This window comes from Phalangium opilio, unplaced genomic scaffold (assembly GCF_054372755.1).
Source record: "Phalangium opilio isolate 3A_F unplaced genomic scaffold, DU_Popi_V2 ptg000025l_1, whole genome shotgun sequence".
NCBI classification, from domain to species: Eukaryota; Metazoa; Arthropoda; class Arachnida; order Opiliones; family Phalangiidae; genus Phalangium; species Phalangium opilio.
The window spans coordinates 2,123,980-2,412,337 of record NW_028324156.1 but is presented as its reverse complement, the minus strand read 5'-3'; the positions used below and the strand labels follow the sequence as shown (position 1 = coordinate 2,412,337).

Below are 288,358 nucleotides of genomic sequence, written 5' to 3'. Positions count from 1 at the left end.
TTCTCTAATTAGTCCCAGCACGGCCTGTAGTTCTCTCATAGACGTCGCCTCGAAATGAGGGTATGTCCAGGATTCAGGAAGAGACTGCTGCGAAGGAAACTACGTTAGAACGAATATTTGATTAGCTCACATACGCTTGGACTGCTCGGACACCTCCCGAGTTCCACGTTAAAAGGACGCCGACGCTAATTTCAAATACGACAAAGATTTAATCGAGTTAAAGTTTTAGGAGAAACACCTATAAACCGTAGAATCTCTTTTTAAATAGGGGTTGAGGTTGGAAGGGGGGGGGGAAGAATTCCTCAAAAATTGGCTTATTATATTTACATAAAGTAGCTGGCCTTTGTTTGATAAAGTTTGTAACTGACGTATTTTTGGTTTGAATGTTTTGAAATAGCGAGTGATTAGATTTTTGTATGTATGTTACGTGCCCAAAAGATAATTGGGCCCCAAAGGACATTACGCCTGTCTGTAGGACCTAGGAAACCAGTGTATTAAATGGGAGGGAAATCGGTTGAAAAGCCTGACGTTTTTCTGTGAAGAAGGTTTTTCTCTTATATATTTTTGGCCGCCATTTTTCAAGATGGAGGCTGATTGGAAAAATATTTTTTAACGCGCGCTTAATACTTAAGAGTAACGTCCCTGTAAAATTTCAGCCTTTTAAGTAAAGCGGTTTGGACTGGGAGTTGATTATAGTTAGAAAGTAAGCCAATCAATCTGGACTCTGACTTACATTAATTTAGATAATTACTAAGACTGTTCTAACTAATTAATATAAATTTTGACATACTTCCTTAAAGTGCTTTTTTAAAAATTAGGCCTTCAATTTAAATATATAGACTAATTTTAATATATTTTCTTAAAAACCCTATTAAAGAATTGACATTTTTTTCCATGACAAAATCTGATTGAAAATACACTAGAGTAGGCCGCGACTAAAATCACTTGACCCAATATATTAAGTCTTTTCCCCCTTGAATAGCCTTCTACTGTTGCGTCAAATGAAATATGTCGTCGGTATAAAGGGCCTGCCATCAACCTCTCACCCCGTCCTACGCAATTAAAAATATTTCGGCCCGTCGTTCCGTTAAATTAGTTTTGGATGGAAATTTTTCTCCATCTCCAGGGCGGGACTCCTTCCGTAGATCACGTGACTGATCGCGTCTTTTCTCATTTGCTTCCTCGTCCTTTAGTTCCAGAGTCCTTTCTTTTTTTTTTTTTTTAGAACCTCGATGAATTATTAATAGGTATAAATTGTTCGCTTGCTTCTCCTGTTAAAAACCAAGACCAAGGCTTAGGAAAGTTAGCAAGCAATGATGAGTTAGGATTCGAAGGAGGGGGGAAACGCATTTTTACATTTTTCAGATTTCACGTTAATGAAAAATTATATTGTCCGTTACTCATTCCGTTCTAGCATCCTCTTTGTCTTGATGAAAAGGAGGAATGAATGAAATAGCGTAGGTCAGAGTTAGCTAGAGCTAGGGTCGTGAAAAGAGATGGGATTTGAAAATAATTGTGTTTCCCGCGTGACGTATTCTGCTACTAGGGCGAAAGGGAGGAATAATAATAAAAAACATCCGAAATTAACTTTCCGTCCATTTTTCCTCATTCCTAGAAGCAATCCGTTGGATGAATTTATGACGTAAGAAAGGCTAGTTTTCATTAGATGAAAAATTACGATGAAATAAATTGCCAAAAGTACATGGATAGAAACCCAAAGTACACTTCGTTGGAGTTTGATCGTGCCGTGTGATATTAGAAACCCCACCCCCTTTATATCTAAGAATAGTGTCGACCCCCGTTGCGTATGACTACCTTCACGACCGTAGCACAAGAAATGTGTGTGAGTAGGCTCAATATAGTATCCAATGATTTCTGTTTTATTTAAACCTTTGACCTAAGAAAAATATCTTCTCTGATTGCTTGGTTGGTTCGTGTAGGGGGTTGAGTGGAGGGTCGTTAAATTTCTTCTCATTTTACATGACGTCCACAACCAAAGGCTGGAAAAGGTTAACGAAGTATACTTTTCGTTTTTTCTCTATGAACTTTTGCTAAGGCGTTACTTAAGCCTAACTGTTCAAAAAATGAAATTATTTACATTGAAACTGATGCCTCTTTATTATCTTAAATAAAGATAGTTATAACTCATCCCACTTTGTATAAGAACGTTGTCTCTAAAATAAATTATTAAGCAATTAAACTTCTAGGAAACTTGTTAGTAAACACCGCCTGGGTTTTGTTCATTGTTGTTAAGTGAAAACAAGACCCTTAAACCCTTGGTAGAAAATTGATAATTTGTTGTTGCGTGCAATTCGGGCTTTTTTGAACCCATTTTCTTAAATTAACCGTCAAGAACAGAAGTGGTATTTTTGTAAGTCCTTATTACAGCGAAAATCCAAAAAAAAGAAAAAGAAAAAATGTATGTTTAGGGTTTGAGTTATTAAGGCGTAAATGCTTTTAGATTTCCCTAGCTCGTCAACTTACTTCCACAATCCGGACATAGAGGGGAAGTGGGTAGGGGAGGGGGGCTATAGCCTTACTTCCGCTTGGAGGGAATTGTCGCCTTCAATTTTTGAAACCTTAAAGGGCGGGAAAAGATGCTAATTCTACTTCCAAAGTCGCACTGGCGTTCCTTCCAGCGTTCCTATTCGAATAACCTTTCAACCCGAACTGTCCTGATGGCAGCTTCTAGCTCCCGCTCTTCTTCATCTCCTGGCTCCATCTTAACGTTCCATGGTGGTATTTTTAAACAATTCCCGGCGTCTTTCCGCGTAGGAACGTGTATGGAAGCGACTCACCCACCCTCTAGGGGTCATGAGTTCAGCTGCCTATGCTCCGTTTTCCCGCCAAATCCACTTTTACGCCCTGTCACTAAACATTTTTGTTTCTACTTCCTTGATTTCAAAAGTACCATCCACGCAGGAACCCAGAAGGGGAAAACCAAAGAGCATCTTCGCTATGGTTGTGCCTCTCTGTCATTAATATCAATACAATTGTACTCTTCCCAACCTTTCTCTCTCTCTCTCTTACACACATGTCATTTGTCGACTAGGCGGAGCCTCTGGGAGAATTTCCAACCGAACATGACATCGCTTTATATAGAGTCTTAAGGTTTTCCAGCTTTCTTTAGGTAAGTCTGGAATTAACTGAAATGGTTTGATGCAACCAAGAAATTCGAGAAAATACCGTTTAAAGCTTTGTTTCTTTGTGACGAAAGGCTGTCCAGTGTTTTGTTTTACATTGCTTCAAAGAGATTATGCAAATTATTTAGAAATACAGCTTCGCGGTCGTCCAGAATTTAAAATTCGCGTGTTGTTGGTCTTGTTTTAAACTTATTCCCAAGGTTTCGTTTATTGAGTTCAAACAAAAGGACTGCTGCGTATCATTTATTACACAGTTTCCAAAGGAGAAAAAGGACACAAAGCCCATGCACTAACGTCACTCTTTATTCGTATTCAATTCCCTTTTTGAATACACATTGTTTTTAGAAACGCAAGTTAAATAAAAAAAACTCAGGTATGCAAGTCCTTTCTATTCCGTGATCAGTGATTGACGTTTACCAGAATGCGATGCAAAAATTGGTTGACTTTTCAATTTTGGTACAAATATTTATAGACCAATAAACGTTTATAGAGACGATACGAATATTATTTAGGCCTGTTTATATTTTGTCTATAACACCATATGGCAGAGATTGTTTACTATAGTTAGCCACTGTTTTTCCTCAAAACGGTTCTCCCCGTCTTCGTAGGCGCCAAAGCAAAGATCCAAAAGTGACGTAGGATGACCCTATTTTACGGTATATGGTAGTGTCCTAAAGTATTTTACCTCTATCTGTGTTGTTTTGACCTCCCTTTTCGAGCTGCGTTTCTCCGGGCATTTTCATTCACATGTCGTTTCCAGCCGGTGTATGAACTCTTCGCGCCGCGCTTACATTGAAAACCTCGTGGTTTTTTCCTTGCCTGGGTTTTCTCGCTTTGCATGGCTCGTTCGATAAAATTGGAAATCTAGATTGCTTGGGTGGGTGTTACTTCGTATTCGGCTTGCGTTTCAAACATTTGCAAGAGAATCCTTCTTTCCCACCTAATAGAATTTGGTTTCTAAATGCCTGTTCAGACGGTACAATTTTTTGAGCAAACTAGTTGGGCCGTATGAACCGAAGTTGGATAAGTTGAACTACCAAGTTGACCCCTGACCCATCATTGCTGGCTCAACGTTATGACTCATCTTGTTAAATCAAAAGTTGTGTCGTCTGAAAAGGCCTTAAGAACATGGGCAATTCTTAAAAAACAGTGAGAAGCAGAGATGGCTGTTTAAGAGCGATCCATTGTATAGCAAGGTCAAAGGTTACTCCAAATTAGGTAATTTTATTTATTTTACCCTAAAAGTAAACAGTTTCTAGCGCAAGATGAAAGAAGTAGAGCTAGCTGATAACCTAATTTAAAATGAGGCGCGATTCAAAGAGGTCAAAGTTCACGTCTTTCTTTTTGTCACTTTATATAGGTATGGGGTCACATTTTCTTTAAAATAAATCGTCAGCTATTTCGATGGAGGAATCTTTTTGGCCCAATTCCCTTTCATTGTAAGACGACGGTTGGTCGTTTCGAGGGGTCAAAGTTCAAATTTTAGGTCATTCCGTATAAAGCCTTGAAAATCGATCTAGTCGCGCGAATGGGGGGGGGGGGCGCTAGAGAAAACGAGGCGGAGGTCGTTTGATGAATTCGAAATTTGGCGATTTATTTATCGCGGCAACATTTCGGGCCCAAGATCATTTATTATATGTCTATATATGAAGCGAGAGAGAGCGTAGTAGCGCTCTAGCTTGAAAAGGTTATCGACTTAATACGTTTTTAATGCCCATCCAAGCTATAACGGCCTTCGACAGCCGAGGAGGTATACCTTTCCTAGTTATCACTCAGAAGGAAGCCGCTAGGCCTTGGTTTCCTATAATTAAGCCCCCAAGATTTCAAAGTAGAAAAAGAAACCGTTTAAGGGATGAAGTTAAAAAGAAAAAAGGGGAAAAATAAGTTGAGAGAGAGAAAGAGAGGGCGCCAAAAAACCCTCTATCCAAGAAAGAGTAAACCGCTAAGAAAAGATACCCCAACGTCCCATGGATGGTCTAGAGTTTCAACAAGTAGATCGCTCGCTCGCTACTCTATGGATGGTCTGGTGTCCCCTCAACACTACTCGAATGCCGTTTTTCCGATTTTCTCAGCCACCTCGAGGGTGAGAATAAAAGTTGATTAAACCAAAGTACTCAAGTGATCTTTGATGGTGGTATCCATTCAAGACTTATCATGATAAGACTGAAGTAATGCATCATGACATGATGAAAATGTAATTCCTGTTTTTTGAAGGGTGTTCCAAATGGGGAGGATAATTATAGAGGACCGAACAACAGTGGGATGGTTAGTTCTATGGTAAATGTTCAATTTTGAGTCGAAAATGTATGTAACTTCTATATCTAAACAAGTTATGATTTGAGTGTTTTATTGATGACCCCTTAGCATTGTTGTCCATTTTCTTACTTATTAAAGTTAAGGGGTCATCCATAAAGCATTCTATTCATAACTTGTTTAGGGGATGTCATAGAAGTATAGAACATTTTCGTCTCAAAATTGATTTCCATAGAACCAACCTGAACTACACTTCGGTCCTATAATAACCCACCCTTTTTGGAACACACTGTTTTACTTCTGTCTTATGGAAAAGGATGCTAATGTCTAGAGTAAGCGTTAGAAATAGAGAGCATCGTCTTACAAAGAGTTGCTTCTTTTTTCCTGAGATCGTTACTGTCTGCATAAGAGAATAGCTGTCAGTGATTTTAGCCCTCAATTCCCACATTCGATCCTTTTCCCTTACTCTCGTGTCTTTTCTGCTCTTTGTGTGGCCACTTTTTCTATCCGAGTCTCGTTTTCGAATACTCCATGGAATTACAAAGAGATAGTGAAATGAAAATATTGAACGAAGAATTTTATGTGACGCCAAAACTTTAATTTTACGATTTAATTTGGATACGAAATAGACCATTTCGATGACATAACTAAGAGGGGAAAGACACGGGGGGTAAAACTTTGCCTTCCATCTCGCTTTTGGCGCCTGCGCTGTAGTCTCTTCGTATCGTTTCATGATAGTGTGTAGAGACGGATGACAATGCATTAACCCTTTTGTATGTCCCAATACTTAGATTTGCCTACCACTTTTTTAAAGCGATAAGGTCTATTATGAAATACTTGGAAGCTCTTATTGTAACTGTAGTTGTGTGCCTGATTCCTAATTGATATATTAATTATTTTAAATAATAATTAGAATTAAAAAGTCTAGACGTCAATTAAATTAAGTTTAATTTAAATAGACCATTCCCTTAGTGAGTGACCAAACAGTGACCACAGGGGCAGGGAAGGTCACCTTCTTGGGTTATTTCTCAGCAGGCACCAAGAAGCACCGCTAGAGGGCAGTGCGAGTTGGCTAGCCTCCCTCCCTCCGCGTGTTGTGAACTCGGGCTGTAGCTCCGTCTGGTGTTGTCTCTTGGTTGGTGGACTGTACTCCCGCCTGTGTGTTGGCTTGTCACAGAAAGCTATTGTCTTGTAACCTTTGAACCAAAGATACCCTTTACCGTCCCTTTTAAATACAGTAGAATCTTGGGCAGCGAATGAGGCGTGATCTCGACACCAATAAGATTAGAAGGGGGTTGAAATACGTGACAACCCGTATATCCATGCGGGCGAAACTTTTAGAAAAGGACGTTCAAAGTGAATGGGTAAAAATTGCTTGCTAGGCCAGCTAGAAAAATTCTCCCCCTTATACATTTTTACGCGCTCTACTCGGCTTTCATTCTGGGCCACTAATAAGTGTGTCGTCGAATGTTTACGTTGCTATCAAAAATTCGGAACCTCGCTTGGACTCAAAGTATAAAAGAGCACTCCTTTTTCACGCAGTGTATACTATACAAAAGTCGTCGTCCGAGTACCCAGCCGGCCGGCCGGCTACACTTTTGTGTAGTAAACTAGAATTTCATCACTTTATAACAACAGAAGTTAATCACTTAAAGGAAATCTTAATTTGTTGAATTTAGGAAAGAGGTGGGATGGAATAGAAATGTTAGTGCTGGGTCATGAGCGGCAATGAAAGGATCCCATAGTACCTTGCGCAGGTTCCTTTGGTGCAACCTTTGGTAGGGTATGTTAAGTGCTGCCGCGTAGCGTCGTTTAAAAGTAGAAGCTATTTCCCACGAATTATAGGTTCTGTTTTTTGACCCAGGGGCATTGTTGACGTTTTGTACCAGGGACGACTCTAGCGAAACACTGAGGATGCTGGATCACTGCTGTAGATAGGGGTGCAGAGATAAGGTTATATCACAAGTTCATAAGATATGTTCCTCCGTAAGTTTGTCACTGGTTACAAACTGGAGCTTGTCATGAAGTGAGGGAGGTAGGTCATAGATTCGAGGTAAAACGACGCCTGGTTCGTTTTGGCGCTGTAAAAGACTTAGTAAAGCAGTGTAGCGATTCTTTCTATTCTTAATTATTGAGTTTTAATTTCAACTCTCAAGGACTTACCTTGAGTCTCCTGGCACTACAAAAAAATCACCATTGGCCCGGGAATACTCGCGTACCGGTGGAAAGGGTTGGGGTAGCGAGACGTATCTATTTGTCTAGGGGATTTGTATTAATTTTAAGGTCAGTTTATTGTCTAGGGGATTTGTAATAATTCATAGGGTGTTAGGGTTTGCCAAATCTTAATAGTTTTATTAATTTAACACTAACGTAATGGATGCATCCTAACAGATTAATTAGTATAATTAGACAACATATTCTGTCATTAACTGAAGGTTAATGACCCACAATATTAATATTTCTTATTTTAGAAATGTCTCTAAGAGTCTAGGTTTCGTGAGAACCTTCCTAGTAACCAAGTGGTTATTCACGTAAAACGAATAATTAGTTGAAAGAGTACTTTACGTGTCGTTGTTACATCTTCGGTGCTGTGGTCTTGACCCGCGTTCTTTGGATTTGATCGTCCGGTCTCCCGAAGTCTAATCGCGGGGCGCGCTGCAGTTTTTCGTCGAAAGTTAAAACTCAATAATTAAGAATAGAAAGAATCGCTACAAAATGGGAGTAGAAGTACCGGTGTTTCCCTGGCCAAGGAAACCCAAGTCTTTTCAGGAGCCCCAAGTATTATTTCAATCTCTATATGAAAGGTCAACGACCAGCGCCTTTCTTTCATGGAGATGGGGTTTTGCTTTTTAAATTTGGAATTCGAATCCTACAATTTCCTAATTTACTAATTTTAATACTAATTTTAACTCAATTTGAATGTTATACCGTAATTTAACACTACAGCAGACTAAATAGGAACTTAGATGGAAGCCCTGCAAAAATTAATCAACCGAGTGTAGTACTTCAATTCTCGCTAGTCGTTCTGCTAGAACTAGCTCAGTAGCATTACGAAGTATAGGTAGTGTCAAACTTATGGAACATATCTTATGGAGATTCGACTCCTTCTCATCTCTTTCCTCCATGCCGTAATGTTCTCACCATGTTGAGCACGTGGATGACAAGCTTATATATATATTTTCACACCAATTGATGATCTTTGAACAGTATGCCGCCTGTTCTCGCGATTCCTGGCTCGAGCGCACCGATCGATTCAGTTGAAAAGGGCTCGAAAAGGGGAAGTAGTAGCGAAACCAGGGGGAATCCCGGGATGAGAACCGCCAGTAGAGAGGAGAGAGAGAGAGTTGAGACGCTTTCCAGAAGCTTTCCCATGCAGTTAAAGGGTAGAAACGTCGACAGAGCCTGCTAGAGGCCAGTGTGAGCTGTTAGGTTCGGCCGGGCCTTAGCGAAATTCCACGAGATATTCCCTTCCATACGGGCCGGGTACCGGACGGACGCTGTTAAAACTCGCGACAGCACGCGCTTTTCAATCCAATAAAGGAATATCAAGCCGCTACTGGAAACGTTATACTTTAAATTAAAATCATTTAACATAAATAAATGCGGGATCAAGGTTTGATAATTTACTCTTTTTTCTAATCCTGGAGATCCTGGAGTGGATATTTATTTCACTGTAATTGGATTGTCATTCCCGAAACGTTATTACTTTTAAAAAAATATTGTTTGCTTCGGTAACTTTCTCCGAAGGATTTATTTTGATGTAAGTCTCTTAAATGGCAAGTTTTTAAGACTCAACTCAACGTTTCGTTGACGTCAGTGGAAATAAGCTTTGGAAGATATACTTATTTATTACGTAACTCCGGTGATATCTTGTACGGCTAACGTCAAGGGCGTAAAAACTGCAAAGAAAAATATAATAAACAGTTCGTCGAAACCCATTAGATGTATCCCAGACTACCAAATATTTTTCATGCCTGGTTACTGGTACGAAATACGCTGCTAAACTATGTTATAGACACATTTTCGCGCCTTCGTTCTGTCAACCTTTTACTATAAAAGACTAAAAGGTTTAGCAGTAAAAAAAGAAAACAATATGATCACTGTCACTAAATTTTATTAAATTAAGAAGGAGTATACATTTGAAGAAGAATTTAATATGGACCCGAAAATAATCACGAGAATTTGACTTCAAGATTGAAGTCTAAAATACAAAAATATTCATCTAATAAAATAATATTTTATTAAAAATAACAAATTAAAATTTGATATAAAAAGAAATATTTCAAGAAAAAGGGGTCAATCAGTTCAACCGAGAAGAAATAAAATTCGACTGAATGCTAATTTTCTTCAATTGGTTTTTTTTTTAATTCCCCGAACTGAAATCTTCGAATTTTCGAAAATTCGAAAATATTCAAGAATTTGAAAGAAAAATATATAGGGAGCAAATAATAATAATAAAAGAAAACGAAGAAAAGAATTTTACAAGAAGAAAAAAAAATAAAAAAAATAAAGGATCTCGAAATTTCATCTTCTAGAATCTTGCCTTAAGAAGAAGGAATGTGTGTAAAATTTTAATCATCACCTTTCGCTTCTTTTTCTCCCCCTCCCCATTTCCCCCCCTTCATTTTGAACCCAGTTATTCTTTAAAATAATCGAGTACTAGAGTCGACAAGTGTTTTCCCTGGCTGCTTTAAGAATTAGCTTTTTTTTTTTCTCTCTCTCTCTCTCTCTTCTTCCCCACCACTTCTTTTTTTCTTTATCATTTTCGTGATCCTAAATTCGTTGAAACGCGAGTAACTAGCTAGCTAGAACACCTCTTACGCGACGAACAATCTAGTATACTAGAATCACTGACAAAAGGAAAAAAGGAGAAAGAAGAAATTCCAGGAAAAGAATAAGAATTCTCACACTCTCAAGAAAAAAGAAGGAAAAAAGGAGGGAGAAGTTAAAAATATTCTTTTTTGGTGAAAATTTGAAAAGAAAAACCTGATGGGGAATGAGAATGAGATGCGATGAGAGAAACGGGGTAAGAAAAGACCTTTTTCTTCTCGGGACTAAGTTGATCAAGGAAACGGAAGAAACGTACGTTGTCATGGAGAAAGAATTAATGAAAAAGGCTTAGAACCTGTTAAGCCTTTTTCGTCTGTTTTTAAAAATCATCACTGGATTTACGCAAATTCTTCATAAAGGATGCGCCAATCACTAAAAGGATGCTACCGGAAGTAGAAGATGGACGCTGTTGTCATTATTGAGATCGGAAATGACGTCATTACCCAAACGGATCGCGATACAAGGCGCGTTGTCACGTGTCTAATTTTCCTATTAGTGTAATATTCCCCTCGACTGAGAGACCGCTGTACTTGCGCTTCCGTCTTTGGCTTTTAGCTGGGAATAGCGCCGTGAGCTTGCACGGATTCCTCTGGACTATTATTGGTAGTTAAGAAGATCGACACCAGGTGGATAAGTAGCGTTACATACGAGAGAAAGCTACAACTATGATTTGGGCGGGAAAAAACAGACGCTTCCCCTTTCCCCGCCTCTTACTCTGTGAAGTTTCCGTATCTTTGGACTCATTCCACTCAATCGAACTGAACTGTGAATACCGCTCTGTAATACCCCAGAACCAGACCCAGATCCCGCAAACCCAGAGTTACTGAACTGTAAGAGATTAAGCTTCGTTAAATATTCATCTTATTTAATCTAATCTAATCAAAATGATAATTAGTAGTGAGAGATTAAATTTAAATTACTTCGATTAACTTCGGCGTTTAAACCGAGTAAATAGGGTACTTTCAGTAATATCTGCTCATAAATGGCATTGGTAAATCGGAAAAGTTATTTTTGAACCATATGGACTCTGAAATTTGGAAGCGGTATTACCAATTATTGGTTAGGTGCTGGACATAAAAACAAATCTGATGGAAAACGGGAAACAATGTTTATCTAACACGTGACTATATCCTTCCGCGAGAAGGAGTATAGACCTAGCTTAGAAGTAATTCTACAGGTTGTATTTATCGTTTGTCACGAGGCGAGAGGGCCCGAGTTTTAATCGTAGTTTTCGAGATAACTTCTTGAAGTCGTCGGTCTACAGCCTACGGGAAAAGTTTTTATTTCTTTCATTTTGTGGCAGTGTTTACTTCTCGAACGTAGATATCTCAGGAGTCTTTCTTTGCTAAACCTACCACCGAGTTTGCGGACGTGGTTGTACACGTAGCTTCTACACCGATTGTTTGCGCAAATGGTTGGCGTGCCCAACGCGCTAGAGTCTAAACCAAAATAAGTAAATAGAAAAGAGAAAAACGAAATCGTAGCCAAGAAAAAAAAATAAAGAAAGAATGAAAGATTCGGCATGAGCTAGGAAGAAGGAAGGAAAAAAAGGGATAAATCCAAAGGAGAGAAAAGAAAAAAAATAGTGAAAAAAGAACAGACTATAGCGTAGAATCGATAGGAGAAAAAAAAAAGAGAGAGAGAGAGAGAGAGAGAGAGAGAGAGAGAGAGAGAGAGAGAGAGAGAGAGGGAGAAAGAGAGAGAGACAGTGAGAGGAACATTGGCTCCCACTTCCTCCGGTACACGCGTCTTTCTCCTGGTAACCCTCGCGCCAAATGCAGTGTGTGGGAGCTGATAAGGCTATCGAAGATTACCATGTTTGACTCTCACCTAGAAGCCCAACTTCATTCTATATGCAGACTCAATCTCCGCTACAGTCAGCGGCATTTCGTACCTAAGCCTCTGCCTTGCCTTGCCAGCAACGCGTTTGACCTTTGAACCCGATTCGCGTAAATTGTTCCTCCCACTATCGTTTTTTTTTTTTTTTTTTGCATTCAAATTTTCCTTCTAAGCCTGCTTCATTCTGGCTTCTCAATAAAAGTAAAGCCATTTTATCGTACCACCAACACCCAACCTTACGTCAATCAACAACTAAAAAAAAAGAATGAATTAAAGGAAGGACCGAAAGAGGGATCAATAATAAATGAATTTTCATTAGATTCAATATATTTTAAACTGAACGCGAGATTATGTGATAAAAGTGGTGCGGTTATTGTTTACGTAATATAATATTTTAATAACAATTTATTAATTGGAAGACGGGCGACAATGTTTTTAAATCGCAGTTTCGAACAATGTTTATCAAATTTTAAATGAAATTAATAATTTAATCCACGTTTACGTTTTCGAAGAAAAGAATTGTTTTAACAAAACTTTGAGACGTTATTAGAGCAAAAATAGACATAAAAGCGGGGTTAGCAATGTGACGTAAGCGTTTCTCCAATTCAACCTCGTATTTTAGTACAAAAAAAAAACACTTGAAAATATATTGGGAATTTTAAACAACGGAACAGTTTTAAATAGTCTTAAATCGGAATCGCGTTGGCCAAGGGTCAGAGTACGGTTTATTTCGTTCGCGCCAGTCGTGGTGGCGGACCATGCGGTTGCGGTCACCCGCCTATCAGGCCATATACTACTTCCTCTTAACCCATTTGACCCGACTGACCGAGACTTGCTACAAATTTCCCGCAGACTTGAAGAATCCTTGTCAAGACAAGGCTTGCAATTTCGGGGCCGAGTGTCGACCTTCCTTGGACGGTTCGACGTCCGAATGCGTATGTCTAGAGAGGTGTGCCACGTACGGAGATAGCCGAGGTTCTAGACCCGTTTGTGGCTCTGACGGACAGGATTATCCCAACATATGCGAGCTACGACGCAGTGCCTGCAAAGACATGAAGGACCTCTACGTCAAGTATCAAGGACGATGTGGTAAGTACTCTTCCAAATCTTTTATTTTGTTGTTGTAGGTAACATTAAGTAGTAATTTATCTAGACTAAAAACCAAGTTTATTAATTACTTTCATAAATCTATACATTTGATTGATGGCCATACTCGCGGACACATGGTAATACGGGCAATATATAATCGCTGACCCTTTGTTTTATCGAGTTATCCGCAACTTTTATGGTAATGTCAAGCCTCAAGCCTTGTCACTTGTCGTTGAATTGGTCTGATAGATAGGGGGCCATATACACTTGGTTCGGAGTTTGCACTTTGCGCTTCAATTGTAATAGGTTTATAGTTTGGTACTTTTGGTCACGTTTGTTGGCCCGATAATAGTATAAAGGAGCCATAACTAAGGCTTAATTCTCACGACACGCAATTTGGTGCATGCTGGCGGGGTTAAGTTGACTGGTGATGTTTGAGCTATCCCGGAGACTGATTGATTTGCCTATATGCTTTGGCGTTTTCCGGGAGTATAGCCCTTAATGTTTCCGAAGTTAGGAGAGAGTGCGGGCCTTCTAAACTCGAGGGCGTGCGGTAGTTTGGACCTTTATAGTAAACCACGCTATAGCTGCGAGTGTGTTTGGCAACTCTTCCCTTGTTAGCGTCGGACATTGAAAATTGAGTTCAACGCCACTAAATTGGCTATTAGAATGTCACATACCGTTTTCTCCTATAAGGACTTGGTGTTGAAAATTGCGAAGACGTTCCAATGCGTATGCGCAAAATGCCCCTAGAATTTAAATTGAAATATCTTGGTTTTAGGCTTAGCGAGTATGTTGTAATATAGAATGGATTAACCTCTTAATCTTATCAAACATCTGTTCGTTATTTAATCAGTGAATATGAATTCATTCATAATTTAATGCGTTGTTTAAGTTTATAAGATATGTTCCTACCATAAGTATGACACTTCCTATACTTCGTAATGCTACTGAGAGATTTACAACTCGAGCTAGTTCTAGCAGAACGACAAGCGAGAATTGAAGTACTACACTCGGTTAGTTTTGCAGAACTTCCATCTAGGTCCTATTTAGTCTGTACTAAGCCTTTGACAGCGCCAAAACCAGGCGTCCCTTTACCTCGAATCTATGACCTACGTCACTTCATGACAAGCTCCAGTTTGTAACCAGTGAAAAACTTATGGGAGAACATATCTTATAAACTTATGATTATTAATGCCATTTAAGTGTAGATCACGCCTCCAAAACATACATTCATTATCTTAATTCTTTTACCCAGAGTTATCTTTTTTTTTACAAAGCAAGTGCGAACTCAGCCTTTTTCAAAATTACCGGTAATAACAATAAAAACAAAACCCTGATCCAGTTAGTTTTAGCATCCTTAAGGCGGGAAAAGGAAAGCTATTACTTTAATATTTAAATAAGGTGCTTGCGCAAGAATCTCGAATCTAGCTTTCACTATTCACTCTCTAATTCCCCGTACGTAGCTCCAAAACATACTTCAGGAATCTTTAGCAAACGATTTCGGGCTACCCCTGGGCTAATGGTTCTCCAAATTCCTATATCCATTCTTGAATTCCAAAGGAAAGTCTTGGGGCCTAATAAAGGATGAAAAGAATCCACGCGTTCCTCTGCATGAAGCAAAGAGAGAAAAAAATAACTTCACCCTTTTTTTCTTCTTATGCACACACTCTGCAAATAAAGGATGCAAAATGCAATATCAAAGAGTTTGGTTCACAAGCGGGCTGGGCTAACCTATCGACTAAACCCTTTCCTATTTTGAGAGTTACAAACCTCTAGAAGGGTAACAAACGAGGGGATAGCCACACTGGCGAATTTCCCAAAACTCAATATTTCTCAGCTCAATCTGACACAAACTACATCGTTGTAAAACACCTCTGATGTTGAGTAACATCAGGTAAAGATATTTTTGTATTTATTGATTTATAGTCCTAAACTTTTAGAGTTATCACGACTATACAAAACAGAGAAAATTAATTAAGAGGTCATCGTTTCCACCTAACTATAGTAACCTAGTTTCAGTTCAAAGTAGGTTGAACTGAACGATACAAAAGACTGGCAACACTTGTGAAGTGTACATTTCTTTTTCTTTTTTGGGGAGTTGTGGTTACACCCTTTCCCACTCGTTTCCGTCTGTGTTGCCATGGGTAACGTGACGTCACTTATTGTGGCCCATCATGATCTTTAATGGTCCTCTTTGCGTTGGCTCATTCCTCTAAGCGAAAAACTACAACTGCAGCGCTGTAAGGTATTGAGATTGAGAATGATACCAATGAATCTTGGACAAATACACGCGACTGAAGGTTGCTAGTCTTGGAATTATTAGTTTGTTCTCGTCTAAGGGGCTTATGTATGGCTACTGCTGCAATGTAATACACGGCCTTTTCTTAATAGGAAGCCTCCCAGAGAGTTCATTGATTCTTTTATTTTTACTCATTCTTGTATCTATCTAGTCGGGATCGTTCAAAGGGGCAATGAAACACTTAGTTTCTCCGTTAACATAAATTTGTATGTCTAAAAGAAGGCGGAATTAATAACAGTTAACCTTTACCTAAAGTCAGTCCTTCCAGGAATGCATACAGCTAATAGAAATCATTGTATAGCCATTTTCTCAACATATCTAGGCGAATTTTAGTAGTGATAACCCCCTAGATAGACATCAATCCAAGATGGCCGCCATATGAAGTCGTCCCAAACTGAAACCAAAAATTTAATGGGAAGAGCTATCGATTCATTATGTATGACCTCGCTGAGCTTTGCACCTTGGAAATGAAACCGACCTCGCGTTGCTGCCAACTGTAATGAAATGACAGTTAGAAATACGTCAGAGTTATGAGGCATGACGGATAGTAATCAAGCCTGGCCCACAAACATTAACATGGGATGTATGGGGCCACAATGATGCCTGCTAGCTGTATGCATTCCTGGTCTTACTCATTACCCAATGAAGAGATGCAGTCCTTAACGATTTAACGAACTCTGAAAAGCTTCTTTCTGTTTCATAATTTCTTTAAATATATATACAGTATATAGGAAGCCGCTGTCTCTTTTTCTTTTTGGTCGTAGGGTCATTTTAAGGGTTGGGCATTATTTGCTTCGGGTTTATTCGGGCGGTATATGAAAAGACGAGAGTACATACAGCCAAGCCGCTATGTAATAAGGGACGGAACGATGCACGGGGTGGACGAAAGCAATCAGAGTACAGCGGCGCCGAACTAAATGAGGCTAATGAGGCAAAATTGATTTTCGTAGCTTCGCTAGCAACTTGCACTTTTACTTGTAGGTTGTAGCTTGAGACACCACCACCAGTTCCTCTATTGTCTTTCAGTCATCAGAAGTTTTTTTTCTTCCCTCATACGCCTGCATGGACTCTTCGTCGGAAAATAACGCTCTTGTTAATATAACACTTCATTTTTTGCTTCCTGGCTTGCATTCTCTTTTGCCAAGGCTTAGCTTGGGTAAGATTCCTCCTAAGGGAGCCCTAAGGTTTCTCCCGGGTTTCGGCACCACCACTACCGCCTCTGAGAAGGATTGTTTTCAAAGGCAATTTTTTTCTTTTTCGTTGCTTTCTTCCAGCCCTAGCTGGCACAGAGCTTTATTGTGTATACAGTACATCATGTTGGAGCTATAAGGGGACTCGAGGTTTTATAGATGACTTAACCTATATAAAAATAGACTGATAGTGATATGAGGTGAAAGATCGGGTTATTTTTATGGGAGATGGGACCCTTTTCGGAGTGTGGGCAAGGTCCGAACCAAGAGGAATGAATGACTTGTGGAGTCAAGTATGTTCCACTGGTTTTCATTAATGGATTTACAGAACAATGTCGTAACCTCTTCAAGAGTGAATTAAACAGCTAATTCATCTAAATATTGTTGTCTTCTGTAACTGTTTAAGTTCAGAGTTATGCACGGTTTAGGTTAATATTAGCGCATTTAGACTTAGATAATTATTCTAGAAACCAGCTTAAGACCCGAAAGTGTTCAAATAGAGAATTGGTGCTGTGCTCTGATGTCTTATTATTCTCGGTTTCCTCACATCATCAACATATTTGCAAACCTGAGATGGCTATTCATAAATATGGTTTCTTGATTGATGATATCATAAGTTTATAAGATATTTTTCATAAGTATACTTGGTAATGCTAGAGACTTACAGCTCGAGCTAGTTCTAGCAGAACGACAAGCGAGAATTGAAGTACTACACTCGGTTAGTTTTGCAGGACTACCATCTTCCTGTTTAGTCTGTATACTAATCTTTTTACAGCGCCTCACCAGGCGTCACTTTACGAGAATCTATGAAGTTTCACCTACGTCACTTCATGATTAGCTCTCAGTAACCAGTTAACAAAATTATGAAACATATCTTATGAACTGATAGGCAAAGTGTAGAGTAACGTCTTTGACTCCGCTATGAGTTTCCATGCTCCAGCATGACCCTGTAAATAAAGCTGACTTCCTCAATATTACTTTTCAATTGATTATTCATCAGTCCAATTTCCTTGGCAAACTTAATAATGTAACAGTTTGACCCTTGGTATTCACATATATGAATTATAAATCTGACCCACAGCCCAAACCATAAACAGAAACTGTTCCCAGCGATAAATCCCTCGACTTTCAATATAAAATATTAAACGCTGGTGATGTCTCTATATCAAAGCGTATTGGTACTAAATTTCATCAAATATGAATGCTTTTTGGATTCAGTCCAATTTAAACTTCGATATAAGGAAAACGTTGCCAAAATCGAAACTCTATGCATTTTAATTGAACGGTAAGCCGACATCAAAGATGAACTAAAGAGTGCTTGCTTTCGAATTATATCGACTTATAAGAACCAGTGTTTCTAACATCCACGTAAATTCAATAGTTGTTTTGTGCCAAGGGGGACACCATTTCTAAGGAAGAGGGGTCTAAAATACTCTTAGATGATCCTTATTTCCGATTTTATTGCCTAAAGCGTTCCAAGTAGCTCCCCTCTAAGCCTATAAAGGCTTTCAATTTAATTCACTTGCTAGAGTGTGTTGCCAGACTTGTCGCTGTGTATAGCGGAAGTTCACTAAACGGCGAAGCTCTGAGAAATAGTCCAGGGAGGAGTTGAAAAGGAGAGGAATCCTACGCCCCTTTTTTTTTTACTGACAACCGTGAATCTTAACTCCCACAAGGGGTGAAATGAAGGGTGGGGGAAACCTCAGTTTTAACGGCTTATCACGTGGCGAGTGGCGGCAAGCGTTCCCGCAAACTGCCATCTCGTGACAATCTTTGTAATTAAAACAAAAAGGCGCAATTGGTACGAGACATTTTTAATAATAATACATTTTGTGTTGGAGAGAGGGCGCTAAATAGTAATTCAAAATACAAGCAGTAACACACGTGACAAGAAGGAACCAATTAACCCCCTTTCGCTCACCGTGGGAGGAGTTTAGACTCGCAGTGTAGACTATCCCACAATACGACTCCATTTCTACTCCTCCTTTAGACATAAATGGAAGGACACGATTTCAATACTTCAATTAATGTATTTCCGTAAGTTTATTCGGATAAATTGCGGTTTATATAATACTGTCAATTACTGAACGGTATATTATAAAGTGGGCGTATCTGTTTAATTGAAAATTTTAATCAATATTTGATTAGGAAATTACGAATGCTTCACCTTACATTATTGGTTCATCAATATAGAAAGAGTTTTAAAGTTGTTTTATACCAACCACTCGACCCGACTGCAGTTTTCCCCACGTTTTAATCGAATCTTTAAGCCTTATTTTTCGGTTTAAAACAACCTCTGAATTAGGAAAGCAAGCGCAGATAACTAGCTTTAGATCCTCTACACTTACTGTGGATTTTAGTCGAAATTAATCGCCCGTTTTAATTCTTTCCCTTCTCTATTTCATTTACGTACCAAAAGGGTTGTAGGAATTTTGCATCGAGATGAAACGACAGTAAAACACGATTAAATAGAACCTAAACAAAATTTGAGTATGGAAATTAGGATTTTAAAACGAAGCACCCTGGATTAATTTTTCTAAATTATGTTTTGAAATATTTGCGCAAATGTTAATTCTCTGATTAAATCTAAATAATTGATTTATTTCGCTTAGTCCGTTGGGTTGTTAACTTGTTTTGGCTAATTTTTTAAATATTAAGTTTGAGGGATGTCACATTCTTTGATCAAAAATTTTCAATATTTGCATAAAGGTTAAATCTCTGATTGAAACTAAATAATTAATTTATTACGTAAATCAGTTAGATTATTAATTAGTTTTAATTAGTTTTTTAAGTATTAAAGGTCGAAGGATGTTACCTTCTTTGATGACGGGCAGTGGCGTCGCTAGGCCTTTTTTGGGGGGGGGGCTATAGCCCCCCAAATTCCAAACTTAGCCCCCCAAAATAATCCGTAAACCCTACCAAAAAAATTGCTGTTAGCAACCTAAAATTCTGTAGCAATATTTTAAAAATTATAATGATAGATTCGTTAAGTTTCATCTTTGCAGAGATGAATTTCAATATCAAACAGTACAATTTTGAAGAAAAGAACAGATGGAGACAAGTAAAATGTTTCATGTTCTTTCGAAGGGAGTCCCAATAGCTAACCAAAACTAAAAATAAACTTAAGACGAGTGAAAATCTTTCATAATCGGTTCCGTAGTTTTTATCAATAAAAGGTTGTTAAAATGCGAATAATTTCACGTTGACGGTGACGGTTGACACAAATTTACGGACAGTTTAAAGGTCTACACATTTTCCAATGAGCCCATTATGCAATTTTTTTATTAAATTCTTATAATAACTAGTTTGCCCAGGTTTAGCCCCCCCCCCCAAATTTCAAACCCTAGCGACGCTACTGATGACGGGGGTAGATTTATTTTTGGATTAAAAGCTTACAAGTTCAAATTGAAATTAAAATTACTTTTTTAATTTTTCATCAATGAGTCTTGAAAGGTTTGGCTCTAATTTAAGGTAACGGAAATTGAAAGAAGAATTGCAATAAATTTAATTAAATGCTTAAAAGCCGTTCGAGAATTTCAATCTCGCAAATTTATTAAATGAAACGATGTCAGTGAATCAACTAAATTATTTAATTCCGACATTAAAAATAAAAAATTGCTTTCCAAAAGGATTCCTTAAAAGGTTCGACACTAATTAACGATATTAGTAATTCAAAGAAAAAGTCAAATAAAATAAATTCATTTAAGAGATGCTCGAATCTCGCAAACTTACTTAGTGAAAATACTCCAATGCATGAACTAAATTATTTAATTTCGATTTATAATTAACGAGGGATTTTTTAAAAGCTTAACATATTTGATGAACTAATATTGGAAGAGTAGTTTTCTGAATAAGAAATTGTAGGCGTAAGATTGCATACTATATATAGTAATAAGTTTATAAGATATGTTCCATAAGTATGACATTACCTATACTTCGTAATGCTACTGAGAGACTTACAGCTCTAGCTAGTTCTAGCAGAACGACAAGCGAGAATTGAAGTACTACACTCGGTTTAATTTTGTAGAACTTCCATCTTCCTATTTAGTCTGCATTACTAAGCCTTTGACAGCGCCAAAACCAAGCGTAGCTTTACCTCAAATCTATGACCTACTTCACTTCACAAGCTCCAGTTTGTAACCAGTGACAAACTTATGGAACATATCTTATGATAGTCTATGTTCAATGCTTTCATTTTTTTTTCTTCTTTAAAGTTATAGTTCAAAATTTGCATTTATGAAATTTGATAATTTCGTTTTGCATCTACTTTTAGTAAATTAATAATTAAAAAATGGTCGAGAGAGATGTCGATCGACAACTCGCTTTCGAAGCTTACAGAATAGGCCCCCAGGTTTTTTACTTACTGCAAATTATACTGAGACGATTTTAAAACAGAAAGGGTTGAGAGATGTATGTTACTTTTCCCCACATTATTGATGATTTTGGCAGCCCAACGAACCTGCCTAAAGGCTAGGTTGCTGAAAAGTGAAGTAGTCTTGGGTTTGAGTGAAATCCACCTTGTCCCCTTTCTGTGAAGCCAAACGTGTATGTATCATTACTCAATGTCAGGTGATACTGGATTGACGTATAGATGATCAAATAAGTTATAAAAAATAAAAAGCATTAGACGCTTCTTATGCCCCGGCATACATGTTTAACGCGTTTTATCAAAAGTTCACAAATAAAAACAAAAAGTGTACTTCGTTGGAGGTCGTACGCGCCGTGTAATATGAGAAAGCCCCCCTTTTACCAACGAAATAGTGTCGACCCCCTTTTGCGTATGATTACCTTCACGATCGTAGCGTGAATAGGCTCAATTTAGTAGCCAAGTACTGAGAATTAACGTTTGGATCGTCACCATAGAGTGCTATTTTCTATAAACCTTGACCTCAAAAAGGCTCTTCTCTGATTGGTATAGGTTAGTTCGTGTAGAAGTAGAGGAGGGTAGTTAATTTTCATCTCATTTTAAATGACATCTACAGCCAAAGGCTGGGAACTGTGAAAGAGGTATACTTTTTGATTTAATCTATGTACTTTTGGTTTTATCTGTACTAAACCTGGAAGAGTGTACGCGTTGATATCGTGAATGAAGTGAAAAGTAAGGGTTGACCATTTAAAAGTAATGATTATTTTCCATTCCCCCGTTAGTACCTTAATAATTCTTCAACCACGAACTCTTCAAACCACGTACATCCGGATTTTCCTTCCATAAATACGGTATATCTTCTCCCTAATGCATTTTTCAAATTTCTGATTTTGAAAGAATTTTTTTTTCTTTTTTGCTAAAATGGGAAGCTACGTAATATAAGAAACTCTCTGAAACGATTTTATTCATGGGATGGTTTTAATCTTATTTACGAATTTGGAACTAATAAAGCTCAAAGGCAGCGATAAGGTATTCGAGATCGTCACTTTGTTGTTTACCTCCTAGGCTTAAATCTCCGTAAGTTCAGTTGGACTTGATGAAAACACACGTAATTTACGATTCCGGAAACTACAACTCCTGGGACTCGCTAGGAGGATTTATATGATTTAGCTTAGGGATGTATCGAGATTTAAAGATTTTATAAGTAAGAGAAGAGAAGACGGGGGATGAGGGGATGAGGAAAGGATGGAGATGAAAACTTTGACATAAATTATGGTTGTATTTGATGCAAAGAGCGGATCGACCCCGAGATATTTCCATATAAATCTTTAAAGCAATTTTGGGTTTAAGCAACGCGATATCGTTAAGATTTGATTTTGGAAAGGCTAATCTACCCTAATATCTTTAAATTTCACCTCGTATATATTATAATGTATAATGAGGGTTGGATTCAATAGATGTTCCAATAAATTTGCCTTCAAGGTTGCCTAGGAGTTGTAATCCTACGCGAGGATTGGAGATGTAGCCTGGCGGCAGGATATTGATAACTTATTTATTTTAGGCCTTTTGAATAAATTCTTTGTGGAACACTCTGTACTTAAATCATAAAAAAATATCTGTAAAAACCACCTGTTAAATAATAATAATATTTAAATTTCTCAATACGTTTTTCGCAGTGAAGCCTCTTATAGGCTGAATCTCCCTAATGCTATCTCTACGAACTATTGTCCTGCCTTACACCAATGCTCTTGAGTTGATCAGTGCTACTTTCTTTTCTATTACATTTAAGATTGCGTATTCTTACGCGGCTTGGCCTTAGCTCAAATTATTTTTACAAGTATATGTTAATAATTTACGCGTAGTGTACATTAGTACAGGTATATACGTTAATCTTTATGGCATTCGCTAAAGAGGCCCGAAATGTTTGGGGGCCCATGGATGGCAGGTCTTCGATAATATTTGCATTTTAATGGTAGATAATTTGGATCTCTTATACTTCCAGGGTCTTGGGATGGCGGTCTAATTGTCTCTTGCCCCTTTTCCAACGCACTTATCCGCCGTTCTTAGTCTTACTCTTAGCATTGCTGCTCTCCCTGCACTCTTTTGGTCGATTTCCTAAATGTAGGGCAGGGCATTTGCACCTGAGCAAAAGCCCTCAGGGTCTCGAAGGGGTACTTTCAGTTCTAAGCAATATTCATTAAATTGTACTAGGAACGAAAGCAAAACGAGTGTGGGTGGGAAGAAGGAATTAATGTTTTCTCTCGATCTCTTAAAATTATTCCAAAATCTAGATTAAAGACCCATTCAGACCACGTTCTCGTCGACGATCCTCTCGTTAATTTCGTTATGGTCGCGTCGGTACGTTCAGACGCGAGAGCAGACGACTTAAACAGAGTCGCTTGTATGCGGTGATTTCTAAACCAAGACTTGATTACTAAAATAACCGAATCCAAAATGAAAAATACCGCCTAAAACTTTTCATATGTCGTCTGCTAAAGCGTAGCAGCTCACTGGATTACGCGTTAGTAAGGCATAATCGAGTGAGCTATGGCTAAAGAAGAGGCGCTAACGAGGTGGTAGTGCCATCTTGACACTCACTGCCAGAGGAAATTGAAAATTTTCAAACTGAACCCGTGGATGAATCTTTTTAGTCGTTGACACGTGATTAATTTAGCGATTAAAGCTACTTCACTGACGTGAATGTAAGATTTTAATCTACAGTCTGAATGGGCCTTTAGTCTCAGCTCCAAATTCTCTTTGCTGAAATTACTCGCAAAGATTTCGTGGAAATTGCTTCAGGGGTGTAAGGAATAGGATTTCTTGGAAGTTTTGAATATATTTGGGGCATTGATTACCGCGTACTATTGTTCAATATATACGGTACGATTTTATACTAGCTGTACTTTACTGTCACGTAAATTTAATTGGGATTTAGATGTATTTAAGGATCGTTAATATACCCTTTTTGAAAAGTCGGGGTTAAATAGATGCTCGTGTTTGAACGTCTTGCTTACCTAAGACGAAACATTGATGGGTATGTGAACAGTAAATATGGCAGATCAACAAACAAAACGGACCAAATTTGGTGCAGACTGGTATCTTTGATGCCCTATTTAGCGTCTTTGTATTCACATACTGCGTGTTTTGTTTAAGCCTAAATCAAGCTAGAGATACTGCAGTTCCTCTTTTGAAAGAATTAGAATAAAATTTACATTTACGAGAGAGAGAAAGTTATAAAAAATTATTCAATTAAACTTTTGTTTTTCGTTATATAACCTGATTCTAATTTACGAAACAGAATTTTATTAGGAGTTATGCGCCCCATTTACTGAAATTACCATACGCGTAACCCTTTTAGCCTAATTTGAAATGTTTATCTCAGTTCAGTTTTTATTAGTTTTAATTTTAATGTTCATTCCATTTTTCCCGTACATTAGTTTCATTAGTAAAGAAGTAAAATTAGCGTGTTTTTATTTTTAAATGCGTCATTTCGGGTACCAACAAATTGTCTTTCAATTTTTAATGTCTCGTTAATGTTTTTCGAAGAGAATGGTTTATGTTAAAGCAGGGAGGAGGTGAAGAGGAGACGTAAGAGGGGATGAATTAGTATTCAATACCGTGAGCCTAGACTCCTCCCAAAGTGGGAGAAACAGGTTTAATTGGTTCCTTCTTGGCACGTGGGCTCTTTTTGTATATTGAGTTACTATTTAGCGCCCTCTCTCCATCAAAAAATGGGCTATTTTCAAGCAAAAGTCCCGTACTGAAGATTCTCACGAGATGGCAGTTCGTCGCGTGAATTTTTGGGGGAACTGTGTCGCTTGCCACGTGATACATGCGCGATAACCAAGTTTTCCCTTTCTCCCGTTATTGGAGTTTAGTCAAAAAGGCGCGTACAGTTAACTCCATTCTTACGTCTCCCTGGTTAAAGCGAGAGAAAATTTTAGCGAATTTCTTAGGTCCTTTAGCAAAGGACCGGCTTTAATTTTAATTATCATCCTGGCTTTTGATTCATAGTTTGAAATTAACAAAAGGTTATATTTATCGCAATTCCCAGAAAATATTTTGGAACTCTTAAAACAAACGAACGCTCTTTTCAGATAATGTTATAGTGAATTTAATATTTCCATGAAATTAATAAAATGAAAATCAACCCTTTTTCCATCTCGCCCTTTTTGAGTCTGCGCAGTAGCATTTTTTTTTTCTTTATGATAGCGTACAAAAGGTCATGTTTCAATCTTTGTATACCGTCGAAACCGATACTTCAATTCGTGCCCGTGATACGTAATATTGTAACTGAATTAACTTTGGTAAAACTTTGAGATAAAAAAACGACATTAAAAGCCACTTAAACTTAGCTAGAATCGAACTCGGTGCGAATGAATTTTTGAAACAAATCGACCAAAGGGTGGTTGCGAAAATTTTCGTAAATACTTCTCGGTATCATTTTAGCGACCCCGAGCCCCCTTACTTTTCCTAGGAAATCAGGTATTTTCATCCTTTCTCTAATCAGCCTGAAAGTCCAATTTCAAAGTATGCCTGAATGCGTAATGGATTTTCTTTTGATGTTTTTCTCCTTGTTTTGCAAATTTTATTTGACCCATGAAATTTTTATTTCCCGAGCTCCCAGAGACAGCCGAAAGCTTTCGGAATGCATCGGTTCTCCCGCCGTTTTTCTCATTTTCACGGCTTACAAGCTCAATTCTAATTAAAAGACTATTTTCGTAACGACACCCTAGCTTTTTCCCACCACTTTTGCTAAGACTAGGGGACTTTTTAATTCTTAGACAAAATTATACGTCATTGGGACGCAACACGTGTTGAGTTGAATTATTTTCAGAATCAGTTTTAAGTGTTTAAATCACGTTTAAATTGATTAAATAGTGATTATCTCAAGGCATTTAATAATATTTTTAATTTAGTTAATAATGCACCACCCTTTAACCGGAAGCATAAGTTTATAACCATAAGTATGACACTACCTATACTTCGTAATGCTAGAGAGTTACAGCTCGAGCTAGTTCTAGCAGAACGACAAGCGAGAATTGAAGTACTACACTCGGTTAGTTAGTTTTGCAGGACTTCCATATTCCTATTTAGCCTGCATTACTAAGCCTTTGACAGCGCCAAAATCAGGCGTCGCTTTACCTCGAATCTATGACCTACGTCACTTCATGACAAGATCTCAGTTATCAGTGACAAACTTATGAAGGAAGTTACATTTGCCTTAGAGGAAACCTGATTTAAATTAAACTTGATCAAAATATAATCCTTTGAAATCGTAAAAGTTATTAAAATCCATAAACGAAGTGTCCCTATTTAATTTAATTAACGTTAGTAGAAGTTCTAATTTGATAAAACAATTACCTCTGTTTTAACCCCTTTAGTTTCTTTATCTCCTTTTACTCGCTTCATTCATTCTATTTGATCTTTTTTTCTATCTCTGTGTATACATTGCCCCACGTTCTCACCTGTCACCGCTATCAAAGCCGCGAATACACTTATACCACCAGTGTCAATTTCCACACTATCATTGTACATTCGGTTTTTTACTTTCTTAGTAAGCAAAAGTTCAAAAGAAGAATTATAGGATCAAACAAATTGGCCTGTGTGAGTTTTTCATTATTTCTTTAAAGAATGAACAACTCTTTTTACCAAACCTCGTAATGATTGAAATTGCAGACTAGACTATATACTTTGGGAGTAGGGCATATACGTTTTCATTAAAGCATAAGTTCATAAGATATGTTCCTCCATAAGTTTGTCACTGGTTACAAACTGGAGCTTGTCATTAAGTGATTGAAGTAGGTCATAGATTCAAGGTAAAGCGAAGACGCCTGGTTTTGGCGCTGTCAAACGCTTAGTACAAACTAAATAGGACCTAGATGGAAGTCCTGCAAAATTAACCACCGAGTGTAGTACTTCAATTCTCGCTTGTCGTTCTATCTCGAACTAGCTCTAGCTGTAGGTCTCTAGCATAGGTAGCGTCATACTTATGGCAGAAACATATCTTATAAACTTATGGTTAAGGCTGTAGTCGGTATATTTTAATGAAAGTTCAAAATTGCTTTCAACGGAATTTATACCGATATAATTTTTTGTTTGTGTTTCTTTTCTATCTTCTTTTTCCTTTCTAATGGATTGTTATTAGCCGCATAGAGATAAGTGAAGTAGGGTATAGTTTATGAAAAAAAAAACGTTATACCAGACGCGTCTCGACAGTGTAATGAACATTTTTTTATGGTTGCCGACGGATGGTTTGCTTTTCCTCATCATTGTTGAGGGAAAAGATAACGTTATGGACTCAGAAACATACATCAAGGCTGAGAAAGTTTTAAGTTACTTTATTTCCGGGCTCATGATATCCCGTTAAAAAAATAATTGTTTCCTACTGGAAAGCAAACATTTAGGGTTCGTGTATCCATGCATTTCCCCATAGCCCCTGTAGAACTGTTTCACCCTCTATACACCCATGTGTAAGAGTGAAGCCACTTAAAAGGGGTAATTTTGTTTATTATTTTCTAAACCTATTTATTATTCAGACAACGCTTTTTAACCTTAATAACAAACAACCTATAGTTTAATTTTAAGTTATATTTAACCCTATATTATATTAATTACTTCACCAATTAGATACTGTAGTTTAATAAAATTGTGTCATGCTTTTTGACATTATTTGTCCGCGGTTCAAACCCACCATCATAAGTTTATAAGATATGTTCCATAAGTATGATACAACTTTTACTTCGTAATGAGCTAATTCGAGAACGACAAGCGAGAATTGAAGTACTACACTCGGTTAGTTAGTTTTGCAGTCCATCTTCCTTCCTATTTAGTCTGTACTAGGCCTTTGTCAGCACCTCACCAGGCGTTCCTTTGAATCAATGACCTACCTCACTCACTTCATGATAAGCTCCAGTTTGTAACCAGTGACAAACTTATGAGAGGGAACATATCTTATGAACTTATGCCGCACCATCTATGAGAAATAGGTCATTTTTGAGCCTACCTTTCAATCCTTTTAAGTAAATCCGCGTTTATCTTAAATTTATTGCAAAAATAGTCGAGAGAAAGGAGCCCAAAATAAAAAAGACCCAACATTTTTTGAGGGTCCTATGATTTATGTTGAAACGTTTTATCTCGGCTCAAACTATCCCCTTATTCCTCTTCATCCCTCGACGCTTTGAAAGACAATTCCATCTTTCTCTCTTTTTAACTTTGCATTTTACAACAAGGCGTGGGAGGATGGTGAAAAGATATCAGACGACGATGGGGGTTTAGTTTTAAACTTTTATAACCGTAACACCACCAACCCACATTCATGGTTTCGAGGGTCCTTTTATTTTCTTGGTCTATATATGAAACTCAACAAGTAGGGGAAGGGGGAAGAAGAATCCTCAAAGGAATAATAGGATGGGGTTTTCAACTTTGCAAAGAAATGGAAGCGCAAGAGTACCTAGAACTCAATTTTTTTTTCGTTCATTTTCCAATGGGTGACGGACGCCTCGGAAGAAAAAAAGTTCTCTTTTTGTACAGAATATAAAAAATAGGCGACAAGGCTTAACTCCAACTTATTTCCCTTTGAAATTTCGCGAAAACTCTGTTCAGATTTCTTAGATGGCAAAAAAGGATTATCTTTTATGCAGGGTGTTTCAAAAATGGGATGGTAGGAATGAAATGGGAATTTTTGGGTCGAGAATGTTCAGTGACATTTTTCCCTGATTATAACAGTACCATTTATGATTAGAGTGTTTTATGGAACACCTTTTAATTAAATTAGAAATTATTCTTTCAGTTTTTTACTTACATTTAAGTGACACTCAAAGAACATAACTTTATTGTTAAGCCAAAATTTCATAGAAGTTTCGTACTTCATTTTCGACTCAAAAATAGATTTTCCATACTCGTGTACTTCGGTCCTATACCGTCCCTTTTCGGAAAAACACCCTGTATATCTTTATTCTCTTGGTTTTTTTATACAAGTTTGTGGTTACAAGGGAAAACCCGAATAGCAATATCTACATTATCTTGACATCAAAATTCAGGGATTTTTAAAAGACAATTTTTTGTTTTTCTTTAACCGGTCCGGTTCTTGTTCGTTTTATAAGTTACTAGGATCTAAACTGGATTTATTTGAAATTCCGTGTAGGGATTACATTACATTACTTGTTTGTTCAGTTTTCTACGGATTAGGTTGAGTGAGATGGCATGGGGGAGTCGAATTTGTCTCTTATCTAGTTTTAGTGGACCATCCTCTTCAATGTTTTTCTTTAGGAAACAAGGTTTTTGGTGTCCCCGGAGCACTTCCGAAAACTTTTGAGATTTGGTATCTTAAGGGTTACGAGAAAACTCGTGTCGAAAACAAATCATTGTTTCTTAGAGCAAAAGTGACTTAAATTTAACAGAAAAATAAGTTACAGTTAACGTTTTTATAATTGAAAATAAATTACGTGCAATACAAGACCTAGGCATACTATGTTCCATATTTATATCTTTTGATGTACAAGTTTACTTTGTAGTTTTAATTATGTTATAAATTATTTATAAAACAAGTTAATGTTTATAGGGAAACAGCAAAAGGGGCGAGGCTTCAGATGGCTCCTCCCATGGTTTAGGATTTTATGAAGTATAAGGCTAGTATTGGAGTAAATATGATTGGGTAAGTGAACGGCTGACGTTTTTTAGGAGAGGTGCAGTGTTCTGTAGTCTAACCGAACTTAGGACGTTTTGGTATTGGTGGTTTTGAGTTTCGTATACCTCACAGATTGAGTTTAACTCGGGAAAGTACATTTTAACATTCAGGGAAGTAACCAACATCAGTATTCAACTCGTATTTCTTCTACAACCTTCCCCTATTCCTTCAGCAACCATACCAATCGCTTCTAGATTTCTTTTCTAGTTTCTGCCTGCCCTAAAGCGGATCATACCTCAATATACGCTAGATCGGAAGTAGATAAATTCGGAAGCTGTAAAGTCCCCGCGAAGTATTTTAAGAAGAACTTTACACAAATATCTCTTCAATAGTTCAATCTATACAGGGTGTTTCTGAAGGGTCTGCCAGGCCTCAATTATAAGGGCAATGCTCCTTGTACGATTAAGTCAAAAATGCTTTATGTTATTTTTGACGTCCGACCCACCGTTTCCAAGTTATAATGACGAATGATACCTTAAATTTAGTTAAGGGGTCATCCGTAAAATACTCCACACATAACTTTAAAACGGTGTCTCTTGTGAAAAAATATCATTGAAGTTATATTTTCGACTCAAAATCGCCCAAAGAAACCTCTCCATCCCAATTTCAAACCGTGCTACCAAATGTTTTCCAGTTATTTTTCATCTTGAAAAATGGCAAAAAGAAACATCCGCATCCTTAATTATTATTACAATTGTTTTAGAAAATGCATTTGTTTTTTGAGTACTTCCGGCTTTATCTATTTTTACTTCCGTATTTTTATCATGTACACGTCGATCGAGAAAAATCGCGGAAGCATTTCAATCGATGCTCCGCTCAATGTTTCCTACAGGCGAGAGCTATACTGGACATTTTAAAAGTCACCTACTTCTCGGGCGCGTTCTCTCTCTCTCTCTCTCTGCTCTTTTTTTTCCTCCGGCTCTCTCTCCATCTGGGTGGATGGGGAACGATTGAGTGAGTGTCCGGACAGAGAGGAAAAGGATGAGGAAACAGAGGGTGAGGTGCGGACAATGTTTGTCGAGTATTTGTTGTTGCGAAGCGTTTCCGCTTGAAATACTTCCTATAGATAGTGATGCGAGTTTAATATAGAATTTATCGGTTTACGATTTATACTTTATAGTATACCACGTTCCTTGTTTGAAGTATTTTTATGACGTCATTCGATTTTTTTTATTTACCTTAGATTTCGTGAAGCTAGAGATATTTTTTTGCTTCAAACTTTATACGTTATATTTCTTCATGATTGGTTCCTTTGAATTTTTCAATATTGATTTAAAGGACGTTGTCTAGGTAGTTTAAGATAAAGCTTAGGTAACAAAACTGATTATACCATAAATGAAAGCCCCCTTTTCTAAATATAGAAGGAAAAATATAAAAAATGAAATAAACGATCTCTTATTATTAAATAATTAGCATTTAATTGGACTTTAAAACGAGGTCTACTCCGCCGCCATTGCTTTAGTGGCGTCTGCTGGCCAGTACCTCTTACCACTGACCTCTCTCAGCCTGTGAGAATTCAACCAATCCCGTAGGGGTAAGAGGTTCCATTTAGCAGACGCCACTAAAGCAATGGCGGATGGCACAGTAGTCCTCGTTTTTATGTAGACATATAAATAGTTCTAATTTCAAGTAATACCCCCTTTCGAATGAAATGAAAAATTCAATCACAATCCCAAAATATTTATAATAAATCCTTTAATCGATTTTAAAATATTAACAACTTCAATTATCCAATAAAAGGTTAAGAACTCTTTATTAAATAGACTATTTTATATCCTACATGTGATCCAACATAATCAAAAAATCGAAGTCTCTAGCTCGAGTACTTTAAATGATTGAAATTTGATCCACAGTCAATATCAAGGGACCCAGGAATTTTTCCATTAAGTATTTATTATGAGAATGGGGAAATTTTTGGGCCTCGGTATTTTTCGTATCACGGCTGCGAAGAAATCAAGTTACCCAGGGTTACTATTTTCTCCTTCCTTTTCTTTGTTTGCTCGCTATACTTCAAGTCCCTATCCTCATTTTCACGTCGATTTTGTTCTTCAATAAGAGTCTCTGTATACAGGGTGTTTCTCACAAGTGTGCCATCCATAAATTAAGGGGCAGTGTTCTTTGGGAAATCGATTTTGAGTCGAAAATGGGATAACTTCTATCTCCATTTTTGCCACAAGGGACATTGTTTTCGAGTTAAGATTGGATGATATATTTTACGGATGACCCCTTAAATTTAACTAATTAAGAAACTGAAAGACAATGATTTATTAATAATTTAATTAAGGGGGCATCCCTAAAACACTTATCAAATCATAACTCGAAAACAGTGTCCCTTGTGGCAAAATGGCGATAGAAGTTATCCCATTTTCGACTGAAAATTGTTTTCCCAAAGAACATGATCTCCCTTAATTTATGGCAGACTTATCAGTAACACCCTGTATACTGCAGCTCTAATGTCAAATCACTGGCTTGCCTGTTAAAGGGAGGTCGATCATGATGATGGCCTGTTCTCTACGACGTCTCACCTTCGCCTAGCTCGATGGGCTGAGTATTAGTCTCGTTCTACACCTTCACCCCTTTTGAATATAAAAGCAAAAAGAAAAACCTCTTTGGTCCTTTAAGTCTAGCCACATTAAATCTCAGCCAAGTTTCGAGTCCCTGTACCCATCTATATACATCCATTTTCTTGGTGTACACGGGTCTTGTTTGCACTTCATCTTCGAACCTTTAATTTTCTTATACCTTGTCCGTTATTAAAAATTAATGATATGAACGTAATCGCGTTGACAATTATATCTTGCATCCTTTTGCTTCCACCATAGGTTTATAAGATATGTTCACCATAAGTATGACGATACCTATACTTAGTAATATTAGAGATCTTACTAAGAGCTAGTTCTAGCAGAACGACAAACGAGAATTGAAGTCCTACACTCGGTGGTTAGTTTTGCAGGACTTCCATCTAGGTCCTATTTAGTCTGTACTAAGCCGCCTTTGACAGCGCCAAAACCAGGCCTCCCTCGCTTTACCTCGAATCTATGACCTACCTCATTCACTTCATGAAAAGCTCCAGTTTGTAACCAGAGATTAACAAACTTATGAAGGAACATATCTTATGAACTTATTCTTCCATGTCTAACATCAGCTTTTCACTTCAGGACATTCTTTGATTCGATAGTTAGAACTGAGCTCTGATTTTTCGATGATGTCCCCCAAACTCCCCTTCCACCGATCATTACCTATAAAAAGAATCCAGCTAGAGGTTTCTATTTTTAGAAAAACGACCTTTTCTAGCTCACTCATTGACGGTCCTAAGAATCTCGAATCTGGGAAGCGCCGCCTAGACCTTCCTTCTTATTTTTGATGAAGGCAAAATTTGAGGGCTTTTTTTTATTTATTTCTTCAAGTAGTCGAACACTTCTTCTGTTTACTGCATGGCAAATATTGTAACGCCTTTTGTAAAAAATTGGCAAGTGTTCGACCCTTTCTCTTCCTTTTTAAATTGTTTCTTTTGGGGCACCGCCACGACTCCACATATTATCGGGAGGATGGTTCAATTTGAGGATGAAAATCAGTAATAGGAAGATGCAGAGAGAGAGATGGGATAGGATAGGATGGGATGTAAGAAGCTGAGGATCTTGGCGGCGCGTTTGCTAATGAGTTTTGGAGGCAAGCCAGGATCACTTTCCAGTTTCTAATTGATAATTTGAGGCTTAAGGAAACGGGCCTTGGTGTCTTAGATCTGTTAAAGAGGAGAGGATACCCAAGGATCTTAAGAAATAAAAAAACCTCTTTCCTTTTTTAAGTTTCCAACGCGTCATGTAGACTGAAGGTGGAAACTGAGATTTTTCAATTATAAGCCCAACTTTCTTACGGAAGGAAATTGGGGTTAGCCCAGCACCAGCTATCTTAATTCTTCTTTTCTTTGGTTTCGAGATTTGCATTGGATCGCCTTCATTAAACAGGATTTTGCACTTTCACCCATGGATTTAATTGCGAAACTTCTCTTAAATGCATGAGAAGAGGTTTTTACAGAATGCCTGGATAATTTGAGTAAATCTCTTATACGACACGGTCTTATATATGCCATGCTAAATATGTAAATTAGGGTAATTAGTAAATAGTAATTATCCTGTGCCTTTAAATAGTTAAAACGAGTTAAAACATTTGTAAATTTTAGAGTTTGTGAGTACTGACTTACGCCCAGTCCAAACCGCTTTACTTTGAAGGCTAAAACTTTGCAGGGATGTTATTCTTGAGTATTATGCACCCTCTTAAGAAAGATATTTTCAATCCGGCGCCATCTTGAAAAATGGCGGCCAAAAATGTAAAATATCCTTTATGGAATAACGTTGATAGCTACACGTATAAACCTTTTTAATTAATATTTAGTCCTAAGGTTTCCTATATCTTATAGACAGGCTTTATAGCTTTAGGGGGTTCGATTTTCTATCCGCCATCTTTAAAAAATGGCGACCTAAAGCCGTAATAAGAATGTCCCGACGGGAAACGTTGGGTGCCTTTGGCAGCTAGTATATTAATATTTCAAATATTCGTGTTAGTGATCCTTTTATCTAGTACAACCTTCTTACAATTTAACATTAATTAAATAAATATTTTTTAATATTTTGAAAGGAAATTTTTTTGACGTTAGTTGTAATTATATTAGGCTTAATAGCTTCTGTTCTTTCAAAATTAAAAAAATAACATACGAAAATTAGCTTATGAGGCTTCTGTCCTATGCGATATAGAATTTCTCCTTAAATTGAATTAAAATTTTCCACTGAAAGCAAAGTTCTATACTCTCTCTGGCAGTATCTCGAGTTTACCCCTCATCTTTACTCCCTTGTCCAGTGATGCAAAACTGTAAACTTATAAAAGCTGCTCTGCTACTGTAGTTGCAGGCTCACCCTATACCATATCATAAGTTTATAAGATATGATATGTATGTAAGTATGACACTTCCTATACTTCTTAATGTTACTGAGAGACTTGCAGCTCGAGCTAGTCCTAGCAGAACGACAAGCGAGGATTTTAGTCCTACACTCGGTGGTTAATTTTGCAGGACTTCCATCTTCCTATTTAGTCTGCAATACTAAGCCTTTGACAGCGCCAAAACTGCAGGCGTCGCTTTACGAGATTGAATCTATGACCTACTTCAATCACTTCAATATTACAAGCTCCAGTTTGTAACCAGTGACAAACTTATGGAGAAACATATCTTATGAACCTATGCTATATGGTTAAATTAATTTTTCCCGCGCCGTAGAAAAGAGGACGAGGTTAAAAATAAATAAAAAGAGCGCTGTGGAATTAACGCCCCGGTAAATCAAATTAATTTCGAGAGAGAACCGTATTTATATTTTAGACTCTTATGGACGGTATTCGTGACCATAAAAATAACTCTCGCTCTGTGCTCTTAAATAACGTTAGAAGTGGAGGATTTGAAGTTGAGTTATTTCAACCGTTACAAGAGGGTATTTTCAAAAGCTAACTCGCAAAGGCTTACGTAACCTCTTAGTGCATATAGCGCTCGTATGTAGCCTTGACCAACACATGTACTCGTAAGTTAACTTAAGGGGGAAAGGGCTAACCTCTTAAGTTCTGTATTAACGACTTTTTTAATGGGGTATACTACATACTTTATACTTTGGACATTTTCCGTGTCGTGTATATATGTTCTAAATGTGTAAAATTTCTTCCATAAATTTCTTAGAAGGTAGAAATTGAACACGTCTTTTTTTTGGTCTAAACTTTATAGATCTTTACATTAATTACTTGCAAGGAAACCCAACCATGGACAAAGCAATACTGAAGGACGGATGGCAGAGGGAGAAAGTTGAAAACTACTTGTTAATTCGCCTTCTAGCGGCAGATAGTAGCAAACCGGATAGTGGGGGAATCAACATTCTAAAGAGGGAAGCAACAAACGTCTTACTTAGTCTAGATGGCGCTAGCTTTTTCCGGCATTTGACTCAGTATTTTTATACCCCCCCCCCGTCCATTTTGGGGCTGAAAAGGGGGAAGTAAGCTTAACTTTGGTTGTTTAGTCGCTTAGTATGGGGCTCTATGGGCTGCCATCGGTCCTTCAGTATTGCTTAGTCCATGCGGTAAGGGAGGCTAGCCAGAAGGTTCATGGGCTAGCCGACTCGCGTTGCCTGCCTCTAGCGGTGGGTTCCTCTTGGCGCTAGTAAAATATCCCAAGAAGGTGAGCTGCTCCGCCCCTTTGGTGTTTGAGCACTTTGTTTGAGCACTACTCTGTATGTAATTAATGGAATAGTCTATAGAGACCGGTAATCCACATAATTTTTATATTGCTACGTGTATTTCTTGGTGCTGTATAGGAAAACGACACCTTCACCTTTACCTAATAATTCTTTCCTCTCACGTAATGTTTTGGGGGTTTACTTACGTTTTGTTTGTTTGCTTTTTCCACGCTTCACTTTGGACAAATATATATATATATATATATATATATTTCATTTGATGCCTTGCCTTTTTGCCCTTTTAGTTCTACGCCGTTAGTGACTTTAAGCGAGCCAAAATAAAAACTATACACGACTCTGTATTGCTTAAGTGCTATGTGGCCTTTTCCATTATTTATTATGGTCTGCCACTCCCACTCCTTCACCCTTTACCTGGTTACCTCGGACGTCAAGTTTCAGCCAGACTCCAGCATTTTGGACGGACGTTCGGCCTTTGGGAAAATTGGTCCGTATAGTTCCAGGTATAACCCATTAGGCCCTTTCTTTTTTCTCCTTTCGCAATTCGATTTTTTATTTACAGAACGGTTTATTTCCTCATATATCTCTCTTACTCAAATAGGAAAGTAAAAACGTCTTAATAAACGTCGTCTTAATAAATGCGGGAATGCATACAGCTAATATAGCATAAGTTTATAAGTGATATGTTCCTTCCATAAGTATGACACTACCTGTACTTCGTGATGATAGAGACTTACAGCTCGAGTTAGTTCTAGCAGAACGACAAGCGAGAATTGAAGTACTACACTCGGTGGTTAGTTTTGATGCAGGACTTCCATCTAGGTCCTATTTAGTCTGCATTACTAAGCCTTTGACAGCGCCAAAAACCAGGCGTCGTGTCACCTCGAATCTATGACCTACGTCACTTCATGATAAGCTCCAGTTTGTAAACAGTAACAAACTTAGGAGTTCAAAGTTTTTTTTAAATAAAGAGGATTATATTGTTTACTAGCACTTAAACCAATTTACTTTTTCATATGAATTTTTCACCAGATAAATTATTTATGAAGTAAACCCGGTACTACACAATCCCTTTTAATATTAAAAACCCAGCTAGAGATTGAAGTAAACATGCAAAAGCGAAGAAAAATATAGTTAATGGTATTGACTATGCATTTGAAAACACTCGCGCCCGACGCGCTGTTGATCGAGATTGAATTAAAATGCTAATTTTTTAACCTCGCATACCATGTCATGTATAATCCACAAGACTGCCTTCTAATCATTATCATAATGCAGTAGTGTCAAGGAAAGGGTGCACGGACAATCTCTTTGTACCTACTATTCTAGTTGTTGCTTTTCTCACTGACCAATTACTTGTCTATCCCACGAGTAATAAGTAAAAGGGCAAAGTGTCTTTCTCTGCATGGAGTCGGGTTATGCACTTAGCGCCCGCACTGGGATGGATATACCGGAAAGATGTTGGATATAGATACCTTATGAAGTATTCATTTCATTTGCGCAAGAATATTGAATTGTTTGTGACTGAGAAGCATTTAAAAATTCAAAAGGTGCACGATGAAGGGTGGGAACGTGACGCATAGGGAAGGTGAAAATGAATAATTTGAAATTTGCACCTTTGACCAATAACGTAACGTCAAGAAGCGATATCTAGTTTACTAGGGAGAAGGTATAAATTTGCCACATTTCTAGCTTTATCTCCAGTCCAAACGTAGGTCCGGAGTTAATCCCCAGCGCCTCTAAATTACAATCAGCATCTCATTGGTTCTTGAAAACTCACGTCAGCGCGACGCGAATGACAAAAATTACGTATTTTCCGACTGAGAAGAGGCTGCGAAATAGGCCGGTCTCCTTTTACGCCCTCGTATTTTGAAAGGGGGACTGGGACTATGGCGCGCGAATACTTTGGCATATTATACCTTCTCCCTAATAAACTAGATATCGCTTCTTGGTAACGCCCTGCTTTCTTGTTTTAACAATATTCTCCTTGCACGTCACTATGTCCAATGAAATTAGCGAAAGATTTGATTACTAAAATTGCGCGCGATGTTGATGCCAATCCTGTATGGCGGGAGATATTCATTTTTATTAAGCGATAAGTTTCATGATAAAATGATGAAGTGTTCATAGGCAACGATGATCTCAGTGAACTATAACTGAGCCCAATGGAGGCAGGCTAAAGGACCCTAACGAGATTGCCTTTAAGATATGAGGCAGAAAAAGAAGCCGTTCACTGTAAGCGACTCGATCGAAGTAGACAAGTAGCCTGTCTGCCTGTAACGCGTCTAGCTGGACAGTATTGTAAAGACTACGCGAAGGGATATCTAATGAAATTTATCAAAGGAAAAAATCAACTTGCCCGAGTATGGTATATAGGTTGGGGTGGTCTTAAGTTCTTATAGGGATTTTTTGGTATTTCCGGTTGGTTTTCTTCTTCTTCTTCTTCTTTGATTTGCATATTTCTATGGATGGCCAGCTTTGGTTTTAGCAACCATTGTTCTAATTCTTTTAACAGAAATTCCTAAGCCTTTTGTTTCTTCTTTCAAAATGCCTTCTTTTAAATTTGATTCTATTCAAGTTTGTTTACACTTTTCCCAAAGCTCAGGAAAATGAAATTCAAATGCAAAGTAAGACTGCAAAGAAGCATACTCCTCATCAATTGACATATTAACTATTAATTATTAATTAACGTTTAATTCAAAGAGATTACACTATGAATATCCAAACCAAGCCTTTGATTTTAGTATACCAATTTTCTAAAATGTTCAAAGTTCAATCCGCAGATATATTTCCCAATTTAGTTTTCGTTTTAATTTCACAATGAGATTATTCTCTCTTTCAAAGGATGGTTGGTGCACGCGTTCGTGCCAAGGCTTCGCATCGTCTATATTGAATCTCATTATTAACCTTCAAAATCCCTATCCAATTTCCCGACAAAATCCTCTTTCAATCTCTGTGGCGGTACATAGGAAGCTTCTTGCACCGCGCCGCAGTTGGAAACCCTAGTCGTCAAGGAATGGTAAATAGTTTTCCTTCGTACGGTTCGGTTGTCCTCCCCATCTCGCTTACTCTCTTCCTTCTCACGAAACTAAATCCTCCGAAGGCTAAATCGTGGATGGCAGGAAATTATTTCTCTTTTTCGTTTCGCTCAAAAAGAATGTTGCCCCTCATTTTGTTTTGGGTTGTTCAGTTCAGACTTAGTATGCCAGAAAAGCTGAACACTGGTTTAACAAAGTGTTCGTCTTTCTCTTTGCATTTGAAGTATAGTGAAGAACTAAATATTTTTGAAATATTTAGTTGCCATTCTTGGTTTTAGTTACAGTATTTTAAAATTATTTATTTGAATTTTGTACCTCCCGTATTCCCTCATCTCTGTAGTTCCGTGAATACCTAAGTACCGAAGAAAAACAAATAAAATATCAATAATTCCAATCGGTTCACGGGTAGTTGAGCGGTTTTCAAAAGAGCGTTTTGGAATAAAGCGGTTCCTAAAACAGCGGTTTGCAAAACCGCGTACAAGCAAAACCGCGGTTGCTGTTTCCGCGTTTCTCAATACAGCGCTATTTCCCAAAACAGCGGTTGCTGTTTCCGCCCAAACTGTGATTGATAGGGAGGGAAATATCTATTATATTAAGTATATAGGACAAAGAACAATATTATGCAAAAAGGAGTAATGTTATATCGGAAGTAAATATAAAATATAATTTTTGGGAAAAGGCATATTATTTTGGGAAGTCAATAAAGATAAACAACAATATTTTGGAAAAGGCGTACTTTCGTACGCTCAAGATATAAACGCTGTAATCAAAACGCGCTAAAACGAGAAATGGCTATAATGGCAAACGTGTTTATGAAAAAGACGTTTTGGACAATGCTGTTTTGATAACACGCCCAATCGATAGCATACCATTCCAATCTTGCTAACAAGGAGCCCATCTCAAAAGCTTAAAAAGACGTGTCTGTCTTCAATTTTGTTTTTTTTGTGGAAATTTTCTTTAGAAATTTTTACTTCCATCACGTCTAGATCGGTAACTAAATATCTATCCCTGAATTTTCCTTACTTAATGTTACGTAAGAAAAAGGGAAAATGGAGGAGGTTGCGCTACACGTCAAACTCTTTCTAATCTGATTTGTGTCAACTGGGATATCTAACGATGTAAGGTCTTTTTTTTTGAGCGCGCCTTTTTCGACAAGCGTTAATAATTTCAGCAGCGCCCCCTCGTCCCCCAAAAGCTCAAAGGTATTATAACGATATTAATCATTCTTTTTATCCCGGGCGTTTTAACAGTTTCGCACGTGCTGTTTTTCGCGAGAAATATGATTTACGCCACAGTCTAGGTGGCGTAGGGCTACATGTAGCTTTCACACGTTTTTTTTTTTCTTTTTTCCATTTTTCTTGTTGAAGTTTTCATCGGATTGCGGGAGATTTTCCTACGTTTCTTCGCGCCCAAAATGTTCATATTATCTTTCCTTTGATTTTTATCATAAGTTTATAAGTGATATGTTCCTACCATAAATGTGACACTACCTATACTTAATTCGTAATGCTACTGAGAGACTTACAGCAGAACGACAAGCGAGAATTGAAGTACTACACTCGGTGGTTAATTTTGCAGGGCTTCCATCGTTCCTATTTAGTCTAAGTACTAAGCCTTTGACAGCGCCTCACCAGGCCTCCCTCGCTTTACCTCGAATCTATGACCTACCTCATTCACTTCATGACAAGCTCCAGTTTGTAAACAGTGACAAACTTATGGAACATGTCTTGTAAAACCTACCCCAACTATTTATTCCACTCCAGTATCAAACGTTTCCAACCTCCAAGCTAGCATCCGAGGTAATGCTGAAGATGCAAACCTAACGAAAGAGCTAGTTGTCCTTTCCTGCAGAGCGAAATGCGTTTCGTAATGACTTGGAAAATAGGTCTAAGTAAATCTTAATTAAGAAAACTAGCTCTCTCTCTCTCTCGGAGAGGCGGCACGAGATTTGTGGTGGTGGTGGTTCTGTTTTGGTTCCGTTAAGCGTATGCAGCAACTAGCTTCTGTGAAATGTCGAAATTAATTCGACTCTACGTACGACTTGTAGCACGCGAGTGGAAGATTTACAAGCCTTCCTTAGTTTATTTTAATTCCTTCTTGAATAATTTATCTTAGAGTGGAAATAGTTGGGACTAACTCAGCGGCGTGCCCCCCCCCTTGAAAACAACGCTGCTGCTTCACTTCTTCTTCCATTTGTTCTTTTTACTGTAGCATGTGGTTTATTTTGCCCTTTTCTGTTTGTGTCGGTTCTATCAGGGAGAAGTACAAAGGTGGCTTCGTGAGAATACGCAGGATGTGTTTCTAGTTTCGGTTGCAGTAGGGCAATTTTTTTTTTCAATCCAAGAAGGGCCTCCTTATCCACAGCGCGAAAGTTATGCCGTTTTCCATTGCCATTTTCTATTGAGTTATTGTTTTGAATTGAGAACTAAAGTCCCTTTAAAATTGAATTAACTGTATCTGTCTAGTTTGATATTGCTCCATGGTGGCATCCAATGCAAAAACAGCATAAGCGATACGAAAGTCTACTTGCGAATTCCATCGGACTGCTTGGGGCGCACTTGGAGTGTTCTGGAAAATTTGTGTGTTCCATTTTTAAATCGAGATCAGCTCTCATTCGGATTCCCTTCTTCCACTGGTCGTGCACTCAGCCTAGCTAGTTCCGCTCGGAAGCAATTTGTATTAAAAGACAAATCTCTAGGTAAATCCGCATAGACATTTTGGAGGGAAACAAAAAAGTGATGTTAAAACCGCCCCGGAAATGGCGCGTATTTTTGTTCAAGATCTTTTTCTTTAATTTGATGAATAAATAGAGCAAACCGCGAGCGATCTCAAGGAGAGCAGTTCAGTGGAATCCGCTATAAACGTTAGTTTTCTTGCACCGGTTAGTATGGCAAGTTCCACTGAACCCAATATTGAAGAGAAGCCGTTTCAACCACAGAGATTGAAGCGATTATCTCCCATTTCCTTAATTGGTCTAATACTGCCAAGTTATAGTTCCATTGAAATTGGTGGTCGTTATTCCTGCAGGTGTTACGGATGATTTACTTCATCTCATAGAGTTCTGCAAAGCAAATGAAGGGGAGCGGCTCAAAATTAATTATTTAGTCCGTGGCTTACAACTACAAAATTGCCAGGGGTTTGTACCAGGGAAATCCGTATACAATCTCATTAAACCCATACATGCATGCAGCAGTAGGTACTATGGTTTTAAAGACCCCATAAACCGGTATAAAAAATACATTACCAGGGAGTGTTTTAGTTTTAGCTATATACGCACAAACCATGAAACCGGGTACTACGTGATAAATGAGAAGCTAATGCCTTTTTCATTAATAATAAAGAGAGCGTCTCGATCATTAACGGGGACAATTATTCAGGCACCCTCGCGTGAAACGCGCACCTTTGTAAGCCTTAATGATGTCGGACGACCCAAGCATGCATGCTGCTAGTATACCTTTTATAAAGCAGCCCCGGAATTAAGTTTACCTTCAAGCTACAAAACGGATATAAACACGCTAACAATAAACTCACCATGATGGCCTTTGTCACCCCTAATCATTAGTTAAAGTGCTAAATTGGAACTTGTTTCTTAATTTTGTCCTTGGGCAATTTCCTTTTGGGGTTAATTCTTATATAATTATGATTGCTAGGGCTCTCTGCTAGGCCTATACTTTCTTATTCTGTAGTGCGGTTATGGTTCTAAAGAAAAAATAAAATCAATGTTTTCATCACGAGAAATATATAGGCTTATAAATGAATTAGAAACCGCGCGTGCAGATTGATATGAACAGCACGTGAAATTTTTAAAGAAAACATGAAATGCATGAGATGAGTTCAGTTTCTGGAAAACTATGACGACTATTCTTTCTTTTTCTGGGATTTTATACAGGGTGTTTTTGATAAGTCTGCCATAAATTAAATTGTGTGTTTGTTTTTCGTGTTAAATTGGGGGCGTAAAAGAACATAAGAACATGGGGTCAACATTTAGTAACGGAGATACGGGCTCGCGAACATTGTTTCACATTGTAGCACGTTTCTACCCGTTCAGTAGTACACTACTGCTATAAATAGATAAAGGTTCAATAACGTGAAGACAATTCAAGGCTGATATGTCTTACTCCAGATGCCTGACTACTGCCTTGTTTCAGTTGCCAATCAATGTTTGGTAGTACATATCTGTGCAACTAAACCGTCATAGACCACACACCTCTGTTCGTTCACACGCATTCCTTTCAGACCTTTAATTTATGGATGATTTATCAGAAACACCCTGTACACACTTAATTCAACATTCATTACGACGCGTACACTCTAGCACTAAAATTTCCGGACCGCTACTTTTTAAATAACTGTAATCTAACCTTAAAATTAGTTTAACATTTCCGCTTCAAATATTTTTATAGGTAGGTATAGTTCAAAAAAGTGAAAATTAAAAAAAAACTTGAAATATGAAATATAAACCCCACTACATACAGAACGTAGGTAGCTTATGTTTTAAATAACTTCTTTCACGGTGAGAAATTGGAAAAATTTTCTCCCCCTCAAGATTTTTTTTTCTATTTCCTGACTGTAGGTACTTCATGTTTTAATCATAGAGCGGTCTGTTTTTACTCGAGATCTTGAATTTTTTTTTTTTCAAATTTTTAGTTGAATCCCCTTTTTCCCAGAATTCCCTGGATGAATTATACGGTATGGATATCTGTCCGTTTTTCCTTGGCTAGACAAGAATTCTCCTCTTTTATTTTTTCCTTTTTTTTTTTCATCATCTCATCTCATCCCACCTTATGTTAGTATTTCATCTCCAATCGCATTTAATGTAAGTTTTTTTTCTTCTTTACTTCTGGATCCGGCGCAAAATTATACCGTTCCGTTTAAGGTATATCCTGGCTAACGTTTTTGGTTTTATTGAACCGTATTCGGTTTGCTGAAACGTTATCTTATATTAGCATATGTTTTTTCACAAAAAGTTTTTTTTCTAAAATATATGTTTATTTATGAATTTATTTATTTATTTGTTTGCTTGCTTGTTTTTTCGTTCGTTAAGTATGATGTAGAATACCTGAGTAGTTTTGAAGTTCGAGAGATTAAAATTTTTAGACCTGGAATGCATACAGTCAATAGGAATCATTGTGGGCCCTTATCTCCCTTGTTATTTCTATGCTGGTTTTGTGCATGGGCCGGGTTTGAGAACTATACCCGTTACGTCTCACAATTCTGACGCTTCTTACTGTGATTTCATAATTTGGTAGCAATGCCAGGTCCTAGGCGCGTGCTAGGTTCAACAGGCAGCGAGATAGATTATTCGCCACGTAAAATTCGTCATATATAATGATTAGTCTTTTATCTACCCACAAAATCTGCTTTTGATACGTTCAGAAAATGGATGTAGCCCAAGAATTCGTATTAGATATCTAACAACGTAAGGTTTACCCTGGATTCGAAAAACAGTTACATAAGCAGAGCTTCTAATCCTCTTGTGTTTGGGTTTTTTCCTCTATCATATACCATAGAAGATATACCAACCTTGGACTGGACAATTCTTCAGTAGATAGCCTATTTCTTCAATATTAAATTCAACTCCTTCTAAGGATGCATTTTATACATTATATAGCATATCTGACTTTAATACTTCCCATCGTCGTAAACATTTCATAATATCTTTTCTTAAAAAAATTAAATAAATAAATGCAAACAGTTTTATCTATTTACGTATATACCTTTTCTTGAGAGGTAATTTAAGCCAGAGAAAAAGTAAAAGATATTTATTTCACTTCACAATTCCTTTACGTTTTTATACACACATATCGTAATGGTTTTCAAGCCTTTTCACCCCTTCAACACACCATCGGTAATAGTACATACTTTACTATGAAACATCCTGGATCGTACAGTCGTCCAGTACGGAGTTTACGCTACAGGCTGTTTGGAAAATAAAAAAAGGCGCGAAAATAGCTCATCCTTCAGATAAAAAAAGGAAAAAGGGTTCTTCCTTATTCTGATACATTCTTTCCAGACATAACGCCCTGCGGGAAACTGGTTGGGCACGTGCACCAGGTGGCGTACATAAACGGAAGAGTGTTATACTATATAACCTATCTACGTTATATATTTTTTTTCTTCGGCTGCACTTTCTAAATAGGCTTGAACAAAAGGGGATATAAGAAGCTATTTCCAACGCTATACCGGAGGCCAAGTTCGTATGTTTCTTTTTCTTTCTTCTGATCATGGGTAGCTTCTTGTTACCGAGATGGCTAAAAATGGATCTAGCTCTCCGGTGATGTAAATTACTAGAAGTAATTAAAAAAATGGCGTGAATATTGTTGTCAAAGGGAATAGCCGCTCCAGGCAAACGTCAGATTCACATGCACCTTGACAACCAATCAGATTTAATTCCTAAATAAAATTACAACCTATCCAACCTTGGCACAGATTCTCTTCATGTTAGGGCAGCGAATTTTCTAAAGCTGATTGGAATGTTTCAAAGAACATTCATGAAGTTTACAACATTTAGTTTCTCCCAAACATTGGCTGGCCCCCAAAACAAGGAAATTGTCGTTGACTCAAAGAACTAAGCTCTTATCTTGATAAACTAGGTCTCTAAAAGTTCATTTTTCATTTTCACATGAACCCATTTATTCCTAAAACCCAATGATTTCCTTCAGATTATAAACTTTTATTCCCCCCGCTGTCCCTGTCCCTGTCCGCGAGGTTAACTCTAGTGTCAGTCGGAGAGATGAGTTGACAAAACTTATGGGTGGTTAGGGTATAGCCTTTCTGGTGTTATTTCGTCAGGGCCCTTGGGTGACAGAAACGTTTTCCGAATATTGACCCTATTATATGAAAGGACCTCAACGATGTTCGACCGGCCTGGTCGGTGCTGCGACCCCCCCCCCTCTCTCTCCAAGGAACCACCGGTTATCAGTGAATGGTGAACGACGACGCGTAAAGAGAGACTAATGGCTCTCGCCTGTATTACTCCCATTTCGTTATACCCTTTGAATGCTCCCTAATCTATCGCGTTTTCTATGGGGATATTGATCTTTTCAAGGTTGCCTTTGACTTGTTGTAGTGGGAAAAGAGCCAACGTCAAGCCTGCAGCTTTAATATAAGAAGGTTGGTTGGTTTTACCCTTTAAGCGATGTAGTTAGCTGTTTTGGAGATAATAGAAATTGGGCCAAAGATTAATTGCTTATTTTCAGCTCCAAAAAAACCTCCAAATACTCCTCTAGAAAAACCGGTTTTTAATGAGATTGGTTGCTTAAGTTTACAACTTTCCAAATCCCTCAAAGTTTATAGTTTTCTAATTTTAGAAATGGGCATACATATGGATTTTGACAGTTTAAAAACTAGCCGAGTTTCAAAAACCCTTTTAAAATACCATATCGACTGTAAACCTCCTTTACCTGCTGCACATCGAGGAAGCCCACATTTAGGATGAACTTATACTGGTTTACAGGTTTACAGGTTTATTGTTTTAGCCGTACTATGAAGTACACCCCTTTGAATCGGGGCGGCTCCCCTGTAGGGGGAGCTCAGCAAAGGAAAAATACAAAAAATACATACACATTCAATATACAAAGTAGCACCGATAAATAAAATAATGAAATGATGAAAAAATCGAAAACAAATACAAATAATCAGAATAATGAAGAGCGAAAATTGGGGCAAAAATGTACAAAATAGACAAAGGGGACATGAATGAGGCCGGAACCCGGTCAATGAAACAAAAAGTCCGGCAGGTCGGACGGGTTTGCCTGACGCCATGCCTGTTTCGCGGACCACCACGTTGACAGTATCTCGCGCACCACACGGTGGTCCCACAGTCCTCCCGAGAGGCCCAAGACGTCCAATAGTGGAGCACCGTAATGCTTCGCTCGCCAGTCGAAGGCGTCATTATCCGGGCAAGTGGCCGGGCACTCCAGTAGGACATGGGAGACATCCTCCCGTTCAGCACCACATAGCCGGCATACGGGGGCTATGTATTTCTTACGAGCCCCTGTACATATGTTTATGACGCTCAACACATGTGTTCAAGGAGAAGCACTCATTTAGGGGAACGTCAAAGTTCTGATTGACTTAAAATCAATGCCCAGTCCAAACCGCTTTAGCTAGAAGGCTGAAATTTTTCAGGGATGTTACTATTAAGTAGTAGACAAGTGCTAAGAAAGATTTTTCCAATCCGCCGCCATCTTGAAAAATGGCAGCTAGAAATGTAACAAAACCTTCCTTATGAAATAACTTTTATTGTTTTTTTAAATCGATTTCGCTAATATTTCTTATACTGATTCCCTAAATCTTATAAACGGGTCTTATGATAAGCTTTTTGGGTTCTATTTTCTGTCCGCCATCTTTTAAAATGGCAACCAAAAAGTAATAAAAATGTCCCGTAAGGCTGCAACTAGTTTTATTATAAAAATAAATACATTTAATTATAAATTCACGAGTAAAGGGCCCTTTCTATTTGCTTATTTAATTCTACTCTTTAAATATTAATAAATAAAAAAAAATAAATAGTAAAAAATGCTTCTTAGAATAAGGTGTCATCTTGAAAAGGCAAACGGCGAAATGAAAATCGGGTTTTAAAAATTATACGAGACAAAACCCTTTATGTAAAAACCTTAATTATAAAAAATTACTTTCCTTAAAACTGACAAATAGCTTTGGAATTTTTCTCTCAAAAAAAAAAAAAAAAGATCAAAAGACCAAGGCTTACGACGACGTTAAAAATATATATATATTTTTTATTTAACCACTGAGCCTCGGGACTGACTTTGCTGTAAGGCATCTAGTCACTCTCATTAAATGTTGGATCTTTAAGAAAGTAAAGACTTTTAAAAGAAGTCTCATTTTTTTTTCCTTTCCAAGATTGAAGGAAAGGAAAAATCCCCTGAATGATTTTTTACTCGGCTCCTTATCTTTGAAGGAAAAGAAAAAAAATATCTTGGTTTTAAAAAGAAATAAAATATTGTAAAAATCGTTTAATAGGAACTTTTTTTTCTTTTTTTTTTTTTGGTATAAGTCTTACCGCGATTTTAAAGGCCCGTTCAGACTACAGTAATATCCTTCGTTCCCGTCAATGGTCGCCTCGTTTATTTCGTTTCGGTACGTTCGTTTCCCTGTTCAGACGTTAAAGCAGACGACTTAAAACCAGTCGCATTTATCAAGTCATTTTTGAACAACGGCTTTTGAATACTAAAATAGCCGAATTTATCCAAAATGATAATTAAATACCTCGCCAAGAACTGCCTAAAACCTTTCAAATATCGTCTGCTAAAGCGAAACTCACTCGATCACGCGCCAATAAGGCATGATCGAGTGAGCTATGGATAAAGAAAAGGTGCTAACGAGGTGGTGGTGCCATTTGGACACTCACTGTCCAACGAAACTGATATTAATTTTCAAACTAAACCCGTACACGAATCTTCTATGTATAGTCGTTGACACGTGTCTTAACTAAGCGAGTAAAGCGACTTCACCGACGCGAATGAACGTAAGGTTTTAGTCCATAGTCTAGTCTGAATGGGCCTTAACGGGAGGAAAATGAGACTAAAAAAAATACGTCTTATGGATATGGTAACCACGGCGTCAAGTCATTATGATCGGATTTTTTACTTATTCTTTCTTTTTTTTCTTTTTTTTAAATGAACTTTAGTGAAGAAGAAACTTACATTATGGATGTTTTTTCATGGGCTTACCCCCTATTTGCTTGGTGATTATGAGCAAAGATCTTATATAGAATGATTCTCCATAGTCCATTCTAAAAAATATCAGTTTTTCAAGATATATACAGGGTGATTCTGAAAAGTCTGTAAGAAATTATGCGATGTGTTTTTTTGGGGCGATTTCGTGTCGAAAATGTTATTTCTATCGTAATTTTGACTCTAAGGGACACCGTTTTCGCGTTATGATTGGTGTGTTTAAATTTAACAAAAGAAACTGCAAGGCAATAATTTATAATTTAATAAAGGGGTCATCCCTAAAACGCTCCAATCATAACTTGAAAACGGTGGCCCTTATAGGGTCAAAATGGAGTTAGAAGTAGGCCTAACATTTTAGACTCGAAATCGCCCAAAAAATCGCACTACAAATGTTTACAGAACACTCTGTATAGAAAAGTGCTATTTAAGTAAATGTAAGAATTGCAATCTCTAGTTTTTAGTTAGACTACTCTATTTTGTTCTTTAAAAGGTTTTTTGTTCGCTACATTAACACGTCAGACAGTTTTTATGGTTATTTGTAGACCAAAGTCTTAAGTTAAAATGGTCCGTTTTTTTTTCTTTTTACGTCTAAGAGCTTTCAAAACTTAGAACTTTATACAGATCAGTGTTTTGGGAATTAAATGGACCGGAATTTGGCAACTCATTTTATTTTAAACCATCATAAATGTCTGCCTGTGTGATTATATATTATACAAAATTGCCTGTAATATTCGCAGTTTCAACTTTCAAACACTTTTTAACAGTGAGAGCTAAGCCTTGCCCATAGGAAAAACACTGAGATGAATTAAATACCTTATAGACTATTCCATTAATTCCAGCAGTGAAGCATCACCCCAAAAGGGGAGACACTCTCTTGGGTAACTTATTTCCCTGGCGGCAAAAAAGAGGCAACACCAGACTGAGTATATAGGTCCCGAGTTCTCTACACACGGAGGGAGGCTAGCCAACTTGCAGTGCCCTCTAGCGGTGGATCCTTCTTTGTGTTAGAGAAACAACCCAAGATGGCGGCCTCCCTCCCACCCCTGTTGTGTTTGTGCTTCTCTGCTGAAATTAATGGGAATTCGCCCTTTTCAGAGGCTACCTTGAAAAACATAAACTTAACTTGCAAAACGTCTAGGGCGCTACACGTCTCTCGGTTAGTTTCTTAAACTCTCTGTTAATCCGTTCCTTGAACAAAATCCACGACAATAAATGAATTTCCACTAATTAATAAGACCTCGTGGGATCAACAGTCGCGATAAAATGACGTATACGTGAAGCTCTCTTCTTATTTTTCCCCTCCATGCATCTTGGGGAGATTGGTCCAGCTGAGTTATTTCGGGAAGAAAGAGACCGCCAAATTGGCCGGATCCGAATTAAGCGTTAGTGTGTCCGATACTCCCCCTTTCTTCTTTATTTAACTCTTCATCAGTGTTTCATGTCCACCCCTTTGTTTTTAATGTTGAGGAAGAAATTTATTACTTCCAGGCACTAGGACTACGTTCAACATCTTTGGAAGCTGCAGGAACGCTACCAGGATGCGGGAAGGTTAGGGGGCTATTCTTTCTTAGTATCTTTCTGATTGGTCAGTCACTCATTCCACACATACAGGGAAGAACAGGTTCGGACGAACACTTATTTTGATGTCGCGGTACTACTTGCATAAGTTTATAAGATATGTTCCATAAGAATGACACTTCCTGTACTTCGTAATGCTAGAGACTTACAGCTCGAGCTAGTTCGAGAACGACAAGCGAAAACTGACTATACACTCGGTTAGTTTTGCAGTCCATTTTCCTATTTTGTCTGTACTAAGCCTATGCCAGCGTCTCACCAGGCGTTGCTTTACGAGAATCTGTGACGTTTCACCTTAGGGCCAATGAATGTTTGGGGAGCCCATCTTCGTAACTAAATTTTGTACACCCCATCCATGTTCTTTGACACTTTTCGCTCAGTTTGACTCATAGAAGACTCCCTTTAACTTAAGGAACACACATTCTGTTCTACCCTGTACATCATGGTAAGAGCTTGATTTTGTACCCCTATTCAAGTACCCCCCGCCGCGGGGGTGAAAGTGATAGCCCCTCCAAAAACTTGGGGCTTGGAAGGAAGGATGCCCAAGAAAGTGTTTGGGGCATCGACGGACTAGGCCTCGCAGCTAGCTAGGGTTTCTTTGTCAGAGAAGAGGCTAGGGGCTTGATTAATGGGACGCTGGTCTCGGGGAAGCTGCTGGGCTGCCTGTCTTTAAAACAAAACCCTTCGTAGACGGACGCGAGCGGCGGGATCCTAATTGAAGCAATCGAAACTGCCACCTTTTGAACGCGACCGCCCGAGCTCGACCTTTCTTCCTTTCATTCTTCCCGCTTTTCCTTCTCTTTTTTTTCTCTTCCTTGTAACTTTTGAACTTAAGGATATTGGAAATTAAGTCGAGGAAAAGCTAGGCTAAGGACGTCTGCCCGACCTAAAATCTTTTAGCCTCCGCCTATACAACCACTTTTAATTGGACGCCTACATTAATTTACGCTTGTATGTCTGTTGAACCGGCTCGTTTTCTCCTAATTTCCATGAATTTCAACTGGGTTTTAGTGCAGAAACTCTGTAAGAGTCCCGAGTGAATAAAAATAGACAAAGTATTCAACACAGCAGACTATATTTTACCCCCAACTTTTGAAAAAGGTACATTTATTTTTTAGTAGTTTTCGAAAACAAATTCAATTTTAACTTATTTAATTAAATCCTGGTAATATTGAAGGGAGTTTTTGCAATTTACAAAAGTTTGAATTGCGGTTTAGTTGCAACGTGCACTTCCTAAGAGTTTTACTCACATTTTAGTAGCAACGTGCAATTTACAATAGTTTTACTTTGCAATTTAGTCGCAACGTGCAATTTACAATAGTTTTACTCGCAATTTAGTCGCAACGCTCAATTTACAATAGTTTTACTCGCAATTTAGTCGCAACGCTCAATTTACAATAGTTTTACTCGCAATTTAGTCGCAACGCTCAATTTACAATAGTTTTACTCGCAATTTAGTCGCAACGCTCAATTTACAATAGTTTTACTGGCAATTTAGTCGCAACGCTCAATTTACAATAGTTTTACTGGCAATTTAGTCGCAACGCTCAATTTACAATAGTTTTACTGGCAATTTAGTCGCAACGCTCAATTTACAATAGTTTTACTGGCAATTTAGTCGCAACGCTCAATTTACAATAGTTTTACTGGCAATTTAGTCGCAACGTGCAATTTACAATAGTTTTACTGGCAATTTAGTCGCAATGTGCAATTTACAATAGTTTTACTAGAAATTTAATCGCAACGTGCAATTTTTAAGAGTTTTACTGGCAATTTAGTCGCAAAGTGAAATTTACAATAGTTTTACTGACAATTTAGTCGCAAAGTGAAATTTACAATAGTTTTACTGGCAATTTAGTCGCAAAGTGAAATTTACAATAGTTTTACTGGCAATTTAGTCGCAAAGTGAAATTTACAATAGTTTTACTGGCAATTTAGTCGCAAAGTGAAATTTACAATAGTTTTACTGGCAATTTAGTTGCAACGTGCAATTTTTAAGAGTTTTACTTGCAACGTTTTAACCCTGAAAAGCGTATTGTCAATCAGACAACGGGGCTAGGGTAATGGGGATTGGGAGTTTCCAGGGTGTCTTGAATAATTTAAGTTTAGTTTTGCGTAAACACTCTGATCCTCTCGAAAACTCTCTCTCTTTCGAAATTCGAACCGTTCCCTAGATCTTAATTTAAAATTCCCTCATGGTTTTTCTTTTATTTATATCGAAAACGAAAACGAAACTTTTACTTTCCTCTGTTTATTCAGTTTTACGGAATTCCATGGAAAGTGTGCCTGAATGGGAGCTTAATATTTATCCCAACACCCAAATTACCATGTTTTCAAAGAATCTTAATTCATTCGGTAATTCCCATACGATTAAATTAATTTCACAGCCTTTGCAAAATTGTATTTACCGCGTATTTTTAAGAATTTTATTTATGCGAGGTTTATTTACCATTTTTCAAGTTAAATTTTGTATTTCACATTTAGAAATATCATAAATTCATAATCGACCATTAAGTTGGTATCTCTGAATGGCATATATTGAGGACTACTAGTCCATCTCCTTGTAGCCTATAATCCGTCTCACCCTAACCGGTATTAAATTATGTGAGACGTTACCACCGTGAATGCCTTTCCTTTAGTGTACTCTTAGTACGACCCTTGAGAGGTGATTTAAAAAAAAATCCCCTTAATTGGGGGAGAGGTATTCGTTTACTAATTTTTCCCACCAAAGTCGTCTATACCAGCGCGTGCTTGTTTAAAAACGATGGTAGGTAGAAAATCTCTTTTGTATTTTTGGCACCCGATCTCTCTTAAGGGACGTTCCGCCAAAGATAAACTGATGGATACTTAAAGAGGATTATTCGCTTATGATAATACTCAAATGATTTTTTGTAATATTTATTAATTCAACCTGCTAAAAGTGAAATATTGGTTGCAAGTTATCGACGTTAGTAATTTATAATTTTATTAATGTTTTTTTTAATAATAATTGTTCTTCTCGCGTGTGAAAAAAATGGTTTCAGACCAGAATCTTTAGTATCTAACAAACTATGAAAAATATTAGTACCTTATCATAGAAAAAAATAAATCAAAACGTTTTAGTTAAAATACCGTATTATTTTATATTTTTTAGATCCATGCGAAGGGGTCGAATGTCCAGCTTCGCAAGTTTGCCAGTTAGATGATAATCGTAACCCAATCTGCCGATGTAACGCTGGATGCACGGAAGATGTGAAACCGGTTTGTGGATCCGATGGCAAAACGTATTCTAACGAATGCACACTCAGGGTCGAAGCCTGCAAATCTAGAAGACATCTGCGTATCGTTTACAACGGCGAATGCAGCACGGGTAAGTGTTTTATCTTAATTAAACCCAAAAGTACTGTCCGTTTAAATAAAATTAAGAGATCAACAGCAAGTCCTGGAACAGTTCGCGAGTCCGCGTACTTGTATTCCCTTGGCGATGTCGTTTCTCTGTGCATTTAGGTTTATGTCAGGCCCAGTTTTCAATTTCGGTTGTGAACGCGAAGAGTTTTTTGAACTGAAAACGACAGACACTGTATTTGACCTCTGAAGGGGCTTGTATTATGTAGTGTGCCAAGACAAACTTTCTCTTGTTGACTGTGGCATTTTCTTTTACACTAAGCCTTGGCAACCCCCTAAAGACTTCCTATACGAAGCTAAGGGTATGAACTTCCTTTGATATTACTTAGGAAGGCTCTGAAAATATTGTTCTTGTACGTATAGTTTATTTGTGTCTCGTGGTTAAGATGCAGCGAAGAAAAAATATTGGTACAAACTACAAAGAGACAATCTACCGTTAAGCCTTGGCCAAATTAGTTTAGAGAACGTTTTCCAAGAAATGTTTTTGGCATCATCAAACAAGAACTAATGTCTAGGGATAAGGATTTTTAAAAAACGATGTTTTTACGGTTGACCCCGTCTCCCCGAGCAACTTTTGTAATTCCAACATGGTTTGTAGGTTTTTCTGTAGAGAAAACTCATTTAAAGCGAAGGTATAGGGTGAAAGTAAATGACATTTAGAAATTTGAGTTGACGTAAACACTTTAACGACGTTGTATTGTGTGCTACCCTCGTGTCATCTTACTATAAACCGTGTCATCTCGTGGACTGCCGCGTTTAAAAGTAACGGGAGGCAAGACAAGGTTAACGAGCAATTGTTTTCTAGCTGCCCTCTATCGTACAGCTCATTAGCAGTGTAAGAATGTAAGTTTATAAGATATGTTACGTAAGGTTGACGCTTCCTACACTTAAGTGAGAGCTAAGACTCTAGAATTTTGCAGTTACTTCACCAGGCGTCGCTTTACGAGAGTCTTAAGTTTCACCTACGTCAGTCGACTCATTAGACTACTAGCTATCAGTTATCATTGTTAAACTTATGAAAATATCATATCAACTTATGGTAAACACTACGAATGAACAAAATATTTCTTAAAAGGTCTGTACACATACCGCTTAGACAAAAACGTTTGGAAATTATTAGCTGTGTCATACGTTTACAAGATATCTTCTATAAGTTCAACCTGTACTTCGTAATGCTAGGGACTTGCAGATCGAGCTAGTTCTAGCAGAACGACAAGCGAGAATTGAAGTACTACACTCGGTTAGTTTTGCAGGACTTCCATCTTCTTATTTAGTCTGCACTAAGCCTTGGACAGCGCCTCACCAGGCATCGCTTTACCTCTAATCTATGACATACTTCAATCACTTCATGCCAAGCTCCAGTTTGTAACCAGTGACAAACTTACGTAAGGAACATATCTCATGAACTTATGGCTGTATGTACACCTTTCAATTAAACCCCTCTCATCTGTCGAGATGAGCTGTGTTTTTTTTCCTTCCTCGTCTCAAGACTTAGAGAAGAGTTGTCCCTAATTACCTTAATTGTCCTTTAAGATTTCTCCCGGGGTAACAACGTAATTAACAAGGTGCTAGAGCGTGTTCAAGTAACATTTTCGTTACGCTTTATTTCCCGAATCTGAACCACATCGTATAGGCAAGATAATAATGTCGTAATTGGAGGAAACTAACGATGGAACGTCTTAATTACTTAAGGTCCTTCGTTAAAATTGGAACTGGAGAAGGGATACTTAGTTATAAACGGGGAACAGGACGCACGACGCGGATTTGATTGGATATTGCTCTTGAGATAAAGGGGAGTATGAACGGAGATTTTAAACTTATGGGCCGTCCGTCATTTATTTCAAGGTCTTTCGATTAGGCGCTGGTGCTTAGATAAGAATCTTACCTGTACCATAAATTATCAAAGTCCATCGCGTAGACGGCTTTGTTAACTAAATTATATTCGAATTTGTCTGGAAGGTTTTTGTTCCCTCTATTAAATTCAAAATATGATCCTAATTTGTGAATTAATTACACACGCTTCGTTAGATTACACGCTAGCGATTGTATTCGAAAGTCTATACATTCGTGTCCAATTTCCATATTCATACAGTTAAACTTTGGTTTTTTTTCACTAATTACGCATAAATTATGACTTAATTATATCGAATGGCGCTGTTAAAGCGGGTTAGGTTTTGTTTTTGGGACTCACCAGATTTACTTACACCCTTCTGAGTTAAGATCTACTATAAACAACCTTGTTAACTTTGAACTTCAAGTTCCTCTTGAACCCGGGCTTGGGGTTACCCGGTCAACTTCCTAATTACTTGCTGCAAGCGCATTACACGTGCCCTTAAAGGGGAACTCATTAAAGACCCAAGAACGTTACTTCAAGATAAGATTGAGCCCTTTAGTGCCACCTTCTCCAGTGTTTTTTCCGTGTCGGGATCCTGGTGCGTCACCGATTATCAGTAAGCACTTGACTTTAAACAGGAACCCATTAAAGACCCGAGAACGTTACTTCAAGATAAGGTTGATCCCTGTTGTGTCCCTTCACACGTGTTTTCGGTGTTCTTATAGTGGGTGCATCACAGCTTACCAATACAAGAGGGAGAGCTCGTATCTCTAATTATAAGTTCTCAACTCTCATATGTGTTCTTGCCTTGCCTTAAGTAATAATTTACCGTCATGGTTCGTGTAAAATTAGCTAATGGAAACAAAGGTGATTAGAGACACCGAACCGCAATGCAGCCACAACCGTAACCTCCTCTCAAATAGGCATATATCAAGCTAAGGTAGATTTTCTCCCATGCCGTATTTTGTTGTTTTAGAAACGCCGCTCGGTGTGTAACTATCCCCGAGAAATATATATAACCTTTGTATTCCAGTATGACAGCCGTATATTATACTCTTATTTGCATAGTGGCAGCTTCGAAGCGAGCGAATACTTTTGCAGAAATAAGAGCTCTCTTGGTATAATTTCGGACGCGTGTATTTAAAATAAAATATTGTTTTCCAGGCTTAAGAGGAAGGACATTATCATAATTAGCACGATACTTTTTTCTACCGCCATTTTAAACATGGTCACATTTCAAAGCCAAATATCCATTCATAAAACACGTGTATTAGTTCACTTCATTTTAGTATAAGGAAGTTTTTTTTATATATTTCTAGTCGCCATTTTCTAAGATGGCCGCGGATAGGAACCTAAGTCTTCTTCACTTTGGAGTGATGTCCATGAAAAAGTTGTTTATAAAGGGGTCAATCGTAAAATACTCCAATCCTAACTAGAAAACAATGTCCCTTGGAACATTTCTGACGGACTTTTCAGGAACGCCCTGTATAGTAAATATTGTAAAGCTAGTATTAATATATGCATAAGTTTATAAGATTTGTTCCTCCATAAGTATGACACTACCTATACTTCGTAATGCTACAGACTTACAGCTCGAGCTAGTTCTAGCAGAACGACAAGCAAGAGTTGAAGTACTACACTCGGTTAATTAGTTTTGCTGGACTTCCATCTATGTCCTATTTAGTCTGTACTAAGCCTTTGACAGCACCAAAACCAACCAGGCGTCGCTTTGCCTCGAATCTATGACCTACTTCAATCACTTCGTGACAAGCTCCAGTTGTAACCAGTGATGGGCAAACTGGAACATTTCTTATGAACTTATGCTTTATGGAATGTCGTTCAACTATTTAAGAAAATCAGTTCTGAGATATTAAACTGAGACGCGAGATTTCGAACCTTGCCGAGCAGGGACAATCGAACAATTGTCCCTCGCCACGTTTTATGTATAATTCTCATCGTATAATTAGTACGAACATCTAATAAGCGGAATTATGTTTCCGACTAGGAAATATTGATAGTGCAGGGTTCGTGCGGTGTCCAATTTCAATTTAGGGAATTCTATAGCCAAATATAACCCGTCTCATCTGTAGTATCGTAATTTCGAAATGGTTTCTAGCGCCGGCACTCCCTTTGAATATGTTACAGGAATCTCTTGTAATCCTGCAACTGCGACTGGCTTGAATAACATTGGAAAATTCCTAATATTGTGTGCCTTGTTATTAATCCTTATTGCGCCTTCGAACGACCCATCTCTATACATTCTGTATAGATATATAAACTTATTATCTAATATATATCTAATTTCTATATATTCATATATGTATATACCTCGTTTGATCTAAAATTATGAATAGTCCTTTTAAGCTGGTATATAATTTTCCATCGTATCGAATCGTATTCACGTTAGCGGAGGTTTATCACAAGATGTGAAAATTTCTACATCGAGTTAAGAAGCTCTATTTTCTATAGATAGCAAGAAGTGATATCTAGTTTATTAGGGAGAAGGAATGAATTCGCCACATTTCCGCAGCTTTATATCCAGTCCAAACGTAGGTCCGGAGTTAATCCCCGCCTCTAAATTACAGCCAGCATCTCATTAGTTCTTGAAAACTCACGTCAGCACGGCGTGAATGACGAAAATTACGTATTTTCCGACTGAGGAGAGGCGAAATAGCCCGGCCTCCTTTTACGTCCCCTCTTGTATTTTGAAAGGGGAACTGGGACTATAGCGCGTGAATGCTTAGGCATCTTATAGCTTCTCCCTAATAAACTAGATATCACTTCTTTTAGCTAGTGTACATGCACTAAAGGGGCTAGAGAAATTTCCTCCCCTAATTTCTTAACTTTAACTGCGCATGCGCTGCAGTGTTGCCACCAAGTAATTTATTATTAGAGCATCTCTAGCATCATAAAGGTTTGGATAAAGGATCACTGAATCGAAGACAAAACTACAAGGTTTTCAATCAGCATTTTCTAACAATATTTAGCAAGATTTTATTTGTTTACTTCTATTGATGTATGTTCCTTATCGTCTAATTGGCATAAGTATATCTCGTTTAATTCTCATTTATAAATAGCAGGTTCGAATATACCTTTTAGGGTAGTATATAAGGTACATACTTCCTCTGTCATTGACAGAAATCTATCCATTATTATTACCCTATAGCAAAACGAGCCTTGCTAATTTAGATAATTGCGGAGTAATGTTTTGTAATACGCTCAATCCTCTCACCGGGTCCCTTTTCCATTTTCCCCCAAAATGTGCCTAGTGAATAAGCTGTCCAATTCCGGAGAAAAGGTATACATAACTAACGACCTGACCCGTTTCAACATGGGCCCCCTAAAGATGAATGGTTTAGTTTGGGCTCTGTTCTAGGAATGAATTGAATAAGCTTGTATGGCCGTGTATGGATTGTATCAGGAATGCATACATCTACTGGGATTCATTGTGCTCCTTTGCTAATTTTTACGCGGGTGTTGTTGGCCGGGCTTGAGAACTTACTATCCGTCACGCCTCATAATTCTGATGGCGTCTTTCTAACTGTCGTTTCATTGGTTGTTAGCCATGCGAGGTCAGGTCAGACGAGGGTGCAATTTGCAACGCGAGGTAAAATTCGTCATACATAATGATTAGTCTAGCTAGCTCTTCCCACAAAAGCCAATTAGATACGTTGAGTGAAAATGGATGTAGTATACACAATGATTCCTATTAGATGTATGCATTCCTGATTGTATACGTTATTACTTAAACGCACGATAAGGAGAAGGGGAGGACGGGATTTCCAGGGATTATCGGTTTTTAATTAACTTAATTGGGTAGTTAGGTTCATTCTACTCTCGGTGAACGTGTTGGTTCTCTTAATCAAGGAATAATGTTTCAATGCTTGCCCTAGTTTTTTCGTTGTTAGGCTTAGATTATGTATGGTTTTCTCTTAACCTTTGACCTTTTAGCATTATTTGGACCTACATTTGGGACGTCAGTAATCTGTCAATTTTATACTTCAAACGGTAACCACTTAAGAGTATCGTAGGAAAAATTGTCCTATTTAAAATTTTGGACGTCATAACTCAACGCTAAGACATCATGAGTCTTATACTTCGCGGTGTGGAAATTACTAACTTCTGATGTGGTAAGAAGTTTAGTATATGATCGTTTGAAGTATTACCTAACTGAATTGAAAGATTATGAGGACAGAACTAGTGGATATTACCCTAATTCTAAAGAAACACTTGTAACCTCTCCATCCTATTTTAGGAAAACGTGCTTTTACCTTCGGTAATGCTTGTAGTTGGAATATTTAGTAGTCCTATCTCAGGTGCATTAGTCTCCTTTGAGATGAGAAAATTCACTGTTGCGTATACACATCTTGGGGGTATATACATTCTTTTTATATGTATATATAACTAAATGGATTATGCTCTATTTGAAATATTAACTTTATAACCTAAAGTGCTAGTGAAACCGTCCGTATGAAAATAAAGAAAAATAACAACCACTTCTCTTTTAGGCAAATTTAAGAAATTTCTCATTCTATAAAAAATTGCATGGCACTGCCTTGTTGGTTGCTCTTAAACGCCTTATATCTTCCCTTTGTTATGTAAAGAAGCCGTAAAACTATCTTTCACATAAACAAAACATAACCGGGGAAGAAAAAGAAGCCCAAGATTAAAGACTCCATCTTCTAGATAAAACAATTTTCTTTTCTTTTTTTTTTCTACTTAAATTTAGTGCGACCTGCTTATGTTTTTCCCTTACTCAATAATCCAACGTAAAAAAAAACATCCTTTGTATCTTCGCTAATAAATAAAAACGCGAAGCCAGTAGTAGTCTTGGCTTAAATCTTTACCCTTTTCATCCTCTCTACGGATGCTCTATTGCTCTTGGTCCTCCGGGATGCTGTAAGTCTATTTTTATCACATGTATACATGTCAGATTTTCACCGGACTTCTCCTTAGGAGGTATGTAAAAGAAGTAACACTCCCATCTCTCTCTTTCTCTCTCTCAAACGCAACTTGAAGTAAAAAATGCTTTAATAACATTTATCGTAACTTGCGAACTGGAAGAGATAGAGGAGATGAAAATGGAGGTTCATTATAGTGAGAGGTAGGGACGCCCGGCACCCTAGCTCGACTTATATGGCCATCCAACAAGCCCTTAATGTTTTAGCCTTATTAAATAGCCCTAGTTGCGCGCCCTGAAAGTAAATGAATATAGTGCTAGCACTAGCTCGAGAGAGAGGAAAAGAAAAAAGGCTTTTTGCAGTTAATCTCACCAAGCGGTACTGTGGATTTTAAAGGGGAGGTGAAACTGCAGGATTAAAACTGATTAGGAAGTATACAAGTGTAGTATTTCCTGGTTATTTCTCTTCTAAATTTAAATTATTTGAGCAAGTTGTAGGCCTAAAGTTTTCGTTTTAAACGTTTTCATATAGACCCTGAAAAAAGAGCCGGGTGCTTTCTTATATATAACAGTAGACTATTCAGTTTTTATCTTCCCTTTGTAAAGTGAATGTGTCATTTTAATGGACTCTTTTTTTTTATTATTTTGAAGGCGTACGCTCAGTACAATTTTTACAGAACAAAAAACGGCTTTCCCTTGCACTCTTTAACTGGTTTTCTACTAATGAATTTCTTCATTAAGATTCTCACTCGTGACTCGTATACTCAAAAACATTTACCTTTTCATCTCGAGCTACCCTTTTAATTAATTAGAAACATCTAAATCCACTATTTAAATATTAAATATAATTCACTTTAAAATAAACTCTTTTTGCGATTAAAGGCAGTAGGGTGTTTCTGATAAGTCTGCCATAAATTAAATCACGTGTTCTTAGGGTCAAAGTGAGTGGAAAGGGTCAAAGAACATTCATGGAGTCTGCAATATGGGATACCAAAATATTTTACTCCTCCTTCATCCGAATTGGCTTAATTCATTTAATCCTTTATATTTCTCCTTCTTTATAAATAAAAGGATTATGGCGCTTAATTCTGTGTATATCTGAACTAAGGTCTCTGTTCAGTGTGTAGAAAGCTATATATGTGCTTCTCTGTAACTCTAAAATAACCTAGTACTTAACAAATGAAGAAGAGGAGATGTGGTTTAAGTTCTATTGTATTCTTTATATTATATAAAGACCGAGGCTTAGTTGCTAAGGCTTAGTAACATAGGTTCCATCCTAGCGGTCCTCGCCTGGAACGAAATCCGGTTATCCGGCTTTGTTTTAGCTGTGACAGAAGTAAATGTTTGTGAAGTAAATACCAATTAAGACTAGAGTAATATCTAACGTTCCATTTGGTAGCTGACGACTTAAAACGACTCGAATAAATTAACTTCTGCAAACTTCCCTCACACTTTCACCACTTACCATGAAGACCCCTTCCATTAGACTACGTTTCAAGCTTGTATTGATTCAAAATTCACATAGACTACCGTATTTTTTTAGGCCCCTTCTGAGACTGCAAGTTGCTAGTTTACCCTAGGGCCAGTGCGACTGGATGGTGACCAAATTAAAACTGGTATCTACATACATGTAGCCTAGAGTCTAGCTCGCTTAGAACTTTTATGGTATTTCTATGGAAAGTGCACGGTCTTGGGAGCTATAGCTAGTCAGTGGACGTTGAGAGGAATGGACTGCAAGGGACTCTCCCAAAAATAAGTAACGAGTAAAAACTAACTACCCTTAACCCGGACCTCTTTGTCGGACAAAGAGAGTTAAGGCTTTTCTTTTAGTTTTTCTTCTTCTTTCCCGGTCTTGGACAAATTAATAGCTGCCCTTTTTCTTGTTATAATCAAATGGGTTGGAAGAGAGAAAAGGAGAAAGAAAAAATCGCAGTCTCATATACTAGCTTAGGTTTTATTGTTCAGTGCAAACTAGGGACATACTTTTTATTTGATAGTGATGGTTTTTTTTTTCAACCCAAGTATCTCGATTTAACTTGCTTTATTCGATTACCAGAGATTTGTAATTGAAAGTTCAGTGATTTCGGTTATTATAACTGTAGTATCAGTAGCAAATAGGAATGTAGGAGAGTGAGGGGGGGAAGTTGTCTCTAAGCTATTGTGTTGGGCACAAACCGATATTGGTGACTGATATGGCACTTTTACGATTAATCGGTTCGACCTTAATTTTACCGATTATTGCTGATTAATCTGTTGATAATCGGTAAAAATCGCTTGATAATTATCTCGACGAAAATAATAGTTCCAGTAAAACTTCGATATGGACATCGGTTAATTTACGATGTCGGCAAACCCGAGAAATATCCAGATGTTTTTTCCTCTGATGTTAATAAATGCATGTATATTTTGGCGACCCCCCTCCACCCTTTTAGTGAAATCGAGGAAAAGTAAAAATAAAATATGGGAATACGAAAAACGCATTCAACTTTTTTCTTTCTCTTTTTCCATCAGTCGACTCTTTCTTTTGACCCGAAAAAAAGTTTCATCTTGAAAATTTTCATATCCTTTCTAAGTTTCTGTTAAAAGAAAAATAGAACTTGGCTAGAAGGAACGCGTAAGGAGGATGAATGCCAAGCGGAAAAATATTTCGGGAAATACAGTTTCGTTTTTGTGTGAAGCAGACAAGGAGAAGTAGAAGGAAGGGGTGAAAAAATGAAAAATATTTCAAAAAGAAAAAGTGGAAATTTTAGCTTTACTTAGCTTCAACGCGAACCCAATATCCTACGGAATATTATTACGTATTCCTAAAGCATAGTTTAAGCCCCATTGCAGACAACCTTACCAGGCCAAACTTCGGTGTCGTTTATGATAATCTCCCGCCAAAAAGTTGACCAGCTAACGTTTCTCGCGCCATCACGCGCAAATTCTGGTCTCGTTCGTGTTGAATGACATTTGTAGGATTGTAATATCGTGCACGTGGTGGAATAAGAAGAAGAGTTAATGAAACTCTTTACAGCATATTTTTCTCTGTTATATTAAGAATACATACAAATAATTGGAATCATTGTGCCCCTATATATCTCCCATGTTAATTTCTATATTGGTTTTGTGGGCAGGGCTTGAGTATAATTGGTACGTCTTTCTAGCTGTGATTTATAGCTCCGTTGGTAACAACGACAGTTCCTAGGCGGCGCGCGCAAGGTTCAATGTGCAGTAAGATAGATTATTCGCCATGTAAAATTCGTCCTACATAATCATAAGTCTAGCTTTTCCCATAAAAAAGTCCGTCTCAATACGTTGAGTGAAAATCGTAGTACACAATAATTCCAATTAGCTGTATGCATTCTTAAAGATATCTAGAGACTAAGAACATGAATAGCAATATTAGCTTTCTGTTCATACTTTTTCCACATGCTGAGTTCGATGTAAATTGAAAGTTTTTAAATCATATTTTCTCAACCCTTTTGAAATGAATAATTTTTAATAGCAGAGAACAATTTGGACTATTACATTATCAAGAATCTCCCCAATATAGCAAGAGTTACAACTTCAAAAACTGGCAAAGTATACAGGCTTATACCTTACAGCTTAAAATTTCCTCTTCTAGCATATCTTAATTCCAAATGTCATCCTGAATTTGCAATAAATACGAATATTTCCCGGTACATAGATAATCTATAAAAAATGGCGGCCTTAAGGGCATAGGGGTGTCTTTGATTTTATGGCATTCTTTAAATGATTTGAGCTCGGCCGTCCTTATTCCGAAACTGGAAGCACGCTTCTCTCGTGATGGATCGTTTCCAAAGAGGAAAGCGAATTTTGGGAAGCCCGTGGCCAAAATAAAAATTTGCCCATTTTTACTGTCGGTATACCATAGCCCTAGCTGCAACACTTGCATTGCTTCAATTCACCGATGAATATGCAACAATATAAAGTGCTGCCAGTCCAGGGTTCGTACGAAATATTTACATTGAAAATCCCCGACTTTTCCTGGATATCCCTGACCAAATTTTGGCAATATCTCTGACCATTTTAAGGTGCTTACCAGAGCCCACTTCATCACACTTGTCTCATATTTAGTATTTCTCGAAGCATCGTTTGATATACCAAACGAAATCTCTGACATATCCCTGACTTTTTAGGAAAAACCATTAAATCCCTGACTTATCCCCCTAATTTTCATATCCCTGACTTATCCAGGTTCCGTACGAACCCTGCAGTCATTGTGACCCAAAAACCATTTGGTTGTTGTTGTCTCATTTTGTGCTTCAATATTCATGTGTCTTTTGTTTAAACATTTAACGCGACCCCTTAGCATCAAGCATCCTGTACTGCGCCCTTCTACGAAATCTTTTGATTGTATTACTAGCATGTTTCTCCTGCACCAACAGCCTTTTAAAGAAAATAAAAATAGAAAAAGGGCGCGAAAGGGAAGCCATGAGGACATTGAGTGGGTGTTCAAATTCATCATAGAGTCTAAATTTTATTTTACTTTCTATTATATAATAAAGCCAGACTGGGCCTTTTTCGTGTATACAATAGAACTTCTATTTCTAGGTAAAGAATCGAGTGAGTATATACGGTTTATGAATAGATGGGGCAAATAATGGCTGATATATAATAGCCTGGTGCTTTTTAAAAACTCCAGGAGCCCCTATAGCTAGCTGCCTTTACAATTCTATGGGATTTTTAAAAGAGAGAGAGAGAGAGGGGAGAGTGGTTCATTGTGTTCTCGGGATACTTTAATGGATTCGATTCCACATCGAGAAACATTGAGAGGGAATGCGTATGATACAGAGAAGTTTATTTTCTCGAAGTAAAGCCAATAATTTTTCTTAACTTGAAAAAATTAAAAATAAAATGCTAAGATAGGATTATTTACATAATTTGCCTTATTCCTATTCAGCGCCACTTGTGGCGAGTTTGGTAACTAGTCCCATAGACAATGGGTAACTTACGAAGGTTCGCAGAGTAACCGTTAGATGGCGTGGTGCTCGAGCCACCTGGTGGTGATTATACGAACCTTCGCAAGTTACCCAGTCTCTATGGGAGTAGTTTCCAGTCCCTCCGCCAGTGGCGCTGCATAGGAGAAGGCCAATTGCATCAATTACTTTGCCGCCATTTTTCAAGATGGCCGCCAATTTGCACGTGCCTACTACTTAAGAGTGACGTCCCTTCAAATTTTCAACAATTTAGGCTTTGAATTTCAGCGGGTAATAAGGACCTTTTCTAAAATAGTTTTCACTATTTGGGGCTAAAGATAATTCCTCTCATCTCTCACAGCTTAAACTTCAGCGCAGTGTTGTCAGGCCCTATGTGAGTCAAGTGCTAATTCAAACTGAACGCTAGCCATTCTCGTGACTCACTAACAGCCTGGAAACAGTGGGGGAAACTATGTATGAGTTTAGATCTTTCGTAACTTCATATTTTATTTACTTCTATGTTTGAACTTCTGTCGTTTCTGAAGAAGGCCTCGTCGTGCTTACGAATGGATTTTACACAATACATGGACAAGGTTTAGTGGCTAGTAGGCATATATATATATTATTATCTAAAATGTGTAACTCGTTGAGAAGGAAAATGTCCAATACTGGTTCCTCCAACTTTTCTTTTGTAAAAATATGCTTAATACGTGCCTCTGGGTTTGTCTGGGATAATATATTACAGTTGTTTCCGTCTATGTTTATGTATATATAAGTCATAAATATGCTTAATAGTATCCCATCGGGAATATACTTGTAGGTTTTGAGCAAAAGTTTGTATTTGTTGAATATAAATAATTTTAAACGCGTTTTGAATATACAATGAGATGCGAGCCATAAGCTTGTAAAAGTTTCGCTATTGTAAAGGGAGTTTGACTTTAAAACTGGAGACTATCTTTACGAAAAGGGACTTGGAGACGATTTTTAAGCCTATACAGGAGATGAGAACTTATGAAATAACCCATGAATCCACAGCCCAATTGTATCTTTAATCGTTCTGAGGTCTTATACAAGGTGTTCCAAAACGTTAGTGCTAATTAATTCAACATTTTCTTTCAGTTTCTTAATTAAGTTTAAGGGGTCATCCTTAAAATACTCCAATTATAACTTTTGTACAATGCCCCTTATGTCAAAATGTCATGGAAATTATATTTTCCACTCAAAATCGCCCATATATCGGTCATACCATCCTTTGTAAAACACCCTGTACATAAATCTTTATAGAATCTATTAAAACCACGTGTGATTCAGTGCAGTTATTATTTTGTAATAATTAAAAAATTATTATTTAATCCTTATCACAAAATGCATTTCGCAGTGAAGCCATCTTATAGGCTGAATCCACCTAATGCTATCTCTACGAGCCCCTGTAAAACTGTGCCCCGCCGTACACCAATGCTCATATTTTTACCACATTTTGCAATAAGGGAAACACCAAAGAAGTTATGATAATGGAGTACTTTACGGATGACACCTTAAATTTAAGTAAGAAACTAAAAGGGAATGCTAAATTAATTAAGGGGGTCATCCCTAAAGCACTCGAAACTTCATACCGTAACTTCGTCCTTTAGGTGGGACTGCACAGTAATTTTTCTCTATGATGTTGTATTTTTTATTATTATTTTCAAATCGATTTCGGGATAGAAATTCGTTGAATGTCTAGCTACAAGCCATAGTCCGTCAGAGTCTCGTCACCTAATGCTTTATGCCTATTTTTGTGAATGGGGGGGGGAAAGAACTTGGTGGAAGCGCCTTGGGTTTGGAAAAGAATATGAAAGTCGTCTTAGCTTCAGCGGAAGTAAAGGTTTTTTGGTAAATCCGTCGGGGGTAATAAGAAGAATGTTTTTGGTCAGTTCAGTATGCGCTTTAAACACGCTACGCGTTACTATAACTCTAGCTTTATACGTATTGCGTATTAAGAATGGTATGCACTCCATTGAGAGAGAAAGAGAGAGTAGAAAAGTCATTCTGGATCGATTTCTCTAGATGGAAACTGGTCGTTTTCCTAAACAATAAAAAAGTGGTTCGAATACTTATCGATATTTTTGCCATTCCTTCCTTTTTGCTTCATATTGACCATGAATCTATTCTGCATTTACTTGAATATTACAATTTTGTGATTTGTTGAGGCTGGTTTTTAACGTAAATAGCGAATAAAATCTCTTAAACTTCACTTTCTTCATATACTGTGTGCTTCTGAAAGGACTGGACATCGGCAATTAAGGGCAGTGTTCTTTTCAAGTTATGTTTATTGTGTTTAAAGGATGACCCTTTTAAATTAGCATGAGAAACTGGAAGTCAATGCTAATTTAACTAAGGGGTCATCCGTAAATCACTCCAAACATATCTTAAAAACTGTGGTCCAAAGATTATGGGATATTTTAAAATATAAATCGTCCACAGAACATCATCTCTCTTAATTTCTGATAGACCTTTCTTGGAGGAAGTGAACGGATTCAATTGGTGCATCTTTCCTGCAACTCTTTTTTTCTTTTGTTATTTCAATGGAACAGTACTGACTTCCTTTAGTTTGGATTTATGACTGACTACCCACTCCGGTTTTAAGGATACGATTCCAATCTTTCGACGTCAGCTGACTTTTTGGATCGGGGATTTCCTTCGTCTTTTTTTTCAGCTGGAAAGACTACTAAAGCCATAGCTTAAATCCGGGGCTAATACATCAAACTATAGTAGCATTTCGAGTTGAAATTCCCTCGGTTCATTTCTTCCACGATCTAGAGGACTTTTAGATCAATTTCTGAAAGTTTAACTATGGGATGGGATTTTCTTGGGTTTAAGAATTACGTTCGCTTCATCGTTTGTTTCTTTCTTTCTTTACTTGATCCCTTTTACTTAACTCTTTCTTATTTCGCAATTGTTTATATCCTAAAATGTAGCGTGATTTCCTCTCATTGAAACTGGACTAATAACTGACATTTGAACTGTACAGGGTGTGGTAATACCGAGGTGCTGTGGGATGGGTCAATGGAGAATGAATTTTGAGTCGAAAATGATGGGAATCATCTCTTAGGTTTCATTTAAGCATCAAGCTAGTTGGATTCAAAAAATCTCTTATTTAGAAGAGCATTAGTGTATGGCAGGTGAACAGTTTTACAGGCGCTCGTAGAGATAGCATTAGGTGGATTCAGCCTATAAGGTGGCGTTACTGCGAAATGCTTTTGAGATATATAAACATTCGAATTTCATTTAATTATTGCTAAGTAATAACTGTGCTGAATTCCTAGTGGTTTTTAATAGATTTAATTACAGGGCGTTCCACAAAGGATGGTATGACCGAAATAGAGTGGGATGCTTCTATGGGAAATAATTTTTGAGTCGAAAATTTTGTAACTTTTATGAATTTTGCCCTAAATAAGGGCCACAGTTTATAAGTTATGATTGCAGTGTTTTACGGATGACCCCTTAAATTTGAGTAAGGAACTGAAAGGCAATGCTTTCTAGTTTAATTAAGGGGTCATTCCCAAAACACTGCTCCAATCATAACTCGTTTAGTGTGTCCCAGATATTGCATTTTCAACTCAAAATTTATTTCCCATAGAACCATCCCATTGTACTTCGATCCGCCCACACAGCCGTTATTATATCATGTAAATACACGATGTTTAATGTAAGATACTGAATAATAAATTCTCAAAACTGGAGAACCTTAGCAGAGAAGGGATGTATGCGAAAGATTGAGAGAAGCTCGTGATGTCTAAGGGTGAATGGGATTTTTAAAATTGAACGACCATGTTTCTTTGCGTTAACTAAATCAAACTGAACAGGTGGATTTCTTGTCGAACAGGAGTCATCAATATGTAAGAAGTGGGAAGGGCAGGAAACCTTGTAAAAACGTCACTCGGTTGTAAATTTTCTCGTACCCTATATAGAATAGTTATAGATCTTAGACAAAAGTATTTCATATTCCACAAGGACTATACACAGCTTCAATAATGGAAGCGGTACATCCTAACGGTATCTGAACAACAAAGAAGTTAGAAATGGCTACGAAGTAACCAGTTAGTCCGTATTTTTTTAAGCCATATCTGTATCTATGTCTTTATTATCCAAAATTAAGGTATGGCTTGAAACAATTCGAACTAACTTTGATGGACTGGACACTTTGAAGCCCATTATAACGTCTTTGTAATTGTCCACATACTTATCAATTTTCCTTTGTCTTAAGAAAACAATATAGCCAACACACCAGGCTCTACCTCGACCTTTGAAAAGAGTTCTATTAGCATAGAATCGCGTCCGTATGAAAAATTATTTAGTCTGTTAAACAATTTCTTTTTATTTCATCCTATCGGTGCTTTTCTCCTTTAGACTCGGGTGTCGGACTGACGGCCGCCTTTCAAAGGGAGAGGGAAGGAGGGAGGAAGGGGTGGGACACGTTTTACGAACCAATCTATGGCGTTCTGCCGGCTACTGATTTTTAGGATCGCGTCGTAAATGACTCAGAGTCTTCTCCTTGCCTCATATTTTTATTATGGACGCTTTTCCTAAAAATAATAAAGTCTCTTCGTGTTCCTCTCTATTCCGAAAGAGAATGTAGAGCGGGGATGAGATAAATGCCTTCGCTATACAGGCCTATATAAAGATGAATTCGATAGAAGGGATTTTATAGACCCGCCCCGTTTCTTTCTATTTTATTATATTCTTTAATAAAGATAAAGTAATAAAAATATTGTCCTGCATCCCCTATAAAAACACTACATTCACGTCGTACAGGCTTCTTTTCCATTCAAAAGTAGATTAAACTTGAAGTTTTGAGAAGAATCTTCCAAGGTAACTAAACTAGTATTAACTGCTTCTTCTGTATTTGAAATGCTTTAAAAACAAATTGGGGTATTTTTTTTAACAACTTTAGTTTTTGAAAAATAAAGATATAAACTTAATAATACCGGGGAAATTTCAGCTGTTAATTTTTTATCGCTTTTATACCTATACTTAAAATTGCTGATAAACACTCACGTCTCTCTAATAAAATTTACCTTTTTTTATAAGGGTATTAAAAAGATTTAAAAGTATAACTTTTATAAAAAGAAAAGATAAGAAATTTTAGACTAAAATTAATAATATTAAATTTCATAATAAGTTCAAATAGAGTGTTATAATAATTTATCTAATTAACTTCTGATTACAGCACTTTCATTTTCTGCTATTATTACTAGAGAACTAATTTCCCTAAAAACGTAACCACTTACCAAATACACCGTGGTATGTTGTTTTTTTTTTCTTTTTCTTTTTTCTTTGTTCAGAAAGAAAAGATTTTAGCAATTTGGGAAATTGTTTTGTACCTTTCCCCCAGTATCGTCGAGATTTTTATCACATGACTTCTAGGTATTCTCTAGAGATTTTAATGCTAAAGGCCCATTCAGACGAGAGTAAAATCTCACGTTCATTCGACGGTCGCCGTAAGTTCACTTCCCTGTTCAGACGTTGAGCAGACGACTTAAAACTAGTCGCGTATATGGGTGATTTTCTAAACTATGACTTTTGAATACTAAAATAGACAAATTTATTCAAAATATCAAATCCTATAACTTTCCATATATCGTCTGTTAAAGCGTAGCAGCTCACTCGATCACGCGTCGGTATAAGACATGATCGAGTGAACTATGGCTAAAGATAAGGTTATCTCTAACGAGGTGGTGGTGCCATCTCGACACTCCTGCTCGACGAAACTGAAAACTAGTTTTCAAAATAAACCCTCAAATATTATTTTATGTAGTGTTTGCGAGGGGTCGGACGTTTAGGAAAAAGTGTACGGGATTTCGAAATCCATTTTGATTTCGTCGGATTTCGTTTGATTTCGTTTGATTTCGTCGGATTTCGTTTGATTTTGTTTGATTTCAGAATTCGATAAAATCCAATGGATTTCATCGAATTTTGAGATTTTTCCCGTGATTCCGTCGGATTTTGCTATTTTTACCGTGATTTCTACTGATTTTGCGATATTTCCCTTGATTTCGTTGGATTTTTAGGTTTTTCGCATGATTTCCTCGGATTTTGAGATTTTTCCCCGTAATTTTGTCGGATTTTGTGATTTCTTTTGATTTTGGATTTCGTGAATTTTGTAATGGATTTCACGATTTCTTTACTGATTTTGCTTCTGATTTTGTGATTTCGCTTCTGATTTCGTGATTTCTTTGTTGATTTTGTGATTTTTTTACTGATTTTATGATTTCTTTACTGATTTTGTGATTTCGTTGCTGATTTTGGATTTTTTATTTGATTTCGAAATCAGCATTGATTTCGGATTCCTTAAATTGGATTTCACGGGTAGCGTACGGGATTTCATGAATGACCGACCCCTCGAGTGTTTGTCACATGTCTAATTAAGCGAGTAAAGAGACTTCACTGTCGTAAGGTTTTAGTCTATGGTCTGAGTGGGTCTTAAGCCTTTACTTTGGGATGAAACTTGAGAGAAAGTTTGGTGTACCTGGTTTGTCTTAAATTGCTCGCCGCGATATGACTTCCAACGCAATCTAGCTCAAACTTAATAAGTCTCGGGACTGTAATAGACCTTGTTTTGTTGACTCTTTCGGTGTTGAATTTCACTTCCCCCTTTTAAGCCTTTGTTAATTCCGTGTAATGTTAAATTTCCATTTTAATTCTTTCGTTCTTCGGCCGTCTCTTCCGGTTGGTTTATTCATTTCTCTTATTAGTTGACTAATTATCTTCCATCACAACACTCTTCCATCTTTGTCTGGGTAATAACAAAGATAAACGAGGCGGAATGGATAGCCTAAGTATAGCAAGCAATTAGTTTAAATTGAAAGGGAAATATAATACGCTGAATTAATTTGACTTTAATTTTACTCTGACGATGTCCAGTAGTATCTGCTTTCGAGACAGTTGTTCTTCTTCTTGTTGTTTAAGTAAAGGATTTCCTTTGAAAATTTTAAAATTTAAAAATAGATGGTTTAATCAATGGAAATTTTGGATAACAGATGAGTATTCATTTTTGAAATAAAACGTGTTTGAAGGTCAAAACGTTCTCAATGGCGGCGCAGTAGTCCTCGATTTTAAGAGGACTATTGCGCCATCCGTCATTCTTTTAGTGGCGTCTGCTAAATAGAACCCCTTACCTCTACTGGATTGGTTGAATTCTCACAGGCTCGGAGAGGTAGGGGTAAGGTAGGTTAGCAGACGCTATTAAACCAAAGGCGTATTAAGTCTAATTAAATGCTAATTATTTTATAATAAGAGATCATTTATTTCAATTTAATATTTGTTCCTTTTATATTTAGAAAAAGACCCTTCTTTTAAGGTACAATGTTATGTTACCTGAACTTTTCCTTCAAAAATTAATAAACAAAATACTTTCCTTCAATTTTTTCCTGTAAAAATACAAAATACATGGAAATTCTAGGAAACCTTCATGGAAAAGCAAAAAATATCGATTTCTGTACCCTTTATAGTCCTTTTTTCTCCGTATCCATAGATAAAAAACTTCAGAAAAGCTGTTTACTATATAACATATAACGTACATAAGACTCTCAGACTTCAAATAAGAGGCTGTCCTATAGGCTCCTAGCCACCAACTGAGCTTGACAGTTGAAGTATACCGTAATGGAAAACTAATCAATTTTCCAATTAAGGATCTTATAGAACTAATAATCTCTTCTCTTCTCTCTCTTTCTGAACTTTTGCGCAATACGAAGTAAGAGAGAGAGTGAGAGAGAGAGAGAAAGCACTAACGGACCAATCTTGGACATCTGAAAGCGCGGGAAAACTCTGAACGATGTTAGAGAGGAGAGTAGAGGCTGGTGAGAGAAGTAAAAATGCGGAATGGGACAAGTTAAGATTAAGGAAGGCTATGGAACTATAGATAGAACACTACGAATCCATTCCACCCTCAACCAACACCCTTGGCCGGGACCATGGTATAATTTGAAGCAATTTGTTCCGCCTTTTCTGGGTTTCTCCTTTCCTCTCTCTCTCAGCTCTCCTCATTGCAATCCTCATCTCATCGAGAGAACTCATTCTCTTGATGGATGCGAGCGCGTTGTACCAAAATAACATACAGGGTGTTTCTGATAAGTCTGACATATATTAAAGGGGGCGTTTTTTGGGTCAAACTTAGTGGAAAGTGCATGTCATAGAACATGGATAGGGTAAACAACAATAAGTTTCGGAGAAATGGGCTTCCAAATATTGATTGGCTACTTAAACAAGTAAATAGTAATAACGCGTGTACAAAGACTTCTACCTATGCTAGATAAAGGTTCAATATCGTTCTTAGATTCAAGGCTATTGAAGGCTGATATGTCTTACTCTCCACATTTCCCTTGTTTTAACGGTCAATGTGTGGAAAACCATGTCTCCAGAACTAAATGTTGTAGACCCCCCATGTTCTTTGACACTTGCCACTCAATTTAACCCCTGAACACATGCACCCTTTAATTTATGGTAGACTTATATAAGAAACACCCTGTATAGATTATGTATGTTCCATGAGCTCCTCTATAGGAAAAATCCCCTGGTACATTCATTATCAGGCTAACTTTGACCAAGGCTTATGTTCTTAGTATCGGTAATATTGGTCAGAAGCTGTTATATGTCTTTAATGGTTTTGTAGCGCTTCTAAATGATCCTGGATGAAGGGGAGAGCCCTCATGTCTAATGATTATGACTCTAGATGACCTGCGGGCTTCTTGTTTAATGTTGACTCCTGGATTTGATGTTATAGGGACCACTCCTTGTACAGGGCCTGGGATAATTGTCAATACCAAATTCTCCTCTTATCAAATTGATCAACTTTGGAATTGCATAGAAGAATTTATATCATACATTATTCGTGCACCTGACAGACAATTCCATTAATTCCGGAGGAGAAGGAAACACCACAGGGGAGGTCAGAGGTCATACCTTCTTCGGTTATTTCCCTGGCGCCAAGACCCCACCGCTAGAGGCAGCGTGAGTCGGCTGGTCTGCCTCCCCACGTGTAGTGAACTTGGGTGGCTCCGTCTGGCGTTGCATCTTGATTGGCGCCATTGAAATAACCTTAGAGGGCGACCTCCCTCCCGTCTATGTGTTGGTTAAGGTTTACCTGCAAGTAATTATTGGAATGGTCTATATCTGAGCATTGATAAGAGGCGTTGTCTTTATTTTCATAATATAAATATTTAATATCGTTATCCTTTTTATTTATTTATCATTTTATTTTATATTATATTATATTATCAAACTATACATCCTTATTAGCCGCAGCCTGATATTCCCTGTAGACAGACTGAATGTATAAACACCGCCTTTTATTGAACCCAAAATTTATGGTTATGTAATTGGCCTTATTCCTGATCAACGCCACCGAGGCGTAGCGGCGACTTTTGGAACTATAATAATACGGTAGCCAATTACAGGTGGCGGTGGAGTCGATGTACTCTGATGGAGATCTGTTATTTTCTGTTTTGATTATTACCACTTCAACTTCAAAAAACATGTTTTAACTAATTATTATTAACCTAATAATCTCCAAATAGACCAAAATCGAACGAAAACTTACTCCGAAAATCTTATTTCATAATATTAGACAGAATAAGAAAAGTAAAATCAACTTTTAATACTTTTGAAACCATATCGCTTGTTAAGCCTTGGCCTATTCACATGATTCAGAAAGATCAACAAAACATAGAAAATAACAGATCCATCGACTCCACCGCCACCTGTAATTGGCTACCGTATTACTATAGTTCCAAAAGTCGCCGCTACGCCTCGGTGGCGTTGATCAGGAATAAGGCCAATTGTGTCAAGACTCAAGATATATTGTCATTTTCAAAACCCTCCCTCCGGACGGTATTATTATGATTATTATTGGAGATAAGGATTTTCCTGATATTACGAAGAAATATAATAACCCTAATACCCCTTGTTTATTTTAAATTAATGAATATGTGTTTTTGTTTATTTTAATAGGAGCTAATCCGTGCGAGAGTTTGAAGTGTGGACCGGGTCAAGAATGCGATATTGATAAGTACGGCATAGCGACGTGCCAATGTCCAGCATCTTGCGAACCTATTATGCGTCCAGTTTGCGCGTCTGATGGCAAGACGTACGATAATGAATGCGAATTGAGAAGACAAGGATGTACCTTCAAGAAAAGTGTGCATCCATTTCATCCCGGCGTTTGTGGTAAGTGTTGTTATCTTTATCACAACTGATCTTTTCGCGTTCGTTGTAATATCGAGAGTTGATACTATCTTCCTTTGAGAATAGGCCTAATTTAGGGTTTTCGTTACAGAGGAAAACTTTTTTTTTAAATATTTTGTTAATTAGGAAATATTAAAAGTTTATACGCGGCGCGTGCAACAAGGCTAATTTATTTCAAAACTTTATATAAATCTCTCTTGAACTTTTAAAAAGCCGTAAATATCGAAATAATTATTCACTAAGTGCGTTTAAAATTAAGTTGGAAAACTTCCGTTAATTAGAAAGTAATTTACATATAAGTATAATTTGTTCTTAAACTTATATAAACTCATGTTTAGAAAATTTACAAATCTAAGCGTTAGGCCTATTTCATTTTCGTTTCCAAAATGAATTTGAAAGGATTCACATTTCTATTTCACTACCTATATTTCTAAAGAATTACCTTTCTCGCGTTGCATCTTTTCAACCTATTATTAGTAGATAATCTGATGGACTTAAGTAATTGCCTTTTAGAAGGCAAGCTAAAAATAGACGCCATGCAGCCAATCTCGTTAACCAAGTATCTTTTTATTTAAAATATCTCTCCTGTATTAAAATTTAGGCTATTTTAAATTCTCTAGAATATATCCAGCCCTCCACGAGTCCACCCACGCTCGAAGAAGTGAGGGAGCAATTTGAAAAGCGACTGAATGAATTGTCGTTGTCAGTAGTAGCATGACCCGAAAATCCATTCCCCGAGTTTGTTTACCGCGTTTTCTTAATTCCCCTTTTAATCTCAAATTTTTCTACTCTGGGAGGGAACCGTTGGCACTACAGGCTGCACGACTGCAGAACCCGGGATGAGGATGGGAATTCTATCTCCCACGTTACCTTCTTAAAGTTTAAAACCAATGGAAGGCAGGCAGGCTAAGGAAGAGGCTGGTATCCTCTCTCTCTCTCTCTCTTCCGCGATTTATGAGACTTAAGTCTTCAGTCCAAAGGGAGAAATGATTTACATGTGGGGCGCGGTCCTGTCCTCCGTAACGCTATTAAAATACGCTTGTATAGAAGCACCCTACTTCATCTTGTATCTTCCTTCTCTCTCTTGGCTTATTTTCCCAAGAAGATTCGTTAAGGATAGCTCGTGCATGATGTCCTTCCGGAAAAGGTAGATAGCGCGGAAGTAGAGGAGTTTAGGTTATATTTCAAGGGAGGTCGAAATGTCGAATCAGTTTCTATATTCCATTAATCACGTGACATTAAGTCTAACAGTTGTTCATACAAGCTGGGGTCAACGGATTTTTAATTCGCAACTATAGACTTGCAGCTCAATCGTTGGAGATGAAAAATCTTTATTTTTTGGTTTTTTAGGGTTTAAAATGAATCAAAACGTTGAAGTTTAGGCATAAATTGAGAGCAGAAGTTATTAGTTATAGCAGGAATGCATACAGCTACTAAGAATAATTGCGCTCTCGTATCTCCCATGTTAGTTTCTATTTGGATTTTGTGGGCGTCACTCTTCATAATTCTGACGATGTGATTTCATTGATTGGTAGCAACACGAGTTCCTAGGCACTCGCTAGGTGCAACTAGCAGCGAGATAAATTATTTTCGAGGTAAAATTCGTCATAAATAATGATTATTCTAGCTCTTCCCTGCAGAAAATCCGCCTAAATACTCTGAGAAATGGAAGGTTTATGAGAAGTAACCGATTGATTTTCAGCAGAATTTAATTGAAAATATAAAGTTTTGGGAATGCAATTTTGCGTTTCGATATCACTTAAAATTTCGTTGGTTATATTTTGAAGAATGGGTGGTCAGGAAGTAAAAGAGAGGAAGTAATGTTTTAGCCTCGCGTCATCGCCCTTTAATTCCGCACTAGGGAACGCCGCACTAATCCGTCATCCTTTTAAGATATTGAAATTTCTAGTCGGCTCATGCCTCTTTTGACCAAAGGCCGGCCCCTCCTCGGTCCATTAATATATTCTCCATTGACTTGTGAATATGTTATTGTTTGAGCCCATCACCGACCTTAAACCAAAACCCTTTTGCCTTTTAATAATATAATAACTACTTAGAGGAAAATTCACCTCTCCCCTTTGAGAGCTCCCTCTCAGGAGTCCGCGATTTTGAGGTTTGTTTTGGTTCCTTGTAAAGATGCCTTAAATATAGACGTTTCCGGCTAGTGTACCATGAGTGAAATTGGTTAATTACTAGGGCCTATAATGGATTTGTTTGGGGCAACAAAGGGAAATTATTATGGGGGTTACGAAGGCGGAAAATCACCGTGGAGAACTCAAATAGATGCCCCTTTATGCCAGCTGACGCGTATGGGTAACTGCCCTTCAAAACGTTTGGAACACTTCTACTGACTGTATGTAACGGAATAGAAGATTTACATTCTATAGATTTGTTGAATCGAGTATTGAAATCGATAGATTCCGATTTTAATTGTTTGATAGGGTCTTAGATTCAATTAGATATTCAATATTTCAGAGGTAGATCTAACGAACTTGATTGAATGATAATCGTTTGATAATAGGTTTATATTTTCGTTCATCTTCATTTTCGTGGACCTATTTTTGGATAAATGGCCGATAATAGTTATTAATGGTGGTTTTAATTAGTATCGACTTTTGAAAATGTGTTGGTAATACCATAAGTTTATAGATATGTTCTATTAAGTATTACACTACATATACTTCGTAATGATAGAGACTTACTGAGAGCTAGTTCGAGAACGTCAAGCGAGAATTCGGTTTTTCAGTCCATCTTCCTATTTAGTCTGTACTAAGCCTTTGACAGCACCAAAACCAGGCGTACGTAGCTTTACCTCGAATCTATGACCTACCTCACTCATTTCATGACAAGCTCCAGTTTGTAACCAGTGACAAACTTATGGTAGGTACATATCCTAATACTCCATCAAAGCTGCATGGTTTTTTGGCCTATAGTGAAGCTAAGCATGATAATTATGACACAGTAAGTTACCATCTTTAATATCAACCGCGTTAATGAAAATTAATTAAAATATATTTAAATACTTAATGTATTTACGGACCCATCTTATTTAAATTATGACCAAACTCGTTGCGGCGTGATATGTAATTTTTTGTTGTCCAACAGCTAGCCCAAGAGGCAGCAGGCATCAACGTAGGGTATAACCATGGAAGCACGACAACCATCTGTCTTTTCATAACTTTGTAAATTTAAATGGAAATGTGCCGTATGTCAGGAAAGCGGAGTTGAGAAAGAAAGATGCGATACGGGTGTATCGGAGGGATGCCAGCTAGGAAGGGTTAGGCTAGCCGGGTGTGTGTGTGAAAATGTCAACGAAGAGGAAAATGTATATATTTTTAAAGTCGCATTATTCATCCTGTCACGAAACCCTGACACTTTATACTGTACGCATTTCGGTATACTGTATTTTTCTTTAGTAAGGAGATAGATAGATATACGAGAATAAGGCCTCGTCTTGAATTTGAAAACAGTACAGGGTACATCAGTATAGACCGTTCCATTAATTCCATCCAGAAGAGTTCTAAGCAAACACTACAAGGGCGGGGAGGTCACAGACCTTCTTGGGTTATTTCCCAGATGGCGTCAAGAAGCACCCACCGCTAGAGGTGCAATGCGAGTTGGTGGCTCCTTCTGGCGTTGCCTCTAGCTGTTGGCGTCAGGGAAATTACCTATATGAGGGCTGAATGGACTCCCGTCTTTGTTGGAACACTTCTCTGCACGTTATTATGGAATGGTCTATACCGAAAAGATAGAGAGATACGTTTCCCAAGACCCCGGATATCTTGTTCCTCTTTATTATCTTTCTTGTAGTCGGCTTTGTTTCGTCTTATCCGACTTTTTCAACCGCTTCTTCTTCTCTCTTCATCTTCTTGTCTTTATATTGTTCCTTGCCTCAGCGCCCTCTCAATTTCAAACGCAGTTTTCTGTTCAGTTGTTCCTGAAAAGCCTACGTGCATAGTGGCATCAGGAATGCATACAGCTGCTAGGAATAATTGTTAGCATTACATCCATTTTCACTCAACGTGTCTAACTAGTCGGATTTTGTAGGAAGAGTTTGCTAGACTAATCATTATGTATGACGAATTTTACCTCGTGATTAATGATCTATCTCGTTGCATGTTGAACCTTGCGCGCGTCTGACCTCGCGTTGCTACCAACCAATGAAACGACAGAGTTTGAAAGACGAAATCAGAATTATGAGGCGTGACGGATAGTAAGTTCTCAAGCCCGGTTTACCCACAAAACCTTCAGCCTAGAAATAACAAGGGCACAATAATTCCTAGTAGTTTTATGCATTCCTGGTGGCTTTCAAAGTTCGTCGCTCACAGTAAACTTTCGGTAATACTGAAACTATAAGTTTAGTTCTGCCGTATCTAGTTTCGACACATTGGTATGCCAGTGTGCGATGGGGTTTAGATAATACAGTTGCGTTTGTATTGGCGCGTGCTGAAAACTCCTAAAGCAACGAATTTTATTTCACTGATATCTATAACTTAATACGGCTCAAAATGAACCACAATCCCTCGTAAGCCTTTGCTTTTAGTATCATGTCTAATTTGATCATGGAAAAATAAAAGAAAGATATTGAACCAAAAATGAGATAAAGTCGAAAAAGAATCGTGATCCGTATTCAGGAGTAAGAAAATGTACATTTCTTTTCTTCGCTGTGTCTTATTTCTCATTTTCTTACTATTTTTAACTTCGTGACTTGGGTATAGTTTTCAGCCGACGCCTAATACTACTTACAATGTATCGTCAATTCTTACTAGTCCTTGCATTATGAATTTATTTCGTTCTCCTAATAGTTTTGAACTCTTTGACGGAGTAGTGATATCTCTGACCAATAATTTGGATATGTTTATAAAGTACCATCATAAGTTCATAAGATATGTTCCGTAATAAGTTTGTCACTGGTTACAAACTGGAGTTTGTCATGAAGTGATTAAAGTAGGTCATAGATTCAGGTAAAGCGAGGGAGGCCTGGTGAGGCGCTGTCAAAGGCTTAGTAATGCAGACTAAATAGGAAGATGGAAGTCTTGCAAAACTAATTAACCACCGAGTGCAATTCTCGCTTGTCGTTCTGCTAGAACTAGCTCGAGCTGAAGTCTCTAGCATTACGAAGTATAGGCAGTGTACTCTTATAAACTTATGGTGCCATTCAGCACTTGTACTATGCCTATATTCTTGGAAGGTTTAAGTCACTTCTTTTTATAGTGCGTTGTCTTCGGGGCGCCGCTCGTATGCTTTAAGATAAGAAGCCCATTTTTCGTTGGAATACACTTGCCTTATTTTTAATACTTCACTGCCCAGAGTAGTATAACTGACTTAGTATAAGAAGGTAAAATGGGATACCCTTTTCTTTTCTTCATCCTTCTTAATAGGGCATTTTCTACTCCTCTCGTATTTCTCTAAGATATCTCTTGGTTATTTTTTACGTTTTTTTTTGGAATTATATGTAAAACGTGCTTAGCCTGTTAGAAGTCTTGTTGTTTCACTCGAGATTGTTCAAGTTGAGTTTGCTTAATACAGAAAGCTCATGTATACGTTTTTGAGCGAAACGTTAAGCCTTTGCGGGGTTGAATTATGGTCGTAGAAAACTGCTCTTGAAACGGAGACACTTAATCTGCTTTCGTTATAATTTATTAGATTTTTATTACTTGGTATTCGTGCATATATGTATTGTGTGTTTAAAAATGTAACTTATTTTAGGGTATATAGTTTCAATCGGAGTATTCAATGGATATAAAGCTGTACTTTATGTATAAAAATGGCTCAATTTTGTGTGGAAGGTTAAGTGGGATGAACTCAACCTGTATCAAATTTAGGAGTACATACTGTATATTAAGCTAAGTTTAAGGGAAAGAGTTTATCTTTAATTGTATTCTGTTTTATTTAGAATTCTGAAACATTGTATATTTTGTTATTATTTAAATATATAGCTCTCTTTTTTTATTTACTATATGAGAGATTTAATATACCTTGAATTATTGAAAACTTATATTCAAATTAGGCCTAGTTTCAATTGCGGCGAAGTTTTATATATTTAAATTGAATCTGCCTTCAAAATTTCAAATGTAGGTCGTAGACAATATAGTGTAGTGGCACTCCGTCTTAACTACCCATAGAGCGTATTAAAGTCAAAGGCAGGGGGTGCCATTACTAAATAAAATATATTAATATTAATATAAATAATAAATGAATTTTAGACCTGCTTTTGCTATAGATACATTTAAATTGAATTTATAATTATAATAAGTCTTGAAATTTTGGGTTAAAGAAAAATTTGCAAATAGAATTGGAAAATTTAATTTCAAATGCAAAATAATATAGAAATTCCAAATTAAACTTATTACTTTTGATGAAATGGCTATGGTTTTCTAACAACCAACGTTTCTTCTAAACATAGTGGAAATAAATGGATTATACGTAGCACCACGTGATTAGCGAATAAATTTATATACATATTATTATAAATATATTTTCAGGGGAACAAGGTCCTTGCCACGGACATACTTGCCATTTTGGCGCCATTTGTATATTACGACAAGGCAAGCCGATTTGCGAATGCCCCACTTGCTCCGAGGAATTTCAACCTGTCTGTGGAACGGATGGAATTTCCTATACCAACGATTGCAAAATGAGAAAGGAAGCTTGCGAAAAGAAGAAAGAGATCAAAGTTCACCTACCGGGTCTATGCAGTAAGGATAAATCTTTATTAATAAATTTTCTCTCTCTCTCTCTCCCGCTCCCGCTCTCTCTCTCCCGCTCCCGCTCTCTCTCTCTCCCGCTCCCGCTCTCTCTCTCACTCTCGCGAAAAATTTCTTTTAGAAAGAATATTCTGGTAAGGGATACTTGCCTATTGCGAATTCCTCTTAAAATGATAAGATATACAGGGTGTTATGAAAAGGAAGGGTAATCATAGGACCGAAGAAGTACACAATGGGATGACTTTTATGACAGGTTTTGAGGTAAGGGTAAACAAGTTATCATTGTATTGTGTTTTAGGGATGACCCCTTAAAATTAAATTTAATTAAGGGGTCATCCGTTAAAGACTCTAATCATAACTTGTTTAAGGTGTTCCATTTGGGGAAAAATCGGTCGTAAAAGTTACATAATATTGATTTCCCATATAGAACCATGCATTCCACTGTATGTACTTCGGTCCAATAATTACAGTCCCTTTTTGGAACACCCTGTATACGTGTAATGAGTTATAGAGCAAGTTACCAACCCCTCGGAAGAAGTTTTAGTTGCGAAGACGAAAGAACGTTCTTCAAATTTCTCCTTACGAGTAAAATATTCTGGAGAAAGAAGATATTTTCCAGTCAAGAATATATTATCATTTGATTTGACTAATAAATGAAGTCGGGGATTCAGAGATTTTTTTTTTCTTTTTTCAAATATCTTCTAGGCCTAGGTTTACTTCCTTAAGCCAAAAACTTCGGTCCATAAATAATGTATTAGGAATCGAAAGTCATTTTAAAGATGATTAAAACTATTATCATTTCTTAGCGACCACGAATTCGTTAGCGCTTTATTGTCATTAGTTTTTTTAATTGATTATCGTAGAAAGCAAATAACAAAATCTGCAGAATCGCAGAAACAAAGTAAATCTAGTACCTTGAACGGCAGTCAAAAGAATCTGCTAATTAAAATAATGGAGCGTTGAATTATTAATCAATAATAATAAAGAGAAATTTAAATTAATAATTTATGTCATCGTAAGGCAAATAACCAAATCAGAAAAGGTAATTAAGTAATGAAGAACTAACAGAATAGATGGAAACATTCTAAGTAATAGTTTAATGTGCGTCAAATTAAAAGCTTATCAAAAGTTTTGTTGATAATTTTTACCTTATATTTTGTTTTAATGGTAAAATCAGATTAGAGAAATTTTGATCAAATATTGTGTTAAAGGAAAAGCGTAGGTAACATAACATTGTACCAAGAAGTGATATCTAGTTTATTAGAGAAAGGGTATAAATTCGCCTCATTTCCAGCTCCAAACGTAGGTCCGGAGTTAATCCCCGCCGCCTCTAAAGCACAACCAGCATCTCATTGGTTCTTGAAAACTCACGTCAGCGCGACGCCAATGACGAAAATTACGTATTTTCCGACAGAGGAGATGCTAAATAGCCCGGTGCCTCCTTTTACGTCCCCCCTTGTATTTTGAGAAGGGGGACTGGGACTAAGGCGCGCGAATACTAATGCATCTTAAACCTTCTCCCTAATAAACTAGATATCACTTCTTGTTATAATGTTATGTTACCTGTCCTCTTCCTTTGAATATTTAGAACATATCCTCGAGACTTCTTCCCTTTAAATTCTATCACATGAAAAGCAACCGCGATATTCTTTGAAAATTAATTATTTTATTCTTGTTATAGAACGTATTTTCCTTCCAATATATGGAATTAAGATGAAGTGAACTTCAACTTAGAGTTTGGGGCCTCGGGGCCATAAAAAAAGAGAAAGAACCGATTTATGGGAAGAAAAATTAATAAAAGGAGATTGGTTGGTGGTGTGGTTCTGGTGAATCCTTATTGAAATGGTCTTTTGAAAGGAATCAATTTACCGTGTTTTCCGCTCAAGGTGCTTTAAATTAAGTTTTAAAAAGGAAAGGAGACCACAGGGATCACGGGGTCCTCGTTTTTTCCCGCTTTCCCAGATCGCTTCTTTTGTCGTTTCAGCCCATGAAAGAAAATTGATTATTCACTCTTTATTCTATAATAATTTATTTGCACCATAATTGAATTTGCTTTTTATTTGCGATTTGGGTTAGATCGAGGTTTTTCATCTTTCGTCTCGTTTTCCCAGAAAAACTGCGTAATTCAAAGCGAGGTTAAAGCATCTCAAGGTAGCAAAAAGCGATATCTAGTTTATTAGGGAGAAGGTATAAGATGCCTAAGTGGTATGTTCCCATTTTCCCCAATCCCATAATCCCCAAAAGGAATATTTCGCCCAAAAGATTTTTTTCCCGTTTCGCCCAAGCCCGGAAGTTGAGATCTAATTTTAGCCTATATAAATTAAAAATCCCTGGAAAAAATTAGCCTTGTTGGGTTGGGTTAGGGTGGGTTAGGTTGGGTTGGGTTGGGTTTGGTCGGGTTAGGTTGGGTTTGGTCGGGTTAGGTTGGGTTTGGTCGGGTTAGGTTAAGTTGGGTTGGGTTGGGTCAGCTCGAGTTGGGTTGGGTTAGGCTAGGTTAGATCAGGTTATTTTAGGTTAGGTTGGGTCAGGTTAGGTTAGGTTGGGTTGGGTAAGGTTAGGTTGGGTTGGGTTAGGTTGGGTTAGGTTAGGTTGGTTTTGGTTGGGTTAGGTTGGGTTGTGTTGTAATCATTCAGTTTGCTTTTATTGCGTTACTTTAGATATACAGTGAAATACGCGCCGAGTTTATTAAAGCAGTGGAATGCACGGTTCGAGAGGATATTTTAAGGGAAATTAATAGCCAATGTTTCTGTTTTGGGGGAAAAATATTTTGGGAGAAATGAGTTTGGGAGAAATGGGAATTGGGGAAACTGTTTTGGGGTGAAATGGGGGAGAATCGCCTAAGTATTCGCGCGCCATAGTCCCAGCTCCCCTTTCAAAATATAAGGGGGGACGTAACAGGAGGCCGGGCTATTTCGCCTCTCCTCAGTCGGAAAATACGGAAGGCGGGGATTAATTCCGGACCTACGTTTGGACTGGAGATAAAGCTGGAAATGTGGCGAATTTATACCTTCTCCCTAATAAACTAGAGATCGCTTCTTGGTAGCCTAGGCCTATTTCAACCAAATACAAACGAAAGGCTAAAAGTGCGTCTCTTTTTTGGGTAGAAATAAACTAAAATTTAGCCATGTGTTGGAAAAGGTTGCAATAATCAAGCTAATTAACAATAACTTTGGAAAAGTTACCAATATTCAGGGGTAAAGATATACCCAATTTAGTAAAATTTTGGAAAAGGAGAATATTTTAATTTATTTACTTCATAAAACTTGATAATAACAAAAACATGCGCACATTTTGCCGCTCATAAATACAAAAGACCTATGAAATTTGCGACGGTTCGAAATGGTTGGGGTTACTTTTCAGCTATTTACTATTTTACGAGGTTTCTACTCATTAAAACCAAAATTTACACAACTTTGCTCAAGGGTATAACGAAAGAGTGTACAAAATTTCAACTGAATCCGTACATATTTACGGCATTATTTATAAATACATCTAATTGGAATCATTAAGCCCCCTTATCTAAGAAATAAACTATAAATGAATAATTTCGAATCTAAAATAGTTTATTTTCTTCCAGATGGGTGCGAGAACAAGAAATGCGAGTTCTATTCAATTTGCGAGAGGAACAGTGCTGGCGAAGTCAAATGCGCTTGCCCCAAATCTTGCGTTAAGGTGAGTTCAATGGTTCAAATTCCATCCATCTAATCTCACTATATAGTGTTAAATCTCAAACAAGCTCTTCCCTTTCCAAATCGTTGAAGACTATTAAGTGACATCATAAGGTTATAAGTGATATGTTCCCCATAAGTATATATGACACTAACTATAATTCGTAATGCTACTGAGAGACTTACAGCTCGAGCTAGTTCTAGCAGAACGACAAGCGAGAATTGAAGTACTACACTCGGTTATTAGTTTTGCAGGACTTCCATCTAGGTCCTATTTAGTCTGCTTTACTAAGCATTTGACTGCGCCAAAACCATGCGTCTCTTTATGACAAGCTCCAGTTTGTACCCAGTGTCAGACTTATGGAGGAACATATCTTATGAACTTATGGTGCCATCCACTCGTCCTTTGCAACGACGTATCTTCTCCATTAACGTTCTAAGCTTCTCCTATAGAATCGTATAATAATTGACGATTGTAAATCTCGAATAACTAACTCTCTTGGGGGAATCCAATACTAGGCTTAACTGTTGCTGCTCTCTCAAAATTCTGAATACCTAAATTCGTAATCGTTATTTTACACATTAAACCAAAGCTCTACCTTGTACCCCAAAAATTATCTGATTGAAATACCACCTGCTCACGAGCGGAATTCTTTCTTTATAAAATAAATTGAGCAAATACGTTAGTAGATACCACCAAAAAGTACATAGATTAAAGCAAAAAGTATACTTCATTGAAGCTGGCTCGCTCCGTGTAGTATGAGACAAGCCCCTTTTTCCTCTGAAAATAGTGTCGACCCCCTCTGCGTATAATTACCCTCACGACCGTAGGGACAGGAAGCATGCATGAATAGGGAAACAGAAAAATGGGCGGGGCTACAGAATGCTCCTCCCATTTACATCTACATGGCGGTGAAGGATATTATGAAGTTGAAGGGTAGTGGGGGAGTAAAGATGATTGGGTAAGCAAAGGTCTGACGTTTTAGTAGGAGGGGTTTATAACTTACAGCCGTGTTACTATAGGCTCAATATGGTGCCCGATGTTATAGCTCTAGTACCAAGAATTAACGTTTTGAACCCACCATATTTTACTACTTTTTTGTATAAACCTTTGACCTCAAAATGAAGCTCGTTTCTGATTGGATGGGTGGGTGGTTCGTGTAGAGGGTTTTAGAAGAGGGCCTTTGCTTCTCGTGGCGTCTACAAACCAAGCTGAGAATTGTGAAAGAAGTACACTTTTCGTTTTTATCTATGAACCTTTGGTTCCGGTCTGGTATAACGACAAAATAGTAGCTAAAATAAGTTAATTCTTTTCCCATAGGATGAAGGGGGTTACAGTTTAGAACTGATTAGAAACTGGCGAGAGTTTCCCCATGGGAAAGTATATATTATAGTCTGGGAAAAATCTAGTTTACTGAAGCTTTTCTAAAATCGAGTTTTATCGCGCCCCTTTTTCTCCATATATGGTTATCATTTCCTTTCCCAACGAACAATTCGCAAAAGCAGTTACTCTTGGAATAAAAATTATCCCCTATAGTGCTTGGAGCTTTGTTTTAAAGGGAGAGTGAAAAGGAAAACAAAGTGATTTTTTTTATCGATTCTTCTACTAATTGTAAAAGACAAATTCACAGAGAAATATCCAGGAAATATATTTCAAAGGTATTTCAAAGGTGTTTCACTACGCAGATAGGTCTTATAATTAGGCAGAATAATTACGTTATTTTCCTTTTCACCCACCCTTTAAGAGATTTTAGATAAGTTAGCTTTCTCTGCTTCAAGACATACCATTTTTCATTTGAATAGAGGCTTTTCTACGTACTGCCCTATTATTTTTCCACCGATCCCAAACTCCCTCAAGTTAGGAATTGTTTTCTCTTACAGCTTAAGTTTATAAGATAAGTTACGTAAGTGTGCGACTGGTTCCTGAGATCTAGTCGTGCTGCATGCAGTGACGTAGGTGCAAGAAACGTCGTAGATTCTCATAAAACACTCTAAAAATATTAGAACCGAACTGAATATTCTTTCAAAAAAGGAGTGTGAACTGTAACCTCAACAAATTAAATTGTAAATTCCTCAAAACCGATGTTACTGAAAGTTCTATCAAAGATGAAGTATGGTTTTTAACTTCTTAAGCATCACAACTTAGGTTGAAATTCATTCACCGTACCTTTAAATGGGTAATATAAATTAGATAACAAACACAGAGGTTCTATTTTAATTGTTTAGCTTAGAGAGACGATCAAACGATCTCGTGTTTAGGGACAAGGGTCCCTTGGGATAACGGTATAATGAAATTGAAAATACGAGTGGTTATATAAATAAATGAGTAGTTCATCTCGTTTGGAAAGTACTACGAAGAAATGCCTTTATAATTCAGATGTTAAAATTAGCTCTCGAGTTTGCATTTCGTTCCTAACAAACCCAACTCTTAAATTTGATAAAACAAAAAGCTTTGGGACTCATTTCACGCTCTAAATTCTTCAGAAACCTGCAAAATAGTGTTAATTAAAACGACGGGAAAACCCTAATTCGCCTCAGTCATTGTTCAATCAGTTTGGGATGAACTTATAGAGCGTGGCTGGAACATTGCTTACTAAGACACTCGAAGCGAACTAATTTTTCACATAACTTTCGCGCCAGTGAACTGAGCTGACAAATCGGTTTCCCGTAAAACCCCCTTTCCCTATATACAACTTCCAACCTTCTTCATCCTCGCTTGAGTTGTTTGACTTGTTTCCCCATTTTTTGGTTCCCCCCTTCCACTCGACTACTATTAGGTGTCCCCTTTTTGTCCCTAACAGTTTTTGAAAATATCGGTATTTTGGTTTTGACCTTGTTCGTAATAAAAAGGAAGGGGTATTGCTAGAACCGCATAAGTTTATAAGGTAAGTTTGTCACTGGGTACAAACTGGAGCTTGTCATGAAGTGAATGAGGTAGGTCATAGATTCTGGTAAAGCGACGCCTGGTGAGGCGCTGTCAAAGGCTTAGTAATGTAGACTAAATGGGAAGATGGAAGTCCTGCAAAACTAACCGAGTGTAGTACTTAAATTCTCGCTTGTCGTTCTGCTAGAACTAGCTCGAGCTGTAAGTCTCTCAGTAGCATTACGAAGTATAGGTAGTGTCATACTTATGGTTGGAACATATCTTATAAACTTATGGCAAACATTTTGGGTACAGGGTCAAAAATGAGTAATTAGTGAATGGTTGAACTCCTCTTGACCTTTCTATGTTTTGTTGCTGCCCCGAAATTGACCTTTATAACAATATGTTCACCCAGACCAAACTTCCTGAAGCCTGTTCCGAGGGTTACGTATATTTATAAATGAGAGCTGCTATGGTTTTATTTTAAGGGCCTGTTTGAAATTACTTTGTTTTTAGTTGGAACAACCTCTTTGCGGAAGTGACGGAAATACGTACCCGAGCGAGTGTCATCTAAGGGTTGCTTCTTGCGAAAATAAGGTTTCTATTACGGTGGCCAGCAGAGGACCATGTGGTTAGTTATCACCTTTGTGGAATGTTCTTTTAGGGAAAACCATCGAACTGGAACTTAATTAATTGTTGCTAATTATCTTGAACCTACTTTAGATGTGTGTGAAAAAGTTCATTGTAAATACGGTGCCAGATGCGAGGATGGCGATTGCGTTTGTCCCTCTGATTGCCCGGAAACGTTCGAACCAGTTTGTGCTAATGATGGTACGTCATTTCAATTACTTCCTTTCTTGTTCCACTATAAAGTTTAGGAATTTGAGGGAATGCATACAGCTACTAGGAATCCTTGTGTACTAGCCATTTTCTCAACGTATCTAGGCGGATTTTGTGGGAAGAACTAGCTAGACTAATCATTCTGTAAGACGAATTTTACCTCGCGAATTTATAATCTATCTCACTACGCGCGCCTAGGACCTCGTGCTGCTTGCAACCAAAGAAATTAGTGTTAGAAAAAACGTCACAATTATGAGACGTTACGCGATAGTACGTTCTCAAGCCCCGCCCACAAAACCCTCGTAGATATGAACACGGGATATGGGGGTGCAATGATTAATATTAACTGATACCACTAATTGTATCTTCTGGAAACTTTCTTTTTAAAATTAAATGCAGGTACTACGTATAGCAACGAATGTGAAATGAAGAAGACTTCTTGCCAACAAAGCCAAGAACTTAACGCCCTCTTTTACGGAGAGTGTGAAGACGCGGGAGGATCTGGAATTGGCAAGTAGCTTTCTTTTATCTCTCTTTTATTCTTTTCCTAGGTTCCCGCATCCCTTATCCTACACTACTTCTCTGAGAAAGGATAAACCTCCTAAACATACGGAGAGACCTAGGCTATCTAGAGACTCAGACTTACACCGCTTCGAGCTATCTCGTTCTCGTTTCTAATGCTTTTTCTTTATACATTCCTTTTTTACTTTTTTTTTCTGTTTGGCTTTCTCTCTTGGTTTGGTCGCGCGTGTTTCCTCCGCGATAATAGAGTCTGGATCAGGGACTGAGAAATGCGACGACAAGTCGTGCTTGTTCGGAGGAGTTTGCGACTACGACACGGAAGGATTAACGACTTGCGTCTGTCACTTCCAGTGTCCGACCATCAAGGAACCCGTCTGCGGTTCCAACGAAAAACTTTACGACAACGAATGCCGACTTAGGGAGGAATCTTGTAGACAGCAGAAACAAATCAAAACCTGGGCGCTCAACAAATGCAAAGGTTCGCCGACTTTATATATAAAGCTCTTTTCTTTCATTCCACCAACGCAATTACGAGTGTACCTACTAAGGGACAGTCTGTTTGAAGTTTACGGGTTTTCGTGACCAGACAAATTAGCGCATTAGTATGATTAACATAGGTTAAAGTGCACTCTAAAAATAGTTTTTTATTATCAATTTCACCTCAAGTGAGGGTAAAATCGAGATTACATATCAAATTTTTCTCTGAGTGTATCAATCACCTTTATGAAGATCGTATACTATAGCAAATTCCATTGGACTCCTCTGAGCGGTCTCGGAGTGTTCTGCAAAGGTTTGCGTGTTCCATTATAAATCGAGATCACCTCTCACTCTCTGTCTGATTCACGTCTTCCACTGGTCACTTACTCTGCTCGAGTTCCGATCGGAACCGATCTCTATTAAAATACAGATCAGCTCAATGGAATTCGCTATTAGATAAATTTATAGAAGAAAAGTATCTTTATGCGTGTCTTTTTAAATAAGTGAATGATGATATTAAATGTATTCGTGACTTTTAATTAGGCTTAAGTACTTCCCAAAAATTGTCCAATTCCCTTACTCGTTTTCTTTTGGTTTCTTTTTTATGTACGTTCATTCTTGGGTGGTTTCCTCACAATGTCTTCTTTCCTTGCCTCTCTTTCTTTGTGGGGAGTGCAGACGCCCGAATTCCTTCGACACCTTGCGACGGTGAAGTTCCCTTGGTTGACCCCGTTACGGGTCAGGACTACGACTGCACTCAAGGGACTAAAAGTTGCCCTCCTAATAGTTACTGCCATAAAACTAACTCTTTCGCTAAATGCTGTCGCGAAGGTATTTCATTTTTATGACCATGGTCTTTTTTCTTTTCTTTTAGTACCATTCCTCTAGTACCCTATTCATTCTGTTTTATTCTGGAAACTCTTTCAAACAATGAAAAGAGATTTTTTTTTTTAAATTTTTTATTCCACTAACGAATTTTATTTTTAATTTCTTTCTTTATGAAACAACCTTTTTTTTCATCGCCCTTGGCAGTGGCTTTAATTAAAAGTTGCATGGACACGGTACACGGATGCTGTCCTGATGGCAAAACAGCCGCGCAAGGACCCAAACACGCTGGATGTCCCAGTAAGTTGTTTTCCCGCTTTTTTTATTTCAACTAAATCAACAACAAAGTACCATGTAATTAATTTGCATTTAATGAAAGCCTCGAATATTAAGAAGTTTTAGCAAACCTTTTTTGACGCACTATACGCCCGAAGTTCGTGTTTTCCTTCAAGTTTTTTTTAATATTTTATCAACAGGTGTTTGTCAATGCAATCGTCTTGGTTCTTATGGTCAAACGTGTGACCCCGTGACCCTTCAGTGTCCTTGTAAACCAGGGGTGGGTGGTCTTCGATGCGATCGATGCGAAGCCGGATTTTGGGGCCTTCATAAGATATCCGAAGGCAATATCGGATGCATACGTAAGTTATCCAAATAGATTACTACATTAATTCCAGAAGAAAAGCACAAACACCATAGGGACGAGGGAGGTCACCTTCTTGGGTTATTTCCCGCTAGAGGCAGCGCGTGTTGTGACCTCTAACTCTGTCTGGGAGTGCCTATTGGCTCGAGGGAATCAACCAAAGATGGTGGTCGGCCTCCCGCCTGTGTCTTGGTTTCTCTGCATGTATTTATAGGAATTATCTATTTATCATAAGATTAGGCCTAAAATCTGACAATGCATTCAAAATCTCGAACGTCCGGAAGCGAAAATGTTTATACCCTTGTGCCTCTCGTTAATATAGCTTGTACTTGCAATGAGCACGGATCGGTTCGAGACGACTGTGAACAAATGACGGGACGATGCGTCTGTCGGCACGGTATCCAGGGCATGAAATGCGATATTTGTCCCCAAGGGATGGAACTGATAGCGGGAGGTTGTACTGATGGTAATTAAGCGAGCTGTTTATCGTACCTTTGAAGTCAGGCTCTTTATTTCCCTCGAGGGACTAAATATCTCTCCCCTTTATTTCATGGAAGCTCAGGATTGAACTAATTTGAGAATCCCTTTAAACTATTTCTCGTATTTAGAGTCCATCGCTCGAACGGTACCTGGTACTTGCGCGCATTTAACTTGTCGTTACGGTTCCGTGTGTCGCGAGAAAGACGAGAGGGCTCAGTGCATTTGCGATAACGTATGTCAAAACGGTGAGAACCACAATCAACAAACCGTCTGCGGGTCGGACGGGACAACCTACGGGTCCGAGTGTCAGTTGCAACTGTTCAGTTGTAGATACCAGAAAACCATTACAGTATGGGCGCAGGGCGCTTGTCAGAAAGGTACGTAACAACACTGTCCCAGGTGCATTAACAGGTTCTGACACCAGTCACCTAGCTGTCTAAATTCATTCTAGTGTAACAATTTTCTACTAAACTTTATCGTTAAGGAAAAAATTTAAATTTAATTAGAGAAACTAGGGTTTGAAAAAATCCAGCTCATTAGTGGGTTTATATGGGTTTTATTCGGGTTTTATTCGGGTTTTATTCGGGTTTTAATGGGTTTTATTCGGGTTTTAATGGGTTTTATTCGGGTTTTAATGGGTTTTATTCGGGTTTTAATGGGTTTTATTCGGGTTTTAATGGGTTTTATTCGGGTTTTAATGGGTTTTATTCGGGTTTTAATGGGTTTTATTCGGGTTTTAATGGGTTTTATTCGGGTTTCAATGGGTTTTATTCGGGTTTCAATGGGTTTTATTCGGGTTTCAATGGGTTTTATTCGGGTTTCAATGGGTTTTATTCGGGTTTCAATGGGTTTTTCTGGGTTTTATTGGGCTGGGTATTTTGTATTCGAACCATAAATGCAACACGTAACAAAATAATGCTGCGGTTGACTCTTTTAAGTAGCCTTTTCAGGTATATTGAAATATAGCAATTCGCTTAATATTTATTATTTTTCTTCTTTCCCTGGAAGGTTTTAACGTAGCTCAAGCTCAGAATCCACCTCCACCGACCGTGGGACCAGTAAGGCGTTCCACCATTCAGAAAACGTCCTCGGGTGAAGCTTCATCCGTCGTAGCGGAAGTTGGAAAATCTACTCGAGAACTTCCGGACGAAATGGAGAACAAATTACCGGAGAATCTGTTCCTTAGTACCGTCCCTACCCTTATCACTCCAATTGAAAAAATAGGTAAGCTCATTTCCTTTTTCCTTTCAAGTTATCTTCGGAAGTTATCCTCTCTTCTCACTTACAAATTAAACCAAATTGTTTTGGCCAACTATAGAATCACGCATATACTTTCAAACCTGTCCCTGTTAACACCCAAGACCCATGCAGTGTTTTGTATCACACCCTCGAATCTTTCCTATGCAAATTGACATTTATTAGGCTTAAAAATAGGCTTTGCTGAGGCCTATTTTACTTTTGCAATTGGGTATACATGTCGTCATCAGTTCATAAGGTATGTTCCATAAGTTTGTCACTGGTATACAAACTGGAGCTTGTCATGAAGTGATTGAAGTAGGTCATAGATTCGAGGTAAAGCGACGCCTGGTTTTAGCGCTGCAAGCTTAGTACAGACTAAATAGGAAGGTGGAAGCCCTGAAAAACTAACTAACTGAGTGATGTAGTACTTCAATTCTCGCTTGTCGTTCTGCTAGAACTAGCTCGAGCTGTAAGTCTCTAACATTACGAAGTATAGGTAGTGTCATACTTATAGTAGGAACATATCTTATAAACCTATGCTGCCGTGTATACTTTCAAAGCTATTTCTCGTCCTTTGTTAAAACCAAAGATCCAGTGTTTTCAATCACACTCTCGAATCTTTCCAATGTAAATTGACATTTATTGGGTTTAAAAATAGGCTTAGCTAAGGCCTATTTTATTTTTCAATTGAATATACGCGTGGTGTCTATACAAGTAACCGAGTATAACTTGTTTATTACAGTAGCACCGCCGGTAATGGAAGAATCTCCAGTGGAAACGCCGGCCTTTTCCGGTCGTTCCTTCCTGGAAATGGAGAAACTGAACGCCAACTCTCGATTATCTATCGAACTGGAATTTCGGACATTCAGCGAACGTGGAATCCTCCTCTATAATGGTCAAACGCCAGCGGGAAAGGGTGACTTTGTTTCCTTGGCCATTAACGATGGTCACGTTGAGTTCAGGTCATTCTTCTTTTCCGTTATTTTCTTTTTAACTTGTTTCCTAGCTCGATTCGACTCTACTCCGAACCTTTCCCAATGTTATTTATTACACTATGGAATGGGGTCATCATAGGAGTCCCCTTTACCGTGCTTTGAAACCAGATTATAAGGCTTACGAACTCGGGAATTCCAATTTTACACAGTATATACAGGGTGTTTTTGAATGGTCTGCATCAGAAATTAAAGGGGATCATGTTATTTATACGATTTCGAGTCGAAAATGTAACTTCTATATCGTAATTTTGCAAGTTCAAGGGACATCGTTTTCAAGTTATGATTGGAGTATTTTACGGATGACCCCTTAAATTTATTTGATAAACCAGGGATAGATTTAGTTAGTAGGAATGGAGAACGGTTAGTATTTACTTCAGTCCGACTCATAGCCCAGTATAGAGCCCCTCCCTCCAACACGTAACGAAAAGTTTAAATTATCTTATTGGCTCACTTAAACTACGTTTTGATGATGTTGTTGACGGGGACGGCGAAAATACGTAATTCCTTTTTACCTCTATCGCTATGACCCGCCCCTTCTTTCATACCCCTCCGTCCCGTGGAAGGGGGTCCGGGACTTTGACGCGCGCCCACATTACTTAGTTCTCCATTCCTACTTCTAAAATTAAATCTATCCCTGGATAAACTGAAAGAGAGCTTATGTAGATGGACTACAAAACCGCATAGTTCTCAAACTATATCCCCTGCAGCAAGAATATAAAACGCCATGCACTTATAGAATACATCTCATAAACTTATGATATTGCGGAGTTAGTAGAGAAAGGATAGACCAGAGTAATGCAGTAACTGAGCGATTTATCGACTTGCCAAATCAAAATTGAAATGTTTTATCGGCATCCCATTGAAAACCGATGTCCATTCTTTTTCCGCAAAGTACTTACCATAGTTACTAATACCCCTGTTCAAGCGCAATTTACGTCACCCCTACATATGTGTTTTAAATTATGGCAATTTGTTTTTTTTTATTCGGTAGTTTAGCCTTAAGTAAATCGCCCATGAACAAAACTAGCTGGTATTTTGTTTATTTAATAGCGACTTTGCAACAAGTATCTTTGAACATGATTCAAACCTCGGTTTTCCACATGGGATTAATGTGTCGGGAATTCGATATAACTGAAATGATTGCGCCAGGGATGTGTATAGTTTTTATCGGTTTTTAAATCGACTTTCTTTTTCTAAAAATCTACTTCCTCTCTCGATCGGGAAGGGTGAAGTTCTCGCGGATTTTATTTGTACAAAAATTTCTCCAGTTGATTGATTCTCTTAGATCAAACAGGCCCTTCTATTTTTAAACCTCTGTAATCTTTAGGGTTTTTGGGTTTCATAGCCTGAGGTTCTTATCAACTAAAGTAAGTTTTGCCGTTGCCCTAGTGTTGCCAGGCCGTTTGTGAGTTAAGGAATTATGGAGAGGAATGATAGCAGTACAGTTTGAATCAGTATTTGACCAACTTGACTCGCATAGGGCCTGACAACACTGCATTGAAGTTGAAGCTGTGAGAAAGGGGAAATATTTTCTGAAGCCTTTTCAGTAAAAACTAATATACCAAGAAAGGAAAGCATAGTGTTCCGGTTTGAAGTATAAACGTTTAATTAAAGATGGCGCTACAATCTCTTCAATTTTGTTTGACTTTTCGGTAGATTCATACTTATGAAGTCTATTATAAGGTTATGAAAGTAGAACTATCCTTTCTATACAGAAAAATGTCATTTAATATTGCAGTTAGTTTCCCGCGTTTTTTTAAAGCTTTAAGAGATGTCTTGCCAATCTTGATTGATCCTTCAATAAAAATCACAAACGAAATAATTGCTGTAGGAAATTTTTAAAGAAAGTAAAAAAAAAATAATAATAATAAAGATGAGGGAGTAAAAAGAAATGAAGGGTGGTTGTAAGGCGTCCCCTTTTTTGTTCCGAATCGATTTTCAGACATTTTTATTATTTTAGGCTTAAGGCAACGCGTGTGTGGTCAAAATAATAGGTTTTTTTCTGCTCTTTTTTGTGATTTCCTTTACTTTAATATTATTTTATTTCGCTGAATCGATTTTCGTTTGTAAATTGAAACTTTAGCTCTCGCATTTATACTGATCGCTCGACAAGAAATTTGACATTTCCGACTTTTATTACTCGTTACTTTATATTTTTTCTTTTCTGGTTTTTTTTTTAAGAAAACTGCAGTTCCGGTGAATTTCCTCAATTTGCAGTAGATTATACGAACCCGTAGAGTTTCAAATTCAAACAAACTTAAAACCAAAATACTTTTGATTTTACTTCACTGTTATTTGAGAGTAGTTTGATTTTTTTTTAACGATCTAAAAGAAATACAAAACGCAAAATTTGAATTTGCCGAGTAATATAAAAGCGACACGAGGAATACTTATAGACCAGGAATGCATACAGCTAATCGGAATCATTATGCGCCTATATCTCCCATGTTAATTTCTATGCCGGTTTTGTGCACTGCATGGGCTTGATTATAACGTCACGCGTCATAATTTGGACGCCTTTCGAAGTGTGACTTTATTTGTTGGAGACGCGAGGTCAGAGGTCAGGTGTGTGCGCTAGGTGTAACGCGCAGCGAGATAGATTCTGATGTAAAATTCGTCATACATAATGATTAGTCTAGGTAGCTCTTCCCACAAAATCCGCCTAGATAAGTTGTGTGAAAATGGATGTTGCACAGTTATTCCTAGTAGCTCTATGCATTTTTATTAACACTGATGTATTACCGTAGTAAGAGGTTCTGTTTATTAAATACTTCAGGTAAATTTTAATTAAAATTACAGTATCTAAGACCAAAATTTTAATTATTTAAACAAATATAAACATGACCCGAAATTAATTTTTGATTGCATTTACTTCGTTTATTCCTTCCTTCAGGTATAATTTGGGTAGCGGAGCTGTGACGTTACGAACGCCACAAAAACTTCAAGTTGGTAAATACCATCGTCTAGTAGCCAAACGGTACCTGAGAGACGGACTTCTTAGTCTCGATGACAAGGAGGACGTTTCTGGTCGAAGTCAAGGCATGTTAAAATCTCTGAACTTAGACGAGAACTTGTTCGTTGGTTCCGTACCCACAAATAGCAAGGGGGTTTTTGACAACATCGGGGTCAATAGCGGATTTGTCGGTTGCATTCGAAGGCTACGAATTGGACATAAAGAAATTGACCTACGGTATCCAATATCGAGGGATATAATTCAGGGAAATTTAATAGGTGAGATGATAATTAATTTCTTGGACATCTTGAAAATGACTATGTCCCATAACACTTACAAAATCTTCATTTCATAGCCGAATGTACGAGAAATCCATGCAGTAGTCTTCCTTGCATGAATGGTGCTACTTGTCTTCCACAAAGCAAGCTATCTTTCACTTGCAAGTGTCTAGAAGGGTTTACTGGTAAGCGTACTTAGAATTTAGTACTTAATTTTGTCAAAAATAGCCCACCAATCAAACTAACGTATTTTACTCAACTTTCGAAGGTGGCGCGTGTGAGGTGCCTGAAGAACCATGTAAAGGGGATTGCGATAAAACGTCACCTTGTAAAAACTCAACACGACTTGAAGGAAAGCCTTGCCCTGAACGTAAGTTAAAATCGTTGAGGAGTTTACATCCAATTGTACCATAAGTTTATAAGATATGTTCCTACTATAAGAATGACACTACCCATGCTTCGTAATACTAGAGACTTACAGCTCGAGGTAGTTCTAGCAGAACGACAAGCGAGAATTGAAGTACTACACTCGGTTTAGTTTTGCAGGACTTCCATCTAGGTCCTATTTAGTCTAAGTACTAAGCCTTTGCCAGCGCCTCACCAGGCCTCCCTCGCTTTACCTCGAATCTATGACCTACCTCATTCACTTCATGACAAGCTCTCACTAACCAGTGACAAACTTATGGAACATATCTTACGTATGAACTTATGATTGTACTTGATACGGTTTACTCTTTATTTATTGACAGAAAGCAAAAGAGGTCTAAAAACAGCGGCGTTGGAAGACGAATTATACGTTCCTTCTTTCGACGGAAATTCATCTTATTTGAAATTGGCCGGTTTGACCCGTGTAGGTCAAGCTCTAAGTTTGGAATTGTGGTTTTTGACCCGTTCCCCCGATGGAGTCCTACTTTATAATGGTCAGCTAAGGTCCAAGAAAACGTCCTCCTCACCACCTTCATCCAGAGGCAAAGCACGATCCTCAGCCGGAGATTTTGTCAGCCTCAATTTGGCCGACGGATTTCTTCAGTTCCGTTACGACCTCGGTAGTGGATTCGCCAATCTGTCGTGAGTACTTCCTTTTTTATTTTTATGTTCTTCCCCTTTTCTTTTATCGTTACCATAAGTTCATAAGATATGTTCCTCCATAAGTTTGTCACTGGTAACTTAGAAACTAGAGCTTGTCATGAAGTGAATGAGGTAGGTCGTAGATTCGAGGTACAGCGACGCCTGGTTGGTTTTGGCGCTGTCAAAGGCTAAGTAATGCAGACTAAATATGTTTAAGATGGAAGTCCTGCAAAACTAATTAACCGAGTGTAGGGCTTCAATTCTCGCTTGTTGTTCTACTTAGAACTAGCTAGCTCGAGCTGTAAGTCTCTAGCATTACGAATTAAGTATAGGTAGTGTCATACTTATGGAACATATCTTATAAACTTATGTCGTTACTTTTTTACAATGGTGGAAAACGAAAATAGAGGGTTCGGGAGGGAAATAAGACTGTATCCTCTTTGAAAAATTCAATTCGCTAAAGGGTCCATAAAGGTCAACTTCAATTTGACTTTCTTCAACTATTTTGAAAGACGGGCGCGAAGTATTTTCAAAGTATTTTAAAAGATTTAGTTTTGGGAAAATTGAAAGTAGTATAAACTCAGTATAAAACGTAAAACCCGAGGGGTCGGTAACTTTACGTTAAATACTAAAACACTATATGGGAAGTGAGGAATACATACAACTACTAGGAATCATTGTGTACCCATATCTCAAAAGTTAATTTCTATACGGGTTTTGTGGGTATACCGGGCTTGAGAACTTACTATCCGTCACGCCTCATAATTCTGACCTTTTACTGTGTTTTCATTGGTTGGTAGCTATAGGCATGCGCAAGATGCAATGCGCAGCGAGATAGGTCATTATTCGAGCGATTTAGTGAAAATTACTGTACGCAGTTATTCCTAGTAGCCGTATGTATTCCTGGGGAAATCAAACACCAAGTTTCCCTAAATAAATAAAACATCTGAATTAAATTTATTCTGACAAACTGTTGCTTATAAAGATAATTGTATTTACACGCGTTCTAACACAGTGATAATGTGAGAGTTACGTAAGTTTAAATGCACTAATTTATTAAAATCATTTATTTTAAAAATTAAGAAATTAAATTAATTTATTTTCTTCCAACAGATCAAGGGAGCCAGTTGAAATGAATAAATGGCACAAAGTGAAAGCTACCCGATTAAAAAGACACGGTACGCTGATTGTCGACGACCAGGACATCGTTTTAGGAGAATCCAAGGTGACGTAACTGTTATGGTTTATTCTTAATTCATTATAACTTATATTAATTAAAATTAATATTTAATTTAGGCTCCTATGAACGAATTAAATCTTGGTCTACCATTGTATTTGGGTGGAGTACCAGATTGGGCCGAAGTCAATAAAGAATCTGGGATTATCAAGGGTCTGGACGGTGCCATTCAAAGACTGGTCATCAATGGTGAAGTTACCGATAACTTGCTCAAATCCGCCGTGGCTTCCCGTAGTATAAGGCGTTACGAAGGAGAACATCCTTGTCGTATTAACCCGTGTTTAAATGGAGGAACGTGTGTCCCTCAACTAGAAAATCACGTATGCAAGTGCCATCCTCATTTCATGGGGCCTTTCTGTGAATTAGGTAGGTTTATGTCCTGGTTTATTTATTTATTCATTCATTGATTAAATCATAAGTTTATAAGTGATATGTTCCTACCATAAGCATGACACTACCTATACTTCGTAATGCTTCTTAGAGACTTAAAGCTCGAGCTAGTTCCAGCAGAACGGCAAGCGAGAATTGAGTGACTACACTCGGTTAGTTAGTTTTGCAGTCTATCTTTGTTTTTAGTCAGTACTAAGCCTTTGACAGCGACAAACCCAGGCGTCGCTTTACCCAGAATCTATGACCTACTTCAATCACTTCATGACAAGCTCCAGTTTAATGTAACCAGTGACAAACTTATATGGAACATATCTTATAAGCTTATGATTAAATCTTAACCAGACTTATTTTATTGTATGAATTTAAGGTATGGGTGAAATGTTGGGTGATCGGCCAGTCAAGTTTGAGGGCAAGACATTCTTCAACTTGCCTAATAAGATAACTCATAAGTAAGTATTTTAAGATATCACTAGCAACTTGTTCGGTATACGCCTTGCATGGTAGTACTTCTTTATCATATTTTGGAATAATTTGACTAAACAATGGTTGTCGCATGGCTGTATAATTGCAGAATGGGAACTAAACCTATTGCGAATGTAGAATTGGCTAAGGAAAAATGGTAGGTTGCCAGGCTTGTAGCGCCTGACTAATATTTAACCATAACCCTATAATAATCTTCATAAGTGTGAGCCACACGCCTTCTTTTTGAAAATGGTTCTTTACCCTTAAAACCCAAGGGAGGGAAAATCGTAATAGACCTTTTCGATGTAAAAAAGAGGATAAGCAACTCTCAGTTTATATCGCGACATCCAAGGTGGGTTGATACATTGCCATCCGTCTCAGCGCGCACTGTCTTGGTACAAAAAGATCACAGCGCACGCGCCAATAAGCGAGATGGAAGGCAGAGTTTTACCCCCTGTGTCTTTCCCCCTTAGTTACTTCGAAATGACGTAGAGGCTAAGGCTCATATACTTATGGAGTGTACTAAGCTTACGGTAGTTTCGGCTTAGCTTTCGTTTTTTATGGAATAAACAGGAAGTAAATCAGAAAAACATTGTACTTTATTTCAAGAATCTCTTTTATAAAATATAACATTATTTTAGAAGAATTATTTATTTATTTTCATACTATGGATTATAACATTCTACTTCCGATTTTTTTTCGGAAACATTATTTTTTAAAGGGTAGAAGGGCAGAAAGAGAACCGGATATCCGTTCGTTTCCGGACTTCGCACGCTCAGGGTCTGATCCTCTGGATTAATAAAGGAGCTACTATTCGCGGAGACTATCTTGCTTTAGCCATCAACGAGGGCTTCGTCGAGCTTAGCTTCAATTTAGGGCGTCAAAGAGAGGTCACGAAGGTCAGAGGAACCCGAAAGGTCAATGATGGCAAATGGCACACCGCCTTAGTTCACAGGTTGGTTTAATTTTTTCGGCTTAAATTTGGGATTGTTTCAACTTAAACTAAGTTTATACAAGAAGCGATATCTAGTTTACTGGGGTGAAGGTCTAAATTCGCTACATTTCTAGCTTTATCTCCAGTACAAAACAAACGTAGGTCCGGAGTTAATCCCCGCCTCTAAATTACAACCAGCATCTTATTGGTTCTTGAAAACTCACGTCAGTGCGGTGACGCGAATGACGAAAATTACGTATTTTCCGACTGAAGAGAGGCGAAATAGCCCGGTGCCTCCTTTTACGTCCCCCCCTTGTATTTTGAAAGGGGAACTGGGACTATGGCGCGCGAATACTTAGGCATCTTATAACTTCTCCCTAGTAAACTAGATATCTCTTCTTGGTTTATACAATTTGGGGAAAAACTATTGAAATTTCAGAAATAAACGTTTGGGAATATTGACGGTTGATGATACGTCATCTGTTAGTATGACATCAGAGCAGGGTGCCACGGAACTCAATACAGACGGTGTCTTTTGGATTGGTGAGTTCAATCAATTCAAATTGGAACTAATTAAAAAATTAAATAAATAAATAAAAACTCAATTGTACTAAACAAAACAATCTTTTTTTGTAATTTCTTGTGATTTTTCAGGTGGTTCTCCCGCCCTTCCAACTGGTCTTCCACTGGCCTATTACCAAGGCTTCGTCGGTTGCATGGACCGACTTTATTTAGACGGTGACGCGGTCAATCTCCTATTAGCGGCCAACGGTCATCGTCACAACGTAAGATTTTGCGGCGATTCTTGACCTAAACTCAATTCAAATTCGGACCCCACTTCCCCTAAAATGCAAATACCGAAAACCATTCCCTAACAAGTACGTATGTCAAAAAAACAAAAACAGCTATTCAAAAAAACAAAAAAACTCAAAAATATTCCTACAAAACCATATAATTCACTCCCCCGCAAAAGAAAACATATATATACAAAGTATAGGCAAATAAAAATGGCGCGAATGTGGCGTCACTTAATTACGTGCGCGTGTGTTGTGCGCGATGGAAGAAAAAAAAATAAACATCAAAACGTGATGACGTCACCAGCTAGATTGAAATAAAAAAAACACATAAACCTTCCGCCCATGTTTCACCAAATTGAAAGAAAAAAAATTCCGAAACAAATGTGAAAAGCATGTGAAAAAGCGTGTGAAAAAAATTAAGCCTCGAAATCGTGTATTCTCGAGTTGTGGTTCCTGGTATATAAATAATAACATTTTTTATTAGACTCCGCGAGCTCGTTGGAAATAAACAAATAAATAAGTAAATAAAAGGTAAAACGATTGTAATTAATTCTATATTATAGATTAAAAGTTATACCGCGAATCGAACAAAAAAAATTAATATTTAAAAAAAGAAAAAAAAAACATTAACAAAGAGACAGCGTACTGATGAAGAATTTATGCCTTATTATTCGAAAAGAAAATGGTGTTAGAATTTTTTGTAAAAGGAAATTAATTAATGGAAAAGAAAAAAATAAAAAAAAAATACGAAACCAAAAATTAAAAAAAAAATAATATAAATGTTGAAATAAGTAAAAATTTAACGAAGATAAAAAAAAAACTAAACAAAAAAGTAAAAAAGTGTGCTTCCATGATGTTCAAATTTCTATTATATAATGTTTAAAAACATAAGAAGTTTCATCGAATTGTTTTTACCGTTAATCTAGGGCGAAACAAAAAAATTAATCAAATTTTTATCAAATTTCGTATGGATGATATGAAGTTAGTATGACTTTTAATTTTTTTTTAAAGGTATTTGTTCGTTTCTTAAGCCTATATTATGAACTACTAAGTTGTAAAATAAGTGCCATTATATTTTAACTCTGTATATCAGACCGTGGAAATTCGAGATAATTTTAATTGTAGGTTATATAATCTTTTAGCGGCTTGGAGAGAACAAAAAACGGGGCCGTTCAATGGCTATAAAGTTGGATTAAACTAGGCATAAATTGATAAAGTTTTGGGCAGTAAGTTAAGCCAAGTTGCAGAGTTAGTTAAGCCAAGTTGCAGAGTTAGTTAAGCCTAAGTTTATGCAATACGGTAAGCCTAGTTGCAGAGTTAGTTAAGCCTAAGTTTATGCAACTCGGTAAGCCTAGTTGGAGAATTAATTATTCCTAATTTGGACAATAAGTTAAGCCTAATTTTAGGCTTAAGAATCGAACCAACACTATAAAGAAAATAAGTAACGGTTTTTTATTACGTTTCACAATTTATTTACTTTGGCTTCGCGGATAAGATAATTTTTGAAAGAAGAATTTCAGCGTTGTTCGTTAGTTTAAAGTATTGTTTCCTGGGAACGAACTTTTATCTATTAAGGTTTCTAAAGATAAAAAGCGTCGGATTAGGCTTAACTTGATAACTGGGTGTGAAGTACATAGCATCTCTTTTTTTTTCGGGGCCTAATTTTTACCGTTACAAAATATTTTATCAAGTTTTATTTAAAAAGATTAAAAAAAAAAAAAAAACACAAACCTAACGACCAATAAATGATAACCAAAAAATTTTACTATATTACATTACGAAAGAGCAGAGCGGTATTTTTCCTTTTTATTTTATTTAGAAATTATGTGCCATAAAGTTTGTTTTCGCATTTTTCTAATTTATAATTGAAATAGTGGGTTATTTTTGGATTTCTAAAAAAAATCAAATAGATCTTTTTATTCGCTGTTTTTTTTTTTTTAGAACTAAACTGAACTACTGTTAAAAGTAACAATAATGAGAAATGTTCGCGCGAAAAACAAAAACAATGTGGGAAAGATAAATAATAAAAAACAAATAAATATAATGATTTTATATTAAATAAATAATGGAAATTTATTAAATAACATAAATAGAATTTTCCCCCATAATTAGATGTCAACCATAAAACCGTCAAGGTGTTCTCTTTTATTTCTTTTACGCCTACGATTTTTCATAACAATACCACGTAAAAGATGCTTAAAATGTAGGAAACCTCTCCAAAAATAGAATAATAATCTCAGGGACGTAGGGGGGGGGGCTCCCTCAAGAAGAAAAATCGATTTTGGCGCCTTTCCTATCTCCAATTTTATCGGGAAATCGTCTGCTACTCCTATCTTTGTTTCCTTTAGTCTCCGTCGTGTCGCTACTATCGAAAACATTATTCTGATTTCTCTAGCTCGGTCTCTAGCTTATGTAAGTACGTTTAGAGGGAGGTTGTAAAAGCACCTGTTGCGCTGAGTTCGAGTTCCCCAACTGTAGTAGTTACAAAAGTCAATTAACGTATCACGCGTTGAGCTTGACTGTGCATAACCTAGTAGTCCGGAACGACTTTCGACTATAAATGAACCAGTTTTTAAAAAAAAAGTGTTGTCGGACTTTTAGTTAGATCAAACGTTAGCTTAGGAAATAAAAAAACTAGCCCTTTTTTTCTTCAGGGTATAGAGCTTGTATACTACGTAATATATATTTTTTGCCGGCTTTCAAAAAAGGTTAATAACACATCCTGTTCTATATAGAATACGGCCGCCGACTTCAGTTCCAACCATACGCGGCCAGGCACGGTTGCGTTGGTGCGCCTGCGCCGTTCTTCGCTATTGTTATAACATAAACGAAATTTTAAAGTCATCCTAAAGGATGTTACAATTTATTGGAAATTAAAAACCAAGATAACTTAAATTAAAATGATATAAAGGGCACGCCACTTTCTACTATTAAAAATCCTAGATATTTTATTTACGATTGATAAGCTGGAAAGTCTAGCGTTTATTAAAGGCTGACGCGTCACAACTTTAGTCACGTGATCGTATTAGTTTCCCTCGGTTCGTTTCAAATTTCAATCGCGTTTCGTGCGTTGCGTTTACGGCTCGTAAACTTTTTCTCTCTCCCTCTCTCTTCAACGTCGCCTCTGATTTGTTTTAAACAAAGTTAATTTCGCGTAAATAATATTGAATTTAATTTAGCCATGCCCGTATGCGAGCGTATTTCCGTTGAACTCGCTGTAATTAAATTAACCGAAACGTCATCGAAACTTAAGCGGGTACCTCGGTAAACAAACAACCAACCAACGCAATCACTTCTTCCTTTTTAGTTAACAAAGTTTAACGCGTCGTAATGGATCTATTCTGGGCGCAGTTGGTATCTCTGCTACTTTTATTTACCACAATGTTGGTAATTTTTATGTTACCATTTTGCGTATTGTCGCGAAAACCTACAGCTTTCCAGGGAGCGAAATACTCGGTGGGTCTCAGTCTGGCCAACTGTTTATCCGCTGGTGTCTTTCTGGCCACGTTTTTCGTCGGACTACTACCGGAAGTGCGGCACTTGTTCAATGAAATTCAACAGGAAACGAAATTTCCCTTAACGGAAACGGTCATCTTCTCCGGGTTCTTCCTGTCCTTGTTTACGGAACAAGCGGCCTTGGCTTATAAGGAAAGGGGGGCTAGAATAGCGGCTAAACGCGCGGTCCAGAACTCCTTGGGTGCCGATAACCTGAAAGTGATGGACACGTCCATGACCAAAGAGTCGCGTTTCGTCAACTCGTCGTCGGAACCGGAGGAAGAATGTGATTACGAAAAGATGTCTCAAAATGAAAAGGGACACGCGACGCAAGTACAAAATCATAATCATAATCATCTCCATCACGGCCAACACGGACATAGCCATGGTCAACATGGACACAGTCACGCCGCTGAATGGTCAAATCTTTTGTCGGCCAAAGAAAGTGGTTTTCGTCTCTTCATTTTGCTCGTGGCCTTAGGAGTGCATTCTATTTTCGAAGGACTCGCATTGGGACTTCAAAGAAATGCCCAAATGTTGTTCAGTCTCTTTGTCGGTGTGGCTGTACACGAATTATTGGTTGCGTTTGCCCTCGGTGTCTCTGTTGCCAAGAATAGGATGTCCATGGCAGCGACAATCAAGTTGGGAGTCCTGTTTGCAGCCAGTATACCATGTGGTCAGGTAAAAGTGCTTTAAAGTTCAGTTATTACTTGGAAAATATCAAAAGTTCATAGATAAAAACAAAAAGTATACTTCTCACCGCGTAATTTGAACCCCCCCCCCCACCTTTACATCTCAGAATAGCGTCGACCCTCTCTGGCACAGGGAACACAAGTTATTAGGCTCAATATAGTAGCAGATGATAGCTCTAGTACCAAGACTTAACATTTGAATCGTCTTCATAGAGTACACTTTTCTATAAACCTTGGCCTCAAAAAAGCTCTCGTCTCCAATTTGTGAGTTGGTTCGTGAAGAGGTTGAGACGAGGATCGCTAATTTGCGTCTAATTTTATATAGCATCTACAGTCATAGGCTGGAAACTGTGAAAAAAACTATACTTTTTGTTTTTTTATATGAACTTTTGATAATACGTTGGATTTGGTTTTCTTAGGTCATGGTTAAATGGATACTCGCGCATATGACTAATGAATTTCTCGAACCTACCACTTTAAGAATAAATTAAGATATACGCAGTTGTTAAGAAGCTTTAAGTTCCTTTTTGACCCCATATTAAAGGTCACGAGTTCCAACACTTATTTTTAACATTGAACCCGAGTAAACCCAATTGTTATCTTGGTGCCACGAGTGTTTACCGCGTGCCAACGAACGTTCAAAAATTTGATTAGTGAAGAATTTTTTGTCAGATTTTCAAAAACAAGTGTTTTTGACATTTCAGTCTTTAGTCCATACAATATGTATTTAGGTGTATTATTTGCTAGTTGATCCCGTTGTATTTTAAAGATATTTATAGACAGGTGAATAGTCTCACCTGACTAAGTATAAACAGGCGCGTATTTAAAAGTAAAATTTAAAATAAAAAAAAACGTAGTTTACATAATTTTCTTAAAAGCTTTATTGTTGTTAAGTTTTCCCTTTGTTTGTACAGGTTACTTTTTAGTGTTTTTGACGTAGATTTTTGGTACAGTTTTATAAGACCTTACGAATATATATATCCAATCCAATATTTCATGGTAACATCTGTAGGGTTCAACACATACTTACTAACATTTACCTGGAATACATATAGCTACTAGGAATCATTCTGCTACGTCAATTTTCACTCAACGTATCTAGTTGGACTTTTCTGGGAAGAGTTAGACTAACGAATTTTTACCTGGCTAATAATCTATCTTGAGCGCATGACCTCACGTTGCTAATGAGGCGTGACGGGAAGTAATCAAGTTCGTCCCATAAAACACGCGAAGAAATTAACATGGGAGAATTATTCCTATTAAGTTCATAAGATATGTTCCATAAGTTTGTCACTAGTTACAAACTGGAGCTTGTCATGAAGTGAGTGAGGTAGGTCATAGATTCAAAGTAAAGCGAGGCCTGGTTTTGGCGCTGTCAAAGGCTTAGTAATGCAGACTAAATATCAAGATGGAAGTTCTGCAAAACTAATTAACCGAGTGTAGTACTTCAATTCTCGCTTGTCGTTCTGCTAGAACTAGCTCGAGCTGTAAGTCTCTCAGTAGCATTACTTATGGAACATATCTTATACACTTATGATATGACTTAATCGTAATTTCTTTTTGGTTTTTATGTATCTATCGCTCTTCCCGGAAAGCCCTTGAGAGTGAAATTTCCGTGGCCTCCTTGTCTAATCTCGAGCCCGAATAAACGCGAGGAATTAAAGTAAATGTCCAAATATTAAGATAAGGTTTAAGAGTGTAAACTGTAAAGAAACTTCAATTTATAATTTTTATCTATCAAATTTACTTTCAATTTACCACAATTTTCTGACATTTTTCACAAGATCCAAACTCGCTCCTAGTCCAATAATTTGAACTGAGTTTTGTTCCGTAGTTCATTATACCCGTATTAAGGAATACATAAATCTACTAGGAATCATTGTGCCCCCCATTACTTCCCTATTAAGTACTACGCGGGTTTTGTGGGCCGGGCTTGAGAACTTACTATAAGTCACGCCTCATAATTCTGTTCTGACGTCTTTCTTTTACTAACTCTGTGATTTCATTGGTTATAGCTGAGCTTGGTCTGGTTGTAATGTTTCCTATTAGGTGTATGTATTCCTATTATATATAATGTGATTTTTTTTTTGCCTTGTACGTATACCCCTTTCGATAATGCCAAAAAATTAAAAGCGGATTTGGCAAAATATTTACGAGAAAATATTTCTTATCTTGATAAATTAATTTTAATTTAAAAATAAAGAAATATCAAACCGCATACCAGGGACTTTCCATGGCTTATCTAATAGTTTCTGAACTTGTTTTTCCCCCTTAAATTGAAATTCAAGGGTTGATATTTTCAAGAAACATAAAAGTTCTTCTCTGTTAAGGGCAATTTAGAATTTCAATGGAAAGTCTCGAAGATAACTATGCAAATTATGCAAAATTAAAAAAAATACTTTGTAAATTTAAAGAAGACTGGCAGAGAAGCAAATTTTAGCGACTCGCCCGAGCGCATTGAGTTGCAAGTTCCCTTTAGCGCTTTCGAATTTGGGGTGACCTTGATATACCCAGAAAAAGACTGATATCCTCAATCCACGCGCTTATTTTCAAACAGTGATTTTTGAAATTAAATTTAGAATGGCCTTGGCGTACTAGATTCTAATCTTAGGAATTAGGCTGTGGGAAGAAGTGGTAAACTTAACGTTAAATGTTACTTATGTTGCTTGTAATATGTACACTAAACTTTCTGTTTAATGAGGGTAAAGGGTAAAATTGTCGTTTTTAATGCGGGTAAAGGGTGAAATTGTCGATTTTAAAGCGGATAAAGGGTGAAATTGTCGTTTTTAAAGCGGGCATAGCGTGAAATTGTCGTTTTTAATGCGGGTAAAAGGTGAAATTGTCCTTTTTAATGCAGGGAAAGGGTGAAATCGCCCTTTTTAATGCGGGTAAAGGGTGAAATCGTCCTTTTTAATGCAGGGAAAGGGTGAAATCGCCCTTTTTAATGCGGGTAAAGGGTGAAATCGCCCTTTTTAATGCGGATAAAGGGTGAAATTGTCCTTTTTAATGCGGGTAAAAGGTGAAATCGTCCTTTTTAATGCGGGTAAAGGGTGAAATCGTCCTTTTTAATGCGGGTAAAGGGTGAAATCGTCCTTTTTAATGCGGGTAAAGGGTGAAATTGTAGTTTTTAATGCGGATAATGGGCAAAATTAGTCGTTTCAAGAATAGTATATACTTGACAGTCTTAATTGATAATTAAATCATATATATTTATTTTATTTTATAGATAATTGGTTACATTGTGGCAATCACCGGAGGACAGTCATCGTCGGGAAAATTGGCCAACGCTGTTCTACAAGGTTTGGCGGCAGGAACATTCATTCACGTGACGTTTTTGGAAGTGATACCCTCCGAATTCAATGACGGTGACGCTGAAAATGAAGAACCAACGCCCCATCGATTCCTGAAGCTGCTTTTCTTATTTCTAGGTTTCTTACTACTCCTGGGCTGTACTGTAGGTCTTCAATATTCGATGCCAAACCACGTGCATTAATAATAAACGCCTTGTATACAAAAACAAAATCTAGTCCAATAATAAAGTAGATTCATATTTTATACTATTTGAATACTTATTCCAAAACCCTAAGCAGCGTCTTGAGAACCTCTGAACAAAGGTATCTGTATTGTAACAACGCTCTTAACGTGTTTTATTGTTAGCTCGCTTCTTACTAATTCATTTATTTATTGTAATTATAATTGCAGATGTTCGGTATTGTTTCAAACGTTCCTGGCAATCTCCTTGCCTCTAAGCTATAAATGTTTATTTTTGAGGCCTTTCGCAAATATTTTGTGAGTTCTTCATTGATTTCGATAAAGATTTCGGAATTTCCTCTTTGATTTCGTTATTTATTAATTTTTTCTTGAAAGATTTCGCGAGAAGCGTACGGGATTTCGCGTAAATGTCGGACCTCTCGACAATGTATAATTTAATAGTGAGATTGAAGTAGTTTATAGTGTCACCGAGGGGCTAAACACTCGCGCATTCTGGCCTCAGTGACTTCACGCACGTAATGTTTACGGGAGGGATGGAGAAAATTACAGAATAGGGTCTGGTCGGGAATCGTCGGATGTCGCGGGGAAAGCGCTCTTTTTTGAGGGGTTGCTCTCGTGGTTTTGCCCGGACAACACCTTGCGCCTTGGTTATTAAGGGAAATATTTTCGATATTATGATTTTTTAAAGCTTCAATGTGCGTGCTTTTTCTCCAGTAGGATTTAAATATAATTCCCATATTTTAACAAACTTCTTTTAGTTCCAATACTTTTGGTTTATTTACTCTGTTATCTACAATCCCAGCCATTTCTCCGTAGGCCGATGGCGTCGCCTGCTATTTTATCCACGACGTACGACAAGCGCATGCGCGCATAAATTTGCGAAAAGGGCTATTGTGTTACTTCTGGTAGCGTCTCGCTTATGGTAATTGTGTTACTTCTGGTAGCGTCTCACTTATGGCAATTCTGTTACTTCTGGTAGCGTCTTGCTTATAGTAATTGTGTTATTTCTGGTAGCGTCTCACTTATGGTCTTTATGTTACTTCTGGTAGCCTAAAAATAAAAATAACAAGATGACCCAAGGATTGGGCTCATAATAGTAGCCGCATCGTATGACAGTAACGTACTTAAATTAGAACAAGATTGATGGGAAAAACTTCTGGCCGCTCAGTTAAAATATATATAATATACTTATTTATATAACACCAGGAATCCATGCAATTTTAGAAGTAGGAATGGAGAACAGAGTTATCTGGGCGAGCGTCTAAGTACGGGAGGAGGCATGAAAGAGGCGGCTCATAGCGACAGAGGTAAAATGGAACTACGTATTTTTAGCCGTCCCCGTCAGCAACGTCATCTAAACCTAGTTTAAGCGAGCCAATAAGAAAATTTAAACTTTTCGTTACGTTTTGAAGGGAGGGGCTCTATACTGGGCTATGAGTCGCACTGAAGTAAAGGCTAATAATAATAATAATAATTAATAATAATTGTAATATCCGGGGCCACAAGTCAGTACTTTATTTTAAAATTCTTCTCGATTTGTGGAGAAATACATCTTACTTCCAATTATAATTATTGTTATTGTGTTTTGTGCTGTTTTATTGTGTTCAATGCTTTTTTATTGTGTTTTATGCTGTTTTATTTCGTTTTTATGTTGTTTTATTGTGTTTTTATGCTGTTTTATTGTGTGTTTAAGCTGTTTTATTGTGTGTTTAAGCTGTTTTATTGTTTTTTTTGCTTTTTATTGCGTTTTCATGCTGTTTAATGTGTGTTTATGCTGTTTAATGTGCATTTATGCTGTTTTAATGTGTTTTATGTTGTGTTATTGTGTTTTTATGTCGTTTTATTGTGGTTTATGGTGTTCTTTGCTGTTTTATTGTGTTCTTTGCTGTTTTATTGTGTTCTTTGCTTTTTTATTTTGTTTTATGCTGTCTTATTGTGTTTTATGCCGTTTTATTGTGTTTTATACTGTTTTAATGTGTTTTATGCTGTTTTATTGTGTTTTATACTGTTTTATTGTGTTTTATGCTGTTTTATTGTGTTTTATGCTGTTGTATTGTGTTTTATGCTGTTTTATTGTGTGATTAAGCTGTTTCATTGTGTTTGGGCTAAAATATTCTATAAAAGTTATGATATTAGTTAGAAATCTCTGCGTTATTCCACAGTTAAAAAATATGTTTGATATTCGATCCTAGCTTTTTCTAAGAGAATGGACATTTAGGACGTAGGTTGTACAATCTTGAAGCTAAAACTGGTCGCGTTATATTACCTATAGCTATTTTCCACAGATTACTATTTTCCTTGGGGAAAAACACGGGTACCATACAGGATTTAGTTTAAAATTTAAATTATTTGGTTTCTCAAATATCGCTAAAAATCTGTATCTTATTTGTTCGGATTGTGGGTTAGTTAATTCTTTAAACTAACAAGGGAGATGGTTTCGAGTACGCGTCGAGTCTTACACTTCTCAGGATATTAAAGGGGCTGTCCGAACCGTGGGGCAAACGACGGTCTTCCTCACAGAACTTAGCTTTGCGGTTGGGTAAAAAAGGAGGGGTAGGGTCGAACAGCCCCTTTAACTTCTGATATTTGTTACTGAGTTTCAGTTTAAAATTATATTGCTAATTAAAGCATTCCAAGTATTAATACTAGTGTTTATGACGATAATGAGATAAAAATGAACTTTTCTAATTTCAGAGAAAAATACAAGCATCTGCTGCATTATGAGCCTATTGACGCCTTCTTCCCAGTGCCAAGCAGAGGGGACGGGGTCGACGCCATTCAGTGATACAGGAGGGCTTCTCTTATCACACGACGCGAGCAAGTTTCAACGAAGTTTACTTTTTGTTTTTATATCTATATACTTTTGTTTATACTTTATAAGTGTACAATGGAATAAATAAAATTAAATAATTGCTCGTCAATTTAATGAATCTCATTTCTTATTGCTTTTCTTGTCAATAAAGTTACAGGCATATGTATGATTTTAAAAGGGGTCGAGGGGCTATTCACTAATGAAAATTTTCTTTCATTGGTGATTTTTATTGATGCTTTAAAAAAGGATAGGGATTCATTGGTGATTAAAATGTATGGGGATTAATAGTTGGGTCTGTAATACGAGTAATCATCGAGGGGCTACTCACTAAAAACTCGCTAGCGATTTGAAACGGGATTGGGATTATGGGTAACTTAGGGCTTACGGGTTAATATTATTATACTAGTTATGAACGGATAATTAAGCATTGACACATTTGCCACTAGGGGCGCTGTATACGTAGTTACGTATTTACTGACATCTAAAATATGATAAAATTCTGCTAGACTTTCGTGTAAGCAAATTATAGTTCATAAATTGCCGCTAGGGGCGCTGTATACGTAGTTACGTATTTACTGACATCTAAAACATGATAAAATTCTGATAGACACTCGTGTAAGCAAATTATAGTTCATAAATTGCCGCTAGGGGCGCTGTATACGTAGTTACGTATTTACTGACATCTACGTCTATAGTATTATTTAGGCCTAACGGTGTGTTTGAATTAGCGCCCACGTGACACTTCGAAGCGCCCCCAACGACGGAATTCACTATAAAACTCGGACGCCACTTGTCCAGTTCTCTTTTCTCTCTGCACCGGCGATCAGTCAACATCGTTCCTTGATCAGCTCCTCTTCATGCTGACATTCGAAGGCAATATTGGAAGGAAAGCCACGTTTTACGCCGATGTTGGGACGTGAATCTAAGCTCTCCGCCATTGAATGTCCATTAGAACGTTGAAATCAACGCGAAAGGTTAAGCCTAGTACGGTATGTGTGAAAGTCTTTCAATAATCCAAAGCCATCCAGCTAGCATTTTATTATTTTATTTATTCTTAGAGTTTAAATTATTTAGGTAGAGTTAATTGTTAGTTAATTATGTTTATTTATTGAAAATTAACTACAAAATGAAAAAATTTCCAGACGCGAGGTCAGTTAGACAAGGCTTAATTTAGAACATCTTTGATCATGTACTTGGGCTCATATTAGGGGAAATTAAATTCCTTATTTATTTTAAATAATAAACCTCGACTGTTTGCAATTAGGTCTCATTTAACGGCGCGAAACTATATTACCTAAAATGAGTAACGCATGGTTTAACGGGGCCAGATTAGGTTGCACTACGCTAGGCTAAACCTTTTTTAAAAATTTATCCGGGCCTGACACTAATCTCTAAGCTTTTACTTTATGCCGTCATTTTAATTTAAATTAACGAGGGTATTTTTGAATTATTACGCGTAAATTATAGATTTGAGATTCTAAAATTTCATTCGTGGCAGAATTTAATTATTTTAGATAATGAACCACGGTCTATTTAATAACAAATTAAATGGTTTAAATTAATTAGGGTTAACTGTTAATAAATTATAATTAATTATGCAAATTAAGTCAATTTAATAATTTTAAAATGAGCCACGAACGCGAAGTTAAGGCTTGAGATTTTTAATTTATATTTACTGGAATATTTTACGTAGTTTTTTTCTTAATTACTTTAATCTATGGTATTGTTTCCCTGAGTTATTACTTACTATTTTGTTAGGACCTTAAGTACCCGTTTAATTCTGATATGGAAATTGCTTAATATTTAGTCCAATTCTTAAATTCTATTTATGGGAATATTTTACTTGGTTTTTTTCTTAAATTATTATTTTGCTAGGACGTTAAAGTAGCCCTTTCATTCTGATTTAGCTTAATATTTAGTGATTTTTAAATTTTGATTTTGGGAATATTTTACAAAGTTTTTCTTCAATAATTTACGGAAACAAAACCATAGATTAAAATAATTTTTTTGTTAGGACCCCTCTAATTCTTATTAATATTTGCTATTAATATAATTTCATTTTTAGACGCCATGATGTTCTTGGATGTTCTGTAGCTGGTCATTCGGAGACTTTTCCTAGCAGATGATTTCAACCTTTGTTAGAGACGCTCATTCCAGTTGACATCTTCCTTGGATTTGCGATACAAGATGTTTTCAACCTGATGTGGCCTTGCAACAATTACTGGCGATGAACATAAACGAATCTAGAAAAATTCAAATTTTTATTAGAATTATACTTGCAACTACTTAGTTTCTTTTTACGCGTTCAATCTTTAATTTACGTCACACTTTAAATTATTTTTTGTTGAAATTTTTGGAAAGACCTAATTTTTTAACTTTTTGTTCAATAAATTTTACCTTAAACCACTTTTTTTGTTTTCTTAGAAATTATTTGATTAAGAGGGAAGGTTTGAATTTTTTAGCTCTAAACAGATAGCCTATTTTTTGGGGACCCTCTTTTAAGCTTCTTTTAGCTTATATGAGAAAAATCAGCAAAAATAAGCTTAAGAAGTAAAAAAAGCCTAAAAAAGGGGCTCAAAAATACCCTAAGTCCAGACCCTAAAAAATTCAAGCCATCCCTCTTATCGAAAGTATTTCAAGAAAACAAATAACGTTAGGCAAGGTAAAAATTCTTTATTGAGAAAAAAACAATTGAGGTGTTTACAAAAATTTTCTACAAAAAAATATTTAAAGTGTTCCATAAATTAAAATTTGACCACGTAAAATTAAAAGGGGTAGGCTAGTTACCGATTAAATTTAAGAATAAAGTTAAGTTCATTAGCGGAAAAACTTCACGGTCCAATCAGTTTGAAGGCCTCGTGTTTCGAAAATCCAAGAAAGATGTCATCTGGAATGAGGGTCCTTAAACATCGGATGAACTTCCAAGTCTACTTGAAAACGTCTCTTAATGACCAGCAACAGATCATCCAAGAAAATCATTCGCGTCTAAAAATTAAAATAAATTAATAACAAATATTAAGGCAATGCCTAATTTTAAAATAAATGCTACTTTAAGCCTAACAAAATAATTTATCGAAATAATTCCATACATTTAAATAATTGCTAAGAAATATTTTTTAATAATCTAAGCTAAATTTCTTAAGCCTTGTTCAAATGTCTTAACCTCGTGGTCGTGGTTTATTTAAATTTAAAATTATTATTTAATAGACTGAATTTACGTAAATAATAATAATTAACTGCCTGTTTCATTAAAACCACTGAATTTATTAAAACAATAAGCTAATTGTTATTAAAAGGCTTACTTTTGCTGCGCATTAACAAGTTTGTTCATTCCAACATGGCCTTGATAAATTGATTCCAAAAGAACATTCAATGGCGGATAAGGGCTCTAGATTCTGGATTTATTCCTTGACGGTGAAAAGAAAAATGGCTGATCGTCGGCGAAAGGCCTGATTTCCAAGAGCAGCGCATCAAACGATCTTGACTCCACGACGCCAATCAAAGAAAGAAATTTCGGACGGTTAGTTACTCGAGAAGAAAGGTCTCTCCCGCAAGATTACATCAACCTCTTTCTACCCTCTTTGATTAGAGACTCAAGGTGTTAAAAGCAGACGACACTAATTGGTGTAAATTCAACCAAGGAGTAATACCGTTTTCCGTTGGCCTATTCCATGAAGTAATTTTCTTGGAGCGAAAATGAAAGTTTCCTTAAAATTCCGCAAAATTTGTCTGTTTCCTGCAGTCTGCCACCATGGAGTAATATTGCAGGAAACAGACAAATTTTGTGGAGTTTTACGGAAACTTTCATTTTCGCTCAAGAAATTTACTCCATGGAAAAGGACAATGGAAGGTATGGAGCAATATTGCAGGAGACACCAAATTTTATGGAATTTTAAAGATGGTTTCCTTCTCGCCCCAAAAAAATTACTCCATGGAATAGGCCAACGGAAAAACGGTACTACTCATTGGTTGAATTTACACCAATTAGTGTTGTCTGCTTTTAACGCATTGAGGGTGTAAATCTTGCGGGAGAGACCTTTGTTCTGGAGTAACCGACCGAAATTTCTTTCTTTGATTGGCATCGTGGAGTCAAGATCGTTTCCAGCTCAGCTCTTGGAAATCAGGCCTTTCGCCGACGATCGCCATTTTTCTTTTCGCCGTCAAGGAATAAACCCAGAATCTAGAGCTGTTTTCCGCCATTGAATGTTCTTTTGGAATCAATTTAGCAAGGCCATGTTGGAATGAACAAACTTGTTAATGCGCAGCAATTGTAAGCCTTTTAATAATAAATAGCTCATCGATTTAATATATTAAGTAGTTTTAATGAAAGAGGCAGTTAATGATTATTTTTTACGTAAATTCAGTCTATTAACTAATAATTATGAATTAAAATTAAATAAACCACGACTACGAGGTTAAGACATTTGAACAAGGCTTAAGAAATTTAGCTTAGATTATTATAAAAATTTCTTAGCAATATATCGCCAATATTTAGCTAATTATTTAAAGATATGGGATTATTTCGGTATATTATTATTTTGTTAGGCTTAAAGTAGCACTTATGAATTGCATTAATATTTGTCACTAATTTATTTTAATTTTTAGACGCGAATGATTTTCTTGGATGATCTGTTGCTGGTCATTAAGAGACGTTTTCAACTAGACTTGGAAGTTCATCCGATGTTAAGGACCCTCATTCCAGATGACATCTTTCTTGGATTTTCGAAACACGAGGCCTTCAAACTGATTGGACCGTGAAGTTTTTCCGCTAATGAACTTAACTTTATTCTTAAATTTAATCGGTAACTAGCCTACCCCTTTTAATTTTACGTGGTCAAATTTTAATTTATGGAACACTTTAAATATTTTTTTGTAGAAAATTTTTGTAAATACCTTTATTGTTTTTTCTCAATAAAGAATTTGTACCTTGCCTCACGTTATTTGTTTTCTTGAAATACTTTCGATAAGAGGGATGGCTTGAATTTTTTAGGGTCTGGACTTAGGGTAGTATTTTTGAGCCCCTTTTTTAGGCTTCTTTTACTTTTTAAAACAATTTAAGCTTATTTTTGCTGATTTTTTTCGTTTTAAAACGATTTTTTTCATATAAGCTAAAAGAAGCTTGAAAGAGGGTCCCAAAAAAATAGGCTGTTTAGAGCTAAAAAATTCAAACCTTCCCTCTTAATCAAATAATTTCTAAGAAAACAAAAAAAGTGGTTTAAGGCAAAATTTATTGAACAAAAAGTTAAAAAATTAGGTCTTTCCAAAAATTTCAACAAAAAATAATTTAAAGTGTGACGTAAATTAAAGTTTGAACGCGTAAAAAGAAACTAAGTAGTTGCAAGTATAATTCTAATAAAAATTTGAATTTTTCTAGATTCGTTTATGTTCATCGCCAGTAATTGTTGCAAGGCCACATCAGGTTGAAAACATCTTGTATCGCAAATCCAAGGAAGATGTCAACTGGAATGAGCGTCTCTAACAAAGGTTGAAATCATCTGCTAGGAAAAGTCTCCGAATGACCAGCTACAGAACATCCAAGAACATCATGGCGTCTAAAAATGAAAATATATTAATAGCAAATATTAATAAGAATTAGAGGGGTCCTATCAAAAAAATTATTTTAATCTATGGTTTTGTTTCCGTAAATTATTGAAGAAAAACTTTGCAAAATATTCCCAAAAACAAAATTTAAAAATCACTAAATATTAAGCTAAATCAGAATGAAAGGGCTACTTTAACGTCCTAGCAAAATAATAATTTAAGAAAAAAACCAAGTAAAATATTCCCATAAATAGAATTTAAGAATTGGACTAAATATTAAGCAATTTCCATATCAGAATTAAACGGGTACTTAAGGTCCTAACAAAATAGTAAGTAATAACTCAGGGAAACAATACCATAGATTAAAGTAATTAAGAAAAAAACTACGTTAAATATTCCAGTAAATATAAATTAAAAATCTCAAGCCTTAACTTCGCGTTCGTGGCTCATTTTAAAATTATTAAATTGACTTAATTTGCATAATTAATTATAATTTATTAACAGTTAACCCTAATTAATTTAAACCATTTAATTTGTTATTAAATAGACCGTGGTTCATTATCTAAAATAATTAAATTCTGCCACGAATGAAATTTTAGAATCTCAAATCTATAATTTACGCGTAATAATTCAAAAATACCCTCGTTAATTTAAATTAAAATGACGGCATAAAGTAAAAGCTTAGAGATTAGTGTCAGGCCCGGATAAATTTTTAAAAAAGGTTTAGCCTAGCCTAGTGCAACCTAATCTGGCCCCGTTAAACCATGCGTTACTCATTTTAGGTAATATAGTTTCGCGCCGTTAAATGAGACCTAATTTGCAAACAGTCGAGGTTTATTATTTAAAATAAATAAGGAATTTAATTTCCCCTAATATGAGCCCAAGTACATGATCAAAGAAGTTCTAAATTAAGCCTTGTCTAACTGACCTCGCGTCTGGAAATTTTTTCATTTTGTAGTTAATTTTCAATAAATAAACATAATTAACTAACAATTAACTCTACCTAAATAATTTAAACTCTAGGAATAAATAAAATAATAAAATGCTAGCTGGATGGCTTTGGATTATTGAAAGACTTTCACACATACCGTACTAGGCTTAACCTTTCGCGTTGATTTCAACGTTCTAATGGACATTCAATGGCGTAGAGCTTAGAGTCACGTCCCAACATCGGCGTAAAACGTGGCTTTCCTTCCAATATTGCCTTCGAATGTCAGCATGAAGAGGAGCTGATCAAGGAACGATGTTGACTGGTCGCCGGTGCAGAGAGAAAAGAGAACTGGACAAGTGGCGTCCGAGTTTTATAGTGAATTCCGTCGTTGGGGGCGCTTCGAAGTGTCACGTGGGCGCCAATTCAAATAAGAGAACACACCGTTAGGCCTAAATAATACTATAGACGTAGATGTCAGTAAATACGTAACTACGTTTACAGCGCCCCTAGCGGCAATTTATGAACTATAATTTGCTTACACGAGTGTCTATCAGAATTTTATCATGTTTTAGATGTCAGTAAATACGTAACTACGTATACAGCGCCCCTAGCGGCAATTTATGAACTATCTGTGGCTTACACGAAAGTTTAGCAGAATTTTATCATATTTTAGATGTCAGTAAATACGTAACTACGTATACAGCACCCCTAGCGGCAATGGGATATAGGAGGGCTTCTCGTATTACGCGGTGCGAGGAAATTTCAATGAAGCGTACTTTTTGTTTTTATGTCAATATACTTTTGTTTATACTTTATAAGAGTACAATGGAATAAATAAAATTAAACAATTGCTCGTCAATTTAATGAATCTCATTTCTTATTGCTTTTCTTGTCAATAAAGTTACAGGCATATGTATGATTTTAAAAGGGGTCGAGGGGCTATTCACTAATGAAAATTTTCTTTCATTGGTGATTTTTATTGATGCTTTAAAATAAGGATAGGGATTCATTGGTGATTAAAATGTATGGGGATTAATAGTTGGGTCTGTAATACGAGTAGTAATCGAGGGGCTACTCACTAAAAACACGCTAGCGATTTGAAACGGGATTGGGATTATTGGTAACTTAGAAGTTACGGGTTAATATTATTTTACTAGTTATGAATGGATAATTAAGCATTGACACATTTGCCACTAGGGGTGCTGCATACGTAGTTACGTATATACTGACATCTAAAACATGATAAAATTCTATTAGACTTTCGTGTAAGCAATAGATAGTTCATAAATTGCCGCTAGGGGCGCTGTATACGTAGTTACGTATTTACTGACATCTAAAATATGATAGAATTCTGCTAGACTTTCGTGTAAGCAACAGATAGTTCATAATTTGCCGCTAGGGGCGCTGTATACGTAGTTACGTATTTACTGACATCTAAAACAAGATAAAATTCTGATACACTCGTGTAAGCAAATTATAGTTCATAAATTGCCGCTTGGAGCGCTGTATACGTAGTTACGTATTTACTGACATCTACGTCTATAGTATTATTTATGCCTAACGGTGTGTTCTCTTATTTGAATTAGCGCCCACGTGACACTTCGAAGCGCCCCCAACGACGGAATTCACTATAAAACTCGGACGCCACTTGTCCAGTTCTCTTTTCTCTCTGCACCGGCGACCAGTCAACATCGTTCCTTGATCAGCTCCCCTTCATGCTGACATTCGAAGGCAATATTGGAAGGAAAGCCACGTTTTACGCCGATGTTGGGACGTGAATCTAAGCTCTCCGCCATTGAATGTCCATTAGAACGTTGAAATCAACGCGAAAGGTTAAGCCTAGTACGGTATGTGTGAAAGTCTTTCAATAATCCAAAGCCATCCAGCTAGCATTTTATTATTTTATTTATTCCTAGAGTTTAAATTATTTAGGTAGAGTTAATTGTTAGTTAATTATGTTTATTTATTGAAAATTAACTACAAAATGAAAAGATTTCCAGACGCGAGGTCAGTTAGACAAGGCTTAATTTAGAACATCTTTGATCATGTACTTGGGCTCATTATAGGGGAAATTAAATTCCTTATTTATTTTAAATAATAAACTCGACTGTTTGCAAATTAGGTCTCATTTAACGGCGCGAAACTATATTACCTAAAATGAGTAACGCATGGTTTAACGGGGCCAGATTAGGTTGCACTAGGCTAGGCTAAACCTTTTTTAAAAATTTATCCGGGCCTGACACTAATCTCTAAGCTTTTACTTTATGCCGTCATTTTAATTTAAATTAACGAGGGTATTTTTGAATTATTACGCGTAAATTATAGATTTGAGATTCTAAAATTTCATTCGTGGCAGAATTTAATTATTTTAGATAATGAACCACGGTCTATTTAATAACAAATTAAATGGTTTAAATTAATTAGGGTTAACTGTTAATAAATTATAATTAATTATGCAAATTAAGTCAATTTAATAATTTTAAAATGAGCCACGAACGCGAAGTTAAGGCTTGAGATTTTTAATTTATATTTACTGGAATATTTTACGTAGTTTTTTTCTTAATTACTTTAATCTATGGTATTGTTTCCCTGAGTTATTACTTACTATTTTGTTAGGACCTTAAGTACCCGTTTAATTCTGATATGGAAATTGCTTAATATTTAGTCCAATTCTTAAATTCTATTTATGGGAATATTTTACTTGGTTTTTTTCTTAAATTATTATTTTGCTAGGACGTTAAAGTAGCCCTTTCATTCTGATTTAGCTTAATATTTAGTGATTTTTAAATTTTGTTTTTGGGAATATTTTGCAAAGTTTTTCTTCAATAATTTACGGAAACAAAACCATAGATTAAAATAATTTTTTTGATAGGACCCCTCTAATTCTTATTAATATTTGCTATTAATATATTTTCATTTTTAGACGCCATGATGTTCTTGGATGTTCTGTAGCTGGTCATTCGGAGACTTTTCCTAGCAGATGATTTCAACCTTTGTTAGAGACGCTCATTCCAGTTGACATCTTCCTTGGATTTGCGATACAAGATGTTTTCAACCTGATGTGGCCTTGCAACAATTACTGGCGATGAACATAAACGAATCTAGAAAAATTCAAATTTTTATTAGAATTATACTTGCAACTACTTAGTTTCTTTTTACGCGTTCAAACTTTAATTTACGTCACACTTTAAATTATTTTTTGTTGAAATTTTTGGAAAGACCTAATTTTTTAACTTTTTGTTCAATAAATTTTGCCTTAAACCACTTTTTTTGTTTTCTTAGAAATTATTTGATTAAGAGGGAAGGTTTGAATTTTTTAGCTCTAAACAGCCTATTTTTTGGGGACCCTCTTTCAAGCTTCTTTTAGCTTATATGAAAAAAATCGTTTTAAAACGAAAAAAATCAGCAAAAATAAGCTTAAATTGTTTTAAAAAGTAAAAGAAGCCTAAAAAAGGGGCTCAAAAATACTACCCCAAGTCCAGACCCTAAAAAATTCAAGCCATCCCTCTTATCGAAAGTATTTCAAGAAAACAAATAACGTGAGGCAAGGTAAAAATTCTTTATTGAGAAAAAAACAATTGAGGTGTTTACAAAAATTTTCTACAAAAAAATATTTAAAGTGTTCCATAAATTAAAATTTGACCACGTAAAATTGAAAGGGGTAGGCTAGTTACCGATTAAATTTAAGAATAAAGTTAAGTTCATTAGCGGAAAAACTTCACGGTCCAATCAGTTTGAAGGCCTCGTGTTTCGAAAATCCAAGAAAGATGTCATCTGGAATGAGGGTCCTTAACATCGGATGAACTTCCAAGTCTAGTTGAAAACGTCTCTTAATGACCAGCAACAGATCATCCAAGAAAATCATTCGCGTCTAAAAATTAAAATAAATTAGTGACAAATATTAATGCAATTCATAAGTGCTACTTTAAGCCTAACAAAATAATAATATACCGAAATAATCCCATATCTTTAAATAATTAGCTAAATATTGGCGATATATTGCTAAGAAATTTTTATAATAATCTAAGCTAAATTTCTTAAGCCTTGTTCAAATGTCTTAACCTCGTAGTCGTGGTTTATTTAATTTTAATTCATAATTATTAGTTAATAGACTGAATTTACGTAAAAAATAATCATTAACTGCCTCTTTCATTAAAACTACTTAATATATTAAATCGATGAGCTATTTATTATTAAAAGGCTTACAATTGCTGCGCATTAACAAGTTTGTTCATTCCAACATGGCCTTGCTAAATTGATTCCAAAAGAACATTCAATGGCGGAAAACAGCTCTAGATTCTGGGTTTATTCCTTGACGGCGAAAAGAAAAATGGCGATCGTCGGCGAAAGGCCTGATTTCCAAGAGCTGAGCTGGAAACGATCTTGACTCCACGATGCCAATCAAAGAAAGAAATTTCGGTCGGTTACTCCAGAACAAAGGTCTCTCCCGCAAGATTTACACCCTCAATGCGTTAAAAGCAGACAACACTAATTGGTGTAAATTCAACCAATGAGTAGTACCGTTTTTCCGTTGGCCTATTCCATGGAGTAATTTTTTTGGGGCGAGAAGGAAACCATCTTTAAAATTCCATAAAATTTGGTGTCTCCTGCAATATTGCTCCATACCTTCCATTGTCCTTTTCCATGGAGTAAATTTCTTGAGCGAAAATGAAAGTTTCCGTAAAACTCCACAAAATTTGTCTGTTTCCTGCAATATTACTCCATGGTGGCAGACTGCAGGAAACAGACAAATTTTGCGGAATTTTAAGGAAACTTTCATTTTCGCTCCAAGAAAATTACTTCATGGAATAGGCCAACGGAAAACGGTATTACTCCTTGGTTGAATTTACACCAATTAGTGTCGTCTGCTTTTAACACCTTGAGTCTCTAATCAAAGAGGGTAGAAAGAGGTTGATGTAATCTTGCGGGAGAGACCTTTCTTCTCGAGTAACTAACCGTCCGAAATTTCTTTCTTTGATTGGCGTCGTGGAGTCAAGATCGTTTGATGCGCTGCTCTTGGAAATCAGGCCTTTCGCCGACGATCAGCCATTTTTCTTTTCACCGTCAAGGAATAAATCCAGAATCTAGAGCCCTTATCCGCCATTGAATGTTCTTTTGGAATCAATTTATCAAGGCCATGTTGGAATGAACAAACTTGTTAATGCGCAGCAAATGTAAGCCTTTTAATAATAATTAGCTTATTGTTTTAATAAATTCAGTGGTTTTAATGAAACAGGCAGTTAATTATTATTATTTACGTAAATTCAGTCTATTAAATAATAATTTTAAATTTAAATAAACCACGACCACGAGGTTAAGACATTTGAACAAGGCTTAAGAAATTTAGCTTAGATTATTAAAAAATATTTCTTAGCAATTATTTAAATGTATGGAATTATTTCGATAAATTATTATTTTGTTAGGCTTAAAGTAGCATTTATTTTAAAATTAGGCATTGCCTTAATATTTGTTATTAATTTATTTTAATTTTTAGACGCGAATGATTTTCTTGGATGATCTGTTGCTGGTCATTAAGAGACGTTTTCAAGTAGACTTGGAAGTTCATCCGATGCTTAAGGACCCTCATTCCAGATGACATCTTTCTTGGATTTTCGAAACACGAGGCCTTCAAACTGATTGGACCGTGAAGTTTTTCCGCTAATGAACTTAACTTTATTCTTAAATTTAATCGGTAACTAGCCTACCCCTTTTAATTTTACGTGGTCAAATTTTAATTTATGGAACACTTTAAATATTTTTTTGTAGAAAATTTTTGTAAACACCTCAATTGTTTTTTTCTCAATAAAGAATTTTTACCTTGCCTCACGTTATTTGTTTTCTTGAAATACTTTCGATAAGAGGGATGGCTTGAATTTTTTAGGGTCTGGACTTAGGGTAGTATTTTTGAGCCCCTTTTTTAGGCTTCTTTTACTTTTTAAAACAATTTAAGCTTATTTTGCTGATTTTTTTCGTTTTAAAACGATTTTTTTCATATAAGCTAAAAGAAGCTTGAAAGAGGGTCCCCAAAAAATAGGCTATCTGTTTAGAGCTAAAAAATTCAAACCTTCCCTCTTAATCAAATAATTTCTAAGAAAACAAAAAAAGTGGTTTAAGGCAAAATTTATTGAACAAAAAGTTAAAAAATTAGGTCTTTCCAAAAATTTCAACAAAAAATAATTTAAAGTGTGACGTAAATTAAAGTTTGAACGCGTAAAAAGAAACTAAGTAGTTGCAAGTATAATTCTTGTTAGATAAGAATAGTTAAAAAACATATTATGATAATAGATCAAGAATAGATCAAAGCTAAAAAATATATCACTGTATATAAATGAAGTTCGATGCCCAAATCGGGCAGAGTTTATGTAGACGCGTAGAGGGACTCTCACAAGAATAAATAACTTTTAATCTTTAAACCGTGTCTCGTCAATACTTAACATGGTGTCAGAAGTTTACGTACCCTGCCCCTCGCTTCGCCAGTAATACGTCCCCCGTCACGCGCCATCCGTCCGTTCCGTCGCGCCGCAATGACGACCACGCACTACGCCAGCCCTGCGCCATTTAACCCGAGCGAGACCAACCCGGCGTCAGAATGGGCCGAATACCGCGAAAGTTTCAAAATATACGCCATGGCAGCCAAGCTATCACAGGAAGACCCTGCTACACAAATAGCGATATTTCTGCATATCCTGGGAGCGGCAGGACGGAGAATATACAACACATTTGAAATACCCCAGGCTGAGGATGAACCACTCACGTTGACCCAGGTGCTCGCTGCCTTCGACGACTACTATGAACCGTACAAGGATATCGTGGCCTATCAGTATCAATTTTTTACCACATTCCAAGGAGGCCATCAGCCATTCTCGGAATTCCTCACGGACCTGAAGACCAAGGCTCGCAATTGTGAGTTTGGTGAACTCACATCTACGCTCATTTGCACGCAGATAGTCTGCGGGATACACAAGGAGACGTTACGGAAAGATCTATTAGCCAAACGAAACCGTACCCTGAGATGGGCAATATCCCGATGCCAAGCCGACGAAGCCTCACATCACCATGCCACTACGATCGCAGTATCGACGGACAGATCCTCCACAACCCAGGCGAGTGTGGACGCGATACGCCAACCACCACGCCAACAGAGACCATTCAAACCGCAAGGTGTTACGGCGGCTCGACGAGAGCCAAGGCAACGGCGGGGAAGAGAACCACAAGACCAGTATCAAGGGCGACCAGGGAGCTACGGATCGTCTACGCAGCCCCCGCCCCCACGAAGACAACAGGCCGCGTTCCAAAGACGTTCAGACCGGGACCAGCACTGCTCTAATTGCGGTACCTCGCACAACCCAAGTGGGAGATGTCCAGCCTATAATGCAGAGTGCTACAAATGCAACAACCGCGGACACTGGGCTGCATGCTGCAAGTCCCAAGCAACACACCAGTTACAGACAAGCTACCAGCTCGAGCCCTTACCCCACGGCAACCAATACCAAGACCGGGATGAACCAGATCGGTACTATGAAGACGACCATTATCGTGAACAGAGTCAGGCACATCAATACCACCGGTACACAGACGCCATTACACTGCATTGCGACAACACCAAAGTGATGTCAGGGGACTCTGACGAATGGTTCGAAACGATATATTTTGCGAACTTTCCCACCAGGATGAAACTGGATACCGGTTCCCAGGTGAATATAATCACGCAAGAAATTTACGATAAATTTCCCATCAAACCTCCAATCTACAAACCACCGTACACCGTCCGCGCATATTCGGGTCACACAGTCGACGTCCTGGGCGTCATATATGTTCGATGCGGATCATTTTGCGCATCTTCGGAAGAATGCTTTTTCATAACGCCGCATAGATCAGTTCCAATCCTGGGTGCAAAGGCTTCCGTCACGTTGGGTTTAATCTCCAGACACACGGCAAGGCAAGACAGCTCGAGACGTTCACTCTGGGCTATAGCGACGACACGACGACCGCCCAGTTCCGACACAAGACAGACGCCCCTCAAGGCCCGGGTGGGGGACTCCCGCGAACAATATATACCCGACCCAATGCCTGCACCGGAAGAGATTGATCAGATGACACCAAGAGAAATTGTCCACATGTACCGCGACGTTTTCGATAGAATTGGGAAGCTACCCGGAAAATATACACTGCGACTGAAACCAAACGCCACACCAACTATATGTGCGCCACGCCAGATTCCATATGCGCTGCAAACTGGAGTACGCAAGGAATTAGACCGCCTTACCAATCTGGGTATCATTACGCCGGTATCGGAGCCAACAGAGTGGGTGCATCCAATGGTCGTCGTTCAGAAACCACCAAAAGAAGGACAGGACGAGAACGCCGAACCACGACTTCGAATTTGCTTGGACACACGGAACTTGAATCGAGCGGTTAAACGAGAGCCTTATCCTACACCAACGGCACAAGAAATCTTTGCCAAACTGCACGGAGCTGAAGTCTTTACGGTCTTCGACGCCCAAAGCGCGTTCTGGCAGGTGGAACTAGACGAAGCCAGTTCAAGACTGTGCACATTCGCAACCCCATTTGGACGGTTCCGGTTCCGACGATTGGCTTTGGGGATATGCACGTCGTCATCAGTCTTTCAACGGATCATGCACGATATATACCCACCCTCCAGTTTCCCAAACACGCACATCTCAACGGATGATTTCTTGGTTGCTACCCGAGCACACACGCACAACAGAGAGATAGTGGCAGTCCTTGAAAGAGCGAGACAAAACGGCTTGACTTTCAGCTCAGAGAAAATGCAATTGGCATCGCGAGAGATCACATACTTGGGATTAACAGTAACGCCTAAGGGATTGGCCATAGCCCCATCTAAAATCACTGCTATACAAGCCATACCTTCACCGACGGAAAGAACAGCATTACAGAGATTTCTGGGGATGGTGAATTTCGTGGCCAAGTTCCTCCCACAGCACTCGTCGGAAGCAGCACCGTTACGCGCACTACTGAAGAAGGGCATTGCATTCACTTGGGACTCCAATGCCGAAGGCACCTTCAATAAATTGAAACAAATCATCACGGCCGCCCCAGTACTGGTATTCTTTAACCCAAAATGCCCAATCACGATCTCCGTGGACAGCAGCGGCATAGGCGTCGGCGCAGTCCTGCTCCAAGACCAAAGACCAGTGGAATACGCCTCTACATCCTTCACGCAAACACAGCAAAACTACGCACCGATAGAACGAGAATTGCTGGGAGTGGTGTACGCTTGTGAAAGATTCCACTACTACATCACAGGGACGACCTTCACTGTGGAAACGGATCATCGCCCATTGGTCTCGATCATACATAAACCTTACCACCTGTTATCTCCACGTATTCAGCGTTTGGTCTTGAAACTTTCACGATATAACCTGAAGATGATATACGTCCCGGGAGCCCAACTACACATCGCCGACACATTATCCAGGGCACCGCGCAAGGAGAATGACATCGACAGTTCAGACCTAGAAGGTCCATTCGTAGTAGTCCATGCAACGGCGCTATCGCCATGGAAGGCGGAGAGATTTCAAGAGGCCACGGACCAAGACCCTACGAGCCAAACGCTGAAAATGTACATCCGCCAGGGGTGGCCGGCGACAATAACGAAAGTACATACGCCTCTCAAACCGTTTTGGGCAATTCAGGACGAGTTACATGAAATGGATAATCTTCTATTTCGGGGAGACCGGCTTTATGTTCCGGACATGCGGCGAAGGGAAACAATGCAGCAAATACATGGAGCGCATCAGGGAATCAACGCGTGTATCGCCCGAGCACGGCAACACTTTTATTGGCCCAGCATGACGACTGACCTGACCGAATTCATCAAACATTGCACGATATGCCAAAAAAGAGAACGAGCGAACACACCACTTCCCCTGCAACCGCATGAAATACCTAAAAGACCGTGGGAGGTTGTTGGCTCAGACATCTTTCATGTGGGAAACCGGAACTACGCATTGTTGGTCGATTACTTCTCGAAATTCGTGGAAGCAGCGGAAATACCATCAACAAACGCAGAAGCAATGATCAAATTCATGAACGCCCATTTTGCACGACACGGCGCCCCGATGAAACTCGTCTCCGACAATGGACCCCCTTACCAGTCAAGCGCTTTTCACCAATTCCTGCAACAATGGGGAGTCCAACACGTGACCTCTAGTCCTTATCATCCAAAGTCAAATGGTATGGCGGAGCGCACAATCCAAACGATTAAGAATATGATTATAAAAGGTCGCGCGGAGGGAAAAGACATCGAAAACATTCTAATGGAATATCGCACGACGCCGATTGGAAACTTACCATCACCAGCCGAAATGCTAATGGGCCGCCAAATACGTAATCATCTTACAACATCAACAGGACCATTGCGGCCCCACTTCCCAACCCAACATATAAGATACGAACTTCGAGAACGTCAAGAACGAATGAGCAACAATTACCGTCCGTCGCACACACCAGAACCACTGCGTTACGGATTGGCACGGCAGTCTATCACTACATAGGACCACGGAACTGGGGAAAAGGCGTGATAATCAACGAAGCCGAAGAACCCCATTCGTATGAAATCCGGAGTGAGAACGGCGGCATTATTCGTCGAACTCGACACCAATTGCGTCCGATACCCCAGCCGGATCATGCCATGCAGCCAAACCAGACCAAGGAGGCGACGTTCAGGACAGCTACCAATAACACGCCGAGGGACACTAGAGAAAGCCATCCAACAGCGACGACAATTCGACACACAGGACGCACAGTAGCAGACGACAATCGGGGCCAGCCGCAGGACACGGGAAACCAGAGGGCCCAATCCGGAACTAACTACATCCCCCGGGGCTCGCAACCGCTGCCAAGAGACATACCACCATCGCCAATGCCAGATACCATCCCACCATTTCCGACGGTAACCGAACGAAATCGTCCCAGAAGAAACGTCAGACCGCCGCAACGTTATGCCAATGAATACCAGTGGCATTCAAGGCAGTAATGGCGAAGGAAGTAGTTAAGCTAGCAAACCTGATGTAAATCTTAGACTTAGATTAACTGGTAAAATTAATTAAGCTAGCAAACCTGATGTAAATCTTAGACTTAGATTAACTGGTAAAATTAATTACGACGGTCAAATCTCAAATAATCGGAAAAGAAAGATGTTAGATAAGAATAGTTAAAAAACATATTATGATAATAGATCAAGAATAGATCAAAGCTAAAAAATATATCACTGTATATAAATGAAGTTCGATGCCCAAATCGGGCAGAGTTTATGTAGACGCGTAGAGGGACTCTCACAAGAATAAATAACTTTTAATCTTTAAACCGTGTCTCGTCAATACTTAACAATTCTAATAAAAATTTGAATTTTTCTAGATTCGTTTATGTTCATCGCCAGTAATTGTTGCAAGGCCACATCAGGTTGAAAACATCTTGTATCGCAAATCCAAGGAAGATGTCAACTGGAATGAGCGTCTCTAACAAAGGTTGAAATCATCTGCTAGGAAAAGTCTCCGAATGACCAGCAACAGAACATCCAAGAACATCATGGCGTCTAAAAATGAAAATATATTAATAGCAAATATTAATAAGAATTAGAGGGGTCCTAACAAAAAAATTATTTTAATCTATGGTTTTGTTTCCGTAAATTATTGAAGAAAAACTTTGTAAAATATTCCCAAAAACAAAATTTAAAAATCACTAAATATTAAGCTAAATCAGAATGAAAGGGCTACTTTAACGTCCTAGCAAAATAATAATTTAAGAAAAAAACCAAGTAAAATATTCCCATAAATAGAATTTAAGAATTGGACTAAATATTAAGCAATTTCCATATCAGAATTAAACGGGTACTTAAGGTCCTAACAAAATAGTAAGTAATAACTTAGGGAAACAATACCATAGATTAAAGTAATTAAGAAAAAAACTACGTAAAATATTCCAGTAAATATAAATTAAAAATCTCAAGCCTTAACTTCGCGTTCGTGGCTCATTTTAAAATTATTAAATTGACTTAATTTGCATAATTAATTATAATTTATTAACAGTTAACCCTAATTAATTTAAACCATTTAATTTGTTATTAAATAGACCGTGGTTCATTATCTAAAATAATTAAATTCTGCCACGAATGAAATTTTAGAATCTCAAATCTATAATTTACGCGTAATAATTCAAAAATACCCTCGTTAATTTAAATTAAAATGACGGCATAAAGTAAAAGCTTAGAGATTAGTGTCAGGCCCGGATAAATTTTTAAAAAAGGTTTAGCCTAGCCTAGTGCAACCTAATCTGGCCCCGTTAAACCATGCGTTACTCATTTTAGGTAATATAGTTTCGCGCCGTTAAATGAGACCTAATTTGCAAACAGTCGAGGTTTATTATTTAAAATAAATAAGGAATTTAATTTCCCCTAATATGAGCCCAAGTACATGATCAAAGATGTTCTAAATTAAGTCTTGTCTAACTGACCTCGCGTCTGGAAATTTTTTCATTTTGTAGTTAATTTTCAATAAATAAACATAATTAACTAACAATTAACTCTACCTAAATAATTTAAGCTCTAGGAATAAATCAAATAATAAAATGCTAGCTGGATGGCTTTGGATTATTGAAAGACTTTCACACATACCGTACTAGGCTTAACCTTTCGCGTTGATTTCAACGTTCTAATGGACATTCAATGGCGGAGAGCTTAGAGTCACGTCCCAACATCGGCGTAAAACGTGGCTTTCCTTCCAATATTGCCTTCGAATGTCAGCATGAAGAGGAGCTGATCAAGGAACGATGTTGACTGGTCGCCGGTGCAGAGAGAAAAGAGAACTGGACAAGTGGCGTCCGAGTTTTATAGTGAATTCCGTCGTTGGGGGCGCTTCGAAGTGTCACGTGGGCGCTAATTCAAATAAGAGAACACACCGTTAGGCCTAAATAATACTATAGACGTAGATGTCAGTAAATACGTAACTACGTATACAGCGCCCCTAGCGGCAATTTATGAACTATACTTTGCTTACACGAGTGTCTATCAGAATTTTACCATGTTTAAGATGTCAGTAAAAACGTAACTACGTATACAGCGCCCCTAGCGGCAATTTATGAACTATCTATTGCTTACACGAAAGTCTAGCAGAATTTTATCATATTTTAGATGTCAGTAAATACGTAACTACGTATACAGCACCCCTAGTGGCAAATGTGTCAATGCTTAATTATCCGTTCATAACTAGTAAAATAATATTAACCCGTAACCCCTAAGTTACCCATAATCCCAATCCCGTTTCAAATCGCTAGCGAGTTTTTAGTGAGTAGCCCCTCGATGATTACTCGTATTACAGACCCAACTATTAATCCCCATACATTTTAATCACCAATGAATCCCTATCCTTTTTTAAAGCATCAATAAAAATCACCAATGAAAGAAAATTTTCATTAGTGAATAGCCCCTCGACCCCTTTTAAAATCATACATATGCCTGTAACTTTATTGACAAGAAAAGCAATAAGAAATGAGATTCATTAAATTGACGAGCAATTATTTAATTTTATTTATTCCATTGTACACTTATAAAGTATAAACAAAAGTATATAGATATAAAAACAAAAAGTAAACTTCGTTGAAACTTGCTCGCGTCGTGTGATAAGAGAAGCCCTCCTGTATCACTGAATGGCGTCGACCCCGTCCCCTCTGCTTGGCACTGGGAAGAAGGCGTCAATAGGCTCATAATGCAGCAGATGCTTGTATTTTTCTCTGAAATTAGAAAAGTTCATTTTAAACTCATTATCGTCATAAACACTAGTATTAATACTTGGAATGCTTTAATTAGCAATTTAATTTTAAACTGAAACTCAGTAACAAATATCAGAAGTTAAAGGGGCTGTTCGACCCTCCCCCTCCATTTTTACCCAACCGCAAAGCTAAGTTCTGTGAGGAAGACCGTCGTTTACCCCACGGTTCGGACAGCCCCTTTAATATCCTGAGAAGTGTAGGACTCGAAAATTTTCATTAGTGAATAGCCCCTCGACCCCTTTTAAAATCATACATATGCCTGTAACTTTATTGACAAGAAAAGCAATAAGAAATGAGATTCATTAATCTGACGAGCAATTATTTAATTTTATTTATTCCATTGTACACTGATAAAGTATAAACAAAAGTATATAGACATAAAAACAAAAAGTGCGCTTCGTTGAAATTTCCCCGCACCGCGTAATACGAGAAGCCCTCCTTTATCCCATTGCCGCTAGGTGCGCTGTATACGTAGTTACGTATTTAAATTTTTAAATTCTCTCTGCTGGCGGTAGTAAACGACGTCACTCGCGCCTGCGCGTTAGCTAAAATTGTGGAAGGAGATAAAAATTCCTACCCCCACCTTCTTTCCCATTTGCCACTGTATGACGGTTTTTTTAGTATTAGATCAACACTCCCTCTAACGTTCCTTACTCCCTGCCTGAATTTAGTTTAAAGCTTCAGCTGCTAACTAAAAAGAAAAAGATTTTCAATCTACGTTCAAAAATGACGAACGAAAAATTTGACAGAACTGAGGTCCTCTGATAAAACGAAATTATTATCATGTTATTAACTAAAACCAGGGATAGATTTAATTTTAGAAGTAGGAATGGAGAACAGAGTAATCTGGGCGCGCGTCAAAGTCCCGGACCCCCTTCCCCGGTATGAAAGAAGAGGCGGGTCATAGCGACAGAGGTAAATAGGAATTACGTCTCTTTCGCCGTCCCCGTCAGCAACGTCATCAAAACGTAGTTAAAGTGAGCCAATAAGATCATTTAAAATTTTCATTACGTGTCGGAGGGAGGGGCTCTATACTGGGCTATGAGTCAGACTGAAGTAAATACTAACAGTTCTCCATCCCTACTTCCAAAAATTAAATCTATCCCTGCTAAAACATTACGTTAAAATCGAAAATTTTGTCATTGAATACTCAGTTTTAATTATTCTATTCATCAAAACTTTATTTACATCAAACACTTGGGTAATGAAATTATTTACAGTTTTGTATTTTTTTTTTCATTATAATTTAAACTCTTTGCGCGCATAATGTAAATAACGTATAATTTGCTTTAGCCCAAAGTTTTTTGGAATGTTGTCGTCTTTATCTCAAAACTTTTACAGTCGTAAAAATCATACTTTCGCGTTTTGGCAGCGCTTGACCCCGCGAGTAGAACTTTGACCTTTTCTAGTTATCGTTACACCGAAGTTTCGTTACTAACCCTAAATCAGGAAAAGAGACAAAAAAATAAATAGAAGTTTTATAAAATATTTCAAATATAGTTTTTCATTAAAATTTACCTCGTAACTTTTCCATAAAGAAAGCAAAAAAAGTTATTTAAAGTTAAATAAATACATTTTAAGGGAATAAATTTAATTAAAATTAAAAATAATTACTCTGATTCGGACGAGACTTCCGTCGTTGTCATAGGGGGTATCACCATTCGCTGAGACAAAACTTGATTGGCTGTCGAATATAGATGTTCCTGACTATTGCTCGGTAAACTATCACCTCGTTCTGGTACAGGAATGTTTTCATTTGGACTGGGAGATTCGTCTAAAATAAAAAAAAAACATTCATCGCAACTTTAATTAAAATCCATTAAAAATTAAACTTAAAACTTTTATTTCAAATAAGAATATGATGAAAACAATGGGCCTTTACCTTGTAATGGTGGTGACGTCCTTCTAGCCAATGGCAAGCTGACATCGGGCAAATTTCGTTTGGGCAACATATTGTTTGGATCAGCTAGGTTCTCTTTGGACCAAGCCAAAGGTTGTCGATCTCTGGGAGTGGAAGTTAAGCCCAACCTCAAAGAAGACAAGCTTTCGCAGGGAGATCCAGTTCGGACAACGTTTTGACCACTGGCCGCGGCCGCCGCCCTGGCTATCCGTTGGTAAGGGCTCGAAGCCGAAAATAACGACGGTGGCGTTGTCCCCGTCGTGGTAGGATTGGTGGGAACTGACCAGTAACTCGTATAGGTAGGATAAGGAGCGATATTTACGCTCAAATTCCCTGATGGAGGTGGAAGGGTAGGCACGTTGAAGCCTTGCACTTTTAAAACAAAAGTTAATAATTGTACATCATTAGGGTCGATCCTTCAACACAAATTACAAAACGAGGCTTAGCGAGTTTTTCAAATTACGAAACGAGGCTTAGCGAAGTTTTCAAATTAAAACACGAGGCTTAGAGAAGTTTTTCAAATTAAAACACGAGGCTTAGAGAAGTTTTTCAAATTAAAACACGAGGCTTAGAGAAGTTTTTCAAATTAAAACACGAGGCTTAGAGAAGTTTTTCAAATTAAAACACGATGCTTAGAGAAGTTTTTCAAATTAAAACACGAGGCTTAGAGAAGTTTTTCAAATTAAAAAACGAGGCTTAGAGAAGTTTTTCAAATTAAAAAACGAGGCTTAGAGAAGTTTTTCAAATTAAAAAACGAGGCTTAGAGAAGTTTCCAAATTAAAAAAACGAGGCCTAACGAAATTTCTCAAATTACAAAAATAGGCTTAACGATTTCTTCGTCATTTTTATGCTAGCCTGCCACGCAATCCCCAATTAGACCAACGCATTGTCAAAGGTGGCTACACGTACGCGTATAGGGGATGCTTAAACTCTCTAATGTTTTAGAAAAAGAGAAAATTGACTTACAAAGTTGTGCCTGAGAATTTTCGGCTTCCTCTACTATATTGGGCTTGGAAGTAATTTCGGGCAAGGCTCGTAGAGTTCCCAAATTACTTTCTTCTAGTCTTTCGCATTCTTCTTCGTCAGACGAATGACTCGAGGCTAGATCGAGCGACGCGTGATCCACGGACATTTCACTGTCGGAATCGCTTTCCCCGTGTCTATGTTGACTCGCTTCACCCGTATCAGGATCTAAAGAAAAACCGAAATCAACTTTAGCCTAAAACTAAGGCTTAATTATTTATATTAAATAACAATAAAAGGGGAACCCTACAAAATCTACCTTCTTCTTTATTCTTCCTAGCTTTATAAAAATAAGCTCTCTTTTTGCGTCCGTGACGACTGCGAGTGTCAGGAACACTTCTTCCTCCCGCGGCGGAAGTCGACGTGGAAGTGTTTCTCAAATGAGAGTCCGAACGATACGGACTACTCGAAGTTTTGGTCGTCGAACGAGAAGTGGTCGAAGATGTAGAAATACCAACGTTACGGTGTAGAACGTCGAATGACGAATTATTGTAAGCCAGAGCGGACCGCTATTAAATACGTAAATTCAAATTTTAAATAAAATTTTCCCTACGCGTATCAAAAGGTAATAGATAAATTTAATGAGGCGTGACGCGATAGTAAATCAACATGGGATATAGAGGGCACAATGATTCCTATTAGCTGTATGCATTCCTGGTTACGCGCTATACGTACCGACGTTATAGTTGTTCTAGTTCCACTCAAACTTTCATCGTAAGGAACCTTCTTTCCTCGTAACCTCGCCCAAGTTAAAACTAACTGTTGACGAACCTTTAATTATTAGTTTTTAAATTAGAATCAAATTTAAAATCAGAAATTAGACGCAAACATAAATAAAATATAATAAACCCTTACCTTGCGGTTGATAATACAATAGCCAATGAAAACGTAGACTCCTTCAACCAGACAGGATATGGAAAAGGCAAAGTGAAGTATCTCCAAGGATTCATTGACAGAAAGAACTGCTAAAACCCACGTCGATCCCAAAATTGGCAGAAGAACTATTCCTAACCAAAGGAGTGTTCTGAAGGAAAATTAAAAAAATATATTTGAAAATTTTACCTTGTTTTATAATTTTTGAATAATAATTAAAATACAGACCTTAAATTTCCAAAATCAGTGACAGATTCCTTAATTTGAACGCTAGCTCGCATTGCCATAGCGAAAACGGCCAAGTTGATCTAAACCAAACAATGAATTTAGAACAAAAAAGAACCCCCAATCGCAATCGCGCAAATTTTAAAAATTAAATGATACTTACCAAAACTACAACGCAAATTGGTCCTACTAAACTCCAGACTACACTTTCGTATATCGAAAGCCAACAGCTAAAAAAAAAAGAAACCCAATAAAAATTAACTTCAGAGAAAATCATTTTGAAAAAAAAAGAAAATTAATAAATGCAAATTAAAAAGATATTTACAAGTAATAATTTCCGTATTGATCAGCTCTAACCCCGACAGAAAGTCCGACAACGATAGCGGGAGCGCCTGTTATTTAAAGCAACTTTAGTTAAAATACTCCATATATAACTTCTTAAGATTGGAAAATTGCAATAGGTCCATAAGTTTATAAGATATGTTCCTTCCATAAGTTTGTCACTGGTTACAAACGGAAGCTTGTCATGAAGTGATTGACGTAGGTCATAGATTCGAGGTAAAGCGACGCCTGCTGGTTTTGGCGCTGTCATAGGCTTAGTATAAGACTAAATAGTTAGATGGAAGTCCCTCAAAACCAACTAACCGAGTATATAACTTCAATTCTCGCTCGTCGTTCTGCTAGTACTAGCTCGAACTGTAAGTCTCTCAGTAGCATTACGAATTAAGTATAGGAAGTGTCACACTTATGTTAGGAACATATCTTATAAACTTATAACAGAACCTATTAGCGCTTCGGTATGTACCACCCTTTTTTGAAACACCCTGTATAGAAATAGATTTAAAAAAAACTTACCGTAACCAATGGAGTAATAGAATCTCATTTGTCCGTGATTGATATCTCTCATCTCAGTCAACATTCTGTACAAATGAATTCCTTCCAACAGCATCCAAGAGAAAATGCAGAGAAAGAAGTAATGCAAAAAGATGGCCAGTATTTTACAAGGAAATTCTTGTTTGACCAAAGCTTTTCTGGCCTTCAAAGCTATGAGGAATAAAAGTTGCGCCAAGAATATTGCCATGACGAGATTCTTATGAATCGTATTGCTGTTGGTTTGCAATCCCCGCAATATACAGAAAGCGATAAAAGTCAGACTGAGCATCAGAAGGGAAATTCCGATACCCAAATAGGAAACAATGTCCTGCGTTGTACTTTCGTCAGCGATATACTGTTAAATGTTAAACGATATACAAATATAAAGATACGAGATACAAATTAAAATTAAATACGATTAAAAGCGTAATTTACCTCTCTATCGGTTTCGTCCATTAAAAGCGCGAAACTTGTTAAATGACCGCAAGAGCAATTGATGTAGGGGATTTTGGAAGATTCCGAGATGTAAGTACCCTCAGCTTCAACTTGGCATCCGACTGTTGACCATTTTCCTCTGGGGCTTCTGATAATAATTTAAATTATGGCACGAAATATCAATTTAGTTTCTAAACTACTGCGTTTTACTACTAGATAAGTATTATATTTTAAGTAATTAACCGCGTAATTATTATGATGCAAACGGATTAACACATCGAGATAAGTTTCTAACCGCGAGGCCAAACTTCAAGTATGATTTTATAAACCCTATAGGCCCTCCTTAGCTTACAACGTCCTTACTTTAAATCAACGCATTCGCGCGGCATGCATAAGTGAGTAAATCTATTGGTATGATCATAAGTTCATAAGATATGTTCCATAAGTTTGTCACTGGTTACTGAGAGCTTGTCATGAAGTATATACCGTAGGCCATAGATTCGTGTTTTTAGTACAGACTCAATTCTCGCTTGTCGCTCTCGAACTAGCTATCAGTAAGTCTCTATCATTACTAAGTATAGGCAGTTTGATACTTATGGAACATATCTTATAAACTTATGGTATGATATAAGGTCAACTTACGTTCCTGCAAAATCCCAGAAGGCGCATTGAGGACTTGTAAACCCACTTTGTTGCAATAGAGGAAATCGTAGTCTTATATTTTGCAGCAAATTTTTCGATAAAGAAGACGTATGATTAACTGGCTGTATCACGAGCGAGATTAACGGAGAATTCGGTTTAACTGGAATCCCAAATCGATGTCGAATCGATAAATCGTAAACTAGAGGCAAAAGTTTGCCCAAAGTTGGATAAATCGAATACGCGATAACGGCTTTGTCTTTATCCATAGCCGACGGCGTTTTAAAAGCTTAAAATAAATAAAGATAATTCAAAATTAAGTTAACTTACAGTTCTTTCTCGATCGCTAGGTGACACAACTGAATGGCGCCCAAAAATCGATCAAGTACTTACATCCTCCTGGTCGAATTCCAATTTCGGATAAGGGCAAAACGACTTTAGTGACATCATCGTGATAACGTTGCCTTATTGGATAATTATTGTACTTTGGAATTATTACACCGGGAACGGTATTATCTTCTTTTAAACTCGAATCGAGAAATTCCGAAGGCTCGTGTTCATCCATGATCAAACTGGTACCATTGACGTCGCTAACGGAACTAATGTAACTCCACATATCAGTTGGCGACACCGTATCGACTCCGAAGATAAGATTCTTGGCCGTAATCTCAAATGGTTCCGTGAACGTATCGAATTGATTTTTAGCCAATGTCCGACCGTATTTTTCGAACAGTAACATCAAGTGTTCGGGTCCGTACCCAGTTAGAGACACGATGGTTTCCCAATTATTTAGAAACTTTGGTTCTAATATTGTACTGGCAACTTCGACCAAATTCTGATAATACAACGAATTAAAGATTTTAATCCCGCTAAACAATTACTCTACAAATCCCAAAACAATTACCGAAATAAAGTCCCGATCTTGTCTATGAGTCAAATTCAACCCATCCTGTCTGGTTTCGTATCGTAAGATATGGTGTAAAAGTCTACCCACGATTAAAACATCTCGACCGTACATGGGTGAGGTTGTATTCGTCGCGCTGCGCAACTCGGCCGATAATTTTATGGCCATGTAAGTACTCAAGGGTAATTTGTTTCGATCGAGAATGTTTAACTGCGTCGCGAGTTCCAGAAACGTTTCCGAAGTGCAATTAAATAAATTTGGAGGTCCCCAACCACTTTCCCGCTCGCAGAATCGAAATGCTTTGCCTATAGATTAATTGTATTTTTTTAACTATACCAAAAACCCTTCCGAGGAGACAAACACGCTTTTAAAATAGTAAACTTACCGACTGATCCTCTGGGACAAGAATGAATCGCTTCCTGATCGAATAGAGTCCTGTCCCACCAAATGGCGTCTTCGAAAGATCTCGGACAACCATCGTATATTACTGAAGTAAGGAAAAGAAAAGAAAGGCATTCCTGACTTAACTCTGACTTCGACTTAATAATTTCATCGCGCAAATCTCCGAGTTGTCCAAATACTTAAAATATGTATAAAGTTTCCTACACTTACCTTCGCAACCTCGTAGAGTTACTTCGGCGAAAGGATTGGAACAGGAATCGCACCGCCTTCCAATAACTCCATTACGGCATCGACACTGTCCGGTAATCAAATCGCATCGATTACTAAACGATCCCGTGGCGTAACAATCGCAATCGAAACAAATATCGCTCGAGAGGGGTTGATAATGATTTTCTTCGCATTCGCATTCCCCCGTAGTTTTATTGCAATCGGCATCGTATCCTTTATCGACGTCGCAATTGCAGGGTCCGCAAATTGGGTATCCCCACCAGTTAGAAGGACAAGGTTGATCCAAGGCGTCTTCGCAGTAATCCCCAGAATGCAAAGAATCGCAGGAACAATGGTAACCCTTTTTATGCGACTGATAGAGATCATCCAGGTGACAAACGGACGATTCGGAACAAGGGTTCAATTGGCAAACCGGTAAACATTGAGTTCCGACGTAACCCGGGTGACATTCGCATTGGTAATCGCCCCAGAGATCTTTGCAAGCGCTATGAATCGGACAAGGGGATGACAGACACGGATTGACGGAGTAGCAGCCGTCTTTAACGTTGCTTTCAACCGTGGGTCTTAACCATGATTCTTTACTACTTCCGATTTGAACGGCTTGAATGCAACCGTCAAAGCCTGGTACCATTCCATAATCATCCGAGCTTTCTTCGGCTTCTAGCCCACCCAAGGAAACTTTACCGACAAACGTTCCTCTTATGTTTACGTCCATTTCTTTCGTTAACTGAATGAAAAGGCGCAGTTTAAACATATAAACAGTTCATTAGATTTAAAATTAAAATCACTAACCTCGTATTGTCCGTAATCCAACGACAACCAAACGTCGCTTCCCATCCATTTGGCTTCGATGTGATGCCATTTTCCGTCGTTAACCGTTACTTCCGATAACACGGCTTTGATATCATTATAGCGGTAAACAATATGCCCGCCCGATATCTTTTAGAAAATAATTATTAGTATTAACCTAACCTAATTAATTAAAAAATTAATAAAGTAAACAAGTTCAAAATACCTGAAATATAACAGTTCCAGTTTGTCCCAGTTGAACTTTCATCAGTAATCCTTCGTGTTTACGCGTTCTAAACGAAAGACTGTTAATCCATGGCAGTTGAACCGGACGTAGGTGAGGTGTTAGAATCAAGAAACTGTTTCCCGCAAAATGTTTCACTGGTTCTATCCCTATTTGCATCGAAATAAATAAATATATATTAACGTTTTTAATTCAAAAAATTAATTTTTTCATTAGGGGTATTTTGAAATTAGAATTAAACTATAGGATTAAAATTACCTGGGTCTAATTTTAACCATAAGTCTGCGTGTAATTATAATAGGTTGTAATTAGGGTTAGTACAATAATTACTTAATATTAATCAGGAAATGATTAGTCAAAGTTAACGAAATTAATTTAACATACCTTCGCTGCAATCGATTCCTCCAAAGCCTAAAGGACAAACGCAAATAAATGAACCCCACCCTTCTTGGCAATTGCCGCCATTTTTGCAAGGATTAGATGAACAAAACCCTCTTTTTTGGACGCAGCCGGGAATAGTACCGTTATTGGCTACAAAACTGTAAAGAAATTCGTTAATATTAAACATAAATTAACCTTAAATATAATATAAATAAGGACAGGCAAACACGTACCCATTGAGATCAATTAATTCATGGTCGATTTGTAAGTCCATAATACATCCGACAAAATTGTGACTGGTGACCGGGAACTCTGTCGGTAATGAGGGTAAACCACCGAGTTGTAAAGGTCCAGTTAAGTCCAAAAATCGATAGCAAGTTTGCATAAGATCGGCACATCTAAGAAAAAAAAAATAATTTGTGTAAGAAAAACAAAAAAAAAACCCGCCAGCCGTGAGCGTCAGAGTATTACTTTTGCACGCCTTACGAGCGCAAAAATAAAAACAAGAAATCCACAAACAGAATACAATATTTACCTTGGTTCCAAATGAAACGAATTCGTATTGGCACATTTATAATTTGGCAGCAATTCGGAATATTTAATAGCTAAGGCTGTATCGCAATTATCAACTGATAATATTGCAGTCTGCAATCAAATAAATAAATAAATTGGTAATAAAATAAATAAATTAAATTAAATGCGTGATTAACATTGAAACTTACTCTGTTCAAGTAACTGATTTCAACTTCGTGCCATTGACCATCACTGACCCCTCCTGCAACGAAGGCCTTAACCTTTGTGATGTTTACGCCCAATGAATATAGAAACACAACTTGTGAATCTACAATCTCCAACGCAATAAAGTCATGCTGATCATTGTAACGGCCATTGTAAAGCAACAAAGCGTTTTTCTCGCGCGTAGCAAACCTAAAACACAATTAAAATGAATTATTTTATTTAAAAAATAATCATTAATTTTAATTAAGTACTTACCTTAGCTTGATGGACAGTCTATGTCTTTGTTTAATTGAGGGAAAAGTGAGAAATGTTCCTCGATAAAATGTCCGGGCTCTCAGTTCACATAATTTGGTGCTCCAAGAGCTGTAAGTACAATTTTCGCAAGATAGTTGACCTCCGTCAATAGAATCTGGATGTGTGGCGCATTGCGAATCGCCTCTGCATAACCCAGGAATACAGGAGTCTTCCCATAGATTCACTTCACAATTTTTACCTGCGTTTTTGAAAAAGTAGGCTTATCAAATATCAAACACGAACCGAGGCTTAACAAGTTGCCTAACCTAATTAAATTAACCAATTTTCCTAACGTTTACGTTTATAAATTTAATTATTTTACAAAACAAATCACCATAATGTTACATGAAATTAATAATTTACAAATGATATTTAACTCCGAAAATTAAAATGCTTTTGAAAATGGCGGGTTTAATTAACCCAGGAGTAATGACGCTTAAAAAACCCGCGAAAAATTCCATATAGGGTAGATATCTTTTGGCTCAGTAGTAGAAGGTAAAAAGATTATAGATTGAAATGCTTTCTTGTGGCCTTAAATAATGTACTTTCCTATCAAAGCAGGGTGTAGAGACCCGCTGTCAGTAGTAATTTCAGGCTCATCACGTTTTTGGCGTTAATGCAATGCCCGTCTCCCTCTTAGCTATCCAGCCCATTCTTTGAGTAGTTAATACAAGAAATAGCTTTCACTGTCCGCAAATCGCATTGTCGCGCCCCTTGTAACTCAAGAGGGTCTGTAAGCCGCTTGCCAAGAAATTTCCGCCAAAAATACCCCGCAGACCTTAGCAGCGACTACACACAGTTCGTTTTCGTTTTTCTTAATCCCAAAAGCTCTTAGCCCTCGAGGGACTATCGCTAATACCCTTAGGGGTCACGAAGGTCAAAGTTGGAATATGATCCGTTTAGACGGGTATAACCCGCGTACCCTCCAAAAAGGGCAAGGGCAAGCTAGCCTTTAGAGCTATGAAGAAATTTTCAACCCATAACGAAATTCCAAAGTAAAAAGGGGACCTCTTTGTTCGGAGGAAACTCAATTGGGACCCGAACTTGCGATCAAAAGATACCGCGACATAAATGAAGAAATGAAATTCCTATTCCTCGACTGACCAGTAAAGTTCAAAGGGTTAAAATAATTGACTTACCCGTAAAACCTTCCTTGCATTGACAAGTATAACCACTCTCTTTTCTTAAACATGTTCCGTTTCCACCACATGGGCTCGAATAACATAAGTTAACTTCCGTATCACATTCGTATTTATGATTCATACCTTTAAGTAAAATTTAAACATTTTAAAGAATAAAGTTTTCGCACTATATAATTATAATAAAGGCTTAAAAAGATATTCCTGGGACTGGTTCACATTAAATTAAGGTTAGGCTTAAGTTTCTTAAAGAAAATTAAGGTTAGGCTAAAGTTTCTTAAACAAAATTAAGGTTAGACCAAAAGATTTACTTAAATTAAGGTTAGACTTAACAATTTTTAAAAAATACAAACAATAAAGGAAAGCCACCTTACAGGCTGAAACCCTCCTATGTTATTCCTACGAGCCCCTGTAGAAATGTTTCACCCGCTCCGCACCAAAGCTCAGGGAAAAGCCAACTTACAGGGTGAGGACATTCCACCTCTATATAACAACTTTAAAACAAGTATTTCGGCTAGGTAATTAATCTTAATCGCTAGGCCTACTTCTTTTTTGTTTTTTTTTTAAAGTTAAACTTTTTATCGCTACCCATTTTATTTTAGTCAGACCAAGGCTTAAAGGTTGATAAGAATTTTTATTACAACTTTCAAAAACTCTTTCTCAGCGAAGTCTCCAGGGGCAAAAAGCGCTTGTCATTTACGCGGGGGTCCCTTAAAAAGAGGGTCCTTTTGATTTTAAGGGATATTCCCAAGTGAATATACTACAGTAAACTTAAGGATAAGAGCCAAGGCTTAGGAAACAAAAGAGAAAGAAAGAAAGAAGAAGTCTCTACTAACCGGTAAATCCGAGGGGACATCGACAAGCGAAAGTGTTGACGGGATAAATGGGCCGGAAGAGAAGAGTGTCGGAAGCGACGAAACCGGAAGCGTTACCGAACTTGAGAACCGACAAACATTCTTCGAAGTTGACGCAAGGTTCCCGAACGCATAGATTATCGTCAAATGGCAAAACCTGTATGAAGAAAAAAATAATTTATTTAATAATTTTTAAAAGTTAAATATACCCAAGTTATAACATAAGTTTATAAGTTATGTTCCATTCATAAGTATGACACTTCCTATACTTCGTAATGCTTCTGAGAGACATAAAGCACGAGCTAGTTCTAGCAGAACGACAAGCGAGAATTGAAGTACTACACTCGGTTAGTTTTGCAGGACTTTCATCTACCTATTTAGTATACTAAGCTTTTGACAGCGCCAAAACCAGGCGTCTTTTTACCTCGAATCTACGACCTACCTCATTCACTTCATGACAAGCTCCAGTTTGTAACCAGTGACAAACTTATGGAGGAACATATCTTATGAACTTATGGTGATAAGAAATCTTATTTCATCTCTCCTAGTGAATTTTAGTAATTTCATTACTCATTAACAACAGCCGCGTTTCAGCGTTTAAATTTCCCCTTCGCCCATAAAAGCAATTAAAATTTGAACTGCATAAAACGTAATGAAAGTTGCTTGGTAGTAACAGCCGTTAATAATTAATTTCATAAAATTCCCCCTCGTCGCAAAATTAAAGCTTCATACACCTTAAATAATCTATCCAACAACTCGCTTTGGTAAACCCTAGCCCCTACTAATGTTGATTTTTACAACAAAAACACGCAACATTTATTTGTCACACTTCAGTATAGCTCTGTGCGCTTTTCGTAATATCAAAATGGTGATCTCTAAATAGGCATTTCCGGTACAATTTGAGCCTAAGTATAAAGAAGACTGTTAGGTTTAAGAGCTTGAACCTAACCCTAAAAGGGGTTCCATAGTTATAAAACGCACCTGGTACCGTTCATAACTGAAATATTAAGCTTTGGGTTGTATTTTTCCCCTACCCCACTTAAGCACCCATCGTTAGGCCTAAATGGTTATTGCATTCCCATCTAGATATATCCGAACACGATAGAGATAAACATAGTGATTTTGTTCAAATTAGGCTTAACAACCTTTCCCGTAAAATTAGGCTTAAATCATGACTTTGTATTTATCATTTCACGCGCCAGTTTCTCAGCTTAGAAAAACAAAATGTCACGAGGGGGGCGGGTGATGGTAAGAAAAACTTGGGGAAATCCAAACCAAGGAGACAGCTATCAAAATAAATCGTCATCTTGACAGATATATCTTCGTCAACAATATCAATAACTGTCCAGTTAGTTTTGAAACTTAGTCCAAGATAAAAACGATATTTTCGATCCTAAGGAAAAAGAGGGGAGCTGCCATACCACTTATCAATGAGATTTAACGTTAGAGACGTTATATTTATTTTCCCCCGCTAAGCCTTGGTCAATAATAATCCCTCTTTTTGACAAGATGTAATAGTTTAGGACAACCCCAGTCGCGGGCAGTCCGCTCCGGGGAGAAGTTCTTCAGAATTTTTCTTCACAACAACAATAACAATTGTTAAGCCTAATCCTAGTATTTTCTATTAGTCCACGAGAAAGCCATAAAAAGAAGGCAGGAGCTATTAGTACAAATGGATACAATCACAGAATGTAGTTAAAGACAGGAGGGGGCCCATAACGATAGATAGAAAACTTGAGGCTTTCCCCAAGACGGGAAAAAAAGGCGGGAAAAAAGCTAAAGGAGAAAAAAAAACTGCCAACAAGACAAGTAATTAGAAGGCAAGGGGGGCTATTGCTGGTAATTGCGCCCTTTGCAGATTGCTGGTCCTACAGATAACTGGCGAAAAACGCCCGCGGAGAGCGCATGGTCAAAGTTGGAAAGTGTGTATACATCCATACAAGTACCCACAGTCTGTTCGTATATATGGAACCAATGGGGGCTCTTAATGGTCAAGGGCTAACTTGATGGCCTGTAGTCTAACCAGTCGAGAGAGTGCTAAGCCTAATACGGACTGAAGAGCGTATATATATGTTTGAAAAGAATAGCCACTGGCCTCTAGTTTGGACGTCTTATTTTCTTCCCTTCGTAATAATTTCTAGCCTCCCGTGGACAATTAATCTGACAGAGGGGCTGAGTATAAGAATAGAAAACCCCGCTCTTTTGTGGTGCTGGGATAAAAACAAAAGTATAATTCAAAAAGGGGGAAATTATCCCCTAAAGGAAAAAACCTTCCCATAGAAGAAATTAGAACTTAATTTGGAGTCATGGAAATGGGACTGTTAAGGTTAGCTCTCATTTATTGTTGGTCCATTATGGTGTGCAAATGGGTTGTTCTTGTTTAATTGTACCCCGTTGTGAATTTCCAAGCCTAATTTTAGACCTATTCTCTGAGTAATATTGAATCAAGACTCTCCTGAAAAATTACTTTGTTGTTAATCCTAACGTTCAAGTCTCATCTCACTTCCCTAAGCCCACTTTTAGGTCTACTATCTTTTGGCGGGAAAATAATATCGAACCCAAGACCTTGGTGGAAATTGAAAATTTATGGTTGGAGGGGAAAACCCTGGAGAGATGAAGATAGGGTTATACTGGAAGCAGTATAGGGAAGAAATATAGGTCTTTGAGAAACTGATAACGTGTTCCCCAATCTCGGGTGGCGGTGGTATTGGTGTGGTGTTATCTCTAGCTCCTTGTCAAAATACCGTCAAAGATAGGCGGAGCGGAGAATGCTAAAGGCGTGGAAACAAGCGTGGCCAACAAGGCGTGCACCACCCTGAGCGAGAATACAAGCGCTCCAGTCTGTTATCACTAAGCCTTTTGCGCGTCCCCGTTCGCTTTTAATTGCGGATTGCGTCACTTTCATTTCGCTTTCTAAAACGTGGGCTGAGCCCCTCTTTTCCCGCCATTCTTAACTGACTCTTTTACCCCCGCAGGAGATTGCAAAGCTCCCCGTCTAATCGGATAATGATGTTGGAAGCAACGTGCATGTACCCTACTTGGCCCTTGGCATGATGACGGGGAAAGCATGGCAAGGGAGAAAGAGAAGGTCCGTCGCTAATTATATTAAAGGCAAAGGGACCGATAGCAATAATTGTTAGAATAAGGAAGAAGGAAAAGGTACCACGTACTATCAAGGGGTCAAAAAGCTCGCGCTGGTTCGCGTGCACATGGGCGTTTCCCGCTTCTTTTTTTTCTCTCATATCCTCCTTCAGTTAAGCCTCGTTATTAAGCCTATTTAGAAAATGAGAAATTTCTATCCCCCTTGTAAATTTGTAGTAAGTAATAATAGGTCATAAACCAAACGATGGCCAAATGGTTGTAAATTATCATCAGTTAAGAAGTATGACCCCATCGTCAGCGTTCGTCCAACGATTAAGATAAGTCATTTCACGCTTCGTGATTTAATAGGCTAACTCGATGACCTCGGGCCCATCCGATATTACAAATTTTCCCGCCAAAAAAAATATATTGCACCAAGATCTAATCTCAAGTAATTAAGTTAAGTGGTTTGGGTTATGTTTTGCATGACCTGCTTTCAAAATTAAACGGTATATAACCTTGATGTAAATCTTACCTCGAGTCCGGTTAATTTGGTAAGGACAGCCCGGTTCAAGTAGACTCTTTCTTGCATAAACTGTGGACTGTAAAAGTCCTCCATGTCTCGGCTACCAACTCGTCTCGCGGAAAAACTAACGTTAAGTATACGATCGGCGTCCACGTCGGTATCATCTTGGACATTGAAGACAAAGACATTCTCTTTGGGACAAGGTACAATGGCGGCAATACCTTCCACGAAAAAATCGAATAGAGGCGACAAGAAACTGGTTAGGGTCGTCTGGTTTAAACGGACAGTGACGCTGTTGAATAGCATCGCTTCCGTAACCAAACGGACTTCCAACTGTGCTTGGGCCAAGACTTCGTTGGTACCATCTGTTAAAATAACATTAAAAAATATATATTTAGACATGGATAAGATACTTCAAAAAAGAACACCCAAGTGTATTTCAACGTCAAATTTAGTCCAAGTTTTTAGTTTGCGAATTTAAGAAGAAAAAAAACGGTACCGGAAGTAAATCAAATTTAAAATCAGGACAGGAATTTCCTTGGAGGGAAATAAATATATTTCTCAAAACACGTAACAACTTGGAAAGGAACTCGGGATACACCAATCATTTCAAAATGGCAATGTTTTTTTAAGCCTAATCGATATATCGGAAACGTTACGTGTGTTAGGTTATCCTACACACTTTTCTCTCTCTCCTTCTCTTTCTATTGGACACTGAAACTCGATTCTAGAAGCACGAGCTATCTTTCCAACCTATAAAGCTTGTTTTGATACCCGGGACGCGAGAAACGAGCACAAACCCTACTGAATTATAGATGTCGACGGCATAGACCAACCCAGCCAGGGATTTCTTTTATCTACTCGCGAGCAGTATGTCCGAGTTAGGGCCCCACGAAAGTCAGGGACCCAAGACAAACAAGATTTCGGAATCACTAAGGATTTGCTGATTTTGACATGCAGTCGAGAATAATAGAGAGTTTCCTACGAAAAAAATATGATAAGTGGAGTCCATGTACGTGTGGCTCCGGAGTATATCGAATAAAGCAAAGAAACGTGTAAGCTAGGCCTACTTTTTATTGATGCACAAATTTGATTGGTAATAGACCATACTCCAAGGGGGGGACACAATATCGTCTGCTTCATTTAGGGTTAAGATGGAACATTGATGGACATGCGGAAAACAAAGTCGTAACATTGGACTTAAAAGTTACCAGTCTACCAAATTTGGTCCGTATTGTTAGAAGCCATATCTTAATTTTAGTCTTTGATGTCTACATGCCCATCGATGATCCAAATCTTTAGAAAACAAGGTGGTCAACACACCAGACACTATTTTACGCCCGATCTTTGGAAAGGGGGTCCGTTCTATATACTTTATACATCAATTTCGTCATCTAGGGCAGAAAGAGGTATATATGGGGTGGTCTACAACACAAAGCTTCACCAAAGTCAAGAAAATATTTGGAAACAAAATGGTGTAGGGTTAATCTCGGTCAGTTCATCGTCTGACCGACTTAGATGCATTGGTCCAAAACTTCTCCGTGTATCTTGAACTTTAGTAACATCCATCCATTTGGGGCCAAGCAAAACTTTGGCGGCGCGCAACCAGGCAGGTTATCCGCGACAAAGTTAAAACGAAAGAAGCAAGGAAAGGGGCTAGCGTAAGAAAGAGGGCGGTTTGACAAAGGGGAATAAACCTTACTTGATGGTAAGAGCGGGAAACATCCTGGCGCGAAAGAAAAAGGCGGGAAAAAGATAAGGCGCGAGTGATTCTAATGTCTTCTCTTTCTCGCGCGAGTTCTACGCGTGCAGTCGCGGCTATAGTGTTTGACCCCGTTACCGGTTTCTTCTTATCAGCTTTGCGGGACTTTTGGGACAGTTTTGGGACACTATATCCATGAACCGTTACTCCCCCTCGCGGAAAATAGAAATAGAAATAGGAAAAATCTAAAAACGCTACGGACCTTAATGCCCTTACTATATATTCAGTTGTAACCTAAGAAAGCATGACTTAAGGAGACCAAGAAACGTTTATATCAGTCCCCTTTTAACAATGCAAGAACTATACATAAAGTTTCTATGTGTGGTCTTTCTTTCCTTCGTCTTGGATAAATTGGGTATTGGGAATACGATAATGTCAGTTGTTTGCTTTCGAAACGTATTTGGGTTTGGTATATGAAAAGATAAAACGTTCTGCTGATACCGTGGAATTGAATATATACACACCGTAGCGGGAAATATGTTTTATTACGTGGCCCAAATTTATCTCGTGCATGCGTACGAGCGCTAACCCAAAGAAAAACGCGGGAAATAAATATTATATTACTTTTGCGTTTAGGGTTAGTTAAACCATAATAAAGTTGTGGCTAAATTTGGCTGTGTTTTCTTAGACGCTATGATAACGATGGGATTAAATAATTTTAATCCCAGGGTACACCTTCATAAAAAGAAAACACACAATGTCACGTGTTAAACACACGAACACAAAAATACTTTTACGATAATAGAAAGAACAACTTCAACTTGCTCCGTTAAGCCTAAAACATAAAAAACATTTTCTATAGAACTTTCCATTAAATACTTGTAGAGAAGTGTTCCAACACTCAGGCGAGAGGTCGCCCTCTTAGGTAATTTATTTCCCTGGCACCAACCAAGAGGTAACGCAGGACGGAGCTAGCCCAAGTTCACTACACGCGGAGGGATACTAGCCAATTCGTGGTAGTTCTTCTTCGCGGCGCCATCTGGGAAATAGCCCAAGAAGGTGGGTGACCTTTACCCCCCCTGTGGTGTTTGTGCTTCTCTTCTCGTATTAATGGAATGGTCTATACATCCAGTCACATACTCCATACAAAATACTGTGCTTCCGGATTATTCTCGATCATTAACTTTCGCTACTTTAGGTACGCTCCCTAGAGATACGCCTGAACCGGAAGGATTTTACGATACAGAAATTTTTACTAAAGTTGCGTTCGAGTTTGCTTGATATTATATGGAAAGCTAAGGCGGATGAACAACAAATGTTAACCTTCGTATGAAAGAAAATGGCGTTCCTTGAATACGAGTATAAAAGATGGTAAAAGCAAGGAATAATAAAAGTATCGCTGGATCCGACCAACTGCCGTCTTTATTACAAGAGGAAAGGGGCTATTAGAAGCCACCGGAAGTAAACGACAACTAAAACTTTGGTGAACGCGAAAAATTAACAAAACTTCTTAATAAAAGTTGTTGGGTTTTTAGTTAGGCCCTGTTAACAGAATACAAAATGGCGGTAAAAAGGTTTTGACCTATTGCTCAACTATTATAACAGTAACTTATTGAACCAAGGCTAAAAAATAGAGACATTTCTAAAAAAGGCGGGGAAATTAGCTTGGAACTTATGGATTTCATTCATACCAGAATACAAAATGGCGGGAAAAGGCCTTTGACCTATTGATCAACTATTATAGTAGTATCAAGGCTTAACAAAAATAGGGATTTACAATATTAAAGTAGTCCTAAAAATGGCGGGAAAATTAGCTTGACCCCTATATAGATTTCATTCTCTTTCTCAAACGGTGCACGGTCACGTGAGCTTCAAACTAGGCTTATAACAAAGTCGGCTCTCGGTGTCATTATTCTCGCGCCGATACGGATTTTGGGGTGAAGGAAGATTCGAATCCCACCAAGAGGGAATAAAATTCAGAGAAAGAGAGAGAGAGAGAGAGAGAGAGAGAGAGAGAGAGAGAGAGAGAGAGAGAGAGAGAGAGAGAGAGAGAGAGAGAGAGAGAGAGAGAGAGAGAGAGAGAGAGAGAGAGAGAGAAGCCGCGGAGGCTTACAATGGAGTAACGAGAAAATTCTTTTTCCATTTCGGCTAATACAAAATTAATGCAAATTTGGCGGGAAAAACGTTTTTCGGGACATTAATCAGCGCGGTTTTCTCCTCTCTGGTTTACCCGCCAGATAGGCGTGGTCGACCATCATTCAGACAAAATAATTCTCTCCCTCGTTCTTCTCTTTTTTTGGAAAATGGGGGACCTATGTAAGGATTGTGAATCAGGAAAAGGGGCGCGTTCAAAATAAGGTATAATAACAGAGGGTGGGTGGTTGCGCGGGAGATTGGGAAAGCTATACTTCGTTTGGAAGAGGAGAGAGAAGGAAATGTTTGGTATCGAGGGAAGGCAGGACCATGTGACATTAAAGGCCAAGTTCAGACTGATATAAATATGAGAATTTAATACCTACAAATGTAAAAAAACAAGAATTCGGCCCAAAATACGCCAAGAATTCGACTCCAAAATACCCCGAGAATTCGACTCCAAAATACCCCGAGAATTCGGCCCAAAATACCCCAATAATTCAACCACAATACACACATACCCAAAAATTCGACCGAAAATACCCCAAGAGTTCGACCCAAAATACCCCAAGAATTCGACCCAAAATAACGCAAGAATTCGACCCAAAATAACGCACGAATTTGACCCAAAATAACGCAAGAATTTGGTCCAAAATACAACCCAAACACCCCAAGAATGCGACCCAAACACCCCAAGAATGCGACCCAAACACTCAAGAAATCAACATAAATACATAACAGCAAGGAAATTGAAGTAAATTACTTCGCGTTCCACAAGTTCTTGTAGATCATAAAAAAACACAGTGTGAACTTATCTAAACAGTGGGTGACAAAAAGTAGTGTCCCTCAAGATCCGAATAAGTCGGTTCCTTCTCTTTAAACGTATTCCGCACGTTCAAGATTCAAGATGCTCGAGCGCCAGGAAGAACTTTCCTCAAAAACACCACGAGAATTCTCAAAGCATCGCAGCGCGTGCAGATCTCGCGTCAACGAATTAGGGCTCGTGATTTATGAGGGCTCCCTAAGGTACGCCATTAAAAAGGTGGAAGGCTTGCATTGGGTGTCCCTTCTGTCTCTAAAACTCACAGGGAAAAACTCTCCCCCCCCCCCTGTGTCTCGAGGTCTCTCCTCGGTGGTGGTAGACAGAGCAAGTCCACGGGGGGATTCCTGGTAAGGCATTTTCTACCTTGGAGTATATATAATAGGTGTCACGGGAGACAAAGTCCGATCGATGACTTCAAGAACCCCCTCTTATCCAAAGAAGAAGTTGGACATTTGAAAACCCCCCAAAAAAAACTAAATCCAAAGAAGTTCTCCAACAGGGTCGATACAATTCTAAGAGGGGTCTGATTCTACACGGCGCAAGCAAGACAAGGTATACTTTTTGGTTTTAATCTATGAACTTTTGATTTTAATCTACAGAAACAGGAAACTATCCTTCCTCTTTTTCTTCTCCAGTTATAAAAAGAGATTCCTATATAGCTCCCATTCTTTTTAGCGTCTGGAGTTGGAGGGCGAGAATGTATTATACCATCTTGGGGTGACTGCGTGCGGCAATGGTGTAACAGAGTTATACACTTCATGGAAGAGGCTGTGGATGGATATAGGGATGAAATTCGTATCCCTTAACGAGCGGATAAAGAGACAAGCAGAGGGTTATACATCCGACCGGGGCTACGTTTTGAGCCATTTTGGGAAAGGAATGGAGTTGGCGGGCAAGGAAAGATGAGATGAGATGAGAGAAGTTAAGTTTCAAAACCCAACCCAACCCCAAACCTAAAACGCCGCTGGGTAAGCTATAGTATTTCTTTCATAAATAAAGTTTAAACAAATGAAAGGGGAGTTGAAACTAGTAAGTATAACCCTACAGGTTTCTTTTTTTCTTTCCTTAATTTTGGGGCGGGAAAACTCTTTCATCTTAATCTAATTGCGGTTGGTTGGGAAGTACGGTGTATAAAGTGTGCTAAGACTAATTTAGTCCTAAAATAATTGATATACACGAGTGGGTCTTGTTAGAAATTTAGAATGGGAAACTCTTTCAACTTAACCTAATTGTGGTTGTGTAGTAAACCTAATTTATACTTGAGATAATTGCCATACATGAGTAGGCCTTGTTAGACCTTAAGCCTATTACTACGATATACACGAGTAAAATAGTAAGCCTATTTTCGATTGTGTTTAGCCTAATTCTAACTTCAACTGCGATATTCATCACTTGGCCTTGTTTGAACTTATGTTTATTTTGATTTCAATTTAGCCTAAATTTAACTATCATTACGATATGCAAGAATCAGGAGTTAGATATTTAGGTCTATTATGATTTAAATTTGGCCTATTCTAACTTAGGGTCCATTCTATTAAGATCAACGTTGGCCCCACAGGACACAACCGCAAGATATTCTTATCTATACTCTGTACGGTTAAAAGAAATCGGTCGGTGCGGCGTTACTGGCAATCCGAGACTGTATCTACAGATAAAGTTCCATTGTTTCGTTTTCGGATATAAAGAAACCAAAGCGTTCGTGCCCCCAAACTAATAGTTCTTTCCTCCAGTCTCTTCCCCAATCACTCTCCTGGCTAGCTTCTTTAGACCATCAGTAACATCCCAGCCAATCGCTAGTGTAGTTCTAGTGGTGTCAATATCCTTTAGGTTTTTGCAGGAAAAGAGGAGCGAGAGAGAGAGAGATACGGCAAAAAGGGATATAAGATTCTCTGGCGCTTTCCTTCATCCCAGCATCTTCCCATCCAGTCGTCTTTTCTATAGCTATACTCCTTTTGTTTGCTGAGCGTGTTTCACTGGTGTTTGTGAATGGCCTTCCTAAGTTCCTAAGCTACCCCAACCAAGCGAGCTCCTTCCCGCGCGTTTTTGGCAGGCTCAGAAGCCATTACATCGCCTGAAAAATGCTGGTACAAATAAGATGGAAGAGGATGATGCTGTTTCTTCCTCCTACAAGAGACGATATGTATACCCCTTTAGTTTATACAGGTGTATTAATGTCGTTACTATGTTCTTTGCCCACGTAATGGGTTACATACCGAGTTATTTCTCCCAAAAATACCTACGGTGCTATTGGCTATTTCTCTATTATTTACTAAGCCTAAAAAACGGGCCTAAATAATCAAACTATCATCTATTACTTCACCTAAAAGAATAGACTTAGCAATTACTCCCATTATATCTATTATACTATTATTATTAAGCCTAAGAAACGGGCCTAAATCATCAAACTATCATCTATTTCTTTATCTAAAATTATAGGCTTAGCAACTGCCAATACATATATCTATTAAGCCGCGTTTACACGAGACACTTTGGAACCGTTTTCAACCGTTTTGGAAAGCCTAAAACATTTTAAAAAGTAATATTTGCATTTTCTCCTGAAAGGTCTCTGGTTTTATCAGCTTAATATTATTTTTTGTACATTCCAAAACGGTTTAAAACCTGTCTCAAAGTGTCTCGTGTAAACGCGGCTTTAGTATCTGGTGAGAGATATGTTAAGCCTAAAAAATGATACATGATCAAACCCATTTCTTTTATTCAAACTAGGCTTAGCAACTCTAAAACACTCATTCATTGGTCAGACGTTCCGTGGTTAATAACCCGAAACTTTATTACACTATTTATTAACCCTAAAAAACGGGTCTAAAACGTCAAACTATCTATTCTCAAAAGTAGGCTTAGCAACTTTGTACCTGTTCTTAAAGCTCCGAGGACCTATTAAATTGGGAAAAATAAACCCAAGTCCCTAATACAAAAAGCCAGAATTAATTAGGGAACAGGGAATAACTCCTTTGATGTTAAAAAAATACGGGGCTGAGACTTGAAATAAAACACCTTTTATATATAAGAGTGTCTCTCACTCTCTCGTAAAACGTTTGAAGTAAAGTTTTTTTTTATCCCTAAATCAAAGTTAGAAAGAAGTAAAGAGTGGTAAGGGGGGTAAAGCAATCCCTAAAGACAAAAGGGTTTTAAGTTTAGTAAATACCATTCTAGTCGATGGAACTTGACCCCGCCTTTTTGCCATGAACTATTTCTCTTCATCCTTGTAAAAACAAAAAAGAAAGAAAAACCTTTTTCCAATGCTTTCTTTAGTTCTATCTCTTCCTTGCCGCGAACTGTTTAGTGGCCTGCAGGTACAGGGAAAAGAAAAATTGCCCGCCCTCTCCTACCTCTTTCCTTCCTTTTTTGCTTCAAATCTCGCGATCACCTCAGATCCCATGGTATTGTTCAGGATTCTACCATCCCATCCGGATCGGGATAAAGCCATAAGTTTAAAAGATATGTTCACCATAAGCATGACACTACCTATACTTCGTAATGCTAGAGACTTACAGCTCGAGCTAGTTCTAGCAGAACGACAAGCGAGAATTAAAGTACTACACTCGGTTAATTAGTTTTGCAGGACTTCCATCTTCCTATTTAGTCTGTACTAAGTCTTTAACAGCGCCAAAACCAGACGTCGCTTTACCTCGAATCTATGACCTATTTCAATAACTTCATGACAAGCTCCAGTTTGTAACCAGTGACAAACTTATGGAGGAACATATCTTAAGAACTTATGATAAAACAAAGGAGAAAGAAAGAAAGAAAGAAGAGTTGTTAAGCCTAACTCTTGTATGTTTTTTTTTTCTTTTACCCCCAGTCCCGAAGTTTTTACTTCGGTGTTGTTTCTGAAAGCAATTTATCTTTCCAATTTATTTCAGTTTTGTTATTATCACGGGAGAAAAAAGTGTGTTACTTCATTCTGTTAGTTATTTAGAGATGGAGTTAAATTAAAAAATATGCTAAGCCTATTTTTAGACGTAGCCTCCAGCTTTCTGAGAAACATTTTAGGCTAAAGAAAGTTTGAAATATTTCCGTTGTCCCCGAGAAACCGGCGGGCCTTGGCTTCACGGCGCTTTCAGTATGATTTAAACAGCACTTCTAAGTCCGAGGCTAAACATTAAATTCAACAATTCTTTAAGATTCCTTTTAAGGAAAAACTTTTTTATTTTCCTTTCCGTAAAAGCTGGGGGGGGGGGGAGCGAGATGAGGAGATGAGAGTCTCCTAAATTTGGCGGGAAGCTTCTCGCTATCTTGGTATTCGGAATTCTTTTTCCAAGATGATTATACGAAAGGAGAATTCTAGGCGAGAGGAGTTTTTGATTTCTCTAAAAGTTTCTCTTCCCGCGTTTTTACTTAACAGCATTTTCTGCTCTCGGCAGTAAATTGAGGCTTTTCCTTAATTATTTTTGTTTTTTTCTTCCTCCTCTTTCCCGCCATTTCTATGGTTGAATTGGAGAATTTTCCCGCCTAAAGCTGTACCGAGAATTGGATATCTCCAAACTTTGTTTTCAACGTCGCTTTTCTACTTTAAAAACAGTTTGTAAATTGTTGCAGAGTCGTAAATACATTTGATTTTCTTTACTGAAGGCGTTTAAGTTCAACAACAATAAAGTAGGCTTAAAAATGAACGTCAATTTCTAGAGAATCTTTAAGCCTTAACCAACTTACAGAATGACTAGGAATTTCTAGGAAATTCAACGTCGCTTCTCTACTCTAAAAATTGTTTGTAAATTGTTGCAGAGTCGTAAATACATTTGATTTTCTTTACTGAACGCATTTAAGTTCAACAACAATAAAGGAGGTTTAAAAATGAACACACATTTCTAGGGAATCTTTAAGCCTTGGCCAACTTTAAGAATGACTATAGAAGTTTCTAAGAAATCGTTAAGCCTTGGTATTAAGTTCTATGCACCTTACGGGTTTTTGAATCAAACCCTTTGTCAGAAAATAAATGATCCAAAAATAGAAGGGTTGAAAAGAATAACAATTCCCAGAATATATAATGCAGTAACTTCGGTAGTTTTAGGGGGTTATTGGAAGCTGGAAAGATCAGAAAGATCAAAAGTAAATAGAGTATGAGAAAATAGATAATGATTTTTGAACACAGTTCAATGATATCGCTTTAGGCAGCTAAACTGAGACTTCTCGGTAAGAAAGTCGATTACGATTTCAAGCAACCCAGCACCCACCTTCCTTGTTAGAGAAAGGAAGACAAGGAAACCGTATCGTTTTCCTTGGTAAGAAAAGAAAGTCACAAGTTATATACGGTATCCATATTTCAACTCTTTTTGATGATACCGACCATTATTTTAACTGGAGTTAGGCTTAAGGTGTAGAATATCAGTGTTTTGAGACTATAGAGGTCTAAGTTCGCAGACAGTTCGGAAGGGAGGGGTTAGAGTCATTTAAAGGAGGGAAAAATTACTACTTAGGAAATGGACTGGAAAATACGTAGCGATAAAAATGTTAAGTTTGGTTTCTTTTCTTTTATTTTTTTCAACTGAAAACCTAAGCCTAATTCTTCAAACGTATATATTATTAAATTTTCTTCATTATATATACACACACCACTTTTAAGAACCCTAAAACATTTCAAACTAAGTTAAAACGGAACCGAGGTAATATAATTTACGTTAATTTGAAAGTTAAAAATAAAATAAAATTTTACTAGAGTTTTAGAAAAGGTGGGAAAATAACGAAATAATAATTAGACTATAGCCTTATTCCCAGGGCACGTTCATTTGGTGTACAAACCCCGCCCAAGGCTTAGCTTAGCGTCCGGTGGCAAAAGGTGTAGGTGGTTGTTTTCTTTAGCAAAAATAACCCTCGACAAAGATGGGCCTTGGTAAGGTTCGTATATATATATATATATAAGGCTTGCAAAATTCCGTGCTCGGCATAATAATCACGAGATTCGAACTACGCCGTGAAAAAGGGGAAGAAACAAGATTAGGCTTAGCAAAGACCGAAGAGAACACACACTCTCTCTGTAGAATACGTGTGATATTTATTTCATAAGCTTTAAAAATAGACCAGGAGAGACTTAAGCCTAAGAAATTATACGCCGGAACTTAATCGAGTTTACAGAGACGTAAAGGCATCAAGCGCGTGCACTGGTATATCGAACTTTTCCCGCGTTTTGATCTCTGCTAAGCCTAATTAGGTCTATTATTCGCATCGTCGCCTCAACCTAGCCTGGGCCTGGGACTTGATTGAAATTCCTATCGTGTATAAATTCCGAAATTAGGGCCTTGGTCTAGGATATAATTTATCGAAACTTCATTAGCGTGTTTTGAAGATTCAAGACAGACAGAATCAGGAACGAGTTTTGTTGCGTTTAACCCGTTTTGGTCTGTTAGTAATTAATGAAATATTAAGGACGAGTTGTTTTTAGTTGTAGCATAAGTTCATAAGATATGTTCCTTCATAAGTTTGTGACTGGTTACAAAACGGAGCTTGTCATGAAGTGAATGAGGTAGGTCATAGATTCGAGGCAAAGCGACGCCTTGTTTTGGCGCTGCCAAGGCTTAGTAATGCAGACTAAATAGGAAGATGAAGTCCTGCAAAACTAACCGAGTGTAGTACTACTTCATTTCTTGCTTGTCGTTCTGCTAGAACTAGCTCGAGCTGTAAGTCTCTAGCATTACGATGTATAGTAGTGTCATACTTATGGAATTAACATATCTTATAAACTTATGGTTGTAGGTGTTTAGAAATAAAGATTTTTTAAGCTTAATAAATGAGGAGAAGATAATATGAGTGGGAGAAACATAGCTGATGAGACAAAACGTAAGTTATAAACGTATAGGCGTCAAGCAAAATGATCATCAACACTTTCCGGAAATTTGCTGACGTCATATCCGGGAAAAAGGCACTCGAAGCGTCGAGTATAGAGTCCTTTTCCGACGTCGAGAGAAAAGAGCAAGAGATGAGTGGAAGAGGATGGAGAGTACTCGCAAAAATTGCTTGATCCGCGCGTCTGAACTACGCTCTCCAATGAAGGAGCAACGAGTCACTCTTTTGACAAAGACCGTTGCTTTTGCTGCATGGTATAAAAAAGGGGTGAATCTCTATATCACTATACGCAAAGGCGGACTAATACATAATATTAAAACCCATAAGAAATAAAGTAGTTCGCTTGAATTTGAGTACTAAGGATGAACGGAGGATCGACCAAGTCCGAGTTCTCCACGCTTGACTAAATGACTAAGGCGCTAAAAACTTTTGGGATGAAAAAAAAGGGCCACCAAACCAGGGAAACCAAACCGACCGTAAAAACCCTTACCCTAGCTCGTTATGATCTCTAAAATATAGAAGTGGCATATGGAATTTTTATCAGCTTTAGGGTCAAGCTCCGAGATGGGTATAGTGAACTCCAAACGGTACCAGGCTACCAGTTAGCTTATAACTCCAACCAAACTCTAAGTACCATGATTCTCCGTGTCACTTCTACATTTTTATGGTATGTCGGATATAAGTATGTCTTTAGATATGGTTCAAAAGGATTTTATAAGTTTTTTTTTTCATCTTGGAAATTTTGCTCGAGAAGCTGGATTTTATATCTCTTACTGCTGCAATTCAGCAATTTGCAAGCTCTAAAGTTTTTAGTATTAGACCTAATTCTGGGATATATTGGGATGCTTTTTTCATATAATGATATTAAACCCTTCTAACGTTAATTTATACCCATGGGAATAATTCCAAATGAAAACGTATGTACCTTTTATTCTAAATATTATTTTTTTAAAAGATATGAAGCAAAAAGAGAAAAAATATATATGGGATTCGTTTTATCATAAGTTTATAAGATATGTTCCATAAGTATAACACTTCCTAGAGACTTACAGCTCGAGCTAGTTCTAGCAGAACGACAAGCGAGAATTGAGGTCCTACACTCGGTTAGTTTTACAGGACCGCAACTTCCTATTTAGTCTGCATTACTACGCCTTTAACAGCGCCAAAACCAGGCGTCACTTTACCTCAAATCTATGACCTACCTCACTCACTTCACGACAAGCTCCAGTTTGTAACCAGTGACAAACTTATGGAGGAACATACCTTATAAACTTGTGGTTTTATTGAAACCATCTTTACCCAGATAAAATACCGTGTCATTTACTGATTCTATATTGAGTTTCGTATGATTTCTTTCAAAGAAAAACATGAAAAAAAAACTATACAAAAAGATTTTTTTATATTTTACTTTTTTCCTTGTACAGGAACAAAATTAAAGGAAAAAAATTCCTATTGAATTCCTTCCCGAAATGGGCCGAGTAATTACAAAATTCTCCTAAGGATATACGTTCCTCATTTTAACAGAACCTACCTAAGCCTTGCCTTGTTTTGTCTATCTATGAAACATTTTCAATAAAAATAATAATACTCTTGTGTGGAATTTAAGGGAAAAAAATAAGAAGTTCTTGAAGATTAATAAAATACAAGGAAACGAAATGGAAAAAACGCCATTACAGAAACATTAACTTTAAAAAAATGACATAAAGAAAACGTAGGTTTCGAGTTTTGAGTTTTCTATGGAGAATTGAAACGGCCCCAACTTCTACGAGCTCTTTGGGATAACTTTGTGTTCGATTTTGTTTGTATGTCTGTTTGCTTTCAAACTGAGAAAGTGAACTTTCTTTTCTTTCTAAACTTTAGTCGAAGTAAAACAACCGAAAATGTTTTGGGTTTGAATTCATGGTATTGAGCTCAATTGACTGAATACGTTCTATACTGATTTATTCAATGGGTTAGAAATACAATTTTTGAGGAAAAGTTGGCATATCAACTTTATCAAGAAAAAAGAAAAATACAACAATCAGAAATAAAAAAAGGAAGTAAGAAAAATCATCCGCCGGAAATGCACTTAAGGAAAAATACGAAACTGTTATTTTCCAAGTTAGAAAACTCTAAGTTTAAAGGTAAAAACAATTGACTCTCTATGGCACCTTAAAAACTATTTATCCCGGGTTTCGGCACCAGTAAATTCTCAAAGAGAAAAAAGAACTTTTTCATGCTTTTCTTAACGTTCCGGGGTAGCCTAGCCTCTTAGGCGGAAGAAGAAAACTTAACCCAAGTCACCTGACACCATACTTAAACCCGGGGATACCCCAGTAACCCATACAACACGTGGTAAAGTGACATCGATACGACGCATACATAACCGTAAACTTTTCTTTTTCCCTTTTTACTTGTAAGGGATGAGTTTACGTGACGCGCATGGTACACGTGCTCTGTTCGCGTTTTTTCAATGAATGTACTTAATACTGGCTTGACATCAGGTTTTCTATATATAAACGTGATCTTGCCTTTCACTTTAATACCGGATTTCACGCGAACAGTAAACGATCTCTTTTTAGCGCGAGCTTTTTATCTTAACCAACCCAGAAACGTCCTGCTTCTGTCTCAAAAGACTGGTTGGTAACCGTCCGTCCAAAGCCTCAAAAATGAAAAAGAAAAATTGTCAAGAAGTTGACATTATGTAACAAAATCGTATACCGTTATTTTGTGTTTTGTTTGTTCGAGAGAACTGAAAATCAGAAAACAAAATATACGGTTCATAGAACACACGAGAATTGCGATAGAAAAAAAACTTCTGTCAGAAAATGAATTGAATGCCATGAATTGATAGCTGTGATTGAGACCTTAAAGGTATTGTGAAAGCTATGAATATCCAAGGTTTTTTCATGGTGTTCGAAAAAGGGAGGCTGTAATTATAGGACCGAAGTACATGAGTGGGATGGTTCTACGGGAAATGTTCAATTTTGAGTTGAAAATGTCCTATACTTCTATGACATTTTTGCCACAAGGGACACCCCCAAAAACGTTATGAACATTTAAGTATGACCCCTTAATTGTAAGTAAGAAACTGAATGATAATAATTTCAAATTTAATAAGGGGTCGAAAGTAAAACACTCGAATAATCGAAACTTGTTTTGGGCGTCCTTTTTTGGACAAAATCGGCCATAGATGTTACATTTTTGGCTCAAAATTTATTTCCAGTTGGTATAATTACCCTCTTTGCTACACCCTGCATATTAATTCATATCTTAGATATAATTACTAAAAGAAGAGCAAAAACTAAAACCAGTTACACATAAAATAAATAAAACTGAACTACAAAAACTCTTGCAGCCTACTTCGTCACAAAAACACATCTTGCTAACTTAATAATAATGTTTTTGGGGTACATGCGGTGCTCCAAAAGAGGCTTAAACACCCATAGAAAGAACTCAACAAGGTACCTAATACATATTTTAATATCTTTACCCCTCTACTAACCTAAAAACTACTTAGTTTCGACTTTATTTTTTATACATAAGAAAGTACCTACTTATTCCTTTTTTCTCTCCGAGATATTTTCTTGGCGAGAAATATTTACTGTTAAAAGTATGTTGAATATTTTCGGTCGTAAACTGAATTTCTTCCTCTTTTTTTCGTTTTTCTTTAAGTTTAGTGTTAGGTTAAAAGGGTTATGAAAAGATTCTACGAATTCTTCAAAGTTATAAAATAAAATAAAAAAAGTGTTTTATATTTTACGCGTAAACTCGGACGGAGAATCGCGAGAAACCAGATGTTTGCCAAAAAGATGGTGAAAAATTTATATAAATTTTTTTATTTTGTCGGTTTTTGGTCGTGGAATTTAACAGAATTTTTTCTCGTGAATTTGCAAGAATTCGTTCGTGTTACTATGAATGTGTAGAGATAAATTCCAAACCCATCTTCGCATCTCTAATGATATATTTACCGCATTTACTTGTAAGCTATTTTATTTTAAAATAAATAAACAAATAGCTGAAGAAACAACCGAATAAATAAATAAATAAATAAAATAATAACTGGACAAGCAACTGAATAATTAAATAAATAAATAAACAAATAACTGAATAAATAAATAAATAACTGGACAAACAACTGAATAAATAAATAAACAACTGGACAAACAACTGAATAAATAAACAAGCAAACAAATGACTGAATAAATTATTTCTAAAAATAAAATTTAAATAAGAAAATAGCAGACGGTGAGGAAAAACTTTTGCTTCAAAATAAGTTCCCATAATCTTAGTATAACGTGAATTCATTCATGTAAATACGAAATTTTTATCCTTAAAATTCCAAGAAACGCGTATCATTTTAAATATTTCTCCCCAAGTTATAATAAACTTGGTAAAATACATTTAACCAAAACACAAAATACAGTAAAAGTTCCATTAAAGTTAACTTTTCACGCTATAAATATCGGGAGCCTTATAAAAGTTATTATAAAGGATTTATAAGCGAGAACACTTCCAAAACTTCGATTTAACAGCGTCTGCTATAACCTTATTCCCTATATATACAGCTTTTTTACGACTGTCTATAAAATTTTCGAAAACCGAAATTTAAAAAAAAAAAAAAGAGAGAGAAAAACCTCCAGAACCGATTTCACCATTAACCATAAAATATTATGGCTAAACTTAAACTTTATGCGGTTGGGAATTAGGATTTTGATTTTTGGCAATATAAAGACACGAAATATCCATTAAGTATTTTATAATTTGGTTCAAAATAAAGTCATTGGTATGAATTATAATCCCCAAGTTCTTCAGGAAAAGCATTTGAAAACAGAAGTAATTTAAAGTAAGTCCAAGTGGACCCAAAATTTTGCAAAAATTCTTAATCCTTTTTGCCCAAAAGTTAAATAATAAAAAAAATTAAGCCTTTTCACGTAAAACCTCTTTAGTATTTCCAAAAAATTTTCAAGAGATGTGCAAAGAAATATTCCGTAAATCTTTTACCCATCAAAGTGGAATTTTTTATATAAAAAAATTCACTTCTCAGGACATTTTAAAGGGAGCATGGTAAGAACACCTAAAACACAGCTTCATATCATTCTAAAGTAAATAAAATTTGACTTTATCGAACGTTTCACTCTCCCTTTAAAAGCTTTCTATCATTCCTTTTTTCGTCCGCAAAGTTGTTACCTACGTTTTAGGATTTAGGTCTTTTTATATAAAAAAATAGACCTGTAGCTCGCGCTAAAAGCTTAGTATATCAAAATTCAGTTTTGGATTGACCTCGACTCGCTGGAGGTTACGTGAGCGCGCGGTTTGAGAGTGTTAGCAAATCAAGAGTGCAACGGAACATACCGAGGTAATTCGATATTGAAGGAAAAAAGGGTAGCTCGTGAGATTTTGGGTTCAAAATCTTTTTAAAAGCGTTCGTATTAGCTCGTGAGGTTCAGATATTTGCGGTTAAAAATGTAATACGCTTGAAGCTAAAGACGAACGAAGTTTTCAATCCCATTCCCTGGTTTTCCTTTCATTCAAGGAGTAAGGGCGAACGAAATGAAAATAAAAGACGAAGTTGCTAAGGTAAGCAGATTAAGCTCAAAGAGAGACGTATACGTGAAGCACTTTAAGGAAACGTTCCTGAATAAATTTAATTTAACCATGAATGTTGATGCGTTACTGATTTCATAACACATTGCTTGGCTAGCATTAATAAAATTCGTAATACAAGAACTTAAAAATGTATAGAAAAAAAGGAAATATATGAATAGTGGTCACCCTGATTCAACAAATTCAGCACAATATTCGTGCGACAATGTTTTCTACTCTTTTTTTTTCCAACGAAAAAGCTAACCCTCAGAGCTTAGATAAAGCTGGAAACCGCTAAGAGTCAGCTAGCCAGTACAATACTTCTTATTTTGGTTTATTTCTTCACTCTTTCAAGGATTGGCGCCGGATTTAAGAAAAGAAGAAAAAAATAAAAATCAGGAAATAAAGAAATCTCACGAAACGGATGAGATATAAGTTAGATATAAAAGAAATAAATAAGGAAAAATATATATTTTCAAGGAAATATATATAGAAAGAATTATGGAACAAATAAAAGTATAAATTTTCAATAATTGATGAAAAGTTGTAAACAATATAATAAACAAAGAAAATCTTTGATAAGGATTTTCCTAAGACAAGTCAAACAAGACAAATATTTTATCTAGTTCACCCACTAAAGTAAAATTCAGCCCACTTACATCATGTTTTAAAACGTACTGTTCATTTGCTGGGTGAAAACATCGTAGCACAAAAATAAAATTCAACTAGTAAGCAGCACCAACTGCGCCATAATAAACCATGTCTGGCAAAAACCATTCGAGTCAATCTGTCTTCTAAAAGTATCTCTCTGCAATATCTTGATTAAATAAAATTCCCCCCCCCCAATCCCGTTCCTCTCTAAAAACAACTTTACAAGGCCCCGGCATATAAAGTAAAAGTCGACTTGAGCCAAGGCCTAAATCCTCCCATGCCATAAAACCAATTTCCGAAAAATCTTCCCCCTTCACTTCAAAGTATGGTTAGGAGACAAAACTGGATTGAAAAACAACATTATCCAACCCAACCTTTACCATCCCTCCCAACATAGTCCTGCCTACCAACTCCATTCAGAAAATAGAGTGACCAACAACACCACTACTTGGAGACAGCTCCCTAAAAGATTTTAAAGTCAGCTTTCTGTAAAACCACATACGCCTAGCCCTAGAGTGAACACATCAAGCTTCTAAAAGGATGCTGGGAGGAAAAAAAAAACTGGCGCGCTCTAGAGTCAACTAGCTTATAACCTTCCCAATAGACGTCAGGGGCAGTACGTCAGCTTTCCAAGGCTCCTCTCTCTCTCTCTGGTGCGTGCCCCCTCCCTTTTTCCTTGCCTTTTGAAGCTTCAATTCGATAAGGAAAGGAGACCCACACGCGATGGTGTCGGCCACCAAAACTCTCGACAGCTTTTCTAATGAAATTTTGCGCTACATCGATGTACTAGCTAAAGTCCATGTCCCCTCCTTTTCTCTCCCTCTCTCTCACACACACACACGTCTTTTCGATGTCCTCAGCCTCACTTACGCGGCGTTACTTCCTACGTGTTCAGTGTTAGTTTACAGTTAGGGTTAGAGTTAAGTTTCAAATAATGAAGATGAAGTTTTCAAATGAGCCAAGGCTTAGCAATTTATACCTTTACTCAGACTATTCTTGTATACAGCTTCTTTTTCCTTTTTTGAAATCTTCCCGAGAAATACACGCTCTAGAAACTCGCCAAGGACATCCTTAGTCCAGTGGCAGGAAGAGAATGAGTCACGTGAAGTTGTCAGGAACTGATAGGTTCGGACACTCGAGTATCGAGAGTTTTCAAGTCACTGCCAATTGCAAATGACTTAAGGAGGAATTTGAAGCGCGAGGTCGTTCAGAAAAGAGAATTTCTTATTAGGATGTTTTCAGGGGGAGAGTTACGCTTCGCTAACACTTAAAAGTCAGTGACGTCCAACGTCTAGTTGTCGTCTTGTACAACATCTGGTACGTGATAAATAAAATAAGAACGATGCCATACCGATCTCCAGACGAATAACGATTAATTTTTGATTGGTAGAAAAAGAATACTAGCGCAGACAAACCATTCTGAGAGAGTCGATGTCTCGCATCTTTAAATAAATTGCACTTGTTTCAGTCGTTAAGATTTATTGTTTTTGAAGTAAGGATACTAAACTAAATTGATTTTTTAAAATAATTATTAAGTACTTGCTTAATTAGAATCGTATAAAATTAAATTCAGTTCGTTCTGAAAGAATTCTTCGATTTAAGTACACAGGTGTATTGCAGTGTAATATTTTTACAGGGGCTCGTAGGAAATACACGTAACGGTTTCGGCCTTAAAGCTGGCTTCCTCCAAACACAAATAAATTTATTTAAATAACCGAAACCTCCAACAACTTTAATTTTCCCAATTGGTAAGCATATATCTATGATTATCGAAAATGCTTTGGGAAACCTTAAAAGTTACGCTATTGTGGTTGTATACTGAAGTTTCCCCTGATTATAAAGAAGAATGAAAATTGTAATACACTTGACGCTATGGCGCTAAGAGAAAGCTAGAGTGTGGTTAGGCCTTAGAATCCTTTGATTTTAAATTAAAATAAAATACAGAACGGGGGAAAGGGGAATGAGGAACGGAAGTCAGTGGTAATACTACCCAGCCTCCATGCCTCAAGTATTCAAAAGCAAGCGTATAAGAATATTTGAGTGAAGATTAATGGCTTATAATATTAACCGCTATTTCCCGTTCTCTACCCATTATTCCGCGGTTTAATTCTCCAAGAGGTTTAAAGATATCAAAAGGGAGAGACGAGAAGGATAGCGGAGGACGAGGTTAGGTTTAGCTACTCTCAACTAAAAGACAGAGAAAAGAGGAATGGACGGGGTTGGGATGGGAAGGTGTAGCGTGAGTTTCAGTATCTATCCGTGCGTCTCGAAATCGCTATAAGGAGTTGCCATGCGTGTAACTCCAGCGTCGCTCTTCTCTAGCCAAAGCTAGAATATATTAGCTATCAATAGAAGCTTTGAGTTACTGCGAAACGCGGATGGGTTGTTCTCCTAAGCCTTGGTTATGGTATAAAGATACGTTGGGAAATTTCAAAGCCGACTATATATATATAGGAAAGTGATAACCATAGAGGTGGTTATCTTCCAAGTTTGCAGCACGAGCCAAGCTCTCTCGTGAACGTATCTTCATCTCCTAGTGCTAGTCGAAGTTCATAATGGGAAGTTCAAATAACACCATACTTTCAACTAAATTACAACAAAAGTAACCTCACTTCAAATCATGGACTTTAAAACAATCCTTAATGCCGTGAATGCATATAGATAATTGGAATCATTGTGTTCCATGTTAGTTTCAATGCGGGTTTTGTGGGCGGGGCTTAAGAACTTACTATCCATCACGCCTCGTAATTCTGATGGCGTCTTTCTAATTCTGTTATTTCATTGGTTATTAGTAGCTATGCGAGGTGCAACTCGCAGCGAGATAGATCATTATTCGCGAGGAAAATTAGTCATACATAATGATTAGTCTAGCTGCTCTTCATATACAAAATCCATTTTAGATATGAAGAGAAAAGAAAATGGATGTAGTGCTCACAATGATTCCTAGTAGCTGTGTGTACTCCCGTAAATATCTAAACAGACTACGTTGCTATTGTACTTTGAACCTGCTGTGTGTGTCTGTCTTAGATATAGGAAACTAAAGATATATAGTGGAATGGATCTTGATGCTTTAACGGAGATTGACAAGGTTGGTTCCCGAGTTGAAATCGCTGGGGAGGTTTCGGTTACGGAGAAAGGTAGCCTGGGAAACCGCCACTATACAACAAAGAACCACTCATCCGTCCACTCACCTATTTTAAACGGGAATTCGGTTCCTTACCTTTTAAAATGGAAAGGAATTCCCAAACCTCCATCTATACTTTATAGTCTACCTTGATAAGAAACCTATTTCGACTTTTAAGTAAAGAACTAAGAAACGTCCAGCTTTCTTTGATATAATACGAAAAGTTAAATGCAAGGTTCGAATCCAAAAAAAAACCCACGTTCTTTAATGGGTTTTATCCACCAAAAACCCACTCAATAAAACCATAAGATATGTTGCATAAGTATGAAACTTTATATACTTCGTAATGCAAGAGACTTACAGCTCGAGCTAGTTCTAGCAGAACGACAAGCGAGAATTGAAGTACTACACTCGGTTAGTTAATTTTGCAGGACTTCCATCTCCATATTTAGTCTGTACTAAGCCTTTGACAGCGCTAAAAGCAGGCATGCGTCGCTTTACCTCGAATCTATGACCTACGTCACTTCATGACAAGCTCCAGTTTGTAACCAGTAACAAACTTATGAAGGAACATATCTTGTATATGAACTTATGATAAAATCCATCTCTAAAATCTTCAATTTTGATTTATTAAAATGCTAAAGTAATTTATCTTTAAAGATAGCTTTAGATACCTATATATTGTTCCAACTTCAAAAGTGTTATTTAATAATAATTATTATCTTTTATGAAACATTTAAATTGTTAAGTAGTGATTATTGAAATCACAATTACTTCAACTCACGCAATTGCTAAATATTAAAACCTAATAAAACCCGATGAGCTGGGTTTATATTTTTAATAAAACGCGGGTTTTTATTCTCTTCCTGATTCTATCAAGTAAAACCAAGTATTTTTCAAACTAAGAAAACAAGGATCTGTAACACCATGCACGACTCCTGGTAACACTGTATCACGTCTCCAGCTCGTAAATTTGATTAAAACCCCTGACAAAAACCTACCGTATCTTTAATTTTAACTCCCATCTTGTAGAGAGAGAAAAAAACCCTCTCCAAACTAAACATTAACTCGAGATCAAAACCAGGGCAGGGGTCTCCCTTCCCTTGTCTAGAATCCATGTCTAGTGCAAGAGCATTTTTTTTTTCTTCTTCTTTCTCATTTCCTTCCCAGCATGAAATCAAGGAAAGTCGAGTATAAATTTCTCTTGCTATAAATTGCTCTCTCCTCTCGCTTGTACCTATTATAAATTGCTCCCGGTGACTCCCTGGTATACCTCAAGCTGCTTCGCCAAGGCTTAGGTCTATTACATTTTAAAAAAATGGTCTGCTCTAGGAGGAGAGGGGGGAAGAAATTAGGCCAGGGAAGGAAAGGTAATTTGACAAGGAAACTTGGAAGGGAGTTCCATTGCAATTATTATTGCCTTGAACTTAAATCCTTTCCCAGAATACCTCGCATACTTTAACCGTGCCCAGTTCAGAACTGTAGAAACGAAATTTATACAGGGTGTGTTCAAAAAGGATGGAAGTACAGTGGGTCGCTTTTGGAGTAGAAAATTTTCTATGATATTTTTCCTTAAGGTACAAAGGGACACCGGTTTACGAGTTATGATTAGGTATGACTAACTTCTTACGTAAATTAGAAATTATTTTCTTTCTTATTTTTACTTAAATTTAAGGGGTAATCCTTAAAACACTCCAATTATAACATGTTTAGGTTGTCAATGGGAAAAATGTGGCAAAAAAAAAAACTTATTTATACGAGCATTGGTGTACGGCAGGTGAACAGTTTTACAGGCGCTCGTAGAGATAGCATTAGGCAGATTCATCCTATAAGATGGCTTCTCTGCGAAATGTAATTTCACTTTCTTGCTTGAATTTAAAGGGGTTATATACGTAATAGAACATTTTCGAATCAAAAATTGCCTAAAAAAACCATCCCACACTGTACATCCTTTTTGGAACGCACTGTATTAGTTTAACATAACCCTCTTTTGCGCTGGTTTCTATCATGGATTTTTGAAAACCTTGAGAACTGCGTTTATTTCAACTAAAAAATTGTCTAGAAGAAAATAGACGGATTGGTTTTGGTTTGATGGTGGTGTTGATATGGTACATGGTCTGTGATCTTTCCTGCTCTACTTCTCCTCACTTTCTTGTTTTTTCTCTCTCTGAGATTTTTCTATCTTTCGTTTCCTCTAGACTAGGCCTAACGTAGACCTATCATCCGTTGTCGACGAACGTTAAGAAGTATCGAGATCTTCAGGGAGCAAAAACCGTAGGATTTCCGGATGCCCAAGTTCCCAATGTATACGGCATATACAAGTATATCTCAGAGAGAGCTATGATCACTGTTGCGTGAATGCCTTCGAAATGCTTTCTGTTACAATACCCAGTTTTCTGGGGAGTTTTTTTCCCCTTTCCCTTAAGCCTTTGCTTTGTTTTATTTATTTATTTTTCAAACTGCTAAGCCTTGGATTGTTTGAAAAATAGGCTAGAGTAAATAACAGTAATGAATATTTTCCTAAGCCTTGCCATATAGAAAAGTAAGAGTAATTTCAAATAAAGTATATTTATTTATTCTTTTTACAAACTGCTAAGCCTAGGTTAGTTTGAAAAATAGGCCAAAGTAGATTTGAGTAGTGAATATTGTCCTAAACCTTGGCGCATTAAAAGTAAGAGTAATTTAAAAATAAAGTCGATGACTTTTTACCCTAACTGAAAGGAAGTGTTGTAAGTCTAAAACCCTTAGATCATCAGCTTGAATGGGCCTATTTCTACGCTAAATTTGAAGTTAGGCCTAAACCGCTTTGGCTCCAAGAGAGCTTTTCGAGCGAGAAAATTAAATTAGGAGGGAAAGACGAGACGACGACTCGAAAATCGCTTTTGGCGCGGATTTCCCGAGCTGGCTCGCGCCATTTCCTGGCACCAACCATATCCACTCATCCTCCTTGGCCAGCATACACTGGTCCGAATTAAATATTTGGAATAGCTCGACCCAAAATGAATAATTAAATCCTACTTTCCTTAATTCCTAACTAACATCATCAGTCGTGCAAACCGGACAATCTAAGAGCCTCTATTTTTAATTATTTCACCCCTCCCCCTCTTCAAATTAGACCCCTTAATTAATTTGCCATTCGAAGATAAATTAAATTAACTAAAACGGAAGGATTTTCCATTATCAAAATTAATTTATAATATTCAATTCTAAAGTTCCTGTAACCCGTAAATACGGATTTGATTTGATAATTCTAAAATAGATTTATTATCAGATCTTTTCAATTCGAAATTTCTATAATAAAAGAAAAAGAACAAATCTCTGTGAAATTGGATGGTTAAGACTTAAGATAAAACGAATTTTTATTTTTATTATTATTTTCTTCAAACGATTTTAGAGGAACAAATAGAAAATAAATTGAAATAAATCGTAGGCATGGACAAAAATAAATTTCATGATAATAGAATTTCGAAATCCGGATCAAAGTCTACGGATGAAACTAAACAGAAAATCCCACATGATGCAAAAAACTATCTTTACAAAAATACAAAGATGAAAAAAGTGAATTGAATTCGATAATGCATTGAAAGCAAGCTATATCAACCCGCAGTGTAACTTGATTACGTTTATACATAAGCCTGAATGAAAGAAAAGTCCAGATACAGCGATTTTAAAACCTTTCCATAACTTTGAACTTCTGCTCATCGGGGTGACCCTATACTTGGGAGTTTATAGACCATTCTATTAATTACTTGGACACCATGTTAGGTTATTTCCCTGGCACCAATCAAGAAGCAATGCCAGACAGAGCCACTCGAGTTCACTACAAGTGGAGTGAGACTAGCCAACTTGCGTTGCCCTCTAGCGGTGCTTCTTGGAGCCAGGGCAAACAACCCAAGAAGGTGACCTCCTCCGCCCCTGTAGAGTTTGCTTAAGACTCTTCTGGAATAAATGGAATAGTCTATTTAGGGAAACCAGTCCATGCATCGGCGCAATTCGTCACGTGACATACAAGACCAGTTGACTTCGACTCCCTTCCTATAGACTCTCCCTGGTCGCAAGAGCGCATTTAAATCAGGGTTTTGTGAAAGCGTTCGATAGGTAGATATGGGCGGGGTATATATATATACACCGCGCTTTCCCAGAATTCCTTGGGTCAGTATATGATATACTAGAAAGAAAGCTCAACAACAAAGCTAAGCCTTGGCTATGAAAAAAAAAGAAAATTCGGGATTGAACTTTGAAGACCCGACAAAAAAAGAGAATAGGGGGTGTTGGATTTCGATAAAAGAGCGGCGCGAGGTCCTTGTCAGGACACAATGATTGATATCAAACTTCCCCCGCTGTGACCTCTTACAAGCGCGCGTGAGGGGAACACACCCCTATAGCTTCTTAAGCTAGGGGAATTAAGCAGTTTTCAGACTTTAAAAGCAGCTCCAAAAACTATAGTATGCATGATCCTATGAATTGTAAAGAAAAGTTTGAAGTTGAAGCTCAGGAAAGAAAATCGAACGCTATCAATACATAGTTTTCAGGCTAGGAGGACTCATATCATTTACACAAGGAGTAGAGGCGACTTGGAGGACATTAGTGCAGACTACTTTGTTCTCCAAATAGCCTGGAATCTTTGTGTAAATAAATGGTATGAATCCCCGTTGTCTTGAGAACTACGTATATATATAGGGTGCACCAAAAAATTGGAGTAATATGGAAGAACACTGTGTTGTACGATTAATTTTAGTCGAAATGAAACAGACACTCTAAACAAGTTACAATTAGAGTGTTTTACGGATGACCCGTCTTGTCTTTCAGATTCTAAACTGAAATTTAGGGGAAAATTCGTAAAACGAACCAATCATAACTGGTTTAGGGTGGCCCACAAACCACTTTACACCATCTAAAATTTTTAACCGTATCAACATAACCCTTTAAATATATTCAGTTCATAAACTTCAATCTACACTCCAGGATTTAAAAAATAAATAAAAAACCGTGATGTTTTTATGTAATAATTCAGAAACCGTACGTTATTTAAAGCAAGCAAGTGTGTTGATTCCTTAGGGGTATGTCAAAAATTCACCCCTTGGTATAGTTAATACATGACATCATAAATTTATAAGATATATCCCATAAGTATGACACAGCTATGCTTCGTAATGCTATAGAGAAACTTACAACTCGAGCTAGTTCTAGCAGAACGACAAGCGAGAATTGAAGTCCCACACTCGGTGGTTAATTTTGCAGGACTTCAATCTTCCTACTTAGTCTGCATTACTAAGCTTTTGACAGCGCCAAAACCAGCAGGCGTCGCTTTAATTCGAATCTATGACCTACCTCATTCACATCATGACAAGCTCCAGTTTCTAAGTTACCAGTGAAAAACTTATGGAGAAACATATCTTATAAACTTATGATGACATACACATACATACATTCATAAAAACCCCGCCGAATATTGTAATGTATTTTTAACGCCTTTTCTTCAAGAATTTCTTATATATATTTTTTCTCCTTTGGATAAGATGTTAGAAAGGATTCAGAGAGGTTGGGTTTGAATAAAAAAAAATAAAAAAAATTTTTGGAATATTTTTCAGTTGAGTGTAGCTACTCTAGAAAAATTGTCGAGTCGACATTTTTTATTTGGGATGGTGACTTTTTTTCTTTTTTGGCGATACATGAGCGACCAAAAGAGGCTTGAGATCAAGTATTGAAGGGCCAGAGCGAAAGAGCGAAAGAGCGAGAGAGAGAGAATTTTAACGCTACATATGAAATATTTTCAAAACCTATTGAAATGAAAAAGGGGTTTTAGGAGAATTCAAATTCGCTAAAAGGTAAGCGAAATTTGATATTAAAAGAGCCAAGAAGCGAATTTATTTTTTTATGTTTTGCCTTTCTGATATAAAAGTACCTGTTAGGAATTTATTTTTAGTAGCAATTCAGATTCAAATATTTTAAATGATTATACGTATAGTTTTATGAGTTTATATTGCATAAAATATATCTATATTAAAGGTTCAAAACGAATTAACTTTAGAAAATAAAACTAATCGAAATATTTCATAATCCCTAAAGTTTGCCATTTTTAATATATTTTGGGTTACTCGTTCCATAAAGTTTAATTTAGGCAAGTAATCCAAGATGACTTAAACAAGCGTATAAACTTTAAATTTAGAAATATAAACGCTAACACTGACAGAGAGGAAGGGAAAGTTTGCCTTAAGACCCACGAAAACCTTTCTCTCTCCATATAGATATACAGGGTGTTCAGAAATTGGTGTTGGAATCGAAATACATTGGACTCCATGGGTCATATTGAGTCGAAAACATTCTATGTTGTTTTGCCCCAAGGACCACCGCCTACAAGTTATGCGTATTTCAGGGATGACCCCTTAATTAAATTAGAAATCATTGTTTTTCAGTTTCTTAATTAAATTTAAGGGGTCAACCATAAAATATTACAATCATAATTGTGTCCCTTGTGGCAAAATGGCGATAGAAGTTACGACATTTTCGAAACTCAAAATTGATTTCCCATAGAACAATCCCACTGTACTACGGTCCAATAATTACGCAACCTTTATGGAGGAACACCCTGTACATATATATTTACGTAAATTGGAAATGTTCGATTTTCTAATATATAGCCTTTGCATTTCCGCCTTTTGGAAACCTTTACCATCCTAATAAGCTAACAAGGAAGGTGCCAAACCGATGCGTGCCCGTTAGGGTTCAAGGGATTCTGGGAGTTGAAGGTTTGGAGGAAGTAATCCTAGGTATAGGGGGGTCCGGGAGCGAGCAATAAGCAATCCATATAGATATATAGGTTTTAAGGACCCTAAGCCTTTGCTTCGAAAAATATACCGACGAAAGGAGTTAGGCCTTGGTTAAGCCTACTTTCTATAAGAATGATAGAGCTTTTGCTTAGGAGATTGGCCTTATAACCTTTTCTCACCAGCGTGAGAAATGCGGGGAAAACCTCGTTGGTTGCCCAGGGAGAACTCTAGATTATTTAATCAAAAGTCCATTTTCCAAGGAAAATTAGCCCGGGGGCCCTCTTTTCACTATACGGTCGACCTTAGGGTTAACTCACTCTGAGGTTACACCTATGTCTAACATCAACATCATACGACTTAACCCTTAACATCAATGCAAACTCCGATTGAAATTTATTCTCTCTTGAGCTTCTCCATCTTTCTTCCCTTTTTCACCCTGTTTTTTTTTCTTTCTTCTTTATTTTGCATCTCAATCTTAACGTTCAATAGAAAAAAGGTTAGGCCTTAGCTATGGTTAACATAAGGGTGTAGTTTCCAACGTATTGAATTGTAAATTGAAATGATGTAAATATATTCAATGGAAAAACCGAGTCTTTGGTTCTCAACTTGATTAACTGACATCATGCCGTCCGTTATATTCACAACTAAAGTGCAATATAAATTAAGAAGGGGTTCAAGGTTAAGGTTAAGTCATAAGGAAGGAATTCAACATAGTTATCCGTATATTAATGCATTGAATTTTGAAAGTGGGATGAAGTGACGTATGTAACAGATTTTCCTTTTGCTAGTTTCTTGTATTATTTATTAATAAAAATAATGCAAATTTGCCTTTTGCCCTGTGTCTGGTTTGTTTGCGATGTTCTTATAGGTGGGATCAGGAATGTATACAGCTACCAGGAATGATTGTGTACAAATTTTCACTCAACGTATCTTTGCAAATTTTATGCGTAGAGCTAGACTAATCATAATGTATGAACGAATAATTTATCTCGCTGCGCATTGAACCTTGCGTGAGGGCCTGACCTTGTGTTGGTACCAACCAATGAAATAACACTTAGAATGACGTCATAATTATGAGAGGATACGGATAGTACCAGATACTTGCAAACATTGGAGTTGAACTGATTTTATTATCATTATTATTCTTTTTTTTAATTTCAAAGTATCACTGATTAAAAAGCAAAGAGGCAAATTTACTAGTAAAAAAAAAAGGTTTTAAATCCATCCCAGAAGGTTTTGTCAAGTTGGATAGAATACGTAAGAAAAAATGTTCTTACGATAAAACTAATCAGAATCTAAGAAAGCGCCAATGGTTTCTCAAGAAGAATTAAGCTGAAGGAGAAGAAGGAAACCTTAATTCAAGCAGATAGACGGAAACCAGAGAGGGGGGTTATTAAACTACTCGCTTACAGCGTATTATCCGCTTATAGAACCTAGAACCAGAAAAAAGTTCTTGAAGTTCTTAGTGTTCTTTCTTTGTTATCTTACGAAACTAAACCAAGATAGAAAGGACCATTTCTAATTAGAAGGGATCGAATAATTATTCCTGGTGATCCACATCCGATTAAAACTCTTGAATAATTAATTTTTTATGGACCAAGGCTTAACAAAAAGAAAAGATTGTTGAGTTTTAATTAAAAAACATTGTCTTGAGAGAAACTAATTTAAAACTAAGGAAGTCTCTCGAATTAGCAGTCTATGTTTTTAAAGAACTGAGCTTCACTAAAAGTCAAAGGTCACAGCTGTGCTATTCTCAAGTTCAAAGTTTAAACTCTATAATTAATAACGTGCGAGTTATGTCATATTTTAAGTGGGGTAGAGGAGAGAGAGAGAGAGATTGTATACTCAATGTTGTCGTGAATATATTAGAATCTACAGCGCGCGCGCCAGGAATCTGGTTAGAGTCAACCAGGTCAACAATGGTTTCCCGCCATCACATCACGCGGTTTACCCGCGAAATTAATCCGCTTTGATATTCCATTAATAAAACCCAAACAATGACATAAGGACATCAATAACCTAACCCCTTTTGACCTATGACCTGTCACCGAAAACGATGGACGTATCACGTGAGGTTTTGAAAAATCTTTTTAAAAACCATTAGGCTTAGCCAGTCTAGGAGATGATGGCAAAATGAGAGGGGAATGAATGCTTTGTACGTTACGTAATAGAGCAGTTTCCCAGGAAGATGAAATTAGTTGAAAAGATAGAGGAAACAGAGACGTAACTAAAGTTGAAAGTGAGCCGGAGGGTCAAGTTCCTACTACAAACGTTAGGCTTAAACTACTATCTAGTGTGCACGTTTGAAAGGTGCGAACTTGTCCACAGGGGTTACGGAATTCCACGGGATCTTCAAAGGAATCAAAAACGGATAAGGGAAAAAGAAAGAGAGAAAGGATGGAAGAAAGACAGATTCCCATATTATAGAAACGGGACAACGCAAGAATGCAATGGTACAAAAATCGCCCAAGGTCCTTTAGGGTTAGAAGCTTGAATGATAGTCGAATTTTTCATCTGATGGCTTCTGAATTCCGCATTCTGAGAGAAAAGGGTTAAGGTATGGTTATAAACGTCTCAAATTAAGATCTAGAACTCACGTTGTATTGACAACAGTACAAAAGCTTACCTAGCAGCTATTCCTAACTAAGGTTTTAACACGTTGTATATTCAGAGTGAAATTAAACCATCCCAATCTAAATATGCGTCATAACGCAGCTCCAATTCTGTTTGTTAGTTATAGGTTATCAACCTTTACTGGCATTGCAAATTCACTTTGAAATGGAAGCAGATATCCTCTCCCTAACCAGATTTCCAATATCTGCAAACGTGGTTGAATCTCTTACAGATAGTTGGAGAAATCTCCCGGGCAACAGGGAAAGTATTTTGGTCCAAGATATTTTGCTCTCGCTTAGTTACGGATAGAATTTCATTGCTCGATTGATTTAAATTGCTACCGAAAGGTCGCCATGTATAAGATTCCGTCAATGAAGCAAAATTACAGCAGGGAAAGTAAAGTAGGTTAGCTAAACGTTAGATCTTGGCCAATGCGGATGCTGACTGGTTGCTAAGCCTAATCAAGGTTTCCGATGGAAGAGAATGTTTATTGTCTTAGCGTGCGATTCCGGATATGCATTAGGCCTACGTTTTCATTAGGCTTAAGAGACGGAACGCCTTAAGTAGCTTTGACTCTATATTCTGATAGATTAGGGTTAAAATTTAAGTTTGTAACTGCGAATTGGAGAGTAATTTCAATGGTTAATTCAAATTTGAAGAAACGAAAGTCCCTGATGTTATCTTCATCTTGAATGAAGCAAATAAGGGATTTATATCTAGAGCAAAACATTATTTCCGTTTCTCTAATTCCGGATATCTGTAGCGGAAGTCTTGGTACTACCGAGTACCAACCAAGAAAGGAAATAAGATCACTAATAAATGAACTAGGATATGTATACCAGTTATATCTCAGGGAATTATGGTTATGAAGATGGTGGGGAAAAAAATGAACCAATCAGAAAAACGTTATAAGTAGAATATTCCCTATAGTATCGTGGCAAACCAAACGTTACCTCTCCCAACCCCTTTGCACGAGGAGAAAGAGCAAATTGCAATTACAATTTTAGCGGGGGGGGGGAAAGCAATGATGGAAAAGGAATGTAATGGAGATTTTGCGGGAAACCGCGCGAGCTAAGCCTAATAAGGTTTGTCGACAAGAAAACCAATCTTTTCGTAGTATATACATTATTCATTTTAGAAGCTTCGTCTAAACGTACAGCCAAAAATGTTATTAGCATTATCCTAACCATACGGGATCAAATAAAGCAAGATAAAGTTAGGCCTAACTCATAAGAACAGTTCGTAAGTTAAAGTTAGGCCTAACTCATAAGAACAGTTCGTAAATTAAAGTTAGGCCTAACTCATAAGAACAATTCGTAAGTTCAAGTTAGGCTTAACGCCTTTGAACAGTTTCTTAAGTTCCATATTTGATATTAAATTCAACCTAATGTGTCAAAGGTTAATTTCAAATGTCACCTCTGAGGAAAAAAAATCAGGTCAAGTTGTCACGGGATTTAACTGTCACTAAGCCTAAATAAATTTAAAATAAATACAACACTTTTGATTAAACTTTGCACGACGTTAAAAAAAATGCTACTTTTGCGATGATGTATAAAATTTCAGTTTTGACTTCAAGGCTGGGGGGTCGTTTTTAATTTAAACTTGGAAACCCTGCAGCTATAGGCACCAAAAGCGTGGACCCTGATGCCCAACCCTAACAAACGTTGGAAAACCAAACATGGGTCCCTTCAACGTTCGATAGAGAAAAACTAACTTTAAAACCTAAAGGGTTATAACAAAACCCGGCGCTCAACAAACTTGACAAGCCAAACAAGCTGTCCCTGAACTTTTTAAAGGCTGTATGAAATGGATATCGTATCATTATCATTATGAAGAACAGTAAAAAAAGTCAGTCTTTCAACATCTCTTTAGAGATAGATAAAAACAAAGTATTTATATAGCTTAAGCTAAGAACTAAAGTTCTAGACGTAAAGATGGGTGAAAGAATAGGATGGGTAACCAAGCGCTTAGCGGCTTATTTTAGCTAGCGGGGCAAACAGATCATTATGGACAGCACCATCCGTAGCTATAGGAGAAAACGAGCCAAGGCCTAGATAGGTTTTGAGTTTCGGGCAAGTGCCAAAAACAAATAGGGCCTAATTATACAAAAGCGCATCGGAACGAGCTAGTGCGCGCTAGTCTTTTAAAAACAAACACAAGGCTTAAAAGCTAACAAGAGAAAAGGCGACAAAACGGATAGCGGAGTGAGAAAGCATTATTAAGGGCTCCGGTTCCATCAAGTGCATAGATAAAGGCAAAGGCTTAGGTAATATCGACTGCACGCAGTTTTGAGTCGAGTTTGTTTGCCTTTCGAAGGTAGCGTCCCATCCCATCGCATCCCGTTCGGACCTTATTACTAGCCCATTTTACATAGTATACCCACTTCAAAATCTCAATTTGAATTTACAATAAACTCTGCCTTGAATTATACATCGTCCTTACATTGTACGTGGTATAAACCGCGCCTGAAATGAGGTATACACACAAATCCTATGGGAAATATCTCCACCGGTAGATTGTTTGTGGAAACACTGCGCAAAGGCCTAGCTAGCTAGCCATAGCCAAGGCTTAACTTGTTACAGCGTAAGTTTGCAATACAAGCATTCGTCTAAAACAATGGTGGTATAGGAGATGAAGGGCGTATCTTTATACCCACTGTATTCTCGAATTGGGATGATGATTTTGAATAGAAACCTGCCCCCCCCCCAACTGTGTAACTTTTAAAGGGCACTTCTTTAAAAGTTTGTTTTCAAAATGGGGTTCGAATTTTATTATACTCAGTTGTTTTATTTGTTTGAATTGTTATTTGAAAGTTTTAGCTATGGGGAACCGGTCCGGATAAGATTAGGCTTAACAAATACAGGGGGGACAAAGCACAGTGGCTTAAACCTATGGGGAAATTTAAGGTCCCCCTTTCCCGTCTCTGTCCCTCCTAATCTATACTTATTAAATTAGGAAATACATCGAACTTTGAAGTTTCAAATATCAGAATATTTGTTTACCTAGAACTTTAGAAGTGGGAACGAAACCATTGTTAAGTTCGTCTCGCGCTAGACCGCGTGAATTATACATTCTTCTTTTTCGCTATACGGCGTTAATATTTACTTTTAATTGGAGAGCCAATCAAAATTGAGACGGGTCAAAGTTCGTGAAAAGTCTGGTGCGGAGTTAAAGTCGCATTACCAATTCCATTAGAGAAAATCTGGGTTCTTGATTAAAATAAGGAAAGGGGAAACTGGAGAAAGAACTGGGAAAAAGGAAAGAACGGAAGCAAATAAGAAAAAACGATGGTGCTAAAAAAGAATAAACTAAAGTCGCCTGCGCATTTACATGTAAATCGAATTCTTCTTTCTACTTCAGAGAGAATCTTATTCGAATACGATTAGAGTATAAATTAACTTGAGAAATAAAATTAAGTTTGTTAAAGCAATGAATATCTAATATATTAGAATAATTTCAGTAAAATTAGGAGAAAATGTTTTTTTTTTCCAGAAACTTCAAGAACTATAGAGTACTGAAATAACAATAATATTATTATTATTTTTGGAACTAAAGTCATTAAATTTGCCTTACAGGTATTTTATTTATTGCAACTAAAATTTAAAGAAAAAACCAATGTATAAGAAACATATACAGGGTGTTCCAAAAATGGAGAAATTATAGGACCAAATTACATTGGGATGGTTCTATGAGGAATGTTAAATATTGTTGTCGAAAATGTAACTTCTATGACATTTTTTTGCCTAAGGGACACCCTAAACCAGTAAGGACTAGAGTGTTTTAGGGATGACCCCTTAAATTTAAGTAAGAAACTGAACGACAATGATTTCTACTTTAATAAAGGGGGGCCATCCGTAAATCAGTCGAATCATAACTCGTTTAGGGTATCCCTTGTTGCAAAATACATACATTTTCGACTCAAAATGGAACATTCCAATAGAGCTATCCCACTGTTCAACGGTCCTGTAATTACCCTCCCTTTTTGGGAACATACACCCTGTAGTATACTCTTGACGAAAGGTTTTTAATTAAAGCTAAGATATATCAAAATCTCCTTGAATCTCAATAGTCCTTTTGTCCCTCTTTATTTAGATTGAAAAATCCCCCTAATTCTTTCTTTTTTCTTTTTTATTTTATCTTGATATCCCAGAGTCAGATCTTTGGAGATCACTGCACAGTCGGGCTTTGGTATAAATTGTAAATTGTCTAGTGGTTTTAAATAATCAGGACGAAGGGAGGAAAACCTATCCATATCAGTATTAAAGGAAAGAAAGAATGATGCAAGCAATCCTTCTGCAGAGAGGCTATAGCTCCGCTGTCTCGGGAATTATCTTTGGCCCTGTCTCTCCGAATCCCTTACGATCCGTCTCCTCTTCTCTATCCTCCCTATATCGTCAACCCCCTCCCTCCCGATCAGGAGAGCGGTAAAGGAAAACAGCCCTCCAGGCGCAATTAAAATAATTGAGGGAAACGTTTTTAAGTCTCATTCTGTTTTAGAAGTTTTTCTGATTTTCCCTCTTCGTTTCTCCCCCCTCTCTCTTTCTCTCTCTCAGTTTCTCTCTGTATCTAACTTCTTTTAAGAGGTTGAGTTTTATTTTAATGAAGCGATACGATTTTTTATAACAAAGGCTTAAGAGATAGAGAGTTAGAGTGTTTCGGTATTTATTTTGATCGCTGCAATATTTTTGAATCGCAATTTAATTCGAGTGGGTTAAAAATTCTTGAATTCAGACTTTAACTATCCTTAATATAATTATTCTAATATATGCTATTAAAGTTTGGGAAAGTTAGGCAAATTTAACAGCTCATCTTAGCTAAGCCTAATTTAAATACGCGTTTCATTTCCTATTTTCAAATTAGAATGATAATTAGGCTTAAAGGGGAAAGGTTATTAGAAATCGTAGTTTTAAAATAAATAGCAGCTATAACATAGAGGTTGTTTATGATAATTCTGCCATAAATTAAAGTAGAGTTCTTAGGGTCCATATCTCCGTAAATAAATGTTGTAGACACCATGAATGTTCTTTGACATGTTTTTCCACTTAATTTAACCCGAAGAACAATTGTACCAGTTACACTCCTTTAATTTATGGTGTCCAGACTTATCAGGAACATCCTGTATACAATTTATCACGCAGACGAGAACGTAATCATCAAAAATTGCAATTTGATTAGGGGATCACGTGAGTACAAAAATAAACCTAATTCCCCTTCCCGTCCCCTTGTTCCATTTTCTCGGGTCATCAGAAACGAAAATAACGCATGGCCAATTTGCGCCAAGAAATAACGTCCAATTCGACAGTCGACACTAAACAAAACGGCCCTTAGGCCTTGGCTTAGTTTTGTCTTACAGTTACCGTAGTTAGCGAAGCTTGCAAGGCGGAGGAAGTAAAGGCTAAAGACAAAAGCGAGAAAGAGAGAGAGAAAAAACGTATGGGAGAAAGAGAAATGGTTCTTTCTGACTAATGGAGCGTAATGGCGTTGCCGTTAGACACAATCTGCATGCATCCATCACAAGGAGAAAGTATGGGGCGATAAAGTCCGTCTCATATGGAGTATTCAACTCCTTTAACGTTTTAACAAATATACTTCGTATAACGAATAATAATATTAACTTTAATGATTATTAAAATTGAGACGTCAATTCCCGCTACGTCTCGTGCGTCGTGACCCGCCAGTATAATCTCGCGCCTTTTTGTATGTATCAACTAAGCCTAATTCTTTTTAAAAAAGAAACTGTTTGAGATTTGATTGTTTTTCCAAAAGATTTTTGAAAGAAACTTTAGAGCAAACAAAACTTTTATAATTGATTATATTTTTAACACCTGGTTCAATTCAAAAACAAAAACAAAGCTATAGAGACAGACGGAAATAAAACCTGAAAACCCATCACTAAGCCTTGGCATGGGTGAATCAACTTTTAATTAAGAGTAATTTTTAATTTCTCTCTCTCACACACACACTCTCGCCTTAAGGCATACCCGGGGACGGTGTTAACGATAAAACGTCTCGTTTCTGGTCACCGCTTCGGAAGAAAAGCCTCTAGAAATGATAGAGCATGCATGTTACAGTGGGAGTCTCTTTTATTGAAAGAACTTTTCGCGGGAAATCTCTTTAAGAGAAAAATAAACGCGCCAAAATGATGGCTGGAACAATCTGCAACGCGTCGTCCTTTTAATTAAAAGAGAATGAAGAAAGAAAGGAAGTAAGTAAGTTAGTTGGGCCTATTTCAACCCTAAATTTATTTTACATATCCTTTGTAAAAGTTTTTCCGGGACAAAATTTTAATAGTTTGTTACACAAAAATAACTTTATAGGTCTTATTTAGTTAATTAGGAACTTAAATTGCATCTGTAGTCACGTTTGTGATTAGTTAAGTTAATATAAAGAAATTAAATTTAATAAAAAAATTCCATCGCAGGAATTATTGATAACCAGTGTATTGCGGGTTAAACATTTCTACAGGGGCTCGTAGGATTAGCATTAAGAGATGAGCCCCTAAATGTCAGCTTTCCTTCATATATGTACAATTATAATAAAAATTAATAATGAACATATTCAAGGGATAGGAGTGTATAAATAAATTTAATTTTGGATAAAAACCTTATACAATTATTAAGTAAAACTAACCGGGAATACATACAGCTAATTGGAATAATTACGCCCCAAATTCATGTTAATTTCTAAGGGAATTTTGAGGACCTCAGTCTAGCTTTTCCCACAAAATCCAAATATAGATATGAGGAGAAAAAGGATACAGTTTCAAGTAATAAAACAATTAAAACCATAGTCACTACAATCCCTTTACAAGAAAATTGATCCATGGAATAACGATTTTCATTCGAACCATTTGCGCCTTTTTCTCCCCCCCCCCCATGATGCACCAGAAACCTTTTTACTTGAGATAAAAATCTAGACCTTCCCTTAACACGGAAATTATAACCCTACACCTTTTTTCTCTACAGAAAAAAAAAGCAGACGAACATCCCCTGAATCTCAGGGTATAAAAGTAAAAAGATCCAGGCAGGACCAGCCGAGACAGAACAGGACAGAAAAGGACTAAGAAAAAAATTGCGCAAAGCACCCAAAAAATCTAGGGAATGGACTCGGTGGTGAAAGTTAGCGACAGCTTGCTCTATTGGGCAGCGAAAGGATCCGAGATTTTCTCTCTTTCTCTCTCTCTCTCTCTTCGCTAGCTCTCCCTCCAAAAAGCATCAAATGATTCTTAGATAGAGAAAAATCAACGCCAAAAAGAGGTAGGAGAGAAAGGTGGAACGGGGAATTAGGAACCATTTACACTCCATGAATTCATCCCAATTTTCCCAAGAATATTGATCAGATCAATGTCTACTCCGATGTTTCTGATAAATGTTCTTTAGGCGAAGGTAACTACGATATTTTGTCACAATAGACACCGTTTTCAAGTTATATTTGGAGTATTTTACCGACAACACCTTAATTAAATTAGACATCATTGCATTTCAGTTTCTTGGCCATACGTACAACTCTCCAAATATAACTTGAAAAAGATGTCCCTTAGGGTCAAAATTTCAGTCATAGAAGTTACATTTTCGATTAGAAACCCTTGATTTCTGACAAATCTTTCAGAAACACTTCGATGTGAATGTATCATTCATTACTATTAGTAGAATCAATTTAATTCATAATTTCTTGCTTCTTCAATCTGTAAAGTCGCGGAAGCCGAAGAAAGAGACAGTTGAGGGAAAGAGAGAGTGTACCGCCATGGTTCTACCACCTGTCCTAAGCAATTAGAAAATTTATTTCATCGTAAAGATGGGGATGCTTCGCTCTTGCTCTTCTTTTTCCTCTTTCTATCTCCATTCCCTTCTCGAACCTCTTTGGGGATATTTTTTTTTCTTATACCGCATTCCCGGAATGCTCCAGGTTTCCCATTGCAGAGCAGCTCCGCGAGTTGCACTGAACTTTCACCCCTCCTCCCCTGGCCACATTGGGGGAAAGGGGATTGGGGGTAAAGATGAAAGCCACCACCATTGCCAAATGATACCCACATTCTTTCTTTCTTTCAGATCTTTTTGGATTTGGATTCCCACATCATTCGTACAATGTATAAAAGGATGAGAGATTTTTGAAAAGAATTCCATCGTAATATTACACCGCGATGGCAAAGGCCCACTCGCGCCTTAACCCTAAAAATTTTTGATTAGGCTTAGGGAATTTCAAACTTAAATTTAGACTACTCGATTGAATCTAAAGACCAAAATTAGGGTTAAGAAATGTGTAAACATATATTAAGCTTAACAAATTCCAATCTTACATTTTTAATATAGTTAACGTGGATTAGGCCTAATGGGCTTGAGAAATTTCATAACTTTACGCGCATGCGCTTGAGGGTTGCCAGTAATTTGTTTTTAGAGCATCTTCTGCAGGTTTGCAACTGAATGATAAATATTGAATTGAACACAGAATTCTACAAGCTTTTCATTTCAATCTGTTACAGAAAGAAATTGAATTGAACTCACAAATGTCTGGCAACACTTGTCCACTCACTATCTATTACATCTAGCTAGTAAAACATTAGGCTTAGCGAAATTCCTTCAAAATGAACTAAAACCGAATATAATTAACCCTAATATTAAAAGAGGGCGTTTTTTATGCATTGAAATAATCCCCAATTCGCATTTTAATTCCAATTAAGAAAAGATTTAAAATCAGAGAAGAAGGGAAAAACTTCCAGACCAGTGAACTGCGTAATAGAATTTTTTTTTTTATTCTTTTCTGTTTCTAAGACCTTTATGAAAAAGGCGGGAAACTCGCGAGTTAAAAATTCCTTAAGACATTGTCATTTCGGGAAAAATTCCAATCTGATTGTAAGGAATTTTTCAAAGATTCTTCAGAAAGAGAATTAAAAGAAAAAGAAGCGAGATAAGAAGATATTTTACACGCTAAACTATTCCAAGATTTCTTTACAGGAGAACGAACCGCACCGCGACATTTCTCAAATTCTTCTTCGTTCCAACATTTCGAGTGTTTTAACTACAGAATTTCCCGAAACTAAAACCAAGGTAGCGTTTCATTTCGAGGAATTACCGAATTAGGCTTAATGAAACTATGTTTGAAATTAGGCCTAAATTGCTGTAAAAGCATCCATCATCACGTGCAAAAAGAAAGTAAAAAAAGGCGGGAAAATCATCCGTATCACAAATGGGGGAGGGGGCAGGAAAACAAAGAAAGCTTTTTGTTAAGCCTAATTTAATTCCAGTGAAAAATGAATATCGTTTCCAAATTAAACGATGCGGAAGGAAAGAGACAAAAGTTAGTTTTTTGGAAGATTAAATTATGGAAATTAAGTTCATGAAATTATCTTCATTAGATCTTTCTTCAAAGGTAAGTTTTCTTTTTCTTGAGACCTAAAATTTTAGGCTTAGGAAATGTTAATGACTTAAGACTGAACGTCAAGTCTTATTGCTCAGTTAAGTTAATAAATACCACAAGTAAATAACTAAATAAATAAATAAAAGAACTCACTTTGAAGATTTTTCAAAAATATGATGATTCGGCAGTTTTAAATTAGGTTTAACCAAGGCCTAACCATATATATAAATATATAAACAAGCCTGCTTTTGACGCCTGGTCGCTTTGCATTACAAAACTCGTTTACAGTACCAAGGTTATAAATTACAATTTAAAGAAGGGAGCAGGCTGCAAGAATTTATTTCTAGCAAATCAACGAAGCAGACTTGACTTTACACTTTTCTCAGCGACGTGTCTTCAAAAATGCTTATTTAATTTCGAGTGTACATACTGTATACAATGTATATAAACACCTACAGCTTGAGGTCTCTCCTAGGCAGCCTTAAAATCCAAAAATATGAAACTTTAAACTATAAGGTAACGGTCTCGGTTTGGGCTTTAAAATTTTAATGCTTTCCAAAATAAAGGGAGCGAACTCGGCGTTAAATTAATTATAAACAAAGCTAAGCCTTGGTTCATCAACATCCCCCCTCCCTTCCGTCTCTTAAAATTGCAATTACGTGGGTTTCTAGCGAAAGGTTCATACATTATAACGTAAGATATGTTCCATAAGTTAGCCACTGGTTACAAACTGGAGCTTGTTGGATTCAAGGTAAAGCGACGCCTGGTTTTGGCGTTGTCAAAGGCTTAGTACAGACTAAATAGGACATTATGGAAGTCCTGCAAAACTAACCTAGTGTAGTAGTTCAATTCTTGCTTGTTGTTCTGCTAGAACTAGCTCAAGCTGTAAGTCTCTCAGTAGCATTACGAAGGATAGGTAGTGTCAACTTATGCAACATATCACTTATAAACTTATGATTATATCGTACCTTTGTTGGAGATTTCGGTTAGTAAGTTTTAAAAATATAAGAAGGGAAAATAAGAATATAACGCAAAATTAAACAATAATTATTTAGACAAGCTGCATACCCCTTTTAAATTGGGATGGCATAATATTGGTTGAAAGCTTTGAATTAAGCCTTTGTCTTTCAAAACCCTAAGGGTATTTAGCGCGCCCAATTTAGTGATTAGCTATATAGTAGCATTAGGGCAGCTGATGTAGCCAGCTAGCCAGCCATCGCGTCCTACTCAATCAAAAATAGTTTAATATTTAAACTATATATAATATACTATATAGAGTTCAGATAATCCACCTTAGGGTCGAAACTAGTTGAAACTCGACTGAATTAAAGCCTAAAGTCCTAACGAGTCTATCATTATCATAATATTTAAATAGGTTGTCAATTAAACGCCCCCCGGTTAAGAATTCTCGCAACATATTGGGAGAAACATTGTAAGTAAAACAAGATGGTATGTGCACGATTTTGTCCTCAATACTATAGCTAGGTTTCAAGTATTGAAACCGTGTAAATATTTAAACAATTACTACACATAAGCCACACAAAAAAACTAAAATTTCAAGTTCTGTAGATTTAAGAAGACAATAATTAAAAACAATTAAAATTAGCATAAGATATTCTTTAATAAAAACAATTACACGCAATTAAGTAAAACACCTTTAACCACCAAAAACTCAACCATTAAAATCTTTTTGAGTATTTGAATTAAATAGTTATACATAGTTTGATGACTAGGAGGATACATATCATTTACACCAGGAGGCCAGGCTAACTGGCACTGCATTTTTTTCCACCAAGTATAGCCTGGTGTCTTTGTGTAAATGCCGGTATCAATCCTTCTAATCTGACACCAAAACGCCAAATGTTGACATCATATTAAGTATTTAAATTAAGTAGTTATACATATTTTTCTGACTAGGAGGATACATATCATTATACCAGGACACCACTCTAATTGGCACTGAACATTGTCCGCCAAGTAGCCTAGTCTCCATGTGAAAATGGCATCAATCCTCCTTGTCTGAAAACTATGTACATTAAACATTAACGAAATTAAACTGAACCAGCGTCCAACGACTTAGGTCTTGAAAACGGGCGGAAACCCACACAAACCTATAAATCCCTTAGAGCTAAGTATAATTCTTAAGGTTTATGAAATTAACATTTAATACTCGTTTCCTCAACTGAGGCCCATGTATGCATCTACGCGTTCCTCGTGTACCGGTCCGCAAACTCGCGAATTCCGCGGCCTTGAGTGATGTTGATGACCCTTTCCTATAAGTAATGTTATTTTTTATATTTCCAGTGTAACCGTTGAAGGTTAAGTTAGAAATAAGTTGTTAGACTTAACGATTTACGTTTGTGTTCTAAGTTCATTTCACGCGATGCGATTGAGTGGTTTTCACGAACTCGGTCTTATGCGTGCCTTTTTATCGACACTCATTATATTTGAGTATAGTTAAGGTTGTTAATGATTAAGTTCGATTTTATGGATGGGTTTTTATTTCTTTTCTCTCCCTTCAGTCATTCAACCAACCGTGAAAATTTAATTCTGTCTTCTGAAATGGAGAACTTGAAACACGTTTAATTTCTGGTTAATTTTTATTTTTTTCAGGCAATATTGTGTGGTTAAATGTTTGTTTACAGGTAATTTTTTATGGGGGAATACCTGAAGGGTTATATTTTCGTCTTTGTGAACCTACAGAAAGTGTTTTGGGTAATTTTCAGTGGTTAAGCTAAAGTTATCGTTCATTAAATTCACTGGAAGAAACACCCTGTACAATCATGAGTTTATAAGATATGTTCCTTCATTAGTTTGTCACTGGTTACAAACTGGAGCTTGTCATGAAGTGACGTGGGTCATAGATTCGAGGTAAAGCGACGTCTGCTTTTGGCGCTATCAAAGGCTTAGTACAGACTAAATAAGACCTAGATGGAAGTCCTGCAAAATTAACCGAGTGTAGGACTTCAATTTTCGATTGTCGTTCTGCTAGAACTAGCTAGAGCTGTAAGTCTCTCAGTAGCATAACGAAGTATAAGTAGCGTCATGATTATGGAACATATCTTATAAACTTATAGTATAATGAATATAATTAAACTAACTAACAAAATAAATGAAAAAACTTCAAAGTCAAATACTTTGAGGCTCAATAAAAATCGATAATAGACATTCCCATAATATTGAAGAACCAAATACTCCCTGACAAAATAACTTCACAATAAGGAAAGGAATTAAAAGGGGGTATTTAAAGTATGAATAACGCTTTCAAGTTAAACTGTCCCCTCTTTTGTTAGGGAATAATAACGGAACGGTAAAGGTCCGAAGATAAAAATATCTGAAGAGCTCTTTTGGGATGATAATTCAGTCTCTGTTTTTTATACCATCACAATTTTGGGGATCGAGGGTGAATGGAAACTGAATCAGATTATGAGAAAGAGGACCTAAGGAATAAATTTGAGAAGATGCTTATATGGATGAGGGATCAATTAAGAGGCGTAATATCGTAAGTCTTATTAAAAACAAGGGTTGGAAGATACGATGTTATCGAGATAAATAAGTTTTATTCCGGAATAATAATTGATAAACGCGTCACACATCGAGTATCTTTTATAGGAGGGAGAGATAGGGATATGGAGATTGGGGAAAATCATAATTTAATGCGTAGATACACACAAAAAAAAATTTTATACAACGATTTATGTGGAAGAGGCTGGAAAAGGAGAGGGAGAGAGAGAAAAAGGATGAAGGATGCTCATGGAAAACACGATAAAATGGGATTAATTTTTCCACAGGGGAGCTGATTATTCCAAGCTAATAATAAACAAAACGCTTCAGTTACTACTATGGTCGTAAGAAACTAATTTAATTAACATTTTTAATTAAGTTTTGTTACGTCCCTTTTTCGTGAGTGTGGGTCCGTGGGATCTATAATGTTAGGAATATATGCAGATAATTGGAATTATTGCGTCCCCATATGCAGAACGTTAATTTCTATGCGGGTTTTGTGGGTCACGCCTTATAATTCTGACGTCTTTCAAACTGTGATTTTATTGGTTGCGCAAGGTGCAAGGCGTAGCGAGATATATTATTCGACAGGTAAATTTTGTCATACGTAATGATTGGCCAAGTTCTTCCCACAAAATTCGCCTAGATATGTTCAGAAATGGCAGCACAATGATTCCTAGTGTCTGTATGTATTCCTGCTAGTCCATAAATATAAAGGCGTGGTATTCCTGGGCATTCGCAAAACACGTGACATTACAAAACATAACTTGTTAAATCACGCGCGACATATGAAAATTTAATAACCAAGGCTTAACGAATTTTAAAATTAGATCTATTTACGCCTAATTTAGGCTTGAGACTTGACTTTTAAGCCTTTGCGGTTTCAAAATAAAAAAAAAAACCACCAGTAATTTGATTAAATTTTAAATGTCAGAAAAATGCTGGTTGCATATAGCGAACTTCAACTTCCTCTTTTTATTTTTAAACTTTTTTAAAAAAAGAAATCCGACAACTCGAGTGACATTGTGAAATGAGAAAAACAAGACTTGGAAATAAGAAAAATAGAAGAGAGAAAAAAAGAATTATATTCCGCCTTTACCGAGTTTTCCTTTTTTCGCGAGAACTTCCAAATGCAAAACTGAAAAGATTTGTGTGAGAAAGAAATGCAAATGGCACATTGCAAGAAGACCCCCTTCTTTTACTTTAGATGGAGGGGTCGCGCAGTTTCCAAACTTAGATAGTTCAGTCTAATAGGGAATTGGAAGCTATTGGGGCAGCTAGTGTTACACACCTCTTGGTTAAGATCAAGTTAAAGCCAAAAGTGTGGTATAGTATCCCGTTTTATAAACTATGTTAAAAATATTGAATTATTATTCAGTTAACGGAATCTCATACCTGTTCATTTGGACCAAAGTAATACATAGAAAGGCGGGAATATGCAAAGGAGGTAAACTTTACTTGCAAGTCCCACCGTATTCGTTATTGAACCACGTATATTGACAAGTATTTCAACGGGAGTATTCAATAGACTGAAACCTAAAATTTGTTACTAATCCTTCGTAACATAAGTGATATCAGGAACGCATACATGAAATAGGAATGTTTGTGCTTCATCCATTTTCACTCAGATTATGTAGGAAGAGTTAGCTAGACTAATCATTATGTATGACGAATTTTACCCATAACAAATTTATAATCTATCTTGCTGCGCGTTGAACCTTGCACTCATCTAGGAACTCGTGTTGCTACCAACCAATGAAATCACAGAGTTAGAAAGACGTCATCAGAATTATGAGGCGTGACTGGGATAGTAAGTTCTCAAGCCCGGTATACCCACAAAACCCGCATAGAAATTAACATGGGAGATTTATGGGGGCACAATGATTCCAAGTAGCTGTATGTATTCCTGGTGGTATATGTGGTTATTTTGGGACAAGGGGACATTTTTGAATAATGTATGCAATGCATTTTGGGAAGGGCGACTACGTTTGCAAAAAGGCAGGTGGAAGACTCAAAAAATGTACACCGCCCAACCAAGGGTAAAAAATAAACCAGATTATATTAAGGGTGTAGAAAGATTTACATATTAGCGATGCGTTAAAAATATTTGTCAATCGCCAGCGGGGTTTAAAAAAAGGCTGATCGTGTATCAATATATTATAAATACAATCATAAGTTTATAAGATATGTTTCCCCATAAGTTTGTCACTGGTTACAAACAGGAGCTTATCATAAAGTGATTGAGGTAGGTCATAAATTCGAGGTAAAGCGACGTACGCCTGGTTTTGGCGCTGTCAAAGGCTTAGTAATGCAGACTAAATTGGACCTAGATGGAAGTCCTGCAAAATTAACCACCGAGTGTAGGACTTCAATTCTCGCTTGTCGTTCTGCTAGAACTATAGCTCGAGCTGTAAGTCTCCAGCATTACGAAGTATAGGAAGTGTCATACTTATGGTAGGAACATATCTTATAAACTTATGCTACAATACAGGGTGCTTCAAAAAGGCACTGTAATTATATGGCCGAAGTATAGTGGGATGTTTCTATGGAAAATCAATTTTGATTGGAAAATGTAACTTAAACTTAATTTTGACCTGAAAACGACAATAAACAAGTTGTTTGACGTGTTCAACGGATGGCCCCTTAAAGAAACGTAACACACAATGATTTCTAATTCATTTAATTAATTAAGGGGCCATCCGTAAAACACTCCAATCCAATTATAACTTGTTAAGGTGGTGTCCCTTATGGCAAAAATGTCAAAGAAATTACATTTTTCTTAGAACTATACTCAAAATTAATTACCCAAATTTGGTCCTATAATTACTGTTTGTTTTGAAAAAAAAGAAACTTTGTATACTTCTAATAAATTCATTTACACTTTTCCTTTTCTTTTTATTAAAGTAAATGACATTAAAAGGTGGGGTTTGGATGGTGGGTTTAAAATTTAAGTCAAGAAAAGATCCTATTACGAAAAGCTTTCGGGATGGAAAGTAATTTGCATAGTTTATGATTATCGATTTCTATAACCTATAGCAGCAGCGCGTTGGTCCGGGGCTCGAGGTGAAATATTCAAAATCGTATATTCGATAAGGGTCATTACCACCACCACTAGCACCACCACCGAGTATGGGATCATCATAACCATTGCGCAAGTGTCTAACGATGTATCTTTAACTCTCACCGCCTTTTCTAAAAATTATGAAAGATACAGCGAGTATCATCTCTCTATTCATCGACATAATGAAGACTTATCGTTTAATTTCAATAACAAAATATGAAAAGTAGAGAAGATAGCTTAGAATGACTCGAGACGAGATTAAGGGCAAGACTTAATTTATTTACTAAGAATATAGAGAAACTAACAATGAAAATTAATTTTTGCTATTCACAAAAGTTTTAGATGAAACCAAAAAGTGAACTTTGTTTTTAAGACAGTTCCCAGTGTTAAGCAAATTAACGACCCTTCTCTCAACCTCTACACGAATTAACCAATCAGAGAAGAGAGATACACGAATTAACCAATCAGAGAAGAGAAATACACGAATTAACCAATCAGAGAAGAGAAATACACGAATTAACCAATCAGAGAAGAGAGATACACGAATTAACCAATCAGAGAAGAGAGATACACGAATTAACCAATCAGAGAAGAGAGATACACGAATTAACCAATCATAGAAGAGAGATACACGAATTAACCAATCAGAGAAGAGAGAGGTATTTTGGGGTCAAAGGTCTATAGAAAATAGTACTCTATGATGGCGATCCAAACGTTAATTCTTGGTACTAGAACTATATCTGCCTATTCGCGCATGCTCCATGCGTAGCCTACGGTCGTGAAGCTAATCTTACACAGAGGGGGCCGACAATATTCTGAGAGATAAAAAGGGGGTTTCACACGAAGTACACTTTTTGTTTTATCTATAAAATTTTGCTAAAAAGCGCATAGGTTAAAGCTGGATTAACATATTCCTAGCTACGTAAATGAGTTCTAACCGAGTTTAGAATTAGCGTCACTCAAACATAAAACCCTTTATGGAGCAATTAAGAACTGAATATGTTATTAATTTCCAAATGTATTAAATATCAGCTGAAGTTTATTGGGAACCTATTAAAATTTTAGATGCGTTTCCCAATAATTATTAATAAATATTTGAGTTCATCAAGTTCGTGAGTCTTTATTTTTATTTTTAACTTTAGAATAGCGTCATTCGACGCCCATAAAGTTTCAAATAACTATACGCCTGCCTGAAACGCGTAGTAATTAAAAGTAAATTTGACCAAGGCTTAAGTACGGTTAGTTCATTTTCATCTATCGTTTAGCGATTTGGAATCAATTTTCTAGCAATTTCAGAGCACGGTATACGTATGACGTTTCGATCAGATATTCCACTTAGAAATGGAAGAGGGAGGGATGGTATAGGGTCTACTAATCGGTCTAATTACCAAAGAGAGTGTAGAAGAGAGGGCAACACATAAGCTAAGCCTAATTCTAGGGACAGGGTAGGGTGGTAAGTAACCAATCAAATCGACGGCCAAACTATGGCTAAGATATATCTTTCTCTAATCCCCTCTCTCTCTCCTCTAGGACTCGGTTACAAGCAACCGTCGAACCCATACTCTAGTACAGCCCCGTGTCCAACAGCTAGAATACAGGACCCCCTTTACCTATAGTATAATCGCTAGGGATTGCATCTATCTATTCGCATATAGCTTGCTTCGTCAACCAATAAGGACGGGCAAACATTGATTGGGTAACGGCTTTAATATCAGCTTGGATAAACAGATAAATATATAATATATAGTTGATTTTATAAAAGGATCAAGTGTGTACTGGAAATGTTCCTTGACGATGACGTAATGTCACGGACATTAAAACGACATAAGGAGATTGGTAAACTGCGTCGTAGCTTAGTCGATTCAAAAACATCTTGACGGTGACGTAATGTCAGGGACATTAAACTTCATAAGGGGATTAGAAAGCTGTGTGATAGCTTTCTCGATTCAAAAACATCTTGACGGTGACGTAATGTCAGGGACATTAAACTTCATAAGGGGATTAGAAAGCTGTGTGATAGCTTTCTCGATTCAAAAACATCTTGACGGTGACGTAATGTCAGGGACATTAAACTTTATAAGGGGATTAGAAAACTGCGTGATAGCTTTGTCGATTCAAAAACATCTTGACGGTGACGTAATGTCAGGGACATTAAACTTTATAAGGGGATTAGAAAACTGCGTGTTAGCTTTGTCGATTCAAAAACCTCTTGACGGTGACGTAATGTCAGGGACATTAAACTTCATAAGGGGATTGGAAACTGTGTCGTAGCTTTGTCGATACAAAAACCACTTGATATTAGGATTCTTATAATACGGTATTTCTAAAATTAATTTCAGATATCACTGTGGTGTTTCTGGTATATCAAGGAAAGGTGTTTCCCTTAGCTCCCTCTGAACGAAAAGTACAATTATCTGGTTCTCTAAGGGCTACACAATGATTCCTAATAGCTCTATGTATTCCTGATTGGAAATAAAAAACAAGATGTCAAAAGTTAAAAAAAAATCGAGTCGATCTTGCAGACTTATCTTTCAAATCATATTAATAACAAGACATAACCCAAGATCTATCAATCAATTTACGATATCATTTTGAAATTCAACTCATCTCGCTAAAAGGGGTCGAAATCAAATCGTACCCTGGAGAATATACCCATCTCTAAATAAGCGTAACTAAAACGTCACCTAAAATTAAACAGATCGTATTTCCTCTTGTGTACCTTTTAACGCGTCTTGGCATGCACATCGCCTTCGTAAGTCATCTCTACCACCCCATAATTATAATTCATCCTTTTACCACGTAGAAATATTCAATATTAATTCTCTAACAACCCTACAGAAACTAGGGCAACTTGACGTAGCTGGAAATGCCAGGTAAATTATGTACTGGGGTATGAAAGTTTTGAAAGGCGCAACTTCGCAAAGTACTTTTAAATAATTTAGAATTTGAATAACATTTCCTTCCATAACAGTTTCAGTATACTAGCAGAAGTAGGATAAGATTAGAAGTAATGAGCTCTAGCATTGGTAATAGATCCTGGCACTAGTGAACAAATTTGAGGATTTTATGCCGCTTCCATCGCCCCTACACTAGAGAGAAAAAAATTGCTCGAGTTCCAAAAAATTTCCTACCCCCTTCCCCTCAACCTAAAGCCGCGGAACACGGACGCGGGTGCTTGAATCTAGTTCGGCCGTCTACCGCCGCGAGCCTCTCACCTTTTTGTAGGGAAAACTCAGAAACCGCTACCAGAGGGCCAACCGTTGGTGTGTTATCGAGAATATTCACATTCGCCAAGTGAAGAATTTGGTTACCACAATACTTCTAGCCCCTTATCATACTTCTGGTACTAGGCCTATACGACGACTAGACAGGACTAAAGGTAGAGTTTTCTAGCTTGAGGCCTTAGTAAACCAGAGATTTAAGATCGCTCAGCTTTATACTTTCAACTCCCCAAAGGATTGTATACTGTAGAAGCCTTAAGCCTAATTATTTAATAACGTTGAGTCAACCAATAGGGGGAGACAGCTGAAAATTCAGCTTCACTAAGAGAGAGGTGAGTGGGTGATAACGTAACTTTAGGCTTACCTTCAGCTTGAAGTATAAGTATGCGGTTGTTGAAATACACTTTACGGTTACGGTTTGAAGATTTTATAAAATTTTAATGCTTACCTAGAAAGAGAAAACAAATGGATGGGTTAGTTCTATTGTATTGTATTGCATTGCATTTTTCGCAATTATATCAGCATATATTTCAAATATTAGCCCTGTGACAAACTTATGAAACATATCTTATAAATTTATGATGTAATTAAGTTACTTACAAAATAATTAGGCCACGTCTTTAAATAAAATAAATAAATTACGGTATCACGAGCAATTGAAAAATTTCCTAACCCTTAATTCAAAGAACTATATCACCACTATCTCTTTACTTAAAACCACAGCCCACTCGATCACGCAAGTACTATAGAGAGCTTTCAGTTGGAGGAGGAGTTGAGTCCCGTGACCTAATTTACGCTGCCATATTGGTGGGTTTGAAGCAGGAATGAAGCTGAGACCACCCAATATGGCTACCAGAACAGCGGTAAAACTTGGGAGGGTGTGACGTACTACTATCCCATCTGAAAGCTCTCTATAGCGCGTGCAACTTGCGTGATCGAGTGGGCTGTGCTTAAACTGATCTCTTATCACGTGTCGCAAATTTACAAGTGCTAAAAATACCTCGCTAATTTTAGTTTAATTTTTTAAACCATAAAAATGCTTTGAATTTTACAAGTGTTTTACACAAATCACTAAAATACCAAACCAAACCACACAAGGGAAGGTAAAGGTTTTTTAACAAAATCCCTTTTCTAGTTATTTTATCATTAATCAAATATTCCCATCCAACACGCGTTCTATATGGGGTATAGAATTTGGCGGGTAAAAAAAAAATTCCAGTGGGTTAGAAAAAATTGATCAAAGTGATGTTCACGTTTTTTTTTCTCTTCCTAGCTATGCGCCTAAAAAAATTATCTGGATAACGTTATATTCTCTAACCCTCCTCGTGCATGCGTTATTGTTCGTGTTACTTAAGGTAATAAAGATATATAAGGGGAGAAGAGATATTAGGTATTGAATTGCGTATGAAAATTCAATCTTAAATGCTTAAGTCCATTACGTTTTCGAGTTAGAACAAAAAGTTTAATCGAAGAATGAAGCCCGAGACGTTGAGGAATGAATGTACATCCCAATTTCAAAAATCCATACGTAAAAAATATACCTATTTCGGGAATTAAAATACGAATAGAAGTTTATTAAATAAAGTAAACGTATACAGGGTGTTTCTGATAAGTCTGGAAATAAATTAAGGGATATTATGTTCTTTGGGAAATCGATTTTGAGTCGAAAATGTAACTTCTATCTCCATTTTGCCATCCACAAGGGACACTGTTTTCAAGATTAAGATTGATTGGAGTGTTTTAAGGATGACCCCTTAACTTTAATTGGAAGACAATTCTTCATCTAAAATGGTCTAAAGAGTCTTCTCAAAAGGGGGAGGGCATCGAAGTATCGTCTGTATGGGTATATGGACAACAAAGACCATTAATAGGGCTTCAACGTTACTAGTCCTTTTGTTTGAAGCCAGGTCTAGTGTTTTTATTTTCCACTTACACCCTTCAGTGTTACGAATTAAGAAACCAAAGGTGCACAGTTAACACACCAGACGATACCTCGACTTTTAAAAATGGCCTACACATCATCTCCTCAAACTACACTTCGATAACATTAACTTTTGATAAAACAATCACGAAAAGCTCGATCAAGACTATAGTGGCTTCATTGCAAACCCAAAATGAAATTGATGGTAAGGGTAAAAAAAGAAAAACTTGATGGACTGGCCTGTCACTTCGATTATCCATGGGGCTACAGGGTGGGCATATCACCTCCCTAGCTTTCAAATATCGGTGGTGGTGGTGCTATAGTCACCCTCCCTTACTTAAACACCCTGCCTGCTATGCCACCACGACCAAACCAGACCAGACCAGGCAAGTAGGGGGACATGGATGGGGTATCTATTTCAAAGTGAGCTAGCCGCCAATATAGAGGGGTGCTATTATAAAACGTTTGGGTTCAAAGCTAGACTCTGGGAGTCTAGGGGGATGTACACTGTCTATAGTTACAAGATGGAAGAAAGGTTATAGGCAACAGATACTGAGATACTGTTCCAAGACGAGTTAGATAAATTTTGGAGTCCATCACTTTCTATATTGTGTAGAATAGATCCCGAGTCTCCTTAGGTTTTGGTTGGGTCTCTCAGTTGAATTGAGACAGGCGGGTCGAAAGATAATAGGATATAGAACGAGGAGGAAACACTGACTGAAATGGTTGGTATTCGATGTTCTTTTCAAAAGTCTATCTTATATTGAACCAAAACCTATAGACGTTGCACGCGACGCGAAGGACTGAATGTCTTGTCTGGAACTGCGTGCATGCCTTAGGGACACTTTTACATAGATTCAAAGCGCTTTATTCAAACTTGAATGTAATCTCTATTCAGATTGATTAAGAGATTGTGCATGGTTCGATTTTATACACAAAAGTGTTTGAATTTTAGTATTAATCCATTTAATGAGTTTGCTACACTAAAGTCGCGTTCGCACGAGACACTTTGAAACCGTTCTGCACCCTTTTAGAAAGCCTAATCCATTTCTAAAAATAAAAAAAAAAATATATTTTCTACTAAATATCTCTAAGACTAAAAAATTAGCAAAATTTTACATAAATATTTTGATTTTTATACAAAACAGTTAATTGAAAACGGTTTCAAAACGTCTCGTGTAAACGCGGCTTCGATTTGCTCAGAAGTATATAGTTTGAAGCAGCAAGACGAATGGATAAGTTTCTTATTGGTTTGAACGTGTCGTACGCTTAAGATTATTTATAGTCTTAACAAATTTTAGAGAGAAGAAAAGAAACTTAAACAGAAAACAAAAACTTAAGATCTCGACCTGCACCTTTTAAAAACGTAAGTTTAACATAACCTTTCTGTTGTAGCGAAGTAATGTACGAAATTACGTTAAATTAGAACTTAAAAAGTTGAAGTTTACCCCAAATCGAAACTGACGTGAAATATTCTAGTAAACCCTAAAATTAGAACAACAAAAAAATCATAAACTTCCATCCAACAAAAATACTGTATGGTTTTAAAACAAAGCCTAATCAATCATAACTTCTTCTTTTGGAAAACTTAAAAACTTTTACCGCCTTATCTTTTAAATAAACTCCCATATATTATATTCAAGTGAGAGAGATGCGAAAGAAGTATAAACCACTATGGTTCACAATCTCTAGGAAAACATCTCAAAAACTCTATACTTATATCTAGCCTTCCTTCTCTGCATAACAGCGAAAAGACGGTGTTTTCCCCTTTTCTCTCTCTTTTTCTCACTCTTCTTTGGCTGGAGAGAGATGGGGGAGGGGGTTTTAGGAAGATGGAAAATGGAGAATGGGATGGAAGATGCTGCGGAGGATGAAGAGGAAAATAGGATGAGAGCGATCGGTCATCGAAGAAGCGGCAAGATTTGGATAATCGAGAAGTTTTATCATAAGAGGCGAAGGTTTTTATTTTTTTTCTCTCTCTATTTTTTTGATGGACTCCTGAGAGTCCTGGCCGAGTCCGGGGAAGTCCAAGAGCAAAAGAAAAAAAAAAGGTATACAGAGATGGAATGGGGAGTAAAGTTTACTTCTAGTCTTTTCCGTTCGTACGCAGTTCAATTCGAATATGCACCGAGTACGAAGTTGAATCCTAAACATTTCTAAAATACGCTGTAGGGGTTAATACGTACTGCAATCTCGAGCTGAACTGAACCACCACCGTCTTATACGTGATTTATTTTTCCGCTTGGCTACGGAATATGCTTATTTCTTCCTAGGTCCTTAAAGTCCTTACTTATATCTTGGGCAAAGATGGGACCTCCCTCCTATCCCTCTCTCTCTCTCTCTCTATCCAAAAAAATGAAGGTTTTTGTGTCAAACGTTAGATGTATTGAGTGTTAAGGCGTGTTTAGGCGGGGAAATTGGTACTGATAACTACTAGGAGGTACCTTTGACTGTATTACATCTATGTCATAAACATAACATAGAACTTCAATATAAATGTCCTCAATTTTGGAAAATAACTTATCACGATTTTTCTAAAAAATAAAAAAAAATTTATATACATATAAAGAAAGGTTTTAAGAATCACACCCGACCCGAATTTTTGAGACGGGCCAACACCCATACGTTTCCAAAAAATCTCCAAATCTTTGTCATAAATATTACAGTTATTTTGACGACAATTTTTGATATTTTTTCTTTTTTTTTCATTTGAATAGCACGAATAAACGTTCCAAAATTTTTCCCATTTACTTTATATACATGCAATTTTCTTTGCAACATTTTTTATCTATATCAAGCCAGATTTCACTAAATTGGGTATATGCCATTCTCTCAGTGTTGCCAGAGAGCTTCTAAGCCAAGAGACTATAGCTTGAACTAGTATGAACTTGTAACCTTGGCTGATACAGGGCCTGGCAACGATAAACTTAGGTTAAACTGAGAGAGAGGAGATATGTAACCTCTTCTATTGAAAATAGGAATGCATGAAGATATTAAGAATAATTTTGTGGTTATTTTCACCCAACGTATCTAGGGGAATTTTGAGGGAAGAGCCAGTAGACTAATCATTCTGTATGACGAATTTTACCAGACGAATAATCTATCTCGCTGCTCCTTGCACCTTGCGCGCTCCTACCACCCGAATGAAATCACTTTTAGAAAGACGTCACATTTATGAGACGTGATGGATAGTAAGTTCTCAAGCTCGGCCCACAAACCCCGCATATAAATTAGCATGGGAAATATGGGGAGCAATGATTCCAAAAGGCAGTATGTATTCCTAGTGAAAACTATCTCTATAAACCAAAGTTTAAATCACTTTTGATGCCATAGCAGACAATTTAGGTCTAAAAATTACGGTCGTTAGGCTTAGCTCAATAGAACGAACCAAACCGGAAGTAGGCCTAGTAAATGCATCATAAAAATATTTGAATGGTATACCAAATTGGTTATGCATAATACAGTAATAGCAACGATTTACAATGATGAGTATGTTAGGCTCTAAGGAAGATTATTATTTACTGCCATTATTGAAATTTATATACATATATAAAAAACTCATTTTAAAAAAAGATTTAAACACAACAAAAAAATAAGGCAAACAATTTTCAACATTGAAAACCCTCAAGAGAGAGAAAGAATATTTGAAAACTGAAAAGAAAAAAGAAAAATACTTATAAATCGCATCACTGACTTTCGTTGTTTTGTAATATACCATAAGCATAGGTCGACCTTTGAAGGCATTCTTTAAGTAATGTTTTTTTGTACACAGATACATAAAAACCTATTCGAAATCTTTGTCCCACCCCCCAAAGGACGTATCCGTTTTCAAGTTGATATTTACACTCTCAAAAGTATCACACCTCTTACTTAAACCTTTCAGAAAATATATACATTTTAAGACTGGAAAAATAAATAAACGTTAAGCCTTGGTCGAGATTTTTTTTCTTTTTATTCCCTATGCAGTCTCGCGCGAGAATCCTCTCTATTGAAAAACCCAGGGATAGATGTAAAAAGGCGGGAAACTAACTTACATTTTCGACTTTTTCTTTTTTTACCCGCCAAAATTCAGCCAACCTTGAAATTATCTAGAGGTTTTTCTCGGCTAGCCAAGGCTTAAGTTAAAAACGATATACCTTTAAAATAACACACAGAATGAAGGTTTTCCCAAAAAAATAATAACTTGGCAACATAAAATGGTTCAAAATAAGCATCATCATAAAACAAAAGTTCCATTGCAATTTTTAAGAAATTCAGAAGTAGTTTCATTGAAGTATAAACAGTTTTTCTCCGCTTTTCGCGTTCACTTGTTTGATTGGCTGAGACTTATGGCCAATGAGAGACCTTGCTAACGTTGTTTGAACCCATTCGAAAGCCAATTAAATTAACTACTTTAGGTCTTTAATAAGTAAAATATTTCGCACTTCAACAAATGTATTTCTAAAAATGGCGCGAAAAAAATTTTAAAACGTGCTGCAAACATGTGTGCTGGTAATAAGCCCAAATGGTATGAGAGGGAGTACGTATTCATGTATTGAATTGAGTTGCAAAAAGGGAGGCTGGAGCTATACAAAAGGTCAGAGGTGAAACTTTTAACTTTTAGATTAAATATAAATATTTTGATTTTTAAATCATATAAAGTTATTTCTTGAATCTTTCGCTATGTTGAAACGTATTGTAACTAATAAATTAATAGACTAAAAATTACTTAACATTCCTGTTCACCCTCCCTTGAAGTGGATTTAGTGAGAACTACGTTAACGGGAGGGAGGGGTGTGTATGGGGGGGGGATATTCCCCTAAGAAGTATTACCTTAATTGCATTACGTATTCGTTTTTCTCCTCCACAACAAGCGTAACGAGAAATCCCCCAAAGCGGAAAACGGTAATTGAATGCCGCTTGCACTGGCATCATACTAAGTACAAGCATCTAGAGCATTTTTTCTTCATTTATTACTTTACTCTGAAACTAAATTCCGTTCGCGGTCTCGTAGAGCGTTTTGTCTTTTTAACTAAATCGGATTTAAAAATAACGGAAAAACAGGATTGAAGTATCCTCGGGCCTCGCGGTGCTCTTAATGTTAAAGAAATGAAATTATCTAGCTAGCTCTCCAGAATTCCCGAATGAAACTCGAATCAATTCGATGGTAATCTTCATAAAATTCAGATTAGGGTTAGCAATTAATGCCATTCAGTTTTACCCATTAAAATTTGAATTACTTTTAAACTTAGTTCCAAGTCAGAAGAAGGGTTAATTGAGGTTGCTGATTTGTAAACGACTAATTCGCACCCTAACTCACCCAGCAGCTAACCCTAATTCTGTTAATTCTTCCAATAGTTAACCCTAAATCAAACAATATCAAAGCCTAAATCTGTTAATTCTTCCAATAACTAAGCCTAATTCAAACACTACCTAAGCCTAATTCTACGCAACTAAATTTGACAAAGGCCTAACGAAACCCACGAAAATTCGACTATGGACCAGCCACCATTTTAATCATGCACGCCCCTTAAGGGCAGACATCTGGTAACTGGTTTCCCTATACACAGTTATTTAGAGACCTTAGTCACCGTCGCCCGTTCAGTGATAACAAGAGAAGATAGGACCTACCTACAGTGTTACCAAGGTAACGATCGGTCCTACCTTCTCCAAAACGCGAAATGATCCAACCACAGTCTCACCAACACATCAAAGAATATTTCCTAAGCCTTGGTAAGTCCAGAAAACCTTTCGGACATAAAGGTTAACCCCGGGACCCAAACGGCTAAAAATAGGGCAATTTCCTGACCGGAAGTCAGCAGCACACGGAAAAGTAGTTTTCTCTCTGTGTCCGATGAGTTCAACTCCTTCCCTCTCCCCTCCCGCGTTCGTCGCCACGATAAAGAGGTGGCACACTTAAGCCTTGTTTAAAGTCCAGTATAGTACAAATTTGCAGACTAAAATACCAAGTGTTCGACCTCCTTACGACAATTCTTAGCGACATAGCTCTGAAAACCAACCGCAAAAGCATAGAAGTAGTATTATGGTCTTCGTCGAGGGATGAAATAGTGGTATAAAAACTAGCTTATAGGGAAGGTAATATATAGTAGTAAATGGTGGTGTTATGGGTCCAGCGTCTTATGGATGGTAGGAAGATAAAGGCGCCAAGGGGGCTAGCCAAGCTCATTTGAGGGGTTATAACCCCATCTTACTCCCGTTTTTCCCTATATATAATACCCCCATATAAATATCCCCGCACCAAAACATCGGAGGGGCCTTTAGGAGGAGATTATATTTTCGTCTGGATTGTGTTCGTAGTTTAGCATTGAATAAAGAGAAAGAAGGGATAGGTTTCGAGGGCGGATAATCTCCAAATTTGTCTTTGAAAATCACTACTTTCAATCCCTTCCTAGTGTTTCCCTAATTTGTTGCAATATTTGCGCTGAAAATATTTATAAAAATGATTTCAGAAATTGCTAAGTGTTTGTGATCTTTTCATCTTTGCTCCTCTGGCTAAGTACATCAGAAAAACTTAACCCAGACTAACTAAACTAACCTAATCATGCAATGAACATCGGATTTTTCCAACCAGGAATACATAAAACTAATAGGAATGATTGCGCCCCCATATCTTCCATGTTAATTTGTATGCGGGGTTTGTGGGCCGGGCTTGAAAACTTACTTTACTTCACGCCTCATAATTCTATTGGCGCCTTTCTAACTGCGATTTCATTGGTTGGTTGGTAGCAACGCGAGTTGCACGGTGCACCGTTATTCGCGATATAAAATTCGTCTTGAGTGAAAATGAATGTAGCACAATGATTCCAATTAGCTGTATGCATTCCTGTTGCCTGACTACATGATTCGGGGTTCAGATCAGCTCAACTCTTCTTAATTCAAAACAAACATGCCTAACACGTCATTACTTATTCTATCGCAAATACGTACAAGAAACTCTAGAGTTTCATCTCAATTTATAGTTCTTAAAGGTCTAGTAAAAATGTCGTCTAGTTGCTTAAAGTATCAGACTATTTACCCAGATAGCGAGGGGATACTATAGGGGGCGGGTTAGTCTGGCAAATCCCTCTGTTTATTAAAGCTGGGTTGGGCTGGGATATTTTATACTCTAGGGACTGTCTGACCAGGTTTTATGGCACGAGAGACCACGAGACAAAGATGGCCAAAGAGTGAAAACAGAAAGCTATCCTGGATTTTGTTTTATATTACGTGTTGCTTGTACAAGACAGTTAGAGTTAGTGTGATTACATAAACATTAGTAGTAGTTTCTAATCTAATTAGCTTAATTATTGCAACCTGATCCTATAAGTAGCTTCTCCGTGAACAACGAAATTCGGCAGGAAAACCCTTTCTACAGGGGTCTATGGAAAACCCATAGTAACTCTAGCCCCTATAAGCTGGCATTGCCTTATAATATAGTTGAAGAACAATTCTTATGTTTTGGGTCTCCAAAAAACTATTTCTATTGACAAAAATGTTACTTTTGAAGAGTTTTCACAGTTATTAGTTAATTATACACAATTTTTGTTGTTAAATACTTTAACTTTTTAACACATTCATTCCAAAACAATTCTACATTGGAAATACATCAAAAATATTCAAAGGCTTAGCAATAATATTAAAAAGAAACCATCTTAAGCCTAAAAATAGAGAAAAAAGTAAGAAAAACACGTGGAAAAGATCATACTTGGTTAATAAAAGGTTACACCAAGAAAAACGTACGTGCCTTTGCCTTCGTTATATAAGAGAAAGGGTATAATTCAGTCTAGAAAAACATTAGCTAAGATAATAAAAGATGTAAGACTAGAAGATGGAGAGAGGAAGAGCATCTGTATGATTTGTTTTTCTACTAACTCCTCATACCCCCTTCCCTCAATGGGTATGGAGATCGATCTTTATTTATATTAAGCCAAGCCAAACTAGATCCCAGGAGTAATACATTAACATCGTGTTAGCTCGCTTTTTTCCCGCTATTATTTCCCGCCCTTTTTGTTTTTTTTTTCTTATGGATGGTGCTGGTAGTTCGTCCAGCGCGAGATAAAGAACGTGCGAGCGAGCGCGCGCATCTTTGCGCCCATCGTGCGTCCACCCATCTATCTTTTGGACTAGCCGCGAGTCCCGAACTAATAATTAAACGAAGACTGACAATTAATAGAGACAATACACGAGAGAACGCAATTAAGGAAGGGAACGAAACGGTGAACATCGTAGAATTAATGGCGTTCGTCGTCGAGTCTACTCTCTTCAAAATGAGGAGTAAATTTTTTTAACTTATTCTAATTAATCTTAAAGAGGGAGGGGGGTAAAGAAAAAGATGAGATAAGTATATGGTTTTTGATGGTTATTAATGATTTGTTATCGAAAGTTGATTAACGCGAGGTTATGATGAAAAACAAATAGAGCATATTTCCTTCAGAGACCCAAAAATAATTCGGACACTCTTTTCAATAATAGCGAGTAAACACTATATTTTTCTAACTTTTGTTGTATATCTAAGTCCAACACAAAGGAGCTTGTCTACAGAGATTGTTTGTTTTCCCTTTTTTCCTTTTATTTTCGCCGCGATGCTACATTCGGTTCCCGAGGACAGCGACACGGACAAGGAAATATATAATTCTACTTCCTAGATATCCCGAGCTTCCCTTCCCGCCGTTGTTTACTTTTCTCATAAAATAATGATTTAAGCCTTTAAAGAATCGTCTTTTATCCATGAAGGAGTCGAAACTAAGATCTGTGAATAAGGTATCAATTACATTTAGGCTTAGATCAAATTTAGGCTAAGCATTAACGGTTTATAACTATTTCAGAAACGTGAACAGTTTCAAACTGTTTCAGAAGAAATTTAGGCTGAACATTAACAGTTTCAAATTATTTCAGATTGAATTTGGGGTTAAAATTAGCAGTTTCAAATTATTTCAGATTGAATTTGGGGTTAAAATTAACAGTTTCAAATAATTTCAGATGAAATTTAGGCTTAACACGAACAGTTTCAAACTGTTTCAGATTAAATTTGGGCTTAACATAAAAAGTTTCAAACCATTTCAGGTCAAATTTAGGGTTAAAATTAACAGTTTCAGATAATTTCAGATGAAATTTAGACGTAACACAAACACTTTCAAACTGTTTCAGATTAAATTTAGGCTTGACATAAAAAGTTTCAAACTATTTCAGATTAAATTTAGGCTTAACAATGCGTTGATATTTAGGCCTATTTTTGAATAAAACTAAGCCGTGGTTTATCAATAATGCATTGAATTTATATAAACTAAAATACTCTTGACCAATTCAACCATAAACCTAAGAATTCAGTGTTCATACATTCGAAGCCTTGGTCAGTGCCTCGAAGGGGGGGGGGGGTTATTGGTTTTGCCTTCTCTCTGTAACATAACGAAGTTTATTGACAGTGTCAGTTGACATAGAAAACGTCATGGGGGAACCTACGAAGGAACTTGGTAGACAAACAACTCCCATACACCGAAAAAGATCTAATCAATAATGCAAAAGAAGATATGTTTTAGATATAGTCCAGGGAGTAAAGCTTATACAGTAGCCTAGCCTAGCACGCTATATTATATATATAAAGTATATTAGGCTAACCCTAACTTCCTGGGGATGAAAAGGGTCCCTAAGAGGAAAGAGTAGCTTACTCCAGGGTGGAGTTTATTCCCGCCAATAGATTGAGACATGCCAGAAAGAGTAGAAAAGTCGGGAAAATAAAATGGATATGTTGACTCTAAGCCTTGGTTAGTTTTAGACTCACCAATTCCACTTCTTGTGTATAACACAAGCTTTCTTGAAACTGAGATAAAACTTAACTGGACTTATTCTGCAGCCAAACTTAACACAAATTATTAATTCACTTGAGACTTTGAGAAAAACATCGATGTTAAGAAGTTTTCTACAATTTTAAAGTAGTCTTAAGCCTTGGTTCAAATGGATTTACACATGTAATATATTCAAATATACTAATACAAATATACAAGAAAGTAAAAGGGTCTCTTAAGAGGTGCTTTTAGCGTAAAATCACTAAAAGTAAATGCAATGTATATATACTTAAATTAAGGTTTCCCACAGTTCAGTTCAAACAGTTCAGTTTTCGGTTCAGTTCAGTTATTTTCGGTTTCAGTTTAGGGACTAAACTGATTTGATTGCTTCAGTTCAGTTTCGGTTTGCATGTCTCCAAACTGATCAGTTTTCAGTTCGGTTCGGTTTATTTCTTAAACTGAACTGATAAAAACTGAACTGAAGAGATAGTTAAATACTCTTTCGATCTATCGCCAGAAACGATATCAATACGTTCCCACAAATATTAGTAGAACAATAGAAAACTGGCATCGTTTAGTATTGCATGTTGTATGATATTTTGAAGGATGTGTCGCGTAAAGTTACCTTATTAGTATCGCGTATATTTAATGATGCATAGAAATAAGCCATTAATTTAAGTCCCGTGACTAGCTGGGACCCTCTGCAGAGAGACTGAGGCTAAAAGAATACCAATAATTAGTAACTAAAAAGGGTATCTTAACTAGTTAATTAGTTAATTAGTCAAATCTAAATTGTACAATGTTAATAATTAGTAGTTAGTGAAATAAACATGACTCTTAAGGTATGGCACTACATTATTCCACTACTTAAGAGTAGTAGAAAATGTTAGCGGTTAATAGTTACAATTTGGGTATTTTGGGCCTCTGACACCGTATTTTTCATCTTGATAATCTCTGAAGGGGTTTTCGGTTCAGTTCAGTTATAACTGAAAACTGAACTGATCAGTTCGGTTTCCTGGCTGAACCGAACTGGTAATTTCAGTTCAGTTTCAGTTCTTGAAAATCTTGACTGAAAAGTTTCAGTTCAGTTTCAGTTTTAGTCCAAAACCGATTTGAACCGAACTGTGGGAAACCTTAACTTAAATAAATAAATTTAAAAGGGTAAATAAAAATTCCTTTTAGCTTTTTTAAAAATAGCCCTAAATAAATTGGGAAACAGATGTGCAGCGATCCAGCCCGCCCCCCGTTAGGTAAATTAATGGTTACCTGAAATATCACGCGATTCAATTAAAATAATGCTTGACCCTTTGGGCACGTACTACCTTTCCACAACAACAATGTACACCCTTATATATGTATATATTCAATTTTGAAAATGTGGGTGGACCGCACTTTATAATATGTAACCATTTTTATTAAAACTACAATCTTAATTGCCCTTGGGGAGTTTTCAATATTTAATGATGTATTTTCTTTATACGTTTTAAAACAGTAGAAAATAATTTTTTTTTCTTCTATTAAAAAATATGGGGTCTAGTTCACACACATCACTTCAAACTGGGTTAGGCCTAAACTTTCTATATATGTGAACGTAACCCTAGTCTAAAAAATATAGAAAAACATTCCAGTTGTATCCAAATCATCCGATCCATTTGAATTCAGGAAATACCCTGAAAATTCAGTAAGAAAAAAATTTCCAAAGTCGTGTTAGGCTTAGCACGTACCCAAAGGGTTCAAAAAATGAATAGCAAAAGCTACAGCTGGGAAAACACAAGAATGACTCACGAAAATGGTCACGTGAAACATCGATTTTTAGATACGAGAGGGGAGGAAAGGCGGGAAACGTAATGTCGTTATACGAAGAAAAGAGCTAGCTGCATGGGGCTCTCAGTATTGTTACGTCACTGGAAACTACAAGTCCCCATAAGGCTGTTTCCCAGTATAGCGCGCCAATTTTTACTTCCCAGAAAATGAGATGGCAGTTTGATCCCAGCGTATAAAAAACGTAAAGTATTTAATTCCTAAGCCTTGGCTACAGTGCATCCTACGCCTTGGCAGGATTATGCGAGATCAGTGAAGGGTATTATAAAAAAACACAACCGATCACCTCGAGTTCGAGCTCGAGAAGGTTCTCGTGCGTAGATAATTTGCTTAAAAATCGCTCGCCAAGGCTTAGCAGTAATTGTTAAGCCTTTTTCAAGTGGGATAACATATTTTAGTGTCCTGCTATAGTATACATCCTTCCCAAAAGGGTGTAGGTTACAGTTATCGTACGCTGATGGGAAAACAGGTTAAGACCGAACATTGATATGTATGATGACACAAAGACATTAAATAAGGCTTCAACGTTACCATTCCACCAAATTTAGTTCGTATTGTTTGAAGGCATATCTTAATTTATAACGTCTTTGTTGTAAATGCACATACCCATCAATATTCCAAGCCTTAAGAAAACAAGGTATAGTTTTAGCCAACACACCAGACTCTATTCACCCTCGAAGTTTGAAAAAAAGCCAAGAAGGGATATCTAGTTTATTAGGAAGAAGTAATAAGATGCCTAAGTATTCGCGCGCCATAGTCCCAGTCCCCCTTTCAAAATACAAGGGGGGGCGTAAAAGGAGGCCGGGCTATTTCGTCTCTCCTCAGTCGGAAAATATGACTGTAATTTTCGTCATTCGCGTCGCGCTGACGTTAGTTTTCAAGAACCAATGATATGCTGGTAGTAATTTAGAGGCGGCGGAGATTAACTCCGGACCCACTATACGTTTGGACTGGAGATAAAGCTAGAAATGTGGCGCGAATTTATACTTTCTCCCTAATAAAATAGATATCACTTCTTGAAAAGGCCTATCGTGTAGCTCATAAACAAGTTTACTGTCTCTAATTGTAACCCAAGCTGAGAAAAATTGAGTTAGAATAAACTTATTCACGATTAAAGACCCTAAGACGTATGTTTAAAGAAAAGAGTAAGTTCCTGAAACAGGCCCTAACTAAGAGAAATGCCTAAAGAAACAACAACAGAAAAAAGGTTGAAAATAAAGAGAAACTAATGCTTGTAACAGACCAAGAAAGAGTATATAATAATAATAATAATAATAATAAAGGCTTTGTTTATTGGAAACAATCATTAAGAACACTATCTTGTTTACAATGATGTCCAAGTAGATTAATTTAAAAATTACAGAGCTTCAGTCTAAGCTCAATTGTTTTGATTTAGATATTTAAAATAATTCAAATCAATTAATTTAATTAGTTATAATTAATTTTTTTTTTCCGTAATATTTAGGTTGATAATTTGGTTTTAATATGTTCGATCACTGCTATTTTAAATTCTTTTAGAGATGTGATACTCTTAGTTCTGTTAGGCAGATCGTTCCATTGTTTTATGCCCTGGAACTTCACACTTTTATTTCTGAATTTTGAGTTACAAGTTTCATTATAGAAGTTATATTTATTGCCACGTGTACGTTCCGCGTGGTTGTTGTTGTCGAACCAATCCAAGATATAGCGTGGTAGTTGATTGTTTTTAATCCTGTACATTAGCGTTAGTAGCTCGAAATAGTAGTAATAGGTAGGGGAGTCTATTTTTGCTACGCCTCTGGCGTTCGTGGCAGATGAGTATTTTTTGGATTTTGATATAAGTTTAGCACAGGTGTTGTGAAGGGCGTTCAGTCTGTTCTGGTTTGTTTTTGTGGAGTTGTGGTAGAAGACGTTTCCATATATATATTTTTTTGTGACTGTGTGTTCTTTTATCTTCATCTCGAGTATCTTGGTCCGGGCTATCTTATTCCGTTATAACATCCCGCGGAAACCAAAACGTATATATAAGGCTAACGGAAGTTGAAATAGAAAAAGAAAAAAAGAGAACCTCGCTAAGCCTAACTCCTTGTTGGAAATAAGAACTATATATATACGCACGTGGGAAGGAGGTCGGTTTAGTAAGGTATTTAGCAAACGGATCACGTTACGAAATAAAACACATACTTCGGTGGGAGACCCAGCTCTTCTTTTCTTTTCTTTTTCTTGTCTTATATACTTCTAATAAATAGTATTATATGTACATCAGAAGTTGATTAAACGGAGAGTACGGAAGTTATCAGAGATGAATTGAAATGTTATGGGTAGATTAAGGTTTCTTTATAGATAATTTCAATTATCTTTTGTAGGACGCGGGTTTCTTAGAATGACGTCATCAGAATTGTGAGTCATGACCGATAGTAAGTTTTCAAGCCCGGTAAGAAATTAACATGGGATATATGGGGGCACATTAATTCCTAGTAGCTGCATGCATCCTGGTAAAAGTGAAAAGATATGAACTCGTATGAGCGTATTTTGGTGTTGGCTTCAATGCTATTTTTATGCTATCCCGACTAAAATGTATATATGTTTTTAATTAAGGTATGCACTTAATTATCTAATAATAATGGTACAAATTAAGTTTAGAATTAATCTACTCCCTCTACTTCAAAACTAAATTATGCAAAATGTAGAGCGTAACTATTAGAGAAGTCTTTGTAGAAAGAACAATTAAGTATTTCCTTTGTCTATTTAGAAAATTAGTCAATTTCAATTAGTTCAAAATTGAATTAAACACAAAATTTTCAGCGTTACCGTTAGACAATTCTTAGCATAAAAAAATAAAACAATTAAGGATTTTACTGTAAATTTCCTTATTGCAACTGAACTCTCAAAATGGTACACACCCTAACATAGACACACACAAGGTAAAGTCTGCAGTATAAATAAAAAACCCAGCTATTTTCGTTTTCCTTCTTTGCCTTAAAGGAGAAGATGCCTGGGAAGTTAATGTAATCGACACCCCTTTCTTCTCAAAGGAATTCCTTGGAGATAGAGAGAGCCGAAAGAGAGAGAAAGAAATATACTCAATTGTTAAGGTTAACGTGCAAATTGTAAGCTTATAAATTACATTTGGAAAGAAGGTGGCGCGCCTGCAACACAAACTCGATTTGTATTTTTCTGTTTTTTCTTCTCTCTCGCTCGCTCTCCTTTTCTATCTCCGTCTTTCGCCTTTCAGAAGAAAGAAAATAAAAGTTGTTCACTAAATATTCTGATGCAAAGACAGTATAGACCATTCCATTAATTCCTGAAGAGAAGCGCAAACACCACAACGGCGGGGAGGTCACCTTCTTGGGTTATTTCCCAGCTGGCGCCAATAAGAACCAACCGCTAGAGGCAGGCAACGCGAGATGCTTAACCTCCCTAAGCATGCAGTGAACCATCGTGGGAAATAAGGCGGTGCCACAGGTCAAATGACCAGTTTAAAAATTAAATAGCAGGGGGTCAATGGTCCACGGAACCACTATGGAAATTCAAAGATAACCAGAGTCCAGACAATAACTCGAATATTTTAAAAATCCATTTCTTTAGCTTAGCAGACGACGTGCCGTGGTCAAAGGTCCTGGACCACAAGACCAGTTTATTTATAACCTAAGAGGGCCTTTGTTTCCGTGCAAGTAGTTAATGGAATAGTCTATAACAGTTTCGGTTTAGACGAGTAGTGAGTTTCCTGGAACAAATCGTTTTATACAAATAAAGAAAATCGAAGAAATATTTCTATTTCTAGTAACTATGTACCTTAAGAAAACACATCTGGAATATTAATTTATTCCCCAACGTTATTTTGTTATTCCATTTTTATGGAAAGTAGGCCCTAGGTTTAACGAGGTTTTTTCTTCTCTTTCTCTATATTTGAATTGTTTGCGCTTTCTGAGAGCTACTAAATTCATTACAACGTCTTATAGAATGTCTCGTGCAATAGTTAAATTAGGCCTAAGGTTCTAAATATAAGGGATTTAATTTGTTTAACAAAAAAGAATAAAAAATATCCAGACTTAACGTTAAGCCTACTTTTCAAACAACAACTAGGAGCAAAAAATAACACCAAGGCTTAAGACAACAGGGTAAAAAAAATCTTGATAAATAATAGATACATCTTCATTTAAAAACCAACCCCCCCTCACACCCAAAAAAAGTTGGAAACAAATTTAATCCTAAGCCCCTTAGGCCCTTAACAAAAATATATATCGTTATACCTGACATTACAGTAAACTTGTACATTGTTTCCCAAATTTCCCATTTATTTTTTTCCCGCCAAAAAAAAGATGGCAAGAAAATGAAACCAAAGGAAGTCCCTAGCGCGATATTCTAGTTAAGCCTTTGTAGCTGCAGCCTGAAGAATAAGTATACATATATATAGAGAACGAGTTTATTTTACCCTTTTTGCCGCAATTTTTCAAGATATTTTTTCCCGCCTTTTTTATAGCACGCGCGTCTTTATGAATGTCTAGGGAACAGTTGAACCCAGCGCGAGCCAACGTAACTACATTCGTAAATCTCGATTTCAGAACCCTTCAGAGAGCTGAACATAACCTAGAACTATCACTTTAAAAAGCTGGATAAACATAACGTGAGAACGTGGTAGCGGAAACAATACAAACTGGCAATGGCTATTCGATGAAGGTATACCAAAAAACTGATATATATATAAAAGAGATTTGGGATCACGCCGATGGATGATCTAGATAGCGTGCTAAGCCTAAAACCCCGCTAAAATTTTAAAATGTATGGCACTGAGAAAACTATTTCAGTAACTTAATGGTAAAAAATAATGTGATAAGATAGAAAGTTCAGACAGATTCCTTTCAAAGATGGGTTAGTGTCTATGACCCCTATTTCTTTTCGGGGCCCATATATCGTTATCTTTATCTTTATGACCTAAACGTGTTTATGGTTGAAATGAGAATGAGTTGAAAAACGTGTTTCAATTCGCTTACAGAAGAAAAAACCCTTTTTTTTTATTAAAGGTCAAATTACCTGAACTTAATGTCATAAAATAAATAAAATGTTTTTGGAATCCAGAATTTCATTTAAACTAGCAGAAAAGTCCCTTTGAAATTTTCGCTAAGCCTTGTTTTAAATTTTTCAAATTTCGCGCGCGCTTTAATAAAATTAAAGTCACGTGCTCGATATTTCTTAACCTTTAATACCATAGGTCATCCTGTAGTAAGGGACATAAGCCGCCAAAAAAAAAATATTATTTCGTTAAGCCTAGTTTTAAAATTAGAAATTTCACGCGCATTAACAAAATTAATGTCACGTGCCATAAAGCGTGTCACTCTTATCGATAATTCTTAACCTTTAACCAATAGATCATCTTATAGCAAAGGACATAAGCCGCAAAATGTTCCCATCACCTTTCCCCACTAAAAGGTACGAGACAAGATGAAAAAGGTCCAAAATTCTGGCGTATCATCAAATATTCTCCAGAGATAAGATATAGCAGACGACGCAAGGAGGGGGGACGGTAAAATTTTTAAAATATTGGGCGATATATATAAAAAGTTTAAAAGTATCAAGATAAAAAAAAAATCTTCCATTTTTTGCTTTACACGACCTTAATGGGTTTGAGACCAAAGTGGTGACGCAAAACGATACGATAGCCATGGTTATATCACCAGAAGCGATAACTATTTTTTTCTTCTTCTTAAAAGCTACCCTGAAAGACGTTTAAACTATTACTGTAATATCTTTCTCGGAAAATTTATGTTTCGACGGTTTTTAGGCTACTTTGAAAAATGGATATCGATGTTAGTGGTTAAAATAAAAGGGAAGGACGGTTACTACGCATGCGCAGCCTGTTAAGACATGGAAAAATATAAGAGGATCAAAGGAGAGGAGAGAAGAAGAAAAAATCGAAACTTCCATTTTATATAAAAATAAAAAAATCTCTGCCCTTTTTTTCGGTTTTTCCCAATTTTTTCTTTCATACCTAGGCCTAGCGGTGAACCAGGCGTTTATCTTCCTTCGCCTTTTAACATTATGTAGATATAAGATAACGTAAAGAAATGAAACTTTTTCCCCGAAAAGATATCTATAAGTTTTGGTTGAGACTGAGAAGAAAGTTTGAAATCTTGGAAAAATGTATTCGAGGCTCAGCCTTTGTAGGTCTCATTTCCGCGATTGATTTTTCTAATTCTATAAGAGATACGGGGAAATCCTTTGTGTATGTTATAGCCCTATTCTTCCTCTATCCACCGATACTAAATACTTGGGGTTACGACAATCAGGGCCCGAGTAATTAAGCATGAAATGTTCGTAAACTTTCTCTCCATAGTATTAACATGGGTTTTTTACACCTCACCTTTTAACTCTGCTTCTATAAGAAATACAGGGATGTCCTTTCAGTATGTTATAGTCCTTTTCCTCCCCTTTACAATGATACCCGAATACTTGGGGTTACGATAATCAGTGCCTGAGTAATTAAGCAAAATGTTCATAAACGTCCTCTCCTTAGGATTGACATGGGTTTATATACACCACACCTTTTAACTCTGCTTCTATAAGAGATACAGGGATGTCCTTTGATTATGTAATAGTCCTTTTTCTCCCCTTTACAATGATACCCAAATAATTGGGGTTACGACAATCAGGACACGAGTAATTAATAAAATAACAAAAGTTGCCATAGTCATTAAAGGTTTTAAAATCGTTAGGATTAATTTTTAGGGTTAAGAAACTCTCAAAGTGTTGAAAAAAATAAGGAAAACAACTTTGGTGCGTGGAGGTATAAATTGAAAGAAACGTATCCGCGAAAAGGTTCCGCTTGGCAGAAAGAAAAAGAACGTTTGAAGAAGTAAGACAGGTTTCGACATTTTAGGTCTAAGTTGGGCCTTGGTCTAACATCCCTAGGTAACTCATATAGGTATAGAGAAGAGAAGGAGAAGGGCGCAATTTCTTAATGACATTTTCCTCTCTCTTTCTCAAACGCAACCAAGAAACTGAGAGAGCAGGTGCATCGCGCTCGAGCGCGTTTCAAAGGGGCTAATTCTAAAACCCGGCAGAAAAATCTTCTAGAATCTCAGACCGTTGGCTCTCCCATCCCAAACGTTACCTAGATTCGTAGTATACGATCTCAATAATGAAGTACAGCGTCCCTTCGAAGCTACACTTCACTAAATCTAACCCTAACTAAAAGAAATTTCAAAGTGGGATAACTCAAACTCAGAGAGAATGAATGAAGAGAGAGAGAAAAAAAAACCAAGAAAAATGAAAGGACAAAATCTCTTTAGCGCTAAAGCCAATAAATAGAACAAGCGTGAACGAGGGATGGAAAGAAAAAAAAAATCGGAGGGGCTACTTTTCGACAGTCGTGGCGGCCATGGATGCCCAAAAAAAACACCCTCGTGGATGGATTGGGTAGGAGAAGGGAAGAGAACTGAAATAAAAAAAAGAAAATACTAAAGGAAAAAGTCCTCGATTATTTCCGTTCTATTTAACTGGCAATCCATGGGAGTTAAAGCTTCGACTTGTCACTTGATTTATAGCCAGGGATGGGTGGCTAAATCCTAGCTAAGGGCAAACGGAATCCCGGTTTCTCCAAGTTTCGCTCCTAAAGATGCGAGGGGACGTTGCTGCTTCAGGAACCGAGATCGAGAAATCAAGGAACCGAGATCGTTTTGAAAACTAAAGCCTATTTGCTTCTACAACTTTTCGTATCGAGATTTCACGAGAAGTTTTAAACTTTTTTTATTTATTTTTTTATCACGCGCGCCAGAAGTGCTGGGTGAAAAAAGTTACGTTTATGTTTTACAGAAATTGACAAGGGATTAGGAAGTGGTTGGGCCTACTCGTTTTTTGAAATTCATTGGTCCGTGGATATGGTATTGACAGGGATTTAAAGTGAAGGCGAAGAAAAGTAATAGGTCAACCTATCTTGAAATGTGCTCTAAAGATGTTAAGGCCTTAATTAGAATTTGATCTACCAGAGGTTAAGGCCTATTCAGATATCATCTACCAGATGTTAAGCCCTAAATTCAGATTTGATCTACCAGATTTTAAGCCCTAAATTCAGATTTAATCTACCAGATGTTAAGCCCTAAATTCGAATTTTATCTACCAGATGTTAAGCCCTAAATTTGAATTTGATCTACCAGATGTTAAGCCCTAAATTCAGATTTGATCTTCCAGATGTTAAGCCGTAAATTCGAATTTGTTCTACCAGATGTTAAGCCCTAAATTCGAATTTGTTTTACCAGATGTTAATCCCTAAATTCGAATTTGATCTACCAGATGTTAATCCCTAAATTCCAATTTGATCTACCAGATGTTAATCCCTAAATTCGAATTTGATCTACCAGATGTTAAACCTTAAATTCGAATTTGATCTACTAGAAGTTAAGCCTAAATTCTGACATCCCTAACTTCAGGAAAACATCAAATTTCCTTAAAATTAAGGAAGAAAGTATATTGATCCGTTTACTCTGATACAATGTATCCCAAATTCGGCAACAAAAAATTTCTGGAATTGGTTACAAATCTAAGAAGATGAAGAAGAGAAATAGGATCAAAGGAGAAAGGAAGATTGGGAAAAATCCAAAGCGAGGAAATAAATCCCCCTTTCAAAAATCGATGAATAATCGAAATATAGAGAAATTGTACACACCCCCTAACCAAAGATTCGATTTTTACTTATTTCTAGTTATTAACTTCTGGTCGATAAGGGTTCGTATCAGCTGGAGTCTTACAAACTAAACACTTAAACATAGTAAGAAGCGTAGCTTTAAACTCTTTGTAAACCCAGGTTGAAATAGCGAGATTACAGTTTTCCTCGTGAGAAAAGAAAATCGCGCGCGGTTTTTTTTTTTCAGGGTCAAGTTAGTTTGACATAGCGATATATAAAGAAATAGGGGGTTCATAGGACTTAGACAGTTCATTTTTGCAGTGATATGAAAGGCGGGGAGAAAGTGTGGGCGGCAACGGGAGATTGAGACGCAATCACGTTTGCTTTTCTTTTATTGATTGGAAAAGAAGTCTCCTTTTTCGGTTCAATCTTAAGTCTATGATGATAGAACCAATAGAGATAAAGCTAGGGAAACTAAAATTTGATCCCTATATTCCCACGCTTGACAGTAATACTTCTAATTCGATTGAAGGAGTTATTTCCAAGCCGCGAAACAACCAACAACTTGGGTTTTCAAAAAGGTTTTCACTCTTAAAATATACTACCAAAAATGGCAAGTTGTCTAAATACAATATTCGATTAATTATTTCCTTCATTTATTATTTAATAAATGAATTAGTTAATTAATTTGGGAGAAAGTTTTGATTAATTTGTTTCTAATTACATATACGAACAATTTGATTGAACCCCCTTTAGGCTTAGGAGAGAGATGGATGCGAAACCATAGAGGATATACAATAGAGGAGTAGAACTTTCTTGTATTCAGCTCTTGTTAAATTATTGGAGCTACTTCAGGCACTATGTATCTTGGTAGACACGTGCTTACCTTTGTCTAAATTTTGCTCCCCGCCTCCATAGAGGATATACAGTAAAGCAGACGACATTTTTCAACCAATAATAATAAGTCTTGTAGTGAACGCAATCAGCCAACCAACGGGGAAAAACCGGAAATGAATTAAGGCATTTTCAGACGATACAACTTTTGACTCAAGAAGATGGGTCAAAATTTTGGTCAGCAAAAATAAGCAGTTATCAATTTTATAATTGGTAATTCAACTTGCCCAACTTCTGTTCACACGACCCAACATGTTTACTCAACTCAAGTTGACTCATCTAAATGAATCAAAAAGTTTTATAAGGCCTTTATAAGAATAAAAATTTGGCGAGATATTACTTTACGCATTGGTAAAGACTAAAGTATCTACTCCTCTACTATATATCCTCTATGACAAAACTAAGCTTGCAAAACTAGAAAAGAGAGAGAGAAACCTAAGCCTAAATCCTATTCAATATATATTTGGAAGAGGAGAGAGAGAGAAAGAATTGCGTCTGTCATCGGCAGAACGTCCCGCTCGCATCACTCAATTCCCCTATCCCATCCTTTCCTCTTCTCCAGGAGAAGAAAGAAGCTGAGGAGCAAAAGAAAAAGAAGAAGAAATAGAGGGAAATAATAGATTCTCCGTCTCTCTTCATCCCTACAATTCTATCAGCGAAATATCCAACACCCCTCTCCATGCCTAGAAAGAGATGACAGAAATCGACAATACCAGAGCGCTTGCACTAGCTGGGATGCTCTTGGTCCTCCGCTAAATGCCCATTCAGATGTTCCCGTCGACGGTCGCCTAGTTAATTTCGTTTCGTTCGCGTCGCCGTACGTTCATTTCCCTGTTCAGACGTTAAAGCAGACGACTTAAACAGAGTGGCGTATATGGGTGATCTTTGAACCCAAGACTTTTGAATACTAAAATAGCCAAACATTCAAAATGAATGAAAAATACGGCGCCAAGAATCCTAAAACTTTTCATGTATCGTCTGCTAAAACGTAACAGCTCACTCGATCACGCGCCGTCAGTAAGACATAATCGAGTGAGCTATGGCTAAAGAAAAGGCAAGTGCTAACGAGGTGGTACAACGCCATCTGGACACTCACTACCTGCGACGAAATTGAACAGTTTTCAGACTAAACCCGCAAAGAATCTTTTACGTTGTCGTTGTTACGTGTCCAACTAATTAAGCGAGGAAAGCGATTTCACCGACGTGCATGAACGTAAGATTTTAGTCGAGTCTGAACGGGCCTTAAGATGCGCACGTGGGATTGTAGAGAAGGGATTCTATATAGCACCATATTCCCCCACACAACTCGACGAAGCGAGGACGTCCCAGAAAAAGAAAGAAAAATGCGATCCAAATCGCCTTTTACAAGAGGTATGGATGGGTACCCGGACTCCCTAGTAGTACATCCACGGAAAGGGTGGCACTATGACTTCCATGGGCCCCAGAGAAAAAGGAAAGGCTTAGGGTTGAAGTTGGGCTTACTAAAAAAAGGAAACTGAAGGGTCCTATTTTCTATTATATAACTTCTATTTTCATCCCCATCTATGGATGAGGCATAGGAAGATTAATGTAACTAAAAATGCACCGAGTCATGCTAGGTTGAAGTTGAAGTAGGTGGGTGATATTTATTTTTTTATATTCCAAATGGAGGAATGGCAGTCCATGAACTCTTCCATAGACATTAATATAATCAAAAGTGCATAGATAAAACCAAAAGTACACACTTTGTTCACAGTTCCCACCCAGCCTTTTCGCTGTAGACGACATGTAAAATGAGAAACGAATAACCGACCCTCCTCTCTGAATCCCTACACGAAGCAATCAACAAATCAATCAGAGAAGAGTTGTTTTTGAGGTCAAAGGTTAATAGAAAATAGTACTCTATGGAGGTGATCCAAACGTTAATTCTTGCTAATTTAGGAACCTACCCACGCGTGTTCCCTGTGCTGGCCCTGCTGGGGTCGTGACGCAAAGGGGGGTCGACACAATTCTGAGAGGTAAAGAGGTCGTATCTCATTTCTCATATTTCACGGCCCGAGAAAGTTTCAATGAAGTATACTTTATGTTTATATCTATAAACTTTTGATATAATCCAATGCCGGTACAGATATATTATGCAGAATCTCATCAAAAAACATGACGGAAGTCAAAACCTAATTTATACTTATGCCGGGCCCCCTTTATCCCGTTACTGTTATGAATAAAAACTATAAAATAAGTTACGTATACAACGCAAGATAAAAAACAGAGCGGGAAATAAGCATTGTTTTTCCACGCACGATTGTGACGGTTGCGTGCTTCCGTAGTCGTCTATTGCAACTCGCAAAAATGAAATATATATAAAGCTTCCATGTCGCGCGCCAAAAATTGAGTTTTCCCGCCATTTCTTGTCGAGATAGCGCGCGCGCTTTCAGAAATGCACGTGCTGGGAATTATATTTGGCGGGAAAGATATAATATGGCCAAATAAACAGCCTTGTTTATATAAGATTATTTGAGGCAAGAAGAAACGGATGGAATTAATCCGGGCTTGTATCATTTCGTAAGACTTGACCATTCAGCGAGGGAATTAATACTATATCCCTTTTGTTTTTGCTTCATTTGACCAGTGACCACCAGAGTTATATAGGAAAAATAGCGTACATTGCACGAAAGCAAAAGTCACAATCACGCAAGGCTATTATATTATTTTTACCATATTATAATTAAGATTTATGGGCATTTATGAGAAAATAACATCACGAATGTATCATTTTCACTAAGAGTTACCATAAGTTTATACGACATGTTCCTACCATAAGTATGACACTACCTATACTTCGTAATGCTACTGAGACTTACAGCTCGAGCTAGTTCTAGCAGAACGACAAGCAAGAACTGAAGTACTACACTCGGTTAATTAGTTTTTGCAGGACTTCCATCTAGGTCCTATTTAGTCTGCATTACTAAGCCTTAATTTGACAGCGCCTCACCAGGCATGTGTCGCTTTACCTCGAATCTATGACCTACCTCACTCACTTCATGACAAGCTCCAGTTTGTAACCAGTGATAAACTTATGGAGGAATATATCTTATGGAGTTACTTTAAGGTCAAATGCTCCTATAGCCACCCCGGTCTGCAACTGATTGCAGTAACTACACGTCACTTGAGAGTGTTTTTGACCATCTCTAATTCCCACTTGGAACAAACTATAGTTTTTGTGGTCAACCCGAAAGAAATCGCCATCAAAAAATGGCAATCAATAAAGTTTATACCCAAGTAAGAATCATATGACCTCGCAAAAGACTCGAAAGTCGAAATCCAAAAAAAAAATATTAAAAAATGGGACTTTGGCTTTTCAAGAAAATATAAAAAATATCAACAAAATTTTAGTCTTTTTTATTATTTTCATCTTTTCTCGGACTCATGGTAGATGGTTTGGTCCTCGAAATCTAAAGGTCCATTCAGACTAACGTAAAATCTAACGTTCCCGTTGATCTCCTGGTTATTTTCGTTTCGGTACGTTGAATTCCTTTCCCTGTTCAGACGAAAGAGCAGACGACTTAAACGGAGTCGCATGTATGGGTGATGTTTTTTTTGGAGCCAAGACTTTTGATTATTAAAATAGACAAATTTATCCAAAATGGCAAACAAATACAGCGCCAGGAATCCTGAAACTTCTCATATATCGTCTGCTAAAGCGTAACAGCTCACTCGATCACGCGTCAGTATAAGAAATAATCGAGTGAGCTATGGCTAAAGAAAAGGCACTAACGAGGTGGTAGTGCCATCTGGACACTCACTGCCAGACGAAATTGATAATAATTTTCAAACTAAAACCCGCGAAGAACCTTTTACGTATAGTGGTTGACACGTGGTCTATTATTAAGTGATCAAAGCAACTTCATCGACGTGAACGCAACATTTTAGTCAACAGTCTGAATGTACCTTAAGTTTTCTATATATATATATAAAAAAATTGCCCCTTAACTTTATTTCTCTATTGAAGATCTATAAGAGAAAAGTTCGTTTTTATAACTGAACCAAAAAAAATATATATATATGATATATAATCTATAAAAAAAAATCCAGTTTTGTTTTGGGGTCGGACTATAGCCAAAAATATTTTTTTATTAATATTATCAGAAGTGGTATGAGACTAGAAGTAAAGGGCTCTAGCATTGGCAATAGATCCTGGCACTAGTGAACAAATTTGAGGATTTTATGCCGCTTCCCACGCGCTAAAACTAGAGAGAGAAAAATTGGTCGAGTTCCAAAAACATTTCCTACCCCCTTCCCCTCAACCTAAAGCCGCAGAACACGGACCCGGCTCCTTGAATCTAGTTCGGCCGTCTACCACCGCGAGCGTCTCACGTTTTGGAGGGAAAATTCTGAAACCGCCACTAGAGGGCCAAACGTTTGTGTTTTATCAAGTCTTTTCACTAATGCCGAGTGAAGAATTTGGTTAGCTCAATACTTCTAGTCTCATACCACTTCTGATATTATTACTTCTAAAGAAAAAACTATAGAAAATAGAATTGGAAAATTGGTAAGGAACAAATCCTTTTCGTTTCCTGAATTTTTTTCGCCATCATTGATAAGTAGAATTTAGAGCATACTCTTCTAAATTTTCGAACTCAAGTTTGTCTAAAAAATTATGATATACTGGTTTTTGATTGGTACGGTCCCAAATATTCGATTAAAAGCCAGCAGTTAGTGGCTTATAAAAACTTTCCTAGTGGTATAAAGCAATATTTCTTTAGTGGTATGAAAAATCCACACAACCAAAAAAAAAAAAGAGGCGGGAAAAAGAAAAATAGAGAACCAATACGTGATCCAAACAATTTTAGAGAATCGAAAACTCACGTGGGTAAATGTAGGCCTAGAAAAACACCATCGTGTATTGGTACTGATATGTATTATGTATTATTGAATCTAGTGCACGCGCCAATATCGAATTTCTCTTCTTTTTTTTTCCTTTCGCGCGCTTTTGTCCCGAAGGCATATATTGGCGGGGAAAAAAGCACGTGCGAAAATGCGCCAAAAAATTCAAAAACTCGAGTTAAGTTGGGGAAACTCTCTTAAGTTATTTAAATGTAAATACGGGCTTGACAGTACTGACAAGGTAACGTGTGGTGGGAATCGGAATCAGGGGGCGTTATGAAGTTCATACACGCGTTGACACTTACATAAATTGTTCCCCGCGACTGACAATGTAAAAATGAAGGGTTACGAACAGAAAGAGAGAGATAGAAAAAAAGACAATAGGTGGGGCGCGCATTAATATCTTTTTCCCGCCTTTTTCTATCTAGGGTGGATTTTTTTAAAAGTGCTTAGAAAAAAATGCGGGAAAGAGAATGGAGAGATAATCGGCTCGACATTCATTTTTCCCGCCTTTTTTTCTTTCCCGCCAAAAAATGTAAAGATGAGCATTTGGCGCGTCGGGAGAGAGAGGAGGAGAGAGACAGAGAGGAAAAAAGAGGTTCTTCTCCTAATTTGAACGCGTTAAAATTCGACTGGATGAACATAACGGATGACTTTGTCCCGTTTCCCAGATTTTTTTATTATTTCCCGGGGCCCCTGTCCCGACGCCCAAAAATATGAAAGAAAAGAGGAAAGAACAGACTGAAAGGATATTATTAAAAACGCTTAGATAATCATTTTTAACGAAATCAGGGAATGGGGGGGGGGCGGGAAGAAAAAGTTATTAAGCTCCATGATGCATGCATAAGAGAATATTTAATCTAAGCCTTGGTTTATTTTCTCTTTTTGTTAAGCCTACTTTTCAAAATCGAAAATTAAATGATGCATTTCTATATGACCTGAAAACGCGTTCTAACTGTAAATTTGACAGTTGACCTCCGCCTAAATCTAAGCCTTGTCAAGGTCAAAAACATGAAAAACCTTCACCCTCGTTAGGCCTAACGCTAAGATTAGAACACTCAGTCTGAAAAGCTGTCTGCTCCAAGGTTAATAAAGGCTAAAAGTTCAAATAAAAAAGGCGTTGATGGGTCTCTCTTGATTGGAATCACGAGAAAGAAAAGATATCTAGGAGGGGAAAGCTGTCACGTGAAAAGAAGAGCGATGGTGGCGACGCCAACGGATCGAGACCAAACTACTTTGTCATTCTCGGAAGGTTACAAAAAAAACCAAGAATTCAAAAGGGGAGGTGTTGAATGAAAAAAAAAACAGTAAGGGAATTCTTTGGAGGTTCACAACGTTAATTAATTCTTTTTAGTGATTGGTGATTACTGATTACAGACGTTGAGGAATGAATTAAGAAGAAAAAGAAAAAAAACGGAGGTGATTTGCATATCTTAAACGTTACAAGGAAAGGGCTAGGCCATCAGGTTATATTATGATTTAATTTTGAACGTTTTAAAAGGGTTATTTGACCTGGAACCTTTAATTTTATCCTCCTGAAGCGTAACTTATAATTTTTAAGCTATTAATTCAAGGTTTATTTTATGAATTTTGGGGATTTTAATTAAGGATTAAATTAATATCAGAAGTATATAATACTGCTCTTCGAGAGAAGTGTACCATGCACAAAACGGTGTAAATGTAACATGATTCTTCCCAACATCATTTTACATTTATTATAGCAAGGCTACTAAACCGAATCACATACGCGATAAATAGTTCCCTCATCATTACTCCATTAGGTAACGCTTAAGTATTTTCCAAGGCGCATGTGCTAGTGCATGGATTTTTGACCCACGTCAAGACGAGGTAGGTTTGTGGGTTGATTACTAAGGATTTAGTACTGGCAAAAAGTTATAGAATTCACACTAGCACAGTGCGATGCCCATCTGAAGTTTAATGAGAAGGAGATCAAACAAAAAAGGAAGTGAGCCTGGGAAGAATCATGAAAATTACATAACTAAAGTGTTAAGTGTCATACTTCTTCTATTATCCCCTTCTGATCATACATAAAGAGTTGCTTAAAGTAGCATAAAACCCCACTGCGAGTATTTACAAATTTTCCAAAAACCAAAAATGTCTTTTTCAAAAAGAGTAAAATTCAGGGACATTGCTAAAGTTTAACGGTGTATTTTGATGGCTCCACAAACAGTTTTAGAGAGAGAGAGCGCGCGTGATCCAGAGGAAGCCATCCAAAAAATGCCATGCAAAACTTTACTAGAGTTATTTTACGCAAATATTATACGAAATTCCTTGGCGCGGCTTGCTGCCCCATCCCATAAAATATAATTGGTTTAAAGGCGGCCTTACCACTAGGGGCACCCAGTAGGGCTTGTTGGGCACGAGCTTTCTGTGCATGGGCGCGAGACTTTTCCTTCCTTCATTCACAATTCATGAAATTCCAAACGAGGGAGGGACACAGAGTTTGGATGGGCCTTGGTTCTTCTCCCTCCACGTAAAAAAGAAAGAGAGAGGCGCGTATCCCCAAATATTTACATGTTATTTAAATGAAAAAAGTGGGTCTTATACATTTTCTATATCCATAGAATTTCGCCCCAAAGGGAATAGGGAACCAAAAGAGAAATATATTCAAAGGGTTAAAGGAGAATTATTTCTTTTCGATGCGTGCAGAATCTTTACTGGCTGCTGCTGCTGGTGGAAGAGTTATTATAAAGAGAAGAAGATGGGGATAGGGATAAAAGATGCGGGAATGGAATATAAAACCAGTTTTTAAGGATCATGATAAAAGATTCGGAGTAAAGAATCGAATTTTAAATGGGAGGTATTTAAAGTTTGTATATAAAGTTTATAAATAAGCAATGCGGGGGGAGTTTCCCCCGCCAAAATCATATCCACGTGCTTTTTTTCCCGCGGTAATAATCTTGGCGCAAAGAACTCTTTTGCCGCCAAATAAAACAAATCCACGTGCTTTTGCTATTTAAACATTTTCCCGCCAAATCAAAATAAATCCACGTGCTTTTTCTTCATCTATTTAAACAATTTCCCGCCAAATGAAAATAAATCCACGTGCTTTTTCTTTATATATTTAAATATTTTCCCGCCAAATGAAAATAAATCCACGTGCTTTTTCTTCATCTATTTAAACAATTTCCCGCCAAATGAAAATAAAAGCACGTGCTTTTTCCTTATCTATTTAAACAATTTCCCGCCAAATATAAATAAATCCACGTGCTTTTTCTTTATATATTTAAATATTTTCCCGCCAAATGAAAATAAAACCACGTGCTTTTTCTTTATCTATTTAAACATTTTCCCGCCAAATAAAAATAAATACACGTGCTTATTTCCTTTATATATTTAAACATTTTCACGCCAAATAAAAATAAAATAAATCCATGTGCTTTTTTCTTCATCTATTTAAACATTTTCCCGCCAAATAAAATAACCACGTGTATTTGCTATTTAAACATTTTCCCGCCAATATTAAACACGTGGATGGTTAATTACAAATTCACGCGCGCTGACATATACACACACAAACACTTCCCGCGCGCCAGTCAAAAGTTTATTTAAAACTCTTAGAATGTCATTGACATTGACATTGAACCGCATGGAGCTGCGTGGTTGGTGACATAAGTAGACGAAGATAAATAACTCAACCCATCATTTTTAGCTTTAAACTTCTTTCTATAAGTTTGGCACTTTTTATATCAAGGAGCATATATTATTTTCAACTTTTTTTTTCTAACAACAAAAAAGAAAAAAGAAGAAAAGTCGGCGGAAGTCGAGGCATAAAAAAATATATAAAACTTTCATGAGAGAATACAGAATGCAAATAGAAAAGCAGACAGCCCAAAAGATAGAAGAAGAATCGGGTTCGACTTAAACATTTCGCTCTCTCTCGGTTATACTGGCTTCTGATTGACAGTATACTACAGCGAAAAGATCAGTACTGAAAAAAGGAATACAGATAAATGCGGAAAAAGAAAAAACATACCGATAAAAGGCGTGAAAAAACTGAAAATTTTAAACATCGTAATCATTACAGTACTTCGTATCAAGAAAAGATGCAGAAAGTTTCATTTTAAAGTTAAATATTCTTTTTATTTATTATCTAAATTTCCGAAGAGAATTAAATACTTCCGAACGGAAGTTGAACTTCGAAATATTTTGCTGACCATTTATGATGACGAGTTTCTTATGGCTAAAGGTTTTCCAGACAGAATATATAGAAGAATACAGAAAAATGCGGGAAAAACTGAAAATTCTACATCGTTACCGTCGTATCAAGAAAAAGGCATAGAAAGTTTCATTTTGAAGTTAAATATTCTTTATATTTATTATCTAAATTTCGGAAGAGAATTAAATACTTCCGAGCGGAAGTAGAACTTGGGAAGTATTTTGCTGACCATTTATGATGACCCCACGTGACCCACGCGGAGATTTCTTATAGCTAAAGGTTTTCCAGACCGAATATAATGCTTTTATATAAATCCAACCACCCAAACTCTCTCTTTCTCTCTCTCCCTCTCTCTTTTGGGGCTTCTGTTGACCGATGAAAAAGCGAAAACCTATAGTCTGGGGGTTTCAACCTTTTCCATTGTTTCCTCGCCCGAGATTATATTGCGAAATACTTTTATTTCCTTTTGCCATTGCTCTCTTTTTGCTTTTCTATTGCTCAAGATAAAGAATAGTTTTTCAATAACTTCCTAAGAACGGAATTTGGACAGATATACATACAGGGTGTTTCTGATGAGTCAGGATTCGGATGAAATTTTTATATTGAAAATCCCTAAGGAAATTTTACCAATAGAGAACTTTCAGATGGGATAGTAGTACGTCACACCCTCCCAAGTCTCACCGCTGTTCTGGTAGCCATATTGAGTGGTCTCAGCTTCATACCTGCTTTAAACCCACCAATATGGCCGCGTAAATTATGTCAGAGACTCAGCTCCTCCTCCAACTGAAAGCTCCCTATAACCCTGAACATTTTAAGGTGTTTACCAGAGCCCACTTCATAATTACACCTGCAGCCCATATTTATCATTGCTCGAAGCAATCATGGTTTGATACTCCAAACGAAATCCCTGAGATATCTCTGACTTTTTAGGACAAAACTTTAAATCCCTGACTTCCCCCATTTTCCAAATCCCTGACTTATCCATGTTCCGTACGAACCCTTTAAGACTCACTGTTCTTCGACACTATCCACTCAGTTCTGCCCTCAATAAGACACCCTTTAAACTATAGCAGACTTATCACAAACACCCTGTACATACCATTCCTACAACCATTTTCTATCCTTCTTAAGTCCGTGGTTATATCCAACAGAAAAAAAACCTCAAGAGTGTTCGTCCCATAAATCTCAAATATTGCATTGCCTTTTTTGTGACGTTACTAATCCTGAACCTTTTGTGACTGTAACGAAAACGTTTCGCCTATTGTAGACCCCAAAATAATTCCTCATTAATCAACTTAATGTCTATTAACTTAAGGGTTAGCTTCAGAATTAGTATCAAACGGTAAAGTCGAGATTCGCGTGCCAGATAAAATGCAGCCATGTAGCTCGGCAATACATCAGGTCGCAGGTAAAAGCCCAATTAAGAGTTCTAAGCCAAAAGCCAACCCAAAGTGCTTTTTACAATTGAGTCGCGGGAACCCCCTTCCCTTTAATGGACGCCTTCATCTTCGCTACAAGGATTACTTGAGATTAAGGAACTCAAAAACCTCGGTCGATTGTCATTGGTGACAGATTTTCTTGGTACCAAGGAGTTGAGTACAACCTAAGCCTTTTCCATTGACGTTTCGGCACATACGTTACGTAACTTAAATCTGGCGCGAGCTCTAGAAGGCACTATACCCATACTTCCCCTCCCTTCTTCCATTTCCCGCCTAAATGCATTTAACTTTCAGCAGCGCTTATTTCCAGGACGACCAAAAGAAGCGGGTATAGCATGCAAAGAGTCACTTCGTTTCCCGCCTTTTCCTATATATGCTTGTGGAAGTTGTGGTAAAGCTCGCGAGTTCGTGCGCGTGTTTTAGGGCCTCGTGGATATGGATTTCCATATTAGGAATTTCCGCCAATGATTAGAAAAATACACGAGGCTCGCGGGAAACGTAACGTTGGAGGAAGAAAAAGGCGGGAAAAAAATCGATAACGAAACGTTTTTGGCGCGCAAATTTTTACCGCTTTTCTGGAATCTTACATACTATTACCAGCAGCAAAACTTAGACGCGTCTTGGACCGAAACACAACCGAAACAGACGCATAACTTAATATTTTGTTTAAAAAATTGTAGTAAACATTTTATCAAAATTGAATTTAAATTGAGGTTAATGGTTCCAAATGTTTTTATTTTTATTTACCAATATCAAAAACTACGAAACTCTCAGACACTTCTGGTCCATGGACATTTTATTAGCTAGAGATTTTATTTTCAATCTCAAAACTAGATAGAAATAATCCTACACTTTTCCTCATATTTCACGATCAAAATGCTCAAGGAAGGAAAACATAGCGTGCATTGAAGCAGCGCAGAGCAGAGTCAGGATATGATTGGCAATAAAACCGTACCATATCCATGCATAGAAATGTTTTCCTTCGAAGCAGAAGACATGAGAGGGATGGGGACTTTAGCTTTGGCGAAAACCCATCCCACCCTTTTCTAATTTCGTAGTCGCTCCCCTATGATTCTTCAGATTAGAATACGAGAGAGAGAGAAGGGGGATCCATCCTTGGGAAGACCAAGAGCAAAGCGTATACAGGGTGTTTCTAAAAGGGATCGAAGTACAGAGGGATGGTTCTATGGGAAATCAATTTTGAGTCGAAATATATTATAACTTCTATCGCCATTTTGCATCTACAAGGGTCACCATTTACGAGTTATTATTGGAAGAGTGTTTTAAGGTTTGACCCCCTTAATTAAATTAGCAATAATTGTCTGTCAGTTTCTTAATTTTCAGGGGGTCATCCGTAAAGCACTGCAATGTTCATAACTTGTTTAGGGCTTCGTTTTGGGCAAGATGTCGTAGAAAGTATACATTTTCATCTCAAAATCGGCTGTACTTCGTTAGGGGTCCATACCACCCTGTACAATTCGTGTAGGGAAAATTTGCCCCGAAAAACTCATTGCTTGGAGTGGTCTCTCTCTATCCCTCTCTTTCCTTGAATCCCATCGTATGCCATGAGTCAAGTCGAAATATTTATATCAAACATTAGATTTTTACCCTTAAAATTTTACTGCAAATAAGGGTGCCTGGAGGGAATTATTTTAAGGGAAACCCTACCTTAAACAACATTATCAACTCTCCCTGAAAAAATTCCAAACGCAGGCCAACTTTTTATACATTTTATTTTCAACTTGAATTTGTACTACAGTAATACCGAGTTACCTTACGGTATTATCTTTATCTGTAGTACAAATTCATCTTGAAAATTATAACCCAGGTCTATTTTATTGGAGTCATTTTTAAGCTATGAAAATATTTTTTATTTTTTTTATTTCATATGGGTTGGGTGCGGGGTCCATGGTGTTGGTGTATGCAGAAGGGGTCATTTAGAATAAAGGCTAAAGAAGAATTCGTAGGCTATCTTATCTCCCCCTGGATACCATTAGGGAAATTTACGACTAAAAATAGGCCTAAAAGGTGTCTGGAGAGGAATTCCTAAAGTGCATTTTTCGAGGTTGTAGTAGTAGTTTGCTTTCATATATTTAAATAGCTATGGGAGAGAATTTTTCCTGACTGGCTTTTTGAAAGTTAGGCCTAACGTCGTAAGCATGCAGGTTGCAAGAATTTTAATATTCTATTTGTGAAAACCGCGTGGTGAAAATTCCAGTTTGAAAATGCAATGAATGATATTAAGCAAGCCTTAAGCGCTTCTTAAAAACGAGTTAAATTCCATAAAGTTTCATTAAAATCATAAACTGAGTGCATTAAACTCAATAAACCATCGAACTATAACGATGCTTAGAAATAAACTAAAAATATTTTCGGCTCTATTGTACAGGGTGTTCAAAAAAAAGTGGTGGAAGCGAAGTACAGTGGCTTCTTTAGGCCATGCATGAAAACGTATTTTATTTTTACACAAAATTACACCACCTAAATAAGTTACGCTTGAGTTGCTTTAGGTATGACCCCTTAATAAAGCTACCATTGCCTTTCAATTTCTTTATTAAATTCAAGGGGGTCATCCCTAAAACACTCTAATCAAATTGTTTAGGGGGTGTCCCTTGTGGCAAAATCGTCATAGAAGTTATATAAATTATCGACTCAAAATTGAACGTTTCCCATAGAACTATTTCATCCCACTGCATGTACTTAGGTCCTATAATTACACTCTCTTTCTGAAAGAAACACCCTGTACATACTTTAATTAACTCCGAATAATTTCAAATCAAAAATCACCGCGGGACATAAACCACCACCACCACCAACTTGCGCGCGTGAGATTTTTTTATAAGTTATTTATTTCTTTAAATTTCTTAAATTCCTGCAAGGAGATTTCAAAAATCATCCCCACGAGACTTTTAAATTAACTATTTTAAATTGAAAGAATAAATTCCAATTGTGTTTTCATATTTGGGGTTAAAGAAATCAAAAGGTTTTTACAAGTTTTTAAGATATCATTCCGCTATACCCAAGGGCAATAACAATAATAATGATAATACACTTTCCAAATTAAATTGAAGTCCAAAACATCATCTTTACAATCAAAAAGATAAATTTTGGGCGCTATTTTTGGGTGCAAAGAACCGTGTTGGCGGACTAAAGAACGAAATTGTTGGGTGGTGGGTTTACAACTATTAAGAACTGTTTAAGAGAGGCGTAAGGTTTTAAGAGCCTATGTTTAATAGAAGTTAAACCCTTTTGGCTCTAAATGTGATGCGACTTCAGGAGATAAAAGCGAGTGAGAGAGAGAGAGAGAAAGAGGGGTGAAAACGATTATTCCTTTTTAATATTCAACTCACGATTATCCCATCCCGCCTAGCGAATCCAAATTCCTTCTGTTTTGGTTCCTCTTAACGTTTTAAACCATTCCAGACCAGACATAGATGATGGTACTATCATTCTACCTGGCAATAGACTCTGCCATTAATTCCAGCAGAGATGCAAACACCACATCATTCTCCCTCGTGCCAAGAAGCAGCAACCGCTAGCGGTAGGGGGAGGCAACGCGAGTTGTCTACCCTCCCTGCACTCGGGCTTAGTCTGGCGTGGCGTTGCCTCTTGGTTGGTGCCAGGGAAATAACCTAAGAGAGAGAGAGAGAACGGCTTCCAGCCTTTGTGTTGGTTTCCCTTTGCAAGTAATTAATGGAACGGTCTATACCATACATATCTTAAGTCAAGCGCGAAGGCATTAAACCATTAGAATCCTCAAGATCAGGCGGACACCCCTTACTAAAACGTAATGGTAAAATCCATTCGTATGTCCAGCCTACATATATATATATAACTAGCTCCCCCCTGTTTTTACTATTATTACTGGGCAGGACCAGACATCTTTACTTGACAGTGGAGTTTTAATAAAATAGGAATACCTACAAACCTTGATAAACCTGCAAGGTTAAGGGAGTACACGACGTTTTTTACCTGTCTCAGCGATAATAGTTTGCAATGGTGCATGCGGGGAGTTTCTAGGACTATAAACATATCTATGGTATACACTTTAGTGCATAGTTACGTTGAAATACTCGTAATTTTAGGTAGGGTTTTTAGTATAATTCCAAACTGGTTTTTTACAATGTACGTCCGCAGTGAGGAATGTGGTACTGAATCCGGAAGAGGCCATGGTAGGGCTTCCCTGGAGCGCACCATCCCGTGTACCTTAGGGGCTGGAGCGGAGAGAGAGAGAGAGCAAAGTCCCCCGTATCGAAGCCCCGTTGGTATTTATCGCCAGAGTTCCGATTTATTGACCCATGGGGGTTCACCTCGTCGACAATTCTTTTCTTTATACCCTACCTCCTCCACTCTTCATCCCGCGCTTCTCAGCATCCATGGGATGTTAGAGGCTGCTCTCTTTACAATCGTACTATATTTTCCATCTCTTCCCATCTTTCACTAAACCTTCTCCTATACTTTTGGTTTGGGTTTTGGTTGGGTGCAACAGAAAAGCGCGCGAACCTGTCTAGGGACAACCGAAGAAAATGCGCCATCGAAACTTCACCCACCGGTATATTATTTTACGCTTTATGAATTTTACAAGAACACTGGGGAACAACACAGGCGGGGGAGTATGTAGTGACGCCCGGTGACTTTTAACGTGGTGGTATTATAACATCGCGTGTCTCGGTTGGTATTTGGTATATTTCGGAAATCATAGCGGAAAATAAGAACGGTACCGGAAAAGAATTGACGGGGGAAAAATTCCGAATTTTTTTAATATTTTCTAATAATACAGGAAGAGAAAGATAACTCTATTTTTTTGGGTGGGTGAAGTTCAAGGATAAAGTCTACGAAATCATAGAGCGTTAAGCCTAATTTTTGTGCCTAAGAACATAGTGTTAAACCCAATTTTCGTGCCTAAGAACATAGTGTTAAACCCAATTTTCGTGCCTAAGAACATAGTGTTAAACCCAATTTTCGTGCCTAAGAACATAATGTTAAACCCAATTTTCGTGCCATAAAATTCAGTGTTAAGCCTAATTCTCGTGCCTTAAAATTTTCAGTGTTAAGCCCAATTCTCGTGCCTTAAAACTCACAGTTTTAAGGCCAATTCTCGTGCTTTAAAATTCACAGTGTTAACCCTAATTCTCGTGCCTGAAGGTTCGCAGTGTTAAGCCTAATTCTTGTAACCGACTCAGAGTAGCTAAGCCAAACCTCGCTTAGCCTCAATTTAAAACACGTTCCATACATTAATTATTTAAAACTCGGGACAAAGGGTTGTTCATAATACACATTTCTTCAATCTGAGTTGATCAATTTATTCTTACACGAAAACTTAAAACTTTTCCCGCCAAAAACTTTTCTATTAAGAGCTGACTGAACATAAGCTCGTATCTTCATTTCGTTCAATTGACGATTGGGGTCTCTTTGAGAGTTTGACAGGAGGGGTGGGGGGGAGAAAACAGGGTCAGGAGAATATCCACGCGCCACATTCGTCGTATTTGATGAATTGCCTTATTATCGAGATTGCCTCGCGCCCTCAAAATGAATATTCTAAGTTTCTCTCACATCAACACAAACTCCCAAAAGGATATCGAGTAGTTTCCCGCCAATCTTTACGTATACATATATATATATATATATATATATATATATATATATATATATATATATATATATATATATATATATATATATATATATATATATATATATATATATATATATATATATATATATATATATATATATATATATATATATATATATATATATATATATATATATATATATATATATATATATATATATATATATATATATATATTTAGCTTTGTTGTTTAATATGGACCAAGTTGAAAGGAGCTTTGATAAGACTAGACTATAGTTGTGTTGAAAGTAAAAGAGGAAAATTCCGAAAATCCCCTCACCGGTTCGGATTGGAAAATAGGATCAGTGTCCACTTTGAGACGTTGAACAAACTGGAACGTGGGCTGAGCGATCATTTCTCATAAAATTAAACCAATCCTCCCTATTTTTCCTGTATTCAAATCACCTACATGGACTTACAAAAGGGAACGATATAGTAGTAGAAGTAGTAGTAGTAGACTTTATTGGTTTCCTTCTATGAAAAGATCTTAATATAAGTATACTGGTATAAGTTCATTCCAGTCAGTGTTAAGTACGCCATAGTATAACCCCATAGAGCCAGGGATGGGTAGAAAAAGGAGAGGAGGAATTGCAAGCGCCTTTTAGAGACAGACAACCCCCAACAACGATAGAGAAAAGGGGGAAGCTTGCTTATCGTGTAGGTATCACGTGGTAAGCGGCATCAGAGTTCACGCAATTTCTCGCTACGAACTTTCTACCCTCTAGTGAGAATCTTGATAAGGAGAAAAAAAGCAGCGTCCGTTAAATTTGCTGCAATTGGGCAACCACTACGAGACGTTTTTGAAAATAGTGCATTTGGTGTTGGAGAGAGGGCGCAAAATACCAGTATGTATCACGTGGTAATTTGCATTAGAGCTAGAGTAAAATTCTCGCTACTAACTACGTGCCCTCTCGTGAGAATCTTGATAAGGACATCTACCCACGTGACAAGAAGGAACCATTTATCTCCCCCATCAACCCTCCCCCTTTCTCCCACTGTAGGAGGAGTCTACGCTGGTGGTGTAGAATAAAACTTCACCTCAGAAAATCACAAAACGTCTCCTTTTCAATTTCTCCCTGATTGAACGCATTAAAGGTTTAGCACTGCAAACTGTGGATGAGATATATAGATATACACCCCTGACACCCATAATAAGAGAGCATTAATTTTGAACCATATCCCTATATATATATATATATATTGAGAGGGTTGGATGCTCTAAGCTCTGGAGACTTAGCTTGAAAGATAGGTTTTATATGGTAGTATACCTACCATACAGATAGGATGGGGTAATTCTATATATATGCCCTTTAGACATGATGAATCGAGCCGTTTATGAAGTATATATATACACCTTTATACGGTACTGAATTAAGGTACGAAGGAGGGAAGTGTATTTGGGGATTGCTATCTCGTTCTCCGTGTTGGACCCCCAAAAATGTTTGCCTACTCAAGTTTTCTAATAAGGGAGCATTCATATTTGACCCCGGGACGGATGATATCGCATCGATAAATTTATTTCCAAAAGAGAAAATAAATTAATTCCGAATATATATATATAGTTTTCAGGCTAGGAGGATACATACCATTTACACAAGGAGGCCGGGCTTCAAGTGTTACACAAGGAGGTCATACTCACTGGTGGAATCAAAATTCAGGCCTGGCCTCCTCATGTAAATGCAGTATGTATCATCCTAGTCTGAAAATTATTTATATTTTCTTTTGGCAATATTGAAAAATCAATTAATGATATACTTCTAATGGTTTTTGAATGTAATATTTCTAATGATATATTAAATCGTAATGATGGTCGGAAAATGTTAAAATTATTGATCAGTATTCGGTAATAATTCAGCTGGGGTTGAATGTACGAATCAAAGAATCAGTTTCATAAAATTAACATTTGAATTAAGTTCTATTGGCATATTTAATACTTATAATGAAATTTAATCATAAAAATGATTTTAATTTCTTTAAATTACGTCGAATTTTAATTAATAGGTAATAAATAAGGGTTAAATTTACCGATATTAAATTATATTTCTAAACAGCCATAGATTGACAGACCTTTGGTCAGTTTAGGACAGTTATTCGACCAAAATAGAAAAATAAGTTAAAAACTTCGACAATTTTGTCACCTTAGCGTTATAATTAAATCCAATCAAAAACCTTACAAAAATTCAATCAACTAACTAAACCAATTAAAAATTGTCATTTAAATTAAGGGGAACTTTCAACCATTTGATCCGGGCTGCGTGACAATACGCAGGTTATTAAATCTAAAATACTGAAGTCAATCAAGCTTCATTAATAAATATATAATACGTTTGATTTAGCGAAAATGGAGACGACAGGAATACGGGGATAGATTTTCTATATCGATTTAATGAGGAATTCAGAAGACCCCCCTCCTCCCTTCCTCCCTTCCACCATTTACACCAACCCATCACAGTCGATATAACGTTTTAGAAGAGAGAGACCAGCATCGGGGGGAGGAGGGTTTGAGTTTGTCTTGTTTAGCTGAAAATTTTCAGCTCAATCGAGAATGGTATTTGTCACCCGTTTTGGCATCTCTGTATCATTCCTATTGAAAGATAGATCTAAAAGCTTCCAGAAACAGCTTGCCCTCGTGCAATGATGATAGAAATGGAGCGAGAGCGAGAAAGAGGAATGGAGATGAGTTCAAAAGGGATCATCTCATCTCACGCCTCCTCTTTTGGATTAAAACTTATTCGGAACAAATAGGGTTCGTAGCTGGCTGCTCCCTTCAGCTTTCATGTACTAATATATTACACTATAAGCGCACGTGCGATTCGAGAGAGCGCGCGCTAATTACAACACGCGCCCGGGCGCTGGCTAGCTGCCTGGCGTATATAGTTTTCCCGCCTTTTCCTATTTAGTGATAAAACCAATCCTAGTTGTTATGGAAGGAGGGAGAGAGAGGTTTAACACGATTCCTGCAGAGGGTGTTTTAAAAAGTGTTGGTATAGGACCAAAGTTACAGTTAGATGGTTCTATGGGAAATCAATTTTGAGTCAAAAATTTTCTATAACATTTTGCCCTAAGAGAGTTTATAAGATATGTCTCATAAGTTTGTCGCTGGTTACAAACTGGAGCTTGTCATGAAGTGAATGAGGTAGGTCATAGATTCGAGGTAAAGCGACGCCTGGTTTTTGGCGCTGTCAAAGGCTTAATACACACTAAATAGGAACTTAGATGGAAGTGCTGCAAAATTAACCGATCGAGTGTAGGACTTCAATTCTCGCTTTTTCGTTCTCCAACTAGCTCGAGCTGTAAGTCTCCCATAGAACCATCCCACTGTACTTCGGCTCTAACACCCTTTATGGAACACCCTGTATCTGGTTATTAATTAAAATATACAAAAAATCATTAATTTGAACCCAATATCTTTCCCCGCTCAACGAATAAAATTAAAGTGATAATGAATTCAAAACTAAAATTTATATTGACAGATTAAATACATATTCATTACCCCTTGGTAGGGGTTAGGGTTAGGAGAATGTGCACGGCGTTTGGCTTTTAGAACTAAAGTAACTAATGACGTGCCTGTGTGAAATTTCTAGACTCTCCCCAGCCCCCATTGTAAGCCACGTACCACGTGTTTAAATAAAACTTCCCCTTTTCTTTCCAATCCCAGGATGCCTTTCGGTTCCCATACGGTTCGGTTCTTTGTCTTTCGCAAGAACAAAAGAAAATATAATATAGTCATACAAAGGGGGCCAGAAGGGTGGTTGTCAAACATGCTCCCGCATTTAAAGTTACCCCTTTAGCTACGAGATTTCCATGGACCATGTCATGTTAAGTATTCAGTGTTGGAAAACTATAGACTAAACACTCGTGAATGTCTGTAACCCCCAATCATCTTTTAGTACATAGAGTGGTACTAATAGGGGAGGAGCTACGGGGACGTGACGTCAATATTGGTAGTCTAAATAGAGCTATCTCAGTTGTGACGTCAGTGCCTAGGAAAACCACCAGGGGTTTAGCTTTGGCAAATGGGCGGCCATGTTTGGTACCGCTTTGGTTCTATGGTCAAATAGCATGACTGCTAAGGCTTCTGGGATATCTCTATTGTATGACCTGAGCTGATGACGACTTCCAAATATGGTCGCCAAAAACCGAGGTAAGAAAAAGGAGGGTGTGACGTCACCAGAACGTTCGTGGAAGCCGACTATGGAACTAATTTATTTAATCCTAAATTAAAAATCAAATCCTTAAGAATTAATTAGATTGCATTAAAGTAGTTCAATTTATTTCTTAATTAATATTAATAAAAGCAATTTTTAGTTTCACTACGGGGAGTAAAGCAGTTAAAAAACGTTCTGAATAAATTTATATTAAAAACGTCGCGATTAAGTTGCCAAATCGTAATTAAAAATGATTTTTTCCCCTTGAAAAATACCGAATAAAGTAAAAGAGTTAACTGAAATAAATTATTTTCAACTACAAAAATCAAAATCAGTAGCGAAAGATTCTAGATTTCATTTGAGAAAATTACAATTGTTGATTAGGAAAGACAAGGCAGACATTTATACTTTTTCGAGTTAAGTTATCAACCATAAATAAAGCTACGGCGGAGTAATTAACCATGTTGAACTTTTAGTACTCGAGGCAAATTAATATTGGCAATCGCTTCTGGGTACATAGGAGGATAGAAATCGCTTTTAATTAACGACTTGCAGAAAGAAAATTACGGAATCTTTCTAAAACTCAACGCCCTCGCTCTTTTAAAAATGATAAATGGCAAAAATTTCGTCTTAGCGGGATAGCGGAAACCTTGTACTATGTACCCTTAAATGCGGATTCGCTAACCCTTATACAATAAGTTTATAAGTGATATGTTCCTACCATAAGTTTGACACTACCTATACTTCGTAATGCTACTGAGAGACTTACAGCTCGAGCTAGTTCGAGGGAGAATTGAAGTACTACACTCGGTTAATTAGTTTTGCAGGACTTCCATCTAGGTCCTAGTCTGTACTAAGCCTTTGACAGCGCCAAAACCAGCAGGCGTCGCTTTACCTCGAATCTATGACCTACCTCATTCACTTGATGACAAGCTCCAGTTTGTAAACAGACATTACAAACTTATGGAGGAACATATCTTATTATGAACTTATGCTTAGAGGGTTAGACCAAACTGTACGAATGCAAATATTAATTTTTCTTTTAAAAATAAAGTGGCATCTTAAAAACACGAGACGAGAGACCACGTGTGGTGTCAATACTTACGCGGTACTGAATTAATTAATCAAAAATGTCTTGATTAGAATCAAGTCCTAAAAAGTATCGATAAGACTGAGGTTATCACTTGACTGAAGGATCAGATATTAACTTTTCTTTTTAATTGAAACTTAAAGGCATGCTTAAGAAAAAACAACGTTCCATTACCGTTTTCCGTTGAAATAACTTATTTTACAGGTAATCAATTTCAAAAATTTACTTATCTCGGGTTTTCGGGCACAATTCCATTCCCCCAAAACATTTTATCATTACATTAATCACTTTTGAGAGAGTACGTGTATGACATTCCCTCATTTGTGCCCGGCATGCTTCGCAGTGGATACGTTTTAAAACAATGGCGGAAAATTAAGTAGGGACAGTTAGATTTTTACTCGTGGTTATGAAAAATGATGTAACGTCTAGTGTACTTCAGTCAACAGTCATACTGTTCATTCTCATAGCTCAGGACATGATTAATGCTGCTCACTATTTCTCTCTCTAGTTTCAAACAATGGTTAGAGACCATTCAGTGCCGCGGGTCGCACATGAATATATTTCAACTACAGTTTACATCAATTCTCCGTGGTCGTACTATTAGCGGGTTAAGCACTAATTTGTTCAGAACATGTCTCGAAAGTGTGCTTGTTGTAAGTTTTTAAAGCAGTGTTGCCAATGTGTGGGTAATTTCCCACATCGTGGGAGATTTAGGTTTGGTTTTAGGCTCTGTGGGGAAAAAGTAATATTTTTCCGAAATCAATGAAATGTCGGAATTTTCCTGTTCAAGGGTTAATAGTGCGAAATTTTCAAAATTTTATCCGGTTTAATAATTTCAAGCGACATTTTGAAATAAATTCGGTGATTTTAAGTTTGGCACTGAAAAAAAAAGAAAGCATATTTTGAGAATTTTAAAGCTTTATAGCATTTGTACATATTGTCAAAGCCATGCGGAGTGATATTCCATATTAAACTTAGTATGATAAAATAGTCCAGATAAATATGACTGTAAAAAAGGGGGTGTGGGAAATGCGGCAAATTTTTAAAATGGAAGTGGGAAAATCCACTTTCTAACATTAGCAACACTGATTTGAAGGTTTTGGTCATGGCTAAACAGACCGCTCATTCAGTTTTCTATTGTTTTAAAGCTTATTTTGACACGTTATCTCTCAAAAGTGATTAATGTAATGATAAAATGTTTTGGGGGAATGGAATTGTGCCCGAAAACCCGAGATAAGTAAATTTTTGAAATTGATTACCTGTAAAATAAGTTATTTCAACGGAAAACGGTAATGGAACGTTGTTTTTTCTTAAGCATGCCTTTAAGTTTCAATTAAAAAGAAAAGTTAATATCTGATCCTTCAGTCAAGTGATAACCTCAGTCTTATCGATACTTTTTAGGACTTGATTCTAATCAAGACATTTTTGATTAATATCTGCTCCTTCAGTCTTCATTTTAATTAAGATTGTTAAGAAACTGTTTTACATTTTCAAAATCTACACTAAGCAGAAACATATAAAAATGGGACCGTAACTTTTGCTCAATCAGTCATTTATTTATAATGATACTCCAAAAAATAAAAACGTAACTCATTGAAAGTTTGTATTCTTATTGTAATTAACATAATACAATTTTTTACAACCCTTTATTGAAACGCGAGGCGCTCCCCTAAAAATTCCACAAATAGGACCAAATTGACAGTTTTACACAATTTTTTAAAACGCTGATTTAGCCTATGTCTGTTTAACCTTTAGCTCAAACTTTTCATAAGCCCAATATGAAATTCGGATGTCCTTAAAACTTCTCAACGACGATCCGAGATTTTCAATTTCGAACTTTTTTGTAGCATTAACTAACGTCTGTTTGATATTAAGCTTATAAACCTTAAACACAATATAGTCAGGGCAATGCCGACTCAATTTATAAGGGCTACCCTAAAAGTCCACAAAAGTGATCCAAGATTGTTAATACGCCTAAAAAGTGCCCTCTTCAAAATATGTAGCCGGGGAAAAGAGAGCGTGATCGAGTGGGCTATGCTAGTGGGTATTTTGGTAGTAAGTAACGGGGGTTGGGACTCCAGGCATAGCCCGCTCCATCACGCACTCGACAACGCAAAGCAGCTCGTGCCAGCGTGGGAAATAAGGCGGTAACACAGGGCAAATGACGAGTTTAAAAATCGCCTGGTACAGTTCAAAAATTAAATCGGAGGGGGGGGGGGGTCAGTGGTCCACGAGACTACTAAAAAATTCAAGGGTAACCAGAGTCCACCCATTAAAATTCTAATATTTTAATTATCCACTTCCTTAGCTTAGCAGACGACGTGCTCTGGCCAATGGTCACGGACCAGTTTATTTATTCCAAGTCAGGAGGGTCTCTGGTCTAATGTCCAGTTTAAAAAAATCCTTATTTCCCACCCTGACTCGCGCTATAGGGCAAGCAGCTTGCGACGTGTTGCGCGTGATCGAGTAGGCTATGGTCCGGTCAAAAGAAATCTTCAGTTCAGCCAAGAAGTTATATCAGTATCTCAGAGAGAAGATATAAGATGCCTTTGTATTCGCGCGCCATAGTCCCAGTCCCCCTTTCAAAATACAAGGGGGGACGTAAAAGGAGGCGCCGGGCTATTTCGCTCTAGTCAGTCGGAAATTTTCCTCACTCGCGTCGTCGCGCTGACGTGAGTTTTCAAGAACCAATGAGATGCTGGTTGTAATTTAGAGACGGGGATTGACTGCGGACCTACGTTAGGACTGGAAATAAAGCTGGAAATCTGGCGAATTTATATCTTCTCTCTGAGATACTGATATAACTTCTTGGTTCAGCGTTGTAAATAAGGCGGTGGCACAGGGAAAATGACCAGTTTAAAAATTAAATCGGAGGGGGAGCAGTGGACCACAGGACCACTAAGGAAATTCTAGGGTAACCAGGATCCAGACATTATCTCAACTATTTTAATTACCCACTTCTTTAGTTTAGCAGACGCCGCGCCCTGGTCAATGGTCATGGACCAGTTCATTTATTCCTGGGCAGGGGGTCGCTGGCCCAATGTCTAGTTTTAAAAAAATCCCTATTTCCCACCCTGCTTCAGTTGGGAGTCTGACTCCTGGAGCTCCTAAAGTCCAGAGATGCATATGACAAGGATTCATTTCTCATAAGCGAGAATGGCCAACTCTGTTGTGTTAGAGACAGCCTGGCAGCCTGGTATTTTTTTACTTCTAAACAGGCTGGGAAATAAGGATATTTTTTAAACTAGTCCTTTGGACCAGTGACCCCCTAGTGTCTGAAATTATTTACTGGTCTCCGGACTGGTCCCAGCCTTTGCTCTCCAATAGATTTGCAATTAATAAACTGGTCCCGAGGACCAGTAACCCCCACTTCTTGAATTAAAAAACTAGTCCAAGCAATTAATAAACTGGTTTTGGACCAGAGGAAGTGTGCTATTTCCCAGCCTGCTTCTAAAGTTCTAAGTCAGCTGGGTTTTCACCTTTAAAAGTTAATACATCCCTTTAAAAATGTTATTAAATGAATGAATCTATACGTTGCAGTTATGTCGAAATGAGAGCAATTAAATATGTGTCTTTGATATTTAGCTCTGATAATTTCAGAAACTTAGTAAAAAGTAGTGTTATGTATTTAACCAGAATTTATTTTATTGAAATTTATTAATAATTATTTAATTAAAAAAATTGTAATACTATTTTATGTTTTAAATTTCACAAATAAAATTCAAAACAGTAAACATAGGGCAAAGGTTATATTGTATTATAAATAGCCAGTGGGATTGATTTTAGCTATATCGCAATTAGAGCTCGACATTTTCTATCCATTATCCACAAATTAGTAATTAATTTGAATGAAAATAAGTGGATATCTTTTATTAATTGGGAAATAATGCACACACTTTACATTTAAATTTTAGAAGTTGAATTTATTATTTACTTTTTGTATGTAATATTCAGCATTAATTTGACTAAGACAATTAACTAATTACCTACGAGGAATTAACTAGTATATATGTTTAAAATTATAATTTAATCGTTTCAAAACTAATATGGTTTTGAACCGGTTTTAATAATTTAGTTATTAAAATTTGTGATTATCGATTGGTCAATATTGAAAATCAACCAATGGTGGAACTAATTTTTTTTAAACTCAATGAAACTGAAATATCAATGAATCATCTACTGAAAGAGGTATCAACCTATTATTTTTTTTCAAAAGAAGCTAAATAAGGATTAGATGGCTTGCTGCTTCAAACAAGATTTTTAACCATGAATAGAATATTTTGTTAATTTTAGTCAAATTTAGATATTCGGTAATAGAGTTGATATGAATAAAGCCGTTTTTGCTCATGTCTATTTTAAACTTTAATCACAGATTTCGATTACCATTTCACAAGCATAATAAACACTACTGAAGGGCGCAAATCTATCTGTGATCGGTAATGGTGACCAATATAGCAATTTGCCCAATTAATCAGTTTGAACTTCATTTGCACATTTCTACTCGTTAATTAGAAATGTTGCGAGAAATTTGAATGGAATATAAGTAGATATCTCTTTTAGTAGATAATTTTTGATGATTCATTGAGTTAAAAAATTGGTATCAGTATTTCAATTAAGCTTTGATATCAACAGCGGTTAATTTACGATATGGGCTTATGATAATAGTCTGTTTATAAGATAAAATCATTACATCAAGTGTCACAAGACAGTATCTACCTCCAAAATCGAGTGTTAGTAACTTTAAAACCATCTCCTCGTCACAGGATATCCGAGGGTGAATTTATTATATCATTGATAGTCTAGATAGACAACATAATCTGACAAGGCGCAATAGCTCAGTCAAGTTTTGGCAAGGCCTAATACCGTTTTGCTTGACTGCATGGCGCGGTCAAATTCCTTTTAAAGCATAGATCATGTAGTATCCACCCTTGATTTTCATTTCGCAACACACGTTGGATTCGTAAACCTCGACGCGCACCACGATTTTCTAGAAGCATTAAAATGTGCAACAACACACTGAGCGCATACATTTTTAATAAATAACATTTCTAAATTCTCACTACAGCTGTTTTCGGGCTGAAGCGACCGAAAGACGGCGATAAATAAAAATTCTTCGGGGGGGGGTAGTTTCGAGGGAACGAAATTCAAATGCAAGGCGCGTCCCATCAACAAACAAAATTGAATTCGTTTTATGCAATTATAATATTGAAATTTTATACAATTAAGTAATATTTAAGAAAACAAAGCACTACTTTCAAAGTCTAAACTTTAATTAAAAGTACGACGATACGAGAAGGCGAAGTAGTAAAGGGCAACGAGAGGTAAACATTTTTTTAAACGGCAAAAATGAACGTTAAGCCAAGGCTTAGCGCAATTTCACCGCCTTAAAAAAAGTGCCTAGTTTAGAAATAGATTGTGGGACAATCAAAAGGTGGAAAATTATGAAATTAGGCTTATATTAAAGCTTGAAACCTACTTTAAATTATATTTAAAATCCATCCATGAGCAAATCCTCAAAAAATATGAAAATGGCAACGAAAAATGACCCACTCTCAAATTTTTTTCCCCTTAAAAAAATGGCGGCCACAAACGGGGTAATTTGTCACGGCGGCAATATTAAAGCAGTCTTATCTCACTATCGATAGGCCATTTCAACCAAAAGGCATTAATAAAAAACAATCGGATTATTAAGACGCAACTATACGTAAAAAAAGGCCAATATTGGTCTCGCTGATATTTACCAATAAAACAGCGTATCCATGCTAAAATATCGCAGATTGGGGTAGTTTTTAAAATTTAAAATTAAACATACTTAAAATTAATTTTTCTCAAAAACCTTAAAAATGGTCCTAGAAAAAGGTTTAAATTTTGATATAAAACCGTTCCCAAACGTAACAAACGAATATTTCATTTCAAAAGGGTTGCGACAAAATGGCTAAATTTGAAAAAAACTCCATGTTATTTCTATGGGAAAATTTAACTTTTTCACCAAAAGGGCTGAATCATTTTATGCAAATGAAAACCACCCTTAGCAACTTTATTTTTTATAAAATAAACTAATGAGTGGATCTTTTTGAAATTTTAACCACATATTGAGGGCCCGAATTGTAGTTCTGTGGAATTTTTTCAAAGCAGTTAATACGATACAAAAAAAGTTATAACCAATCAAAAAACCATCCTTATACATTAAAGTCGGTATGAGGTCTTATCTAAGAGAGCTATCGCTCTCCTAGAATATTAACTTCCAGATTAAACTACACATGTCACGTGACAGAGACGATTAAATGGCGCGAGAAAAATCTGCACGCGCTTTTACAATTTTAATTTTATTTTTAACAAGATGGCCCCGGCCAGATTATGCTTTCGCTGCGCCCTCTAGCGGCTAAAACTTCTACGACCCCGGAAATTGTATTTTGCGTTATTCTTTTCTTATTTATTAAATATCCTTTCGATTATGAATGAAATTAATTTAGTGTGATTTTTTTTCACATAAACACTAATGATAACTTTGTTTTTAAAACATATGTTTTAAGAAAACTAATTAAGTACAGTAATTTGTTTTTATATTCGCATTATATTTTATTGCCGTTTGAAAAACTTAATGATAATTTTGACCAAACACTTTCCAAGATTATTTTCAGTTACAATTTTGGATAAACAAAAAGATAATTATAAGTATACGCTATAAAATATTTCTATTATCGTTTAATTACCCAAATAACCCATGATAACAAATTTTACCAAGCACTTTTTAAGGTTATTTTCAGTTACAATTTTTGACAAAGAAAAATGATCATTGGTAGTTTAAATTTGCCTCAAAACGATAAAAATAATTGGTTTACCTCTTAATTTTAACTTAAATTAAGAGTAATCAATTACTAATCATCACTTATCTTAATAGTTTCTTAAATAACTAAAATACAGTGGAGGTTGCAAAGCCACCTAGGTATGGTTCTAGGTACTATTTATAAATTTCAATGCGATTCCGCACGCGAATAAAAAGGGGAAAAGGCACCCAGAAAGCAAGGGTCAGACAAATGCTTTTGCCACTCGAATCGCAAAAGCAAAAACAAAAAAATTAGAAGCTTAAATTATCATTTTTGTTGCACAAAAAATATTTGTCTTGGATTCCAAGCCTTATATGGGTTTCTTACTCTAGGTTCCCAAGCCCACTGTTGAACTTGACAGTTGTAGGTGGCTCAATCTGGATATTGTAGATCAAGTAGTTCGATTTGGGTTACCGTTCATCTTGTAATATATATGTGGGCTTCATTATTTAGGATCCTAAACCTAATATGGGTGTCTTTCTCAAGGATCCCAAGCTTTATTTGGGTCTCTTACTCTAGGATCCCAGTCAACAATTTTTAACGGTTACACCTAAATTACACTATAGCGCGAGCGGCTTGCGTCGTGATGCGCGTGATCGAGTGGGCTATGATTACACGCAAGGCTAGGAGGCTTGGGAATAAGGTATTTTTCGAAACTATTCCTCCGTACCAGTGAGCAGTGACCCCTGGTGTCTTAAATATTAAACTGGTCCCGGGAAAAGTCACTTTTCCCTATTTATATTTCTTCGTGTTCCATCTAGTGTGAATCCAACGTAATTAATAAGTCAATTTGATGAAGTTATTTAATTTTTTATGTTGAGATGGTTGGCTTTCAATAAAATATTTCGTACCATAGAATTTTCCTAGATTAATCAAATTTTTGGTGGAATTTCCCTTTTTGCCGTTTTTAGGAGTCAAAATTTCTCTAGATATGGGAAATTTTCCTCAATCTGGCATCACTGTTCTGTTCTAAAAAAAATCTCTCTGGACTCTCTCCAGTCTCAGCCTAGGAGTGTATACAAAAATGCACAACTGGAGTCGAAATTTATGTTAAAATTAAAATAATTATAGTGGTCCCTATATCAACTTTTAATAAAAGTAGGAATTAATAAACTAGTCATTGGGACCAGTGAGTCTCACGTTATGAATAAAAAATAACTGGTCCAAGCTATTAATAAACTGGTTTTTAACCAGTATACCAGTCTTATTTCCTAGCCTGAAGGCACGGATGTGTATTGTAGGAGTAGAGACTCGTAGCTTCCACTCTACTAAAAAAAAGCTAGACCTTATTTGTCCATAAAAAGGGGGTATGAATTTTGAGCCTCCTTCCAAACCTAGACGAGCCCAATGAGATAGATAGAGTTACAATTCAAATCGGCTTACCGCGAAACACATTGTGTTTATCAAGCACATTTATCAAAACATGATAGCGCCACCTGTCACCCTCTCGCGGAACTAATTACAACTTTTACTCGTTTATTTGCAATCAGAAACATCGTTATGATTTTATTTCATCTATTTATTAGATTAAAAAGGACTAGAGTTTTTATTATTTAACTCGCGTATTTTATTTAACACGTTTAAAAACTATCTTGACAGCTTATTAGTTGTTACACAGATTATAGCAGCAGACGGTAATAAAAATGTTCTTAGGGTGGCGCCACCCGTATTTGATAAAGATTCATGCTCGACAAAAGGTGTATCGCGAAACGTCGATCTCGTGATCTCACGTTGTGACTCTAGGTTTAATATATATATTCTATCTCATTGGACGAGCGCATGTAAACAAGAAAGATGGCCGCGAGCTACGTTAAGCCTCGGTCTTTTGTGTATCGAATCCGAGTAGATGATGATATGATTAAATTAAATTTTATATTAATTAAAACAACGTGGTAGGCGTCAGATTTCGTTCTGGTAAGTTAGTGAACTTGTAGTTGTAACTTGTATTTCTGTGCAGATATTAAGTGAATTTGAAGATTGCATCATTTTTGTGTCGCATTTAAGAATGGGATGCGATGATATTGATAAATTAATTTTATCATGGTTTAATTGATTTCTAGCCTTCAAGGTAATTGTTTATCCTTCTGGTGATAGAAATCAAGGACATTTATTTTTGAACTAGGGTTTGTAATTATTATATTACCAGTTCTTAATTTATTTTGATTGAGATAAGTATTTCAATATTAAAAATAATGTTGAATTTTTTTCTTAAGATAAGTGATGATTAGTAATTGATTACTCTTAAAAGTTAAAATTAAATTAATAAAAGTTAATTAAATAAATTATAATTAGATTTTAAAGGCAAATCTAAACTTCAAATGATAATTTTTGTAAAAGAAAAATTGTAACTGAAAATAACCTTAGAAAGTGCATGGTCAAAATCATTATTAAGGGTTATTTTTTGAAATAAAATTGTTTAACACCTTTTGATATAAAGCTTATTGCTAAAACAGTCGACTTATGTATTACTCAGAAGAGTTTAAATTTTAGGCAGATATGAATTAATCTGCAATCGCTTAACCTTATGATTACGTTAACATAAATAGCTCCGTTCTAGTTCTAATTGGATTTAAGCAAAAACGGATTTATGCACTCACATAAATCCGTTTTTGATTTAAGTAATTGTTAAACTAATCTGAAATCGTGTAACTTAAAAAGTATGTTAACTTAAATACCAATCGCGTAACTTAAATAGTATCTTAACGTAATTATTTCATTAGTTTTTTGTTCAAGTGAGTGTGATCAACTTAAGTCGTTTTTTTTTCGTTTGAGTACTTTAACTTAAAGGGGCTGTTCGGAACGTGGGAGAGGGGTCGTAAAGCCCCTTTAAGCGATCGAATTGAAATCATAATAGTGAAGGTAATTATATCATTTGAAGTTTGAATAAGTTTACCAACGTGAGCGTGATAAACTTACTGATACGTTAATAATAGTGAACGTAATTATAATATTAGTTGTTGTTGGAGTTCGTTAATATAAATCTAATTAAAACCATAATAGTGAACGCAATTATATCATTAGTTGTTGTTTCAGTACGTTAACTTAATCTAAACCGAAATTCAATATTAACGCCGCATACAAACTTTGTAGTTCTAGTAACAGCTATGTGCCGCCGCCGATAAATAAAACACCCTTGCACTAAAAAGAAATTGAGACGCGGGCGCGGCAGTCGTCGACCGTTCTAAACTCTAGTAACGAGAGTCACGTGGTCCCCCTCCTCTCTCTCTCTCTCTTTCTCTCTGGCAAAAAAAATAGCTAGCCCGTCGAGGGAAGAGTGAGATACTGTTGGTGAAAATCGCAGAGAGGTACTAAGCAGTGTTGTTCTTAGCAATTTTGGGAATGTACTTTTCTCAACTCTAAAACGTACTTTACCAGAAAAAAGGGGGGGGGAAAACGTACTTTTAACTTTCACCCCCCTCCGAAACGCTTAGCGCGCCATCTAAGATGCAAAATATCTTAAATATAATTATAAGATTATTTTTTTATATTAATTTATGGAATATTATTTATTTTATTCTAATTGTTTTATATAATATTATTTAATATAAATTATTTACCACGATAATTTATACTTCTGTTCCTCGTCGTTATTCAAAAAAGTGCAAAATCGTCCCCCAAAAAATTAAAAAATACTTCCCATTCTAGAAATTCCAAAAAGTACTAAATAACCTACCAAAAATACAAAATGTATTTTTCGTACTCGAAATTTGAAAATGTACTAAAAAAGTACATTTGTACTACCAAGAACAACACTGGTACTAAGCCTCAATAGCTCAGTCTGTAAGGCGTTGTACTCTGGTGCCTGTGTGGATACAGACGTGGCGGGTTCAAATCCCGGTCGTGCCAAAAAATTAATTCTTCAATAGTAAAATATTTACGGGACTTTGTATAGATGTCGCTGAAGTTCGTATTTCTAGCGGGAAGTTTGAAATGAAAGTAACTTTATTTATGATGGATTCTCCCAGGTCACATGAAAAATTGGGGGCAGAAGGGGGGGGGAGAAGGCGCCCAGCCGTAAGGGGTAATTGCAATGCTTCCGCAGTCTATAGACAGCGAAAGCAAAAATAGGCTTAGCGTCGATTTCTGTATATATACTTCACACACATGGAGGATTCATACCATTTAGACCAGGAGGTCGGGCTACATGTAGGACAGAAACCCGCTGGTTTTTGTTTTTCAGGTAGCCCAGCTTCCTGGTGTAAATGGTATGAATCCTCCATGTGTGTAAACTATCTATTCATAATTTTTGTACACTAATTTACATATTTTATAAATATAGTATCATTTTAGATTAATGTAAAAAAATGTGTCTGCGGTCTTACGTTGTCGGTTGCGTCATACACAATTTTTATATAAAAATAATCCATGAACTGAAGAAAAAAAGGGCGGGTTTTCTTAATTTCTTTCGTGAAAAAAATTGCCCCCCTTATGACGAAAAAAAAGTGGAAAAATTGCATTCTAGCGTGACGACGGGCTTTAAGCGCCTAAAACCATGAAAATGATACTGGAGGGGCGTTATGTCATCCTTATTACAACCAATACAGTCAAAAGGTACTTCTGTTTCAACACCGAGTATATTTCCTACACATAACATTAGCTCTAATTCGGTTAACAAAAAATATTACATCTCAACCCAAGTTTTCTTCAAAATATAAAGGGATTCTTATACGCGTTTAAGTCAAACTTAATTGAAGTTTCTATATGAAATGAAGCGAGATTTTTAGAAAGGATGGAAAATGATGATACAATTCTGGGGTAGGGTGGATATATATTTTTTGTTTTAATAGTTAATACCAATGTCTCTTGTCTTACATCGAATTATATTTGAATACCAAAACCAGTTGTTATCACACTGTCAACTCAAACAGTATTCGTCATAAACAAACGGCACCGCCTTACCTTCAACTGTATCACAGACTATGCAATATTATGACTAACTGCCATTTGTCTAATTTCCTTCGCGTAAATTGCTCTACTATTGCATAAACCGGATATAGGAAAAAGAAAAATAAGCACGTCAACTTAACCTGATACTTAACAGACAGCCATAGGGTTTCACATTCCAGTCATTCTAGACTGACCACAAATAAGCTGTCACTCGATTCGACGTTTTACTGTTAACACTTGAGAAGGGGGTTATAGGGGTTGGGTTCAGGCTTGGTAATAGTGACAAGTCATCTCGTGAACCCCCTAAGCACGAGCTTCGAGGCAAGACAAGAAATTAATGATAGTATAAAATCTTCTAAAGCATTAAAAAAAAAATCCACATCTCTTCCTGATGTGTACAGGGTGTTTAAATCACTATCTTTCAGCATACTTTCAGTCAGTTTATTTTTGTTAAATTTAAGGGGGTCATACGTTAAACACGTTTACCATAACCTATTAAACGGTGTCCACGAGCCCAAAATAATGAAAAAAGTTACATTTTCGACTCAAAATTTATTGATTTCCCATAGAAAAAAGTTCAACCAAATGTATTTCGGAAGCATAACACACCCTGTACATACTATACACTGCGCGTGTAAATTGGCGGGATTCTTTTGGCGCGCGCGAGACGTTCAAGTCATTCATCCAGTTCTAATCATCAAATCTGACGCGAGAGCCCCATCACGTGACACTGTAAACTTTAAAAAAAAAATGAAAGAGGAGGCGGGAAAAGCCATTACTTCATAATTCTTAAACCTTGCGCCGACACTATCCGTTTTCCTGTATACCGTTATATTTTTCATGTCTTTGACATTAATGTTGAAAAAGCACGGATTCGGTCGTGCGAAGAAAGATTTTTAGAGGAAGGAGAGTTCCTTGCCTAAGATAACATGAGAGGGGGGACACGCTCCGTTATGACATTTTTTTATATACAAATATATATATATATATATATATAGTTAATGGTAGCATTTCTTTTATCAGAAAAAGGGGATCTTAATTTCTTGTAGGCTTGGAACTTGGAATATGGTATGAAAATGGAAATGAAAAAATCAATTTTGGTCTTCGTAAGGAAGAACGACCGGTAATTTTAGTTCAAAAGAAAAAAACTTCTAAAGTTCCCTAAAACGTTTTAAACATTCGTTTCTCATTAAAATATGATTTAGAAAATGCTGCAAAGCCACACAAAATTTTCTAAATTTAGTTGCATGCAGAAACTGTTAAAGATACGTGGTGGGTGTATGCATGGATACACCAACCAATCATCTTATGTTAATTATCCCTACCCCTCCAACTTAAATTATACAGCTAAAGGCAATATCTAATTACAGTAAATTTTAGTTGTATAGTTTTTCTGTTAAATTTCTGTATAGTTGTCTGCAAATTTTTCACAATATCTTAATTTTTACTTAATTACTATACACCATCCAAATTAATTTTGTTTTCCTTTCCTCCGTTTGCTCTTGAGCTTCCAATGATTTCATCCTCATCATCCCAAGCCTACTTATACCTACACCTATATAAAGAATAGGAAATATTTAAAAAAAAATTAAAAAAAACCAAAAAATGGAATAAGAAATCTTGGAAGATTGAATTTCCTTTTCTCCGTTTGATCTTGAGCTTCCGCAATGATTTCATCTTAATCATTCCAATTAATTTTGTGCTAAGCCTAATTATGTCTATAACTAAATAATAGAGAATATAAGACAACTAAAAGAAACCCAAAAATGGAATTAGAAACCATGGAAGATTGAATTTCCTTTTCTCCGTTTGCTCTTGAGCTTCCGCAACGATTTGATCTTAATCATCCCGATTAGTTTTGTGCTAAGCCTAATTTGGTCTACACCTATATAAAAAATAGAAAATATATAAAAAACTAAAAGAAACCCAAAAATGGAATAAAAAATCTTAGAAGATTGAATTTCCTTTTCTCCGTTTGATCTTGAGCTTCCGCGATGATTTCATCTTAATCATCCCAATTAATTTTGTGCTAAGTCTAATTATGTCTATAACTAAATAAATAATAGAGAATATAAGACAACTAAAAGAAACCCAAAAATGGAATTAGAAACCATGGGAGATTGAATTTCCTTTTCTCAGTTTGCTCTTGAGCTTCCAATGATTTCATCTTAATCATCCCACTCCCAAATAATTTTGTGCTAAGCCTAATTAGGTCTACACCTATATAAAAAATAGAAAATATATAAAAAAAACTAAAAGAAACCCAAAAATGGAATAAGAGATCTTGGAAGATTGAATTTCCTTTTCTCCGTTTGCTCTTGAGCTTCCAATGATTTCATCTTAATCATCCCAATTAATTTTGTGCTAAGCCTAATTAGGTCTACACCTATATAAAAAATTGAAAATATATAAAAAACTAAAAGAAACCCAAAAATGGAATAAAAAATCTTAGGAGATTGAATTTCCTTTTCTCCGTTTGCTCTTGAGCTTCCGCAATGATTTCATCTTCATCCTCTATATTCCGTCGTCCAATAGCGGTAGTTCAGTTCAAGTTAAGAAACTCTATAGGGAATTTAAACTCAATTGACCGCGCGCTCGCACTAAATCAAACTTTTTCATCAATGAAAGAAGTTTTTGGAAGAGGAGAGAGATTGGAGAAGGAATTCACAATGAAAGGATGCAGCTAGAGTCTGAAATTCTATATACACTAGTAATGGAAAAACGGGGGTGTGATGGGGTAGTGGGGACCATCAGACTTGGTTCTTCTTTGAGTTTGACAATTCCTATTGTCCAACAAAAGACACCACCAACCCAAATACAAGACTCAAGGCCCAACATCAAACTTGTACTTGTGTCCTGTGCAAAACTCAAAACCTTACGAAAGAGTTTGTAATAATAGCAAACCATTCGAAACAGGGTTAAGGTTATATACAGGGTGTTTCAACCGATCAAGTACCACATTGTGATTAGACTGTTAGTGTTTGGTGGATATTGAAAGGCAATGATTTCTAATTTAATTAAGGGGTCGTCTTTAAAACATTCAAGTTTAATCTTAACTCGTTTAGAGTGTACCTTCAGGACAAAATGAAAAACAGAAGTTACAATTTCGACACTCAAAATTGATTTTCCATAGTTTCATCCCGCTGTACTTCGGTTAATTCTACTTTCACGATTTCAATTTCAATTTTTAATTAGACTAAAACGAATACTGAAGTTTCTGTTAACTCTACAAATTTTGTTGAGGGGAATATTTTTCTCAATAATCCTACGTTTTAAAACTGCATTGATTAATACCATCACCGTTCCATTTAATTTTAAATAGAGCCTTCCGATTTCTAATTAGTCTAAAATTAATAAACTTTCAATAAATTCTACAGTTTGTTGAAGGGAAATATTTTTTAATAATCATAATAAAAATTCAACTAATTTAAAAGCATTTAAGAACAACACCACACCACCACTTCATCTTTTTTGGATAGAACCCCTTTTACCATCAAACGTAACTTCACCGCATCGCACCAAAAATCAAATCCCATCCTCAATATATAAATTTTGGTTTTCCTTCCCTGGGGATATTCTTGAGTGAACCCGTAAAAATCCTATGACTGTCAGATGGTGGTGTCGACTCCACGTGACCTTTACGTTTGGGGAAAACCCAACAGATTTCTTTTTTTTTTTTACTTCTTATTTTTCCCATGTTTCCCCCCTACAGTCATTTCTCTCCTCTTCCAGCATCCTTTCTCCAAAATCTCTTCCTCCTTTGGGATCGAAAAAGGGGTTTTTGAAATGGATGAAGTAGCAGTGAGCTGCTATACAGAAGGGCATCAAGATTTTTGCGTCACGCTAGAGAGGTTTGGTCGTTCTCTCCCTCTTTCTCTCGCTCACTTCATCTCTGAATGAATTTAAACCGATTGCACCAAGACCCCTTTTCTACTTTTACTCTTTCATATATATTACTCTACATCAGGCAACATTTTCTTCATCGAACCTTCAGGCAGTTTTCTAAGTGATTCACTTGGTTATATGTGTACGTGTAACACTTCACTTTGAATTGAATTGAATTGATTTCAAACATCAAATACAAACTGATGCAAAGTTACCTTAAGTTAGGCCTACTTTGTGATTATTCCTCATAACCTATGTGTCTTTTTAAGTATTGTTCTCTTAAGCCTTTGTTTAAGTTAATTATCTAAGACTAAGATAAATAAGGCCCTAATTAAACTCTACTCTTTATTCTCATTTAGGCCTTGGCCTACTTCGCATGCGCTTTCTTCACTGTAAGCCTTGGTCATAAACAAACTAAGCCTAATTTATGTACTCCAAAACAAATAAGGCCTAAACTGAATCATTTGAAGTATAAAAATTAGGGTTTGGAATATACTTAGACAGAATTTAACTAATTTCAGAGAAGATTAATTCGGTTAATAGTTTGAAGCTAACCAAAACTGTGTACGCTAATTGTCAGGACGTCACCGGGAAGTAATTGGCGAAAAGAGGAACCTGGTTGGTGCATGCACGGTTGAAAGAGATTCATTAAATCTAAAATACCGGAGCAGCGCAGAAATTTAATTGTTGGATAGCCTGACGACAAATTAAACAGGCTTTGACCAAGGCTTAGGAAAATTAAAACGAGAAATTTTTGGGATACTCTCTAGCTAGCTAGTCCTGTAGAGATAAATTTGGAAAAATTCCTAAGAGGCTATCGGGTGAGAAAATTCCAAACTTAGCAGACTAAAAGGAGGATGGGTTAAGAATAGTGTGTTTATAGATTAATGAGAAGATTTTGTGGAATTTTTATAACCTATAGAGATTAAACCCAATATACAGGGTGTTACTGATAAGTCTACCATTAAATATACCAGACGTGTCTACTATTAAATGGGTATAGAAGTGTTAGTAATAGAAATTACTCCCCATGTCTGATTATTTTCTGGTTTTAGGGACCAATCAATGTTTGGGGGCCCATATGTCCCTAACTTAATGTTGTAGACCCCCACTTTGACCCAAAGAACAAACACACTTATTTATAGTAGACTTATCAGAAACACCCTGTCTGTATAAATAATTTTTATGTGATTTTTTTGCGATAATGGTGAAATTAGATATCTGGTATAAATACAGTCTACGAATTTTAAAAATCTGGCAAAAATCTAAGGATAAAAAAGTGGCATGCCATTTTATATTAGATTGAGGTTTCAAGAATGTTTTGGGGGGATGATAGGCGAACCAGTTTTACGGGGGATCAAGTTGGGCGTCATACAAAAAAAAAGTAAAGAAGGGAATATTATCTGATATTTTAGAAAAAGAGGCCCTGAACAGTTTCCGAGAAAACTATTCCATTTTCTGGAGTTAGTACTAAATATATCAAAATAAACTGTCAAAATTGTCATAAATGTTTCTAACAAAATTCAAAATAATTCAGTAAACACTTTCGCCATAGAGTAAAGGCCTTTTCAGACAATACAACTTTTGATGGGTCAAAAGGTTAAGTCAGCAAAAATTGGTCAGAGATAAATTTTTAATTTGGTGATTATTCAACTTGACCAACTTGTCCAACTTCTGTTCACACGTCGCAACTAGTTTACTCAACTCAAGTTGACTCATATAAAGGAGTCAAAAGGTTGAACCGTCTGAACAGGGCTTAAGTTTTAAAATAATCCAATTGTTATATCAATAAATTCCTTCAGAAGGACAAAGGGATAGATAAGTTGGTTAGTGCTAAATTCGAATTTAAATAATAAATTTAAAGGGTTTTTCTACGTAATCACTTTGTTATACGACAAACTAGGGTCTAGGGATAACGCCTGAAGTGTTCATCTCAAAAACAATGTCTCTATTTCTGTAACCCATTACGTAACACCGATAAAAATAGACGAGAAAATTATACATTTGATTAAATTCCTTTTAAAATATCCCATTTGTAAGAAAAAAAACTCGATAGAAATACGAAAAAAGAAACGATATTAGACGAGAAAGAACTAAAGTTTGTATCTCGAATTCTTGCAATACGAGAAATTGGAAATATTTTCCTCAGTTGCTGTCGACCTCGCTAATATTATGTAATGGCTATAGTTTTTATTTCTTTATCTTTAATTTGGAATAGGGACCCACAGCACCGGAGTGTCCCATTTCCCATTTTCTCAAAGATGGTATGGGACACAAGATCTAACGACATTTGTCGGTACAACTTCAAAGGAAATGTAAAAGAAAAAGTAAAAAATAAATTCTGGAGTGTTTCGCTTTGTATAACAATCTAAAGATTTTTTAACTTAACATTAGAAAGACATAAATGAGAAGTAAAAGGATTAAAATAGTACCCTTGCTCCTTCAGTATAACTCAGAGAACCCTAAACTTTCCTTTAACCTAACCAGTGAACTTTGACCTTAGCACGCTTTAGATGACCACGTGTTTGAGCAACTGTTTTTAGTAAGATGGGATGTGTGGACAACAAAGACATTAGATATGACTTGAACTTTGGTGGACAGGTAACTTTGAAACCCAATAAAACGTCTTTGTTGTAGACATGTTCCATCTTAAGAAAACAAGGCTTAACCCTATATAAATCAGACGACGCTACGCCCCTTCGAAAAGGTCAATTTAAAATTTATCCAAAACAGAAACATTTAAAACTAAAAATACATATCATAAAATAGGTATTTCTCAGAAATTTCCAAATATTACATATCAGAAAAAAAATAAAACACTACGTCACACTTTAGATTACGTACTTCCGGTTACCAAGGCCCAATAAAGTACTACCATATACGAATTGGAAAGATATAAAAACGACAAAGAATTTTTTCTCGTCTGTTCTATCTCCCAAAAAAAGACAAAAGCTGAACGCTGCGAGAAAGAAATTGGTAACAGTAAGAAGAAAGAATTCGATTTAAATTGTATTTTACAAGAAAGGAGGATTACTATACGCGAAAGTACCGCCCCCTCCCGGTCCCGCCGCTCCCCACAACCATCCTTGGCCATTGGTCGAACGAACGAAGGAACTATTGTTGAAAGAAAATTTGCTCTTTGAAAACGTTATCGTTTCCGTTTATGGCAGTTTATGGCGATTCAATACATTCGTGGCCCATTATCGTAACACTTTTAAGGCATAGAAGGGCTCACAGGGATGTACCCTAAACCCTTAAAATAAAAAAGAAAAGAAACCCCTACCAGGGACCCACCAACTCATATAAGAAATTGCCTTTTTTTTCTGTTCTTTTTTCTTTTTCGTAAGATTTATCCCAATCAAATTAAATCGTAAAAATGGTGGTTCAACTATGGACCTTTCCATTAACTCCAGAAGAGAAGCACTAGCACCACAGGAGCGGGGAAGGTCACCTTCTTGGGTTATTTCCCTGGTACCAAGAAGCACCAACCGCTAGAGGCAGGCAGTGCGAGTTGGCTAACCTCCCAGAGCGTGTAGTAAACCTGGGTGGCTCCTCTGGTGTTGCCTATTGGTTGGCACCAGGGAAATAAGTAACCTAAGAGGGCAACCTCCATCTGTGTGTTGGAACACTTCTAAGCAATTAATGAAATAGTCTATATATGCGTAGGCTAAAATTTATTTCAGATAGATTTGAAATAAATTCACTTTCGAGAAGGATATTCTTCCCATTGCATTATGGGGAAAAGAAATTCAGTTTCTTCAGGCATGGATGGATTAAGGGTACGGCTGATGCCCTGGGCCCCAGATTTAAGCCCAAGTCCCCCACCCCACCCCAAATATGTTAATACTACCCTAGATTTTCTTCTCCCCAAAAAATAAACAAATAAAATACTTGTAACCTTGGTAACTGGTTGAAACTTAAGCCTTGCCCTCGCATTATTTATTATCGAAAGCAAAATAAATAAAAAACACGCAGGTTCTAAAAGTAACTGTTAAAAATAACGCCAACAGATATAAAGAGGCCATCTCATAAAGAAGCTCGAGACTTTTAATGCTTCTTCGTCATGCTATCCACGAATCAAAAAATATCGTTGAGAAAGGAAGGAACGGGTGGCAAGAACAAATTAGTGCCGGAGTCAAAATCCTACACACACGCTTACAAAATAAACGACATCAGAAAGAAGCAGCAAAGGCTTAAAGAGCGGCACGTGAAGTTCAGTTATATAATATTCTATTCTTTACTAATCAAAGTAAAAAAAATATCGCTTTGAAGGCATGCAGTCGCTGCTAGGTTGAGAGCTGAGAACATTGCCCTCGAACCTCGCGCCATTCTAATAAAGGAAACAAAGTCTAGCAGACCGTCCGTCGGTCTTTGAAATTGCTATCTTTCTTTGTATCATAGAGGATATACACTAGAGGAGTAGACAGTTGTATTCATTTCTCGTTAAATGTTTTGGAGCCACTTCCGGTGGGACTGTTTCTTGGTAGACACGTCAGGTCGTTTCCTATGTCTAAATATGACACTCCGCCTCCATAGAGGATATATACAGTAAAGCAGACGACATTTTTCAACCAATAATAATGTCTTGTACAGAAGGTGATCACCCAAAGGGAAAAAACCCGAAATGAGGCGAGATATTTCCTTATGTATTGGTAAAGGCTTAAGTGTCTACTCCTCAACTGTACATCCTCTATGGTCGTATATACAAACAAAACGAAACGCTTATTTGGCGGGAAAATCCGTCCATGATAACTCTTTGAAGCCATACACGAAATTACAATCTTAATCAATAGAAGGACTACAAAGTACCGCGTTAAAGTTTTATTTCCAATTTCCTGATTGGTCTGACATTATTATTATTGTTGTTGTTGTTATGAAAACAAACTCGTAAGCGTGGCAAGCGAACTAAACTAATCATACATATTTATCGATTAGGTACACTATGATCTTAAGCCTAACTTCCTTCCAACTTCGATGCAGTCAGTCAATAGCGAGGGGGGGGATAGAAAAAACGGTATATGGCGGGTATGTGCTTTTTTGTATCTGCATTAACAGTTTTGCTAGTTCGCTTCCCCGTTGTTGGTTCCGTTCGATATATCGGACGACATCGCAATTAGGGACCAACCAGCGCGGGCCAACTCAAAGAAGAGTCAGAAGAGAGAAGAAAGTAAAGAAAAAAAAACTATTTTTCGGGCCTTGGCATAATCATAAAAGTATCGCCGACAACTAAGCCTAAGCTATGCTGAGCCTTGGCTGAAGATTTAAAGGGGAGGAGTGGGGGTATAGGAAGGGCCACGCGTCTTTCTTGAAGGAAGGAAGAAAAGTTTGCTTTGTACTTAGCGACTAGGCGTTAAGTGAGATGGGCAGGCTTAATGAGGGTACCACCAGAGAAGATATTCGGGGATGCGCTAAAAAAAATACACACTTCTTAAAGAAGTGGAATGTCGTTTGAGGAAGACCGGGGCCGGGTGACAGTTATGTAACTGTTTTTTAGCGACTAGAGAATGTTTATGAGTATGATGAGGATACAAAGTAATTGCGATATACGCCCTACCACCCAAATCTAGGATATGTTATAATACACTACGTCAAACAAACTACCCTTAGTTCAAGAAATAATTGAACACTAAACTCACCGAATACGCTGACCTCCATTACAGCGTGGATGGGTACGTTGGTGTTCAAACTGGGGCTTAGGGTTATTTCTCCGGACGATTCATTGACGTGTAATAAGTTGGCTTTGTTGCCGGAAACAACACGGTACCGTAAATTATCCGTCACATCGGCGTCAAACGCTGGAACTCGACCGATAGGTCCGACGGGAAAATAATTCTTGTAGTTATTAAACACAATAGTAAAATCTTTCAAAACCGGCGCGTTATCGTTAACATCGGTCACCCAAATCTCAACGTCAACGTCGTTTCTTAACGGGGCCGATGACGCGCGCACAATGACGCTGTATTTCTTCTTAGCAGATTCGTAATCGGTGTCTACTCTTATGGTCAATTCGGCCGGTTCACCTGGACGCGAGATTAAGCTAAATGCATCCGCGTCTTGACCACCAACTATGCTGTATTGCACTTCGCCATTAGGTCCCTCATCAGGATCAACGGCTTTGATTTCGCCCACGGTCCAGCCAATGGGACTGTTCTCAGGGACATACAGCTTCAATTTATCCGATTCGAAACGGGGTGGGTTATCGTTAATGTCCTCAACGTAAACAGTGACGGAAACTGACGAAGACAAAGCGGGACCGCCGCGGTCAACAGCGTAAGCGATTAAATGATGAATGGGTACCGATTCCCGATCTAAAACCCGGTTGGTTCTGATGATACCGGAAGTCGGGTCTACGCTAAAGGCGCCATCTCCATCAGCGCCTCCGGTAAACGTGTAACGTATCTGTCCGTTAAGTCCTAAGTCCTTGTCCAAGGCCTGTAGCTGAAGAACGCTAGTGCCAACTAAGGCATCTTCACTAATGGCGCTGCTATAAGAGGCGTCTTGAAACTCTGGTGGATTATCATTAACATCGGAGACTTCAACCTCAACGTTTGTAGTGTCCGATAACGGTGGTTTACCATTGTCCTGAGCGGTAACCACGATGGTATACCCAGCTGCAGCCTCGCGGTCTAAAGCTCGGGTGGTGACTAGGGCTCCGGTTGCGGGATCAATTCGAAACTCCGGAACATCGTCCATGGTATAGGTGATTCTTGCGTTGGCTCCCACGTCACCGTCACTGGCTTCGACAACCAGGACGGTTGTGCCAATGGCGGAATCTTCCGGGACACTAGCAGTGTACGGAGTCTTCTCGAAGACGGGTCGGTGGGTATTGGCGTCGGTAATGTTGACGTAAACGGTCGCCGTGTCCGAACGACCGCCGGAATCAGTCGCGGTAGCGGTTAAGACGAATTTCTTCTCGACTTTATAGTCCAAAGGTTGTCCGACGGATATTAAGCCTTTGCCATTCTGGCTGACAATATTAAATCTCCCTCGGACGTTGCCATTGGTCAGTTGATAAATAAGTCTGGAGTTCTCGTCTTTGTCCGTAGCCGTGACGGTAATGAGTGGGGTACCAGGAGGATCAATTTCCGAGACAACCGCGTAGTAAATCTTGGGTTCGAAGACGGGGTCATTGTCGTTAAGGTCTTGGACGCGTATGATAACGCTGGCCGAGGCTGATCGGCTGGGGTGACCACGATCGGTCGCTAAGACGGTGAAGTCGTAGAAGGAGCCTTGTTCGCGATCTAATTCGCGAGTCGTGATAATCCAACCAGTTTCTTTATCCACCGTTACTGGAATACTATTAGGATCCACAGTAGCTCCCGCCGCGTTAACAGACTAAAGTTTGAAAGAAACAAATTTAAATTAATTAACATAAAACAAAATACTGTATTCATTCTTCATCTAAAAAATTAAATATTTCTGAACGAACGTGTCGCTGAATTTCTTGGCCTTATTTATAATATCTTTACATAAAAATAAGGGTAATTTCTATATAAAAAACCTTGTTTTAAAAAATTAGAGCGCATCATTAACACACTCTTATCCCAGTAACCCTAACCCTGAAACGATAATTTTCCCTCCGGAAAATACACCAAGCGGAACCTAACAGGAATCTCGAGGAGTCAAGAAAACCGGGCATAAGTGTCTTTTGTTATTTTCGACATAGTTGAATAATTTTCAACGATCTGTGTAGTCTAAGTAACTGTATATTCCCGAAGCATGCACCTAACCCTTGGTTTGCATTGGGTGCAAGGCTAGAATTAGGCCTGACTATAGGTAAAGTTTTGAAAGCTCCTTAGTCTCGGTTTGCTTTGGGTGCAATGCTAGATAGACTTAGGCTTAACTGTAGGTGAAGTTTTGAAAATTACCAAGAGACTGTAGTCGATTTCGGAGTTGACACCATCGTCGGCGTCGTACGCCTGGACTCTGACGATACTGTGACCTTCAGGGACGTTCTCCATCACTGACTCTTGGAAGAGAGACGTGTAGAACTTGGGGTCGTTATCGTTCACATCCGTGACTTTCACCAGGACCTAACAAGAGCAAAAGAAAAAGGCGCGGAGAAAGACACCATGAGCACGGGGGGGATGAACAGCAAACGCAACCAAAGAGAAACACTGTCATCAATCACTGGCAGATTCGAGCTAAAGTCTTTCTTGCCCCTTTTTTATTTCTTCTCCTTTACAAGAAAACCTTAGCTTCGAACAAAAACCCAAAGTTGAATTTTTTTTGGGGGGGGGGGGGGGTCACGATGAAACAACAAAAATTCAACATCTTTGATATGATTACGAGTATTTTTCTTGTAAAATAATCGTCATATAAAAAAAGATGTCTTGTTAAAACGTCAGGGGAAAGATTATGGGTCAAGGCTTACTACAAAGGCAGAGAAATTAAGTACTAGGTACTTCCCAACAATTAGTTTTTTATGAGAGAGGGAAAACTGAAATTAATGAAGACTGTTATTTCACACACATAATCAAACAAATGAACTTTCTGAATACGTTAGAGATAAAAGCAAAACGTTCTTTGCCATTTTGATAAAAAAATCTAATTTATAAAATTAATTGAAATATCCAAAGAAAATTGTGATGCGATGAAGAATTGATCTAATCAAAGAAAATTGTTATCGAATAGAAAATATTTTCTTTATTACAACCCGAAGTTTTTTAATTCTCCCTTCATTTCCGATTATGACGTTGCAACACAGACAATACTAAACTCCAACCAACCATACGTCATAACAAATAACGGACCAAATTTGGTTCAGGACTAGTTAACTAAGAAGCCATCCATATCTACCGTCTATGGGTCCATATACCCAATCAATCTTAACCCTAAATCAATCAGACAAAACTGCTCCCCATAATTGAAAAAGGTCTATTACAGCCTTAGGACCTTCTATTCCTTTACTAAATTCTTTGATCAATGTAATTAAATTTCGGCCTAACATTAAAAACATTTTATGGACGGCGCAAAATTTATATCATGGTCGTCATCATCATCCTGCAGACGTTTCTCCCCATCAAAATTTAACTGGATATCATTAAAGTTAAATCACCAATTTATCTTACGCTTACCTAACGTTTGAAAAAAAAAAGAAATATAATAAATTGGCCCGAAAGTTAAAGGGGACGGCTAAACTCTGTCATCTTTTGAAAATTGAAAAAATTAAAAAAAAACCAGCATCTTTTAAAAAACTTTAATTCGTGCCTCCATAAGTTTATAAGTGATATTTTCCTACCATAAGTATGACACTACCTATACTTGGTAATGCTAGAGACAGCTCGATCTAGTTTTTGCAGAACGACAAGCGAGAATTTAAGTACTACATTCGGTTAGTTTTGCAGGACTTCCATCTTTATATTTAGTCTGCATACTAAGCCTTTGAGAGCACCTCACCAGACGTCGCTTTACGAAAGAGAATCTATCACTTCATGACAAGCACCAGTTTGTAACCAGTGATAAACTTATGGAAGGAACATATCTTATGAACTTATGCTGCCTAATAAAAAAAAGAGGTAGGATAATTTGGGATGCTAGACAGTAGGGGAGAGCTGAGCGTGATCATCTTTTGACAGGAACGAAGTGTTACTATAAAAATACGTGATTTATGGCTCAATTTTAAGCTCCATCCGAGCGAACCAAGGGTTCCTCCAATTAAGGTCCGAGCTAAAACTAATTGGATTGGACGGGCTGGTCGAAAAATCTACATAATTATAGATCGTTACCCAATTCTTTACATCACGTATACTCATCTAGCCGGAAATTAGACGAAACTATGAATAATATCGTGCTTGAAATGAGACCAATATTATTTGTTGTTTTTGTTGTTAAACCTCTTATAACTTCAAGTACTGAACTTCGAATACACTCTAGATTGCTTTAAGGGGTGTTAAAATTTTGACAGGGAAGCAAGTTTCAAAACAGCATCACTAGAGATGGAGACTGGAGAGAGAGAGAGAAGTGAGTTAGGCCTTGGCTAAAACTCAAGGGATAACATTGATGTATGCGTTCTTAATTGTTAACCGCTAAGCCTAAAGTGGATCGCGAGAGCGTTGAGAGACAAGTTGAACTCAGCCAAGAGGTTATAATCAGATTAGAAAAGTTTCAAAAATGGAAAAGGGGTCAAAGTTACATCAAGGGGATTTCAAAAATGAGTATAGTGAAAAATCATCAGGGGTTAAACCTTGGTTGGAACAGAACATAGGCTTATATGTATGGACGGATGGGTGCTGACAAGCCTTTTCAAAGAAAGTAATGAACGATGATTATTTAATGATATTAAGCCTCGGTTCCATATTTTAATTATTTAGGCTTAAGTAATTTACTACTTTTAAGAACAATCAATAAACTAAAAGAACGGTTCGGCCTAACCGAATAACATTCGTGTATAAAAGGTGAAAACAAATGAACACTAATCCCCTTTAAAAGAGGATGTCCATTACAGCCGTTAGTCGAAACAAGGTTATAAATCTCGGGAGAAATCTAAGGATCCATTTCCCAAAGGTATAAGGATTTTAAAGGGGGTATCGGGAATTAGAACTAAGGGATTATGCAAAGCCGTTATCCGGACTCTTTAACAACGCCCCTTCAAGAGAGTGCTCCGCCAGTACGCGCCGGTGAACTTTAAAGGGTAAGACGCCGCAGTCTCAAGGTATAACTTTTGAAATAAAGATCGACCCGTTCTAGCGATGAGACTCTACAACCCGTTGACCAAATCAAGGACCTTACAAACCCTACATGGGATAGGAAATCAAAGTAAAAGCTTTTTCGATACAAAGATAGGGACTTTTGGCAATTTGGACAAAGCTCCGCCCCCTGTTGCCATTCTAGTATAGCACTTTTCGATATATATATATATATATCGAAAGGGGGTTGATCCCTCGCAGTCTCTGCGCACTCTCATGATCCCTGAAGACTACAGCGCAGGCGCGGAAAAGTGGGATGATAGGCAAAGTTTTAGTTACATCGAAGTGGTCTATTCATTTCTTGCAGCTTGAGTGGAAGCTAGAGTGAGGTTGCATGATGTAGTACTACCAAGTCCTTAAATTCAATGCCATTAGCTAGGGGGGACTGATGACGTAAACGTTCCTTATATTTATAGTACATCAAGGCCAGTAAGCAAAATTACTTCATGATCGCTGGTCCTCCTTGGAATGACAATGTCCATGACGAAATATATTGTATTCCGGACTTTTCGGGGATGCGGATTTTGCGGGAGGTTTCAGTATTTGGCATATCGAATTTAATGAATTAAAATGTATGGAAATGATGATTCCGTTTGTGCTGCTTACGATGTAATATATTGTTAAGAGAACCTACAAACCCTACGTTTCTGCCTACTTGCAAATTGTAAACCATAAATGGGATTCGAAGCCAACAAATTGAAGTACAAAAACCACTCTCTTTTTTTTTTGTTTTTACGTCTGCACATTTCCTAATCAAATTAGGAATATTTTTACTTCTTCAACCTAAGGATATTTTTACGCTTCTAATATTCCTTTATACCATAAGTTTATAAGATATGTTCCTACCATAAGTATGACAATACCTAAACTTCGTAATGCTAGAGACTTACAGCTCGAGCTAGTTCTAGCAGAACGACAAGCGAGAATTGATTAACTACACTTGGTTAGTTTTGCAGGACTTCCATCTAGGTCCTATTTAGTCTGTACTGAACCTTTGACAGCGTCTCACCAGGCGTCGCTTTACCTCGAATCTATGACCTACGTCACTTCACAAGCTCCAGTTTGTAACCAGTGACAAACTTATGAAAGGAACATATCTTACGAACTTATGGTAATACCAATATCCCCTGGCACTAAAAATAAGAATAATCTTGGGTGTCCCTGCCTATGGTAACAACGTCGTGTGTGACTGTCTTATGTAGTGTCCGTTTGTATAAGAGAACCGTGTTGTAGATTATGTCGTCACCTTTGGGAAATTAAGGGAAAACGCGATTGATTATCGGACAGAACCTTATACCCGTTGAGACAAAAGATAGAGAGAAAGTGTGGGGGGAAAGGGATAGGTCCCAGCATGCACTGCGCTAGTGTAAGTGTTGTTGCTTTATATACCCTGGAAGGCGAATATCGAAACTTAGTCCGAATTATTTGGAACTATATAAATAGGGAAAAGTTCACGCTGTTTGAGACGATACAGGATTAGGAGTTTGCGTTTGATGACGGATTATAAATGCCATGGCCTCCGTTGGGAAGAAAGTGTTCATTGTAATTAATTAGACCATTTGTAAGTGACATCCATATACAGGGTGTTCTGGCATAATTTAAAGGGTGTACGCTGTTCTGTGGGTCAAACTTAGTGGAAGGTGACAGAGAACATGGATGGCGTCTACAAAATTTAGTTACGGAGATACGAGCTCCCAAACGTTGATTGACCCCCAAAATAAGGTCACAAAACATGTGGAGTAAGACATATCAGCCTTCAATATTCTTCAATCTAAGAACGATATTGAACCATAGCTGAAGTGTCTTCTGTTAAATGTGTAGACTTATCAGAAACACCCTGTTTCGTATTTTCTGGTACCTATTGTATCTTTTTCAAATAGTTGTTGATTGTTTTTACCTGAGTTGTATTGGACCTCGAAGGCGAGCCTCCATCTTGCGCTCTGACAACCAATCTGTAACTTCGCGCAGCTTCGTAATCCAGGGGTGATAACACAGATATGTCCCCGGTTAGGGAGTCCATAGCAAAGTGACCTTGAGTATTTCCACCAATGAGAGAGTAGCGTAGAGCGGCATTGATGCCTTCATCGTCATCGTAAGCCCGGACTGACGCGATGGTTGGATTCTTCAACCAATTTATATCCTCTGGAACTTCCACGGTGTAAGCTCTTTCGGTAAATTGAGGGTAATTATCGTTATCATCTAAGACGGTCACTTCGACGGTTGCCGAAGTTGATTTTCGACCAGCAACTGGTCCCATGTCTGAGGCTTGGACAATCAATGAGTAATAAGCTGAGGTTTCGCGGTCCAATGTGTCCCTTGTCGTAATGATTCCACTCTTTGGGTCGATTCTGGAAATATTAAAAGAAAACAATTTAAGTTAAATTATTTATTCTCTTCGCTTAAATCTAGTTACTGTCCACTGACAAAGACGTAATACATAGAAATATAGGGGTGTGCAGATTTATTTCTTACACCCTGCCTTTCCCTGTATTATCTCTAATTCAGTGAACCATAAGTTTATGTTCCATAAGTATGACACTTCCGATACTTCATAATGCTAGAGATTTACTGATAGCTAGTTCGAGAACGACAAGCGGTTAGTTTTGCAGTCCATCTTCCTGTTTAGTCTGTACTAAGCCTTACACAGCGCCTCACCAGGCGTCGCTTTACAAAAATCTATGAGCTACGTCACTTCATGACAAGCTCCAGTTTGTAACCAGTGAAGAACTTATGGAGGAACATATCTTATGAACTTATGGTGAACGCACATGAGAATTGTTATAAAAATTAATATTCAAAGGAGGAACTTTCTAATAACATTTAATTAAATTTGAAAATTCTTGTTTCCACCGTGACTAAAATAAATATTTCAATTAATATGCAAATTATTTAATAAATAAACAACTTTATCAATTCAACATAAACTATTATTTGTAAGAGTATTGGACTGCAGATTGCGGAAGTAAAAAATGTCGAGAAGCGTGAGAAAATTATATTTAGTTGATGGGTGCATGCCTGGCCCTTCATCAATTTATAGAAAAAGAATTACAATTATATATACAGCTAACACCCTGCAGCCATACAACAAAAAGACAAGTTCAGTTCAAGAAAGATCTAAAGACGAGATAGCCCAAAGCTTCCTATTCTCTTTTTAAGTTAGTTTATATTTTGTTTATGGTTATGAATTAAGTTTATGAAGAATAACTTCATTAAGCACTCGTTGTTTCATTCTTTTAATTACGCGTCTTTTAATTTAGGCTTAACGAAGGATGGAAGAAGACAAAGGGCATTGACACAAAGAAGGGTACTTTTCAAAAATGATCCCCAGAGGCAACATCTGATTCGGAACTTCAAAAATTAGAAAGTTGATGCTATTTTTATCCGGGATGTTTGAAAAAAATATACCTAAGCCTACTTTTGAACCATAGATTGTGCTGTAGTTATTGAGCCTAATTTTGAACCATAGATTGTGCTGTAGTTATTGAGCCTAATTTTGAACCATAGATTGTGCTGTAGTTACTAAGCCTACTTTAGAAGTTTCCCGTTTACTTGAGCCAATTTTAATTAAACAACAAAAATATAGACGTCTTTCGAGTATAATTTACATTCACCCTCACTTTAACTGTCGAAAAATGCTGAGCCTAAAATTAATTCAAGCGCTTATATCGTCTGGGAGAAAACATTAATAAATTTGTTATTAAAATACAAGCTGCAAAAAAACCCCACTGTGAAAAAAATGGGAATTTCGCTTCTATAACCAGTTCTCATGGTTACATAAAAAGTTTTTTTAATTTGTATAAGTAATTAAGTATCTTTTTTATTATTATTATTTTGGGTCCTCGGATATCCGCGATCAGATCATGGGATATCGTTTTCGGGAAAAATCGATATTTTTTTGTATTTTTATCTCTCTCGCTAATAGAAGGCGAAACCGAAGAAGAAGAGGGGGGGTCACGATCTTTAAATATCGTTTCATAAACTCATTGGTAAACCGAGAATGAACTAAACCTAAAACCAAAGTAGTAAAAGCGAAGCCCCAAACATGCATAGACATTACATCGTTAACGGGACTAGCATACAAACTACAGTGGTTACAGCTTTTTCTCTCGATACTTTAAGCAGGGAGGAGTAGAAAAGGAGAGGAATTGAAGGCGTTTTTTAGACTGACAACCGTGGATCTTAACTCCCACAACGGGAGAAAGTTGTGGGGAGGGCCTTATCACGTGACAAGCGACATCAAAGTTCCCGCAAAATCGAATGCCCTTTAGTGAGAATCTTGATAAGGAAAAACAAAGCGTCTGTTGCCTGTAGTTGCGCAATAGTACACTGTGCTGGAGAAAGGGCGCAAAACAGTAACCCAGGTGACAAGAAGAAACCAATTTAACCCCTTCTTCCCACTATGGGATTACGGGCGCATCAATACGAGACTTTTAAAAAATAGTGCTTTAAAAAATGTTGTCGAGAGGGCCCTAAATAGCAGTTTGTTACACAAACAGTAACCCACGTGACAAGGAACCAATTTTAACCCCCTTTCTTCTAATGTGGTATTACAGGCGCAATCATTACAAGAGTACATTCTATGTTGGAGAGAGGGCGAAACTAGTTGAACCCCACAGTACATCTCCTTTTGAACTCCTCCCTGCTTTAGGAAGCCGTCCCCTTAGTTCAAGATTCCCTGTTCAAATCCCAACCAAAATTTATAGATCGATAATTTTTCTAGTGGTCTTTTTATTTCGTTCCAACATTTCTTCTCTCTCGCTCTCCCTTCCACCCTTCCCAATTTTAGTTTTCGATAAACTGGACGTCCGTGGGATTTTTTAAGTGCAAAATCGATAAATGGTCTAGTAACTCGGCTCTACCCATAGATATATATGTATTGGAAATAATTTTAAACGAGAACAGATCGTTGGAATTATTAGCGAATCTTCTTGAGCAGCGGAAAGGAGAACTAAAAGCGTGGCAAGGTTTTCGCGCCTTTTTCCAAAAGAAGAATTTGGCGGGAAATGGGGAAAGGTTGGTGTGTTTCTATATCGATTTTTTGGCGGATTTTCTTAGATATATTTTTCTTTTCAGATGTAAAGGAAGAAGAAAACTCTGGATAGATAGAAGAACTACGCGTTTTATTTTGGTCAACCATGGGAACTATTGGCAAGGATCGAGAGGTCCAGCGAAATCTGACATCTGTGACTCCCGATTGAAGGGTTACCCGTGTAAATAAGGAATGCCCGCCTCATTTTTGATGTTTCGATCCGATTATTGGCTCGCTTGTATGTTTATTCACATTTATGATTGGTTAACAGTCGATATTTTCGTTTAAAAAGTATTATTTATATAGTAAATAACATTTAAAGGGTAGACTGCAGGCAAGCAACCGACTTAGCTTAATTAGGTTTTGCTTTTGGAGTTCTAAATCGTATAGTCAAAGATTTTTGGCCTAATTAAGGTCCAAGATTGTTAAGCCTCATTATTTGTTTCCTAAGCCTAAATCTTCTACGATGTGCTCATTATTCTACTCCAAAATAATGGTTTTACAAACCTGACTTGAAATTCAAGATCGAAATTGTAGATATTTAAGGGTAATTATTAATAACTAAGTTTCCTGAGCCTAAAATGTTAAGTTATTTACGTTATTGTCCCCAGAAATAATTAAGCCTAAGTTCAAAATTGTCAAGCCTAAATTTCAAGTTAAAAAAATTGTCAAGCCTAAATTTCAAGTTAAAAAAATTGTCAAGCCTAAATTTCAAGTTAAAAAAATTGAAAAGCCTAAATTTCAAGTTAAAAAAATTGAAAAGCCTAAATTTCAAGTTAAAAAAATTGAAAAGCCTAAATTTCAAGTTAAAAAAATTGAAAAGCCTAAATTTCAAGTTAAAAAAATTGAAAAGCCTAAATTTCAAGTTAAAAAAATTGAAAAGCCTAAATTTCAAGTTAAAAAAATTGAAAAGCCTAAATTTCAAGTTAAAAAAATTTAAAAGCCTAAATTTCAAGTTAAAAAAATTGAAAAGCCTAAATTTCAAGTTAAAAATATTGAAAAGCCTAAATTTCAAGTTAAAAAAATTGAAAAGCCTAAATTTCAAGTTAAAAAAATTGAAAAGCCTAAATTTCAAGTTAAAAAAATTGAAAAGCCTAAATTTCAAGTTAAAAAAATTGAAAAGCCTAAATTTCAAGTTAAAAAAATTGAAAAGCCTAAATTTCAAGTTAAAAAAATTGAAAAGCCTAAATTTCAAGTTAAAAAAATTGAAAAGCCCAAATTTCAAGTTCAAAACTGTTAAGCCTAATTATTTACTGCTACTGAATCTGAATTTCCCAAATCTAAAATTTCTACACTCCCTAATTCGCGGTTCCCATTATTCCGGTCCTAATTTACATCATTGTTTTACAAGTCGGGTAATAATTATCAGGAATTAATGATTTAAGTTGAGTGTAGGTAGATTGGGTAGAAAATTGGGGACTGGTTTTCTACGCCTTTTCGGTTCGTTCGGGTTTCAAATTCCTTTCGCGTGGTCGAGTCGGTCTTTTACAGAAGAATTCCAGCGGATCTTTAGCTTTTAGAAAACAGGGATTAAAACTTTTCTCATCCTTTCTCTTTTCGGGGGCTCTTAAACGGGGGAGGGAGAGGGGGGATGAAGAGGGGATCACTCGCAAAGAGTTTTAATGGCGTCTTTTATTTTATTCTGACAAGAAGAATCCCGCCTTAATCCTTTAGACTTAAGTTTCTGATAAAAATCTAAAACCCCAAAACCAGACGGAATTATTTATATATATTTAGGTACCTGTTCAAAGCGTATAGAAAAATATATATTACAAAAGACATTACTATAAGGTGTAGTTTAGTTTCCTAAATATTCACTTTGAAGCACTAATTAACTCTGATTAGTTAATTAAGAGTTTACGGGTGTGAAGATGGCTAAAATTATCTTAATCAAGTGATACCTAATAAATCATTAAAGGAAGGATCAAAAAGGAAAATAAAGTTATTATTTTTACGGTTGACCTTTCTTTTAATTATTAGACCAATCTGCATGTAGCGCAACATATACCTCAGAATTATTTTAAAATTCTATTAGTTTGAGATTTCAAAAAAACAAAAATTTAAATTAACACTTCAGAGTGATAAAATCGCGTAACACTCTCTCAGCCTTAGATCAGAAGAGGATCAAATATAATTTAACTTATATTCTTACCTATAAACATCATTGGGCGCTCCTGGATTCAAAAAACTGTATTCAATTTGCGCATTGGCTCCAAAATCTTGATCAGTAGCTCGTACAGTCACAACGGTTGACCCAATGGGTGCCGATTCCCTGATGGTGGCTTCATAGGTCGCCCGTTCAAAACTGGGAGGATGGTCATTTTCATCCGATACATTTATTTGCAAGGTAGTCGTCCCACTTCTTGGCGGTGTACCATTATCCTCAGCGGTCACTCTCAAGAAATGGACGTCCATAAACTCACGATTCAAACTAACGGTAGTGGTCACTACACCGGACACTGAGTCAATTGAAAACTGGTTTTGACTTCTCGCGTCCAAAACAGCATGTAAGGAGTAATGTAGTTCGTCATTGTTAGGGTCTTTAGCGGTCATAGTGGTTACTACGTAACCCTTCTCTTTTTCTTCAGGTACACGGACAACGTAAACGGCGCGGTCAAAGTATGGTGGCATATTTCTCATTTCCCGGCGTCCGCGTCGACGTATGCGCGTACCTTCCGGTACAGGGTTGAGTTCGTTGTTGGTACCAGGTACGTGGAAGAGAATTTCAAGATTCTGTTTTGTTTTGACATTCCGCGTCTGATTTGTATCGGGACATTCGACCATGAATGGTACACTGACAACCCATTGGCCATAATGAATACAGATGTCTCTTTTGGCAACTAAATCCCCTAAAAAATTAAATAAGAAAATAAATTTTAGTAATTAATCAAGATTAAACAATTTAAATGTGAGGGTAATGACTCTAGTAGCGGTCGCGATTAAATTAACCATGACAAATCGCAATTAGAAAATAAAAATCAAGCCTCTAAACATAACTACTTGCAATTACAAATTAGACTAATTATAGTCTAGATGCGGAGAAGCGGAAAACCGTTTTTTATTCCACGATCCAAGGAACAATTAAATTATGGGTTATCATTATTTTCGTTTTTTCTTTTTTAAATCTTGAAAAACCAAAATTTCTCTATTTATTTCTGCAAATTGTAAACCCACACAGAAACTTAAGCCATTTTCACAGAAATCTTTTTCCAGGAATACAGTTAAAAGATGGACAACGTTCAAAGACCCAAAAAGATAATAAAAATACATTAAAATTCCATTGAAACTAACTTTGACCTCACTGACATTTAAGGTTGGATTAGTATCTTAAAAAATAACGATTTCCAACATGAGGTAAATCGAGTAAAATGGTACAGAAGAGGCATACACCAAAAAATCGATAAAAAAATTTCCCCAAACAATGAGCAATAGATAGGCGTGCTAGCTGGGAGCGCTAGCGAGGGGAGCGTAGTACAGGCACTTATCTGGCTTTAAATGCATTAAGGTTTAGGAAAAAAATAACATTAGTGCCAAACCCAGGCAGGGTGGATAAGGTCATGGATATACGAAGGTCTTCGAGCCAGGTGGATATTATTTGAAAGCTTAGTGCCAACTGACATACGCCATGCACGCGATGTCTACAGAGTTTTAGATTACCTCCTTGTTTTTCCACGGCGTAATCTCCATTAGAAGGTGTACCATAAGTGACGTCACAACCTCGCTTGACCGATTCGGGTAAAAGACCCCCCACGTGTATCACAAGTTGGCTTCTACGCAAACAAACAGAGTCATCTTCTAAACTGTTCTTCATGGCAGTCTCGTTGTCGCCTTCAAGACCAATTTTACTAGTCCAACTTAAATGGTCCACCGTCGCGGTTACCGAGACAACGGTGGTGGAATGTTGGGCTCCAGATTGAACCGTACCTTTCGTACCCTTTTTTCTGCAATTTACCACAACGGGTATACTGATATAGTCCGTTTCGGAGCCACTAAGCCTAAAACTTCGACACTCGACGTAAAGAACGAGGGTAAATTTAGGGGTTCGCGTCAGAGGGTTGATTATGGCTGCGGGAAGCGACGAGATGGGCATACCCATGAAAGACAACGCCTCTGATTGCTTATCTTCAATGTCCTCGCATGGTATAACCTTTTTCAAGGTTACGGTACCGTCCAAACGGTCAACAGAAACGAATTTCTGCGCGGTATTTGAGGTTCTTTCGCCATCTAAACGGTATGTCCATCCGTGTCCTAAACTGGCGTTAAAAACGACTTGACCAATCGTATTATCCGTTTCGTCTAACGTCACGGAGTACCCTTGAACGGTGGTCGAAATCAAACATACCCACGCCAATAAAAACGTCCATCTATTAGGCCTAAAATCAAGCCTAATTCTTCTGTTCATTGTAAACACTCGGCGTGTTAATTTATCTTGGTTTATAATACTTAATTTATCACGGTCTTGTTCAACTCCAGGTTGGTACGAAGGTTGTTTTACCTCCATGTTTTTTCATATAATACAATAAAAAACACAAAAATTCGTAGCCCGAGGGCTCAACTGAAGCCAAGACAAGGTACTGACGTAGGGGGGAAACAACGCCAGCCAAAAGTACCCGCACACAACCTTTGGAAAACGTTTTTTCGCCTCAACTTTTGAGAAAAGAAGCTTGGTTGAAAGACACAAGAAACGCGTAGCGGGAGGGGGGAACGCTAGATTCTAGTTTCTTTCTACCTAAGGTAAAGTGGCTATTAAAAAACGTTGCTCGCCTGACTACTACCAGGACATGGTGGTACGAACGATGTTGAAGCCCGGTGGTAGGGAAAGGGTGGGCAAGAGGTATAGAGAAGAGAGAAAAAATAAATGATGCCCCAAAAACTACTGCGTTTCCTTCCCTGAAGGGTTGGCTGGTTTGGCAGTTGGTAACACCGGGGTCACACACGCACGGCACTACCGATTCAAATAGAGCAGATGCGGAGGACTGAGTCCCAATGCGTAACGAAGACCACCAATGGGTCCGACATGATTTCCAGGCTTTGTTTGATGATGGCCCGAGATACGTAAAACGTGGGCCAACATGTTTATAATTTCTCGCGCTGGGAAGACTCGATTTTAACTTCAGTAAAACATAATTTCCGCGCGCGTTTTACGTCACACGTCACACGCAACACGAGTTTTGAAATGTCCCGCGCGATAACACAATGAGGGAAAGAGCTTCTAGGAATGACTGTCTCTCCAACCAACAACACGGTCCGTTCCGTTGACGGCCAAACCGGCGTCTGCTCTCAGTGCTCTGTCTGGCTACCCTACCTTGCAAAAGCTCAACGATTCAACCAAGGAGCGACGGAACGATCGCTCTTGGCGCTAGTGCAGGGGTTGGATAAAGAGGGCCTTTTTCCGTTTCCCTCCCCCCTCCGTTTTTACATCCCTCCCCGTCTTTTTGATCTCCCCTCGCCGGATTCTCTACGCTAGCTATCTTCTCTATGGTATGTCCAGGCAATCGTAGGAAGGCGCTCTCAGTGTACGGTATGTATACGTAACTACAACTAGCGTAGTCTGCTAGCTAGACATCGGCCACCCCGCGGCCAAATACATAGTGGAGGGGAAAACAACTTTTTATTTTTTTCAACCCCGAATTTTTGGGGAGATGCTAAAACTCGTTTCTTTCATGGTAGGGCCTCGTACAATCGCGTAATACTTAGAAGGAAAAAGCAAAAACATCGTTATATGAAAATCAAATTTTTCATATGAAAAGTAAGATACAACGCCCTCGACTCCATTTAAAAATTGGACAAACCTACACTTAGAGTCTAGTGTAACGTTAAGTATTCAATTAACAAGCAACCCAGAAACTTAGAACCAAGACAATTAATGATCAATTACAATTACTTCATTTACTTCCGACTTAAATTTGTCTATTTCAATTCTAAACCCAAGTACGAAAGCTGGCTGTACTTTTCATAGCCTCGGGCCAAACAACCTTGAAATACGTCAGTTATGTTAAAATTTTTCAAATGGTCTAGTGGTTGCCTACTTCAAAAAGGCATCATGCTATGACTCTTGAGAGATAGTCAACATTGTTTCGGAGATAACGAAAAAAGTAACGCGCCATACCTGTTTTTGTATAGAAAAGCTATTATTTTCTTATACAACTAGTAGAATGTTTTTACAAGTCGAGAAACATTGAAAAAACAATGAGAGGTCTTGTGGTAGTAGTTTTAAATATCAGGGTAAACAATATTGGGATAGAAATAAAATGGAAGAAGAATTATGCCTAGGTCTAACCATAAGTTTATAAGAGATGTTTTCCATAAGTATGACACTAACTATACAAGTTCGTAATGCTAGAGACTTACAGCACGAGCTAGTTCTAGCAGAACGACAAGCGAGAATTGAAGTACTACACTCGGTGGTTAGTTTTGCAGTCCATCTAAGTTCCTATTTAGTCTGTACTAAGCCTTTGACAGCGCCAAAACCAACCAGGCGTCGCTTTACCTCGAATCTATGACCTACTTCAATCACTTCATGACAAGCTCCAGTTTGTAACCAGTGACAAACTTATCGCCAACATATCTTATAAACTTATGGTATAACCAATAATAAAATACTTATGTTTCTACCTTAAAAATTAGCTGAAATTAAATTATATTTCCCTTAATTGTTAATTACCTTGTTTTAACTCCACTTACACATTAGTTTTCTTTACATAATAACCTTTGACCTTTTAAAAAACTATGTTTCTACTTTAAAAACAGCGCACAAATAAATTGTATTTGAAAAATTAGTTACTGAACTATCAATTATCTTGTTTAATTCCCCTTAATAACTAACTCGTTTTAATTATTAGTTTTCTATACGTTCTAACCTTTGACCTTTCCCCTATATCCTTCCTTTTTCGATTAGCATTATTATTATTATTATTATTATTATTATTTTAGGCTTAGCAATGGAATTTGCGATAAAAAATAAATAACAAAAATAGGAATAAAAACCAGATTACGAGTATTTAATCATGAAACAACGTTTCCCAGAATCCCAGCCATCCTTTTATCTTAATAAGATAGAATTCCGCCATCTCTGCATCCCAAAAATAATAATAATAAAAAAAGAAATATTCAGAACGAGAAAGAGAAAAAAGAGAGAGAAATTAATCTAGTTTTAATTCATTAATGCATTTTGGTACGACGATGCCCAAACCTAAAAAACTAAAAAAAGAAAACAAGGGGGGGGGGGCAACAAAACGCTACCTAGCTTCCCCATTTTTATCTGCGTGCTCCCGTGATTATTTCATCCTCTGAGAGATCATTTGGATGAAAAACGAGACACATTCTGAACAACAGAGTTCTTTTTTCCCCCTTCAGTTTTTACTTTCTAACCCTTTTTATGCTAGGCCTAATAAATAAGTAGTCCCGTGTAGAAAGAGGAAACACTTTAAGGATGTTATAGAATAAATTTCGCAATTTCCAATGCTACCATAAGTTTATAAGATATGTTTCATAATAAGTATGACACTACCTATACTTCGTAATGCTTCAGAGAGACTTACAGCTCGAGCTAGTTCTAGCAGAACGACAAGCGAGAATTGAAGTACTACACTCGGTGGTTAGTTTAGCAGTCCATCTAAGTTCCTATTTAGTTTGCATACTAAGCCTTTGACCAGCCCCAAAACCAGGCGTCTTCGCTTTACCTCGAATCTATGACCTACTTCAATCACTTCATGACATCCTCCAGTTTGTAACCATCGACAAACTTATGGCCAACATATCTTATCAACTTATGATAGTACCAACCAGAGTTAGAGTAAAAACCGCTTTAATAGAAGTCAAATTTGAACCCCCTTCCTTGGGCCAGAAATCACCATGCAGATAAACTTTGAAACCTCAGAACTCTGATAACTTAAATGATAATTATAAAGGCTTCAAGGGGTGTTAATAGAGAAAATTATCCTCTTTCCAATGGTGCTAAGTACTTGGGCGTACATCCATTAGAACTAGAGTAAATAAGGTTTTTATACAATATGAATTTCTGAACCCACGTGTCGTGGTCAGAATATGGCCAGTTAAACCTTTCGAAAAGGTAACCCTGTCAATTCAAACAGAAGGACAGACATAAACAATAAAAACAATCGCTATAGTTAAAAATTAATTAAAGAACTTCTGGATCAATATTAGGGTGGACTTTAAAAGAATTAATCTTACCCCGGTTAAAAAAAATAAAAAAATTAAACTATAGTCCCAAATGATTTAGTATCGTTCACAAAAACCATCCCCCCCCCCTAAAAAAATTATCAAAAATTCAGCATAGGGATTACAAGTAGAAAGTTAAAAAGCACGGTATTTCAAACGTCAAATGAATATTGTACAACAACCATATAAGAGAATGCATACAACTAATTGGAATAATTTTGTCCTTAAAATTTTCACTCAACGTATCTAATTGGACTTTGTGTTAAGAGCTAGCTAGACTAATCATAATGTATGACGAATTTGACCTTACTGCCAGTTGCATCCTGCTCATGCGCCTGACCTCGCGTTGCTACCAACAAATGAAATCACTACCAGTTAGAAAGACGCCATCAGAATTATGAGGCGTATTTAACGGATAGTTGGTTCTCAAGCCCGATATACCCACAAAACCCGCATAGCAATTAACATGCGAGAGGTATGGCATCACAATTATTCCAAGTAGCTGTATGTATTCCTGATTTCCCATATCTATACACAGTAACGGTCCCCGGGGTTTTAAGAGAAGCCCAAACAAAATTAAACCGCAATCTTTTTTGTTTTCGCTCATAATATAAAACGTCAATGTTTATAAGATAAACTCTCTCAAGAGAAATTCGGTAAAGAAAAAGTTTATCCTGACTAAATTTAAACCGCAAAAATGACCTAGTTTGGCTAGGCAAATCCCTTTGGGTATTTTTGGCGGGAAATAATAAACTGATTAAGTGTTTAGTTTTATCATCATTCTAGGCCTAGTTTTTGCGCGCCAAAAAAAAGGCGGGAGAAAAAAAATAGCACGTGGAGTTCTCTATATATTTTTTTTTCTTTTTTTTAATAAATTAAATTTAGGGAATAGCACGCGCGGAAAAATTCGCTCCGACAATGGAAAGTCAGTCCCTTGTGGCGCACGATGCAAAAAAAAATCGTAAACATCCCCAGCAAAAACTAGGCTTAAGATAAAAAGAGTTCCAGGGAAGCTCAAGAGTAGGGAACTAGGGATGGAAGATACGCTTCCATTTTCAAACAATACATATATATTTTTTGGTTAACTTGATGGGATATGTAAATAAGTTGTTCCCAATAGAATGGCAATGAGATGGTTGCTTTTAACGGGGGTATTTTGTATGACGCGATTGTACGTTTAAAATTGGTGCATTTACGTATGGTTAGAAAAGAAAAGCATTTTAACTTCTAGGAAAAAGATTTAAGTCGATTCCAAATTAGGGAATCGCCAGTGAATTTTATTACGAACAAAAAGGTACTTAAAAGGTTTAGCCAAGAAGCGATATCTAATTTACTAGGGAGAAGGTATAAATTCGCCACATTTTTAGCTTTATCTCCAATCCAAATGTAGGTCCGGAGTTAATCCCCGCCGCCTCTAAATTACAACCAGCATCTCATTGATTCTTGAAAACTCACGTCAGCGCGACGTCACTGACGAAAATTACGTATTTTCCGACTGAGGAGAGGCGAAATAGCCCGGCCTCCTTTAACGTCCCCCCTTGTATTTTGAAAGGGGGACTAGGACTATGGCGCGCGAATACTAAGGCATCTTATACCTTCTCCCTAGTAAACTAGTTATCACTTCTTGGTTTAGCAAAGTCTGGACTAAAATAACATTGAAAGTAATTAAACTAATTAATAATTCGTAAAGGAAGCGAATTTGAACTAATTTAATTACGATTAAAAGAAGGCACACAGTGTTGCCAGTCATTTGTGACTCTGGTGCAATTCAACCGCTATCTATATCTACAACAGACTGAAAATCTTGTAGAATTCTGTGATCGATTCAGTAATTATCAATTTATCATTCAATTCCAAAACTGTATTAATGCAGGAGACGCTCTAATAACAAATTACTGACTGCCATCCCTTACTTAGCGCATACGCAGTTAAAGTTAAGAAACGGGGTGGGTAGGAAATTTCCCTAGCCCCTTTTGCGTACACTACACCTATACCGGTCTTACTTTAATTTTTCTTTAATTAAAATTGAGTATATAACATTTTTTTTTCTTACAAAGTTTGCGATCTACCTTATAACTAGGTCGAACTAAAATATAACACACCTTCTTCCCTTTCTTTCTTATAAACATTTCATTTTTAATTCATTTCCCCTATGAATATTGAAGATTTAAAATATAACTATATGCTATTCTAGATTCAGGTTATACGATACTACGTTACAATTAATATTCTACGGAAAACCTTGAATTAATTCCTGTTTTAAGGCGTAAACATGCAAAGAGACCTTTTTTCTTTTGTTTAATTCTTCAGTTTCAAAGTAGTTCCTTTCATGGCACGCTGGTTGGTATCGTCGCACCAAATAGGTCGTTAGCTCGTATCAACTTAAGCCTATAGCGCGTAATACACTTACTAAAACAGGTTATTTGAGCGTGATTCTTAACTTGTCATTTGTTTTAGGACTTGATCTCACGTTAGGCTTAAGTCGTGACTCGGTTTCGCTGTTCTTTTTTTAATTTTTATTATTTATTATTTCTATCTCTCATAAGTTGATATGTTCCATAAGTTTGTCACTGGTAACTTAGAAACTGGTGCTTGTCATGAAGTGAATGACGTAGGTCATAGATTCGAGGTAAAGCGAGGGAGGCCTGGTTTTTGGTGCTGAAAAATGCTTAGTAATGCAGACTAAATAGGACCTAGATGGAAGTCCTGCAAAATTAACCAATGAGTGTAGTACTTCAATTCTCGCTTGTCGTTCTGCTAGAACTAGCTCGAACTGTAAGTCTCTAGCATAGTAGCATTTCGAAATATAGGTAGTGTCATACTTATGGTAGGAACATATCTTATAAACTTATGTTTCTAGCTCGAGCTCTAATCTCGTGATTTCTTGGAAAAGCGCGCAATTCGGCCACGTGTTAAAACGCTTTATTTTTAGCTTTTATATGTAATAAAGCAAATAGCTTTATCGACATTAAATGTTTTATGAAACACAAGAATAAGAGCGTTCTGCATTAATATTATTATTTTAGAAACTAGACAAATTAAATATTGAAAAATTTCCCAAGAACAATATTAAGTAATTAAATTGGTGTAGTATTTAAGCGGATTAGTGTGGTGGTTTCGGAAAGAGGATTAATTTTTAGTGTCAACAACTATAAAGGAGATATTAATATTTAAATTTCAATATTATTTTAGTTAAACTAACTTAATTTCATAGCCGTAACCTTATCTGAACTGAGGGATTCGTGAATTGCTCTATGTAATTTGTAATTTATAATTGTATCTTTAATTATTTACCAATTATTATTGAATTAGTTATATAGAAACCAGGAATGCATACAGCTACTAGGAATAATTGAGTACCATCCGTTACGCCCACACGAGCTCCTAAGTGGCGAGCGCAAGGTTCAGCGAGATATAGCATTATTCGTGAGGTAAAACTCGTCATAAATAATGATTTGTCTACTAGCTCTTCCCACAAAATCCGCCCTAGATACGTTGAGTGAAAATGGATGCAGCACAATGATTCCAATTAACTGTATGCATTCCTATAGAGACATATGGCTTATGTACCAACAACCTTGAAGAAACTTCCAAAACTTCCACGCGGAGAATGAAGGAGAGAAAAAAAGACCAAAACATAATCTATAAGAAATAAGTGAGAAATAGCCATTGGTCAGTGATGAAGACAGGATTAACCCTAGAGGCACCATCCACTTTCGCTCCGTACATCTCAACTACAGTTCTTTCTTTCCTTTACGTCAGTTGGGTATATCCGAAATCAATTTTTCCGCTTGTGTTGCATTCTAAGAAAGCCCTAACTTTCCCGTAAAGAAAACCATATTTCTAATTGATTAAACACCCCTTTTAAGCCTGTTAAGAGTACATAAACATTGCCTGGTAACAGAAGTTAAATCCTTACGAAGTTTTAATCTAAGAAAAGTGATAAATATCACGGGAACATCTCAATTTAGATATAGTTTCAATACCTTTGAAGATTGTAAGAGTTTATATAGATACAGAGAAAACATTCATTCGTTTCCATCTTGGGCAGCAAACACAACGAAAAGTCTTTTAGAGGCTATACCTCCAAGAAAATGTAAGAAAGTTAGTGTTAGGTACATTAGCTATCTTGGGAGGAAAGTTTAACTTTGATGTGGTATGGACAATAATAGCTTTAAATTAGAAATAACAAATACAGAATTTCAGGTATTTTCTTAACTTCAGGGACCCAATCAGGAAACGGGGGAGAGGGATTTGGCGGGAAACTTTAGGCGCGAGCTATAGGTTTTCAATAAGATTGGTTCACGTGCAAAAAAAATCAATTATTATTCAACGTCCAACATTACAAAGAATCACGAGCTAGCTCTAAAAAGCGAGAAACGTCGACGGTGTTAAGCCTAACGTGCCTTTAAGCCTAAAACATCCTATTTTTCCTAAGCCTAACTGGAATTTGACCTATTTTGAACGCTACACCTTTTTATTTTGGGTTGAATTAAATACTTTACTAGCATTCTTTTAAGTTCTCGCAAAGTAAAAACTAAATTTAATCTCTAAAGCGATGAGTTTCCAGGAAAGAAACGAAAAAACTAAAAGGAATTTAGGCCTAAGTTTTAAGGCTTAGTGAAAAATTACACTGACTGTAAATGGATTTAAACGAAATAAGAAAAATAAATGGCTAGCACCATTTCAATGATTGGTTTTTCAACTTAAAACTCAAAATAAACGTATTTCTGGGAACTGCGAATCCCCTCTCATATCTAAGACTTATGTCTAAGCCTAACCTCTTCCGGGAATTTTCTCCAGCGTTAAAAAGTCTTAATCTAAGAATTATAACTCTTAAACTATTTAATTAACGAAAAGGCGGGGATGTATTAGTAGAAGTATAAAAATAAAACTAACTAGATACTGGGTAATACAAGAGAAAAGAAAACAAAGGCTTAGTACCAAAATACAGAGTCCATTAACAATGGACGAAACACAAGTAAATCCCCCGCCAAAAAAAAAGAGAGCCAAGGCCTAACATCTAACGCTAAAGAGTAAGAAAGCAATCCATTAGCGACCTACGGGGTCTTTCTACAAACTTTGTTATTTCTGGGGCAAAAAAAAAATACCCCCTGAAAGAAACAAAAACAAACCGAAGACAATATGTATGTCTACCAATATTCCGTCCACTAAGTTAAAGCGAATACAGCGTAAAGAAGGGTCCCTTTTTCAGTCCCTATATCCCCTTAATTCCTTTTAACTCCATGGACGAAGGTGTTAAAAAAATAGACCAAAAAAGGGGGGAAGGGTTTTAGTTCTGGTTGGTACCAAGGCTTAAGTAAAAGAACTTGATTACAACAGAAATCTATTCTTATTTGGGAAGATTGCTATTGGCGTTTAATCCTATTTTGTATTAAAGAAACCAACCATGTTTGTCACGTTCCCTAATCGTCTAAACAGGGGAGTAAGCATTAAAGGGTAATGGCAAGGGTGAAGCTCTTACGTCAAAATAAATTGACACGGGGTCCCTTAACCTAAATAGCAAAATGTCGTATTTCCAAAAGTTCATCTAAATAAAAACCCAAAGTATACATTCAATCTTGCTCGCGCCGTGTAATATGAGATACGCCCCTTTTCCCCTCAGAATGAGTCAACCCCTCACGACCGTTTCGCAGTACCAAGAATTAACGTTTGGATCATCACCAGAGCATAAGCCTCTGACTTCAAAACAGCTCTTTTCCTATTGGTTGATCCGTGTAGGGGTTGAGACCAGGATCGTTTGCTTCTCATAGCATCTACAGTCAAAGCCTGGGAACTATGAACGAAGTACACTTTTTGCTTTCATCTATAAACTTTTGGTGTTTTTGCGTTTCCTTAACCAAAACTTACTACATTTTTACGTTGAAAACTCTAACCCAAAGGAAACTAAGACAGAAGAAAGAGACTGGGAAATGAGAACAAAGTATACTTTTGCTTTAATCTATAAACTTTTGATAATTCTGCGTTTCTTTTATCAA

General features: G+C 37.0%; 3 protein-coding genes and 5 long non-coding RNA genes across 23 annotated transcripts in view; 3 read left to right on the top strand and 5 right to left on the bottom strand.

Moving 5' to 3' along the window:
- Positions 1-104,938, top strand: part of LOC149691713 (agrin-like) — a 390,035-nt gene extending 285,097 nt beyond the window's left edge. For 4 of the 6 annotated variants that reach the window (XM_089869112.1, XM_089869111.1, XM_089869108.1 and 1 more), the window contains 27 exons: positions 12,918-13,154; positions 53,370-53,585; positions 75,264-75,479; positions 81,983-82,195; positions 85,782-85,876; positions 89,252-89,366; positions 89,459-89,566; positions 89,975-90,085; positions 90,345-90,575; positions 91,253-91,405; positions 91,607-91,699; positions 91,876-92,037; positions 92,362-92,505; positions 92,648-92,896; positions 93,528-93,743; positions 94,501-94,720; positions 97,647-97,984; positions 98,062-98,169; positions 98,253-98,354; positions 98,734-99,052; positions 100,166-100,277; positions 100,349-100,655; positions 101,047-101,128; positions 101,251-101,298; positions 101,863-102,096; positions 102,515-102,618; positions 102,730-104,938. In XM_089869112.1, the coding sequence (XP_089725238.1) occupies positions 12,918-13,154; positions 53,370-53,585; positions 75,264-75,479; positions 81,983-82,195; positions 85,782-85,876; positions 89,252-89,366; positions 89,459-89,566; positions 89,975-90,085; positions 90,345-90,575; positions 91,253-91,405; positions 91,607-91,699; positions 91,876-92,037; positions 92,362-92,505; positions 92,648-92,896; positions 93,528-93,743; positions 94,501-94,720; positions 97,647-97,984; positions 98,062-98,169; positions 98,253-98,354; positions 98,734-99,052; positions 100,166-100,277; positions 100,349-100,655; positions 101,047-101,128; positions 101,251-101,298; positions 101,863-102,096; positions 102,515-102,618; positions 102,730-102,884 (4,688 nt within the window). In that variant the 3' untranslated portion in view covers positions 102,885-104,938. The remainder of the gene's footprint in view (positions 1-12,917; positions 13,155-53,369; positions 53,586-75,263; positions 75,480-81,982; positions 82,196-85,781; positions 85,877-89,251; positions 89,367-89,458; positions 89,567-89,974; positions 90,086-90,344; positions 90,576-91,252; positions 91,406-91,606; positions 91,700-91,875; positions 92,038-92,361; positions 92,506-92,647; positions 92,897-93,527; positions 93,744-94,500; positions 94,721-97,646; positions 97,985-98,061; positions 98,170-98,252; positions 98,355-98,733; positions 99,053-100,165; positions 100,278-100,348; positions 100,656-101,046; positions 101,129-101,250; positions 101,299-101,862; positions 102,097-102,514; positions 102,619-102,729) is intronic. The other 2 variants (XM_089869109.1, XM_089869110.1) reach the window with 2 other exon arrangements.
- Positions 31,428-36,803, bottom strand: LOC149691717 (uncharacterized). Of its 5 annotated transcripts, none has more exons than XR_016383445.1 (4): positions 33,001-36,803; positions 32,444-32,940; positions 32,175-32,277; positions 31,428-31,643 (listed from the first exon to the last, which is right to left on the bottom strand). It is a non-coding gene; the product is annotated as an uncharacterized LOC149691717 (long non-coding RNA). The 5 variants fall into 5 exon arrangements; XR_016383443.1 differs by having other exon boundaries at positions 32,175-32,940; positions 33,001-33,443; positions 33,576-36,803; XR_016383444.1 differs by having other exon boundaries at positions 32,175-32,940; positions 33,001-33,792; positions 33,903-36,803.
- Positions 38,708-43,394, bottom strand: LOC149691716 (uncharacterized). Of its 2 annotated transcripts, XR_016383456.1 has the most exons (4): positions 40,704-43,394; positions 39,279-39,315; positions 38,995-39,199; positions 38,708-38,927 (listed from the first exon to the last, which is right to left on the bottom strand). It is a non-coding gene; the product is annotated as an uncharacterized LOC149691716 (long non-coding RNA). The 2 variants fall into 2 exon arrangements; XR_016383455.1 differs by having other exon boundaries at positions 38,708-39,199.
- Positions 43,395-45,512, bottom strand: LOC149691715 (uncharacterized). Of its 3 annotated transcripts, XR_016383447.1 has the most exons (5): positions 45,147-45,512; positions 44,681-44,882; positions 44,487-44,626; positions 44,312-44,394; positions 43,395-44,235 (listed from the first exon to the last, which is right to left on the bottom strand). It is a non-coding gene; the product is annotated as an uncharacterized LOC149691715 (long non-coding RNA). The 3 variants fall into 3 exon arrangements; XR_016383446.1 differs by having other exon boundaries at positions 43,395-44,394; XR_016383448.1 differs by having other exon boundaries at positions 43,395-44,394; positions 44,487-44,621.
- LOC149691714 (uncharacterized) lies at positions 97,037-97,684 on the bottom strand. The gene is made up of 3 exons (XR_016383457.1): positions 97,626-97,684; positions 97,496-97,555; positions 97,037-97,078 (listed from the first exon to the last, which is right to left on the bottom strand). It is a non-coding gene; the product is annotated as an uncharacterized LOC149691714 (long non-coding RNA).
- A 146-nt stretch (positions 104,939-105,084) lies between the features above and the next one.
- LOC149691712 (zinc transporter ZIP3-like) lies at positions 105,085-110,614 on the top strand. The gene is made up of 2 exons (XM_089869130.1): positions 105,085-107,048; positions 110,286-110,614. The coding sequence occupies exons 1-2, from the start codon at positions 106,203-106,205 to the stop codon at positions 110,550-110,552; spliced, it is 1,113 nt and encodes a 370-aa protein (XP_089725256.1). The 5' UTR covers positions 105,085-106,202; the 3' UTR covers positions 110,553-110,614.
- A 14,117-nt stretch (positions 110,615-124,731) lies between these two features.
- On the top strand, positions 124,732-132,366 carry LOC149691711 (uncharacterized). 2 transcript variants are annotated; one of them, XR_016383439.1, is made up of 3 exons: positions 124,732-125,009; positions 125,330-125,527; positions 131,236-132,366. It is a non-coding gene; the product is annotated as an uncharacterized LOC149691711 (long non-coding RNA). The 2 variants fall into 2 exon arrangements; XR_016383440.1 differs by lacking the exon at positions 131,236-132,366 and having other exon boundaries at positions 125,330-125,661.
- Positions 132,367-134,778: 2,412 nt separating this feature from the next.
- On the bottom strand, positions 134,779-279,504 carry stan (Protocadherin-like wing polarity protein stan). 3 transcript variants are annotated; one of them, XR_016383438.1, is made up of 32 exons: positions 277,836-279,504; positions 276,331-277,027; positions 271,047-271,497; positions 266,330-266,494; positions 264,098-265,796; positions 149,202-149,557; positions 145,568-145,742; positions 144,732-144,857; positions 143,554-143,791; positions 143,283-143,487; positions 143,096-143,205; positions 142,794-142,958; positions 142,564-142,718; positions 142,162-142,328; positions 141,939-142,085; positions 141,129-141,873; positions 140,902-141,003; positions 140,517-140,821; positions 140,006-140,447; positions 139,616-139,901; positions 138,974-139,121; positions 138,521-138,893; positions 137,991-138,057; positions 137,829-137,895; positions 137,669-137,748; positions 137,423-137,591; positions 137,243-137,338; positions 136,818-137,076; positions 136,511-136,735; positions 135,527-135,916; positions 135,163-135,418; positions 134,779-135,084 (listed from the first exon to the last, which is right to left on the bottom strand). XR_016383438.1 is itself a non-coding variant. In XM_089869106.1 (32 exons), exons 1-32 carry the CDS (start codon positions 278,677-278,679, stop codon positions 135,060-135,062), a joined length of 9,639 nt encoding a protein of 3,212 aa, XP_089725232.1. In that variant the 5' UTR covers positions 278,680-279,504; the 3' UTR covers positions 134,779-135,059. The 3 variants fall into 3 exon arrangements, 2 of the variants coding, with proteins under 2 accessions (XP_089725232.1, XP_089725233.1); XM_089869106.1 differs by having other exon boundaries at positions 135,259-135,418; XM_089869107.1 differs by having other exon boundaries at positions 135,259-135,418; positions 136,827-137,076; positions 277,836-279,503.
- Positions 279,505-288,358: the final 8,854 nt, after the last annotated feature.

What these genes read in the sequence shown, in the direction of transcription:
- LOC149691712 (XM_089869130.1), top strand. Translation starts at nt 106,203, where the DNA reads ATGGATCTATTCTGGGCGCAGTTGGTATCTCTGCTACTTTTATTTACC. An exon ending in CCAGTATACCATGTGGTCAG is followed by an intron (nt 107,049 to 110,285) that starts GTAAAAGTGCTT and finishes TTTATTTTATAG; the next exon opens with ATAATTGGTTACATTGTGGC.
- stan (XM_089869106.1), bottom strand. Translation starts at nt 278,679, where the DNA reads ATGGAGGTAAAACAACCTTCGTACCAACCTGGAGTTGAACAAGACCGT. An exon ending in ATGCAAGGAAGGTTTTACGG is followed by an intron (nt 143,792 to 144,731) that starts GTAAGTCAATTA and finishes TCAAAAACGCAG; the next exon opens with GTAAAAATTGTGAAGTGAAT. An exon ending in CTAGAACAACTATAACGTCG is followed by an intron (nt 137,077 to 137,242) that starts GTACGTATAGCG and finishes CGTATTTAATAG; the next exon opens with CGGTCCGCTCTGGCTTACAA.